This window comes from Mastigoproctus giganteus, chromosome 7 (genome assembly GCF_048544385.1).
Source record: "Mastigoproctus giganteus isolate SK-2022 chromosome 7, ASM4854438v1, whole genome shotgun sequence".
Lineage (NCBI taxonomy): Eukaryota > Metazoa > Arthropoda > Arachnida > Uropygi > Thelyphonidae > Mastigoproctus > Mastigoproctus giganteus.
The window spans coordinates 22011492-22219247 of NC_143581.1; the positions used below are offsets into that span (position 1 = coordinate 22011492).

The 207756-nt window shown below is 37.2% G+C and overlaps 1 protein-coding gene across 1 annotated transcript; it reads left to right on the forward strand.

Moving 5' to 3' along the window:
* The first annotated feature begins 457 nt into the window (after window positions 1-457).
* On the forward strand, window positions 458-162854 carry LOC150082636 (L-fucose kinase-like). The gene is made up of 28 exons (XM_090377884.1): window positions 458-571; window positions 6631-6733; window positions 15017-15168; window positions 26857-26907; window positions 39267-39413; window positions 41928-41997; window positions 47377-47480; window positions 47576-47656; window positions 49039-49158; window positions 49801-49984; window positions 51530-51642; window positions 61213-61389; window positions 68743-68859; window positions 73990-74091; window positions 76731-76843; window positions 86559-86636; window positions 104805-104941; window positions 106047-106201; window positions 112609-112755; window positions 113214-113375; window positions 124367-124401; window positions 127282-127382; window positions 138902-139039; window positions 141586-141680; window positions 147860-148078; window positions 154711-154810; window positions 155596-155819; window positions 162753-162854. The coding sequence occupies exons 2-28, from the start codon at window positions 6664-6666 to the stop codon at window positions 162834-162836; spliced, it is 3276 nt and encodes a 1091-aa protein (XP_090234010.1). The 5' UTR covers window positions 458-571; window positions 6631-6663; the 3' UTR covers window positions 162837-162854.
* Window positions 162855-207756: the final 44902 nt, after the last annotated feature.

The following is a 207756-nucleotide window of genomic DNA, read 5'->3' on the forward strand; positions in this document are numbered from 1 at the left end:
TGAATTTGTTCGGCTCTTTCCTCCCTTTCCTTTTCCCCTCTGGCCAGAGGATGCTCACCTACTGCGTCAGGCTAAGTTTGGTCTCTTAGATTTCTTTCATGTATCTTTTATTTTATTTATTTATTTTTGTAGATTATGAGTTTGTCCATATTAATTCGCTTCAGACTCAGACTGAACGGATCGGACTTACACTGAAAAGTACAAATTTCCTGTAAAAAAAAAAATAATAATAATAAAAATAAATAAAATAAAAACAGAGAAAAAGTAAGACCTGAACGATAGTAATTAAAAAATGTTAAAAAAGAGTATATAACATAGTAATGTTATATACTATTTGATTTAGTATTTTGCTACACAGGATCCAAATGCAAAAAATTACTTTATAAAGAAAGAGTAAGCACACCATTTTCACAATGTATTAATTAATTCTCACAATTACAAAACTATTCCTGTTCTACTGTGTTTTCGACCAAAAGATGTTAAAAGTTTATCCCTAATGAAATCTGCTCACTGCGTTGCAAGTACTGTGTGTAGGCAAGAATACAGGCTCCGACTGTTGATTTTCAGTTAGGTACAATTTTCGTGTGCGTTTTTGCACCCTACCCACAGACAAAAAATAAAATTGAATTTAGAAATAGTAACATCTCTCATATGAAAATATAGTTGTTTTTTTGAAAGAATATTTTCAGTTATATTCCTAGGGTTGCCACATGAATTGCGGATTTTGGGATTACAGTATAGCATAACAATTATTAAAAAAACCAACTTTTTTATAAAAAGATATTTTGTAAATATATAATAATTTAAAAAAATTATGTTTTGCGAACTTTATGCATTTCTAATTATCAGTTTGTGTTTTTCAGTTATAAGGTGTTTGATAAAGTTGTCTTTTCCCTTATTTGATACTTCAGTATCGCACCTATTCAGAACACTACACTACACAGAGAAGTAAGATACTACTCTGTGGTACAGCACGCGTAATCCTGACCCTCGTCACTCTTTTAACGCCTGGTTATTCTTTGCCATACGATTCTGTGTTTGCGATGCTGATCGTGTCAGCCTTTTTTTTTTTTTTTTTTTCATTGTATATGAGCATACAATAAATAATAAAACACTAACTATCGAGTACTTCAGGGGGGGTTTCCAAACTGCTATAGCCACAGACACAGAGTATCTGAGTAATGCAACTCTGTGTCCACAGAGTGTAATTACAGGCTAAAATGATAAACGAATTTCTATGGCTCTATAAATAAAACTAATGATTTCATTTGAATTAAAATTTGACAAGAAATGAATGTACCATTTACTTTTAATAATAACAGAGCCTTACAACTTTTTAAAATAAAACTGTTTCATTGGAAATAAAAAAAAAAAAAAATCATTTAAAACCTAAGGCAAAATTTTATAAAATGTGACTACCCCTTTAAGTCTGGTATGCCCCTGGGGAGGATCACAACCAATAACTTGAGAACCCCTGCTACAACACAAACCTTATCATACATTTAACAGTGTGTGCTGTACAGACTGTGGTTTACACAGAAACTTTGAATAAGCCTAACTTAGAGGATTGTGACAAAATTGCCATAAACATTTGTTCACTAGAATTTGTTTATTTTTTTATTTAGAAAGCTAGACGTATGGCAACTCTGTGCCCCCCCCCCCCCAATTCTTGTTATACTACTATTATTAGTGGTGTGAATAATAGTAAAATTTATGTTAAATATTGTTTTCAGTATACAGTAAATTTATAAGAAAATTGAGCTTGTAAAAAAATTTTGCAAATTTTTATCAGTGACCAGCCACCTTGTATTTGGAGGAAGGGACCTCATTTTTTTTATTAGAACCCCCAGTTTTTATACCACTCTTTCTGTGTAATCATCTCTTATTTAATTTACTCTTTATGCCCATATATATATATATATATATATATATATATATATATATATATATATTTAATTTTAAAAATGTTTGGTTCTATAGCTCTTATAATTATAAAAATTATGTACAGGATGTTATATCAACATATATAACATGCAGGCTCATACTTTCAGCATTTAGTCAGGACCAAAAAACAATGAAAAAGTTTATATAAACATGCATCTGATTCTGAACAGTGGTAGAGTTGTGGCATTTAAATAAAAAAAAATGGCTATAGAGTTTTCAATGGTTAAAAAAATTATAAAAATATAAAAAATAAATAAGAATAAGCAAATATACTTAGTATGAATAAACATTTTGCTAGGTATGCGACTGCTTGTTCTTCACGGTAATTATTTAAAATCCAGGTATTATTTTTCATTGTTTTCAGGTCCTGAACCAATCCTGAAAGGATGGTCCAAATGTTTTGAAACATCCTATAACTTTGATAACATAGATATTTATATGCCCCTGGGTAGGATTTTTCTTCTTATAACGCTCTGCATTATAAGAAGAAAAAATTAAATTACAAGGTGTGTCACTTTGGACTCTGGTAAATCTGGAGACCTTCCCATTTTCTTTTACTATTTTTCTCTCCTTCTCCAATGAATCCAGCAGAATTCCAGCATTAAATAAATTTTTTTCTGAAACAATCATGAAAAATTTAATTTAATGATTCCAGTAGTGTATTGCCATGAGATTGCAACAAAGACAGACAGGCACACCTATATTCCAATTTAATTCTGAATTGTCACAAAATACATTTTCATTAGCAGGGTGATTCAAAATTTGCATTGTTCAAAATGGAAGAGCTAATTTATCCGTTTTGGTAATCATATAAATGCTTACAAAAACAGTACTTGTGGTAACACTAACTTTTGTTCAAAATCATATTATTATTATTATTAGCCATATGGTGCAATGAAGCCTGAAGCTTTTGCTGCGCCAGCCAAAAAAAATATATTTGAGTACCCTAAGAGAGAGAGAGAGAAGTAGGAGGGAATCACCAAAAAAGAGAAGAATGATGATATCCAGCTCAAGACCCTGGGTGTATAGTGAACATCAAAGCTGAATTTTGAAAAAAAAATCCTGATTATATTTTTTATAATTACTTATATTATCATTATTATGATTACTTGATTGTGTAATCTTATAGTAAAATAATCAATTTCAATTAATGATGTTTGGGTTGCATGAATTTGGAATTACCCCCATTGTTTTCTTAAACCTAGACCTTCCTCTTCCCAATTTTAAACAGAATTCACAACTGTCATTTAAGCTCCCTGTAGCAAGTCAACTTGGCACACCACCTTTAAATTGGTGGTCCCTGATATAGATCAGCAAGACTGATTATCACTGTAGGAGTTTTCATTCCAAATTTTTTTATGAAGTACCAGTTTCTGTAGGATTAAGGTTGGGGATACAGAGCTCTCTCTCAAATCTTTTCACATATGTATAGAAACGTTCCATTCTTTTGCAGAAAAATCCTTTCCCACTTCCCTTGTTCCTTTTTATTCAGGCTGTTCATGCGGCATTACTAGATTAAGTTACTATATCAGTTACACTGACCTTTCAACAAATTTGAGGTTGTTATTGAATATTAGGCAGTGTTAGGTGGATCAGAAAACTGCTAGATTGGAGGATTCACAGACTAAAAGATTAACGGTAGCTGCAGGCAGAGGCAAAAGTGATTCTTGCTCAGGAAGGATTTTTGTTTTCATAAAGGTGGCTACAGTGGTCTCAGGCAGTTTTTGAATTCTATACAGTGGGATCAACTGATGATGTTACCAATGGTGAATTCTAGATGGGAAGCCTTCAGGGACTTAATCTTGGAGGCTACTAGGCTTTTCTTACCAACTAAGAAATACTGTTCAAGGTTCAGGCCTAAATGGATGTCGGATGAATTAATGAGGCTCGTGGCAAAAAATAAAAATGCATGGGATACATATCAGGTGACACAGAAGCCATGGGGTGCATATCAGGTGACACAGAAGCCATGTGGTGCATATCAGGTGACACAGAAGCCATGGGATGCATATCAGGGACACAGATGCATATCAGGTGACACAGAAGCCTACTGCAGATATAAGCTAGTCTGTAATCAAGTCACAAAGGAGGTTAGGTAGGCGAAGGCAGATTACGAGAAATCTTTGGCAAAGGACACAAAGAAAAACAGCAAAAAGCTCTTTGCTGTTTTTCTTTGTGTGCAAAGAGACATTCAAAAAATTACTTATGTAAACTCTAGAAGGAAGGGGATGAATCAGATTGGCTTTCAGTCTCCTTAAAGGAGATTGAAAGCCAGACCCAGAAGATAGTTTGGAAGTAGATGTCATGGAAAAATAACAAAAAGAAGATTAAGAAACTTGAGGAAGAATTTAAGTTGGTTGTCTCTCTCGTTTTGGTGAGGAAAGACAGTTTGAAGCTTCAGAATATTAAAGAAAGGTGTATATGATCTGAAAGAAAAGATGTATCTCAATCAAAAGAGGAGTGAGAAGAGACATGAGTAGACATTCAATAAATTATCCACAGGACATCATGAGTCCTCCTTGCCACCTTTCTGCACTGCATGAAAATCTTCATGTCTGCTTTTCACAATTCCAAAATTTCGTTCTTCTGGTACTGTTTTTAATTGAACTCCTCTAAGTATGTAAGTTATTTTGGATCCTGCATTTTGCTGCATTAATGCATAGTTGTCATTTGTCTGATCATCCCTGAAGTCTGTCTAAGTCATCTTGAAGGAGAATTACCTGGAAATTATTGTTAACCACCCTCTCAGCCTTCACATCATCTACAAAAGTAACGGCTCTGATTCCTGAGGGACCCTCACCTCAAGTTATAGTATGCTCTGAAGATAATTAATTTACAACCCTTTGCCTCCTCACATTAACATTAGCATTAGTTGAGGCATGCGATGCAAGAAAGCAAGCTTATGCAGCCAAAAAAAAAAAAAAAAAACTTCATTTCACCCATCTATTCACTGCAAATGCCTGTCCAACTCAGTCTTAAATTTATTTAAGTTATCAACTTCCAAACAACAGATGGAAGTCTGTTCCAGCAATCAACTACCCGCTGGCTAAAGGCAAATTTCCACACATCTATTCTACAACTGCCTTTTCTCAATTTGAATCTGTGCCTCCTCATGTTCTTAATCTGAGCAAGAGGAAGAATCCCATTAGCATTGAGTTTGCTCAACCCGTTCAAGGCCTTATACACCTCACATGTGCCTAGCCTCCAGGCACTGCAATTTGCAGAACTTAAGCCTATCTTGGTAAGAGCACTCCTTTGTCCCCCTCACCAATCTTGTTGCCCTTCTTTGTACTCGTTTTATCCACTCTACATCCTTCCTAAAATGGGGCCTCCAGACCTGTACACAGTACTCAAGGTGTGGCCTGACTATTGTCTTGTAAAGTGTTACTGTGACACTCCTCCAATCTAAGGGAATCACCTCTAAGTAATAAGACTGAATCTGTGAAAACCAAAATGTAGTTGTTCATAATCCATCTTAGGATTGTACTTGTGATTCTGATAACTAATATAGCAGTCTCTCATATGGGAGTGAGTCAATTTCTTTGCTAAAGTCCAAATAAACAATGTTAGCATTATTTACTGCACTCAACTCATGCCTGGCACTGCCATAGTAGTTTATCAGTTTAGTTAAACAAGAGATTTTCCTTTTATAAAATCATGCTCTGTTCTCTTCAGAATATTATTTCTACCTAGATAGCCCTATACTATTTGTAATCATCTTCTCTTATGATTTTCCCTGCCACTGAACTCAGACTGACTACTCCATTCTTAGGACACTTCTATGGATTGGTGTTACAGTGGCACTCCTCCAATTTAAGGGAATCACCTCTAAGTAATCTAAGACTGAATCTGTGAAAATCAAAATGTACATATAGAGGTTAATATGCAGGGCTCTTTTATCTGAGTTAGGCATGTTCAGCACATGCACACTTATTCCACTGTTCTTGCCAGTTCTGGAAGAACTTTCTAAAAAATCATGTTTTCGAATTACTAAAAGTCCCATTCATTCATTTTTCTCAATAGAAGAAGCAATTCCATGTATGTTCAGTTTACCAGCTTTTTATAGGAAGTGCATAAAAATGCTACTCTTTATAGAATTCATCATTCTGTGTTAAAGATAAAATTTAGAGTTAAAATTATTATTATTATGTTAATATTATTATTTCTTTCCAAGATAACTTGAATTCCTAATTGATTCCATAGGCTTCTGATATTTTCATATACATCTGGTGAGTATGGGCTTGGCACACCCAGGGTCCTGAGCTGGATATCATCATTCTTCTTTTTCTTGGTGATTCCCTTCTATTTCTCTCTCTCTCTCTCTCTGGGTAATTCAGAAAAAATTTTTTTTTGGCTGGTGCAGCATAAGCCTCAGGCTTCCTTGCACTATATGGCTAATAATAATAATAATAATAATAATAATATACATTACACCACATTTAAGAAACATAATAAATTACTAAGTGAAGAATATACCTGCTGGTGGAGACCAACTCCCCCTCTGTATTCACAGGGAACATGCACAGTCTTTCATCATTATATTATGTTACTGAATTTCTTAAATGAAATTCTTTTATATTTTTGAATGACTATATGCTACTTGAAAGTTTTGTTTTATTTAAAAAATACATTATTTTTACTTTAATTATAATACCAGAATTTAATATGTTGTAGTTTTCTATGCAGGCATTACTGTTAAGTTTTTTGAGCTGATGGAAAATGGGTTATCACTGGACTTGTATAGTAGTGACCTGCCCAACATCATCTTGGGCATCAGCCATTGCAAAAGGTAAAAATGATATTTCTAAAAAAAATTAAAGTTGCTTGTAATTAATCTTATTATATTTTTTACAGATTATTGCTACTTTGGCATTAATTTATGAAATGTACTACATAATATTGTAGTATGAAGTATATATAATACCAGAAATATTTGAACATTCTTCCAAAAGTAGTGAATAATATGAACAAGACATATAAAAAGCAGGAACAGATTTAAAAGTGTACAAGCCACCATAAACAAACAGAATAAGTCATGGCATGGAATATGTAAAGTTTCAGAATTGCTCAATTATTATTTGCTGTATCAGTAATTTGTCATTACATGTAATAGCCACACATTTAAACCTTCCATATAGTCAACTTGAAGCTGGTTTGTAAGATGAATATATGTTGTTTCTCTAGTTATCAATAGGATTTGAACACAGCCCTTTGCATAAGAGAGACAGCAGTGAAGCAAGTAATGTGGCTTCATTGGTTGTGTATTTCACAGGATGAAAAATCAGTTTCAGGGAGAAAAAATTGTACAACCCTTGACCAAGACCAAGTAACTCAGCCATGGTGTGACAACACCTCAAGTTTCTTCCATCTCAGCACACATATTATCTGGGATTGAGTCAATCCTTAAGGGGGAATTCAGATTGTTTCAACACAAGGAAAGACTACTTAGTCTTAACTGTGTCTACAGTATGTCAGGAGTGTTGTCAATAAAATGGCTGAATTTGAAATCTTGGTTCTAATGCTGACATAATAGGGCTAACAGAAATGTGTTGCTGCCCAGAAATCGGGGATGACGAGTTCCACTATGGTATGTATAATGTATTCAAGAAAGACAGGGAAGATAGAAGGGGTGGTGGTGTCATGCTTTTTATCAAAAACAGCCTGAGTGCGAAAAAAGCTTTTGCAGAGGCTGAAGCATAGAATCTGTGTGATGTGAGTTAGTGGAAGCAAAGGCATAATGAGAGAGGGAGTAATCTACAGACCAGAAGATTATGAAGAATATGAAGAGAGTCTTTACCTGCAAATGAATGGGCAAGCAAGTGCAAATGTCTTATTATGGGTGACTTCAATCTGCCCCAGAATGATTGGAATAAGTGGGAGGGTAACTCACCTTGGGAAAAAAAATTTCTAAATAAACTAGATGATTATTATTTGTACCAGCATGCCAGAGATAATGGGGTGAGAATATTGTTGACCTCGTCATTACTCATGAAGTTAAACTGTCAAAGGGGACTTGACAATTTAAGGTGCTATGTGGCATCTATTAATTGGGTGGATTGCAGAGTGAGGGTAAATACTCATGACTCAGACCAGAGCAACAAAGCAAAGGGCTCAAGCTAATGGGAGTGCTGTGGTTCAGGGGAGAACTAAGGAGGGTGGTTGTCCTCTGAATCACAGCCTTTTGAAATGTACTGCTTGTTTGATGTTTGTGGAGTAATCAGGAATGAGACATGATATTGCCAAGGGGAACGCATTTGTGTGTGTACAATGTAAGGAGTGTGAGGAAATCAGGTGCCAACTCAGTGATGTTATTGGCCTTTGAGAGCTTGAAAGACAGGGTAGATGCCCATCAGGCTCTCAGCTGTCCATATCAATGCCCAGAACATCACACAACAGAGGCTGTTGTTGTTATTTGGTTTTTAGGAGCATTATCAACTAAGGCCATATTACTCCGGGGATATGCGGTGGTCATTTCCTGACCTTTCCGCATCCTCTGTATTTGGTGGTCACGGGCTCGAACCCCGCTCTGATCAAGAAGCGTGTGCTATGCACTGCTGCTCCTGCCCACCTGGCTACGGAGGCGCCACAACAGAGGCAACCCCTCTGTTGCACTTGAACATCACACAACAGAGGCAACCCCTCTGTTGCACTTGAACATCACACAACAGAGGCAACCCCCAAGGCAGAATGCGCTGGTCCCACAAGAACTAGTTGTTGTCGGTGACTCTATTTTCAGGGAAATGGGGAATATATTGTGCAAAAAGAATAGGTGGAACAGGACCAGGGGCAAAGGTTGACGAAATTGTGGAACAGATATCTTTTAAGGGTACAAAAGGTGATATTGTTGTACGCATTGGCACTAATGATATTAAGAGTAGGAGATCGGCAGAATTACTTAACAAGTACAGGCCAATGTTGAAAAAGAGCTGAGTTAGGGTTGAATTTGAAAGTGTCTGCAATTCTGCCCAGACACGATAAGAGGGAATATATGATGAGAGCCTTGTCGATCAGTCAGCCCTGGAGAGATTGTGCAAGGCTCAAGGGTAGAATTTTTCTCAGCCTGGTCTGTGCTTGTTAACAGGAGAGACTGCTTATACAGGGATGGGATACGCTTAAATAGAAAGGGTGCAAGAATATTTGCTAATGCTATTGAGGCAGTGTTAGGTGGGTCACAAAACTGCTAGCTTGGGGGGGGGGATACACGGACTAATAGATTAACAGTAGCCGCCGGCAGAGGTGAGAGTGATTCTTGAACTGCTTCTATTGGAATGAGCAGCAGCCTGGAAAACAAGATGTGGGGGATTTCAGAGACTGCTGGGAGTCATTGTGGAACAAGTAAATACATGGGCTGTGCTAAAGTAGCTAAGAACAGGAACAGGTGCATGTATACTTGTGTGTACACCAATGTTAGGAGTTTGGTAAATAAATTTGATGAATTTGAAGTGTTTGTCAAAACATCAAAGGCAGATATTGTTGGGATATCAGAGATGTTGTGTCACACAGATATAAGGAATGCAGAAATGGAATTTGGGGAGTAGAATGTGTACAGGAAGGATAGATAGGAAAGGAAGGGAGGAGGGGTTATGCTTTTAGTTAAGAAACACAAAATCCAAGGAAGTACAGCTAGTCGATATGGGTGGACAGAGCAGTGTTGAGTCAGTTTGGTGTGACAAAATCACTGGGAAAGAAAAATTGAGTGTAGAAGTGTATTATATGCCTAATGACTCTGATGAGTATAATAGAGTAGCTGATGGTGTCTTGTCAGTGATGTATAGGAATTTTGCTAGTCAGGATAAGGAGATGATTATCCTCTTTTATAAGGCAATGGTCAGGCCATACCTTGAGTACTGTATTCAGATCTGGAGGCCTCATTTTAAGAAGGATGTAGAGCTGCTGGAACGAGTACAGAGAAGGGCAACAAGATTAGTGAATGGAACAAAGGGGTGCTCTTATGAAGAAAGGCTTAAGTTTTGGAAATTACAGTGTCTGGAGACTAGGCACCTGTGAGGTGATCTCATTAAGGTAGTTTAAGATCTTGAATGGTTTGTGCATGCTCAATGCTGATGGAATTGTTCCTCTTGCTCAGAATAATCGCCTGAGGGCATAAATTCAAATTGAGGAAAGACAGTTGTAGGATAGATGTGTTGAAGTTTGCCTTTAGCCTGTTGGTGGTTGATTTCTGGAACAAACTTCCATCTGTCAATGTAGAAGTTGATAGCTTAAATAGATTCAAGGGAGAACTAGACAAACATTTGGAACTAGTGAATGGGTGAAATGAGAAGGGCTTTTTTTTTTTTTTTTTTTGGCTGATGCTGTATAAGCTTGCTTTCTTGCATCATATGCATTTACTAATGCTATATAAGGTTGCTTTCTTGCATCATATGCCTTTACTAATGCTGTATAAGCTTGCTTTCTTGCATCATATGCCTTTACTAATGCTGTATAAGCTTGCATCATATGCCTTTACTAATGCTGTATAAGCTTGCATCATATGCCTTTACTAATGCTGTATAAGCTTGCTTTCTTGCATCATATGCCTTTACTAATGCAAATCTTAATGCTAATTTTAAAGCAAACCAAAAATTAGTGAAGCCATGAATGAATGCATATCTTTAAGAAAATATTGCAGGAGGAGGATCTTGAAATGGATAAATTCAGAGCCATCAAGTCAAATAGAACAGAAAAAACTTAACATGGGACAGTTAAAGAGCAATGAATAGTATTGAAGCTTACAACAGCTACAAAAGAAATATTTTTCAAGGTTTAGGCCTAAATGGATGTCAGATGAACTAATGAGACATAGGGCAGAGAAGAAAAATGCATGGGATACATATAAATTAACATGTGACACAGAAGCCTATGATAGATACAAGTTGATCTGTAACCAAGTTACAAAGGAAGTTAGGCAGGCGAAGGCAGATTATGAGAAATCTTTGGCAAGGGATGCAAAGAAAAACAGCAAAGAGTTCTTTACTTATGTAAACTCTAGAAGGAAGGGGATGAATCAGATTGGTCCACTTGATATCGATGGTTCAACTGTTGATGATCCTGCTCAGGTAGCTAACAAACTAAATGAATATTTTGCATCGACATTCACACATGAGGAGTTATTCAGCGAGGGGAATGCCAGAGGTGTATTCAACTCTGGCAGTAAGCTAGATAATCTCGTAATAACTGAGAGTAAAGTGGAGGAGAAATTGTTGAAGATAAACATAAGAAAGGCACCTGGGGTGGATGGGATTTATCCAGTTATATTAAAGGAGGCAGCAAAGGAAGTAAGCAAAACCTTAGCCATAATTATGAGAGCTTCCTTGGACCCAGGGGAGGTACCCATAGACTGGAGATGTGCAAATGTGACCCCCAATTCATAAAGGAGGATCAAAGGCTGACACAAGTAATTATAGACCTGTGAGTTTAACTTCTGTTCTAGGAAAATTAATGGAGGCACTGGTTAAAGAAGCACTGCTGGATGATCTAGACAAGATTTCAGTTATAGCTCGGACACAGCATGGTTTTGTTAAGGGGAAGTCTTGCCTGACCAGTTTGATTGGATACTATGATGCAGTCACAAAAGAACTGGATGCAGGGAATAACTTTGATATTATATACTTGGATCTTAGAAAGGCTTTTGATACTGTTGCACCTGGAAGACTGCTGCACAAATTGGAGCAGTGTGGCATTGGAGGCAAATTGCTGCTATGGATAAAGGGATGGTTGAGGGGGAGAAGACAGAGAGTGGTAATCAATGGACACTGCTCATCGTGGACTAATATTATTAGTGGAGTCCCTCAGGGTTCAGTGTTGGGTCTATTATTGTTTTCTGTATTTATAAATAATATTGATGATGGTATATCAAGCATAATGTCCAAGTTTGCAGACGATACAAAGGTTGGCAGGGTTGTTCAGGACACTACTGATGCTATGCTGCTGCAACAGGATCTGGAAAGGTTGAATAGATGGGCTGAGAGGTGGAAATGAAGTTTAACATTGGCAAATGTAAAGTACTACATATGGGGAAACAGTAGCCCCAGAGCAACGTATGAACTCTGTGGTACTACACTGACAGTGGTAGAGAATGAAAAGGACCTGGGGGTAATTGTGCAGGCAGATGCGAAGTTCTCTGGGCAGTGCAGACGGGCTGCAAGAGTAGCTCATGGTGTCTTATCAATGATATGCAGGAATTTTTCTAGCAGGGATAAGGAGGTGATTATTCCCTTGTATAAGGCAATGGTCAGGACACACCTTGAGTACTGTATACAGGTCTGGAGGCCTCATTTCAAGAAGGATGTAGAGCTGCTGGAACGAGTACAGAGAAGGGCAACAAGATTAGTGAATGGAACAAAGGGTTGCTCTTACGAAGAAAGGCTTAAGTTTTGCAAATTACAGTGTCTGGAGACTAGGCACCGGCGAGGTGATCTGATAGAGGTGGATAAAGCCTTGAATGGTTTGAGCATGCTCAATACTGATGGGATTCTTCCTCTTGCTCAGAATAATGACCTGAGAGGGCATAAATTCAAATTGAGGAAAGACAGATGTAGAATAGATGCGGAAATTTGCCTTTAGCCAGCGGGTAGTTGGTTGGTGGAACAGACTTCCATCCCTTGTTGTGGAAGTTGATAGCCTAAATAAATTTAAGGCTCAGCCGGACAGGTATTTCGAACGAATAGAGGGGCGAAGTGGAAGTTTTTTTTTTTTTTTTTTTTTTTTGCTGATGCTGCATAAGCTTGCTTTCTTGCATCATATGCCTCTACTAATGCTAAAATTGATTTGTAATAGTACCACAGATAAAGTTAGAGATGGCAAGGCTATGTACGAGAAAGCACTGGTCAAGAGAGCAAAGCATGGTGAGAAGGAATTTTTCATGTATGTAAATTTAAGGAAGAAAAAAGTGAATCAGATTGGATTCTGGTGCACTGAGTGTCGGAAAGTCTTAGATAACTCAACTGATGTTGCGGATGAATCGAACAGGTAATTTTCATCTGTCTTTACTGAAGAAAGTAAATTCCCTTCATGCTGAAAAGAAGTTGTACATGTGAAGCTGAGTCATATAAAATTATGGATTTTGAAATTATCTATGACTGTTTATTAGAAAACCTTTCAAGCATAAAGGTAAAAACTATTCTGGCATTTATGGCATATACCCAATCATTTTGAACTTGAATGGTTTAGTACATTCCAGGGAGCGTATTGAACCATTGAAGTTATTGTGGGGCATCTATAGACCAGAAGATTGTGAACTTAGGAGAGATTCCTTTGGACGACTGTTGTTTCTGATTTTCATAAATGACATCAACAATGGAATAGAAGGCTTGATGTCAAAATTTGCAGATGACATAAAGATTGGCAGAGTCGTTAATGATCAGTACCAAGCAGTGCTCCTTCAGGATTGACTTGAACAAGCTGCAAGAATGGTCAGAAAAGTGGCAGCCATGTTTTAATGCAACAGAATGCAAGGTTTTACACTTGGGGAATAGCAACTCTAAAATAAATTATACACTTGATGGAGTTGAATTGAAAACAGTAGAAGAAGAAAGGGATCTGGGAGTTATAATACAGGCAGATACAAAGTGTTCTGAGCAGTGTAAACAAGCAGCCAGGAAAGCCCATGGTGTCCTATCGATGATTTATCGAACATTATCCTGTAGAGCTATGGGGGGTCATAGTCCCACTGTATAAGGAAATCGTAAGAACACCTTTGGAATACTGTGTTCAAGCATGGAGACCTCTGAAAAAAGACATTGTGCTTCTTGAAAGGGTCCAAAGATGGGAAACTCACATGGTGAGATTAGTAAATGGGCAACAATACGAGGAAAGACTGAATATGTGGGTTACAGAGCTTGGCAACCAGGCAATACGAGGAAAGACTGAATATGTGGGTTACAGAGCTTGGCAACCAGGCAATACGAGGAAAGACTGAATATGTGGGTTACAGAGCTTGGCAACCAGGCACCTCAGAGGTGACCTGATTGAGGTTTATAAGTCACTGAGAGGGGTTAGTAAAACGAACAAAGGCAGAATTTTCACTATTATAGAGAATTCCAGAACTTGTGGTTATAAATTTAAATTACAGGGAAGAAGTTTAGATTTGATCATGGGAAGTTTTTTTTAGCCAGCGAGTTGATCATTGGAACAGTTTGCCTTCACTACCTGCATCTGTCTAACGATCAACAATCAGCAGCATCTGGAAACTAGGCACCTGTGTAGTAAATTAAATGCATATAGTGTCCTAACTTTTGCTCAGATAACATACATAGGGGACAAATTTAAATTGAAAATGGATAGTTATAGGATAGATGTGCAAACATTTTTTAAACTTTAAGTCAGAGGTTGAGTGACTGTTGGAACAAACATCCATCTGGTGTTGTGGAGGTGGGTAGTTTGAATAAATTTAAGGAAGAATTATACAAATTATTAGAGGGAATAGATAAATTAAGTGTGTATTGTTTATTTTTCTTTCTTGTTTCTTTTATTTTCTTTTTTTGGCTGATGCCATATAAGTCTGCATCCTTGCATCATTTGCTGCATTTAATACTAACAGCATTCCTTCAGTTGGAAGATATTAATAACACTTTTTGTTGCCAGATATTTTGCAACAAAAATATGATTAAATATATATTTTTTTCATGCATTTATCCAACACAAGCAAACATTATACATCCATTTTTGTTGTTTTTGACATTCAGATGCCACAATTAATTACAAATTTGTCCAAACATATAATTGGCAATGGCCACCTCAATATTTTTAGTAATGTTACAACTTATCTACCAGAATGCCATTCCAGTGCATTATGGCCTATACAAGCATTCAATACAGGAAAATTGTGCTGTGAAGATTATCTGATGGTTTGAATTAAAAAAAAAATGTATAATTTAATTTAATTACACTTATCAATTTTATTCTTTATTTACTTAGCTCATATAGTTCTTGTATTATACATTATCATTATTATTATTATTTTTTAAATTTTAGCATTTTGCTGAAATTCTGAAATTTAAAGAAAAAGTTGTCATTTTTTTCAAGGCTGTTGATATTTGTGTTTCTTTCAACAATTACTTACCTTTTTCTGTAGAACTTGAATATTTACAAAGAAAAGGTGGTATTCAAAAAGAAACAACCGTGCTTACTGTGGAGGATCCTGCTAAAAGAATTGGAAGTGGTGCTGCTACATTAAATGCTCTTCTGGTGGTTACTGAGCACCTTAGTGCAAAGAAAAATTTTACAGTAAACATCGTTATTGAGATAATATGTTCTGTTTGCTTTAATCTTAGAATACAGGCAATCCCCATATAACATGGTACTTCTACAACACAGTTTCGCTCTAACATGATTGATAAATTGTGGCAATTGTCGCACAACATGGTACTTAAATAACATGGTTTTGCTCTAACATGGAATATAGAATTGCTGCAAACCTCACATAACACAGTATTTTTGAGCTTTTGTGCTGGGAAAACCCTACTGTGTTGTAATTTTTCAACATTTCCATTCTTTCTTGTGAATCCCCGCTGTTGACTTGCAAGTGGCTATGCAAAAAAAAAAAAAAATTGAGACATCCCCGTGTTAGGTTCTGTGCTATTGAACTTGTGCTTGTTTGAGCACATAAAAATTGTGACGTCAAAGCATGCAGTTTGTGACCTTTAAGGTTTTCGTAAGGTTATTTTCATTTTTATTTGATATTGTATAAATTTTTTGGGTATGTATTACTAAACTTTGGTCTTAAGAACAGTATCAGAATAATTTCTTTATTGTGAATTAAATCCCCGACCTAAATTATGCCTATAAAAAAAGCACTGCTCAAAAGACATTTTGCAGTTGTGGACTGTATCGGAATCATAGCTTTATCACTCAAAGAAGTAAAACCGTCAACATTAAATGTGTGTTGGAAATATGTATGGCCAGAGTCAGTTCATTCAGGAAATAGGGTCGAACCAGCAGAAAACGGAATCAAATAGAACTTGCTGATATTGATGATATTACTGATGTTTTGATGATATGACTACTGTAGATGTTTAAGAACTGGCTGGGGAAAAAGAGGCTGGTGAAGGGGATTTGGTGGAAATGTCATTGGAGGTAATCCAAATCACAGAGGATAATAGCACAGATGAAAATTCTGAAGTTCCAAATTTTACACTAAAAAGCATATGGGAAGGCATAAATTTAGCCGAGTAATTAGCATCTTATTTTTTGAATGCAGATCCTTTGTCTGAAAGGAGCATAAAGTTCAAAAGAGAGCTTAAAAATCAAAAATGCTTAGCTCCATATCACAAAAAATAATCTATCAAGGAAAAGCAATCAAACCCAGATTACTGATTTTTTAAAGAGAGCAGAAGATACACGAAATCTGGATGCTGAAGAAGAAAGTTCAGACGGTGAAGATATTCTGCAACAGAGAAAACATTTGATTGTGCTTAACAGCTGTGAAGAAGAATAAAAGTAAATGAACATTCATTATCTGACATATATGTATTATAGTTTGTAAGACGTTTGTTCAGTTATTATATTTTTAATAAAAATTAAGTTTACGATAGTCAGTGGACATGTATATATCTATCAGCAGTGCCAGTGGTCCCCCAAAAAACTGCTAAAAAGTGCCACTGTGAAGCAACAAAATCTGCCAAGGTCAGATGAGCATGTGAGTAGTGCATGTACAATGGATATAGTGTTGTTCATGTTGTTCATCTGGCCTCTCAGTTACTAGAAGGCCCTGTCACCAGGAAGAAGCATTCCAGCATCCATCCACGGCACAAGGATCCAACCAGATCAGTATAGGGATGCCTGTGGGAGTCCAGTCCCCTCCAGCAGAGCAAGGAAGGAGAGAACTCAAGAAATGAAATGGGGCAAAGGGAAGAGGAAAAGCTGGGACTCTGAGGGAGGGAGGTCCCAATATAGAAATAAAAAATAATAATAATAAAATAAAAATAATTATAGATAAAAAAATAAAGTAAAATAATTAGAAATAAATAAATAATAAATTTTTTCTCTTCTTCTTTTCTCTCTCTCTCTTTTTTTACTCCTATCCCTAAGGGTTAGCAGACCACTAGAGGAGAACCTCGGTGGAAGAATCTTGCATAGCAGTGTGTGCACCAGCAGGAATGTTAGAAATTCCTATAGTTATAAAAAAATGGTGTACTTTTGTTAGTTTTTGGAATGTAACCCACCACTCCTTTTTGTACTGATTTTTAATCTTGTATAACACAGTTTCGCACTACACGAGATTTTATAGGAACCTAACTACCATGTTATACGAGGGTTACCTGTAATTATTTAATTTTTTTTTTTATTTTGTTTAGGTGCATTTGCAAAGACCTAGAGCAGCTATTATCTTTACCAAATCAGTTATTATCTTTACCACCATATAACAACTCAACTACCAGTGTAGGATTTTAATGAAATTTTATATTTGGTTATTTTATTTAGAAATTTGGAATAGTGTGAAAATATTTCACACTCGGATATGCTCTGAATTTCTTTATAATTAAAATTCTTTATAATTAAAAGAATATTTATAAAAAATTTCTTTTATATAAATATTCTTTCTTTTATAATTAAAAAAATAGAAATTTGGCAGTTTAATATAATCTTGAGTTTTTCTATACAGGGTGTCTCAAAAATATTGGTACAAACGTTTAGGGGAGGTAGGTAACATCTAAAGGAATGTGAATCGCATAGGAACCCATAACCGGAAACGTCACCGTAAGTCGGTACACAGCGCTGTTCATCAGTTTGCAAGAGGGAAAATTCCTGGTTTACTCATTCAAGCAGTAGTCACCACACGAAGAGCATGCAATGTTATATGAACTGTGAGCTGGCAGACATGCACCTAGTATATGGATTAGCAGAGGGCCCACACGGTGTGCACCCCCATGCAGCACAACATCGCTTTGCAATAAATGTGTGGGCAGGTATGGTCGGTGACTGCTTAGTCGGCCCATATCTGTTACCATCCCACATGAACTCCGCTAACTATTGGATCTTTCTTGAACAAATTCTACCAGGGTTACTTGACGATGTTCCAGCAAATGTGAGATGCAACATTTGGTTTCAACGTGAAGGGGCGCCTCCGTAGCCAGGTGGGCAGGAGCAGCAGTGTGTAGCACACGCTTCTTGATTAGACCGGGGTTTGAGCCCGTGAGCCACCAAAATACGGAGGGTGCAGAAAGGTCAGAGAATGACCACCGCATATCCCCGGAGCAATATGGCCTTAGTTGCTAAAAAAAACCCAAAAACCAAGCCCATTATTGAAGGTGTGTTCGTGACCATTTGAACAGGTGTTTTGGGCGTCTATGGATTGGCCATGGTGGGCTCGTTGCCTGGTCCCCACGCTCACCTGATTTATCGAGCCTCGATTTCTTTCTGTGTGGGACCCTCAGTTGTGTATGAATTGCCTGTGGAGACGGAAATGGCTCTCGTGGCAAGACTAGTCTGCGCTGCTGCTACTGTCAAAGAAACTCCAGGTATGTTCAACCGTGTCCACCAATCCATGCTGTGTTGGTGTCACACATGCATCGCATCTCATGGTGGAACCTCCGAGCATCTGTTGTAACATCATGAAATGCATCCATCTCGTACTCCATTGTTAATATTATGTCAAATAAATGTTTGCCACTAATTACTATCTTGTGTCATTTCTGCTTCTTGTGCCTCTGCTACTACTTTCCCGTGATGTTTCCGGTTATGGGTTCCTATACGATTCACATTCCTTTAGATGTTACCTACCTCCCCTAAACATTTGTACCAATATTTTTGAGACACCCTGTATATATAAAAAAAGTGGAAGCATGTTTCAAATATTTGGACATTGCTCAATAAGAAGAGCTGGATTGATACCAAATTCAGCATTTGCTTTGTTCGCTCCAAGTTTCTTGCCCAGAGAAATCTGATTTTTACCAAATTTTATACGATCAGCAGTAAAGGTTTATTGAGCAGTTTTTACTAATTGACTGCATCCGAGTGATGCAAAGTATAACATTAATAACTTGTTTTACACACGCATGCACACGTGCACGAACATGCACGCACGCATGCGCACGCGCACACGCGCGCGCACACACACACACACACACACACACACACACACACACACACACACACACACACACACACACACACACACACACACTATATACACTGATGAGCCAACAAATTATGACCAGCAAGTCGTTATGCAAATCGAAGCAACTGCAGGTGAACTATGGTGCGTGCACAGGTCCGGACGCAGTATAAAATACACTCGATACTGAGCTCCGTTAATCAGTGTTACCCTTGTACTTCAGATGGGAAGGCAGTGGACTTGAGCTAGTTTGATGGCCAGATGACTGGGTCAGAGCATATCTGAAATGGCATGGCTGGTGGGATGCTCACAGTCAGCTGTGGTTAGTACCTACTGAAAGTGGTCCGAGGAGGAAAAACCCACAAACCGGTGGCGAGGTGTTGGATGACCATGGCTCATTGATGCTCGAGGTGAGCTAAGGCTCTCCCAGATGGTATATGGCAACAGTCCTTGAGGTTGTCACAGACATTCTCTCAGATATGCCAGACAAGCTGTTCTTACTACCTGGGAGTCTAAAACGCTGATGGAACTGATATTCGGGTGACACTCTAGTCAAAGTGGACCCAATTTCGGCGAAGTCCGGACGGTCTATGACAGCCAAATCCTCTGCTTGCACCTTCACGATGGTGGGACTGTTAGTAATCCTGGGTATAACCTTCATGCACAAGTACATGGTGGGTGACAACCCAGGTGTGAACCAACGTAAGCAGGGGTCGAGGTGTGGCGCCCACACCACATAGAGGAATGCCGCCCCTCTATGTTACCAGGCAGTACTAGGTGGTAGATGACTCTCATCAACCGGTGAAATACCACCACTTTGCTTATTGGAGGCTTGAAGTGGTGGAACCCATGTTTAGTCTCTAGAGCTAAGTTCCGGCCAACCCTTCCCTATCTCTTCCATCATGCAGTATGATTGATGATTTTTGAGGTTATGATGAATGTCGTGGCGAGATCCAATATTCCTTACATTTCGAGGGTACAGCTCTAAAACGGTGTTCGCAGGCCGGCCGCTAGTTAGTACACCGGACTGAACCTATTGGTAACTCTCTAGGAAGCTTCCGGATCAGCTAGTGTATAATCTTGCTACCTCTACTCTGCCAGATAGTGACTGGAGGGAGTCCGAGTAGTGTGTATGCGGGGAGCATTGTCGAGGCCACGTTATGTCAAGGATCTGGGTATATTCTTACCACATGTACGCCATATCCAAAAATTTCATTACTTCATACAGCATTTCCCACCCACTTTTTCTTACTATTGAATACACCATGAATTGTCAAAATAATAGAGCAAGCTTATCTGCGAAAAGATCTAAACCTCCCAAGGACTTCCTAATTCATTTCACAAATATACGTGGTCTCAATTCTAATCTCAACGATGTCCATTTCCACTTGCAGTCTTCCAAACCCCATGTACTTTTTCTGACTGAATCTCAGTTATCAGTTGATTCAACTACTGCTCATCTCAGATGTCCAAATTATTTGCTGTATGATTCCTTTCGCCTCAAAGGAGGTACTTGTGCATATGTCCGTTCTGATATTCCCTGTCAGAGACTTGGCAATTTGGAATCTCCTCTCTTTGATCTTCTCTGGCTTAAAATCTCTCTACCTCATTGTGTAAAATTCATCTGTTGTCTCTACCGTTCTCCAAACTCCACTAATCACTTGGAGCTCTTTGACTTCCTCTCTTTGCAACTTGACTTTCTCCAGTCCAACTTTCCTAACAGTGAGGTAATTTTCCTTGGTGATTTTAACGTTCACAACTCCAGCTGGCTTCAGTTTTCTAGTCACACCGACCCAGCAGGTCGAGATGCTGAGGCTTTTGCAATTACTAATGACCTAGCACAGATTGTTCATTTACCTACAAGAATACCAGACAATCCTAATCATACAGCCAATACGCTTGATCTTTTTCTCACAAACAACCCTTCTAAGTACAAGGTTGAAGTGAGAGGTCCTTTAGGCACTTCAGATCACAACTTGGTGATTGCCTCTTCTCCAATGGAACCTTTATCTCATGGCTATTCCCAACCTCGTATTGTTTGGCATTACAAGAATGCAAAATGGGATGACCTGCGAGACTTCTTTTCTTCTTTTCCTTGGTCTGATTACTGTTTCAAAACTTCTGATGTCAACGTTTGCTCAGATCGTGTCAGTGAAATTATTCTTGCAGGAATGGAATCCTTTATCCCACACTCCACTTTAAAATCTCGTCCTTTATCTAAACCTTGGTTTTCCAATAAATGTGCTAAGGCTGTCCAAGAGAAGAACGTTGCATATCGTAATTGGCTTGTTTCTAATTCTTCAGTTTCATTTTCTGCCTACACCAAAGCTCGTAACAATTGTAAAGCAGTTATTAATCAGTCCAAACTAGAGTTTGAACAGGCTAAGAGTAGAAAACTTGCTTCTTGCCCTAATGGTAGCCGAGCATTCTGGTCTCTTGCCAAAGCTATTTGCCGCAACTTTTGCCCATCTCTGCTCCCACCTCTGTCCAAACCAGATGGTTCTGTTGTCACTTCAGCCAAGGATAAAGCTGACCTGCTAGCATCCCATTTTTCTTTGAGCTCATGTATTAATGATCTTGGTAAAACACCTCCCACCATTCCTAACACGCTCCATTCAATGCCTCCTGTGGTCTTCCGTCAGAAGGATTTTGACGAATCTTGATGCTAAGAAAGCTCCAGGTTCCGATGGTATTTCTCCACTTGTTCTCAAAACCTGTGCTCCTGAACTTACTCCTATTCCTTGCCGCCTTTTTTCACTTTCTTATTCCAAAGGTGTTTATCCTTCTGCTTGGAAATTTGCTCATATCCAGCCAGTTCCTAAAAAGGGTGACAAATCCCTCCCATCCAATTATCGTCCCATTGCAATTACTTCTACTCTTTCTAAAGTAATAGAGAAATCAATTAACCGCCAACTCTTAAACTACCTAGAAACCTTCCGTTTGATCAACGATCGCCAGTATGGATTCCGTCAGTGTCGATCCACTGGTGATATTCTGGCTTATGTTACCCATTTATGGACTAATTCAATGGAAAGGTTCGGTGAAACACAAGTAGTTGCTCTTGACATCTCAAAGGCTTTTGATCGTGTTTGGCATAAAGGTCTTCTAAACAAGCTTCCATCTTATGGTTTGCCAACTGTTTTTAGTAATTGGTTATCCAGTTTTCTCTCTGATCGCTCACTGAGGGTGATGGTAGATGGCTCTCTTTCTTCTAACTTCTCCACTAATGCCGGTGTCCCCCAAGGTTCAGTTCTTTCCCCCACTCTTTTCCTCTTGTATATCAATGACCTTCTTCCATTGACTGGAAATCCTATCCATAGTTTTGCCGATGATAGCACATTGCATTCAACTTTCCATTTTGAGAAACCTTGTCCAGTTCAATCAGCTTCAAGTTCTCGAAAATCTGCTGCCAATTCCTTAAATGCCTATCTTCAGGTAATTCTCCAGTGGGGCAAAGACAACTTAGTTGATTTCAACCCTTCTAAAACTCAATCTTGTCTTATATCTCACAAAAAGGATTCTTCTGCTCCTATGCTTATGTTTAGTGACATTGCGATTTCTAGGCAAAATGATATATCTCTTTTGGGGATTACCCTGACTTCTAATCTCTCTTGGCACAAGCACATTACAAATATTGCTTCCTCTGCATCTAAAAAACTTGGTTTTCTCTTTCGCTCTCGGCGTTACTTTTCTCCCAAACAGCTGCTCACTCTGTATAAATCGCAAATCCGCCCTGCCATGGAATATTGTTCCCACATCTGGGGTGGTGCCCCCAAAACCTCTCTCAGGCTTCTTGATTCCATTCAGAAGAGGGCAGTTAGGTTAATTAATGATTCATCTCTAACAGAGTCTCTCCACTCGCTGTCTCATAGACGCACTGTTTCTGCTGCATGCTCTTCTACAGATACTTCCATGGGCACTGTTCTTCTGAATTGGCTTCTATAATTCCCGCTCTCTCTTTCAAAACAGTCCGAACACGTGCCGCCACCAGCCAACATCCATTTACTGTCCAACTTCAAACCCACAGAACCAACTTTTCATCTTCCTCATTTATTCATTCAACTGCCGTTTTCTGGAACAACCTTCCTTCATACATATTTCCTGAAAATTACAATCTACAGAAGTTCAAGTCCAATATCAACAAATATCTTCTTTCGTCTTCTCAACCTCCAACCCAAGCACGGTACTAAGTACTATAGGTTATAATACCTCTCGTGTTTGGGGTTCTCATAAAAAAAAAAAAACAGAAGGGCCACTGTGGCTCAAGGCGCTGGTAATTGGAATGCTGGTGATGAAAGTAATGTGTCACAACACACAGTACATCTAGCCCTGCTGAAAATGGGGCTGCATAGCTGCAGGCTACTCCGAGTGCCCATGCTAACCATGGTTCACTAGTGACAGCGCCTATAATGGGCATGCGAGCATCGAAACTGAACCTTGAGTGATTGGAAGAAGGTCGTCTGGTCTGATGAATCACATTTCCTGTTTCACCATGTGGATGGCTGGGTATGTGTGTGTGTGTCGTTTACCTGGGGAATTAATGGTGCCTGGATGCACCGTGGGACAAAAATCAGCCGGTGGCGGCAGTGTCATGCTTTGAGAAATGTTCTGCTGGGATACCCTGGGTCCAGTCATCCATGTGCCGGGCACTCTGATGTCTACCACCTACCTAAACATCATTGCTGACCAGGTTCACCCTTTCATGGCAACGGTCTTCCCCTCTGGTGGTGCTGTCTTTCAGCATAATAATGCGCCGACCACACCACCTGGATTGTTCGATACTGGTTCGCGGAACATGAGGAAGACCTCCAGGTATTGCTCTGGCCTCCAAATTCTCTAGACATCAATCCCATCGAACATCTGTGGTTTGTGTTGGAACAGCAACTCCGATCTGCAGCATCTCAACCACGGATCTTACCGGAGTTAAAGGATCTGCTGGTTACATGTTGGTACCAGATACCACAAGACACATTTAGAAATCTTGTAGCATCCATTCCTCATCGGGTACGAGCTGTTTTGGCTGCACGTGGAGGACCGACATCATATTAGGTAGGTAGCCATAATGTTTTGACTCATCGGTGTACAGTATATAAGTGCCTCCGTAGCCAGGTGGGAAGGAGCAGCAGTACATAGCATACGCTTCTTGATTAGACCAGGGTTCGAGCCCGTCACCACCAAATATGGTGGATGTGGAAAGGTCAGGGAATGACCACCGCATATCCTGGAGCAATATGGCCTTAGTTGCTAATGCTCCTAAAAACCAAATAACAAACAAACAAACAAACAAACAGTATATAAATTTTTCACCATGATTTTCTGATTAGTTATTAATAATTAATAAAATAAAATTAATAAATAATAAGGTAATTAATAATTAATTGTAATTTCAAAGCTTAAGATTTATCCCATTCACTCTAAGAATTAAGAGAGGTTATAGCGGTCAAGGGTGAGAGTGCAGTAGCACACGCTCTTTGAGCAGACCGGGGTTCAAGCCCCTGACTGCTAAATATGGTCGATTTGCCAACCCCCACTGGACCAGCGTGGCAGATTATGATTCATTTCCCTCAACATGAATTGTTGAGGAAGCTTCCATCGTGCAGTGGGTTGATAATGGCTGCAGTTTACTTTTACTTTTTTTTTACTATATAATTAATATTACTGAATGATTATTTTCCATTTTTAATATTAAAATTTTTATTTTTTTTTTCATCAATCAAGTACAGTCAGTCCTCGTATAACACGTGTTTACACTACACGAATTCAATCAGACACAATTTATAAATAGTGGAACGATATCTTATATAACACAATTAGCCTTTGTGTTTACAAGAAATGACAGTCGAACGCGGAATCACCCCAATTGAACGCAACACGATAGGAATGAAGAGAAGATTCTGAATGTATTTATGTGTTTTATATCAGTGAAGGGGAAACACATTTCACCATAATAACATAAAAACCAACACAACACAAAGAAACGCAACTGTAAATTGTTTTTATTGTTTTATGGTAGTAACCCCTAGAAATGTGCTTTAGTAAAATGTGAAGTGTTAATAGTGTATCTCTGCCTTTACGGTGTTGTTTATTCAGTTGCTACACGTGCGCAGCTTTGTTTATGTGTATCAAACGTGCCTCCTCGTTTTGTAGCCGACCGGGCTAGCCGAGTGGGTAAAGTACCTGCCCGGCAACCCAAAGGTCGCGGGTTCGATTCCCGCCTCGGGCTTGGATCAAAGTACTGCAAAAACCTTGGGAGGTGCAATATGGCCACAGAAGCCGATGCGCCAACAACTACCATATCAAAAAAAACCTCGTTTTGTAATTGTGCTTTATTCCTGGTGAAGACACTGCAGATTCAGAGAGAAAAATAAAAGCAATATCGATAAACAGAGGCGGACTGGGTCAAAAATTCTTACCCGGGAAAATTTGTAGTGGCCTCATACTAGTGTTTATGGCCAAAATCACACCGGCCTCCGGCCCACCGGGGTTTCCCCGGTAAGGCTTATGGCCAGTCCGCCTCTGTCGATAGAGAAAAAATATGAAATTGTGAAACGCTTTGAGCGAAATGAAAGACCATGTGATATTGCACGTGCTACAGACCTAAATGAGGCAACGCCGAGAATTACAAAGAATGCAGAGAAAATAAAAACAACTTTCATAGAAGGAAAAACTCAAATTGTAATTAAAATCCATTAGATTAAGACACAAAGAATTGGAAGAGATGGAACGGCTGTCATCTGTTTGGATAGAAAATCAAACAAAGTACAAGTTTGCTTACGATAGAAGCAAAAGCATTAGCAATATTTTATTACGTAATAGTCGTAATAAAATACATAAGTATTTTATTACGATTATTTATTGTGTTTGGTAATGTTTTGGTTACAAATGTGTGTTCAATCTTGAGTGGTTGGCACCTAACCCTATTTTTCCCATAGGGCTTGTTGTTTATATTGCATGATTTTGCATTGCATGAGGGTTTCTAGGAACACAACTATTGTACTATACGAGGACTGACTGTATAATGAGTTTCCCATTTGGTGAATCCATCCAACTGAGAAACCTATTTTACTTGATTAATGTCAGAAAAGTTGTTTTCTTTGTATTTTCAATAGATTGATGGAATGGATGAGCCCATTCTACCATTACCCAGTATTTTGAGAGTCACATCATCAAATCTCTCCCTTATTGTAGGATGTGACAGTGCTGTCATTTTATCTAGTTATCATTTTAGGATAGATAAATCAAATATATGTGAGTATATGACACAGTCAATGAATATTGCTGAAGCTATATCCATTGCCAGTTTTGGCAGATTAGTTATTACCCAACATGTCTGGAATCACATCATTAAAATCCTTCATTTGATGAAGTTCAACTATATTCCTTACAGGTGAGATTGTATATGGTTTCGAGGCCTCATACATAATTCATACAATGGCGAGAAATGTGGTGAAGGTGTTTATGTACATCTCATACTTGAAGCTGTTATGTTGTGAGTAGCACAATATTGACTTAATGTCATGCTGGGCTATTTTTCTATCCCATGGTGGGGGAAGCTGAGGGTATCATTGCTTGATCCCATTGGTATTTGTATTATTATTAATAGTAGTATTAGTGGCAAAATAATTCAAGGAAGTAAGTTTATACAGCATCAGACAAAAAAAAAAATCAGTCACAAATTAAGTATAATTTTTATAAGTATTAAGTATAAATATTTTTATATTTTGATTGAATTGAATTGATTAGCTGATAACTGAAGGTGTTTGATTTTATTACTTTTTTGCTGATATATATATATATATATATATATTTTTTGTACCAGTATTTATTGATTTTAATGGTTTGAGTAATGTTTTTTTCAGGTTGTAACAGCAGATGTTTTATCCGATGCCCATATTCTTATATTGCATCAGGTAAGTTGTTTTTTCATAATTTTTTTTTGTTTTCAAGTTAGTATTAGTGATGCAAGGAAGTATGCTTAAAGCAAGTCACTTATACATAAGTGATGCTGAAATTGAATATGGGGAATACAGTGTATACAGGAAGGAAAGGCAGAACAGGAGGAGTAGAGGGGTTAGGCTCTTAGTTAAGAAGCATATTAAATCTAAGGTAGTGCATCCAGTCAACACGGGTGACCAGTGCAATGTTGAGTCAGTCTGGTGTGTATAAGCACTTAGAAAACAAAATTTAGAGTAGGAGTGTGTTGTAAGCCTAATGACTGTGATGAGTATACCAAACAGCTATACAGTGAAATAGAGTGGACCAGTAAATCAGAATGTCTTATAATGGGGGATTTTAACTTTCCAGATGTTGACTGGAATTTGTGGCTTGGTCACTCACACACTAGCAAGATGTTTGTAGATTTCTTTGATGACTGTTTTCTACAGTAGCATGTTAGAGAGACAACAAGAGGGAGCAGTACTCTTGATCTGGTTATCAGCAGTGATTCTACATACATTAAGAATCTGCAGGTAAAAGACCCACTGGGTGGCAGCAATCATAGTGTAGTATTGTGGAATTTAATTAAAGACATAACTACTGTCAAAGGTAAAGAGAAAGGCTTTTGCTTTCATAAGGCTGACTACAGTGGTCTCAGACAGTTTTTAATTTCTAATGAGTGGGACAAAATGATGGTGTTAATAACAGCAAATTCTAAATGGTAAGCATTCAGGGAAGTAATCAAAGAAGCTAATAGGTTTTAAGTACTAGCAAAAAAATATTGTTCAAGGTCTAAATGGATATCAGATAAACTATTGAGATGTCTGGGTAGAGAATAAAAGTGCATGAGATGCGTATAAATTATCAGGTGATACAGAAGCCTATGGTAGATATAAATTAGTCTGTAATCAAGTCACAAAGGAGGTTAGACAAGCTGAGGTAGATTATGAGAAGTCTCTGATGAAGAATGTCAAGAAAAGCAGCAAAGACTTCAATGCTTATACAATATTAACAGTAGAAGGAAGAGGTTGAATCACATTGGGCCACTTGATGTCATTCAGACATGAGGAATTCTTTATGGGAAGGGATGTCAGAAGTTTATTAAACTCCAATGGGGAACTAAATGGCTTCGTAATAACTGAAAGGAAAGTGGAGGAGAGATTGTTGAGGATAGACATAAAAAAGAACCTGGGGCAGATGGAAGCTGTCCAGTTATATTAAGCAAGGCAGCACAGGAGGTAAGCAGATTCTGAGACATAATTATGAGAGCATCCTTGGATTAAGGAGAGGTCCCTATGAACTGGAGAAGTGCAAATATATTCTCAATTCATAAAGGAGGATCAAAAGGAGACATGAGTAATTACAGATCTGCTTAATATCTGTTCCAGTCAAAATAATGGAATCATTGGTTAAATAAAGCAAGACCATTTGGGCTGGCATGCAGTTATTCTGCAATGATGGCATGGATTTGTCAAGGGGTGGCATGGATTTGTCAAGAGTGTCTAACCAATCTGATAGGTTGCAATGATGCAGTGACCAAGAAACTGGATGCAAAAAATAGTTTTGACATCATATACTTGGATTTCAGGAGAGCTTTTGATACTGTTGCACATAAAAGACTGTTGTACAAACTGGAGCAATGTGGCATTAAGGGAAGTTACTGCTATGGATAAAGGGATGGTTAAGTGGAAGAAGACAGAGAGTGGTTCTCAATAGGTACTGTTCTTCATGGACTAATATTATTAGTGTGGTTCCTCAGGGTTCACTGCTGGGTCCATTGTTGTGTAATTTTGAATGTAAATATTGAATAATATTTATCAATGGTACTGACGAAGGTATATCAGGCAATACGAAATTTTTAGAAATCTTCAAGTACCGTGTTAATAGACTAGAAAAGAATAGCGAAAGCTTAAAAAGCGGTACTCACCTTGAAATTAATCTGCGATGGTTTACTTAGGTAGCGTCGTTAATGTTTAAGTTGAATTGAAAAATTAAAAGGGAGGGAAGTAGGTAAAAGTTGACTGAGTTAAATGGGCGCAAGGAAACAGAAGTGTACACATCCAATCCTTGGTTGTCATCGAAATAAAAGAAAGAAGAATAATTAAAGACTATGTAAGTGAATCCGGTGAAGCCATTGGCTTCACCGGATTCACTTACATAGTTTTTACATGATACAGATGCATCACTACCAAAGATGGAACAAAGGAAAGAGGTGGTCCTCAGTAGGAGATATGGCCACCCCTAATGTCAATGCAGGCTTTGCACTGCCTGTCCATACTTAGAACAATGTTGTTGATAAGTTCTTGTGGTAACATCGTCCATTCCTGTCAGTGCCATCTTCAGCTGGTGAACATTTTCTGGTGGGTGTGGACGTGCCACTAGGTGTCTCCCCAGAGCATTCCATATGTGTTCGATGGGATTTAGATCGGTGGAACAGGCAGGCAAATCCATACGAACAATGTCCTCACTTTCCAAAAGCATATCAACAGGTGCAGTGCGGTGGGGTGTGGCATTATCATCCATAAATACTAACTCGGAGGCAATAGCACCTCGGAGCAGATGCATGTGGGGAAGGATTACCTCAGTACAGTAGTGTGCACCGGTTACAGTACCGCCTTCCAGTATCTGGAGTTGTGTGCATCGAATCCATCCAAGATAACGCCTCACCAGGCAAGAACACCTCAACTGCCATATCGATCCCTTTCAGTGATGTTTGTGGGGTGATACCGCGTGTCAACCTCTCGTCAGATTAGCTGATGTCCAGAAACGCTGCTGAGACTGAATCTGCTCTCATCAGTAAAGAGTACCTTAAGTAAAGATTTTTTGGTTGTAACCTTTAGAAATAGTGTTGTCCCTTAAGTTTTGCACACCAGTTTAGTAGTAATCTCAGAGTAACATCAACTGTGGAACTACACTCAGTTTAGTAAAAAATGAAAAAGATAAGAGGGCACTCTTCTCTGAGCACTGCAGACATGCTTCCAGGACAGCTTATGGGGACAGCTTATATATTGTCAGTGATATGCAGAAACTTTGCTAGTAGGGTTAAAGAGGTAGTAGAGGTTTGTGATGCAAGAAAGCAAGCCTATGTAACATCATCCAAAAAAAAAAAAAAAAAAAAATTCACACATCCATTCTCTCTAAACGTTTGTACAGTTCCTCCCTGAATTTCTTTAAGTTATCAACTTCCACAACAACAGATGGAAATTTGTTCCAGCAATAAATTACCTGCTGGGTAAAGGCAAATTTTCGCACATCTGTTCTATAACTGTCTTTCCTCAATTTGAATTTATACCCCCTCAGGTTCGTAATCTGAGGAAGAGGAAGGATACCATCAGATTTGAGCCTGCTCAACCCATTGAAGACCTTATACACCTAAATCAGATCACCTCACAGATGTCTACTCTCCAGACACTGCAGTTTGCAGAACTTAAGCCTTTCTTGGTAAGACCACCTTTTCATTGCCCTCACCAATCTTATTGCCTTTCTCTGTACTCACTCAAGCATCCCAACTAAAACGAGGCCTCCAAACCTGTGCACAGTACTCAAGGTGTGGCCTGACCATTGCCTTATACAAAGGGATAATCACCTCCATTTCCCTACTAGCAAAATTCCTGTATATCATTGACAATACTCCCTGACCTGCTCTGGCAGCCTGTCTGCACTGATCAGAAAATTTCATATCTGACTGCACATTTACTCCCAGGTCTTTTTCATTTTCTACCACCCTAAGTGTAGTACCACACAGTTGGTATGTTTTTCAGAGGTTACTTCTACTGATATGCAGTACTTTGCATTTGCCACTTCTCAGCCTATCTGCCCAAATTTTCTAGATCCTGTTGCAGTAGCATACTGCCATTACTGTCATTAACAACCCTGCCAACCTTTATATCATCTGCAAACTTCGATGCTAAGCCTGATATACCTTCATCAATATCAGTGAAAAATATACAAAACGACAGTAGACCCAACACCAAACTTCCACTTAACAAATCAATGCTGTATCTAAACTATAACTGCAGTCTTGTCTAGATAATCCTGCAATGCTTCTTTAACCTGTGAATCTATTATTTTCCCCAGAGCAGAATTTAAATCAACTAGTCTGTAATTACTCATGTCACCCTTAGATCCCCCTTTGTGAATTGGGGATACATTTGCACAGCTCTAGTCCATGGGGACTTCCACCGAGTCCAAGGATGCTCTCATAATTATGACTAAGGGTTTGGTTACTTCCTTTGCCATCTCTAATATAACTGGATAGATCCCATCCACCCCAGGTGCCCTTCTTATGTTTAAAAGGAAGGGGATGAATCTGATTGGTCCACTTGACATCAGTGGTTTGACTGTTGATGATCCTGCTCAGATAGCAAACAAACTGAATGAGTATTTTGCATCTACATTCACACATGAGGAATTATTAAGGTTTGAAAATGGCAGAAGGTTATAAAATTGTAGCAGGATACTTAATGATTTTGTAATAACTGAGAGCAAAGTGGAGGAGAAATTGTTGAAGTTAAACATAAGAAAAGCACCTGGGGTGAATGGGATCTATCCAGTTATATTAAAGGAGGCGGCAAAGCAACTAAGCAAACCCTTAGCCATAATTATGAGAGCATCCTTGGACTCAGAGGAGGTTCCCACAGACTGGAGATGTGCAAATTTATCCCCCAATTCACAAAGGGGGGATCGAAGGGTGACACGAGTAATTACAGACCAGTTAGTTTAACTTCTGTTCCAGGTAAAATAATGGAGTCACTGGTTAAAGATGCATTGCAGGATCATCTAGACAAGACTGTAGCAATAATTCAAACACAGCATGGGTTTGTTAAGGGAAAGTCTTTTCTGACAAATTTGATAGGATATTATAATGTGGTTACAAAGGAACTGGATGCAAAAAATAATTTTGATATCATATATTTGGATTTCAGGAAAGCTTTTGACACTGTTGCACATGGAAGACTATTGTACAATTTGGAGCAGAATGGTATTAAGGGTAAGTTGCTACAATGGATAAAAGGATGGTTAAGTGGGAGAAGACAGAGGGAGGTAATCAATGGGTGCTGCTCTTCGTGGACTAATGTTATTAGTGGAGTCCCACAGGATTCAGTGTTGGGTCCACTGTTGTTTGTATATTTATCAATGATATTGATGAAGGTATATCAGGCTTAGTGTCGAAGTTTGCAGATGATACAAAGGTTGGCAGGGTTGTTAATGACAGTAATGGCAGTGTGCTACTGCAACAGGATCTAGATAATTTGGGCAGATGGGCTAAGAAGTGGCAACTGAAGTTTAACCTTGACAAATGCAAAGTACTGCATATGGGTAGAAGTAACCCCAGAGAAACATACCAACTGTGTGGTACTACACTTAAGGTGGTAGAAAATGAAAAAGACCTGGGAGTAATTGTGCAGGCAGATATGAAGTTTTCTGAGCAATGCAGGCAGGCTGCCAGGGCAGGTGATGGGGTTTTGTCAATGATATATAGGAATTTTGCTAGCAGGGAAAAGGAGGTGATTATCCCTCTGTATAAGGCAATGGTCAGGCCACGCCTTGAGTACTGCGTACAGGTCTGGAGGCCTCATTTTAGGAAGGATGTAGATTTACTTGAGCGTGTACAGAGAAGGGCAACAAGACTGGTGAGGGGAATGAAGGGATCCTCTTATCAAGAGAGGCTTAAGTTCTGCAAATTGCAGTGGCTGGAGACTAGGCACCTGCGTGGTGATCTGATTGAGGTGTATAAGGCCTTGAATGGGTTCAGCACGCTGAATTCTGATGGGATCCTTCCACTTGTTCAGATTACGAACCTAAGGGGGCATAAATTCAAATTAAGAAAGGACAGATGTAGAATAGATGTGCGGAAATTTGCCTTTAGCCAGCAGGTGGTTAATTGCTGGAACAAACTTCCATCTGTCATTGTGGAAGTTGATAGGTTGAATAAATTTAAGGAGGAACTGGACAGGCATTTGGAGGGAATGGTGTGATTTTTTTTTTTTTTTTGGCTGATGCTGCATAAGCTCATACATTTGCTTTCTTGCATCACATGCCACACTACTGCTGCTACTACTACTACTACTACTATTTGCCACCTCTCAGCCCATCTGCTCAACTTTTCTAGATCCTGTTTTAGCAGTGTACTGTCATTAACACCCCTGCCAACCTTCGTATCGTCTGAAAACTTGGACATTAAGCTTGATATACCATCATCAATATCATTTATAAATACAGAAAAACATTGATACAATGGATAGAAACAATGGATACAGAACCATTGATATCAAGTCGACCAATCTGATTCATCTCCTTCCTTATAGAGTTTATATAACTAAAGATATCTTTTCTGTTTTCCTTAGCATCCTTTGCCAAAGATTTCTCGTAAACTGCCTATCTGTCATAGGGTTCTGTGTTGCCTGATATTTTATATGCATCCGATGCATTTTCTTGTCTGCCTTGAGTCTCATTAGTTCATCTGACATAATTTAGGCGTAAAATTTGAACAGTATTTCTTAATTGGTATGAAAAGTCTTGTAGCTTTCACGATTACTTCCTTGAATGCTTCCCCTGTAGAATTTGCTACTGGTAACATCATCTGTTGGTCCCACTGTAGTCACCTTTTACAGAAGTAAAAACCCTTCCCTTTACTCCTAATGGTAGTAATATCTTTAAGTAAATCCCACATGAGTACACTATGATCACTGCCACCACTGTGGTTCCTTTATCTGTAAATTCTTAATGCACAAATAATCACTGCTGATATCCAGATCAAGAGTATTACTCTCTCTGGTTGCCCCTCTAACCTGTTGCTGTAAAAAATAATCATCCAATAAATAACAAAAGTCTTGCTAGTGTGCGAGTGACCAACCCACTGGTTCCAGTCAATATCTGGGAATTTAAAATTCCCCATAATTAGACAATCTGATTTTCTGGTCCACTCTGTTTCTCTGTACAGTTGTTTGTTGTACTCATCAAAGTCATTAGGCCTATAACACACTCCTACTCTCATTTTTGCTTTATCAGTGCTTACATCACACTAAATTAACTCATCATTGCACTGACCATCTATGTAAACTGAATGCACTTCCTTAGATTTTGTTTCTTAACTAACAGCATAACCCCCTCCTCCCTTCCTATTCTGTCTATTCTTTCTGTACACATTGTGTTCCTGAAATTTCAATTCTGCACTGCTTATATCAGTGTGACACCATATCTCTGATATCCCAACAGTATCCACCTTTGATGTCTTGACCAGCACTTCAAATTCATCAAATTTATTTACTATACTCCTAGCATTGGTGTACATCCAATATGCATGCACCTATTCTTATTCTTAGTTACCCTAACATAGCCCATGTATTTATTTGTTCCATGATGACTCCCACCTGTCCCTGAAAACCCCAGCACCCCACCCTCCAATCTAATAGAGGCAGTGCAAGAATAATCACTTGCACCACTGCCTGTGGCGAATGTTAATCTTTTAGCCTGTTAATCTCCTTTAGCATTAGCATTAGCATTAGTAGAGGCATTTGATGCAAGAAAGCAAGCTTATGCAGCATCAGCCAAAAAAAAAAAAAAAAACCCCACTTCCACTTCACCCCTCTGTTCGTTCAAAATACCTGTTCAGCTGAGCCTTAAACTTATTTAGGCTATCAACTTCCACTACGAGGGATGGAAGTCTGTTCTACCAACCAACCACCCGCTGGCTAAAGGCAAATTTCCGCACGTCTATCCTACATCTGTCTTTCCTCAATTTGAATTTATGCCCTCTCAGGTGATTATTCTGAGCTAGAGGAAGAATCCCATCAGCATTGAGCATGCTCAAACCATTCAAGGCTTTATACACCTCTATCAGATCACCTCGCTGGTGCCTAGTCTCCAGACACTGTAATTTGCAAAACTTAAGCCTTTCTTCCATTCACTAATCTTGTTGCCCTTCTCTGTACTCGTTCCAGCAGCTCTACATCCTTCTTGAAATGAGGCCTCCAGACCTGTATACAGTACTCTAGGTGTGGCCTGACCATTGCCTTATACAAGGGAATAATCACTTCCTTATCCCTGCTGGAAAAATTCCTGTATATCATTGACAATACTCCATGAGCTACTCTTGCAGCCGTCTGCACTGCTCAGAGAACTTCATATCTGCCTGCACAACCACCCCCAAGACCCTTTCATTCTCTACCACTGTCAGTGTAGTACCACAGAGTTGATACGTTGCTCTGGGGTTGCTGTTTCCCATGTGTAGTACTTTACATTTGTCAATGTTAAACTTCATTTGCCACCTCTCAGCCCATCTGCTCAACCTTTCCAGATCCTGTTGCAGTAGCATAGTGTCAGTAGTGTCCTTGACAACCCTGCCAACCTTTGTATCATCTGCAAACTTGGGCATTAAGCTTGATATACCATCATCAATATCATTTATAAATACAGAAAACAATAATGGACCCAACACTGAGCCCTGAGGGACTCCACTAATAACATTAGTCTACGATGAGCAGTGTCCATTGATTACCACTCTCTGTCTTCTCCCCCCCAACCACCCCTTTATCCATAGCAGCAATTTGCCTCCAATGTCACACTGCTCCAATTTGTGTAGCAGTCTTCCATGTGCAACAGTATCAAAAGCCTTTCTAAGATCCAAGTATATAATATCAAAGCTATTCCCTGCATCCAGTTCTTTTGTGACTGCATCATAGTATCCAATGAAATTGGTCAGGCAAGACTTCCCCTTAACAAAACCATGCTGTGTCCGAGCTATAACTGAAGTCTTGTCTAAATGATCCTGCAGTGCTTCTTTAACCAGTGCCTCCATTAATTTTCCTGGAACAGAAGTTAAGCTCACAGGTCTATAATTACTTGTGTCAGCTTTTGATCCTCCTTTGTGAATTGGGGTCACATTTGCACATTTTCAGTCTATGGGTACCTCCCCTGAGTCCAAGGAAGCTCTCATAATTATGGCTAACAGTTTGCTTACTTCCTTTGCTGCCTCCTTTAATATAACTGGATAGATCCCATCCACCCCGGGTGCCTTTCTTGTGTTTATCTTCAACAGTTTCTCCTCCACTTTACTCCCAGTTATTTCAAGATTCTGTAGCTTACTGCTAGAGTTGAATACACCTCTGGCATTCCCCTCGCTGAATAACTCCTCATGTGTGAATGCTAGCAGTTTTCCGACCCACCTAACACTGCCTTGATAGCACCAGCAAATATTCTTGCACTCCTTGTAGAAGCAGTCTCTCCTGTTAACGACCACAGACCATGCTGAGAAAAATTCTACCCCATGAGCCTTGCACAGTCTCTCCAGGGCCGAATTGATTGACAAGGCTCTCATCATGTACTCCTTCCTATAGTGTCTTTGTAGAATTGCAGACACTTTCAAATTTAACCCTAACTGATGACTGTTTTCAACATTGACCTATACTTGTTAAGTAAGTCTGCAGATCTCCTACTCTTAATGTCATTAGTGCCAACGTGTACAACAGTATCACCCTTTGTGCCCTTAAAAGATGATATCTGCTCTACAGCATTATCAGCTTTTGCCCCCGGCAGACATATCCTAGTCCTATTCCATCTATCCTTTTTACACAATATATTATCCATCTCCCTGACAATTGAGTCATCGACAATAACTATCTCCTGAGGGACTAGTGCATTCTGCCTTGGAGATTGCCACTGTGTAACCTGATGCACAAGAGGGAGCTCTGGTATTGAGTTGGGCAGCTGAGAGCTTGATGGGTCCCCCACTTTAAAACGTTCGAGGGCATCTACCTAACTCTTCAAACTCACATAATATGACAATCAAGTAAATAAAATGGCAAAACATATTTCTCGGAGCTTGAATTTTACTGCCTCCACTTTCAATTACACTATTCCCTCTCTCTCAAGGTGATTATCCCTTTGTACAAGGCCATGATTAGGCTGTATCTTGAGTATTTTATACAGGTCTGTATAAAGGCATCACTTTAACAAGTATGTAGATCTGCTAGAATGGGTGCATAGAAGGCAACTAATTTGGTTAATGTAATAAAAGAATGCTGAGTTGGCACCATCAGAATGCTGAGTTGGCACCTAATTTCTTGACACTCTGTGCACCTAGCACACACACACACACACACAAAGACATCCTCCTTGGCTAGATTATGTCCTGTTCCATAATGATCCATAAACATTTCACAAGCCACACATTTTTTGGGGCTGTGATGCATTGGAGAACTACCCCCCTCAGTTCTCCCCTAAGCCACAGCATTCCTGCTACTTTGTGCTCATTGCTTTGCTGCTGTAGTCTGGGGCATGATATCTAATTGAATTCAATGAAAATTAATAAGATTAATCAATTTAATTAATTAATTATCAATACTACACTATCTAATAGATTTCTAAATGCAGTGATACATACTATGCTATCTAGTTTTATGTTAGCTACCTATTTACCACAATTAAAATTTTGAATTCCCTACCACTCACTCTATACTATAACAATTTCAGCAAGGTTCGAACAAAACAAGGCTTTACATATATTAAGTAGTAACCTACAAAATCTCTATCTAAATTTAAAATAAAAATAATTAGCATAACTAGGTCTATAAAGCTACTTATAAAGTATGTATAATATGACAATCAAGTAAATAAAATGGCAAAACATATTTCTTGGAGCTCGAATTTTACTGCCTCCACTTTCAATTACACTATTCACTCTCTCTCAAGGTGATTATCCCTTTGTACAAGGCCATGATTAGGCCATATCTTGAGTATTTTATACAGGTCTGTATAAAGGCATCACTTTAACAAATATGTAGATCTGCTAGAATGGGTGCATAGAAGGCAACTAATTTGGTTAATGTAATAAAAGCATGCTCTTACCTAGAAAGGCTTTATTTCTGTAAATTACATCTGGAGACTAGGCACCTGCAGGGAAACTAATTGAGGTGTTTAAGGCCTCGAATGGATTGAGTAAGCTGAATTTGAATGGCATTCTTCTTCTTCATGCTGAGTCTATACATATGAGGGGGCATAAATTCAAGTGGTTGATTGTTGGAATAGGCTTCAATCTGTTGTGGAAGTGAGTGATTTTAAAAGATTCAAGGAAGAACTAGACAAATTCTTGGAGGGGTGTGCGTGTGTGCGTGCGTGTGCGTGTGTGTGTGTGTGCGTGCTTGCTTTCTTTTTGGCTGATACTATATAAGCTTGCTTTCTTACATCTACCAATACTACTACAACTGAAATTTTATTTCATTTTTGCAACCCTAACAAACATGCAACTGGGGCAAGTTCCTGTTTGCCCATGTCTAGCCGTAGCACAGTGAGTTTTCCATTGAAGCTGACTGTGGAGTGAGTTTCTTCATTTAAAAATTTTTTTAATTGTAAAAATTAAAACTATCTACACTTTATACATCAGGATTTTTAAAAAAATCTATACAAGTTGTGGGAAAAAAATCATAAAATATTTGCTGGATCTGAATTCCAGAGAATCTGATTTTTTGCAAACTCAAATGAGACAAAAAAATGGCCAATAGGTGTGATTTCCTCCACCTCTTCCAATTTTCAAAGGTACTGCTGCCATATACTATAATCTTTGTCTACAGATACTTGGAAACACAAATAAAAGATAATACATTTACTGGAAGATTTCAAGATTGTTTGTACATAAATGGACCCATTATTTTAAACGACTTTGAAAAACCCATATACTGTATATATTACAGAGAACCCACACGTGAAAATCGTATATATACATAGTCATGAAAAGGTCAATCACACTTTCTTTGAAATACTTACTGTTAGTTATTACAGCTAAGCACATAACATAACTGGAATGTAGAAAGACTAATTGGTTTTGTTAAGAAAATCATAGTGTTTAAAGTCACAGTAATTTAGTATGTAAAGTTATTACTGTACAGCTAATTTAAAGTGCTATAGGATCCCAGGAGTATTTCAATACAGTAGTTGAAATCAAATCAAAATCTGCATGCTTTATCTGTGTTTGATTTTGATGGGAGACTTTCTTTTCCCACTTCGACTAAATCTCTCCATGAGTGAAATCAAATGCTGGTAAAGCATACAAATTTTGATTTTAAGTGTATAGATATTAGAGTGGAGAGCTAATTTATAATATGACCTCAGAAAAAAATGCTCTTGTATTGTATCACCAAAAATAATGGAAGTTATTATTTTTGATTGTAATGGATTGATAAGATTTACATTGAAGTGAGTAAAGACTTTTAGTTGCCTTAATTTTTTATTCAATCAAATAATAATTTTAAAAGTTCACTAAAATCCACTGATTGTTGAATGCTAATAAAACTGTTGATTAGGATTCATAAATGAATAAGGTATTCTTTCTCTTTAGGGATGGAACTATTTGTATGATTCCTGTGGCAAAACATTTATTAGCTTACCAATTGAGCAGTTTGGAAAGACAGAAGATGATACAGCAATTTTAAAAGCTAGTGGAATTATGAATAATATCGAATCCCTCTTACAAATTATGGGACCGGTAAGAATTTTAAATAATATGAAATTTGTGAAAATCTTTTATTAATTAATTATTTTCAATTCCTTGTACTGTCTGTGCTTTTATCACCAATTTTTCCATTTCTTTTCATTAGTTGAACTCATTTTAAAGAATATAAAACCATGAGTAATTTTATAAACTTTACAAAAATACTACTTGGTAATATCATGTAGTACAAAGCAAAGTGAAGACTAACTTTATTATTATTATTTTTTTCAATTAATGATTTGCAAAGAGTTAGTAACTCTTATCAAATTTTTTTTTTTTTTTAACCTAAGAATCAGCAGATACAGTGAAAATGATTGGGAAATTTGCAAAGAGTTAGTAATGATGAATTAGAGTGATGAGTCACGGTACATGGGTTATGAATCTGACAGTTGTGCCTGGGTGTGGTAGATGCCTGGAAAAAGCTGCCTGTGGACTATTATCACAGGAACTGTGGTGAAGGCAGTGTAATGGTCTTGGCCTGTTTTTAATGATTTGGCCTAGCCAATTGGTTATTTTTGACAAAACTACAAATGCTGAGGTCTGTTTAGATGTCCTGGACAGTAATACATTATGTGCATTGTGGCAGCACATCGGAGAAGGCCATTACTTATATTAGCAAGACAATGCTCCTGTCATACTGCCTGACTGGTGACAGATTGGTTTGTGGAAATGAGCATTGTAAAGTTGGACTGGCCAGCCCAGAACTCTGACTTCAATTCTATAGAGTTTCTCTGAAATGAATCGGATTGTTGTGTTCATATGAGGAGAGACTTCCCAAAAAACAGAACTGAACTGGTCACTATTTTGAAGGCTGAATTGTGGAAAATGTTGGAGAACATTTACAGTGAACTGGTGGAGAGTATTCCACAGGGACTAAACTCTCATAAAGGCTTAAATTTTGGCACTTTATTATTTCTCCTCTAAATAAAGGTTATTTTTAGATATGCAGGTGTCTGGATATTAAAGTTAGGGTGGTGTATATGTAGGGTTGAGAAACTTGTAACGAGACTGTTTTCCATTTGTTTTTTTATAAAATGTCTTATATTTTTATCTTATATAAAATGCTTGACTTTTGATTTAAATCACAGAAGTTTTATTATAAGTTTTATCACTTAATATGCTTAACCAATGTGAATAGCTGTTGTGTACATATATGTGTTTTTAGTCCCTTATATTAATTTTAATTTTTTTAAGACCAGTTGTATTACATATGCTGCATATGTGGATAAAGATTATATGTTGTAATGTATTATAACAAATGTTCTTGATGGCAGTCAGCATGATGCATTGCCACCTGCTTCCTGTTTGGAAAAGTCTGTTCTACAACTGAAAAATTTCTTGAACCTCTTCAATCAGAGCTGTAGTTAGCCAATCTCAGGTGTGGAGGAGCAAGGTTTTTCCACCTGTGTGTTATTGTGGATTTTTCTATCCACACAACATGCAAATAATCCTGTGAACACACACATTGTACAGTTAAAATTAGGATTAGTCACCAAATGTGAAATGAGAAACGACTACAAAAGGAAGTGAAATTGCTTCTTGCAGCTGTAGTTGTGCGATTGTCATGTTGTGTCAGGTCATTGTAATAAAAACAGTAAAAGTTGTGATAACTGGCACCTACAGGACCGAAAGGTTATCAGATATCATAATTCTTGAGATATTAGAACATTATACCTAATGTATATCTTGGTGTACCTAGAACCTCATAGACAGACCTGAGCATTTAATTTGTCACTTAATTTCAAATCAATTATTTCCTGTTCTGTTTTTCTTCCTACCACACTTCCTATTTTTACTACTACTTACGTAGTAATAAAAAGGAATAAGAAATATATATAATCTAAAAAAAGCCACCAAGATAACAATATTTCACTCTTTTAATCACCATATTCACGTCATACTCATTCTGACATTATCATCTTAACTGTTCACTTACTTAAATTTACCTTATAAATACTGTAGGTGTTCTTGATCAATTTAAACCATACAATGCAAACTTTACTGGTTTCCAGAAAAAAGAAGCTTTAGTTCTTTATTTCTCTTCTACACTTCACAACACCATCTGATACTGCCACACTCCCACCACAGATGCTATCAGGTCGTCCCCCCCACTTTCTCACTTCTGCGCCTTACAAGCTGTCTCAAACATCTGGTGAATATCTGCTTAATTGGTACATTCTTTTCATTTCTGCAGAAAAGTGGAGCACAATATATGTGACTGAATTACTTCCTGAGCATGACATAGCTGGCTTTAGAAATCTTCAGAAATATATGCATCGACATAGCTAGCTTTGGCAATCTTCAGAAACATATGTTGGCAGCCCTTTAGCCCAATAAAATTCCTTGTTAATAGAGGGTTCTGAATCATCTAGTGCTGGATACCTTTAGTTGAATGATGTTAATAAGAATTTCCAGGATGTAATGTGGTATGTTGTAAATATTCTTAGTGTAAGTAATTTTTATTAATTTATTTTACTATGCCAATTAATTATTTTTTTAATGTTTAAGGTATGGATGAACTCTCCACCAGGTGTTTGGGTATGTAGTACTGATATGCTTATATTATCAGAATCAAAAGGTGAGTTCTAGTTTGAAAATCTCAGTATTTTTTTATATATACTTATTTTCCTTAATAACTAGATGATTATTATTCATACCAGCATGTTAGAGAAAATAATAGGATAACAATATTCTAGACCTCATCATTAGCATCAGATTGGTAAAGGTAGTTAATGATCACTGCTAAGCAGAGCTTTTCAGCGTGACCTAGATAGACTTCAGGGATGGTCAGAAAAGTGGCAGCTTTGCTTTAATCCAGCAAAGTGATGTCTTACACCTGGGGAACAGTAACTCCAAAATAACTTATACACTTGGTAGAGTTGAACTAAAGTCAGTAGTGGAAGAAAGGGACTTGGGAGTCATGATACAGTCAGACATGAAGTTCTCTGAGCATTGTAGACAGGTTGCAAGGAAGGCCCATGGTGTCCTGTCAATGATTTATTGAACAATTGCTAGTAGAGATAAGGACGTAATAATCCCATTATACAAGGCTATTGTTAGACCACACTTGGAATACTGTGTTCGTGTATGGAGACTGCACCTAAAGAAAGACATTGTGCTTCTTGAAAGGGTCCAAAGACGGGTAACTCGCCTGGTGAGATCGCAGATGGATGTCCATATGAAGAAAGACTTTGAATATGTGGGTTGCAGAGTTTGGAAACTAGGCACTTTAGAGGAGACTTGACTGAGGTGTTTAAGGCTCTGAGAGGCAAAAGTAAAATGAATGAGGATGAAATTTTCATGGTTACAAATGATTCTAGAACTAGGGCTGTAAATTCAAGAACTAGGGCTGTAAATGGGGGGGGGAGAATTTTAGACTGGATTGCAGGAAGTTTTATTTTAGTCAGCGAGTTATAAATTACTGGAATAAGTTACTTACATGGGTGGTAGAAGCTGACAGTCTGGGGAAATTCAAAGGTCAGCTGGATAGTTTCCTATGGGAGAAGGGAAATGCATAGGTTGTCTATTTCCTTTTCTTTTATTATTTATTAATTATTTATTTTATTTAATTTTTTATTATTTTACTCATTCTTTCTTTCTTTTTTTTTTTTTTTTTTTTTGGGTGGTGCAGCATAAGCCTTAGACTTCCTTGCACCATATGGCCATTACTAATACTAATAACTCATGAATCGATGTCATCATAGGGTTTAGAGTACAGGAACCATAGGAAGGCAGTAGTCATGCAGTCGTTAGTTTGAAGAATGAAGAAAGATGTTGCAGTAGTTAAAGGTGAAGGCATGGGTCTTAATTTCAGAAAAGGGGACTATGACAGTTTAAGGCACTATGTGGCATCTATTAATTGGGCAGATTGCAGAGGGAAGAAGAATACAGTGGAATTATGTAATACCTTTAAAGCAATAACCATAGAAGCCATGAATGCATATATACCATTAAGAAAATATAGCTTGAGAAAGATGCCGAGATGGATGAATACAGAGCTGGTCACTCTAATAGAGCAGAAAAAGATAGCATAGGAAAGTTCAGAGTGATGAAAAGTACTGAAGCCTACAACAGCTACAAATTGACTTTTAATAGTACCACAGCTAAGGTTAGGGAGGTCAAGGCTGAGTATAAGAAAGCACTGGCTAATAGAGCAAAGAATCAAGACAAGTTTTTCATGTATATGAATACAAAGAAGAAGAAAATGAATCAGTCAGACCCTTGTGTACTGGGTGAGGAAATGTCACAGATAATGCTGCTGATGTTACTGTAGAATTGAATAGGTACTTTGCATCGGTCTTTACCGATGAAAGACCCTTTGTGCCGAGGAGAAGCTATGCAAGTGAGGCTACAACATAAAAAATTAGTGACTTAGAAATTATGGATGACTATTTATTTAAAAAAATTTCAAACCTAAAGGCAAGTAAGGCTCCTGGAGTTGATCACATATACCCAGTAATTTTGAGGGAGGTGGTCAGAGAGTGTATTGAACCATTGAGGGCATCATTACTTGAAAGAGAGAAAGATTCCTTTGCATTGGAAAAGTGCCAACATGTCATCAATACATAAAGGCAGTTCTAAGAGTGAAGTTGGTGACTGCAGACTGGTTGGTCTGACTTCAATGGTAGAGAAAATATTGAAGGCAATGATTAAGAGTTCAATCCAGGGACATTTAGATAGAAATGCATTCTGAAGGACACAAATTTTGACATGGTTTTGTTAAGGAGAAATCATGTTTAACTAACCTGGTAAACTATTTTGACCCATGAGCTAGATGTAGGGAACAATTTTGACATAGTTTATTTGGATTTTAGCAAGATTTTTGACTTACTCCTTTGTAAGAGTTTATATATAAACTAGAATGTGTTGGGATTACTTGAAAGATTCTAAGATGGATTAGAATGATTAGCAATGATTAGAAAAATGATTAGATGAATTAGCAGGGCTGAAGGCAGAGGGTTGTGATTAATGGATATTCTTCAGATTGGCATCTGAAGTTACTTCCCCAAGTATTGGTTTTAGATCACTATTGTTTCTGATTTTTATGAACAACATCAACAAAGGGACAGAGGGCATAATGTCAAAATTTGCAGATGATGTAAATTTTGGAAAATCATTAATTATCAGTCCCAAGCAGTGCCCCTTCAGGATATCTTGAAGAGACTTTAAGAATGGTCAGAAAAGTGGTAGCTGTGTTTTATTGCAGCAAAATGCAAGGTCTTACACTTTGGGAATAGCAATCCAAAATTAACTTATAACTTGATGGGATTGAATTAAAAACAGTAGACAAAGAAAGGAATCTGGGAGTTATGATATGAAATTTTTTGAACAGTGTAAATAGGCAGCCAGGAATCCCATAGCATCCTGTCAATGAGTTATCAAACAATATCCTTTAAAGATAGGGAGTTCATAATTACTGTATAAGGCAATTGCAATACCGCACCTCATCTGAAAAATAGAAAATGAATGAATCAGACAAGGGTCTGACTGATTCATTTGCTTCTTCTTTGTATTCGCATACATGAAAAACTCATCTCGATTCTTAGCCAGTGCTTTCTCATACTCAGCCCCGGCCTCCCTATATGTTATTACTTGAAGGGTTCAAAGATGGCTAACTTGCATGGTGAGAATGGCAAAAGGGCAACTATATGAGGAAAGACTTTGATTGATGTTTATTTTAGGTGCAGTCTCCATACCTGGACACAGTATTCTGAGTGCAGTTTTACAGTTGTCTTATATAGTGGGTTTATGACTTCCTATCTTTACAAACAAATGTTCCATAAATCATTGATAAGATGTTGTTCACCTTTGCCCCCTGTCTGCATTGTTTGGAGAAATTCATGTCTGACCATATTATTATAACTCTCAAATCTCTTTCTTCCTTTAATATTTTAATTCGTCCCTGCCAAATGTATACATTGTTTTGGGATTGTTCTGACTATACTTGAAGTCTATCCAAGTCATCCTGAAGAAGTGCTGCTTTGCACTGACTCATTAACTACTCACCAGATCTTCACATTATCTGCAAATTTTGATATTATGCCCTCTATCCCTTTGCTGATGTCATTTAAGAAACAACAGTGGGCCCAGAACCAGTTTTTAGGAGACCCTACTTCTGATGATGGACCAATCTGATGAGTAGCCATTAATGAAAACTCTCTTACCCCTGATCCGAACATGTTCTAGCTTATACAGCAACCACTCAAGCAGGATTAAGTCAAATGCTTTGCTAAAATCCAAGTAAACAATGTTGAAATTATTTCCTATATCCATCTCTGTGTCTAAATAGCTAACCAGGTTAGTTAAACATGATTTTCCCTTGATAAAACTGTTATCTCTTCTTCAGAATTTTATTTCTGTCTGAATATCTCTGTATTATACTGTTTACCATTGCCTCCATCATTTTCTTTACCACTGAAGTCTGACTGCTCAACCAGTCTGTAGTTACCCACTTCATTCTTAGAATCATATTTATATATTGGTGATACACTTTCACTTCTCCAATCCAGAGGAATCTATCCTGAGTCCCATGATACCCTCACAATTAACCTTAATGGTTTCAGTGCACTTTCTTGCTGCCTTCTTCAAAAGTTGCTGGGTATATGCCAACTCCAGGAATCTTACTTGCCTTTAGACTAAAAATTTTTTTATAATAAACCAGCACATGTAATTTCATTATCACCAGTTTCGTGCTGCTCAGGCCACTCCTCACTATGAAGGATCTCTCTTGTATAAGGTCAATGTGAAATACCTGCAACATCATTTGAAGTATCAAAGACTTTTTCACTTCCATTATGCAACAAGAGTCTGATCTTATTTGTTTTCTTCTTTTGTTTTATTCTTTTTTTGTTTTTTGATTTGTTTTCTGTTTTGTGAAACAAGGAAGAAGAAAAATCAGATTGGACAACGTGCACGAAAAATGTTTTTTGCTCCCTTAGATAGTCATTTCTCATACAGCCTTTGCCAATGTAACGTTTACTGTAGTTATTTTCTGTCAGCTTGTAGTTGTTATAGGCAACAGTACTTTTCATCATTCTGTAACTTTCCCATGCCATATTTTTCTGCTCTAATTGACTGGCCAGATCTGTATTCATCTTCTTGGCATCTTCCTATATAATCTTCCTTGCTATATTTTCTTAATGGTTTACATGAATTCATGGCTTATGTGATTATTGCTTTAAAGGTGTTCCATATTATGTATTCACCCTCCCTCTGCTATCTGCCTAGTTGAGAGAGGCCACGTAGCATCTTAAACTGCCATAGTGCACCTTCCCAAAATTAAACCTCCATTCCTTTACCTTTAACAGCTGTAAGCACTTCATATTCCAAATAAGGAGTGCATGATTACTTCCTGCTAATGGTCCCTGTAATGTGAGCTATAAAATATCATTTGGTTTTTGTGCAATGATCATGTCTAAACTTTTCTTACACCTAGCATTTTCTTTGACATGCTGATGCAAATAATAATAATAATCTAGTTTATTTAAAAATATTTTACTCCATGATGAGTTTACCAAAGGACCAGCCCTGACTATCCCTTAATGATATGTAGCACTTGAAGTTATAGCTAATTTTGTCCTGTGTGCATGCTTTGGCAGATCGTAACCCCAGGGGCTCATATCTGGTGAGTATGGGCTTGGCACACCCAGGGTCCTGAGCTGGATATCATCATTTTTCTCTTTCTTGGTGATTCCCCTTCTACTTCTGACTCTTGTTCTCTCTCTCTCTCAGGGTAATTCAGAAATTTTTTTTTTTGGCTGGTGCAGCATAAGCCTGAGGCTTCCATGCACCATATAGTTAATAATAATAATATAATATATAAATTAACAAAAAAAAATTAGTGCATTGTTTTACATACACATACATACATATATTCTTATTTACACAGCTTATATAACAGAGTTTTAATTTGCATTATTAAAGAAAAAAAAGTAGTACACTGATTTTCTGTTTGCAGAAATACATATTCCATGGGAAAATGCAGGTGATGCTGTTATGGTTTGTATTCCTGCCACTGTGAAGTATGCAACTAGTCATGGTACTGTTCTTATAGACTCAGAGGTATGTATATGTGCTTACACAATCTGTGAGTGTATTAGATTGTTTACTTAAGAAATTTTGAACTGACTTTTTATGTGAAATTTGATCTCTTTAAGGGAAAAGTTCTTGATATTATTTATTGTGGACCTATGAATATAATCAGCCAATATTGTAATGAAGATGGAAAAGTACCTGTAGTAAGTATTGAGATCAAATGTATAATTAAATTTTAAAGAACAGTATTAATAACTCATAGCATATAGTATTGTAGAAGTATAGTTGTTATTTACACCATATGTTTTTTAATATATACAATTATTTTTAATTGTATTTAGAAAAAAAATCTAGATTTTATTTTGTATTTTCTATTTCAGTCTTTCCTAACATTTAAATCAAACCTTTCATGAGTGAGTTTCCCCAAAAAAACTCTCTCCAAAGTGGTGGATACTATGGTGTGAATTTTTTCATGAAATAGTGACATTGTTGTCAAAAATCAAAGAGAATTAAAAAAAAAGATTGAAAAAAACAAATTCATAAAAAATTAAAAAAATCATATTTGCAAAAAATTCATTCTTGTCCTTACATTTTTTGATGTTCAGTTTCATCAAATTTTGGATTTGAAGAATGTTCCAAAGGATTTCTTCAGTAAGTCCAAATCAGACAACTGAGGCTAACATTCAATTATTTCCTTAAATTTAAAAATCTGTTTTTGTGCTTCCATCTATTATCAATGCATGTATATTTAGATATACCATTATTAAAAGTGCCAACATGTCATCAATACATAAAGGCAGTTAGTTCTAAGAGTGAAGTTGGTGACTACAGACTGGGGCGCCTCCGTAGCCAGGTGGGCAAGAGCAGCAGTGCGTAGCACACGCTTCTTGATCAGACCGGGGTTCGAGCCCGTGACCACCAAATACAGAGGATGCAGAACGGTCAGGAAATGACCACCGCATATCCCCTGAGCAATATGGCCTTAGTTGCTAATGCTCCTAAAAAAAACAAAAAAAAAACTACAGACTGGTTGGTCTGACTTCAGTGGTAGAGGAAATATTTTAAGAACATTTGTATGTTAAGAAACACATTATTTGACATGACCTTCAAAATGTAAATCTACATATGTACTCCCCAGAGTATACACATGAAAAATGAAAACATATATCTCCTGAAAGGGTTAATAATAAAACTTCAAAATTTATGGAGGAATGTTATTTACTCTTAATTATTTATAATTATGCTTAATTATAATTGAACATAAATGATCATATAATTCATATGGATTTATTCAGGTGGATAACTGATTTAGCCTCTAAAACTATGAATTAATGTTGCATATTGTATGCAGTACTGTCTTGGGCATTTCTATTGAACTTTTTCAGACCCTATATGAAAAATATGCTCCATAGTTTTTCTGGTTGAACTTTGGTGGTAAAAACCCTATCCTATTATAAGTCTATAATAAATAGAGTGTAAGCTTTCTAAAATATGACTGCCAAAATTAAGAGATAAATCATATTTAATTTTTTTTTCTTTTTTAAATTAGCAACTTAGTAGATATTTATTGTTAATTTTTTTAAAGGTTTCAGGTGTAGTATTTTTATCTGTTCCTGTTACTGAAAGCCTTCTAGCATTAAATGCCACTTCTCCACTGGACAGCTGTACATATATGGGGATGGACAGTGGTGCTGAACCTCTTCAGGTATGGGTTACAATAAATATTTAAATATATATACTTCATAAAATTTTAATTTATTAACCATATTTGTATACTAAATTTTAAGATTGATTAACATCAAAAAGCTGGACACTGATAGAATTATGATGTAATTGAACAGATTAATTTAAAAAATTTAAAACTTAAAAATTAATAGGTAAATTTTAATGTAGTCAGCTATTAAATACATAAGAAATAATGAATAAATGAGTTGCATTCACATGGATCTATTCTATAGGTTAAATATGTCAATTGCTAAAGTCTCTGAAAGCCTACCCTGTGTTTGGGCATATTAAAAATTTTATTAGCATACAGTACACCCACTATGTATGACTGTATGGCTGTCATTTTGAGCTATCACCTTTCCTTAACCTAATTGTTCTGTGTAGTTAGGCTATAAGAATTGACTAAAGTATAAAACAGAGATAACATAAAATATTTATTTCTAATTTGCGGTTAAAAGAAGCACTTGATTATTTTATGCTGCACTCACTTGGCATATTTATTGTTTAGAATAATGTACATAATATGCTACTAGCTGGCATTTGTTTTATCAGAAAGTTTCTCTAAATAAAATTTAATTGTATGAATAATATTGTTGTTCATAACTGGCTATTTTTCTGATAGGTTTCATTGTTTTTTGACATCTTGGTAGCCATGGCCAGTGCAGTATCTAAAGAAACGTTCTTATCTGGAAAATGTGGTAAAACCTACAATATAAAAGCTGGTTTCTCAAAAAACAGAAAGAAAGAAATGCATATAGCTAGAAATATAGTATGGAATGAACTCTCAGGATATTCTTTAACTTCGGGTAATTGTTATTTTATTTATTTTTCTTACATTAAAAAGCATCTGGAGATCTGATTCATCACAGTAAAAATCAAGAGAGAGAGAGAGAGAGAGAGAGAGATGGAGGGAGAGTATTTGTGTAGCATGTTCTATTGATCTACTGTAGAACTTGGGAGGTGATTTGGGGGTAATTCTGGTTTTTTTATTTATTTATATTTTTCCCCTTCAAAGCTTAGTTTTAGAGTTAATAGCACTTAGTTTGCTGGCGCCTCTGTAGCCAGGTGGGAAGGAGCAGCAGTGCGTAGCACACGCTTCTTGATTAGACCGGGGTTCGAGCCCATCACCACCAAAATACAGAGGATGCGGAAAGGTCAGGGAATGACCACCGCATATCCTGGAGCAATATGGCCTTAGTTGCTAATGCTCCTAAAAACTAAACAAACAACAAACAAACAAACTTAGTTTGCTTAAAAAAGTTTTACAAGCTGTGAAACAAATAGGCATGTTTTTTTTCAAATTCTAGCAAAAAATCAAACTTTAAGATGATTATATACATGTAAATAAATAAATAAAGATTTTTTAACACTTAACAAAATTTTTTTACAGAATGTTTTTATACTTTTGAAACATATATAAAAAATATAAGCTTGCTTTCTACTTATAAAAATATAAGTTTGCTTTCTTGCATCATATGCCTCTACTAATGCTAAGAACTATGTTATTCATCATAACTGTATAATGCAACATAACTATATTTTACTGCTGAACTCTCATTTTTTTTTTTTTTTTTTTGTTAGTTGTTGGCGCATCGGCTTCTGTGGCCATAATGCACCTCCCAAAGATTTTGCATTTTACTTTGATCCAAGCCTGAGGTGGGATTCGAACCCACGACCTTTGGGCTGCCAGGGAGGCACTTTGCCCACCTGGCTAGCCCTGTCGGCCTGAACTCTCATGGAGGCAAGTGTTCAGCACTAAGGTGCCTATGATTACTATGAAACCTGAATTTCATTTACATCCCTTTTAATTGTTTAGTGAATTTAGGACTAAACCTTGTGCATTGGAAACCATAATATATAATTGTACAAGGAAAAGCAGTTAAGTAAACTAAATTCACTATTAAATACATTTATCTCATGTTGTGGAGCTACTTCACCATGAATTGTATGGCCTGTGTATGGCTGCGCTACACACTTTAAATAACAAGCACTTCTCCATTGGAGAAGTATATTGCTATTCATTTAAAATGTATGCCATTCTCCATTCTATAATTTCAGCTATTTTCGGCCCTCATTAGTGAGGATATTTCTGTGCATAGTGCAATAGAGCAGCTTGTGGTGAAGAAGTTCCTCCAAAATGTGATACACTAAGTAGCAAACTAAGAGAAGACTAATCTTCCACAACAAGCGTGAGTTAAACTAATTCTCCCACAAAAACATAAAGTGCTGCAATGATAAACGTAAGAAAATTTGAAGACTTACCATATTTGCATGCTTTTGCAAACAATATATTTTTGACACTAGATATAGGAAGTGAGTTTTTTCTTTTTTTTTCCTGTTTTTACTCATAGTGATATTACCAGGATTTCAGCATCTTTATTGGTCTGATCAACTGTCTGCAAGAAATCATATTCAAAACCTACAAGCAGTTATTCCATTTGGAATGGTTCATAGTATCGTTAAGGTATGTCGATGATATTTTGTATTTTTGCTTAAAATATTTTAATTATTGTATTTAGTTTTTTTATATATTACAGAAAAGATTATAAGAGATTATTTTTTCAGCATAATATTTTACTCAGATTACCTTTTCCTTTTTGAACATACAAAACTTAAAAACTAAGACATAAAAATATTATATCTTAAGACTGGTTGATAAGAATGTAAATTTTTTATCATCATAAGAATGAGAGAGAGAGAGAGAGATGCTGTTCATGTGAAACTTTTGCATGCTTCATAAATAATTGTATTTCTGAAATGATTTATTCACAAGGCTGTAATTTTGGATAAAATTATTGCCTGAAAATAAAACTGGGTGATGCAAGGTCAACCACTACATTGGTTGACATTGCACTTATCCGTGTCTTTTGAGTCTCTATCTGTTATACTCTGTGCCCGGTTGGTATTTGATATAGTTCCTACCTGCTCACATTGAACTAGTTCTGATTTAGTACTGCTATTGGCCACATAGTACATTTATTTTATTTTATTTATTTATTGCGTTTAATGACCCTAACCCCAAACTATGGTAACTCTGCAGGCTGTTTGCAGTATAAGAAAAGCAAATGGTTTTGATGCATCAACCACAAAAAAAAAAACAAAAAAAAAAAACATTATTTGTATGTTTTTCTCCCATATATATCAGTATCACAGGCCTTTGAATTTCCCCAAGCCATCAGCCTCAGTTGCCCTTGGAGGCAACTTATTCTAATGATTAACAGCTAAAGAACATTTCTGGCAATCCAGCCTATAACTCTCCCCCCATAGTTTGAATTTACATCCCTAGCTCTAGCATCGCTTAATACCGTGGAAATTTCATTTTCGTTAATTTTACTTATCGCTTCTTAGAGCCTCGTAAACTTCAGTCATATCCCCACTAAGGTAGCTATTCATGAAACTCTATAGCCCACTTATTTGAAGTCTCCCCCCCCCCCCATCATGGAGACACTGGTTTAGTCTCACTATGTATTGCCCATCTTTGGACCTTTTCAAGAAGCTCAGTTATTAGTGTATTTGTATCAAAGTGGTATCAAACCACCTGTAAATGTTTAAGGAAATTTGCAGTTCAGATTTTTTATTCCATTCAGTTTGGTCCAGTTTTTTTTATCTCTTATCTGTTGTTCCAATAGATAGCATAGTTCCAGTAGATACTAAAGTAGATACAAAGAAAATCTAAATTAGATACTCTCACAAAGATCACCAGTAACATGTCTATAGGCTCTAAACTTGAAAACCCTTCAGGCCTGGGAACAAGGCTCTGTTCTTCATGCTATCTTCCTAGACCTGAAAGCTGCCATTGACTCCATACAGATTAATCCTCTCATGTGTTTCCTGGAGAACTACTACAGTTTCACAGGTAATGTCACTAAGCTCCTCAGAAGTTTACTCACCAAGAGATTTCTCACCTTTTGGCAAGGGAATCCCTGCATCACCAAGCAGGTGGAAGTTGGCATACCCCAAGGTGGATGTTTTTCAGCAGTGCTATTTTTGGCGATATTTATTCCGCTAATGATTGCGATACCTGCATTTATGGTCAATGCTGGCAATGTCGTATGCTGCCTATCAAGCTCTGCTAACACCTCACCAAACCCGGCAAAGAATCTATTGAAGTCTGCTACCCTCAACAGATATCTGTCCTGCTGCTGTAAATATGCTGCCTTTTTTGGGTTAAAACTAAACACAGAAAAATCAAAGTATATCATCTTCTCACCAAGAGTACAGGCAGACCTCAATCCAGCAGTCTCTCTGGAGCCCTCAATTGCAGAGCATCTTCTCATCGCCACTCATTCAGTTAAATTCTTAAGGGTGATAATGGACAAAAATCTGACTTATAAGGATCAAATCCAGTAACTGTGCTCGAAAGTGCTATGGGCCTTCTGGGGTATGAAACTCAACTTCTGTAGATTGCATAATAAAAAACAGTCAGGAAATTTCTCTTCTACTATTTCAACTCAATCATTGGTTTCGGTATTGAAGTCTGGTCCTCAGCTCCTTTGTCCAGCCTGAAGACACTTTCAGGTCTAGAATTCTCAGGGTCCTCAAGTGGGCCAAAAATTGGCTCGCCTTCCCTATATGACATTAAGATCACAGCTCTGTGAAAATTTAAGCTACACCCCAGTCCAGCACTCGGCATAGTGTGGAAGCTCACAATGGCACTCAATCATCAGTTCACGACTTCATCAACATTTGGGAATTCATGGTCTGGAAAATCCCAGGTAGAGCTCTCAGAAACCCTCTAGTGCTCTGCTCAAACCTGCAGAAGCTTGACCTTCAAGAGGCAGTTTCCCAACATCATCATCATCGGTGCACTGAACTCCACCGACATTGATTTTGACTGTGGTCCAGGGATTTGGTCTACAGGGCAAAAAAGAGAAAATCCATTTTCACAAACCTTCACCATTGAAAGATCAGTCTGCAGAGGCTGCCCGCAGGGATGTTCTTGTGGAACATTGTTTTTGATGAATTCCTGGCACTCGACTTGGATGATGCCAATGCACAAGCTTTCGCAGATGATCTTGTCCTAATGGTGGCAGCGAGCGCTAGACCAAAATGAACTCAATTCTGCTGAGAGGAGCACTCAACATCAGATGACCGTTCCAGATAAAAGTAAGGGGAAGCTCAATCAAACTAGCAAACTTGCACACTGCAAGTCCTGGCAGGACTTCTCCCTCTGGACCTGGAGGTGGTGAGATGTGGGTTGATGTATTACCTGGCAAAGGGAACACCGACCACGTTTGACACTTTTACGCTGGATCCTACAAACAACCACCGAACGGAAAAACAGAAAATCATGGAAAACCTGAAAGAAACTTGGCAGAGGAGATGGCAAGAGACAACCAAGGGCGAAGTCACACGGAAATTTATACTCTACATAGACAAGGCCTATCCAAATGCCCCCAAATGGTTCTACTCGGGATTGAACACCACCTTCCTCCTGTGGTGCGGCAAGCCCATGCTGCACTGACATCTGGGGTTGTCTTCCTTATTGACACCATACTTCTGTCTTTCCCCCACTCTCTCTCTCTCTCTCTCTCTCTCTCTCTATACATCACAGTGTACGCCCCACATGACAAAACTTAAATAAACTTCCAAATTCTAATAGCCAAATCATGCATCAATTCCGAAATTTAACCTCATTGGCAAACCACCCCTTAAAATCACGTTATTATTATTATTATTATTATTATTATTATTATATATTTTTAAGGCCCTAGCCACTGAAATCTCAGGAAATTAGGTGACAGGGCCTGCCAGAGTAAATAACTATAATACTAGTGTACCTGGTCTGCCTCCACGGGGCTGAGTGTAGCCAACGTTGGGCCCCAGCAGGGGTCTAGCGGCTAAATGACCAGAGGAACAACAATACACAACCAAATATTTCCAAATTCCATACACTTTTAAATCTCTGGCCTTAACAGTGATCTGTTACACCCACAAAGAAAACCATGCAGAGATGGGGGAAATGCCTGGTGCCATTTGACACGAATACACTTTACACTTACCTTCACCATTCCTGTAACTGTCATTAAAACTAAAAGTGACTCTAAGTGAAAGATGTCCATTCTGGCTTAATTGGTCTGACAGGATGCTTTGATATAGGGTACAGCCCTATATTATCAGTATCTCAGAAGATCCAGTTCAAATTCAATTATCGATAACTCAAAGCTATTTAGGTTAATATTATGCTGGAGAAAGTGATATATTCGCTGTGATTTATATATTCGATGGATGTTATATGTATTATATTGTTGTTCTATGTATTATATGGATGTTGTATGTATTCTATGGATATTCTATGCAGTTTTTCTATGTTTTAGCATTTGTATGTAAGTAAATATAATGTGTCAAATTAGACTGTTAGATTCCTCTGAATGCCTGTAACGGGAATCGTATCGTAAAATTTTGTGTATAAAGAATTTTATAATCATCATACACCTGTTTCTTTCATAAATAATTTTGCAGGAAATTAATTTGATTTCCTGTATTTTGTGCCTCTGTAGCTGAAGATTTGAATTTCGTTGAATGATTATTCTGGTAATAGATTATATTTAACTGCCTCAGCACTCATTGTTCTGCCATTTGACTTTTGTGTCTGACTGGATGGTGTTCATGTCCATAAAAAATAAGAAGCACTTTTTAGCATTAGTTGAGACATATGATGCAAGAAAGCAAGCTTATACAGCATCAGACAAAAAAACAAAACAAAAACCCCCTTCCCATTTCACCCATTTGGTCACTCCAAATGTTTGTCTAGTTCAGCCTTAAATTTATTTAGGCTATCCACTTCCACAACAATGGATGGAAGTCTGTTTCAGCAATCAACTACCCGCTAGTTAAAGGCAAACTTCTACAAATCTATTCTACAACTGTCTTTCCTCAATTTGAATCTATGCCCCCTCAGTAGTATCCTATCAGCACTGAGCCTGCTCAAACTATTCAAGGCCTTATACTCCTCGATCAGATCACCTCACAGGGCCTAGTCTCCAGATTTGCAGAACTTAAGCCTTTCTTCATAAGTGAAGGAAAACTTAAGTTCTGCAACTCCTTTTTGTCTTTTAACTGATCTTGTTGCCCTTCTCTGTAATTGTTCTATCAACTCTATGTCCTTCCTAAAATGAAGCCTCCAGACCTTTATACAGTACTCAAGGTGTGGCCTGACCATTGCCTTATACAAAGAGATAATCACCTCCTTGTCTTTGCTAGCAAAATTCCTATATATCATTGACAAAACTCCCTGACCTGCTCTGGAAAGCCCATCTGCACTGCCCAGAGAACTTCATATCTGGCTGCATAATTGCCCCCAGGTCTTTTTCATTCTCCACCTCCCTGGTGTAGTACCACACAGTTGATATGTTTCTCTTGGGTTGCTGCTACCCATATGCATTAATTTGCATTTGTCAATGATAAACTTCAGTTGCCACTTCTCAGCCCATCTGCCCAATTTTTCTAGATCCTGTTGCACTAGTATACTGTTTTTACTGTCATTAACAACCCTGCCAACCTTTGTATCATCTGCAAACTTGAACATTAAGCCTGATATACCTTAATCGATATCATTGATAAATACAAAAAATAACAATGGGTCCTGCACTGAACCCTGAGGGACTCCACTAATAACATTAGTCCATGTAGAGCAGTTCCATTTATTACCAATCTCCGCCATCTTCCACTCAATCATCCATTTATCCCTTGCAGCAACTTGCCCTTAATGTCATAATGCTCCAATTTGTACAGCCGTCTTCCATGTGCAACAGTATCAAAAACTTTCCTGAAATTCAAGTATATGATATCAAAATTATATTTTTTGCATCCAGTTCCTTTGTGACCACATCGTAGTATCCAATCAAATTGGCCAGACAAGACTTCCCCTTAACAAATCCATTCCATGTCTGAACTATTACTGCAGTCTTGTCTAGGTGATCCTGTATCATCTCTTTAACCAGTGACTCCATTATTTTCCCCAGAATAGAAGTTAAACTAACAGGTCTATAATTATTTGTGTCATCCTTTGCACCCCTTTTGTGAACTAGGGATACATTTGCACATCTCCAGTACATGGGGATTCCCCCCCTGACTCTAAGGATGTTCTCATAATTATGGCTAAGAGTTTGCTTACTTCCCTTGCTGCCTCCTTCAATATAACTGGATAGATTCCTTCTACAACAGTTGCCATTTCTCCTCCACTTTGCTCTCAGTTATTGCAAAATCACTTAGTCCCCTGTTAGAGTTTGATAAACGTCTGGCATTCCCCTCCTTGAATAACTCCTTATGTGTGAATGTAGATGCAAAATACTCATTCAGTTTATCAGCTACTTGAGCAGGATCATCAATAGTCGAACCATCTGTGTTAAGTGGACCAATCTGATTCATCCCCTTCCTTCTAGAGTTTGCATAAGTAAAGAACTTTTTCTGTTTTTCTTTGCATCCGTTGCCAAAGATTTCTCGTAATCTGCCTAACCTCCTTTGTGACTTGATTACAGACTAGCTTATATCTGCCATAGGCTTCTGTGTTGCCTGATAATTTATATGCATCCCATGTATTTTTCTTCTCTGCCACGAGCCTCATTAATTTATCTGACATTCATTTAGGCCTGAACCTTGAACAATATTTCTTAGTTGGTACGAAAAGCATAGAAGCCTCCAAGAATGAGTCCTGAAGGCTTCCTATTTAGAATTCACCGTTGGTAACATTATCAGTTGATCCCACTTCTTCAACGTGCTGGCGCCTCCTTAGCCAGGTGGGCTGGAGCAGCAGTGCGTGCACACACTTCTTGATTGGACCGGGGTTTGAGTCCGTAACCACCAAATACGGAGGATGCGTAAAGGTCAGGGAATGACCACCGCATATCCCCGGAGCAATATGGCCTTAGTTGCTAATGCTCCTAAAAACCAAATAACAACAACAACTTCAACATGCTTGTTTTTTTTGTTTTTTTTTTATGAAAACTCCAAACATGAGAGGTAATAGAACATATAGTACTTGGTACCATGCATGGGTTGGGGATTGAGAAGATGAAAGAAGAAATTTGTTGACAATAGACTTGAACTTCTGTAGACTGTACTTTTCAGGAAATATGTATGAAGGAAGGTTGATCCAGAAAACAGCAGTTGAATGAGTAAATGAGGAAGGTGAAAAGTTGGTTCTGTGAGTTTGAAGATGGACAATAAATAGATGTTGACTGGTGGCGCATGTGTTCGGACTGAAAGAGTTCGGACTGCAAGAATTATAGAAGCCAATTCAGAAGAACAGTGCCCATGGAAGTATCTGTAGAAAAAGGCATGCAGCAGAAACAGTACATCTATGAGACAGAGAATGGAGAGACTCAGTTAGAGATGAGTCATTAATTAAACTAACTGTCCTCTTCTGAATGGAATGTAGAAGGCTGAGAGAGGTTTTGGGAGCACTGCAACACACGTGGGAACAATATTCCATGGTAGGGCGGATGTGTGAATTGTACAGAGTGAACAGCTGTTTGGAAGAAAAGTAGCACCGAGACCAAAGAGAAAACCAAGTTTTTCAGATGAAGAGAAAGGAATATTTGTAATGTGCTTGTGCCAAGAGAGATTAGAAGTCAGGGTAATCCCCAAAAGAGATATATTATTTTGCCTAGAAATTGGAGTGTCACCAAAGATAAGCATAGGAGCAGAAGAAGAGTCATATCTTTTGCGAGATATAAGACAAGGCTGAGTTTTAGAAGGATTGAAATCAACTAAGTTGTCTTTGCCCCACTGAAGAATTACTTGGAGATTGGCATTTAAGGAATTGGTAGTGGATTTTCGAGAAGTTTAAGCTGATTGAGCAGGGTCAGGTTTCTCAAAATGGAGAATGGAATGCAATGTGCTAACATCGGCAAACCTATGGATAGGATTTCTAGTCAATGGAAGAAGGTCATTAATATACAAGAGGAAAAGAGTGGGGGAAATAACTGAACCTTGGGGAAAACCAGCATTAGTGGAGAAGTCAGAAGACAGAGCCATCTACCATCACCCTCAGTGAGCGTTCAGAGAGAAAACTGGATAACCAATTACAAAAAACAGTTGACAAACCATAAGATGGAAGAATGTTTAGAAGACCTTTATGCCAAACACAATCAAAAGCCTTTGAGATGTCAAGAGCAACTGCTTGTGTTTCACCGAACTTTTCCATTGAATTTGTCCATAAATGGGTAACATAAGCCAGAATATCACCAGTGGATCAACACTGATGAAATCCATATGGCAATTGTTGATTAGACAGAAGGTTTCTAGATAGTTTAAGATTTGGCAGTTAATTGCTTTTTCCATTAATTTAGGAAGAGTAGAAGTAATTGCAATGGAACGATAATTAGATTGGAGGGATTTGTCACCCTTTTTAGGAACTGGCTGGATATCAGCAAATTTGCAAGAAGAGGGAAAAACACCTTTGGAATAAGAAAGTGAAAAAATATGGCAAAGAACAGGAGTAAATTCAGGAGTGCAGGTTTTGAGAACAAGTGGAGAAATACCATCAGAACCTTGAGCTTTTTTAGCGTCAAGATTCGTCAAAATCCTTCTGATATCCTTTTGACGGAAGACTGCAGAAGGTATTGAATTGGGAGTGCTGGGAATGGTGGGAGGTGTTTTACCGAGGTCATCAATACATGAATTGGAAGAAAAATGGGATGCTGGCAGGTCAGCTTTATCCTTGGCTGAAGTGATAATAGAACCATCTGCTTTTGACAGAGGTGGGCAAAAGTTGCAGCCAATAGCTTTGGCAAGAGACGAGAATGTTCGGCTGCCATTAGGGTAAGAAGAAAATTTTCTACTTTTAGCCTGTTCAAAATCTTGTTTGGACTGATTAATAACTGCTTTACGATTGTTGCGAGCTCTGGTGTAGGCAGAAAATGAAAGTGAAGAATTGGAAACAAGCCAATTAAGATATGCAACGTTTATTGGAAAACCAAGGTTTAGGTAATGGACAAGATTTTAAGGTGGAATGTGGAATAAAAGATTCTATTCCTACAAGAGTAATTACACTGACACGATCTGAGCAAACGTTGACATCAGAAGTTTTGAATCCGACCAAGGAAAAGAAGAAAAGAAATCTGGCAGGTCATCCCATTTTGCATTCTTGTAATGCCAAAAAACACGAGGTTGGGAATAGCTATGAGACAAAGGCTCCATTGGAGAAGAGACAATCACCAAGTTGTGATCTGAAGTCCCTAAAGGACCAATCACTTCGACCGTATATTTAGAATGGTTGTTTGTGAGAAAAAAGACCAAGCGTGTTGGCTGTATGGTTAGGATTGTCCGGTATTCTGGTAGATTGTTGAATTCAAATGTTTAATATCAGGTGCCCAGAAATAAGATACCCAGAGTTAGAATATCATCTGAATGTGTAGTAAGCGATGTGTCTGGGCACACAAGATATAATGAAGAACCCTCTCCCCCATTTGGTGGCCCCTATTTGTCTTTTCCGCTAGAATCCTGAACATGCTTCTGCTTGAAAATCTGTAGCAGACCATTCTAATGTACTTTTAACAGGTAAAAAAGTTAATTTTTAAAAAAAATTTTCACTTCATAATGGTTATGAATTAAAAAAGGTCTTAGACCTGCCTTTTATTATATCAGAAGAGCAGAAATATCAATTCTTAATTTAAAGACAACTTGTATGTACATTTTTTGAAGAATTTTTACACTATACTGCATTAATCAGGATAGAAATTTACTAAAACTAATATTTATACCTCCAAGTGTGTTTAAGTGCTGTTCATCTCTTCTGTAACAAAAGAAAATTATATAAATAAAATAACAAAACTATTTACATATTGACTGGACCACAACTAAAAGGCAAAATCATGCTAATGACATGCAATATCAGTTAGTTTTATTAAATTTCTGAATTCATATCTAATGAAGTGTAGCATAAAAATTCTTCAATTTAGTTTTTATACATTTAAAATAGTCTTTTAATAATATTTTATATAAATTTTTACACTATATTTAATTATCTTATAGCACATAGCCAACTTTGTTGCCTTTGTTAAATTTTATTCTTCTTGATTTCTTTCTCTAGGATAAAAATTTTCCATTTCCTGAAGAGAATTTATTGATTAATTCATTATTGTCCACTACAGAAGACTGTATTATTGGGCAAGGAACAGTAATATGCCATTCTCGGTTAGAAGTTGGGAAATTAGTTATTGGGGCAAACTGCTTTTTATCTGGTGTTCATGCTGCTACCTCATCTAATGTATGTGTCTAAGTTTATATATCGGTATTATTGTTAGTTTATCATCACATGTGGAAACTATAAAACTTATTTACTGCTTTTTGAGATAAATGAGATAATTCATAAGCTGCCAGCTTTAATAGTTTTGCCATTTACTCAGTAAGTGGGAGTATAGGAGGGCATTGATTACCCGTCATTTGAATAACATTGAAATTATGCCCTTGAGCAGTTAACTAAGCCTTTATTAATGATAAAGCCAGGCCCAGTGTTGCTGCATTGCTCTGATACACCAATTAGATCAGTCATATTTTTATGGTTTCAAAAAATGTTGTTTTTTTTTTTTTTATATAGTTTGTCTTAAAACTTCCCTATGCTAAAAAAAGAAAAATCAGCCCTTCTGAAATTTCAAATAAATGTCAAATAACAAGAGTACTTAAACAAGATAATTTTATCTCAAGGACTATTCTGAAGCTTGCCGTTGACTTGAGCCCAAGAAGTTATCTTTGATACCTGCCATGAGATGATAGTTATATTTTTATGGAAGCTGACACTATTAGCTTCACTGTTATATGGGAGCTTGCTGAGAATGGAATATGCTTGGAAAACTGGTCTGTAGGCAGGTTCAAAACATACACATATGTAATTATACACATAATTACATATGTGTATGTTTTGAACTACACATATTTCACAGAAAAACAACAAAAAAAAGATGATCACATTCTTTTATCATCGTGTTACTAACTAACTTGTTAACTAATAACAGTTATAAGTATAAATAATACATCGAGTGGCCACTTTCTTAGGTACACCAGCCTAATGAGTAGGTCCCTCTTTAGCCCTCAGAAAAGCTTGAATTCATTGTGGCATGGACTCAACAAGGCATTAAAAGTGTGCCACAGAGATGCTGGCCCATGTTGACTCAACTATTACCCACAGTTGTTGCAAATCTCTACTCTGAAGAACTTTCATAGGTGGTTAGTTGGACTGAGATCTAGTGACTGGGGAAGCCACTGCAGTAAGCTGAATTCATTCTCATGTTCTGGAATCAGTTCTGTACATTTCCAGCCTTGTGACTCGCCATGTTATCCTGTTGGAAGAACCCATTCAGAGATGGATGCATGCAGCCACGAAGTGCAATGTATCCATTTTCATGTGCCTGGTTGGAAGCAATCTTCAGATAACCTGTAGCATTTAAATGTTGCTCCACTCATACCAAGGGACCCATTATGCACCATGAAAATATTTCCCACACCATTACTCCACCGTTGTTTACCTGGCAACAGTGATAGGTAGCATTGTCTGCCTCATTAACAACTGGCAGGATAGGTTCATGGACTCGTGCTGTTTTCACCATATTCTGGTCCCTCCATCAGCGCAAAACAGCAGGAACTGGGATTTATCAGACCAGGCATCTTCCATTCTTCTGCTATCCAGTGTTAGTGTTCCTGAGTCCACTGTAATTGTGCCTTCTTGTTTTTGCTGACAGAATTTCCAATTTGGTCATTGGCTGTGATACCCCATTCATGTCAAGGTATAATGAGTTATGCATTATGAAATGCCTCTTTGATTATTGCTGTTTTACTGAGTTGATTAGACCGTCTGTAGCCTTTGCCTTGGCTTGCACAAGTCTTGTTACCCCTCCATTGGTCTCTTACATCAATGAACTGTTTCCAGTTACAGGTTCATTGTTGGCTGGATGTTATTTGGTTATTGGGTCAATCTTAATACACTCAAGGTCAGTCCTATGTGAAAACTAGCAGGTTGTAGTTTCTGAGATACTCATACCAGTGTTTCATAATTCACTTTGATCCCACGGAACTGCACACATACAGCATCCTTACCTATCTACCAACCAGCTTTTTATTCCATGGTACAGTATGCCCTCATTATAACATGGTTTGCTTTATGCTTATTCGCTATAACGCTGTTCTTATATTATAACCTGTATCTCACAATAACACTGTCACGACTCACTATAATGCTCTTTTACCAATGTACAGATTGAATTTTTGGCATGTTTAACGAAAACGTTTCATCTGATGTAAATAGTTTGATAATGAATAGCAAAATAGCATTAAAATGTTTCCCACACCTACTTGAGAAATTTTCCCACGCTAATTTAATTGCGCTACAGCAACTTGTTACGTGGTTCTGAGATCAACATTTTAAAAAATGATAAAGTATATTGCTTGTAATATTTGCATTATATGCATTTATCTGGATTCTGGTCATCACTCAGTACATTGTTAGACGTTTTCTGTAATGGACAGTTTACTCGAACATTGTATCATAATTAATGCAATGCAGTTACACTTTCAAAGAGTTAATAATGGCAGATAAGAATGAAAATGCAACAACATCTGGACATGGTATGAAGACCACAAAGGTAAGAAAAAGACTGCATTTGAAAATTATATGTTTTGAAGTGAATTGATTCTGGTCAACGACAAGTGGATGTGTGCAATAATTTAGGCTGGCAGGTTTAACTGTAAGAACAATTATAAAAAATAAAGAATTAATTTTAGCAGCAGGAAAGATAGCTGTTCCACTGCAAGCAACTAAATTGGCTAGGCTGGCTATTATGATTGAAGTGGAGAGACTTCTAAATAATTTTATTGAAGATAATATCGAATGCAGAATTCCATTAAGTTAAATGTTATTAAAGAAAAAGCGATCAGCCTATATGATGATCTGAAGAAAGCTTGCCTCAAAAAAACATGTGGAACCATTTAAAGCTAGTAAGGGTTGGTTCGATAGATTTAAAATCCAGGGAGAAGCCACAAGAGCAGATCAAGAAGGAGCTGAAACTTTCAAAAAAGAGCTTGTTAAAATTATTGAAGAGGAGTGTTACACTTCTCAACAAGTTTTTAACATAGATGAAACAGGACTTTTTTGGAAATGAACGCCTAAAAGAAGTTTCATATTGAAAAAAGAATAAAACATTCCATACTTCAAAGTGGCAAAAGATCGGTTGACTTTATTGTTAGGTGGTAACGCTGTTGGGGATTTTAAATTTAAATCCCCTTTAGTTTACCAGGAAGAGGGCCAAAGTACAACCAAAGATACGAAAACTCGACATCCCAGGACCATCGAATTAATAAATTCATGATTTTAATTGTAATTTTAAGTTTAATTTTGATACATAATGTAATATTTAATTTAATTTTGATACGTAATTTGATACTTACCACATAATTATATATGTATGTAATGCAGAATATTTTATATCTACAAATTTTTGAATGTTAAATATTTTGATCGACATTAGTGCATCTTTTCACTATTGTTTATTATTGATTAGGAAATATCCTATGGCATAGACCACAACTCACAAATACTTATGTTACCTTATGGGAATACGGTGCTCACTTAGCGCTCTGTTTTTCCAGAACGAATTATCAGCATTAAGCGGGAGTCACCAGTACTAACACATGATACTGTTACTAAAGGAGCACTTTTCATCATAAAGTTAGCTGTACCTGATAAAACAGCTACTAAGTGTATATGACTTAATTCCTTTAAGGGAAACATTCTAATACTGAACACCTACAGATGAACTACAACTTGCCATCAATTTCAGCTCTGCTTGCTGACCAGTTTTCTGATGTGTACTCCACTCCCAGTACACATCAGAAAACTGTAAGCAGTGAATCTTATTATATGAAGGTAACACGTTACTAGCCTTCATACAATACAGCCATTATTTCACTGCACCAATGGCAGTCATAAATAATATCTCTCACTCTTCTTTCTATTGCAAATTAGCCATTAGTCACTTGTTGCAACAATAGCTGTCACACATGCCTGTAACCCAACGTGTATGCAATTTTTATAATTTAAATATAAATTTTTTAATGGTTACACTCGTTAGTCTGACAGTTAAACAGTCCCTCTATGTGTGTCTTACTCTGTGTCATTCTTATTCTGATTTCCTTCCTTTTCCCACTTCCACTGAAAAAGATAGATAAAATCCATGATGGATATTGACACTAAAGTCTTCTTGTTTTATTGTGAATAGTTTACATTTCTTCAGGGAGGATTGGATTTCCTGGTGTGTGTGTGTGTGTGTGTGTGTGTGTGTGTGTGTGTGTGTGTGTGTGTGTGTGTGTGTGTGTGTGTGTGTGTGTGTGTGTGTAACAGTTCGTGCCCTTACTCATTTTGTTTCACCTGTGATAGTGAATTATATGCTTGTGTCATATTTCTGTGTTTCATCCCTAGCTTAGGGCTAAATTATACATTCATCAAAATTACAAAGAATACTAAGAATAACATGATATGTTATTATATATTTGTATTGGTAGTCATAACTTCATAAACATCTTGGAGACTGTTGGCTTGCAAATTTCAAAATATAGTATAAGAGAGACTTCATACATTTCCTCAAACTTGATCAGATTAAAATACTTTAACAGGTACCTTCCAGATATTGTGATGAATTTTTTATTAAAGTCATCTAGCTCTTTGGGCCATGGTGAGAAATATTAAGATGTAATTGTGAAGGAGCTGCATCCATGTTCTGACTCCATATATAAATTATGCAACAATCAGTAATCTTTTTTTATAATATAATTGCTGCATATTCATTTTTATGAGAGCAGAGACTGAAAAATACATGAACACACAACACTCTTCTGTTGCTATAATTATGATCAATTTTTAAACTGTGCAGTGTGATAGAGTAATCATTACTCAGTTGATATGCCCACCTGCAATCTTCATCATGTCTGATTTAATTGTTGTGTCATGTATTCTTTTTTGAAGTACTAATTTCTGCGATGGCTGCAGAAGTTTCTGTTATTGTTCAAAAAAGAATTCCAGTAGAGTTTTATGTTAAACTGGGGAAAACTAATCATATGAGATGATTCAAGAAGTCTACAGCACCAATGCTTTTATAAAATTTGCAGCATTTTAAGTAGTGGAAACATTTTAAAAGTGGTAAAGTTACAGTGAAGGCTAGAAAAGAAGCTGATGACTGAGTACTGCTATAACAGGTGTAAACATTGCAAAGGTTGAATACTTGTTAAAGGAAGTCAGAACACTATCATTGTGATTAGTGACAAAATTGAGTACTTCCTTTGAGCAGTATTCCATTGTGTTAATGTGGCATTAAACATGTCCTTTGTTTGTGTCAGATAGACTCTACATGATCATACAGAGCAGCAGAAACAAAAATGAGTGATATTTTCAGTGATTTGTAATGCAGGTGGAACAAACTCACCTAGATTTTTTATTCTTAATTGTCACTTGTGATGAATAATGGATATGACATTATAATCCAGAGATTAAGCAGCAGGCCAGTGTTTGGTAGCATAGATTCCTTGGCACTAAAAAAATTATGTCTGCTCAATCTGCCAAAAAAATTGATGTTGGTTCTATTTTTTTAAAAGAATTCTATTTGCTAAATAGTTCTACAGCATTTTGTTCCAGAAAATCAGACCATAAATAGTTATTATTATGCTAAGTCATTGCTGGTGCATTTAGGTAGGTTTATTCATTAAAAAAATAAATAAATAAGATTGAATCAAAGGAGAAACACTGGCTTCCTTTGCAGGATCATGTAAGACCTCATATTGTCCAAGCAGTATTACACTATTAAGCATTTGCAAACCACCTTTTGAATATCTACTCACCCTATAGTCCATACCTTGATTTCTGTAATTTTTGGGCTTTTATGAGCTTGAAAAATACTTAAGGGAGAAAAAATTTACAAGATGCATGGAAGTAAAAAATACCATAGTTGCTATATTTAAAATTCTGTCAGAAATTGGCCTGCAGTTCATCTTTAAAATGTTATTTAATGACTGGAAACACTGTATCAGACTGTTATGACACTGTTTTGAAAAAGAAATGGATTCCAGCCTTAAGGATACCTCTGACTCTGAATAACAGATATAACCACACATTTTTCAAACTACTCTTGTACTAGACTGTATTAACTTCTGCATTTATGCAAAAGACTATTTTTGAAAATATTTTATGCAAAACTCTACTGTGCACTGTTAATAAGATTATGTATAAAGTTTTGCATTTTGCTTGTTATTAATAAAGAATATTATTATCATATAAAGAAAAACTAAGTGGAAGTGAGCCATTTTTGTTTATTAAGAAACATACATTTATTGAAAAGTAATTTCTATGGGAATTTAGCCATTTTTTTCCATTGAGTCACTAGATCTGTATTGCCTTGTTCACAAAATGATTTTTAAGGAAACTGATTCAAAATAACTATGATGGCTTATATACTCCAAAATCCAATGTTAAGGGACACCCTTTCATGCCCTTTTACCCAGACTGGTGTTGAGGTGTGAAAGTAATAGCAATCCATTTACCAGGAGACATTGGTCTTTTCTTTGTATTTGCAATACTGTTGCATTTTGCAATACTGTTGAGCATCTTGTCATGGTTTACAAATGGATGAGTAGTGGTCCATGATGGTCAAAAAATGAGGTGAGGAGCAACTTGGTAAATGTTCATTTAGATTTGATCTTTTTTTTTTTTTTTTTTCTGGCAGAGCTGACTAAGTCTTCCTGTTGGCAACTTTAATGCTCTCTTTTGGTGTCAGAGTGGTGACATCATGTTTCTTTCCTGTAATGATATGTTACAGGAAACTTTTACCTTCATGGCTGGGACAAAGTAGTTATATCAATGCCACACACTATTGGTTATTTTTTTAATCTCTGTCAGACATTTTGGTATGCAATAAGAACACAGTGATCAGTGCTGCAGATATTTGTACAGGATAGTGTGTATAGATGTAAGGCTTATATCCACAGCTGCAAATAATTAGTCAATGGGTATTCACTGATTTTCTTATACTAACATTTTTACTTTTGCAGTAGTTCAGTTTGCTTGCCAGGACCAAGCATCATCAATTGGGCTTTTGTATCCTGCATGAAAATATGCAATTAGTGTTTACTATTACTGTGTTCTCTGTGAACTCTCTGCATTCTTCAGTATATGCCGTGTTGTTTATACCCTCTACTATAAGGAATCGAACAACTTGTAGCTGCTCTTCATGTTTTCTTGTTTTCACTGTGTCAGAGCTACACATCTATAATATACAATAGCTCTTCATTGACTTTAAAAGGAATGTACTTGGTCTGGTTTTAGGGTCATACCCTTCTGTACATGAACAAAACAAAACCTGGCCATAGGCCAGGTTTTGTTTTGTTCATGTACAGAAGGGTATGACCATTTATGAAGGAGTGCCTCACATTCACGTTTAGATGTGTGTGTGTGTGTGTGTGTGTGTGTGTGTGTGTGTGTGTGTGTGTGTGTGTGTGTGTGTGTGTGTGTGTGTGTGTGTGTGTGTGTGTGTGTTAATTTTGTGATTATATCCAACTAAATATTTGATATTCTTTTCTTTTATAGACCCTTCTCCAGGTACCAGACAAAATAGTTATTTTATGTTTCCAAAATGTTCTTAAAACAGGAAACCAAAAATTAAAGCAAATAGCCATAATATTTGGTGTTGATGACAGCCCTGTGGTTAGTGAATTTCTTTTTCTGTTTTAAATGTTTATGATTGGAATAATAATAATAATATAAAACTTTTAAATTGATGCGTATAATATATGTGATATGTAGAACCAGTGACCAACAATACATGACATTGAGTAGCTGTTTTTTGAAATACACTTCTGACTTGGAAACATTTTTCTCAAAATGGAATCCCCTTTGGAGTTTACTGTCATTTTACATGTAGATTAATAGTCTTACTGCAGAGATCTTTGGATGCCTTCAAGTTTTTTTTTTTTTTTTATTAACAAAACAATCAGCATTTTCCTCCATTTCTAGCACTTCATTTATAGCATTTATTTATAAAAGATGTTGAATTTCTAGCATTTGTGAAAGATGTCATTATTTTAGAACTCTTTCAGTATTCAGAAGTCACTCATACAAGAAACTACCAGAAACCATGCATAGCAGCAAAGTTATTTACTTAGCACCAAACCATTAGAAGTAGTCCTCTGCTGTGTTTATGATACCACCTAACTACTGCATGCAGTGTTTATAGAAACTATCATATTCTACTTTCATGTTCCCTTGAAGAACGATTAGTGTCAAATAAGTAATTAAAAGACTCTTGTTGATAGATTTGTTTATTTAGAGCACAGCCTTTTTGAAAGAGTTTAATTCAGAGGTTGACAGATGATTCAAAAAAAATTGAATGGGATGGTATAAAAATGTTCTCAAAAATAATGGTTACAGATATAAGATTTCACATTTACAGTGCTAACAATACCATTATCATTTCCAAAACAAGTTAATATACATGGTGTGTTACATTTCAGGTTCATCACTAAATAGTAATAATTCATAATTAATAATAAAATAAGTCAACCCATCAACATAAAAATTTGTTACAAAGATTCCTAAAATATTCTAAGTAAGGATTGAATTTTGAAATGGATCAGAGCTGCTGTTCCAAATTTGTAGTAATATTTATGTTTGAGAAACTGGGAAGAGAATGCAGTGAAATTGGAATTGAACTTAGAACCATCCCAGGGGCTGATAGAATATATGTTGAAAATTTGGTAGCAATATGCATTTTTCTTGTCAATTAATGTGAAAAAACTTTCATTTGTGCTGATTTTTGTAGGGGAGGGGAAAGGGAATGAGGGCTGTGAAATCATGACTGAACCTGAAATTTTCCCAAGGACAAATTGAGGTAAAAATTCCAACATAGGTTGAAAATTTGGTCTCATCCAACTTTTTGTACTACTAGAGTAATATGTGGAATACACTTTCATTTATATGAATAGATTTCTGTGGTTGGGGGGCCAGTTGTGACTGATCTTAAAAGCTTTTCAGGGACCACCAAAGCATATGCTGAAAATGTTGAATTGATCAAACTTTTTCTTACTAAGTAACGTCTAAACATCTGATAACATACTTCCATTATAAGTTAGGTAATGTATGCAGTGCATTACATTTCAGCCACATTCTATTTTTTTCTAAAAGTAACTGAGTTTTTTTTTCTCTTTCTGTGATTAATTGAAGTGAAAAGTAAATGTGAGGTGTGGCAATAAAATTTCCAGACTGGTTCTTTTGTGGTCATGTTCAATTAGTTGGAAAATGAACGGAAGTGGTATGTTGTAGTTCAAACTTCCTCCAACAGATCGTGGCAGAGATTGTCAAATAGGCTGACAGGTTGCAAGTAACAACTAGTTTTGTAACAACCAGAAGCTAACATTCCATGTCATGATTTTTCAGTGCAGCAATGAACAAATATCAAATTTTGCTTTAAACTGGGAAAATCTGCAACAGAAATTTATGAAATGTTAAAAACTGTTTATGGTGATGAAATGTTAAATCATAGCAGTGTGTTTTAATGGTATAAGTAGTTCAAAGATGGATGTGAGGATGTTTGCAATGACCCAAGAAGTGGGTGTCTATAAACCTCTTGAAATGAGGACAGAGCTGCAAAAGTTCAGGAAATTGTGAAAACAGATCTTCATTTAATCATCGGAATGATGGCTAATGAGTTGGATATGTATAAGGGGATGATTCATCAAATTTTGCTTGAAGATTTAGGGAAAAGGAAGGTCTGTGCAAAATTTGTGTAGCACAGTCTTACTAATGAGCAGAAGCAATGAAGAGTGTCATCATGCAGACTTCATCCAGACTTGTCAAGATAATCCTAATTTTCTCAATTGTATTTTTACGTGAGATGCGTGTCGAGTGTTTCAGTACAACCCAGAGATGAAGTGTCAAAGAATGCAGTTGACTTCAAAATCATTACCAAGGTTGAGCCGCCTCCGTAGCCAGGTGGGTAGAAGCAGCAGTGCATGGCACATGCTTCTTGATTAGACTGGGGTTCGAGCCCGTGACCACCAAATACGGAGGATGCGAAAAGGTCAGGGAATGACCACCGCATATCCCTGGAGCAATATGGCCTTAGTTGCTAATGCTCCTAAAACCAAATAACAATAACAACAACAATTACCAAGGTTGAAATGGTTTCATTTACAGAAATCCAGGATCAAGAGAATGCTGATCATGTTTTTCGTCAAACAGTGTGTTGAAATTTGTACCTGAAAAGGAGTGAGGCAGTGCTGTGTTCTTTGTACGGGTGCTTCAAAGACTACTGAAGTGCATTTCCTGGGTGAGGCTGCAATTTTGAGAGAAAGGCAGCTTGCTCTTGTTCCACAACAATGCCCCTGCTAATTCTGCACTTGTTGTGAAGACATTTCTAATGAAACATGGCATTGTACAGATCAGCTGCACACCCTACTCTCCTGATCTGGCGCCAGCAGACTTCTTCCTCTTTCCCAAGGTGAAAACTGTCCTTAAAGGAAAGAGATTTCAGCACATTGAGGACATAAAGGAAAATGTAACTGCCAAACTGAACATCATCTCTTTGGATGCCTTTGCTGATTCTTTTCAGAATCTTTTTAGAATTATCTAATATGTGCATTAAATCAGGTAGTCATTACTTTGAATAAAAATAAAACCATTTTTGAGCTCCTTCACTTTGTGTTTTTTATATTGCACTAGTCCGGGAACTTTATTGCCACACCTCGTCTATTTGTTGTGTCATTCAGGTTGTATAATATACACTATCCTTTGTAAAGTATTAACAGAAGATATGAAAAAGTGAACTATTTTGTGAACTATTAAAGAAAAATAGTTCACAAAAATAGTACAATACTTACAGCATTGAGAGAGTTGTTGTTGCACTACTTTTTAAAATATTTAATTGTTTTAAACAAACTAGACACCAAATATTAAATAGAAATACCTAAATTCAAAAGTAATTTCACTTGTATAGTTTCAGCTGTGATATTTCTTTCTTTCAGAATCAGTTCTGAAATACATGATATACATAGTTTTCTATACCACCCAATCTTATAATTTTCCCAATTTTTCAGTTATATGGATTTAAGTTGCTGAATATTGTTTTTAATTACTGATCAGCAACATCTTTATAATTTTTATATCAGCCAGCCCAAAAATTAAAATCCAGTTTTAGAAATAGCTGTAGACAAGTGATTCATAACCCTCTGGTGGGTGTGTTTTTAAAGACAAAGCATTGGTCACATTGGCATGCAGAAGCCACCAATCACATTTTTTGGATAAACAGCAGGAAAAATGCTGAAAATAGAGAACTTTAGGAATTTATTCTTAATTCTGATACTAGTAGTAGTAGTAATGGCAAATGATACAAGAAAGAAGCTTATATAGCATCAGCCAAAAAAAAAAAAAAAAAAAAAAAAAAAAAGCCTAGTTTGCCCATCTTGAATTTATTCAACCCATCCACTTGCACAACAACAGATGAAAGCCTGTTCCAACAATCATCCACCCGCTGGCTGAAGACAAACTTCTGCACGTCAATCCTGCAACCACCCTTCCTCAACTTGAATTTATGCCTCCTTGTGTGTGTCTCCGCAACTGAAAGAATACCATTAACATTCAGCTTACTCAATCCATTCAAGGCTTTAAACGTCTCAGTCAGATCTCGCTGCACGTGCCTGATTTCGAGATGCTGCAATTTACAGAACTGAAGCCTTTCTAGGTAAGAGCACCCTTATGTTCCCTTCACCAATCTGGTTGCCCTTGTCTGCACCCATTCCATCAGATTTATATCCTTCCTAAAGTGAGGCCTCCAGACCTGGGTATAGTACTCGAGATGTGGCCTAACCATGGTTGCAACTTGAGTACTATACAAAGGGATAATCACTTCCTTGTCTCCTGCTAGCTAAGTTTTTGTATATCACTAAAAAAGCACCATGAGCTGTCCTGGAAGCATGTCTGCACTGCTCAGAGAATTTCATGCCTGACTGCACAATTACCCTCTCGTCTTTTACATTCTCCACCACACTAAGTGTAGTACCATATAGTTGATAAGTTACTCTGGTGTTACTGCCACCCATGAGCAGTACCTTGCATTTGTCAATGTTAAACTTCAACTACCATTTCTCAGCTCATCGACTCAATTTTCCTAGATTTTGTTGCAGTAGCTCACCCTGATGACTGTCGTTAACCACCCAGCCAACCTTTGTATCATCTAAAAAACTTAGGCATTAAGCCTGATATGCCTTCATCAAAATCATTGAAAACAACAATGGACCCAGCACTGAACCCTGTGGAACTTCATAATAACATTAGTCCAGGAAGAGCAGTGCCAATTGGCACCTCCGTAGCCAGGTGGGCAGGAGCAGCAGTCTCTTGATCAACAGCCAACAGCTCTGTGGAAAATTTATACTTTTCTCCTGAGCCAAAATATTTACCCCAAAATGGAGCTTCAAAGAATTTATTTTGCGATTACTTCTTAAATGAAAAAATAATTCTCCAATGAAAAAATAATTAATGATGCAATGGATTGCTTTTACCTACTGAGAATACTAAAAGTTTTACATTTTTCAAAAATTCACACAAGTTTTTCAGTGTTGGTTGATGTTGTATATCTTGTTGCCTCCAGGTGAATGTTAAATCAAACAACCTTCATATTAAAAAAATTAAATTTTATTTTGTTGCTATTAATTTTTTATAGTTAAAAAATTCAGACACTAATTAGAAAATCATGTTTGTACTATTCTGAATAATAAAAATATATATGTCTGAAACATGATAAAAATATCAAACATTTTATTTATTTATTTATTTTGGAATTAGCTTCCAGTGACCCACCCAGATGGTACATGCTGCAACATTCCATGGACTAAGTTCTTGATTTTGAAAGGAATATCACCAGATGATTTATGGGACCATACATTGGCAAGAAAAATTTTCTGCTGTATAATAAATAAGCATTGGAATGAGATAATTATGTTTTTTAAAAAAGTTGTTATAACTCTTTTTTAATTTTGTCCATTTTTTTAAATCCACAATGTTATTTTTTCCATTTTTAATTAATAGCAGTTAAAAGGACATATTTTTACATTAAAATTTAATTAGTCATTATTACCGTTTAATAAAAGAATGTTTAACTGGTTCATTTTGCCAAGTCATTAAATAACTGGGATGATCATCCAAACGGTGCCTCCATAGCCAGATGGGCAGGAGCAGCAGTGCGTAGCACACGCTTCTTGATTAGACTGGGGTTTGAGCCCGTGACCACCAAATACGGAGGATGCAGAAAGGTCAGGGAATGACCACTGCATATCCCTGGAGCAATATGGCCTTAGTTGCTAATGCTCCTAAAAACCAAATAACAACGATCATTCAAACCAAATTACTTTTAGCTTGATCACCTTGCCATGTTATTTTCTAATTTAGTTTTACTCTTTAGTTAATAGAATATAGTAAGTACCAAACTATTTACTGCTTTGATCAGTACTTTTACTACAAGCAGCAGCAGCTGAGCTGAACAAATTAACATTACTGTTAAATAGCAAATAACTTATTTATAACTTAAACTTAAAATAGTTTTTCAGTTAGTTGCAAAGTAAACAAAGTCTCTAAAGCAAATGTGCACCTTGCTTTATAGGTTGGATGTGGTGCATGTTTTTAAAGATGAAAGAAATAATAATTTCTTCTTGCCTGCTAAGTCTTGGTGGCTGAAAATGCCCTGACGATAATTTTTTCAATAATTTCAAGTTATTTTCCATATTAGTAAAATATTTATTCAGGTAAGGAAAAGGTTCTCTAAATATTTTACAGATAAGGAAAAACTATTTGTATTTCTGAATTATAAAATATATTGGTTTTCAATGTTAAACAAATATTGGTTTTCAATGTTAAATGGATATCAGAGATGCTTAAACAGATGTTCCTCTGCTAACAACATAGACAGAGCTGTGGATTTATCTGTACATGTTTATTTATCTCATTAATGTACTGAATATAAATATATTGTTAACAAACTTTCCTTCTTGTTGAAGAATATATAACAAATATATTAGTACTTTAATTTTAAGTTTTCAATTTTCAATCCTGTAAGTCCAACTTATGATAATGAAAGGTTTGCCATTATGAATTCAAGCCCAGTTAAATTTTCCTCTCAGTTCTTCCTATTATTAATTATCCTCTCCCCTGCATTGTTCACCTAAAGCTGTTTTCTTTAACAGAAATATTGCATCCACTTCTCACCTTGAATTACTATTCTGCTATTTCAGTTTTCTACAGAAGGTGAATGTTTCATACTTAGTAAGTTAGCAAAAAAGTTATAAAAAGTCCTTTTGATTGCATTAAGTGATCTTTTCTTATATTTATATACAATAAGTATGTAACTGTTTATACACAGGTCTAAAATCATTTTATTTGTTATGTCCAATAAACTCTATCACCAAATTTTGCACACAATGCTAAAAATAACATAATACAAAGAAATATTTATGAATTGTAGTGTTACAAAGAAAAAAAAGTATAAAATTTAAGTGTAATGTTTTGTAGCATGTGATTTGTGGAATTGATTTTTGTTTGAGATTTTTTTCATCAGCCTGGGTTCTAAAGATGTTGGATATGTAAAACACATGTGAAATGACTATCCATTAATTTTTATCTTAATTTCGACTTGTTTATGTTCATACTAGAGAATGTTTTTTTTACAGATATAAGCACTTTCAAATAAGAAAGCCATTCAATATTTTCGCATTTCTGGATATTTTTATGGTGATAGGTCTTTGATAGCAACTGTGATAGTTGGGATTTTTGGTATCGGTAGGTACTGTGAACCAGCCCCAACTTACATGCCCAGTCCCTCCGTTTTTCTCCCTACTTGGAATCAGCCATCAAAAAAATTTTACCACGAAATTCGGTTAACATTGAAATATTTGTGAAAGTCCCACGCATTTCATATTAACTGGCTTCCACTGTAGTTAGTACACAAGTCTTATGATTCTATAAAATTTGAACTAAGATTTTCTTTACATTTATACATAGGATCATAAAACTTTGTATGCAGCCATGGGCCACATACAAAAAGCTCGAAGGCTACACTTTGTGAACTCCTGATTTAGATTAATAGATTAGTTTGGTACTCAATTGTAGAATTTCACCTTGCCAAGTATAACTCCAATTGTAGCATTAATTTTCTGCATTAGTTTCATGATACATTTAGTGTTCCTTTTTCTACAATAATCTTGGAGATATGACTGCTTTTATCTTGGCGCCTCCGTAGCCAGGTGGGAAGGAGCAGCAGCGCATAGCACATGCTTCTTGATTAGACCAGGGTTCTAGCCCGTCACCACCAAATACAGAGGATGTGGAAAGGTCAAGGGAATGACTACCGCATATTCCTGGAGCAATATGGCCTTAGTTGCTAATGCTCCTAAAAACCAAACAACAAAAAACAACATCTTCATAGCAAAACATTCTATAGTTACCAAGAACTGTTTTTCTGTAATTCTTTAAAAAGACATTATTTTCTTAGTGTTTCTTATTCTGCTTGCTTTATTTAAATTTTCTTCTTAAAGGAACCTGAGAAAAGAACTCTACAAAATGCACGTTTTTATTCATTTGATTCCTCACTGAATGATATTCTCTGGATTGCTTCTGACAAAATTGAAGACTCATTTCACCTTGAAAGGTAAATGTCAGATTTTCATTTGTTTATATACAGTGTGAACCAAAAGTCAGGACAAGTTAAACAATGTTTGTCTTGGTTATCTTGAATAGTCTTTTTTTAATTGATCTCCTGTTTCTTTAGTGGTGCATGCAAGACCATATCAACCAGTTTGGTTTACATTCCTTATATGTTTCTGTATCACATAAATATAACAAAATTATCTTTTATAGGTTTTTTAAGTTGTCCTGACGTCTGATTCATGTTGTACTTCTGTATGGCATATTTATATACCAGGTGAGTCAAAAATGGGGCGAATCAAAGATTAGATGACCAATTTGTATTATTATTTTTTTTTCAGATAGGCTGAAACCCATAGAAATAATGGAGAACCAGAGAACATGCAATTAAGTTTTGATGAGAGAAAGGTGATTTTTAAATGGTACTGGAAATTTGAAAATGTCATTGAGGTTCAGCATGCATGCATGGGAAAGACAATATGGAACAAGGGCACCTACTTGTCTGTGTGATAAATTTTAGGAACATGAAACTTTACACAATATTAATAAGACAAGCACTGGAAGAAAAAGGAAATCAAAAAGTATCAAAAACATTGAAGCTATCATGAACAACAACAGTGTTCACAAGAACTGCATTTGAGTCAATTGAGTTTTATAAAAATCTTAAAGGAAATAAATTTGAACCTTTTAGACTACAATTACTGCATGCAGTACAGAAAGATGATCCAGATTGACGAACACAATTTTGTGATTGGTATTGTCATATCAAAAGGATGGAATCAGCCCTTTCGAGGATGCAACTGTCTGGTCATATGAAGCCATATTCAAACTAAATGGACATTTGAATCATCACAACTGTGTTTACTGGGGCAGTGAAAATCTTCACCTTACCTTACAGAAACATGTTAACTTGCCAAGGATAACTGTGTGGATGGGAATCTCCTCTCATGGGATTATTGGATGTCACTATTAATAAATTCAATGTCACTGTTACTGGGGAGAGATCTTGAAATATTAAGGAATTATGCAGTAGTACCCAATAACAGAAGCAAGTTTTCAATACTGTGTTTTTTAACAGGATGGCACACCTCTGCAATTTCATACTGCACTCCTTGACTATTTGGCTAGGGAATTTCATGAACAGTGGATAGATTACTAGGATAGTGCTTTTGAATACCTTCCAAGGTCTCTAGACCTCAGTCCCTTACACTTTTTTTGCAAGAGGATACCTGAAAGACAAAGTGTACAATCAAAAACCAAAAACATCGGAGAATCTGTGGATGGTGGTATAGCAGGAAACATAAAATTTCAACTCATTTGTGCCCTGTTGTATGTGGGAGTGTTGATAAAAGATGTTTATGCATGCATGCTGGAGGAGGACATTTTGAACATCTTAAAAGAATTTAATTTATTAAAAAAATAAAATTATTTTAAATCTTTTAACATGTCCAAACATGTTAAAATTCAGCTGTTAAATTTAAAAAAAAAGTATTTAAATTTATCATCAGATTCACAAATTATGGATTTTTAAAGTGTGTATACAGAATTCTGACTCACCTTGTATATATCAAGATTTATTATCAACCAAACATGGTGGAAAAGTATTATTCTAAAAAAAAGTGTTTCAAAATCAAAATGAGTGAGGTGACTCATTTCTACCTGTATATTTCTCCTGTAACAGTTTCTGGCAAAATTTAAAAAGGACTGATGAAAATTTCATAAAAGATGCTTTACTAAGCAAAATGTTTGATTGGTTTATTGATGTGAAAGGACAGATTCAACAATTAGACCCAAATGGTTCCAGTTATTAAATAAAATTAGCTGCATTTTGGATTTTTTTTTTAAGTCCATCTTCAGACCTGAATTTTGGATTCTATAAAATTATATACAAGAGAAATTAACAGACATTGACACTGCCTCACATGGAATCAGTTTTCTAACTAAGTTAGTGAAAAAAGTGAAATTAAGATAATTGAAAAATTAAAGAATTAGTTTTTAAAATGTCATTTTAAATTAGCCATTGTTTCATTAAAAATATAACTACTCAACAGATAGGATGTACAGATATATATATTAATAGATGTCAGAGCTGCAATGGCTCAATCCATTCTATGTTATATATCAATTAGTTAAGAAAAGGAGGAATTACCTCTATGATGTCCTGTAGAACACTTCTGTGCTAATACTTTCCATTGCTGATTTAACTATGCAAATAATTTACATGGATTCCTCACACTCATAGATAAAATCAATGATCCAGTGCACCATGGAATCGAAGGCCTGTGGACCCCAAACCTGACCCCAAAATACATTGAATCACCAACCCAAATCTTTGAGTGAGAGAAGACAATAAGTCCATTCTTTAAAAACAATTTGAATACTTTGAAACCAATTTAAACAGTAAGTCCATTCTTTAAACACTTTAAAAACAAATGTTAAAAAATTAAAATTAAAAGAATTTTGTAACTTTCCTCTGAAACATTAAGAAATTAAAAGAATTTTGTTATTTCCCTGAAGCAGACAGGGCTTTTCAACTAGAGTCATGATCACAGGAAAGTGTAACCACGAGGTTTGTGACAGAATTTATAGCATGGAGGTTAGTTGCTGTCTTGGCGCATGCGCATGAAGGACTGTGAGTCGAGCGCCTCCATAGCCAGGTGGGAAGGAGCAGCAGTGTGTAGCACACGCTTCTTGATTAGACTGGGGTTCGAGCCCGTCACCACTAAATATGGAGGATGTGGAAAGGTCAGGGAATGACCACCGCATATTCCTGGAGCAATATGGCCTTAGTTGCTAATGCTCCTAAAAACCAAATAACAAACGACAACAACAACAACAACAACGACTGTGAGTCTGAGATGGGGTAGGGGTGATGTACATTGACTGAATTTTGATGTAATTTAATTTCAATTGTCTCAGCAATTAATAATTTGGTGTAATCATGTTGGATGCTAAGTATTTTTGCTTCATTGAATGTGTGGTCCTCACTAATCGCATGGAATGCAAATGTATATATATATATATAATAAGATGTTTATGAAGTAAAAAAGAAGGGAGGCAGGATGGAAAGGCACTGGGAAAAAGCAAAGAAACAAGTAGTAAAACTAAGTCAGTAGTTAAACCAAGATGAAGTTAAAAAAAAAAAAAAAAAAAAAAAAGTAAAGTGGAAGGAATATACAGTATATCTAAAATTTTTTGGAACATATTAAAAAGAGGCAAATAAAGCCAAGATTGTATGCTAATAAATAACAAATCTAGACTGGCATCCTTTAACTAGTGCCAAAGCCAAAAAATAGAAGACATAAGACCATTGAGTTCAGTCTCATCAGAGGGCCATAGGACAACAATAGTCATGGAAAATACTGCATTTTGGATGCAATGCCAATAATTGCAATGGACAGTGACTGACAAAAAATTGTCAGCTCGCCAAAGCAATATATTCACACTGTGGAGGTGCTAATATAGTAAACAAATAAATAAAATGAGGAAAACTTAAGTGCTTACCAGACATGAAGCCAAACTACCAACAGGAGAGTGAAGCTAAATAATTAACTGAAAATAAACAAAATATAGATGACAGCATGAGCATGGCAGTACGTTTGCTGATATTTCTTAATTTCTTCAGCCTTTTTTTTTTTTATTTTTTATTCCTTCATAATACACTAATTTAAAAGTTTATATATAAAATAATACATACATAACACTTGGAAGCCTGTACAATATACAGTGAAACTTCCCTTTAACGGACAGCCATGGGGAACAAAAATGTGTCTGTTAGAGAGAAGTGTCCGCTAACAAGAAGTCTGAATGAGAAAAAAAAAAAAGAAAGAAAGAAAAATCATTAAACGTTTAATGTAAAATTAAATTAAAATATATACAGATTTTGCACAATATTTTTGTAAATAATATACATACAATTGTGCTATGCATATTATGACTTTATCTTAAGAAAAATACATACAGTAATCACTTATTTTCTTCTGCACCTTCTTCCGGCTGATAATTTTGTTTTCAACATTTGTTTGGAGTGAAGAAACCATTGAAAGTCCTTCAGTATCTTCTTCAGCGGCGAAAAACATTTTTACATTTTTAAACGATTGATTTGTATGAGCGCTTCTTTTATTTTCATCGGTGGTTCGTCGTTAATATGTTCTTCGACAGAATGACCTCCTTCCATTTCTTCATCCTCATGAGGAACTTCTTGAAAAATATCGATGATAATGTCGTTGATATCTAGAGCATCATCTTCTGTAGTGAGGGTTGAGTCTATATCTTTGTAGCCAGGGTCGGTCACTTGTAGCGGAAGTATCGTACATTATCAATAGATGTTGAAGTTCTTGTTCTTCTTGGTGCTCCACATTGCTGTTCACAACTTCAATTTTTGCGTTTGAGAAGCCAGACTTTACAAAACAGTTCACAACAGTTTGTTTTCTAATTGCATTTACTGAAGAGGAAATCCATTGAATCGCATCTAGGATGCTGATTTTCTTTGCAAGGTCACTCGCACATGTTACATCGTTCATGTTTGCAATGAGATGTCTTAAAACACGTTTTCTGTAGTGAAGTTTAAAATTTTTTATTATCCCTTGATCCAAGGGCTGACACTCTGCAGGTATGTTTGGTGGCAGAAAAACGATTTGAATGTTGGACAATTCAATGTGCTGGTGAGATGCAGCATTATCCATGAAAAGAATAATTTTTCTGTTTTGACGAATCATGTTTTGGTTAAAGTGACTTATCCATTCGCTCATGATATCTTGTGTCATCCACGCTTTTGTATTAGACTTCCAGTCAACATTCAAAAGATTCAACTTTATGCCCTTGAAACAACAAGGATTTTGTGGTTTTCCTATAACAAGAGGTTCTTCAAAGTCTCCCAGCATATTTGTACACAATAGTACAGTCAAGCGTTCCTTAGAAATTTTTCCGTCCTGGCACTTTTCGTTTTTTAGACTCATTGTTTTTTCAGGAAGAGCTTTAAAAAACAACCCTGTTTCATCACAGTTGTAAATATCCTTAGCTTCAAAATCACGACATAAATCTTCCAATTTGTCTGTGACAAAATTGGAAGATTTATTACAACCGCAGTATCAACAGATCCACCTTCACCACTTACGGTTTTCCAAGAAATTTTATGCCAAGTTTTGAACTTGTCTAGCCATCCCACAGAAGCTTTGAACTCATTTACTCACATAGATTTCGCAACCTCCAAAGCCTTTTCCCAAATAATAGGCCCATTAATGGGAATTTTTTTAGCACATTCGCGACAAAACCACTCATACGTAACATTGTCAATTTGAAGTCCAACAGTTTTCGGGAATGATTTTTGAACCTGATCATTTCCGTGTTGCCAAAATTGTTTGAGCAGTTCATTTTTTTCTTTAGAATGTCGCTTACCTGCGTCTTTCCGATTTTGAATTTTGCAGCGAGATTGCGAACACTATTTTTTTGCCGATCATACGCATTAATGAGTTCGACTTTATCTTTTAAAGTTAAATGTTTACGAGAAGACATTGTGCACTTCACACGACACTGAACAAAACTGAAACTGAAAAGACGAAAGGCCAACCATATTCCCCTGCACACACCGAATTCATCAGAAGTTTTACACGTGCCTTAAAATTCTTGAAAAAGGGTTTAGAACCGCGATGTAAACCTTGATAAAATTCAGAGAATCGGAAATAGAAAATAAACACACGATTGAGGCAATATGTGGAAGAAAAGTTCCTAGAAAAAGGGCCGTAAGCTCGCCCGCTGTCCGTTATGGGGAGATCAAATTAAGTGCTAATCTAAATGAAACAGTGCAGATTGCCTCTCCGCGTCCGTTACAGGGAACGTCCGCTAGACAGAAGCTGCAAACACGTTTAAACCAATAGAGGTAAGTTGGGGAATTTGAAAATGTCCGTTGTAGAGAGATGTCCGTTAACGAGAGGCGTCCATTAGGAGACGTTTCACTGCATAACACTTAATATATTTCCACGTAATGTTCGTCTCAAGGTTAATTTAAAATAACGTTATCTTTTAACTCGTTTGTAAGTTATACTTCTATAAAATAGTCATCAGAAATAGCTCAGCAAATTCAGTCAGTACAAATATTTCAACATCAAAATCACCACTTTCCTTAAGTACTGGATATTCTGTTGAATTAACTGGATAGTTGGGTAGCAGAACCCGATATCAAAAAAGGCAATTCTTTCTTAATATGAATTATGGAAGTCAGAACTTAAACCATTCTTGGTTATCTGTTCATTAAACTTCCTATTTGTCACCTTCCCACTTGCCAAATTTCTGTAGCAAAAAGTCAGTATGCATGCCAGCATTATGCATGCTGCATATTTAAATCCATGTAATACCACAAAATACAGCATTATTTTTGCAATCTCTGTCTTGTTTTGTGATTTCCTTCAAACCCATTTTCCCTTCTTGGAATGTAAACAGAAAAGATATTTACTTATTTATTTTGGAAGGTGGACTGTATTAGCATTTTCTGAGTTTGGCCCATAATATATTCATATTTTATCTGCAATCCTAGGAGATTTTTCAGATAGCACAGTAAAAATAATGAATAACATCATTATTAACCTTCCCAATTTTCTTTATGTAGATAACAGTTTTTTTTTTTTTTTTTTTTTATGAAAACCCCAAACCTCAGAAGTATTAGAACCTATAGTACTTACTACCATGCTTGGGTTGCTAGTTGAGAAGACGAGGGAAGATATTTGTTGACGTTAGATTTGAACTTCTGTAGACTGTAATTTTCAGAAAATACATATGAAGGAAGGTTGTTCCAGAAAACGACAGTTGAATGAATAAACGAGGAAGATGAAAAGTTGGGTCTGGGAGTTTGAAGATGGACAATAAATGGATGCTGGCTGGTGGCGGCATGTGTTCGGACTGAAAGAGAGAGCAGGAATTATAGAAGCCAATTCAGAAGTACAGTGCCCATTGAAGTATCTGTAGAAAAAGACATGCAGCAGAAACAGTACATCTATGAGACAGCGAGTGTACAGACTCAGTTAGAGTAGAGATGAGTAATTTATTAACCTAACTGCCCTCTTCTGAACGGAATGTAGAAGCCTGAGAGAGGTTTTTGGGGCACCGCCCCAGATGTGGGAACAATATTCCATGGTAGAGCAGATTTGCAATTTGTACAGAGTGAACAGCTGTTTGGAAGAAAAGTAACGCTGAGAGCGAAAGAGAAAACCAAGTTTTTCAGATGAAGAGAAAGCAATATTTGTAATGTGCTTGTGCCAAGAGAGATTAGAAGTCAGGGTAATCCCCAAAAGAGATATATCATTTTGCCTAGAAATCGGAGTGTCACAAAAGATAAGCATAGGAGCAGAAGAATCCTTTTGGCGAGATATAAGACAAGGCTGAGTTTTAGAAGGATTGAAATCGACTAAGTTGTCTTTGCCCCACTGGAGAATTACTTGGAAATCGGCATTTGAGGAATTGGTAGCGGATATTCGAGAACTTCAGATATTCGGATATTCAATCAGCTTCAGCTGATTTAGCAGGTAGATTTCTCAAAATGGAAAGTGGAATGCAATGTGCTATCATCGGCTAAACTATGGATAGGATTTCCAGTCAATGGAAGAAGGTCATTAATATATAAGAGGAAAAGAGTGGGGGAAAGAACTGAACCTTGGGGAACACTAGCATTAGTAGAGAAGTTAGAAGACAGAGAGCCATCTAACATCGCCCTCAGCGAGCGATCAGATAGAAAACTGGATAACCAATTATAAAAAAGCAGTTGGCAAACCATAAGATAGAAGCATATTTAGAAGACCTTTATGCCAGACATGATCGTAAGCCTTTGAGATGTCAAGGGCAACTGCCTGTGTTTCATCAAACTTTTCCATTGAATTTAACCATCAAGGAAAATTACTTCACTGTTAGGAAAGTTGGATTGGAGAAAGTCAAATTGCAAAGAGAGGAAGTCAAAGAGCTCCAAGTGATTAGTGGAGTTGGGAGAAAGATAGAGAAAACAGATGAATTTCACAGAATGGGTATAGAGATTTTAAGCCAGAGACAATCGAAAAGAGGAGATTCCAAATTACCAAATCTCTGACAGGGAATATCAGAATGGACATATGCACAAGTACCACCTTTTTAGGCAAAAGGAATCATACAGCGAATAATTTGGGCAACTGAGATGAGCAGTAGTTGAATCAACCGATAACTGAGATTCTGTCAGAAAAAGTACATGGGGGTTTGGCAGACTGCAAGTGGAAATGGACATTGTTGAGATTAGAATTGAGACCACATATATTTGTGAAATGAACTAGGAAGTGTTTAGGAAGTTTAGATCTTTTCGCAGATAAGCTTACTCTATTAGTTTGACAATTCATGGTGTATTCAATAGCAAGAAAAAGTGGTGGGGGGACATGCTATATGAAGTAATGAAATTTTTGGATGTGGTATACACATGGTAAGAATATACCCAGATCCTTGACATAACGTGGCCTCAACAATGCCCCCCGTATACACACTACTCGGATTCCCTCCAGTCACTATCTGGCAGAGTAGAGGTAGCAAGATTATACACTAGCTGATCCGGAAGCCTTCTAAAGAGTTACCAATAGGTTCGGTCCAGCGTACTAACTAGTGGCTGACCAGTGAACACTATTTTAGAGCTGTACCCTCGAAATGTAAGGAAGACTGGATCTCGCCATGATGTCCATCATAACCTCAAAACTCCTGCTTACATTGGTTCACACCTGGGTGGTCGCCCATAGTGTGCTTGGGCGTGGGGGTTATACCCAGGATTACTAACAGTCCCACCATCATGAAGGTGCAAGCAGAGGATTGGCTGTCACAGACCGTTTGGACTTCGCCGAAATTGGGTCCACTTGACTTGGGTGTCACCCGTATATCAGTTCCATCAGTGTTTTAGACTCCCAGGTAGCAAGTACAGCTTGTCTGGCATATCTGAGAGAATGTTTGTGACAACCTCAAGAACCAAGTTGATTGAACTAGAGAAAAAAAAAATTGAAAAAAGCTAGGGCTTCTTCGGTATTCATATTTTTTTCTTATTTTGTGCTGTGTACTCCTTCTTGCTTGGTATCTCATCCATAATTGGCTGTGTGGTAACAGTTCCCAAACTGGGATCCAAGAAACAATGTGTAGTGAGGTCAAATGCAGCTTTATACAGCACAAAAGCAGGTACTCCACCTTGCTTAAAAGATCATATTGCTAAAGTATACAATGGGTATGCATCATTAACTGAAAAAAAAAGCAGAAATAAAAATATATAAGGCATGGGAGGTAAAAAAAATCCCATGTCATGTAATTTAATGACACCGGACCCACCAATGCCAGCCCAGTACATAAAAAAAAAATACATAGACATAACTGTTGCGTTTTTTCTTAATGACTCTGTAGATGCACTGTGCGATTTTATTGCTTCTGTTTTGCACATAGGATGTATGGTGACAGCCACCCATTCAGTTATTTGTCATAGCCCATTTCCAAACTAGAATTTTATTTTAAGTGCCATCGTGCAAAATTCAAAACCAAAATTAAATGTAAAGATAGTATCAATATTTTTATTTTTGTTAAGCAAAGATACAATTTTTTTCTGTTCCGTTTCCATTTTTCTATTTGATATTAGATGAAAATTGCTAATTATTATCATGGGGCTTTTTTTTATTTGTGTTTTTTTACTTATTTTATACACTATTATATTTATAAGAAATTTGACAATTAAAATTTAACAGATGGAGAGCAAAGAAACGCTTGTCTTTTTCTGAAATCCTAGAGGCATATAGCCATGAAGCAGAATTTAAATATCGTAGGTAAGTAGCAATTGTTTTCCATTCATTGATAAATCTGATTATTAGCCAGTTATGTTATTAAAAGAGTTAACATCTGTTTTATATGAAGTGTATTTTCATATGAGTGTGGATATGTAGTTGAACTCCCTTATAATGAGCACCAAAATAAAAAGTTCATGATTTTAATTAGTAATATTATTATTGTAGTTTGGAATAGCATTTCAGACATTAGTAGTAGTAGAGGCATATGATCAAGAAAGCAAGCTTATGCAGCATCAGCCCATTTCATCACTCCATTCGTTCCAAATGCCTGTCCAGCTCAGCCTTAAATTTATTTTGGCTATCAACTCCACAACAAAAGATGGAAGTCTTTTCCACCAATCAACTACCAGCTGGCTAAAGGCAAATTTTTTTCGCACACATCTATTCTACAGCTATCTTCCCTCAATTTGAATCTATGCCCTCTCAGGTTCTTAAGCTGAGCAAAAGGAAGAATCCCATCAGCATTCAGCTTGCTCAACCCATTCAAGGCCTTATACACCTCAATCAGATCACCTCACAGGTGCTTACTCTCCAGGTGCTACAATTTGCAGAACTTAAGCCTTTCTTGGAAAGAGTACCCCCTTTGTTCCCCTCACCAATCTTGTTTCCCTTCTTTGTACTCATTCTAGCTCTGCATCCTTCCTAAAATGAGGCCCACAGACCTATACACAGTACTCTAGGTGTGGCCTGACCATTGCCTTTGTACAACGTGATAATCACGTCCCTGTCCCTGCTAGCAAAATTCCTATATATCATTGACAAGACTCCATGAAATGCCCTAAAAGCCTGTCTGCACCGCTCAGCGAACTTCATATTTAACTGCACAATTTCCCCCAGGTCTTTTTCACTTCCCTAAGTGTAGTACTACACAGTTGGTATGTTTCTCTTGGGTTATTGCTACCCATATGCAGTACTTTGCATTTGTCAATGTTAAATTTCAGTTGCCACTTCTCAGCCCATTTGCCCAACTTATCTAGATCCAGTTGGAGTAGTATACTGTCTTTACTGGCATTGTATTATAGGCCTAATGACTCGAATGAGTACAATGAACAATTGGACAGAGAAATAGAGTGGGCTAGTAAATCAGAATGTCTTATAATGGGGGATTTTAACTTCCCAGATATTGACTGGAACTTGTGGGTTGGTCTCTCACACACTAGTCAGACTTTTGTGGATTTATTGGATGATTGTTTTCTGCAGCAATGTGTTTGAGAGGCAACCAGAGAGATTAATATTCTTGATCTGGTTAACAACAGTGACCATTCGTGTATTAAGAATTTGCAGATAAAGGGAACCACTAGGTGGCAGTGATCACAGTGTACTGATGTGGGATTTACTTAAAGATTTAATTACCATCAGGGATAAAGGAAAGGGTTTTTGCTTCCATAAAGGTGAGTACAGTGGTCTCAGAAAGTTTTTAAATTCTGTACAGTGGGATCAACTGACGATGTTACCAACAGTAAATTCTAAGTAGGAAGCGTTCAAGGAATTAATTGTGGATGCTACTAAAGGTTAGCATTAGCATTTAGCATTAGAATTAGTAGAGGCATTTGATGCAAGAAAGCAAGCTTATGCAGCATCAGACAAAAAAAAAATAAATAAATAAAATAAAATAAAAAATAACCACTTCCACTTCACCCCTCTGTTCGTTCGAAATACCTGTCCAGCTGAGCCTTAAACTTATTTAGGCTATCAACTTCCACAACAAGGGATGGAAGTCTGTTCCACCAACCAACCACCCACTGGCTAAAGGCAAATTTCCTCACGTCTATCCTACATCTGTCTTTCCTCAATTTGAATTTATGCCCTCTCAGGTGATTTTTCTGAGCAAGAGGAAGAATCCCATCAGCATTGAGCATGCTCAAACCATTCAATGCTTTATACACCTCAATCAGATCACCTCGCTGGTGCCTAGTCTCCAGACACTGTAATTTGCAAAACTTAAGCCTTTCTTCGTAAGAGCACCCCTTTGTTCCATTCACCAATCTTATTGCCCTTCTCTGTACTCGTTACAGCATCAATACATCTTTCTTGAAATGAGGCCTCCAAACCTGTATACAGTACTCTAGGTGTGGCCTGACCATTGCTTTATACAAGGGAATAATCACCTCCTTATCCCTGCTAGAAAAATTTCTATATATCATCGACAATACACCATGAGCTACTCTTGCAGCCCGTCTGCACTGCTCAGAAAACTTCATATCTGCCTACACAACCACCCCAGATCCCTTTCATTCTCTACCACTGTCAGTGTAGTACCACAGAGTTGATACGTTGCTCTGGGGTTACTGTTTCCCATATGTAGTACTTTACATTTGTCAATGTTAAACTTCATTTGCCACCTCTCAGCCCATCTGCTCAACCTTTCCAGATCCTGTTGCAGTAGCATAGTGTCAGTAGTGTCCTTGACAACCCTGCTAACCTTCGTATCGTCTACAAACTTGGACATTAAGCTTGATACGCCATCATCAATATCATTTATAAATACAGAAAACAATAATGGACCCAATACTGAACCCTGAGGGACTCCACTAATAACATTAGTCCACGATGAGCAGTGTTCATTGATTACCATTCTCTGTCTTCTCCCACTCAACCACCACTTTATCAATAGCAGCAATTTGCCTCCAATGCCACACTGCTCCAATTTGTGCAGCAGTCTTCCATGTGTCTTCCAGCAGTCTTCCATACAGTCTTCCAGCAGTCTTGCACTGCTTCTATTAGAATGAGCAGAAGCCTGAAAAACAAGATGCATGGTATTTCAGAGACTGCTGGGAGCCATTGCAGTACAAGTAAACACATGGGTTGTGTTAGGGTAGCTAAGAATAGAAACAGGTGCAGGTATACTTCTGTGTACACCAATGCTAGGAGTTCAGTAAATAAATTTGATGAATTTGAGGTATTACTCAAAACATCAAAGGCAGATATTGTTGGGATATCAGAGACGTGGTGTCACACAGAAATAAGGGATGCAGAACTGGAATTTGGGGAGTACAAAGTCTACAGAAAGGATAGACAGGATAGGAAGGGGGGAGGGGTTATGCTATTAGTTAAGAAACACATAAAAACCAAGGAAGTGAAGCCAGTCGACATCGCTGGACAGTGCAGTATAGAGTCAGTTTGGTGTGACATAAGCATTGGGAGATCAAAATTGAGAGTAGGAGTGTGCTATAGGCCTAATGACTCTGATGAGTATAATAAGGAACTGTACAGGGAAATAGAGTGGGCCAGTAAATCAGAGAGTCTTATAATGGGAGATTTTAATTTCCCAGATATTGACTGGAATTTGGGGGCTGGTCACTCACACACTAGCAGGGCTTTTGTGAATTTATTGGATGATTGTTTTCTACATCAGCATGTTCGGGAGGCAACTAGAGGGAGTAATACTCTTGATTTGATTATCAGCAGTGATTCTTCATGCATTAAGAATCTGCAGATAAATGAACCACTAGGTGGCAGTGATCACAGTGTGCTGAAGTGGGATCTACTCAAAGAGGTAACTACCATTAGGAGTAAAGGGAAGGGTTATTGCTTCCGTAAAGGCGACTACGATGGACTGAGACAGTATTTAAATTCTATACAGTGGGACCAACTGATGATGTTACCAACAGCAAATGCAAAATGGTAAGCATTTAAAGAACTTATCTTGGAAGCTACTAGACTTTACATACCAACTAAGAAATATTGTTCAAGGTTTAGGCCTAAATGGATGTCAGATGAACTAATGAGGCATATGGCAGAGAAGAAAAATGCATGGGATACTTACAAATTAACACACGACACAGAAGCCTATGATGATATGCAACCAAGTTACAAAGGAGGTTAGGCAGGCGAAGGCAGATTACGAGAAATCCTTGGCAAGGGATGCAAAGAAAAACAGCAAAGAGTTCTTTACTTATGTAAACTCTAGAAGGAAGGGGATGAATCAGATTGGTCCACTTGATATTGATGGGTCAACTGTTCATGATCCTGCTCAGGTAGCTAACAAACTAAATGAATATTTTGCATCGACATTCACACATGAGGAGTTATTCAGCGAGGGGAATGCCAGAGGTGTATTCAATTCTAGCAGTAAGCTACAGAATCTTGAAATAACTCGGAGTAAAGTGGACGAGAAACTGCTGAAAATAAACACAAGAAAGGCACCCGGGGTGGATGGGATCTATCCAGTTATATTAAAGGAGGCAGCAAAGGAAGTAAGCAAACCATTAGCCATAATTATGAGAGCTTCCTTGGACTCAGGGGAGATACCCATAGACTGGAAAAGTGTAAATGTGACCCCAATTCATAAAGGAGGATCAAAGGCTGACACAAGTAATTATAGACCTGTGAGCTTAACTTCTGTTCCAGGAAAATTAATGGAGGCACTGGTTAAAGAAGCACTGCAGGATCATTTAGAAAAGACTTCAGTTATAGCTCAGACACAGCATGGTTTTGTTAAGGGGAAGTCTTGCCTGACCAATTTGATTGGATACTATGATGCAGTCACAAAAGAACTGGATGCAGGGAATAACTTTGATATTATATACTTGGATCTTAGAAAGGCTTTTGATACTGTTGCACATGGAAGACTGCTACACAAATTGGAGTAGTGTGACATTGGAGGCAAATTGCTGCTATGGATAAAGGGGTGGTTGAGGGGGAGAAGACAGAGAGTGGTAATCAATGGACACTGCTCATCGTGGACTAATGTCATTAGTGGAGTCCCTCAGGGTTCAGTGTTGGGTCCATTATTGTTTTCTGTATTTATAAATGATATTGATGATGGTATGTCAAGCTTAATGTCCAAGATATAAAGGTTGGCAGGGTTGTCAAGGACACTACTGACACTATGCTGCTGCAACAGGATCTGGAAAGGTTGAGCAGATGGGCTGAGAGGTGGCAAATCGAGTTTAACATTGACAAATGTAAAGTACTACACATGGGAAACAGCAACCCCAGAGCAACGTATCAACTCTGTGGTACTACACTGACAGTGGTAGAGAATGAAAGGGACTTGGGGGTGGTTGTGCAGGCAGATATGAAGTTCTCTGAGCAGTGCAGACGGGCTGCAAGAGTAGCTCATGGAGTATTGTCAATGATATACAGGAATTTTTCCAGCAGGGATAAGGAGGTGATTATTCCATTGTATAAGGCAATGGTCAGGCCACACCTAGAGTACTGTATACAGGTCTGGAGGCCTCATTTCAAGAAGGATGTAGAGCTGCTAGAACGAGTACAGAGAAGGGCACAAGATTAGTGAATGGAACAAAGGGGTGCTCTTACGAAGAAAGGCTTAAGTTTTGCAAATTACAGTGTCTGGAGACTAGGCACCAGCGAGGTGATCTGATAGAGGTGTATAAAGCCTTGAATGGTTTAAGCATGCTCTATGCTGATGGGATTCTTCCTCTAGCTCAGAAAAATCACCTGAGAGGGCATAAATTCAAATTGAGGAAAGACAGATGTAGGATAGACGTGCGGAAATTTGCCTTTAGCCAGCGGGTGGTTAGTTGGTGGAACAGACTTCCATCCCGTGTAGTGGAGGTTGATAGCCTAAATAAGTTTAAGGCTCAGCTGGACAGGTATATTGAAAGAACAGAGGGGTGAACAAAAAAAAAAAAAGTGGTTTTTTTTTTTTTGGCTGATGCTGCATAAGCTTGCTTTCTTGCATCAAATGCCTCTACTAATGCTAATGCTAATGTGCAACAGTATCAAAAGCCTTTCTAAGATCCAAGTATATAATATCAAAGTTATTCCCTGCATCCAGTTATTTTGTGACTGCATCATAGTATCCAATCAAATTGGCCAGGCAAGACTTCCCCTTAACAAAACCATGCTGTGTCTGAGCTATAACTGAAGTCTTGTCTAGATGATCCTACAGTGCTTCTTTAACCAGTGCCTCCATTAATTTTCTGGGAACAGAAGTTAAACTAACAGGTCTATAATTACTTGTGTCGCCTTTGATCCTCCTTTGTGAATTGGGGTCACATTTGCACATCTCCAGTCCATGGGTATTTCCCCTGAGTCCAAGGAAGCTCTCATAATTATGGCTAAGGGTTTGTTTACTTCCTTTGCTGCCTCCTTTAATATAACTGGATAGATCCCATCCACCCCAGGTGCCTTTCTTGTATTTATCTTCAACAATTTCTCCTCCACTTTACTCTCAGTTATTACAAGATTCTCTAGCTTACTGCCAGCGTTGAATATACCTCCTGCATTCCCCTCGCTGAATAATTCCTCATGTGTGAATGTCGATGCAAAATATTCTTTAGTTTGTTAGCTACCCAAGCAGGATCATCAACAGTTGACCCATCGATATCAAGTGGACCAATCTGATTCATCCTCTTCCTTCTAGAGTTTACATAAGTAAAGAACTCTTTGCTGTTTTTCTTTGCATCCCTTGCCAAGGATTTCTCGTAATCTGCCTTCGCCTGCCTAACCTCCTTTGTAACTTGGTTATAGATCAACTTGTATCTATCATAGGCTTCTGTGTCACGTGTTAATTTGTATGTATCCCATGCATTTTTCTTCTCTGCCATATGTCTCATTAGTTCATCTGACATCCACTTAGGCCTAAACCTTGAACAATATTTCTTAGTTGGTATGTAAAGCCTAGTAGCTTCCAAGTTAAGTTCTTTGAATGCGTCCCATTTTGAATTTGCTGTTGGTAACATCATCAGTTGGTCCCACTGTATAGAATTTAAATACTGTCTCAGTCCATCGTAGGTGCCTTTACGAAAGCAATAACCTTTCCCTTTACCCCTAATGGTAGTTACCTCTTTGAGTAAATTCCACTTCAGCACACTGTGATCACTGCCACTTAGTGGTTCATTTACCTGCAGATTCTTAATGCATGAAGAATCACTACTGATAATCAAATCAAGAGTATTACTCCCTCTAGTTGCCTCCCGAACATGCTGATGTAGAAAACAATCATCCAATAAATCCACAAAAGCCTTGCTAGTGTGTGAGTGATCAGCCCCAAAATTCCAGTCAATATCTGGGAAATTAAAATCCCCCATTATAAGACTCTCTGATTTACTGGCCCACTCTATTTCCCTGTACAATTTCTTGTTTTCTCATCAGAGTCATTACGCCTATAGCACACTCCTACTCTCATTTCGATCTCCCAATGCTTATGTCACACCAAACTGACTTGACACTGCACTGTCCAGCAATGTCGACTGGCTTCACTTCCTTGGATTTTATGTATTTCTTAACTAATAGCATAACCCCTCCTCCCTTCCTATCCTGTCTATCCCTTCTGTAGACATTGTACTCCCCAAATTCCAGTTCTGCATTCCTTATATCTGTGTGACACCACGTCTCTGAAATCCCCACAATATCTGCCTTTGAAGTTTTGAGCAATACCTCAAATTCATCAAATTTATTTGACACCAGGGTAGTGGTGTAGCTACTATGTAGGCAGGCAATTGCCTCCGGCCCCGGGACCTTTAGGGGCCCGGCGACTTTGGCTGTCTCCTGTTTTTGCGATTTTCATTAATTAAGTAGGGGCCCGAACATGTTCCTTGCCTTCGGGCCCGAAAATGGGTAGCTACGCTACTGCACTAGGGTCTCCTGAATAGGGAAACTTATTTTATAACCACCCGGTATATTGTCTGTAAATTGCTTGTGTTCTGTGGTCACTTTTCTGTTTTGCCTAACGAGAAACTCTAGTTTCTGGAAGTAAAAACCTTGCCGCCCTAGCCCGAGGTCGATTAACTTAGGCACGTTATGAAAAATGCCTGTAAATATTCCTCCTGTCATCGCCGAGACTCGAACTCAGGTCTTTTCCACCTGGTGTGGGGAAGACGGCGATCTAACAACTGTTCTATCCAATTATGCAGAGAAATAGAATAAATGCAAACCAGTGGGCAGAGCTAGGACAGCTCTCCACTCCTTGTCACAAAGAGCCATGAATAAGCTTTGTAAAGTGAATTTCAACGAAAACCACTAAAGCAGACTTTTTTTTTTTTTTTTTTTCATGATTCTATTAGACTACTTGTATCATCAACTCTGAGAAACATTCAAGAAGTGCTGGATTTTTGATAAATTGGGCTTTTGCATGCCGGATTTTTGAAGTTCCACACTGTATAGAGTGTCACCTTCACTACTGGGCTACAAATAGGAGCACCCTCTCGTGTTTTTATGAGAATTTATTTTTATTTACAAACGATAACGTTTATATTTACTTTAAAGTAAATTTAAAGGCTCATGCCATTCAAATTTCTTAACCCTGAGTAGGGTTAAAGAAGCTGAATCTAGAAATTTTCAACAGCACTAACGTTTAAAATCGTATTAATGAGTGAAAAAAGGTTAATACTAAAAACAAAAACTGGCGAATTAATGCATGCTAAGTAACAATCGATTATGTTTTCTATATGGTCTGAAAGCGTAGTTTATTTAATAAAATGTTATGGGATATGATATAGTAATGAGATTTATTACATATAAATATATAATATGATTTCGAAACGATGATCCTACAAATATTTTTTACTTTTGTAATAAATATTTCGTATATTTATTACTGACTTAAAAGTGTTCAATTAAATGAAATAAAGAAGAAAGTGCCACTTCTATAATCAGAAAAAATCAGCGCTTTATTTGAACAAACAATTACTGTATTTTGAAATAATTTTCTGCAACATTCATTACAACGAAATTTCGGTAGTTTCAAATGATTTATCCACCTTCGAGAAGTTCATTGCAACGGGATTTTATGTTATATGCAATACACATATATACAGAGAGAAACAAAATAATGGAAACACCTTATTATGAAATTTGCAGTTTTTGTAATGGCTGTATGGCATATTCATGAGCATTCCCCCCCCCTTCAGATAGTACTGTGAAAGAAACACAAAAATTGATGTCTATTTAGAAGTGATATAAAAAAGTACATGAAGAAAATGATCGAGCTGTCTGAAATCGGCAACTAAAACTGCCGATTTGTTTAATGTAGTCAGAGCCACAGAGTAGCAACATATTTTACCAACCCCAGGGGCTCACATGTGGTGAGTATGGGTTTGGCACACCCAGGGTTCTGAGCTGGATATCATCATTCTTCTCTTTCTTGGTGATTTCCCTTTACTTTTCTCTCTCTCAGGGTAACTGGGGAATTTTTTTTTTTTTTTTTTGGCCGGTGCAGCATAAGCCTCAGGCTTCCTTGCACCATATAGCTTATAATAATAATACCCTGTGGCAAGGGCAATTGTATCAAAAGTGATGTCTGCAATCACGAAATATGGAAAAACTAAATCTGATTGGATGATTTGTGGTCTAAATTTGAAGCTAGCTGAAAGACCCTGATGGACACAGAATGGGTTTCAGCCCGAAAACAAAATTACTGTCTCAAAAATAACTACAGAACTTAAAATTCCGTTTATTAGCTCTTGGTCACAAATCACAAGTTCCTACAATACGGAGAGGCAACACATCCAGAGAGGCCAGTGGTTGTCCAAGAGGCCTTCTGAACAAAGGAAAGATGTAACATTGTGGTTATTTTTAGTTTGGTTGGGATTTCTAAGTATAAGTTTAGTCACTTGTGAGAGGAGAGTTTTGTTTTGGGCTATTGAGATTGGGTCTAGTTAGTTATTTGGTTTTTAGGAGCATTAGCAACTAAGGCCATATTGCTCCGGGGATATGCAGTGGTCACGGGCTCGAACCCCGTTCTAATCAAGAAGCGTGTGCTACGCCGTCTTAACGTGTGCAGCAACCAGTCAACATCCTTTTACTGTCCAACTTCAAACCCCAGAACCACCTTTTCTTCTTCATCATTTATTCATTCACCAACTTCATCAACTTCCGTATTTTGGAACAACCTTCCTTCATATATATATATCTTAAAAATTACAATCTATAGAAGTTGAAGTGTAATGTCAAAAAAAAAAAAATCTTTTATCTTCGGAACCTTCAATCTATGCACGGTACTAAGTACATAGGTTCTAAAACCTCTCGTGTTTTTTTTTTCTTTTTCTTTTCAATACATACGAATAAAAGAAATAAATAAAAATCCTTCATATGAAGAATAGTGTGTCCATATTACGTTAAAAAAAATGGTGCATCAAAACAAAGCCCCTCCCCCACTAAAAAAAAACTCAAAGTGTGCCTCGGGGACGTCCCATACTTTGGAACATGCTGCATTGACCCACTACATATAATTTAAATTGGTGTGTTTAAGGCTTTTAAGCCATTTAAGTCTGACCAAAAATAAATCAACAATAATAAACTAAATAAAATCCCATAAAAAACTAAATAAAAATCAATTTTCTGTTCAATATTTTATGCAGCCTCCTATGTACTCTGTTCATCACCCACATTACTACTTATTAATCGGCAGTTCATTGCAGAGGAAGCAGCGTTCACCAGATATCAGTGCCGTATCCAGGTGTCATCGTAAGGTGGGGGGGGAGATGGCGACCAGACTTTTGAGGTTTTTTTTTTAGAATGCCTCCTGCGTTCATTTTCTTTAATTTCAAATTTTTGGTTAAGCTGGAACATATGCCTCTTCTGCCCACCCCTGAATACGTCCCTGCCAGGCAGTTCAAAATTAAGGCACGGGCCAGCAGGACACTTGCCAGGAGCGCCAAATTTTACAAATCATAAAAATAAAAAATAAATATATATATATATATATATATCGTTAAAAAACGGGCCGCCAAAAAATCGTTCTGCTCGGGGCGCGAAAATAACTTTGTCCAGCACGGCTGCCAGACATCATTTCATGGAAAGGATTGTTAACCACAATAAGTATGATGAGTGGAGTCATCTCTTCATCTTGCTTCTGGCAGCTATGTGAATGGCACATGCCACCATCTGCCTTAAGAGGCACGAAATCTCTGAGGATGATAGCCAACAGATTGAAGAGGGCCGACAGGTTCTTACCACCCAGAGCGCTGCAGTCAATTCACAGCTTATGACAATATGGAAACTGACTTTGGTAAGTTTGTAGAAAATCAGAACTATAGAAGACAAACCGCGGTATGGTTCGCTGAGACTACTGTTGCATAGAAGTTTAGTGTATTTCGTTCAACCACTGTGTATGCATCATCAGCCATTTTCAATCCACTGTAGGATGAAGGCCTCTCCAACAACTTTCCAGTTCCTTCTGTTTTGTGCAATGGCCATCCATTCACTACCCACAAACTCATGAATTTCATCTGTCCATTTCCATCGTTGTCTTCAGGGTTTCCTCTAGCTCCTCTTGGGTACCATTCTTTTATTTCCTTAGTCCATCTGTCATCATGTCTTTGAGCTATGTGTCCTGCCCATTTTAGACTGTGCCATTTTAGAATGTGGACCATTTTAGAATGTGCTTTAAGTTTGCTGCCTAATCCATGTTTCTCTTCTTATCTAACAGTGTGATTCCCAATATAATTCGTTCCATTCGTTGCTGTGTAGTTCTCAGCTTCTCTTCTATTCTTTTGCTGAGTGTCCAAGTTTCACTTCCATAAGTCGTGGTGGAGAGTTTGTTAATTTGGTTTTTAGGAGCATTAACAACTAAGGCCATATTGCTCCGGGGATATGCCGTGGTCATTCCCTGACCTTTCCGCATCCTCCGTATTTGGTGGGCACGGGCTCGAACCTCGGTCTAATCAAGAAGCGTGCGCTACGCACTACTGCTCCTGCCCACCTGGCTACGGAGGCGCCTCGTGGTGGAGAGTATACATTGGTTCATTATTATACGTTTCAGACAAATTGGGATATTGCTCCTGAGTATGTGACTATATTTCCTGAATGCTATCTATCCAAAATTTATTCTTCTCTTGACTTCCAGCCATTTATCATTATTACAGCTAATGACTTGTCCCAGATAAGTACATGAATCCACCATTTCAATTACTGCTCCTTCAATCATTATATCCCTTTCTGTGGCATACTTGTTCATCATTACTTTTGTTTTAGCCATATTCATCTTTAGCCAAAAATCCTTACTAACTCTACATAACTGATTAAGATTTTCCTCTAATTCTTTGGGATCATAGCTTATGACCACAATGTCATCTACAAATTGACAATGGTTTAGGTATTCTCCATTCACATTGACTCCTTTCTGCGACCAGTCTAATCTTCTGAAAGCTTTCTCAAAGTCAGCTGCTGTTGTTATTATTTGGTTTTTAGGAGCATTAGCAACTAAGACCATATTGCTCCGGGGATATGCGGTGGTCAATCGCTGACCTTTCCGCATCCTCCGCATTTGGTGGTTTTCAGGTGGAAACTTTGCTATCATCCACCTTCTTTTTTTCTTAATTTGTTTCTCCCCCTCCTCACCTGTGTCTCCCCCACTCCCTCTTTCATTTACCAGAGTTTTTTTTTCTCTGCTGGGGTCCTCCCTGGCAAGATCAGGCATTGCCTAGGGTTTGCCCCCATCAGAGACCTTTCGATTTCTTACTACACCAAGTCTGTGGCTAGATGGCCAGAGGAACAACAGACCAACACAACCCAACACTACACTATGCATCTTAACTGTGACAATCTGCTGCTTGACAATCAACACTATACACCATGTCTGTTCTGTATATATTGTGTTCCCCATATTCAAATTCTGGATCCCTTATATCTGAGTGGCTCTATTTCTCTAATATCCCTACAATGTCTGCATTTGATTACTTGACCAGCACTTCAAATTCATCACATTTATTTACTATGCTCCTTGCATTAGTGTACATGCAAGTATACCTGAACTTACTCTTAGTTATCCTAATACAGCCCATGTATTTCCTTGTTCAATGATGACTCACAGCAGGCCTTTAAATCCCCAGTACCTTTTTTCCTGGGCTGCTGCATGTTCGAATAGAAGCAGGACAGCATGTTGCAATAGAAGCAGTGCAGCATTGGCCAAAAAAATAATTTTTTTTTTACCCATTTCACCTATCAGTCCCCTTCAATAGTTTTTGTAGTATTTCCTAGAATTTATTCAAACTATCCACTTCTACAGCAATGGATGGAAGCCTGTTCAAACTATCACCACCTATTGGCTGAAGGAAAACTTCTGCCCATATGTTCAGGAACCATCCTTCCTCAATTTGAGCTTGAAGAACAGGGTGGTGGATGCCCTCGAAGGAATAAAATTGGGGCCCATCAAGCTCTCAGCTGCCCACATCAATGCTACAGCCAGCACTTGATCATCATGCAACAAAATGGCAACCCCAAGGCAGAATGTGCTAGTCCCACAGGAGCTAGTTCTCAGTGACTCAATTGTCAGAGAAATGGGAAATATATTGTGCAAAAAGGATAGGTGGAACAGGACCAGGGTATGTCTGCCATGGGCAAAAGTTGATGACATTGTATGACAGATATAATTTTTTAAGCTGGTATTGTTGTACATGTTGGCAATACTGACATTAAGAGCAGGAGATCTGCAGACTGACTTAAGAAGTACAGGACAACGTTGAAAAAAAGTCGAGAGTTAGGGTTAAATTTGAAAGTATCTGCAATAAGAGATTGTGCAAGGCTCAAGGGTATAATTTTTTTCAGCGTGGTCTGGGTTGTTAACAGGAGAGACTGACTGCTTCTTCAGGGATCGATTTGATACTCTTAAATAGAAAGGGTGCAAGAATATTTGCTGATACTAATGAGACAGCATTAGGTGGGTCGGAAAACCACTAGCTTGGGGGGGGGGAATACACAGACTAATAGATTAACAACAGCCACAGTTAGAGGTGAAAGTAATTCTTGCAATTGCTTCTATTGGAATGAACAGCAGTCTTGAAAGCAAGGTGCTAGGGATTTCAAGGACTGCTACAAGACATCATGAAACAAGTAAATACATGGAGACTGTGTTAGGGTAATTAAAAGTAAGAACAGGTGCATGTACACCAATTCTAGGAGCACAGTAAATAAATTTGATAAATTTCAAGTGCTAATGAAGACATCAAAGGCAGATATTATTGGGATATCAGAGACGTGATGTCACACACTTGTAAGGAATGCAGAATGTGAATTTGGGGATTACAATGCATACAGAAAGGACAGACAAGATAGGAAGGGAGGTGGGGTTATGCTGTTAGTTAAGAAACACATAAAATCTAAGGCAGTGAATCCAGTTGACATGGATGGACAGTGCGATGTTGAGTCAGTTTGGTGTGACATAAGCACTGGAAAAGCAAAAATGAGGGTAGGAGTGTGTTATAGGCCTAATGACTCTGACAAGTACAATGAACAACTGTACAGAGAAATAGTGGGCCAGTAAATTAGAATGTCTTATAATGGTGGATTTTAACTTTCCAGATATTGACTGGAACTTGTGGGTTGGTCAGTCACACTCTAGCCAGACTTTTGTGGATTTATTGGATGACTGTTTTTTACAGCAGCATGTTCGAGAGGCAACCAGAGGGAGTAATACTCTTGATCTGATTATCAGCAGTGATTCTTCATGCATTAAGAATCTGCAGATAAAAGAACCACTAGGTGGTAGTGATCTCAGTGTACTGATGTAGGATTTACTTAAAGATGTAACTGTTATCAGGGGTAAAGGAAAGAGTTTTTGCTTTCAGACAGTTTTTAAATTCTATACAGTGGAACCAACTGATGATGTTACCAACAGTAAATTCTAAATGGGAAGTATTCATAGAATTAATTTTGGAAGCTACTAGGCTTTGCATGCCAACTAAGAAATACTGCTCAAAGTTTAGGCCTCAATGGATGTCAGATGAACTAATGAGAGTGGTGTCAGAGAATAAAAATGCATGGGATCTATAGAAATTATTATGCATCACAGAAGCCTATGGTAGATGGTCAGGTGCAAGGAAGGAGACGAATCAAATTGGTCCACTTGATATTGATGGTTCAACTGTTGATGATCCTGCTGACAAACTGGAGGAATATTTTGCATCTACATTCACACATGATGAATACTTTAGGGACGTAGATGCCAGAAGTTTATCAAACTCTAACAGAGAGGAAATTGGAAGAGAAGTTGTTGAAGTTAAACATAAGAAAAGCACCTTGGATGGAGGCGTCTCCGTAGCCAGGTGGGAAGGAGCAGCAGTGCGTAGCATACGCTTCTTGATTAGACCGGGGTTCGAGCCCGTCACCACCAAATACGGAGGATGCGGAAAGGTCAAGGGAATGACCACCGCATATTCCCGGAGCAATATGGCCTTAGTTGCTAATGCTCCTAAAAACCAAATAACAACAACAACCTTGGATGGATGAAATCTATCCAATTATATTAAGGGAGGCAGTGAAGGAAGTAAGTAAAACCCCTAGTCATAATTATGAGAGCATCCTTGGATCATCAGTGGAGGACCCTGCAGACTGGAGATGCGAAATGTATCCCCAATACCCAAAGAGGGTTCAAAGGTGATTAATTGAAGACCTGTTAGTTTAACTTCTGTTCCAGGGAAAATAATGGAATCACTGGTAGAATAAATAATGCAGAATAATCTAGATCAGGTTGTAATTATACTTCAGATATAGAATGGGTTTGGTAAGGGAAAATCTTGTCTGACCAATTTGATTGAATACTGCGATGTGGTTACAAAGGACCTGAATGCAAAAAATAATTTTGATATTTTGATGTCATATACTTTGAATTTTGGAAAGCTCTTGATACTGTTGCACATAAAAGATTGCTGTACAAATTGGAGCAGTGTGGCATTAAGGGCAAGTTGCTACTGTGGGTAAAGCGATGGTTGAGTGGGAGAAGATAAAGACTGGTAATCAATGTACATTGCTGTTCATGGACTAATGTTATTGATGGAGTCCCCCATAGTTCAGTGTTGGGCCATTGTTGTTTTCTATATTTATGAAGATATTGATGAAGGCACATCAGGCTTAATGTCCAAGTTTGCAGATGATACAAAGGTTGACAGGGTTATTAATGACAGTAATGACAGTATGCTGCTGCGACAATATGTAGAAAAGTTGGATAAATGGGCTGAGAAGTGGCAACTGAAGTTTAACCTTGACAAATGCAATGTACTGCATATGGGTAGAAGTAATACCAGAGAAACGTGCCAACTATGTGGTACTCCAATCAGGGTGATACAGAATGAAAAAGACCTGGAGGTAATTGTGCAGTTGGATATGAAGTTCTCTGAGTAGTGCAGACGGGCTACCAGAGCAGGTCATGGAGTTTTGCCAATGATATATAGGAATTTTGCTAGCAGAGATAAGGAGGGGATGATCCCATTGTATAAGGCAATGATTAGGCCACATCTGGAGTACTGCATACAAGTCTGGGGGCCTCATTTTAGGAAGGATGTAGAGCCACTGGATCCAGTACAGAGAAGGGCAATGAGATTGGTGAGGAAAATAAAAGGGTGCTCTTACAAAGAATGGCTTCAGTTCTGCAAATTGCAGTGTTTGGAGACTAGGCAATTACGGAGTGATCTGTTTGAGGTGTTTAAGTTTTTGAATGGATTGAGCAATGCCATAAAGAAAAATTTCTTCTTCATAACTTCACATTTTATCAGTTCTCATCAGTATCTCCAATCGTTATTTCTGCAATTCAACAAAGCTAGACAATTACTTGCAAAAACTGTTATGACTATAAGGGAATTTCCTTACATTTGATCTATAATTATCTTTCCTTCATTTGAATCTGTGTCCTCTCATTTTTGTTATCTTCAAGAACAAAAATATCATCCTAACATTAAAGTTTCCCAACCCTTTGAAGATCTTAAACACCTCATTCAGATATTCATCCTTTAGACTGAAAGAATATCCCTTTATATCCACAACTACTGTTGTTGCTGTCCTGTGTATATAGGTTTGTATGCAAGTTACTATTGTCTGTGAAATGAAGCTTCCAAACCTGAGTACAATCTTCAAAGTATGGTTTTACTGCCAGTTTGCAGAATGGGATAATTATCTTTTATCTGAGATGAAATGTAAACAAGTGGCTAGGAAGACACATGGTGTCCTGTCTGTGATATATAGGTCCTTTGAGGAGAAGCACATCATTATCCCTTTTTATAAGGCAATGGTTAGACCCCATTTGGGATATTGTATTCAGGTCTGCAGACTGCATCTAAAAAAGACATAGGACTTCTGAAGATAGTTCAGAGATAGGCAGAAAGATTGATGATAAATGCAAAGCATTGCATATATGAAGGAAAAAGAAGGTATGGACTGCAAAGTTTCACAACCAGACACCTAAGGGGAGATCTAATTGAGGTATATAAGGCACTGAAGGAATTGAGTAAAATGAATGAGGAAAGTTTGTTTCCTCATTCATTTTGTGGTGGAGACGAACTAAGAGACACAATTATAAAATCTGAGGGAATAACAGAACATTGGATCTAGCTGGTTTTTTTGCTGTTAAAAACTTAATGTCATTGGGAATTTTTGATGTAACAATTGTAGTACATTCATTAATATTATTAATGAAAATTAGATATAAAAAAATTACTGGTACAGAACTGAGGGAACCCACTCAAAATGGCAAGTCTTTGAAGTGAAAGGGCTGTTTTCAAAAGTGAAGTTTGTGATCAAGATGTCTTTTATAGAATGACTGAGGAAGCAACATCCAAACAGTTTTGAGGGGATGTAGTTTTACTAGTAGTGGCATTGATTTTGGTATTAAGGACAGTAACAGCGAACTTGCATCATTGACAACGATTCTTTGAGCTATGTCCATAAAGCAATATGGCTACAGCTTTAAATTTAACTGTTTTATGAATCTGCTTGCGCTGACCGGGCTAGCCGAGTGGGTAAAGTGCCTGCCTGGCAACCCAAAGGTCGTGGGTTCGATTCCCGCCTCGGGCTCGATTCCCGCCTCGGGCTTGGATCAAAGTACTGCAAAAACCTTGGGAGGTGCAATATGGCCACAGAAGCCGATGCGCCAACAACTACCAAATCAAAAAAAAAAAAAAAAAAAAGAATCTGCTTGTGGTTCCAATGATATTTTTATTCCTTTAGGTACTTTTAGGGTATATCTTTTAAGATTTAATTCATGATTAAATACCGAACACTTGACTTTTAAGCCTATGTGAATGGATAATACTGCATGCATTGCAATTTTTGATTTTTTAAAAAGGTACAGTAGTTACAGTATTGTAATTACTGTAGTTTGTAATTATGCTCAGACTATTTTTTCTATTAATGGTTTGCAATATTTTGTTCATTGTATTAATAAAATGTTCTTTAAAACACTTATATTAAAGAAAAAAGGCTTACACTTCAATAATAAGGACTTCATTATTTATTTATTTATTTCAGGGAATTGTACATAAAAATTACTGATGTTAAAGTCCATGAAATACTTCTGAATAACAAAAATATTGCTCTTCTTCCATATATTTATTCTTCATGTGCAGAAGGCTGGCATGATAGCCTTATGAGCACTTTAGATTCAGGTAAGTACAGCTGTCTATTTTTACATGCTTATGAACATCTTTATGTATTCACCAAATAGATTATTAAGCACACCATGCCAGCATTATGTAGAATTTCTAGTAACTTCCAAAACAACAATAGAACTTAGCACCTCTAATTACTCCAGAACTTAGCTTTCACATGCACTACACAAGATGTTCTGATGTATTGAACTAAAAATACATTTTGGATTTTCAGTGGAAAATGAAAAACATCTTAATTTATACAGTCAGTCTAGTTTTGATCACAAGCTGTTAAAATAATTGTTCCTGTATAACATATATAAACTGTTAATTAGAAGTAATTGTATTAATTATGTTGATCTTGTGGTATTATTCTGTCTCATTTTTATTGATGAACAGGAGACATTTCAGAGGTTGTTGACAGATGCAAAACCATTGTCATCATGTTGTTTGTTGAATGTAACATGGATCATCAAATGTGCCCATTAATTTTGCAGAGAATGTGATATGAAAGACTGTTAGCGATTGACTGATGTTAACCGCTGAAGTCAAGATGTATTGTCATTTGTCACTGTTATTAGTATGCTTTTGGCAAGAGGGAAAAAATAAATGTAAAAACAATGATTGTTAATATCTACATTTTGCATATACAGTACATAAATAAATATCTCTACATCATTCACTCTTTAGAATTGACAGTGTTTATCATTAACACTAGTGAGCATTAAATGATATTTTCTTCCTACAGTATTGTTTTAGTTGAGTATACTTTGCAGTTATGAATATGTATTAACTTTGTTTGTTTTTGGGCATGTTAATGACCTTTTAAATACATTAGAATTGTATGCCTCATGCCAACAGCATTAACTTTTGTGAATTCTAGACTGTAATTACTAAAAAAATTAATTTTTTCTTAGTAAATAGATTTACAAGAATTTTGTTGTATTAATTTTGGGATCTATAAATTCCTAAAAATTGCTTTCTCCTGATATGCTTAAATCTGCTAATGGTGTACCATCAAACTTTCCACTTGTGTATTTTTCTCCAAACTGTTATAGAATTCTACAATTTAAATTTCATTTGACAGTAGTAATAAGTAGAAATGTATACATTTATGTTTCAGTGGCAGTATCTTCGGCAGGAAAAAGTCCACCAGTTTTATCCCGAACACTGTCATCTATTGCTGATCTTTTAGGAAGCATAGCTGGAAAAGCTGGTGGACTAAGGAGTGGTCCCGGATCTAATAAAGCATGGGCTTATGCTTTTGATCTCTTGAAGGTAATTAGTTATATTTTAATATATTATTTAAAAAAAATTATAAAGTATGTTTTACAGAAATCTGTTCAGTATGCTAGCACTTCAGAAAAATAGACGATAGTGTGGATTAGTTATGTGATGTTTTGGAGAGTGGGTAATCAGCTATGTGACTTGCAGGGATCATGAATATCAGCATATTAAATTTAGTACTGTCTGGAGCTGGCATAATATGCACAATATTTGGGTGCAGAAGGTTGTCAGCTAGCATAGATGTATTGCAGGGTGTAGGTAATATAAGGCAATTCATGTAGTTCATAAACACCCACTCATTCACATGTATTGAGCCCAGCCATTGAGCCTATTGAGCATTGAAAGAATGCCAATTCCAGTCAGCTGTTGAATTATAGCAAACAACTGTCTACTATTAGTTTCATATCTTTAGTGCTAAGCGTAACTTTATGTGAATTGACTTAATGGATCTCAAGCATGTTTATGTTGAAAATACTTCAATTACTTCATATATATGTTATTTTATATTATATTATATTACATTTTTATATTATATTATATTATATTTTTATTTTATATTTTATTATATTATATTACATTTTTATTTTATATTATATTATATTATATTTTTATTTTATATTATATTATATTTATATTTTAAAAAAATACAGTAATACCCCGAAGTTACGCGATAGGTGGGTCCGACGAAAATCGCGTAAGTCGAATTCGCGTAAGTCGGGGTACAACTTTGCATATAAATACATATAAATTTTGCTTAATTGGGACCAAGGACTAACAAAAACACTAGTTTAGAAGAAAAATATTAATAAAATTGCAGTTCTTTATACATATTAATGCAAAATATGTATTAAAAAAAACAAATGACTTACGTAAAAAAGTTATTTCGATGTCGATGGCTTCATAAAATCTAACAAATTCGTCTGACGACACAGCGCGTTCTTTTTTTCACGCAGAATTTCTTCGTAGCAAGCTAATAATTTTTTTATTCCTTGCTTTGTAGCTATAACGCGTTCTTCGTTGGAGTCTATGTTTTCTAAAATTTTTAAGCCCTTTACAATTGAGCCCTTTTCAATTTTCAACCTGTCAAGTTTGCAATTGTCATGTGCTTTTCGCCGTTGCTTCATTTAGGCCTGTAGCACGTGCAATATCACATGGTCTTTCATTTCGCTCAAAGCGTTTCACAATTTCATATTTTTGCTCTATCGACAGAGGTGGACTGGCCATAAGCCTTACCGGGGAAACCCCGGTGGGCCAGTGTGATTTTGGCCATAAACCATAGTATGAGGCCACTATAAATTTTCCTGGGTAAGAATTTTTGACCCAGTCCGCCTCTGTTTATCGATAATTGCTTTTCTTTTTCTCTCTGAATCTGCAGTGTCTTCACCAGGACGCTTCCTTTTCACACCTTTTAATTAAGTATTTTACTCATTTTTAGGGAATAAAGCACAATTACAAAACGAGGAGGCACGCTTGATACGCATAAACAAAGCTGCGCGCATGTAGCAACTGAATAAACAACACCATAAAGGCAGAGATACACTATTAACACCTCACATTTCTAGGGGTTACTACCATAAAACAATAAAAATCCAGTTGCGTTTCTGCTAGTGAAATCTGTTATAAACTGGTAGTAAACTCGATCTAATTGCATTTGCGATTATACCGATAGCTGGAATTGTGTTGGTTTTTACGTTATTATGGTGAAATGTGTTTCCCCTTCACTGATATAAAAAACATAAAAGCAGCAAAGTTGAATTTTGTTCATCTTTCGCTCTCATTCTCCGCCGTCGCACCGTATATATCGATAACATATGAAAAACGACCTTGAAGATAGTGGGCGGCAGCGTTACCAAACGAAAAAAATCAAGAACCGCGTAACTCCGAGTTCGCGTAAGTCGGGGTAGCATAAGTCGGGGTATTACTGTATATGTTTTTTATGTTTTTTTTATGTTAATCTTAATTTCATTTAATTTCAGATAATCTGCTTTTACCTTTCAGGCATTCTCAACTTATTCCATTGTAATTACACTTAACAGGTCAGCAACCTGTTATGAAAAAAAAAAATATATATATATGAAGATATATATATATATATATTTTTATTTTCTTTCCTTTCTTTTTATTAATTCTAGTTAATTTAGATTTAAGTGTCTAGATTAGTGTATATTTAACATTGAAGAGTGCCTTTTAAATATAGAAATATACTGTACACCGACGAGCCAAAACATTATGACCACCTACCTTATACGACGTTGGTCCTCCATGTGCAGCCAAAACAGGGACAGGGATGTGATTATTCCCTTGTATAAGGCATTGGTCAGGCCACACCTTGAGTACTGTATACAGGTCTGGAGGCCTCATTTCAAGAAGGATGTAGAGCTGCTGGAACGAGTACAGAGAAGGGCAACAAGATTAGTGAATGGAACAAAGGGTTGCTCTTACGAAGAAAGGCTTAAGTTTTGCAAATTACAGAGCCTGGAGACTAGGCATCGGCGAGGTGATCTGATAGAGGTGTATAAGGCTTTGAATGGCTTGAGCATGCTCAATGCCGATGGGATTCTTCCTCTTGCTCAGAATAATCACCTGAGAGGGCATAAATTCAAATTGAGGAAGGACGGATGTCGGATAGATGTGCAGAAATTTGCCTTTAGCCAGCGGGCAGTTGGTTTGTGGAATAGACTCCCATCGCTTGTTGTTGAAGTTGATAGCTTAAACAAATTTAAGGCTCAGCTGGACAGGTATTTCGAACGAACGGAGGGGTGAAATGGGAGTAGTGGTTGTTTTTTTATTTTTTATTTTATTTTTTTTTTTTGGCTGATGCTGAATAAGCTTGCTTTCTTGCATCATATGCCTCTACTAATGCTAATGCTAACAGCTTGTACCTGGTGAGGCACAGACACTACAAGATTTCTAAATGTGTCTTATGGTATCTGGTACCAACACATAACCAGCAGATCCTTTAACTCCTGTAACATCCGTGGTTGAGATGCTGCAGATCGGAGTTGCTGTTCCAACATAAACCAACATACAGCCAACACACTTGATCTTTTTCTCACAAACAACCCTTATAAGTACACAGTTGAAGTGAGTGGTCCTTTAAACACCTCAGATTGTCTCTTCTCCAATGGAGCCTTTATCTCATGGCTATTTCCAACCTCGTGTTGTTTATCATTACAAGAATGCAAAATGGGATGACCTGCGAGATTTCTTTTCTTCTTTTCCTTGGTTGGATTACCGTTTCAACACTTCTGATGTCAATGTTTGCTCAGATGGTGTCAGTAAAATTATTCTTGTAGGGATGGAATCCTTTATTCCACACTCCATTTTAAAATCTTGTCCTTTCTCTAAACCTTGGTTTTCCAATAATTGTGCAAAGGCTGTTCAAGAGAAGAACTTTGCATATGGTAATTGGCTTGTTTCCAATTCTTCAGTTTCATTTTCTGCCTACACAAAAGTGTTATTAATCACTACAGTTATTAATCAGTCCAAACTAGATTTCAAACAGGCTAAGAGTAGAAAACTTGCTTCTTGCCCTAATGGTAGACGAGCATTCTGATCTCTTGCCAAAGCTATTAGCCGCAACTTTTGCCCATCTCTGCTCCCACCTCTGTCAAAACCAGATGATTCTGTTGTCAGAAGGATAAAGCTGACATGCTAGCATCAAACTTTTCTTCCAACTCACGTATTAATGATAATGGTAAAACACCTCCCACCATTTCTAGCATGCTCCATTCAATGCCTCATGTGGTCTTCTGTCAAAAGGATGTCAGAAGGATTTTGATGAATCTTGATACTAAGAAAGCTCCAGGTCCTGATGGTATTTCTTCACTTGTTCTGAAACCTGTGCTCCTGAACTTACTCCTTTTTTTGTTGCCTTTTTTCACTTTCTTATTCCAAAGGTGTTTTTCCTTCTGTTTGTAAATTTGCTCATATCCAGTCAGTTCCTAAAAAGGGTGACAAATCCCTCCCATCCAACTATCTTCCCATTGCAATTACTTCTACTCTTTCTAAAGTAATGGAGAAATCAATTAACCCCCAACTCTTAAACTACATAGAAACCTTTCGTCTGGTCAACAATCGCCAGTATGGATTCTGTCAGTGTTGATCCACTGGTGATATTGTGCCTTATGTTACCCATTCATGGACAAATTCAATGGAAAAGTTCGGTGAAACACAAGCAGTTGCTCTCGACATCTCAAAGGCTTTCGTGTTTGGCATAAAGGTCTTCTAAACAAGCTTCCATCTTATGGTTTTCCAACTGTTTTTTTGTAATTGGTTATTCAGTTTTCTCTCTGATCGATCACTTACTGAGTGTGCTAGTGGATGGCTCTCTGTCTTTTAACTTCCCCACTAATGCTAGTGTCCCCCAAGGTTCAGTTCTTTCCCCCACTCTTTTCCTCTTGTATATTAATGACCTTCTTTCATTGACTGGAAATCCTATCCATAGTTTTGCCAATGATAGCACATTGCATTCCACTTTTCATTTTGAGAAACCTTGCCCTGCTCAATCAGCTTCAACTTCTCAAATATCTGCTACCAATTCCTTAAATGCCCATCTCTTGGTAATTCTCCAGTGGGGCAAAGACAACTTAGTCGATTTCAATCCTTCTAAAACTCAGCCTTGTCTTATATCTCGCCAAAAGGATTCTTCTGCTCCTATGCTTATCTTTTGTGACACTCCGATTTCTAGGCAAAATGATATATCTCTTTTGGGGATTACCCTGACTTCTAATGTCTCTTGGCACAATCACATTACAAATATTGCTTCCTCTACATCTAAAAAACTTGGTTTTCTCTTTTTCTCTTGTCGTTACTTTTCTTCCAAACAGCTGTTCACTCTGTACAAATTGCAAATCTGCCCTATTATGGAATATTGTTCCCACATCTGGGGTGATGGCCCCAAAACCTCTCTCAATCTTCTAGATTCCATTCAGAAGAGGGCAGTTAGGTTAGTTAATGACTCCTCTCTAACAGAGTCTCTCCACTTGCTGTCTCATAGACGTACTGTTTCTGCTGCATGCCTTTTCTACAGATACTTCCACGGGCACTGTTCTTCTGAATTGGATTCTATTATTCCCGCTTTCTCTTCCAAAACAGTCCAAACATGTGCCCCCACCAGACAACATCCATTTACTGTTGAACTTCAAACTCATATAACCAACTTTTCATCTTCCTCGTTTATTCATTTAACTGCTGTTTTCTGGAACAACCTTCCTTCGTATGTATTTCCTTTAAATTACAGTCTACAGAAGTTAAAGTCTAACTTCAACAAATATCTTCTTTCGTCTTCTCAACCTCCAACCCAAGCACGGTACCAAGTACTATAGGCTCTAATACCTCTCGTGTTTGGGATTTTCATAAAAAAAATGTTATTTTTTTTAACCTTAGATCCAGTAATATGTTTTTAAAAGGTCTGTAAATGATAGATACATTAGTGCTGTGGTACAAATTGTGAATAGTCATAGGTGATCACGTTGAAACAAGGTGTAAAACTAAAGGATTGTAACGTGCTTATACCCATTTCAAATAGTTTTTATGTAATATGTGGAAAAGACCAGTAACAGAGAGGCTGCTAGGAAGTTTGGAGTTGACAAATCAAATTCAAATTAATCAAATTCAAATTAATTAAACAAATCAAATTACTGTTGGTTGCTTCTGTTGTAGTAATTTCTGCATATAAGGCTTTCAGAGGGTTTAAACATGGCAGGCATCCAGAAGTTGATGAACAAATGCTTATTTTATGCAAGAAAAAAAATAAATGGTGGTATCCCTCATTTGGTTTGGGAACTTATTTGGTAATGGTATTAAAAATTGCCAACCATATATCTTCTCACCACACCAGATATCAGCTCATCTAAAAGATTTATGTGGTGAACATTAGTACATGATTACCACAACCCAAAGGTTGGTGGTGATTCATAAACACCAGCAACGTTTGGGTGGATAAAGAGTTCTTCAAAAAAAGTTAATTTCTTACTAGTGGCATGTTATCAATGCTACATAAGAAGCATAACTAGGTAAGTGGTTAAAATTTTTTTTTTTTTTTTCATTTTGAGACCGTATAATTTTATATGGTCATATTCAGGGGTGGCTTATATCCAAGAAAATATGTATCTGAAGTGTAATAATTTTTTTTTTTTTTTACTTAAAAATGACTCTTTTTAAATCTTAAATTTTTTTTCTTCTCTGAAATCTTAAAATTATTATTATTGTTATTTTTTTCAAATCTTAAAGGATGTCCGATATGTGGTTTACATTAAATGCAAATACTACAAATGTTATTACAGTATTTTCCCTTAATGTATTAAAAATAATCAGCCATACTTAAAAAACACTGAAAACATCAAAATTTTTAAATGAATAAAAGGCCTAAATATGTTGTTTATATTATTGTATAGTCAGGAAAGATTGCAGATGGCCTAGAAGCATTAAGAAAAGAGCGACAAAAATGGATGGAGCGTCCAGACCATCTTATGAGAGCAGCTCGACATTATGAACGTGCTATTCAAATTCTAATTCAATTAGCAGTGAAAACTGCAAAAGAGGTACTGTAACAGTTATATCTATTCATTTACTAAATATTTTTCTAAAATATTTCAAAAAATATTGACAAAATTAAAGTAATTCTTAACCCATTGGCAGGCATGTTTTGTATTTCATAAGCCACCAGTGGAAAACCCCCTTTTGTTTCTTCAGTCACATTGTTTATTTAATACATGGCTTGATAGACAAAAATTTTGATATATGATTGATAATTATTGAAAAAAAAAAAATTTTTTTTTTTAAAATGAAAGTGATAGATAAAATTATTAGAAAAAGTCAATTTTTTTCCATCTATTTTAATTAATTAATGGTCTGAATCAAAAATTTTTATTTCTTTTAAACTTTAGAAGGATTCGTATCTTTTTTTTAAGTCTGTTCACAATTAGATTTTTTTCTAATTTTGGTGATATTACTTTAACCTTTTGGTAAGTTTGCTGATATGCATATGTTAATTTCACAGCATATCCATCTCAGAAAATCATCCTTACCACCTTTACAGTTATGGGTGACAGCAGAGTGTCCAGCAAGAATAGATTTACAAGGTGGATGGACTGATACTCCACCTATATGTTACGAAATGGGAGGCTCTGTTATCGACGTGACTGTTTTATTAGATGGCAAGGTAAAATTTTTATATAGTGTCTTATGTAAAGGCCGAAAAGTGATTATTTATTATAAGTATACTCATTTTACATTATGTTGTATTACGATTTCATAGAAATTAGCATTAGCAGAGGCATATGATGTAAGAAAGCAAATTTATTATTGCTCTCTTATATTATTTCTCCCTGATTGGGGGTTCCACCTCATGACAGGTATTTCTACCAAGTACACAGGATGGTTGTTGTTATGACTGGTGTTACTGTTGGTCGAGGAACTCTCTGACTATCCTACAGGTGTTCAGGATTGCGACTTTCTGGAGTTCCTTGTAGGTGTTCGCTGGGAGACTTATTGCTGCTAGGCTGTTATGTAGGGTCTTTGGCACCATACCCATACCTGTGGTTATTATTATTATTATTAGCTACTTGGTACAAAGAAGCCTGAAGCTTATGCTACACCAGCCAAAAAAAAAATAAATTCTTGAGCTGCCCTGAGAAAGAGAGAGAGAGAGAGAGAGAGAGAGAGAGAGAGAGAGAGAGAGAGAGAGTATCAAAAGTAGAAGGAAATCACCAAGAAATAGAAGAATGATGATATCCAGCTCTAGACCCTGGGTGTGCCAAGCTCATACTCACCAGATGTGAGTCCCTAGTGATCATTCAGCTAAAAAAAGAATCTTCCCATTTTACCCATCCATTCGCTCCAAACGTTTGTCCACTTCTTGAATTTATTTAAGCTATCAAATTCCACAATGACAGATGGAAGTTTGTTCCAGCAATCAACAACCCGCTGGCTAAAGGAAAATTTCCACACATCTACTCTACATCTGTCTTTCCTCAGTTTGAGTTTATGCAACTTCAGGTTTGTAATCTGAGCAAGAGGAAGTATCCCATCAGCATTGAGCCTGCTAAAATCATTCAAGGCCTTATACACTTCAATCAGATCAACTCACAGGTGCCTAGTTTCCACTTCCTGCAATTTGCAGAACTTAAGCTTTTCTTTGTAAGAGCACCCTTTGTTTCCCTCATCAGTCTTGTTGCCCTTCTCTGTACTTAGTTAGCATTAGCAAAGGCACATGATGCAAGAAAGCTAGCTTATATAGCATCAACCAAAAAAAAAACACCCTTATTTCACCCATCCACTTGCTCCAAATGTTTGTCAAGTTCTGCATTTATGCCCTCTCAGGCGATTATTCTGAGCAAGAGGAAGAATCCCTTCTGCACTGAGCATACTCAAACCATTCAAGGCTTGAGTATGCTCAGGCCTTTATACACCTCAGTCAGATCACCTCGCAGGTGCCTAGTCTCCAGACACTGTAATTTGCAAAACTTAAGCCTTTCTTCATAAGCACAACCCATTGTTCCATTCACTAATCTTGTTGCCCTTCTCTGTACTCATTCCAACAGCTCTACATCCTTCTTAAAATGAAGCCTTCAGACCTGTATACAGTACTCAAGGTGTGGCCTGACCATTGCCTTATACAAGGGGATAATCACCTCCTCATCCCTGCTATAAAAATTCCTGTATATCATTGACAAGACACCATGAGCTAATCTTGCAGACCGTCTGCACTGCTCAGAAAACTTCATATCTGCCTGCACAATTACCCCCAGGTCCTTTTCATTCTCTACCACTGTCAGTGTGGTACCACAGAGTTGATACGTTACTCTGGGATTACTGCTTCCCATATGTAGTACTTTACATTTGTCAATGTTAAACTTCTTTTTCCACCTCTCAGCCCATCTATTCAACTTTTCTAGATCCTGTTGCAGCAGTGTACTGTCATTAGCATCATTAACAACCTTCGTATCGTCTGCAGACTTGGACATTAAGCCTGATATACCATCATCAATATCATTTATAAATACAGAAAACAACAATGGATCGAACACTGAACCCTGAGGGACTCCACTAATAACATTAGTCCACGAAGAGCAGTGTCCATTGATTACCACTCTGTCTTCTCCCACTCAACCATCCCTTTATCCATAGCAATTTGCATCCAATGCCACACTACTCCAATTTGTGCAGCAGTCTTCCACATGCAACAGTATCAAAGGGCCTTTCTAAGATCCAAATATATGATATCAAAGTTATTCTTTGCATCCAGTTCCTTTGTGACTACATCATAGTATCCAATCAAATTTGTCAGACAAGACTTCCCCTTAACAAACCCATACTGTGTCCGAGCTATAACTGAAATCTTGTCAAGATGATCCCGCAGTGCTTCTCTTCTTTAACCAGTGCCTCCATTAATTTCCCTGGAACAGAAGTTAAACTAACAGGTCTGTAATTACCTGTCTCCCTTTGATCCTCCTCCTCCTTTGTGGATTGGGGTCACATTTGCACATTTCCAGTCCACCCTGAGTCCAGGGAAGCTCTCATAATTATGGCTAAGGTTTTGCTTACTTCCTTTGCCGCCTCCTTTAATATTACTGGATAGATCTCATCCACCCCAAGTGCTTTTCTTACGTTTATCTTCAGCAATTTCTCCTTCACTTTACTTTCAGTTATTACAAGATTATCTAGCTTGCTGCCAGAGTTGAATACACCTCTGGCATTCCCCTTGCTGAATAACTCCTCATGTGCGAATGTAGATGCACAATATTCATTTAGTTTGTTAGCTACTTGAGCGGGATCATCAACAGTTGAACCATCAATATCAAGTGGACCAATCTGATTCATCCCCTTCTTTCTAGAGTTTACATAAGTAAAGACTCTTTGCTGTTTTTCTTTGCATCCTTTGCCAAAGATTTTTTGTAAGCTGCTTTTGCCTGCCTAACATCCTTTGTAACTTGGTTACAGACTAGCTTGTATCTGTCATAGGCTTCTGTGTCACATGTTAATTTATATGTATCCCATGCATTTTTCTTCTCTGTCCCATGTCTAATTAGTTCATCTAATATACATTTAGGCCTAAATCTTGAACAGTATTTCTTTGTTGGTATGAAAAGCCTAGTAGCTTCCAAGATTAATTCTTTGAATGCATCCATTTTGAATTTGCTGTTGGTAACATCATTAGTTGGTCCCACCATATAGAATTTAAATAGTGTCTCAGTTCACCGTAGTCACCTTTACGAAAGCAAAAACCCTCCCCTTTACTCCTGATGGTAGTTACATCTTTAAATAAATCCCACATCACTACACTCTGATCACTGCCACCTAGTGGTTACTATATCTTCAAATTCTAAATGCATGAATAATCACTGCAGATAATCAGGTCACGAGTATTACTCCCTCTGGTTGCCTCTTGAACATGCTACTGTAGAAAACAATCATCCAGTAAGTCCACAAAATTCTTGCTAGTATGCGAGTGACCAACCCACAAATTCCAGTCAATATCTGAGAAGTTAAAATCCCTCATTATAAGATGCTCTGATTTACTGGCCCATTCTATTTCTCTGTTTAGTTGTTCATTGTACTCATCAGAGTCATTAGTATATAACACACTCCTATCCTCATTTTTGCTTTCCCAGTGCTTATTTCATGCCAAACTGACTCAACATTGCACTGTCCACCAGTATCAACTGCATGCACTGCCTTAGATTTTGTGTTTCTTAACTAACAGCATAACCCTTCCTCCCTTCCATCATGTCTGTCCTTTCTGTACACATTGTATTCCCCAAATTTCAATTCCGCATTCCTTATATCTGTGTGACACCACGTCTCTGATATCCGAACAATATCTGCCTTTGATGTCTTGACCAGCACTTCAAATTGATCAAATTTATTTCCTGTACTCCTAGCATCGGTATACATGCACCTGTTCTTGCTTGTAATTTCTCTAACACAGCCCATGTATTTACTTGTTTCATGATGACTCTCAGTAGGTTTTGAAATCCCCAGCAACTTGCTTTCCAGGCTGCTGCTCATTCCAATAGAAGCAGTGCAAGAATAATTTTCACCTCTGCCTGTGGCTACTGTTAATCTATTAGTCTGTGAATCCCCGAAAGCTTGCAGCTTTCTGATCTACCTAACATTGCCTTGATAGTATACAGCAAATATTCTTGCAGCCTTTCTATTTAAGTGTATCCCATCATTTTTATTTTATTTCACAATCTGTTACCTTTTGAAAGCACTAGTTTCACAGGAGATAAGACTATCTCTGCCAAGTTTTGTCCTATTTTCACAAGTTTTTGTAAAATTTCTTTCAAATCTCAATTGAGTTGTATTAACAGCCTTTCAATTTTTCAATAATTACAAATTATTTGTAAGTGTGCTAAATATTTAACTATGCAAATTTGTTAGTTCATGTTATTTTTTGTAATGAAAATGAAAATATTTGTTTTTATCAGCACTAGAATTCGGCACTGATATTTGTATTTCTAACATTTTAGTTTTATATGGTAATACAATATCAAACATACAGTGTACAATATACAAACAAAAACAATAGTTGGGATTTAACTAGAATGCCAGACTTTTATATAAAATGAAAGGAAATTGAGAAACATAAGAAAAGATGAGTGAAAGCTTTAGAGTTTCCTGTCTTACTCCATCTAATTTTTACTGTCTCTTAAAATATAATTTTCACAGACTAATATATTTAGTTATTTTATTTCAATTTTTCTGTTTTTTTTATTTTTTTTTTTTTATAGTTGTTGGCGCATCGGCTTTTGTGGCCATTATGGCCATAATGCACCTCCCAAGGTTTTTGCAGTAGTAGTAGTGGCATGTGATGCAAGAAAGCATGTGTATGAGCTTATGCAGCATCAGCCAAAAAAAAAAAAAAAAAAAAAATCACACTATTCCCTCCAAATGCCTGTCCAGTTCCTCCTTAAATTTATTCAACCTATCAACTTCCACAATGACAGATGGAAGTTTGTTCCAGCAATTAACCACCCACTTAACCAGCAATTAACCAGCAATTAACCACCCAAGTGCTTTTCTTACGTTTATCTTCAGCAATTTCTCCTTCACTTTACTTTCAGTTATTACAAGATTATCTAGCTTGCTGCCAGAGTTGAATACACCTCTGGCATTCCCCTTGCTGAATAACTCCTCATGTGCGAATGTAGATGCACAATATTCATTTAGTTTGTTAGCTACTTGAGCGGGATCATCAACAGTTGAACCATCAATATCAAGTGGACCAATCTGATTCATCCCCTTCTTTCTAGAGTTTACATAAGTAAAGACTCTTTGCTGTTTTTCTTTGCATCCTTTGCCAAAGATTTTTTGTAAGCTGCTTTTGCCTGCCTAACATCCTTTGTAACTTGGTTACAGACTAGCTTGTATCTGTCATAGGCTTCTGTGTCACATGTTAATTTATATGTATCCCATGCATTTTTCTTCTCTGTCCCATGTCTAATTAGTTCATCTAATATACATTTAGGCCTAAATCTTGAACAGTATTTCTTTGTTGGTATGAAAAGCCTAGTAGCTTCCAAGATTAATTCTTTGAATGCATCCATTTTGAATTTGCTGTTGGTAACATCATTAGTTGGTCCCACCATATAGAATTTAAATAGTGTCTCAGTTCACCGTAGTCACCTTTACGAAAGCAAAAACCCTCCCCTTTACTCCTGATGGTAGTTACATCTTTAAATAAATCCTTAAATTTATTCAACCTATCAACTTCCACAATGACAGATGGAAGTTTGTTCCAGCAATTAACCACCCACTTAACCAGCAATTAACCAGCAATTAACCACCCAAGTGCTTTTCTTACGTTTATCTTCAGCAATTTCTCCTTCACTTTACTTTCAGTTATTACAATGACAGATTGCCTTGGCTAAAGGCAAATTTCCGCACGTCTATTCTACATCTGTCTTTTCTTAATTTGAATTTATGCCCCCTTAGGTGTCTATTCTACATCTGTCTTTTCTTAATTTGAATTTATGCCCCCTTAGGTTCGTAATCTGAACAAGTGGAAGGATTCCATCAGAATTCAGCATGCTCAACCCATTCAAGGCCTTATATACCTCAATCAGATCACCGCGCAGGTGCCTAGTCTCCAGCCACTGCAATTTGCAGAACTTAAGCCTCTCTCTTGGTAAGAGGATCCCTTCATTCCCCTCACTAATCTTGTTGCCCTTCTCTGTACATGCTCAAGTAAATCTACATATTTCCTAAAATTAGGCCTCCAGACCTGTATGCAGTACTCAAGGCATGGCCTGACCATTGCCTTATACAGAGGGATAATCACCTCCTTTTCCCTGCTAGCAAAATTCCTATATATCACTGACAAAACCCCATGACCTGCCCTGGCAGCCTGTCTGCATTGCTCAGAAAACTTCATATCTGACTGCACAATTACTCCCAGGTCTTTTTCATTTTTTACCACATTAAGTGTAGTACCACACAGTTGGTAAGTTTCTCTGGGGTTACTTCTACCCATATGCAGTACTTTGCATTTGTCAAGGTTAAACTTCAGTTGCCACTTCTTAGTCCATCTGCCCAAATTATCTAGATCCTGTTGCAGTAGCACACTGCCATTACTGTCATTAACAACCCTGCCAACCTTTGTATCATCTGCAAACTTCGACATTAAGCCTGATATACCTTCATCAATATCATTGGCGAAGGTATATCATGCAACTGATATATTTTCATCAATGTAGCAACTATTGTAGCAACTTACCCTTAATACCATTCTGCTCCAATTTGGTATTAATGGTAAGTTGCTACAATGGATCCAAGCCCGAGGCGGGATTCGAGCCCGTGATCTTTGGGTTGCCAGGCAGGTACTTTACCCACCCGCTAGCCCGGTCGGAACTTTTTCTGTGTTTTTATGAATAGCATATACACTACCCTCTAAAAAAGTTATGGACACTCCCGTTTTCTTGTCTGTTGGACTTTCCTGAATAAACAAGCAACTCAGCCTATTATATAAAGCACTGTTTCCCAAAGTTGATACCGCCCCCTAGGGGGCAGGAGAACAATAAAGGGAGCTGATAGTAGCCTTGGGTTCATTTGGGGGGCATTTAATAAAAATAAGGGGGCAGTGAAAGCATAAAGAAGGAAGAGAAGATAAGAAAATTTAGAAAAACTATTTGTACATGTTTCACCTGTTGTGTAACATAGCGTGACATTATTTTCCAGGTAAACACACAAAATGCAAGTTATAACCGATCGGTGGTCAAGTCCGCCGACAGGTCTGAACAAGCAAGTACAGGTAGGCAAGCATGTCGGGCATTGTCGGTGAGTCCAGCTTACATCAGCAAGAATATGTGCATGTAATGACTTGTAGAGAATACGATACTAAAAATAGGCATCATGTATGAAATATAGTTTAGATTGTTTTTGAATTGTGTGACAAGCAGTTAACAATAGTGCAAGTGTAATAGTATTCAATTCAAAAATTTTAATTCATATTCGATAACTTCGATATTTACGGATTATGGATCACATACAAAGCAAATTGTATTATTGTTGTTTCAATAAAACAGCAATTTACATGTGAGTATTTTTATACATTTTCTTACATATCTACTGTATTTTTCTATGGCTTCTAGTGTTTACTAATAATAAAATATTTTTATTGAATTATTAATGAAATCAGAGGAGTGAAATCATAAAAAAAACTGTTAACCATTAATATTTATTTCTATCTATTGAATCATCCGTGTTAATTGGTAAATAAGGCATGTGTTAATAAGGAACAATTATATAAATAATGGAAAATTGAATGAAAACTATTAACCAATTCTTAATTGCATATTAATGTATTTTTTTAATTAATTATTTCTTGATAAATTTAGTTTGATATTTGACAATTTAATATCAAATAAATATATCTAATGCTGAGCAAAGAACAAAACCCTGTTTATTAGTTTCATTAGTATTTTAGTTTGTTTGTCTTTTGCCGTCTTACGCAAAAACCACTGATGTCGTTGACACTATTCTAATACGTATAACACAACTATTGCAAAGAATTTTGATTCCAACTAGAGAAATATTAATTATATAATTTTTTTCTACAGATAATATTATGGCTGAATCTAAGAAAAAATTTAGACAATATAGTATTGAATATTTGAACTATGGCTCTATTCAGTCGCCTACAAACAATATATTACCAATGTGTTTGATTTGCGAAAGAGTTTTATCAAATGAAGCTATGAAACCTTCAAGACTACGAGAACATTTGACAAAAGTTCATGCTGATAAAAAAGATAAGGATTTATTTTATTTTCAAGCACTTAAAGAAAAACGTTTGAAACAACCGACATTGATAAAACTCTTTTCAACAGCATTCAAACAAGATGATGATGGGTTGCGTGCTTCTTATATTTCGTTACTGATTGCTAAAATGGGAAAACCTCATACTATTGGTGAAGAACTAATTGTACCAGCTGTAAGTGAGGTAATACGCACTATGCTGCACATGCCAGCGTCTGATATTATCAATAAAATTTCTTTGAGCAATAATACAGTGCAAAGAAGAATTGATGAAATGGCTCAAGATGTTGAAGACTCATTATGTGAATATTTAAAAACATCCCAATTCTCTGTACAGCTTGGTGAGTCAACTTTGCCAGGAAATGAAGCTTTACTTTTAGCATATGTGTGATTCATAAAAGAAGAACAAATTTGCAAAGAATTATTATTTTCTAAAAATTTGAAAACTGATACTAAAGGAGAATCGATATTTCATGCATTGGAAGAGTTTTTTTAAAGAAAAAGAAATACCCCTGAATATCTTGTCAGTTGCTACTGATTTTTATTTTATTTCGTATGATGTGATCAATACACGAAGGAACCGGTTTTTTCTTGCTTCCTTCGTCTATTGTGGCCGGGATATCCAACCAACCGGTTGGTTCGGCACCATCGTGATATCCAGCCCGAGGCGGGAATCGAACCCGCGACCTTTGGGTTGCCAGGCAGGCACTTTACCTACCCGGCTAGCCCAGTCGGCAGTTGCTACTGATGGTACTCCAGTGATGATAGGGCGCTATAGGGGGGTTTCTTGCATATTTAAAAAAGGCAGTGCCGAATGCATTTGCTGTACACTGTGTCATCCATCATCAACATTTTGTTGCCAAAAATCTGAGTGAACGCCTACATAGGTCATTATATTACGTCGTTAAAGCAATCAACAAAATCAGAATCAATTCATTGAATGACAGATTGTTTAGACAACTTTGTATTGAAAACGATGAAGAATGCAATCGCTTGCTGCTTCATACAGAAGTTCGTTGGCTGTCAAAAGGTACCTGTTTGAATCGGTTTTATAATCTCTTTAACTCCATGCTAGAGTTTCTAGAAAACAAAGTCGATGCTTTATGAGCCAACTTGATTGATTCCAAAAATGACATAGCTTATTTGACAGACTTGTTTAATAAATTTAATGAGCTGAATTTAATAAAAACAAAAGCTGTTATTTCTACGTTTGTGGCAAAACTTCTTCTGTACAAACAAAATTTAGGACGAGGGGAATTCAGCCAGTTTCCAAATTTATCAACAGTAGAAAAATATGATGAAGACTTACTTACTTAGTGTCAGCACTTGGATGCTCTCCATTCTGACTTCAATCAATGATTTGAAGATATTTTAAAAATGAACATACCTGATTGGGTTCTGAATCCTTTTTCAAGTACAAACACAGAAGAATCTCCAAAATTACAAGAAGAACTGATAGATGTAACAACAAATGAAGAATTGAAATTTAAATTCATAGATGGCTACCAACAATTCTGGCTGCAAAAGCAGATACCTACAATTTATCCTGGATTATGGGCTATAATACAAAAGTTTTTAATTGCATTTCCTTCATCATATTTAGTGGAACGTGGGTTTAGTGCGATCACAAATTTGTTAACAAAAAAAAGAAACCAACTGCAAATAGCGAATCGTGGTGATTTAAGAATACTGGTGACAAAAATAGAGCCGAGGATTAATACATTGATAGCAGCGCATCAGGTTCATCCTTCTCATTAGGATCATTTTTAATGTTATTTGTAATTTTTATTTTCATATTATCTTTCGTTATCTTAATTTTCTGTGTGTAATGCGAATGTTACTATGGTTGATTTTAATAAATAATTTTATAATTTCAAGCTTCAAGGTGTCTTATTTACAACATCTTTATTTACTATGTTTTAAGATGTAGGTATTTACTATGTTTTAAGACGTAGGTATATCTTAGATTTCCAGGGGGGGCGCTGAGTAATTTTTTTTCTGAAAAGGGGGTGGTAGGACAAATAAGTTTGGAAACCTATGATATAAAGGATGGCATATGAGCTGCACTATCTGGTTGTTCTTGTCATAGCACACAGAGCCAAGCTGACTGACTGACCGACTAACTTTCTTTCTTTGATATCTACCTTAACATTTTGGACGTTGCTATACTTTATACTCCTTAAAATGTGGTAGCTCTTTGTTACAGACTGATGTTTTTTTCAACAGGATAATGCCCCATGCCATACCACTGGCACTGTTTACAAATGGTTTATGACCATGAATGTACAGTAGTTGGAATAGCTGGGGCAGAGTTCCACTTTGAGCTTTATAGAACACTGGTGGTATGAACTGAAATGTTGGTTGAGGGCCAGATCAGCACATCCCACATTGGTTACTTTAGGATTATGTTGGCTTATATTCACTGCAAAGTATCATTTGTTGGTGGAAAGCCTATCCAGAACAGTGGAGTGTGTTATATCAGCCAAAGGAAAGCCAATACACCACTTGAAGTGAGCAACAATGATGGCTAGTGTGTCCAGATACTTTTTGGAAGGTACTTATTACTATTACACACTCACACTTTCATCTGTTACTTTTACCTATAAATGTTTCTTTTAGAATTTAATAACTCACATGAGTAATTGTTATCCAAAGGAGGAAGCCTTTTTTTTTTAACAAAAAGATATTTGGTTCAAAAAAATTGTCTTCTTCCTAGAGCTGTTTTATTAGCAGTTGGCATTCTTTATTGAATATAGGTTTCTTCCAAAGTGCCATCCTATTGTTTTTAAATTGGTGCAAAACTTCCTTTTCTTGCATTTATCTTTCATAAACATTCCTAACAATAGAAAATTTGTTTTAAATTAACAACAGATTTCAATTTTTATTCTGCAGAAACCAATTGGAGCTCAGGCATGTAGAAAATCAGAGTAAGTTACCATTCTTAACTTACTAGTTAGAGAAAACTTTTGTTTTTTCTTTTAAAATTTGGTTGTTACTTTTAAAAATTTTAATGTCTCTGTAAGTTATTTATTGATTGCTTTGAAGATCATTAAACTCATTGAAATCTTCCATTTTAATACTACTCTACAAGAATAAATACAGTTCTAGAGTTCTTTAGAGCTAAGTTTTATATATGAAGAAATAGCAGACTTAGATAGTAATGAGTTAGAAAGTTAAAAATTAAGCTTAAAATTAAGTTATTATTTTTGATCAGTTTTAATTTTATTTTTCGGTGTTTTAATTGGTATTTTTCAATTTTTTATTAATTAATTTTTAATTTTTAATTTGGTATTTTTTAAAATTTGTTTAGAAATATGACTGCATTTTTGTAAATTTTCATTAAAACAATAAATCTAAATAAAAATTGATGGAAAATATTCATTATTGAAGAATTAGTTAAATTTAATAGAATATGAATATTTTAAGTGGGACATGGCTTATATAATCTGTGCACAAAGATTATTGCGATCCCATAATCCTATAAGTAACTTACATTTCACCATTGGAAAAATTTTTATAACATGGCCTGTAACTTGTACCCAACTGCTGGTTCCTTTTCTAGGAAAAGTCTGATACTCTTTTTAGTATCAGACTGCCTTTTGGGCAGTATGACATAAAATACAAGTTGAGTTATAATTTGGAATAGTGCCCAAAACAATGTCACTTTATATTTAGTGAAATGGCTAATTAATTTGTCTTTTTTATAGATTTTGAGATATGAAATAAAAATAATCCCACACTCTGGAAACTTTAATATGAAAGATATAAATAATTCAATTTTTATAATTCCAAGAAAAAACTTTGGCCAGTGTTATCAGATTTCGCTGCAAGAAACAGTGATACTTTATCATCATTACTCAAAATGCTACACATTTAGAAAATCTTCTATATTCAATTGAAAGTAAATTTATATTTATGATATTGATATGAAATTTTTATGGAAAACATCAGAATTTATTCATTTAGAACTTTAGTTATTGTGCCATATAAATAGTTGGCAAAAATACTATTATCAACTATTACACATTCCACTAGGAGAGAGCATTACATTAAATTAGCATTTTGTTTGTTACCCAACAGAGAGAGAAAAGGAAATTTGTACTTTCTGCATAGAGAGTTTGCTGGAAGTATTTATACAGTGTGGTATGCATCCAAAGAATAAATCTAAAATTAATTATGCCCACAGAAAAATAAATAAAAGTATGTTTAAATTAAGATAAGAATTTTTGATATATAATTAAACTTAGGAAATTTTACCTAACTGTCTAAAGTCCTATCTATATAGCTCTACTGATATGAGATAATTCATTCAGTCAAGAGCCCAGTATTCCAGGGCCTGTGGGTTTACTTAATAAAGATGTTCAGAAAATAAACTAAAACTTCAAAAACAGAAAACTTTGTGATGTCAAAGGAAGGAAAACTTTTAAGGTCTATGGTAATTAACCCATGCACCTGTAATGTGATGTAGGGCAGGACTGGAGGCTAAATAATATTTTAGAATGAACAGAAATTAAAATGGAAAGACAAAATAAAATAAAATTGGAACCATCGCATGCAGCCTGTATAAATTCTAATGTTAAGGACCTGCCTTTTGGGCAGTATGACCAAAAAATAACTATTTTCATGAAATTCCATGAAATGGTAGCTTAGGAAGTATTTTGAATGGAGACACACTCAACCCACATGTTACAAAATTTTAGTTTTATTGAACCATACTAGGAGGTACAAAGCCTCTTTTTGCCTTCTAGTATGTTTCATGACTTTATACTTTCTAGTCTGTTTCAGAGCTTTGACCCTTCTAGTATGTTTTAATAAAACTAAAATTTTGTTATACACTCGGGTTAAGTGTCATCTTGTTAATATTTAAATTATTTAGAATATTTACAATACTTCAGAACCTGTCACATAATGTTCTTTATGTTTTAACCCTTCTATGTTTCAGGGTTTTGACCCTTCTAGTATGTTTTAATAAAACTAAAATTTTGTTATACACTCAGATTAAGCATCACCTTGTTAATATTTAAAATATGTTTACAATACTTCAGAACCTGTCACATAATGATCTTTATTAATTATATTAGCAATGATCGCTAGCATTGTACTTTTTACTGCAGACTCACCTGCAAATATATTTTTGTAATTCATAAAAATATATAAATTTGATGTCAATTTGTAAATCACCTCTCCAGGAATGGTCATAATTTGAATATACCATAGGCTGTTATCATTGTGACACAATATTTTGATCATTGCTTAACTCTTAATAAGCTGTGTCAAATGATAATCACCCCCCTATGCTACATCCGAATTATGATTGAACCTGGAATTACCTCACTGTTGAATGAAATTGAAATGAAAATGAAATTAAGCTGAAATATATATAGGAAAAATAAACATCCAGAAGGAAAATTGCTATTTCGCATCCAACTGAAAAAAAGAGAAGGAATGAAAGAATATAAATCTGGGCTGAAGTAAATAGCAAAGTACCAGCCAAATGAAATTTCAGAACAGCTGTTGATGATGGAACTTTAACAAATGGAAATGAGGGAGAGTAGAGAAATGTAGGATGGGTGCAGTAAAATATGTATAAATAATGAAAAATTTAAACAGTGGTAAGTAAAACCAAGGTCTTTGTATCTAAAACCATTGTCTTCTAAAAACTTTGTCATTCTAAATGCCATAAGAAATTCAGATAATTTATGTTTCAAATATTAACACTTCTTTATGTGCAGAATAGTAGAACAATTGAATTTTTTTCTTTAGAAACAGAACTAAAAAACAAATGAGTTACATTTTTCTTTTCACAGACTTGAATTAGTATTCCTTATAGGAACAGATGAGATGGCTTCAAGAATGGTGATTAGCAACCTCTCTGATTTACTGGATTATAATCAGCCTAATGCTCAAGGTGAACATTACTAATTTATATTTATATAATTGTTTAATAAGGAAGTTTCTAATAATATATGCATTGAATGGCTTGTTAAACATGTAGGCATTGATTGATTGAAAGGAAAAAACACTTCTCTATATAAAAAATAACAAAGAAAAGTTTTAATTAAAAATAAATGTCTACTACATTTAGGATGATTTAAATAATTTAGAAGTTTTAAAGAACTATGGGTTAAACAAGAAATTACTAAAAGATACAGTGGCCATGTCTTATGGTGTGGCTCTTCCAAAGCATACCTTATGGCTAAAGAAAAAAGAAATTAAGAACACAGGCTTAGATATCTTTTTTTTTTTTTAACTTCTGTGTCTTGCTACACTTGCTCCCAGACTCATATCATCGAAAAAAAAGAAAGAGAGTTTAAATTTACTTAAAATATCTTTTGTAAAGTATCCTTTCTGTTCAATTTCCCAAATTCTGCACACTGTTGGCTTAAATCAGCAGCCATGAGCAGTAATACAGAAAGACAAATGATACTGAAACTGAAGAATAGCAATGGTGTACTTATAAATAGCAGAGAAGGCATAATTCAAATTGCAGAAGACTACTATAGAGAATTATACAAGGAGCAAGGGAATGATGCCAGCAGTGGGGAAGATGGATTGCAAATTAGCAATGCATACGACATACCCGATATTCTTCCTGATGAGGTAGAACATGCGTTGAAGAAAATGAAGAATCAGAAAGCCCTGGGGAAGATGAAGTTACTGTAGAGTTGTTAAAATTGGGAGGAAGAGACATAACACAAAAACTGGCAAGGCTCTTCACAAAGTGCATTAGAAAAGGTGTGACGCCTAAGCAGTGGAATAATGCAATCATAGTTTTGCTGCATAAGAAAGGAGATAAATCAGAAATTGAAAATTATAGACCAATTAGCTTGATATCCCACATCTACAAGTTGTTCACAAGGGTCATTACTAACAGATTAGAAAGAATACTTGATGAGAATAAATCGAAAGAGCAAGCTGGCTTTAGGACAGGATTCTCAACTATGGATCACCTTTACGTAATATCACAGCTAATGGAGAAAGCAAATGAATATAAAACACCATTATGCCTGGCATTTGTGGATTATGAAAAGGCATTTGACTCCATACAGCATAAGGCAATGTTTCGGGCACTGGAAAGACAAGGCACAGATACTCCATATATTATGATTTTGGAGAAAATATATGAGAATGCTATCTCTTTTATTAGACTAGACAAAGACAGTAGGAAATTTAAAATGGAGAAAGGAGTTCGACAAGGAGACACAATATCTCCGAAGCTGTTTACTGCTGCCCTTGAGGAAGCTTTCAATGTGAATGGAGAGTACCTAAACCATTTACGATTTGCAGATGACATTGCGATCATAAGCCACAATCCTAAAGAATTAGAGGAAAATCTTAATCAGTTATACTGAGTTAGTAAGGATTTTGGACTAAAGATGAATATGGCTAAAACAAAAGTAATGATGAACAAGTATGCAGCAGAAAGGGACATAATGATTGAAGGAGCAGTAATTGAAAAGGTGGAGTCATACTTATCTGGGACAAGTTATTAGCTGTAATAGTGATAAATAACTGGAAGTCAAGAGAAGAATAAATTTTGGATGGATATCATTCAGGAAATATAGTCACATACTGAAGAGCAATATCCCAGTTTGTCTGAAACGTAAAATAATGAACCAATGTATACTCCCCACCATGACTTATGGAAGTGAAACTTGGGCACTCACCAAAAGAATGGAAGAGAAGCTGAGAACTACACAGCGAAGAATGGAATGGATTATATTGGGAATCAGACTGTTAGATAAGAAGAGAAACACATGGATTAGGCAGCAAACTCAAGTAAAGGACATTTTTATCAAAACTAAAGAACTAAAATGGTCTTAAGCAGGACACATAGCTCTAAGACATGATGACAGATGGACTAAGAAAATAACAGAATGGTACCCAAGAGGAGCTGGAAGACAACGGCGGAGATGGATGGATGAAATTCATGAGTTTGTGGGTAGTAAATGGATGGCCATGGCACAAAACAGAATGAACTGGAAAGTTGCTGGAGAGGCCTTCATCCTGCAGTGGATTGAAAATGGCTGATGATGATGTAGAGGGCTCTGGAGCGAGTTCTAAGGCTCGTACTGAAGAGAAATTTGGACAACAGGTACAATAAAGAATGCACTTGCCATTTATTGGGAGAAAAAAATTAGTTACAAAATTTGTCACTATATTGGTGTTGTGGCAATACAAATCACTTGAACAGTGTGACAATTGTTCAATATATCCTTCATTCGAAGAACAGAATTTTCTACAGAAGAACGTAACATATTAACTGGAATAGCCAGTACACAATGTCTAATGCTGTCCTTCAGATCTGCCAGAGTTTAACATCCTTCCCGATACACCTGGTTCTTCAAAAAACCCTGCAGCCAAATGTCGTATGGGGTGAGGTCCGGTGATCGGGGTGGCCAAGATGTCTGGAAACAACGGCTGATGAGCCGTTTGTCTGTAAGGCGTTGCCTTAGCAATCTTTGTACACAACGGTGGATGTGGGGTGGTGCACCATCCTGTATGAATAAGGTATCCTGAAGGCACCCATGTTGTTGCAGCTCTGGGTATTGCGAAATTTGCCAACATTTCATAATATCACTGTCCAGTGAGGGAACAGGGGTCCAGTCAGTGTTACTTGTTCAAAAAAATGTGGCCCAATCATGAATGTGGCCGTAAATTCACACCACACCTCACTGTCACTTTTGAAGAATGCAACTGGACCTCTTGGATAACTCGAGGATTTTCTGTTGCCCAAATGCGATAGTTGTTCGTATCCACTTGTCCATTTAAGCAGAAGTGGGCTTCATCACTCCAAAGGATGCTCCATGGCCAAGTGATATCCATTGTCGTTCGCACCAGAAACTGAAATGCATATGTGAAATGAATATCTGCATTACCATGCTTTAGCTGCTGTAGCATGTACATCTTGTAAGGATAGTACTACAACACCTGACACATTACTAGCAGGCACCTCTGTAGTCAGGTGAGTAGGAGTAGCAGTGCGTAGCACACGCTTCTTGATTAGATTGGGGTTCAAGCCCGTGACCACCAAATACGGAGGATGCGGAAAGGTCAGGGAATGACCACCGCATATCCCCAGAGCAATGTGGCCTTAGTTGCTAATGCTCCTGAAAACCAAATAACAACAACAACAACATTACTAGCCTTACAGTGGAATACGGCATGTCCACTTCACAAGAAACAGCTGGCACACTTGCACTACCAAATGGAGATTAACTTGATAAATCCACGACAGCCATAGCCACATCTTCAACACGAGAGGAGTCCACTCGTTTTTGACCTCTACCTGGTTGAACACCAAGATGTCCTGTCACTTCAAATTTTGCAATCATTTTGTGGACAACACAACAATGCAGCCACAGCTGCATTGTTGCTGTTCTGATAGTACAGCTTCACTAATAGTGCCTTTTCTTGCAACGTTGTTGGCATTGCTGCTGTAGTGCAGGCAAATGTCTACTGTATGATTTTGAAGAGACTTCTTTGCTTTTCTATAGTACAGTAGAGCTGAGTAGTGGCACTGTGGCAATAACTTATGATTATGCAAATAACGCATGATTATTTGCATAATCATAACTAAGATAGTTATGCGCTGTACAGTGACAAATTTTGTAACTAATTTTTTTTCCAATAAATGGCGAGCTCATTCTTTATTGTACCTGTTCAAATTTCTCTTCAGTACAAGCCTTTAGAACTTTCTCCAGAACCCTCTACATAGGGATACTTTAATTTTAACGACCCTGTATATATAAATATATAAATGCATATTAAATGTAACCTCTTAAAGGAAATGTTGAAGAGGTATTCTGTTGATGAAATGGTTTCAATGAAAAAAAAAGTTAATAAATCAGGTATGACAGATGCACTTAAAATTCAAAGCATCCTTAAAGGATGCAAGAGTATATATAAGTTTGTATTAATATATTGAATAAAGTATGCATAAATGGATGTAAAAGTTACACAAAGTACCAGTAACTAGAAGGGTGTGGAAAGCAGAAAAACAAGTGTAGTAGATTTGTGAAAAGTGAAAGAATGTTAATATCCTAAAGGTTAAGATGAATTAATAGAATTATGAGCTGAATTACCAAGCCAATAGAAAGTGGAAGAACTGTAAAGTAAAATTAGTACATCAAAATACTAATAAAATAAAAATAAAAAATGCAAATAAATTGAAACTTAAGATAAAATGATAATGTTATAGCTGTCATCAGATATGGGGGGGAAACGTATTTAGAAAATGGTCGAATATAGGTAAGGCAAATATGCTTGATCTAATACCTCACCATAATTTAATACTTCACCCTATATCATGTGCTTGTTCCAAATTTAATTAAATCATTTAAATCCTATCTATACATAATTAAATCCTACACTAAATTCTACATTGAAGATTAAATGCACAAGGCATAATATGTTATGGGTAGAAATTAACAATATAATATCGGTGTAAATACACCATAGTTTACCCATAAGTACATACGTAGTGTAATGGCATCATTTGATTTTATCTCATATTGTGACTACCTTCACAACGAGATACCAGGTATTGCACTACTTCAAATAAATAATGCTTCTCTATTAGAGGAGACTACTGTTATTTATTCTCAGTGGGCACCACCACCCAGACACGTTTCGTAGCTTATTGGCTCACTCATCGGTGGGTGGGCAGGTACCCTGATAATAATGCAGACATGCCGTCATAGTTGTGAAGTTAATTCCACAATATGAGAGATGCCAAATGGTGAAGATAATGATAATATGTTGAAGATTAAATGCACAAGGCATAATATGTTATGGGTAGAAATTAACAATATAATATCGGTGTAAATACACCATAGTTTACCCATAAGTACATACGTAGTGTAATGGCATCATTTGATTTTATCTCATATTGTGACTACCTTCACAACGAGATACCAGGTATTGCACTACTTCAAATAAATAATGCTTCTCTATTAGAGGAGACTACTGTTATTTATTCTCAGTGGGTACCACCACCCAGACACGTTTCGTAGCTTATTGGCTCACTCATCGGTGGGTGGGCAGGTACCCTGATAATAATGCAGACATGCCGTCATAGTTGTGAAGTTAATTCCACAATATGAGAGATGCCAAATGGTGAAGATAATGATAATATGTTGAAGATTAAATGCACAAGGCATAATATGTTATGGGTAGAAATTAACTATATAATATCAGTGTAAATAAGTTTACACCCATAAGTTTAACTTATGGGTAAACAATATCATTAATGATATTGATGATGGTATATCAGGCTTAATGTCCAAGTTTGCAGACGATATGAAGATCGGCAAGGTTATTAATGACAGTATGCTGCTGCAACAGGATCTAGAAAAGTTGAGCAGATGGGCTGACAGGTGGCAACTGAAGTTTAACATTGACAAATGTAAAGTACTGCATATGGGAAGCAGTAACCCCAGAGTAAAGTATCAACTGTGTGGTACTACACTGAGAGTGGTAGAGAATGAAAAGGACCTGGGGGTAATTGTGCAGGCAGATATGAAGTTTTCTGAGCAGTGCAGACGGATATGAATTTTTTGAGCAGTGCAGATGGTCTGCAAGAGTAGCTCATGGTGTCTTGTCAATGATATATAGGAAATTTTCTAGCAGGGATAAGGAGGTGATTATGCGCTTGTATAAGGCAATGGTCAGACCACACCTTAAGTACTGTATGCAGGTCTGGAGGCCTCATCTTAAGAAGGATGTAGAGCTGCTAGAACAAGTACAGAGAAGAGCAGCAAGATTAATGAATGGAAAAAAGGGTTGCTCTTATGAAGAAAGACTTATGTTTTGCAAATTACAGTGTCTGGAGACTAGGCACCTGCGAGGTGATCTGATTGAGGTGTATAAAGCCTTGAATGGTTTGAGCATGCTCAGTGCTGATGGGATTCTTCCTGTTGCTCAGAATAATCACCTGAGAGGGCATAAATTCAAATTGAGGAAAGACAGTTGTAGGATAGATGTGTGAAAGTTTGCCTTTGGCCAGCGGGTGGTTGATTGCTGGAACAAACTTCAGTCTGTCGTTGTAGAAGTTGATAGCTTAAATAGATTCAAGACAGAACTAGGCAAACATTTGCATCGAGCGGATAGGTGAAATCAGGTTTTTTTATTTTTATTTTTGGCTGATGCTATATAAGCTTGCTTTCTTGCATCATGTGCCTTTACTAATGCTCAGTCTGTACAAAATTATAATTATTTCCATTTTGGTTCATTGTCTGTTCATTAAACCATTGACTAATTCCCGGTATTATTTTGTTTCCTATTCAGGCATTTAAGTGTCTATTATTATTAATTAATATTATCTATTTTATTAGTTAAATCTTGGAGTTGATTATACAATTTATCAATGTCTTCTTAGGTTTTGCCTCTTCTGGGCCAAATACACTTAATATGTTTAATGTTTTCTTTTGCAGTTTCACTTTTTATGAATAATATTCTTTTCAATTCTAGATTATATTGTTCTATATTTTTTTTTGTTCTACTACCATTGTTCTTTGCCTTATTGTGGCCAGGAAGTTTTGAGTACTCCAATGACCCTGAGAATTATGCTGTAAGGAGCTTAAGCTCCTGGTATGGTGACCCTAACAGGCAGGTTGAAGGATAGGGCTGAGACAGAGTGTGGTCCACCATCAAAGAGAAGGGCTAGCAACCCACCCTTTAGATGTAAAATTAAAATGCTTGAAGAAAATTAAAGGATATAAACAGGAAAAATGTAGAATTTAACATCTCCTTGTGAGATTTTATGATAAAACTTCACAGAACTTTTATTTAGTCATTATATTTTAAAAAAATAAGCAAAGAAAGCAATTACCTGCTGTAGCAATATTTAGAAATCATTTATGTATACATAGAGTTGCTATGAAACACAAAACTGTAACTAGAGCGCTTTCTGTCTCTAGTAAATGTAATAATATTTGGCTCTTTTTTTCAGTTATAACAATGGCAACAATAATAAAAAAGAATTTTTAAGATAACTGAAAAAATTTTGCTCAGAGTTCTGTTATCCTTTAGGAAAGCAGTGCTTTTCTGGATTCATTTTTATTATAAACAGGGTAATAAAGCTGCATTTAATGTAAAGTTATGGATTGTAGGTTACTGAACAAACTGACCTTAAAGTTAGCCATATTATCTCATGACTTTTGATATGGAATAGTTTTTTTTATGTAAACCCCAAACACGAGAGGTATTAGAACCTATAGTACTTAGTACTGTGCTTGGGTTGGAGGTTGAGAAGACGAAAGAAGATATTTATTGACATTGGACTTGAACTTCTGTATACTGTAATTTTCAGGAAATATGTATGAAGGAAGCTTGTTCCAGAAAACGGCACTTGAATGAATAAACAAGGAAGATGAAAAGTTGGTTCTCTGAGTTTGAAGTTGGACAGTAAATGGATGTTGGCTGGTGGCGGAACGTGTTCGAACTGCTTTGAAAGAGAGCGAGCAGGAATTATAGAAGCCAATTCAGAAGAACAGTGCCCATGGAAGTATCTAGAAAAGGCATGCAGAAGAAACAGTACGTCTATGAGACAGTGAGTGGAGAGACTCTGTTAGAGATGATCATTAATTAACCTAACTGCCCTCTTCTGAATGGAATCAAGAAGCCTGAGAGAGGTTTTGGGGCACCACCCCAAATGTGGAAACAATATTCCATGGTAGGGCGGATTTGCGATTTATACAGAGTGAGCAGCTGTTTGGAAAAAAAGTAACGTCGAGAGCGAAAGAGAAAATGAAGTTTTTTAGATGCAGAGAAAGCAATATTTGTAATGTGCTTGTGCCAAGAGAGATTAGAAGTCATGGTAATCCCAAAAGAGGTATATCATTTTGCCTAGAAATCGGAGTGTCACTAAAGATAAGCATAGGAGCAGAAGAATCCTTTTTGCGAGATATAAGACAAGGATGAATATTAGAAAGGTTGAAATCAACTAAGTTGTCTTTGCCCCACTGGAGAATTACCTGAAGATCGACATTTAAGGAATTGGTAGCAGATTTTCGAGAAGTTGAAGCTGATTGAGCAGGGCAAGATTTCTCAAAATGGAAAGTAGAATGCAATGTGCTATCAATGGCAAAAGTATGGATAAGATTTCCAGTCAATGGAAGAAGGTCATTAATATACAAGAGGAAAAGAGTGGGGGAAAGAACTGAACCTTCGGGGACACTGGCATTAATGGAGAAGTTAGAAGACAGAGAGCCACCTACCATCACCCTCAGTGAGCAATCAGAGAAAAAACTGGATAAACAATTACTAAAAACAGTTGGCAAACCATAAGATGGAAGCTTGTTCAGAAGACCTTTGTGCCAAACACTATCAAAAGCCTTTGAGATGTCAAGAGCAACTGCTTGTGTTTCATCGAAACACAAAAAAATTTTCCATTGAATTTGTCCATAAATAGGTAACATAAGCCAGAATGTCATCAGTGGATCGACACTGACGGAATCCATACTGGCGATCATTGATCAGATGGAAGGTTTCTAGGTAATTTAAGAGTTGGCAGTTAATTGATTTCTCCATTACTTTAGAAAGAGTAGAAGTAATTGCAATGGGACGATAATTGGATGGGAGGAATTTGTCACCCCTTTTTAGGAACTGGCTGGAAATGAGCAAATTTCCAAGCAGAAGGAAAAACACCTTTGAGATAAGAAAGTAAAAAAAGCGGCAAAGAATAGGAGTAAGTTCAGGAGCATAGGTTTTGAGAACAAGTGGAGAAATACCATCGGGACCTGGAGCTTTCTTAGCATCAAGATTCGTCAAAATCCTTCTGACATCCTTTTGACTGAAGACCACAGGAGGCATTGAATGGAGCGTGTTGGGAATGGTGGGAGGTGTTTTACCAAGATCATTAATACATGAGTTGGAAGAAAAATGTGATGAAAGCATGTCAGCTTTATCCTTGGCTGAAGTGACAACAGAACCATTTGGTTTTGACAGAGGTGGGAGCAGAGATGGACAAAAGTTGCAGCTAATAGCTTTGGCAAGAGACCAGAATGCTCGGCTACCATTAGGGCAAGAAGCAAGTTTTCTACTCTTAGCCTGTTCAAACTCTAGTTTGGACTGATTAATAATTGCTTTACAATTGTTGCGAGCTTTGGTGTAGGCAGAAAATGAAACTGAAGAATTAGAAACAAGCCAATTACGATATGCAACATTCTTCTCTTGAACAGCCTTAGCACATTTATTGGAAAACAAAGGTTTAGTTAAAGGACGAGATTTTAAAGTGGAGTGTGGAATAAAGGATTCCATTCCTGCAAGAATAATTTCACTGACACAATCTGAGCAAACGTTGACATTAGAAGTTTTGAAACAGTAATCCATCCAAGGAAAAGAAGAAAAGAAATATCGCAGGTTATCCCATTTTGTATTCTTGTAATGCCAAACAACACGAGGTTGGGAATAGCCATGAGATAAAGGCTCCATTGGAGAAGAGACAATCACCAAGTTGTGATCTGAAGTGCCTAAAGGACTTCTCAATTCGACCATGTACTTAGAAGGGTTGTTTGTGAGAAAAAGATCAAGCGTGTTGGCTGTGTGATTAGGATTGTCCAGTATTCTTGTAGGTAAATGAACAATCTGTGGAAGGTCATTAGTAATTGCAAAAGCCTCAGCATCTCAACCAGCTGGGTTGGTGTGACTAGAAAACGGCAGCCAGCTGGAGTTGTGAACATTAAAATCACCAAGGAAAATTACCTCACTGTTAGGAAAGTTGGACTGGAGAAAGTCAAGTTGCAAAGAGAGGAAATCAAAGAGCTCCAAGTGATTAGTGGAGTTGGAATTCTCAACAGATGAATTTGACACAATGAGGTAGAGATTTTTTAAGCCAGCAAAGATCAAAGAGAGGAGATTCCAAATTGGCAAGTCTCTCACAGGGAATATCAGAATGGACGTATGCACAAGTACCACCTTTGAGTCGATAGGAATCATACACCGAATAATTTGGGCATCTGAGATGAGCAGTAGTTGAATCAACCGATAACTGAGATTCTGTCTGAAAAAGTACATGGGGTTTGGCAGACTGCAAATGGAAATGGACATCGTTGAGATCAGATTTGAGACCACATATATTTGTGAAATGAATTAGGAAGTGCTTGGGAGGTTTAGATCTTTTTGAAGATAAGCTTACTCTATTAGTTTGACAATTCATAGTATATTCAATAGTAAGAAAAAGTGAGTGGGACATGCTGTATGAAGTAATGAAATTTTTGGATATGGAGTACACATGGTTAGAATATACCCAGATCCTTGACATAAAGTGTCCTCGACAATGCTCCCCGCATACACACTACTCAGACTCCCTACAGTCACTATCTGGCAGAGTAGAGGTAGCAAGATTATACACTAGCTGATCCGGAAGCCTCCTAGAGAGTTACCAATAGGTTCGGTCCGGTGTACTAACTAGCAGCCGGCCTGTGAACACCGTTTTAGAGCTGTACCCTCGAAATATAAGGAATATTGGATCTCGCCACAATGTTCATCATAACCTCAAAAGTCATCAATCATATGCATGATGGAAGAGATGGGGAAGGGTTGACTGGAACTTAGCTCTAGAGACTAAACATGGGTTCCACCACTTCAAGCCTCCAATAAGCAAAGTGGTGGTATTGCACCGGTTGATGAGAGTCACCTACCACCTAGTACTGCCTGATAACATAGAGGGGGCGGCATTCCTCTATGTGGTGTGGCCGCCACACCTTGACCCCTGTTTACGTTGGTTCACACCTGGGTGGTCACCCACCATGTACTTGTGCATGGAGGTTATACTCAGGATTACTAACAGTCCCACCATTGTGAAGGTGCAAGCAGAGGATTTGGCTGTCACAGACAGTCTGGACTTCACCGAAATTGGGTCCACTTGACTTGAGTGTCACCCGAATATCAGTTCCATCAGCGTTTTAGACTCCCAGGTAGCAAGCACAACTTGTCTGGCATATCTGAGAGAATCTGTGACAACCTCAAGGACCAGTACTGTACTAGTACAGTACAGTACAGTACAGTACAGTGGTACAATACAAATACAACAGATTTTAATTTTTGTTATGCTCATTAGTAGTATAGTATTCTTAATTTGCCTAAGCATATTATCACTCCTCTGCCATTGAAAACTGTTAAACATGTATGTGAACAAAGAAACTTGTTTGTGAACAAAGAAGTTTGTTTGCTATCTGATTCCATTTTGAAAATGGTTTACTCTCAAACTGTCTTTATCAGAATGTTTTTAAATTCTGTGGACTAATGGGAGAAGGAAAGTTGAGTACTGTAAATTTTCAAGTACTACTGTATTTTTTTTTAATAAACTTTTGTTGAAAACAAAATAAATTGTGTTATTACACAGCATTATATAACAAATGGTATGACTAATTTTTATATTGAATTTAAAGTTTTTACTTTTTTCTCCCAATGATTTCTTTTCAGGAGCTTTATTGAAAGCTGCCATTCTGTGCACTGACCTTGTGGATATTAACTCAAATCAAACTCTCCAGGAACAGCTTCATCAAAATTATGGTAGTGGATTTGAGATACATGCATGGTCATTGCTACCTCAAGGATCAGGTAACTGTTATAATTTTTTTTCTCAAAACATTAGCAAGAGTTTTCAAATTATTAAATACCTTATTTAAGATATATTATTTGCTATTACTCTGACACTTCTACAGAATTCAATGTCCCATCACAGGAAAATAAATACAACTCCCAAATACATATAATGCTTAAAGTGTTCAATATTATTGTGCTTCAACAGTTGTCCATGTCATTTCACAGTTATATGACAATAAAGAAGAAGGAGAAAGTACGTAGTGTTTATTCATTGGTTCTTTTTAAATACTTCAAATTGTAATACAGCACAGGGCAACAGAAAACAAAAATTTGTAATCCTTGCATCGATTCCTTTTTCACTCTACTATTTAATATATGTAATTTAATGTAACAGTCAGTCTGTTGCATTAAATTACTCATAGTGTAATTTAATGCAGCAGACTGACTACTATGTGTAATTTAATGCAACAGACTGACTGTTGCATTATGTGTAATTTAATGCAACAGTCAGTCTGTTGCATTAAATTACACATAGTCTAAGCCCGTCAGGAAAATGAAAACAAAAAAGATATGAGGTGTAAAAGCAGTTTTATACAGAAAATTTCTCTGCCTCCACCTGAAACTATCAAACTACAGCCATCCTCCCCAGATAGCCTTCTTATAGTATAACCTGCATTAAGCATCTCCTTGTGGGACTTTAAAAAATGCAATGATGTTTAATAGAGGGTACCTACCAAAATCTGCTGACTTTAACTCAGATATTTTATTAAATTAAAAAACAAACAGAACTCATTTCAAAATAAAATAGCTATTTATAATATTAAATTATTATTAGTGTTAGTATAGCCATATGGTGCAAGGAAGCTACAGGACTTTGTTGCACTGGTCAAAAAAAAGTAGATAAGAAAATACAAATTATGCATTTCCCTCTCATTTAATTCTTATAACTATCTGGTTGACCTCTGAATTTCTTCAAACTGTCAGCTTCAACTACCTGTGGAAGCAAACTTGTTCCAATAGTCAATAACTCGCTGGCTAAAAGAAAGCTTCCTACAAGTCTAAATCTCTTTCCCTTTGGACTCTTTGAATTGATAGCCAATTCTGGAATTCTTAATAACAGTAAAAATTCCACCATCATTCATTTTACTAATCCCTCTCATTGCCTTATAAACCTCAATCAGGTTCTCTAAGGTGCCTGGTTGCCAATCTCTGTAGTCCACACAATCAACGTCTTTTCTCGTGCAGTTGCCCTTATGCTGATCTCACCATGGCAGTTGCCCATCTCTGGACTCTTTCAAGAAGCTCAGATTTTTTTCTTATATAATTTTACAATGATTTTTCAAAGTTTGCCAGTTTAAAACACATCTCACCATAACCTTCTAGGGGATAAATTATTTTAATATTTTGTATACACATTGCAAAGTGTCTTTTTTATTACTCTTGAAGCTGCTCTTCAAGTGGCTGTTCATCTGCATCATAACACTTTAACACATTCTCTGCTTTTCTTTTTTGCACAGGCATTCACATTTCACCACATTTGCTACTCGGATAAAGATGGGAAAGAAACTTTTAAACAATTAAAAAGTTCAAATAAGCATTTTTTTAATGGAAAACTAGGGGGCTTCACCCGTGCTCACTGCACTCGCTTCTTTTGATAAAATAAAATAAAATCAATATGAATAAGTAAGCTATGAATACACAAATACATTATATATGGAAATCAAGAATGGTACTGCATGGTCATCTAGATAAACAAAGCGTGTGCACAAGGTTTATCTAGCATGATCACGCTAAAAAGGAAGCTTGTTTTACCACAGAAAAACAAGCTTTCTGTTACAAAGTTTAGTATTTGTTACATATTACCATGTAACCCTCTTCTCCCATTGGCTGAATAAATGTCACTAGGAGGAAAATTATTTTAATGTATAGAAAGATAAAAAATGTCATATCAAAACAGAATAAGTAAATAGAATAATACGTGCGCTGTGGCACCTCTGTAGCCAGGTGGGAAGAAGCAGCAGTGTGTAGCACACGCTTCTTGATTAGACCCAGGTTCGAGCCTGTCACCACCAAATATGGAGGATGCGGAAAGGTCAGGGAATGACCACCACATATCCCCGGAGCAATATGGCCTTAGTTGCTAATGCTGCTAAAAACAAAAAAAACAAAACATGTACTGTAGAACAGTTATTGCATATGCAGTGAGGATTAATAGTTCTGTTAGCTGATTTAAAAATTTTTTTTTTTGTTATCTTGCCAAATTGCATATAAATAAGTTAGCATGAATCTAGTTACATATATCAAGGACTTTTAATATAAAATGTCAAGGATATAAAAAGATATAAAAATCAAAGATATTTTATATCTTTGATTTTTATTACCAGAATATAAAAAATCAAAGATATTTTATATTCTGGTAATGTGTTCAGAATGAATACATTCCAGGTAATGAATTCATTACTAATATAATATAGTTAAAAATTAGTTTCTGAAATGGCATCCTTATAAGAAATATTGATAAGCTGTCATTAGACTTAACTATTTCAATATAACTGCTTTAGGGCTTGGCACTAGCAGTATATTGGCAGGAACTGTTATAGCTATCTTGTGGACAGTTACAGGAAGGCAGTATGACAAGAAATCTCTTTTGCATGCAGTGAGTATTAGTGAAGCTTTACTTATTCAATGTAATTTTTATCTGTTTTTATTGTTTGATATACTTGTGTTTTTGTGTATACTGTATTTAATACACACACCCGAGGGAAGGTTGAAAAGTTTCTGGCCTTTCATAGAAGAAACATACCGGAAAGTTGTGAAAACCCATTTATTTTTCCAAAAAATCATCCCTTAAGTCAACACACTTTTTGGCACGATCCACTAGCATTCATAACCTGCTCAAATAAAATTCAGAAGAGTTTGACTCAAACCAGTTGCTGACTGTATTTGTCACAGCTTCATCACTGTCAAATTTCTGTCCTTTTTACAATTTGGAAATAGGAAATAGTCCGATGGAGCCAAATCCAGTGAGTAGGGTGGATGTTGTAATAGCCTTGACTTGAATCACAGTCACACAATCTTGCCTGAGTCACAAATGCTGTGTGAACCAGTGCATTGTCTTGATGCAAGATGGCTTGTTTGATCAATTTCTCATGCCTCTTGAGCTTTAATTCCTCAGAGAAACATCTCATTAGGTTAGGATAATACTTGGCATTGGCAGTGGCACCATGTTAGCATTAGCATTAGTAGAGGCATTTGATGCAAGAAAGCAAGCTTATGCAGCATCAGCCAAAAAAAAAACAAAAAAAAACCCACTTCCACTTCACCCCTCTGTTCGTTCCAAATACCTGTCCAGCTGAGCCTTAAACTTATTTAGGCTATCAACCTCCACCACAAGGGATGGAACTCTGTTCCACCAACCAACCACCCGCTGGCTAAAGGCAAATTTCCTCACATCTATCCTACATCTGTCTTTCCTCAATTTGAATTTATGCCCTCTCAGGTGATTTTTCTGAGCTAGAGGAAGAATCCCATCAGCATTGAGCATGCTTAAACCATTCAAGGCTTTATACACCTCTATCAGATCACCTCGCTGGTGCCTAGTCTCCAGACACTGTAATTTGCAAAACTTAAGCCTTTCTTCGTAAGAGCACCCCTTTGTTCCATTCACTAATCTTGTTGCCCTTCTCTGTACTCGTTCCAGCAGCTCTACATCCTTCTTGAAATGAGGCCTCCAGACCTGTATACAGTACTCTAGGTGTGGCCTGACCATTGCCTTATACAATAGAATAATCACCTCCTTATCCCTGCTGGAAAAATTCCTGTATATCATTGACAATACTCCATGAGCTACTCTTGCAGCCCATCTGCACTGCTCAGAGAACTTCATATCTGCCTGCACAACCACCCCCAAGTCCCTTTCATTCTCTGCCACTGTCAGTGTAGTACCACAGAGTTGATACGTTGCTCTGGGGTTGCTGTTTCCCATGTGTAGTACTTTACATTTGTCAATGTTAAACTTCATTTGCCACCTCTCAGCCCATCTGCTCAACCTTTCCAGATCCTGTTGCAGCAGCATAGTGTTTGTAGTGTCCTTGACAACCCTACCAACCTTTGTATCATCTGCAAACTTGGACATTAAGCTTGATATACAATGGACCCAACACTGAGCCCTGAGGGACTCCACTATTAACATTAGTCCACGATGAGCAGTGTCCATTGATTACCACTCTCTGTCTTCTCCCCCTCAACCACCCCTTTATCCATAGCAGCAATTTGCCTCCAATGTCACACTGCTCCAATTTGTGTAGCAGTCTTCCATGTGCAACAGTATCAAAAGCCTTTCTAAGATCCAAGTATATAATATCAAAGTTATTCCCTGCATCCAGTTCTTTTGTGACTGCATCATAATATCCAATCAAGTTGGTCAGGCAAGACTTCCCCTTAACAAAACCATGCTGTGTCTGAGCTATAACTGAAGTCTTGTCTAAATGATCCTGCAGTGCTTCTTTAACCAGTGCCTCCATTAATTTTCCTGGAACAGAAGTTAAGCTCACAGGTCTATAATTACTTGTGTCAGCCTTTGATCCTCCTTTGTGAATTGGGGTCACATTTGCACTTTTCCAGTCTATGGGTACCTCCCCTGAGTCCAAGGAAGCTCTCATAATTATGGCTAAGGGTTTGCTTACTTCCTTTGCTGCCTCCTTTAATATAACTGGATAGATCCCATCCACCCCGGGTGCCTTTCTTGTGTTTATCTTCAACAGTTTCTCCTCCACTTTACTCCCAGTTATTTCAAGATTCTGTAGCTTACTGCTAGAGTTGAATACACCTCTGGCATTCCCCTTGCTGAATAACTCCTCATGTGTGAATGTCGATGCAAAATATTCATTTAGTTTGTTAGCTACCTGAGCAGGATCATCAACAGTTGACCCATCAATATCAAGTGGACCAATCTGATTCATTCCCTTCCTTCTAGAGTTAACATAAGTAAAGAACTCTTTGCTGTTTTTCTTTGCATCCCTTGCCACGGATTTCTCATAATCTGCCTTTGCCTGCCTAACCTCCTTTGTAACTTGGTTGCATATCAACTTGTATCTATCATAGGCTTCTGTGTCATGTGTTAATTTGTAAGTATCCCATGCATTTTTCTTCTTTGCCATATGCCTCATTAGTTCATCTGACATCCATTTTGGCCTAAACCTTGAACAATATTTCTTAGTTGGTATGTAAAGTCTAGTAGCTTCCAAGATAAGTTCTTTGAATGCTTCCCATTTTGAATTTGCTGTTGGTAACATCATCAGTTGGTCCCACTGTATAGATTTTAAATACTGTCTCAGTCTATCGTAGTCGCCTTTACGGAAGCAATAACCCTTCCCTTTACCCCTAATGGTAGTTACCTCTTTGAGTAAATCCCACTTCAGCACACTGTGATCACTGCCACCTAGTGGTTCGTTTATCTGCAGATTCTTAATGCATGAAGAATCACTGCTGATAATCAGATCAAGAGTATTACTCCCTCTAGTTGCCTCCCGAACATGCTGATGTAGAAAACAATCATCCAATAAATCCACAAAAGCCCTGCTAGTGTGTGAGTAACCAGCCCCCAAATTCCAGTCAATATCTGGGAAATTAAAATCTCCCATTATAAGACTCTCTGATTTACTGGCCCACTCTATTTCCCTGTACAGTTCCTTATTATACTCATCAGAGTCATTAGGCCTATAGCACACTCCTACTCTCAATTTTGATCTCCCAATGCTTATGTCACACCAAACTGACTCAACACTGCACTGTCCTGCGATGTCGACTGGCTTCACTTCCTTGGTTTTTATGTGTTTCCTAACTAATAGCATAACCCCTCCCCCCTTCCTATCCTGTCTATCCTTTCTGTAGACGTTGTACTCCCCAAATTGCAGTTCTGCATCCCTTATATCTGTGTGACACCACGTCTCTGATATCCCAACAATATCTGCCTTTGATGTTTTGAGCAATACCTCAAATTCATCAAATTTATTTACTAAACTCCTAGCATTGGTGTACACGCAAGTATACCTGCACCTGTTTCTATTCTTAGCTACCCTAACACAACCCATGTGTTTACTTGTACCGCAATGGCTCCCAGCAGTCTCTGAAATACCATGCATCTTGTTTTCCAGGCTTCTGCTCATTCTAATAGAAGCAGTGCAAGAATCTCTTTCACCTCTGCCAGTGGCTACTGTCAATCTATTGGTCTTTGTCTCCCCCCAAGCTAGCAGTTTTCCGACCCACCTAACACTGCCTCGATAGCATCAGCAAATATTCTTGCACCCTTTCTATTTAAGTGTATCCCATCCCTGTAGAAGCAATCTCTCCTGTTAACAAGTACAGTCCAGGCTGAAAAAAATTCTACCCCTTGAGCCTTGCACAATCTTTCCAGGGCCGAATTGATCGACAAGGCTCTCATCATATACTCCCTCCTATCGTGTCTGGGCAGAATTGCAGACACTTTCAAATTCAACCCTAATTCTCGGCTTTTGTTCAACAGTGACCTGTACTTGTTAAGTAATTCTGCCGGTCTCCTACTCTTAATATTATTAGTGCCAACGTGTACAACTATATCACCTTTTGTGCCCTTAAAAGATGATATTCGCTCTACAACGTCATCAAGGTCATCAATGTCATCATCCTGTTCCAGGATGATCAATCCTTCTGCATCCCAGAAGATCAATGCCATGACTTTTCCAGCTGACTTTGGCACTCAAAACCTTTTAGGAGGGAGAAAAGAGGGATGCTTCCAGTTTCAGTTGTTCATTTGCTTCAGGGTCAAAGTGGTGCACCCATATTTCATCCATAGTGACATACTGCCCAAAATGGAGCTTATTAGCTTCAAAAATGCACACTCTCACATCATCCCATTCTTTCTTGCTTCTGATCAGTTTTCAGTGCTTTAAGGGCCCATCTTGAAGAAACATTAACCACAATATCACGAGCTTACTCATGAGAGATGTTGAATGTTGTCTCAATGTGCTTCAATGTTATTCTGCTGTCTTGCACAATCAGGTCTTGAATAGCATCGACATTTGCACTTATTAACATGGTAACAACCTTCTCACTTAAATACTGTCTCATCCACACTTAAATTCTGCACAATTCTGCACTCGGTTTTTGACTGTGGCATATAAAGGAGAAGATTTTCCTAATGTTAGCTGCATGTCTTCATGAATTTCTTTTGGTGACATTTCCTTTAAATGAAGGTACTTGGAGACTGCATGGTGCTTGATTCTCTCGACAGTTGCTATCTTAATTCACCTTCCACACTTCAATGCCCTCTGTAAAGGAGAAGAATATAGTTACAAATCTGAAATTTTCTGTGAACACACAAGAAGAGTCACAACACAGATTGGCAATATTGTATTTCACAAAACCTTTGCGATCTTAATTAGGCCAAAAACTTTTGAACTCCCATACTTATATCAGTTTATTTAATTATGTGATATTAAATAAAAAGGACTACAAGATCCAGTATACCTAAAAGTAGAAAAATTGGAATATAAGTAGACAGGTTACCTTTATTTTTTTCAAAGTTCTGTTCATGGACAAAACATACACTAAAATTACTTAGAAACATGAATTTTTGAATTTTAGCGCTCAAGAAAAGTTGTAAACCATTCCTAAACCAACAAAAGGGCACCTGTCCATTGTTCATGTGAGAGTGGAGAAATACATAAAACTGATTTCAAATAAACCACCAAAAGAAAAGCCAGATAAAATCATAAAATTGCTTAGCCCTAAGCTGGACAGTGCTTTTTGACAAATAGTCATGTTCTCAGGTAAGCTAAACTTTAAACCTGACCAAACAATTCTTTAAATTCCCTTGTTGGCTTCCTGATGCACCCTAGCTGGGTAGCAAATTAAAGTAGTACATTGTGAAAAGGACCTTATGTTGTATGTGACTTGAAACTGTTTAAAATTTATTTCTTGATTTCTTGAACGCCAAGGTTAAAACTGAAAAAAGCATTTGGCTATTAAAATGGATTTTAGTGCATATGTCTAATAGGGATCTAATTATGAAATATATCAAAACATTTCATAATGATTCCTAATTTCTGAACCAATAAATATGGCTCAGAAATTTGGGTTGTAATAGCCCACTAATCTTAAAATACTTAAATCTGCAGAATATCATGTGCTTTTCCAGATTAATGTAAAAGCCAGGTTCCTTTTTTCCATATCTTGAACTGCCATTTATATGAACCTATGTTATGTTCTAGTTGACACACTGGTTCAGCTGAAGTCATTTAAAGCCATTTTCAGATTGTATGTTGGCTCTTGGCATATGGTATAAAGTTTCCTGGCATGTTCTCTTCCTCAGGAATACCAGAAAGAAGCCACTCTTAGTGCCAATTTGTTGAGCTAATATCTCTTGATTGTGTATATTAAGTAGCTAATTTAGGGTCAGCAATTCTGATTTTATGTTCTATTAAATATGTGAAACTATTTTACACTTGAGTAGTTGAAGTACATATGTATGTATGTATGGGTGCTTATAGTTACATTAAATTATTATAATTTACTGAAAAATATGCTAATTAAAATTTAATGTTTACAGAAAACATTAAAATGTTTTCTGTAAACTGTGCTGCACAGTCAGTCACTGTGTTCGTTTATGTATATATTTACATTCATCATGACATTTATGTAACTATGACCAGTAAAGGATGTTTATTTATATATTTATTATATATTACATTAGTTGACAGTTTTATTATATATTAATGTAACATTTGTAGTTTTTTCTAGGTCTCTTTGAAGCACTTAACAAATGTAAAACTATACCACTGGAATATATCATTTCAGGTTTTATATTTGGAGCAACTGCTGACAACTGGAGGAGGCTGGCAAGACCAAGTGGGTGGAATAATGGGTGGAATTAGCAGAGGATATTCTCTCTCTGGTTTGCCTATACATATAGAAGTAGAGTCTGCTGACATAGATCCCACATTTTTACAGGTCCTAAATAGTCACCTGCTGTTACTTTATACTGGTAAGGTTCGCTTGGCCAAGAATCTATTACAGGTAAGACAAAACATTTGTAAAATGACTTCACTGTACCTGACTGCATTAGATGCAACAAAACTTTTATAGCATAATATAAAAGTTTTGTTTCTTGATATTTTAGTATATTGGTATCAGAACATTCATAATCATGCATATAGCTTATTTTTATTATAGTAATCTAAAGGGTATAATTAAAAAACAAAACAATTATCCAAAGTTTAGTATTTGAGTTAATATATTCTATTAAATGAAATACTAAAAAAAATAGAACTACAATTCCCATGTTGGTTGTTGATTTATGTTACATTAAACATGGACAGTAAACTTAATATTTAAATACATTAGAACCTCATAAATTTGGCATCCTTGGGACTCGGCACATGCAGGATTTTTGAAAATTCCAGATTTTTGAAGGTTATGCATGTATATAGAATAAATATTCAGGAGTTTAATGAATAATTTTTTTTCTACTTGATTCCTATGATCTCAATGTAGTAGTCACCAGCATTAAGTCAAAATGTGCTAACCCATACTGCAGTATTGGTCCAGTTGGCAACATACTTGCTTAAGAAATAAATCTCAGGTGTTTGAATGCTGCCTCCACTATGGGTGTTTGTGATTGTTCAATATTTTTTAATATGAGGTGTAAATAGTGCAATATGATTTCAGCAGTTGAATCACCTTAAACTAAAACTAAATTGAGGAAAGACAGTTGTAGAATAGATGTGCAGAAATTTGCCTTTAGCTAGTGGGTAGTTGATTGCTGGAATAGACTTCCATCTGTTGTTGTGGAAGTTGATAGCTTAAATAAATTTAAGGCTGAACTAGACAAACATTTGGAGTGACTGGATGGGTGAAATGGGAAAGTTTTTTTTTTTTTTTTTTTTGCTATATAAGCTTGCTTTCTTGCATCATATGCCTCAACTAATGCTAATACTAAATACATTGTATGTATTTAGTTTAGTACTATTAAGTATTATGCTGTGAACTAGTATTGAATGTGCCACAAAATGAATGATTTTAAATTCTGCAAATACATGGTAACAGTGGCATTCAGTCTAGAAAATATGTAAAACAGAAAGAAATTGGTATTTGAAAAGTTTTAGTAGAATATAATGCATAAATGCATCATCTGCAATGCTTTTTTTTTTAAAGCCCAGTTAGGCTCCTTCTCTTTTGCCCTTATATGGTCAACGATACATGGAGAAATATTCAAAAAAGTGCCAGATTTTTTGAGATTCTACTGTAGTTCTATGTTTAGTCTTAATTAATATTAAATTTAACCATATTCTCACTGATAAATTAGGATTTTTAGTCTTTAGAATATGATGCACCTTCCATTGGGGGAGTGTGGCATGATGTACATGCTTAGCTCTTCCCACACATTATTTTGATAGGCTGCTAATTACCAAACTTTAGTCCAGTGGCAAAGTGGAATAAACTCCGATTTTAATCTAGTTTTATTTAAAGTACCTGTTCAATTCATCCGCTACATTGGCTGGGTTGTCTAAGACTTTCCCACACCCAGTGTACATGGAATCTGATTCACTTTTTTTCTTCCTTGTATTCACATATGCAAAAAATTCCTTGTCTCCATTCTTTGCTCTCTTAGCCAATGCTTTCTCATACGCAGCCTTGTCCTCAATTGTGGTACTATTACAATCAACTTGTACCTGTTGTAGGCTTCAGTACTTTTCATCACTCTTGAACTGTCCCGTGCTATCTTTTTTTGCTCTATTTGTCCAGCCAGCTGCAGTCATCTATTTCGGCATCCTATTCCTGCAATATTTTCTTGAAGCTATGCGTTCATGGCTTCTGTGAGTTTTGCTTTAAAAGTATTCCACAATTCAAATGTATTCAGCACCTCTTGGTAATCCGCTGAGCTCACAGATGCTATATAGCATCTTAAACTGCCAAAGTCCACTCTTCTGAAATTAAAACCCGTGCCTTTACCTTTAACTACTGCAACATATATCTTAATCTTCCAGCTGATGATTGCATGATCACTTCCTGACAATGGTTCCTGAAATTTAAGCCCTATGATGTCATCTGATTCGTTAGTCTTTGATAAGGTCAAGAATATTCTCACCCTTAGTACTTTCTCCAATGTGCTGGTCCAAATAATAATCGTCTAGTTTATTTAAAAAAGTTTTTCAGAGTTTCCCTTCGACTTATTCCAATCAATCTGGGGCAGATTGATTGGAATAAGTCAAAAGTCACCCTTAATAAGGCATTCACACTTGTTTGCCCACTCCATCTGCATCTAAAGACTCTTGTCATATTCTTCACAATCTTCTGGTCTGTACATTACTCCCACTCTCATTGTTCTGTTGCTTCCGACTAACTCACACCACACAAGTTCTACGCTGGCAGATGTAACTTCAGACTCAGCAAAAGCTCTTTTCATGCTCAGGCTGCTTTTGATAAGCATGACCCCTCCACCCCTTCTGTCTTTCCTAAATACATTATACATACAGTAGTGGAACTCGTCATCACCAATTTCTGGTGGCACCATGTTACTGTTAGGCCTATTATATCAGTTAACCAGGAGTTCAAATTCAGTCATTTTATTGACAACACTCCTGACATTACTGTAGACACAGTTGAGACTAAGTAATCTGTAGTTTACTACCCTGACACACCCCTTGAAGTTATTTAGGTTTCTATTCCAAGCTATATCTTTCCTGTCATTTGAAAAATTGCTACCCTCAAAACATCTTATCAACATTGGCTGTTGTGGCAACAAACAAGAATATTCTGGTCTGTAGATTACTCTCACTCTCATTGTTCCATTGCTTCTGACTAACTCTCACAACAGAGATTCTATGCTGGCAGACAACTTCAGGCTCAGCAAAAGTTCTTTTTGCACTCAGGCTGCTTTTGATAAGAAGCATGACCACTCCACCACTTCTGTCTTTTGAGTGAGGTGAGTGCAAGCATTACTTTGGCCAATATCATCAGATAAACACAGATCTAAATTACCCTTCCCCCCAACTAGCAGTTTTCCTGAACCCTTAAGGTATCCTCAATGATGTTGGCAAAAACCCTAGCACCACCTTTGTTCAAATGAATACCATCTCTACAAAATAGATTTCTACTACCTACAAATGCAGGCCATTCTGATAAAAATTTTCCCTTATAGTCTTGCAGAATCCCTCAAGTCTTGAGTTAATCTACAAGGCTTTCAGCATATAGTCCCTCCTATCGTTTCTGGGCAGAATTGCAGACACATAAACATTCTGATGTAACTCACTGCATTTTTTCAGCATAGTCCTATATTTCTCTAACAAGTGGTCAGGTTGTGTACGTTTAATATCGTTAGTCCCCACATGAATAATAATTCTTTCTTTAACTCCCGTAAAATCTGACAGTCTGTTGGTGACATCATCAATTGTTGCTCCTGGTAAACACACTCTGGTTCTGGACCACCTATCTTTATTACAAAAAATGTTACCCGTTTCCCTGACAATAGAGTCTCTCAATAAAACTATAACTCCTTCGACCAGAGCAGTCAGTGCTTGACTATTCTTTTCTGTGTCCCGAATTGGGGGTGCATCGCTTGGCAGTTCAGGAGATACATGAGTCCTTGACAAGCTCCCAGTTACGTTTGTTTCTAGGGCAAGCACTCGTTTCTTCAGTGACTCAAATTCTCGTAATGCACCAAGTTGTAATTTGAGATCAGTACACTCCTTACATCAGTTTCAAAGAAAAGTATGCCAGATGAGCTAAGTCTATGTACTAGACTGTCCCTAGAATACATGACATGAATATATGTGATAGACAAATGTAAAATTTCTGACCATTTGCAAAATAATAACTCAGCTGTCGTCTATGCAATTTCTACTACTTTCTGTTGTTCTCATTACTGAAAATATACCAAGAATTATATTTACTATGTAATGTTCGCATTTGCTGTGTACGATTGCAATAATTGACATAATATAAAAGATGTATCAATCTAATAATTTTGAATTATGATATTGTAATTCAACTAGTGTGAAAAAACTGGAATGATGCTTTCAAATATAAAAAGACTTCAAAAATGAAAGTATAGTATTTCATATTTCATAAAAAAAAAAAAAAAAAAAAAAACAGTTGATAATAATGGATATCCTTTAGTCTGAAAGTTGCTTGCCTTTTGTAGGGTTTTCTCTGTTTATGAATCAAGATCCAGCAGAAAAACTTATTCTTGACATATCTCTAGAAAGAAGGAAATTAGCTATAACCTATGACATCATAAAAAGGAACTGATGTGAAAGTGGTGGCTTTATCCTCTTATAAAAATCTGTGGTAGATAATAATTAATAGTTTGAAGAGATGATTGAAGAACCCTGTGAGGTCGGGATTTGGATGCATAGTGATTTCTTGTTTGCACTGACCAAGTGAAAGGAATTTAATTAGTAAGTGAGAGAGTAAACACAGTAACACATAAAAAACTGACACAAGGCACAGATATTTTGGAGATAACATATATTAAATTTAGCAAATACAGAACATACATAGAAGCTTTTGGCTACTGTATGTAGCCTTTTTCAACTAATTGAGCACTGGCAAGTGGTTGTTTTTATGTGCTGTAGTTGACTTTTGAGTATGTAAGTACGCAAGGTCACGGAGGAGGGGAGAGTGGTTTACAGGTAGTTGCAAACAGTGACGCGAGCCAGGAAGAGAGAGGTCAGGAATACATTTTACCCTGCTCTAGCACATGGCTTAACCAGAATCCTTCGCAGCTACAGCATCCACACCATTCAAACACTCAGAATGAAACTCCAATCCACATACCCCCCTCCCTCTGAAAACACCAATTCCCCCTCTGAAGTGGAGCGGGATCATTTACCGTATACTGTGCCGGGACTGCAACGCAAGCTTCATTCGGGGAGGCCATCCGTCGTTTGGAAGACTGGCTGAGGGACCACCATACCGTCATCACTAAAGCTGACTCCCATTCAGCCCTAGCTGCTCACTATTGGCAGGAGACCCCAAGGACGCGAAAATCATAGGCTTCTCTCGCAATTTTTGGGATCCGCCATTGGCTAGAATCAGCACACATCAGTGTCACTGCGAATACAATCAACAGGGACTATGGCATCCGCATACATCCAATCTTTGAACCTCTCATAGACCACAAGCTCGGCAGTCACCCATCTCAACTGTCTCCCTTCCTGCTTCTCCCTCTCCACCTCCCTCCCCTCTCCTGACCTCTCTCTTCCTCGCTCCTGTCACCCTTTGCAACTACCCATAAACCACTTTCCCCTCCTCTGTGACCTCACATACTTATATACTCGAAGGTCAGCTACAGCACATAAAAACAACCGCTTGCCAGTGCTCAATTAGTTGAAAAACGCTACATACAGTAGCTAAAAGCTTCTATGTATGTTCTGTATTTGCTAAATTTAATATATGTTATCTCCTAAATATCTGTGCCTTGTTTCAGTTTTTTATGTGTTATTGTGTTTATTCTCTCACTTACTAATTAAGTTCCTTTCACTTGGTTGGTGCAAGCAAGAAATCACTATGCAGTTTGAAGAGATTTATAAGGACTAAGAATTTTTCCTTTTTAAAGAAAAATATATTACGTTTAATTGTTAATTTATTATGTCACTTTTATCTCACTGATAAAAGAAAAAAAGAGAAAATTTAAAATATCACATTTATTTGAAGACCACTCTAAGTTTGTCTTATACTGTATATCACTTTCCTTTAAATTCTCCAGAGGGGAACTTAAAGCAAGAAAGGGACTCATACAGTCAGTACACAGGGTTTTAAAATATTCTGACATGAGGAACTCTTTCAAGATGAATGAATATAATAGCAGCAACATACTGAAAAGTAGCCACTAATATCACTTTGATTTGAAAGATTTGAAGTTGGAAGGTTAGTGAATGCTACATAAAAATGGAGCATTCACTAATCTTCCAACTTCCCTTTATGATATATGGCACATCAGTACTCCATGGTTGACCACTAATGCTAACTAGAATCACATTCTCTAAACATCATTCAGTATATTCGATATAATAGTTAGATACTTAGAAAAACTTAATAACTGATATAAAATTTTTTTTGAAACTCACTCATTTAAGATAAGAAGTGAACAGAACTAATGAGGCCTGCTTTTGTGCCTCCTCTTTCAACATAATGAATAATGGAGCATATTTCAATCTTGTTTGAAGATGGGTTGATTGAAGTAAGATTGTTCATATCATGCTTCTCATCCTAATTTTTGTATTTTAAATTTGATTTATATCAGACTGTAAACATGAGATCTAAAGAATACAAATCTGTAGAACACGAGTACTGCAGATTTGTTTTGGATCTGTGTAACTTTTATGTTTTGGTAAACTCAAAAGTTATATTGACATGGTAATCTTACAAGCTTTCTTTCTTTTCAGAAAGTAGGCTGAAATGCAGGCAAAATACTGTGACATACCCCCTGTTCAACTATATAAAAAGAAATTTGCATTATTATAAGTGTAACATTATTGAAAGCTGCTCTAATATATATATATATTTCAAATAATATATTTGAAATATATTAAAAGAATTTTGCATTATTTTAAGAATAACATTTTGATTTTTGATCTAAACAAATTGGAAAACAAAGTTCAGTTTCCTTTAATGACCAACTGAAATTTTATTTTTAATATTTTAAGAACGTGATACGTAACTGGTATGCCAGAGACGAAACCATAGTTAAATGTTTCAAGGAGCTATATGAGTCATCCCTGGAATCCACAACTGCCTTTAAGAGAGGTTAGGCATAATTTTACTTTACAATGTGTATTGTTGTGCACAATCTGGCTGCATTTTGAATATTTTATGCATAATATGTATTTCTGTTGTGTATCCTAATTTCTAACTATTGTTTTATTTTTTTTTTATCCAGAAAAATTTAATATCTGATCTTCTTTGTATATATGCTCATTAAAGTTTGTTTTCCCTCTGTTTACAATTTATTGGTAAAGTTTCAGATGAATAATGTGCTTTTGTCTGAGTGTAATTAATAAACTTTAAATCAGATTTAAACAAATACCAGTACTAATATAATAAAAAAATTTGGGAATTTTTTTATACTTATAAAGTTTTTTTAGGTATAAAAAATCTTATTATAAATAAACAGTATAATAAGAAGGTAATATTCCAAAACCTAATAGTGTACTGTATGATATACATTTGTTGGCTTCAAACAAGAAAGCGGCACCTATATAGAATATCAGCTTATTGTTCTGTTCTGGGAATTATTTTTATCCTTTTAATCAGAAATATGAATGAGAAAAATTCCTTTTTGTTATGTAAGTTCAAGAATAATGAAATAATGAATTAATATGAAATATGAATAATACTAATTAAACCATTTGAATTGTTTAAACTGAGTTCAACTCCCAAACAATAGAATTGCTTAATAATTGGTAATATTTCTGGATTCCATGTGCTCAATCAGTAAACATTAAAGAATTAAAATATTAAAGAGCAGAAATTTCAATTCTTTTAGTTCTGCTTATGAAACAGTTACAAGAAATGATATGTTTCATGTTCAGGTGATCTGGAAACTATAGGTAAATTGATGACTCGGTACTGGGAACAGAAGAAGATCCTGGCTCCAGGATGTGAACCAATTGCAGTGAAAGAATTAATGGAACTGTTAGCACCTTTCAGTTATGGATGGTTATTGACTGGTGCAGGTGGAGGTGGCTTTATGTGCATTTTGACTAGGCAGCCAAATTCTTTGAAGCTTGTCAAAGATATTGTTAGTCAGACAAAGGTAGGAAATGAAATATCATTTAATATATTTTAAAAAACTTCCTCCAGTATTCATATTTTACTGCTTAATAGTGCAAATAATACCATTTATCCACAAAATAAAATTAATTCATTTTTCTGCCTTCATGTCATGGCCAATTTGTTATTTTCTACTCATTTGGTTTCTGTTACTGATGGTAGAAAGTTTTCTAGATTTTTTTTTTCTTAGAATTTTCTAAACTCAGAAACTAGTTTTTCACTCACAGATGTTAATGGACTGAAACACTATTAACTTAACCCTTGCACTCACTGTTTTAGAGCATAAAGCTTTGGACTTAACTTTTTTTGGACTTTGCTAGCATTACTTTTAAAATTAGCATTAGCATATGATGTAAGAAAGAAAGCTTATGCAGTATCAGCGAAAAAAAACCTCCCATTTCACCCCTCCATTTGTTCCAAATACCTGTTCAGCTCAGCCTTAAATTTATTTAGGCTATCGACTTCCACAACTAAAAAAATGGAAGTCTGTTCCGCCAATCAACTACCCGCTGGCTAAAGGCAAATTTCCGCACATCTATTCTACAACTGTCTTTCCTCAATTTAAAATTGTGCCCCCTCAGGTTCTTAATCTCAGCAAGAGGAAGAATCCCATCAGCATTCAGCTTGCTCAACCCATTCAAGGCCTTATACACCTCAATCAGATCACCTCGCAGGTGCCACAATTTGCAGACCTTAAACCTTTCTTGGTAAAAGCATCCCTTTGTTCCTTCCCCTCACCAATCTTGTTGCCCTTATTTGTACTCTTTCTAGCAACTCTACATCTTTCCTAAAATGAGGCCTCCAGACCTGTACCCAGTACCCTAGGTGTGGCCTGACCATTGTCTTGTATAACGGGATAATCACCTCCCTGTCCCTGCTAGCAAAATTCCTATATATCATTGACAAGACTCCATGACCTGCCCTGGCAGCCTATCTGCACTGCTCAGGGAACTTCATATTTAACTGCACAGTTATCCCCAGGTCTTTTTCACTTTCCACTTCCCTGAGTGTAGTACCACAGTTGATACGTTTCTCTTCGGTTATTGCTACCCATATGCAGTACTTTGCATTTGTCAATGTTAAACTTCAGTTGCCACTTCTCAGCCCATTTTCCCAACTTATCTAGATCCAGTTGGAGTAGCATACTGTCTTTACTGTCATTAACAACCCTGCCAATCTTTGTATCATCTGCAAACTTGGACATTAAACCTGATATACCTTCATCAATATCGTTGATAAATATACAAAACAACAATGGGCTCAACACCGAACCCTGGGGAACGCCACTAAAAACATTTATCCATGAAGAGCAGTGTTCATTGATTACCACTCTCTGTCATCTCCCACTCAACCATCCCTTTATCCGTTGTAGCAACTTACCCTTAATGCCATACCTCTCCAATTTGTACAGCAGTCTTCCATGTGCATCAGTATCAAAAGCTTTTCTGAAATTCAAGTACAGGTAACCCCCGCTTAACGCTGATATTTCGTTCCGGAAAAACAGAGCGCTAAGTGAGCTCCGCATTCCCATAAGGTAACATATGTATTTGTAAGTTGCAGTCGGTGCCATAGGACATTTCCTAATCAATAATAAACGGTAGTGAAAAGATGCACAAATGTCGGTCAAAATATTTAATATTCAAATATTTGTACATATAAAATATTGTGCATTACATACGTATATAATTATGTGGTAACTATTTACGTATCAAAATTAAACTTAAAATTCCAATTAAAATCATGAATTTAATTGATCTAAATTGATTTTAATTGATTTAATTTAATTGATGAATTTAATCTTGAAAAATGTGTCGATTTTGGGTTGAACTTTGGCCCTCTTCTAAATAAACTAAAAGGGGTATTAATTTTAAATCCCCCACAGCCTTACCACCCAACAATAAAGTCACCCAATCCTTCGCTGCTTTGAAACCTGGCATGTGTTTTGCTTCTTTCAATATGAAACTTCTTTTAGGCATTCGTTTCCACAAAAGTCTTGCTTCATCTATGTTATAAACTTGTTGAGAAGTATAACACACAAATACCCCTCTTCAATAATTTGAACAAGTTCTCTTTTGAAAGTTTCGGCTCCTTGATCTGCACTTGCGGCTTCTCCCTAGATTTTAAATCTATTCAACCAGCCCTTACCAGTTTTAAATGGTTCCGCATTTTTTTTTTTTTTTTAGGTGAGTTTTCTTCAGATCATAATATTTAATTTAACTGAATTCTGCATTGGACATTATCTTCAATAAAATTAGTTAAAGTCTTTTCCATTTCAATCCTAATAGCTGGAATAGACCTAGTTGCTTGCAGTGGAACAGCTATCTTTCCCGCTGCTAAAATTAATTCATTATTTTTTTATAATTGTTCTTACAGTTAAACTTGCAAGTCCTAAATTATGGCACACATTGGCTTGTCGTTGACGGGAATCGATTCGCTTCAAAACGTCTAATTTAATTTTCAAATTTAGTCTTTTTCTTACATTTATAGTCTTCGTACTGTGCTCAGACATTGCTTTTTCATTCTTATCGGCCATTATTAACTCTTCTAAAATGTAACTGCGTTGGTTGCATTAATTATGATACAATGTTCAAGTAAACTGTCCGTTACGCACAATGTCTAATACTGTACTGAGTGATGACTAGACTTTGGATAAATGCATATAACGCAAATATTTCAAGCAATATACTTGATCATTTTTTAAAATGTTGATCTCAGAACTACGTAACAAGTGACTGTCTTGCAATTAAATTAGCGTGCGAGAAAATTTTACTGAGCCTGGGAAAATTTCTCAAGTCGGTGTGGGAAACATTTTAATGCTGTTTTGCTATTCATTTTCAAGCTATTGACTCCATCAAATGAAACGATTTCATTAAATATGCCAAAAATGCAATCTGTAAAAGAGCATTATAGTGATCTGCAACAGCGTTATAGTCAGATACGGGTTATAATATAAGAATAGCATTATAGCGAATCAGCGTAAAGCAAACCACGTTATAACGGGGGCCTGCTGTATGTGATATCAAAATTATTTTTGACATTCAGTTCCTTTGTGACCACATTATAGTATCCAATAAAATTGGTCAGACAAGACCTCCCTTTAATAAACCCATGCTGTGTCTTAACTATTACTGCAGTCTTGTCTAGATGATCCTGCAATGCTTCTTTAACCAGTGATTCCATTATTTTCCCCGCAACACAAGTTAAACTAACAGGTCTGTAGTTACCTGTGTCACCTTTTGAACCCCCTTTGTGAATTGGTGATACGTTTGCACACATCCAGTTCATGTGGACCTCCCCTTAGTCCAAGGAAGCTCTCATAATTATGGCTAAGGGTTTGCTTACTTCCTTTGCTGCCTCCTTTAATATAACTGGATAGATCCCATCCACCCCAGGTGCCTTTTTTATGTTTAACTTCAACAATTTCTCCTCCACCTTACTCTCAGTTATTACAAAATCACTTAGCTCCTTGTTAGAGTTTGATAAACTTCTGGCACTCCCCTCATTGAATAACTCCTCATGTGTGAATGTAGATGCAAAATAATCATTCAGTTTATCAGCTACCTGAGCATGATCATCAATAATTAACCCATCTATGTTAAGTGGTCCAATCTGATTCATCCTTTTCCTTCTAGAGTTTACATAAGTAAAGAACTCTTTGGTGTTTTTCTTTGCTTCCTTTGCCAAGGTTTTCTCGTAATCTGCCTATACCTTCCTAACCTCCTTTGTGATTTGATTGAAGACTAGTTTATATCTGCCATAGGCTTCTGTGTCACCTAATACTTTATATGCATCCCATACATTTTTCTTCTCTGCCATGAGCCTCATTACTTCATCTGACATCCATTTAGGCCTAAACCTTGAACAGTATTTCTTAGTTGGAATGAAAAGCCTAGTAGCCTCCAAAATTAAATCCCTGAAGACTTCCCATTTAGAATTCCACATTGGGAACATCATCAGTTGATCCCACTATACAAAAGTTAAAAACTGTCTGAGACTCCTGTAGTCACCTTTACGAATGCAAAAGCCTTTCCCTTTAGCCTTGATGGTAGTTATATCTTTAAGTAATTCCCACATCAGTACATTGTGATCACTGCTGATCAGATCAAGAGTATTACTCCCTCTGGTTGCCTCTCGAACATGTTGCTGTAGAAAACAGTCATCCAATAAATCCACAAAAGTCTTGCTAGCTTGCGAGTGACCAATCCACGAGTTCCAGCCAATATCTGGAAAGTTAAAATCCCTACAAGTTAAAATCATAGCACTCTCGCTAGTCTATGATGTTTGCTTTGCAGCTCTCGTCTGGGTCATGATTTCCATTTAAATACAATTTAATTAACAATGAAATTTAATAAGATTAATAATATTTTTGATTAATTGACAAATTGATAATACTATAATAAGCTAACAGATTCTTAATTGAATGCTTCGTATTACGCTATCTAGTTTTACTTTATACCTTACACTATCAGTTCGAGATATATATACATTACACTATTTCTTATTGGCTACAATATGGTGGCTAGTTCAACAGTATTGGCGCCAACACCGGGAGTCGTAACTTCCAAAAATCGCTAGTTAAAAATGAAAGTGATCTTAGAACAAACAATTAGAAGCATGGTGGTTGAGACAATAATTAACATATTGATGATAACTGAAGATAAACTGATAATAATTCGCCACCTACATATCATTTAGTAGTATTTAAATTTGAGTTAAGTAGTATTTAAGTTTGAGTTCAATTTGAGTGTGCTTTAGTATACCTAGTAAGAGCCTTCCTAATCTGGAATATAATCATTTTGATCTTCTCTGGCTTAAAATCTCTTTGAAGCTTGACTTTCTACACTCTGACTTTCCTAACAGTTTGTTGTCCGCCATGTGAATATAGTAGTTTCAGTCATTTGCAGAGGTCTGAGTTTGAATCCCATCAGAGATTGTAGAAATTTCTAAAGACCAATTCAATGAGTGCTATAGTTAGCTGATCTCAGGTGGAGGAAGTAAGTTTTTCAAACCACATAACATGCAGTTTGGCTGATGAACACACATTTCTACAGACAAACATAGTAGCACAATGTTGTATAATTTGCTGTTGCGCCACAATGAAATAGTCAAGGTAATTTTCCTTGGTGATTCTAATGTTCACAAGCAACCCCAGGGGCTCACATCTGGTGAGTATGGGCTTGGCACACCCAGGGTCCTGAGCTGGATATCATCATTCTTCTCTTTCTTGGTGATTCCCTTCTACTTTTCTCTCTCTCTCTCTCTCTCTCTCTCTCTCTCTCTCTCTCTCTCTCTCTCTCTCGGGGTGGTTCAGAAAATTTTTTTTGGCTGGTGCAGCATAAGCCTCAGGCTTCCTTGCACCACATGGCTAATAATAATAATAATAACTCTAGTTGGGTTTAATTTTCTAGTTACATGGCTTTTGCAATTACCATGCACCTGACAATCTTAATATTTTCCTCACAACCAGTAAGTACACAGTCAGTATTAGTCTTCTAGGTACCTCAGATCAAAACTTAGTGATAGTATCTTTTCCAATGGGGCTTCTCTCTTATGGTCATTCTCAGCCTCATGTCATTTGGCATTACAAAAATGTGAGATGATCTGCATGATTTCCGTTTTTCTTTTACTTGGTTGGATTATTGTTTTAAATCCAAGATTTAAAACAATAATCCAACCAAGTAAAAGAAAAACAGAAATCATGCAGATCATCTCACATTTTTGTAATGCTCTAGTCGGGTTTATTTGCTCAAATCATGTCAGTGAAAATATTCTTTTAGGGATGAAATCCTGTATTCTGTATTCCACCCTAAAATTTCATCCTTTATGTAAATGTTAGTTTTCCAATAAATATGCTGTCTGTTCAAGATAAGAATGTAGAATATTGCAATTGGTTTGTATCCAAATCTCCAGCTTCATTTCCTATACTAAAGCTCACATATATTATAAAAAAATTATTAATAAATCCAAACTCAATTTTGAACAGGCTAAGAATATACAACTTGCTTCTTGTCTGATTGGTAGTCAAGCCTTCTGGCCTCTTTCCAAAGCTGTTGGCCATATATTAGCATCCTACTTTTCCCCTAACTCTTGCATTGATGATCTTAAATCACTTCCTACCATACCAAATACTCTCCACTCAATTTCTTCCATGGTCTTCAGACAGGGGGATGTTAGAAGAATTCCAAACAATCTTGATGCCAAAAAAGATCCAGGTCCTGATTTCATTATCCACTTATTCTCAAAACTTGTGCTTGCTCCCATTTTGTACACGTTCTTATTCTACTGGACTTTTTCCTTTTGCATGGAACTTTGCTCATATTCATTCATTTCCTAAAAAAGGCAACAAATCCCTTTCTTTCAGTTGTCATCCCAATAGAGGTAAATTGCATTTACCTCTACTTTCTACAAAGTAATAGAGAAATCTATCAACTGTCAACACTTAAGCTATCTTGAAATCTTCCATCTGATCAGTGAACACCAATATGGATTCCATCAGTGTCAATACACAAGTGACATATTAGCTTATGTTACTCATCTTTGGGCAAATTTATTGGAAAAGATGAAAACAAGAGCTACTCTTGACATTTTCAAGGCCTTTGGCATTAAAGTCTCCTAAATAAGGTTCCAGCTTATGGATTACTAGCTTTTTTTTTTTTCGAAGTTTTCATGAAAATATCAGTATCATTGATATCAATAATAATTAATTATTTCTTTCCACACAATATAATAGTAGTTATGTAATTTGGAATAGTTATGTCAGGAACCTATATCTTTTCATCTGTGTAATTTTCTAAATAAATTGAGTTTCTTTACAAAATTTGAAAGTATACTTTGCTTTAAAATATGTGGGAAAGTTAGACAGTTTGTTTTCTTGTTTTTTCAACATATTTTTAATATTTACATATTATATTTTCAGGGTATGGAGAGGGTAACAATTCACACAGTTACAGTAGACACTACAGGACTTGTTGTGAAAGTTGGTAACAGTCAAGTAATATAGTAATAGCTGGAATGAATGGTAAGATGATTTTGTTAGTAACATAATAAAAGTGCTTATTTTTAGTTAAAAAATTAAGTAGTAACCTGATAATTTTTCTCCAGAAGGACTTGAAGCCTTTATGGATTAGTAAGTAATAACTAAAGCCTGTTGTTTAACTGTCCACTGAATGTTTGTACATTAAAAAAGACATAAAAAAAGGCAGAATAAGAATTCCAAATAGCCCCTAAAACTCTGAAAAAGGTGTTCATGGTTTTATTTTAAATCAGTCATCAGTACATGAAAATGTCATTATATACATAAAATATTAAAATATCCCAATGCCATTACATCAACTTCCTTGAGCACTTGAAGATGTGAGCTTTTACAAAATCTTACCATTGGGCATAAATAGGTCAATGTCAGAAAATGAAATATGTTAAATTATGTACTTCTCCTGTAGAGTGCATGCACTAAACAAGTTATGTGAAGTAATAGGGAGAAATGAAGGCAAAAGAATTTAAAGAGTCTACGCTGCCTTCTTCATCTAAGGGACTACATCACTTGGATAGAGCAGGGCACTATCATGCTTCATTTTATTTAGACAAAGCATAGAAAGAGTATTCGTAAAATGCTCATTGACAGTTGATTAATGATTACGTTGACAATATATCCTCTCTTTTCTCACAGGTATATCACCTCCCTGGTTGTCTCATCAGTGGTACTCCAAATATTTTTTCTAGCAGTTCATCTCTAGTTATCTTCTAGATACACATAGGTAATGTGTCCAATTGATTTTTTATTAATGTACACTCACTTGAAATGTGATCCTGTGTGTATTTAAAAAAAAAAAAAAAAAAAACGCTGCCTTCAAAGATGTGTGTTGCCCCATTTCCACAGAGGAATGCCAGCATCAATGAAAGCTTGCCATAAATTAAATGAAAACTGAGATTGCTTGCTAGAAGCTATAGAATATGTAGCACCAAGTTGACCTAACTTAGTGTACCTCCAGGTAAGATTAAAAGTACCACCTTGTGATGTTATGGAGTTTTACCCTTTTTATAAAATGAAGCACTCCTTCAGTAACAGCATCATGCAATACATGCAATATTTGTACCCTGCAATACAAAACAGGTGGTTGCTATGTAGGGATGCCATATGTTTGCAATTCAGTATTAGATTGGGCAAAATGAAAGATTTAAGTGACCTTGAATATGGCATGATAGTTGGCACTGGATTTTCTGGTTTGAGTACCTTGGAAACTATAATCCTGCTGGGATTCTCACATGTTACTTTGTCTCAAGTATATCAAGATTGGTCCAATAACCAAATAACATCCAGCCAATGGTAATCTTGCAGTTAGAAACAGCTCATTCATGTAAGAGGCCAATATGACTTGTGCAGGGTAACAGAAAAGTTACAATCAGTCACATGACAACCCACTATAACAGCAGTAACCAAAGAAGCATTTCAGAATGCACAACTTATGCATATCTTTTCACAAATGGACTGTTACAGCCAGTGACCAAACTGGTTCTAATCCTGTAAGCAAAAAAAAAAAAAAAAAAACAATATGGTACAGTTACAGTGGACTCAGCAACACCAACAGGACAGTGGCCATAACATACTTTTGAGTTTATTCATTATTTCTTTTGTGTTCAGGATTGTACAGGGACATCCATTGCTATTTAACTGGATAGTGGCCAACAACTGAAATATGATTCCTTTTGGAGTTCGTAAGCACTGATGTCACTAGCACCACCTTGTTTAGGTGGTGCTTGTGAGTTCCCTATCTTTAGTTTTATTTTCAATTAAGTGGTTCTCATGCTTCAGTGATTGTTGGGATGCATCTTCTTGGGAAGGGAGGCATATGATTGCACTGCTGGGGATAAGTGTTGCTTGGGTTTCTTATATTTTATTTTATGATTTATTTAATGTGAGTATTGGGATCTCTTATTATACAGGTAGTGATATTGCACCTTTATGAGAAGTTACCCTAGCTGTAGCATTCATTTGTTTTGTGATAATAGTATTTTCTTTTTCATAATAGTTTCATAGACATAATCACATTTTCTTAATTATAATAAAGCAATAGTATTATACTTACATAATGATGGAATTAATTATATTGCAAGTTTTCCCAAGTCCTGCGGGTGCCAGCTGGAACTTAACCTCTATTCCTTCTGCAAAGCAGCTGCCATAATTAGTTTGGAAGAAAGCTATTTTGGCCATAGCCTAATCCAGCACTCCAGTTTATTACACAAGTGTTCAATGGAATTGAGGTTTGGGTTCTGAGCTGGCCAGTCCAAAGTTTTCCTTTCATTATTCAAAAACCAATCTTTAGGTGTGGGGATTGCCCAGACATTCTGCTTCCTTGCAGTGAATTGTTGCAATTATGAAGTTTAGTGGAAATGGTGTGATAGTATGATGCTTTCCCATGCTGATTCTGCAGGTTCTATACTACTGCCACAGTATAGGTAGTGTATCATTGTCCACATTATCAAAATGGGTCATAGACTTCACAGTTCCAAGTACTACCACCAACAGACCAAGTCTGAATCAGGCCCATACTATCACACCATCTCCACTAAACTTCATAGTCACAATAACACACTGTAACAGGAAGCAGAAGCTCTGGGCAATCCGTACACCCAAACACATCCACAGGAATGGAACACTGTGTAGAAAGATTTGTCACTCCATACCACCTTCTGCTACTGTTCTAAAGTCTGTGAATGCCAGGAGCAACACCATTCTAGCATTGTTTCACATTAGTGATTGTGATATTTGGCTCGTGTATAGTTGCATCGTACCCGAGGGTAGGCAGTTCCTGTGGATGGTTGACACCTGTCCATATATCTTCGATAGGTGATGTGTAGGAGGCAACACTACCTCTTTATCACCTACTGTTTTCCATCTTTAAAAAACATCCACCACAGTGGATTTTTGGAGGTTCAGGTGAGCATCCTCTATGGCTGTAAAGTGGTTGCATTACTTATCATTCATTTGGAAAGATTTAGGTTCACATCCTGTCAGAGATTGAAGGAATTCTTATATGCCTTCTTCAATCAGGGCTGCAGTCAGCCAATCTCAGGTGGAGGAGTAGTATTTTTACAGGTTTTTCAGTCTACATAACAACATGCAAATTGACCCCTGAGAAAACAGCTCTACAGACATACCAGACTGGATCAATATTCCATAGGATTCACTGTTTCAAAAAAATTCAGCAACAGTAACACAATCAGAACAGTCATAATTGTTCACATGGAGAGTCTGCTGATGTGGCATCTAGTCACTATCCCACAATGAAAGTCTGTAAGTTCTGATTCAGGCTTACACCAGTTTCTGATGTAATGCTGCTGCACAGGAATATTCATGAGGTATGTCTGAGCTAATATTCATGTGCAGAAGACTTCTGGCATAATACTCAATATTTACTGGTGTCCAAATACTTTTGTCATATAGTGCATGTTATAAAGATTTTTCTGTTTTTCAGGGTGAAAAGCTAGAATACCTTGGTGGAAATATCCAGGTCTGTATTATTTATGTAATAAGTAAAAAAAAAAAAAAAAAAAAAAAAATTTCTTCCTTCTTTGAAAGGATTTGGAGCCTAGACTTGTGCACATCAGGCACATTATTTAATCTCAATGCGATCATCTGTGCAATAAAAAATGTTTTTTATATAGAATGATCAAAAAATCATGCACCTTAAGCAAAATTCAATAAAAGTTTAAATTACTGGTCATAAACTTGGAAAAATTTTCATTTCAGTTCATACATGATGTTTGAAAATTTTTGAATGTGCTAATGCCAATCTTCAGTGTATTTTCTTTTTCAGCTCCTCTGTTTTTATGTTTTTTAATATATATGATCACCTTAAGATGTCTTCCACAAGAGAAAGAAGTCAAGTAGCATTGACCCTGGTAGCCATTCAACAGGATCACATTGTCAGAGTCACTTGAATGTCTTGTATAAACATGTGGAACAATAATTGCAAAATATGGATAAAAAGCAGACTTTTTTTTTTGTTTGAACCATTACTTAGTCCATTATGCCAGTGTATAATCTCTAGTATGGTTAAAGGGAATGGTGGTGGCATGGGTGTTTCGCTTGTCAATATCTGGATAAAAATATCAGCCAACTAACACATCATTTATGAGCTAGTTAATGTGCATTATTTCTGTTGACATTACCTCCAAAGTGAAATCTTACCTTCAAAAAGCCATTAGCAGAACTGTAATTAGTTACATCATTACATGTGACTTGGGCATATTCCCATTCAGGTATTTCACTTGATGTTGGGATGGTGGGGGGGGGACAGTGCTGGATTAAGGCAAGAGCTAGCCGGGCCCTTGAAGGCCCTTTCCCGGGGCACCATTCTTTAAGGAGCACCAAATTTTACAAATCATGAAAAAATATATATATATCGTTAGTAAAGGGGAGTGCCAAAAAGTCTTTCTGCCCAGGGTGTAAAAATACCTTGGTCTGACACTTGGGGGGGGTAAACAGTGTAGAGAAATATAAGAAATGCTAATTTTTACATTTAGTATCCTTTCACACATGTGCCATTGTAGTATTGAAAAAGTTAGAATTTATGGGACAAAAAAATAATGTTCTTTTGAGATATATAGGTTGAACATTCTTAAAGCATCCATCTTCTGAAACAACTTTATGCTTACTTTCTTTGTGTTGCATAGGAAGTGACCAATTATCATTGCTGTATCTGTTTGAAGTTTTCAGCTGTCTGTTATGCAGATAACTGTAGATATTTCCAGTGTTCAATTTGAGGCTGGAGCCCTGTTCCAGTTTATGCAATCACTTTATAAATTTAAGCTCAGTGCATTCTGGTTATTAAAATTCCAAGAAAAGTTTTTCACAGCATTAAAATGGACAATGCTAATGTTTAGAGATATCCAGTGCTCATATCAGTAAACATGAAACATGCCAATATTTGGTAAGAAAGACAAGATTAAAAAAATTTTTGTAAAAAATACAAATGTTATACACCAGTGTGACTGTGTGACTTAATTATGACTGTGCTTATAATTAATTATAAGCACAGTCATAATTAATCAGCATTTTAATGCTAAATTCAATGAAAACTGGTGTATAACATTTGTATTTTTTACAAAAATTTTTTTAATCTTATCTTTCTTACCAAATATTGGCATGTTTCATGTTTACTGATATGAGCACTGGATATCTCTCTCTCTGTCACACACACACACACACACACACACACACACACACACACACACACACACACACACACACACACACACACACACACACACACACACACACACACACCTTTTAATTTGATAATGAAGAATAATTTAGTTGTTTTCCTCAGTCTGGTTGAAATTAGAGCTTCAAAATATGATATGTTTTTATATATACTTTTATAAATGTAGCCTAATTTTCAAATGTGAGAAAGTTTATATGATTTTTTGTATTTAACTATTTTCATGGTGATTTGCAAATATTTGGGTCCTAAGATGATAAACTATAAACAGAAATTAAAGTAAGCTGATTTCCATAATTGCAAAAATGGAATCAGATATTGTACAAAGTTTCTGAAATGTTACAGTTTGGTAATTTACAATTTCATTAACAGTGGTTATTATTTTTGGATATAAGGTTTTGTGAACATTGTTTACTGATAAGCATTGTTGTTTATTGTCTTATTGCAAGAGTAAAAGTTATTTTTGAGAGAAAAGTATATTTTATTTATAAAATATTGTAACCTTGTTTGAAAATCTGTACTTTTATTAAACATTTATTCATAACTTTTTTTCCTCTCTGTGTCATGATAATATTTTCCAGAATAAATTACAGCCAGATTAAAATACTTCTTTAAGAATTTCTGCTGTAAACAGGAGACAGCCTGTTCATGATGCCAACTAAGCAGTAGCCTAAGGTGCCAGAAACCTCACCCTGCATCTACCTTTGTGTTTGGGGGGAATCATTTGCATAGTTTTCCTAGGGTACCTGCTATTCGAAGCTAGTCTAGAGCTGCTTCTGAGCAATACTGATTGCATGGTTCACCTAGGGCACTAATTGTTAGTGTAGGACCCCTTCTATCTATAAATGTAATGTTAATCATGTAAAAGCACTATTACAACTTAACCTTTAATCTGATTCCACACAGTAATTATTTATTGTGATGTAACTTGATTCATTGTGATTTATCAAGAGAAGCAGTCCTCTGATGAGAAGGGAGGAAATGTAGGAACAAGTCTGATGGAGTGTGTGGGAGCCCACATGCCAACAGAAATGAGTCAAAATGTGAGCCCTCACCAGAGCTAGATTCTATAATGAAATAGGGTACAGCAAAAGCTGTCCCTGCAACCTAGCCGCAGCAGTGGACGCATGCTGGGCCCATAACCCAGAGGTTTGTGGATCGAAACCACACTCTGCTGAGTTTTTTTTTGGCTGATGCTGTATTACAAGCTTGCTTTCTTGCATCATATGCCTCACTAATGCTATTGCTAATGTAAAGGTATGAACGAGTATATTACACTTCCTTGACTTCATTAATACTGATATGAAGAAAATGATTGCCTGCTGGAAAGGACATCTAGCAGAAAAACAGGCAAGAACTATATGTTTTATAACCCTGTTGTTCTAGGAAGTTTTCCAGTTTTTTGTTGCTCTATGATTTTTTTTTTAATGTGTCAAGTGTCTGATTTTTGGGTATCCTCTTCCCCATATATGGCCACCTTGCTAGCATGAGCTATACAACCATCCTGCATCACCATTTGTCCCCCATGCTGCAGCATTTCAGGCCATCTGGGAAGGGCTCTTCAAGGATGACAATGTTATACCTCACAGTACCTAATTGTCAAACAGTGGTTCAAAGATCACAAAGGCAAAGTTACCCCCAATCACCTGAACAATCCCATAAATATTTGTGGAGTTTCTGGAGTGGTGCTCACTACAGAGGCTTTCACCAACAGCATCCAACCTACATGAACAACAACTTTTCTTATTGACAAATGGGACCAGATTAGCATTAGTAGAGGCATATGATGCAAGAAAGCAAGCTTATTCAGCATCAGCCAAAAAAAAAAAAAAAAAAAAACACACCACCCCCATTTCACCCCTCCGTTCGCTCGAAATACCTGTCCAGTTGAGCCTTAAATTTGTTTAGGCTATCAACTTCAACAACAAGTGATGGAAGTCGGTTCCACCAACCAACCACCCGCTGGCCAAAGGCAAATTTCCGCACATCTATCCGACATCCGTCCTTCCTCAATTTGAATTTATGCCCTCTGAGCTGATTATTCTGAGCAAGATGAAGAATCCCATTGGCATTGAGCATGCTCAAACCATTCAAAGCCTTATACACCTCTATTAGATCACCTCGCTGGTGCCTAGTCTCCAGACTCTGTAATTTGCAAAACTTAAGCCTTTCTTCATAAGAGCAACCCTTTGTTCCATTCACTAATCTTGTTGCCCTTCTCTGTACCCGTTCCAGCAGCTCTACATCCTTCTTGAAATGAGGCCTCCAGACCTGTATACAGTATTCAAGATGTGGCCTAACCATTGCCTTATACAAGGGAATAATCACCTCCTTATCCCTGCTAGAAAAATTCCTGTGTATCATTGACAAGACACCATGAGCTACTCTTGCAGCTCGTCTGCACTGCTCAGAGAACTTCATATCTGCCTGCACAATTACCCCCAAGTCCTTTTCATTCTCCACCACTGTCAGTGTAGTACCGCAGCGTTGATACCTTGCTCTGGGGTTACTGTTTCCCATATGTAGTACTTTACATTTGTCAATGTTAAACTTCATTTGCCACCTCTCAGCCCATCTGTTCAACCTTTCCAGATCCTGTTGCAGCAGCATAGCGTCAGTGGTGTCCTTAACAACCCTGCCAACCTTTGTATCATCTGCAAACTTGGACATTAAACTTGATATCCCATCATCAATATCATTCATAAACACCGAAAACAACAACGGACCCAACACTGAACCCTGAGGAACTCCACTAATAACATTAGTCAACGTTGAGCAGTGTCCATTGATTACCACTCTCTGTCTTCTGCCACTCAACCATCCCCTTATCCATAGCAGCAATTTGCCTCCAATGCCACACTGCTCCAATTTGTGCAGCAGTCTTCCATGTGCAACAGTATCAAAAGCCTTTCTAAGATCCAAATATATAATATCAAAGTTATTCCTTGCATCCAGTTCTTTTGTGACTACATCATAGTATCCAATCAAATTGGTCAGGCAAGACCTGCCCTTAACAAAACCATGCTGCGTCTGAGCTATAACTGAATTCTTGTCTAGATGATCCTGCAGTGCTTCTTTAACCAGTGCCTCCATTAATTTACCTGGAATAGAAGTTAAACTAACAGGTCTATAATTACTTGTGTCACCTGAAAAATCACCTGAGAGGGCATAAATTCAAATTGAGGAAAGACAGATGTAGGATAGACGTGAGGAAATATGCCTTTAGCCAGCGGGTGGTTGGTTGGTGGAACAGACTTCCATCCCTTGTGGTGGAGGTTGATAGCCTAAATAAGTTTAAGGCTCAGCTGGACAGGTATTTGGAACGAACAGAGGGGTGAAGTGGAAGTGGTTTTTTTTTTTTTTTTTTGGCTGATGCTGCATAAGCTTGCTTTCTTGCATCAAATGCCTCTGCTAATGCTAATGCTAATCTCCAGTCTATGGGTACCTCCCCTAAGTCCAAAGAAGCTCTCATAATTATGGCTAGGGGTTTGCTTACTTCCTTTGCTGCCTCCTTTAATATAACTGGATAGATCCCATCCACCCCAGGTGCCTTTTTTATGTTTATCCTCAACAATCTCTCCTCCACTTTCCTCTCAGTTATTACAAAATCATCCAGCTCACTGCCAATGTTTACTTTACCTACATCATTCTCCTTCCTGAATAACTCCTCATGCGTGAATGTAGATGCAAAATACTCGTTTAGATTGTTAGCCACCTGAGCAGGATCCTCAACTGTTGAACCATCAATATCCAGTGGACCAATCTGATTCATCCCTTTCCTTCTTGAGTTTAAATAGGTAAAGAACTCTTTTCTGTTTTTCTTTGCATCCTTTGCCAAGGATTTTTCGTAGTCTGCCTTTGCCTGCCTAATCTCCTTTGTGACTTGGTTACAGACCAACTTATATCTATCATAGGTTTCCATGTCACCCATTAATTTGTATGTATCCCATGCATTTTTCTTCTCTGCCACATGTCTCATTAGTTCATCTGACAACCACTTAGGCCTAAACCTTGAACAATATTTCTTAGTTGGTATGTAAAGCCTGGTAGCCTCCAAGATTAGTTCCTTGAATGCTTCCCATTTTGAGTTTGCTGTTGGTAACATCATCAGTTGGTCCCACTGTATAGAATTTAAATACTGTCTCAGATCATCATAGTTGCCTTTGCAAAAACAAAAACCCTTCCCTTTACCTCTGATGGTAGTTACCTCCTTGAGTAAATCCCACTTCAACACACTGTGATCACTGCCACCTAGTGGTTCATTTATCTGCAGATTCTTCATGCATGAAGAATCACTACTGATAATCAGATCAAGAGTATTGCTCCCTCTTGTTGCCTCACGAACATGCTGATGTAGAAAACAATCATCCAATAAATCCACAAAAGCCTTGCTAGTGTGCGAGTGACCAACCCACAAATTCCAGTCAATATCTGGGAAATTAAAATCCCCCATTATAAGACTCTCTGATTTACTGGCCCACTCTATTTCCCTGTACAATATCTTATTATACTCATCAGAGTCATTAGGCCTATAGCACACTCCTACTCTCAATTTTGATCTCCCAATGCTTATGTCACACCAAACTGACTCGACACTGCCCTGTCCATCGATGTCGACTGGCTTCACTTCCTTGGACTTTATGTGTTTCTTAACTAATAGCTATATAATATCGGTGTAAATACACCATAGTTAACCCATATATTTGAGCTACGATTGTAGCGTAGAAGGCATCGTTTAAATTGTATCTCATAATGTGGTTGCCTTCACAACAAGATAGCTACTATTGAATTACTTCAAATAAATAACGCTTCTCTAGTAGAGAAGACTACTGTTATTTATTTTCAGCGTACCACCACCCAGACGATCGTTTCGAAGCTTTTTGGCTTCGTCATCAGTGGGCGGGTAGGTAATACAATATGCCATCTCAGTTGCGAAGTTATATCCACATTATGAGAGATGCCAGAAGGGTGTGGTGGTAATGTATTTGAAAATTAAATGCACTAGGCATAATCCTTATGGGTTTTGATAATTAACTATATAATATCGGTGTAAATACACCATAGTTAACCCATATATTTGAGCTACGATTATAGCGTAGAAGGCATCGTTTAAATTGTATCTCATAATGTGGTTGCCTTCACAACAAGATAGCTACTATTGAATTACTTCAAATAAATAACGCTTCTCTAGTAGAGAAGACTACTGTTATTTATTTTCAGCGTACCACCACCCAGACGATCGTTTCGATCGTCTGGGTGGTGGTACGCTGAAAATTCTATGGTGTATTTACACCGATATTATATAGTTAATTATCAAAACCCATAAGGATTATGCCTAGTGCATTTAATTTTCAAATACATTACCACCACACCCTTCTGGCATCTCTCATAATGTGGATATAACTTCGCAACTGAGATGGCATATTGTATTACCTACCCGCCCACTGATGACGAAGCCAAAAAGCTTCGAAACGATCGTCTGGGTGGTGGTACGCTGAAAATAAATAACAGTAGTCTTCTCTACTAGAGAAGCGTTATTTATTTGAAGTAATTCAATAGTAGCTATCTTGTTGTGAAGGCAACCACATTATGAGATACAATTTAAACGATGCCTTCTACGCTACAATCGTAGCTCAAATATATGGGTTAACTATGGTGTATTTACACCGATATTATATAGTTAATTATCAAAACCCATAAGGATTATGCCTAGTGCATTTAATTTTCAAATACATTAACTAATAGCATAACCCCTCCTCCTCCTCCCCTCCTGTCCTGTCTATCCTTTCTATACACATTGTATTCCCCAAATTCCAGTTCCGCATTCCTTATATCTGTGTGACACCACGTCTCTGATATCACAACAATATCTGCCTTTGATGTTTTGAGCAATACCTCAAATTCATCAAATTTATTTACCAAACTCCTAGCATTGGTGTACACGCAGGTGTACATGCACCTGTTTCTATTCTTAGCTACCCTAACACAACCCATGTGTTTACTTGTACCGCAATGACTCCCAGCAGTCTCTGAAATATCCTGCATCTTGTTTTTCAGGCTTCTGCTCATTTCAATAGAAGCAGTGCAAGAATCACTTCCACCTCTGCCAGTGGCTACTGTTAATCTGTTAGTCCATTTAAAACTTTGTAACTGAGTTCACTTAAAATTTTATTCTGTTTGACAGATGATAATTAATTCTTGTGTTTTAATTTTTAATGAATTTTAGATTTTCTGATAGAAACACATATTTTGATAATAATTCTGTCAAGCCCAAAAAATTTCCATTTCAACTAAAGTCTTCATTGCACTTTTAGTAGCAAATTTCTACTACATAAAAATAATATTGCTGAAACAATTCTTTCATATATAACATTTTCAGATCCTTTTTTTCCTTATTTAATAATTTTTGTGTTGACTTATCTATTGTTTGACCTGCATTTAGTCTTAAGTATAATTGTTGCCATTGACAAAAACAATTTATGTGTATTTTTCCTACTTCATGTTGTTGTTGATGTTGTTTGGTTTTTAGGAGCATTAGCAACTAAGGCCATATTGCTCTGGGGATATGCGGTGGTCATTCCCTGACCTCTCCGCATCCTCCATATTTGGCGGTCATTTGCTCGAACCCCGGTCTAATCAAGAAGCATGTGCTACACACTGCTACTCCTGCCCACCTGGCTACGGAGGCGCCCCTACTTCATGATCTGTAAGCGAATCGCTGTTTCCTCTAATTATTGTAACCATTTAAAATTTATTTTTTTATTTGATTTGTGAAATAATAAGCAACAAAACTTAATGAATACATTAACCAACTGTGATTAATTTCTTCTCTGTTTTTTAAAGTAACTTTTTAACAACTAGTTAAAAATTTTCCGTTATCAACTGAGTTACATAGAAAAATTACATCAGTTACCTGTTGGGCCTAGATTTACAAACTTAACTCTCAAATCATCATTAATTATTTTTGGCCATGTGACAGATCATCACAATTAATTACATTTTTATCTTCTGAAAGTTTTATCAACTCACTATTACAAAAATTATTTGATACCTGTTGATCTTCAATGACATTTGTTACAGAAGCTGGTGAATCACTCTCTTGTTCTTCATTTTATTTTGTTAATTTTTACACTGTTCTTTATTTTCTTTTGACACGCTTCAAAAACTTCAATCGTTTTCTCTTCATCAATGAGCAGTGATATATGATGTGGATGGTTGTTGCCCTTCATCTTCTGCAGAAAATAACCATGACATACTACCCTGGTATATTCGTTTTTCTTCTTTTACCCTGATATATTCGTTTTTCTTCTTTTAATAGAGATTAATAAGAAAATGTAGACATTTTCTCACTATCCTTTATTAAATAAAACCGAAAAATTTTATTGTATTTTCATGCAGCACTGTAGGGAACTTTGTATCTAATTTTTATTCCTGCCTGTGTTTGTGTAGATCCAGCTGCATTGTTGGTGCACTACACACTGTAGCCATGCTGACCAGGATGGCCAGGTGGGTAAAGTGCATGCCTGCCTGGCAACCCAAAGGTCGTGGGTTCGAATCCTGCCTCAGGCTTGGATCAGAGTAAAATGCAAAAACTTTGGGAGGTGCATTATGGCCACAGAAGCCGATGTGCCAACAACTAACAAAAAAAAAATACTGTAGCGTGCTATCATTAGCACTCCTTTCCATATTTAGTTTGTTATTGTTATTTGGTTTTTAGGAGCATTAGCAACTAAGGCCATATTGCTCCGGGAAATGCGGTGGTCATTCCCTGACCTTTCCTCATCCTCTGTATTTGGTGATGACGGGCTCAAACCCTGGTCTAATCATGAAGCATGTGCTACGCACTGCTGCTCCTTCCCACCTGGCTACAGAGGCACCCCATATTTAGTGATTGAATTTGAACTTATGACATTATTTACATTACAACTTTATTTGAATAAGATATAGTATCTGCAGTGTATTCTTTAGGGTAAACAATAAAATTTTCATTAGACAGTTTTTTTTTGGTTAAATTATAAATATTTGAAACTTAAAATGATTGGGTCCCAAAACACCTAGGTTTGGAGTTCACATTCTTAATGACAGGTCTGCCGTTCAATTGTTAATAAAATAATTAATAACAAAAAAGCAGCATGGAATATTTACGGAATTATTTTATTAATTGACAAAGGTCCGCAAAAGTTTTAAAGAATTAAATTTTTATTAAAAAATAACATTTCAACTATTATTTTAAGGCTCCAAAATACGTATCAGGACTGTATTATTCTATCTACTAAGTTTTTAAAAACATTTAAAATTCAAAGCTCCCTCGATTGGGGGCCCCTAGATCTGGGGCTGGTGCGGCGCATCCAATGCTTCTCCCCATTTGCACAGCCCTGTTATGTTCCTGTCTAATATGTTAGCTTCCCAATATACAAAATCACATTTTTTTCCACTTCTAATTCCTCGAAATTTGGAATTATAAAGAGAGGTGGCGCCACCAGTCTGGAGAATCGGAAAATTCTAATTTTTACTCTCCAAGCCCAGAAACACACTTCAAGGGCCAGCATATTATAATTATACAGCCTAGCACATTGCTACTCAAAGTGTGGTCCTCGGACCGGTGCCGGTTCGCTAACTGTTTGTTACCGGTCCGTGACGAATTGGAAATTCGTTACCAGTCTGCGACGATTTGCATTACAAACGGATTGAAAATAAAAGAAACTGGCCCTTCACTACAGATAGTTTGAGAAGCATTGGTCTAGCATGACCCGCAAAAGTGTCTGAAACTGTCAGGGTCTCCTAACTTGCACACTAGAACTATAAGAAGGGGAAGGTTCCTATAAATGCATAAATTAACGAGATTATCCAGAATATATTGCTCTGCCGCGACAGAGCAATATATTATTATTGCTCTGCTATATTAATACAATAGTAACCTAATATTGATATATTAGGTGGCGCCGCCAGTCCAGAGAGAGAAACAAAATTTGAATTATCGCTCTCCAAGCCTAGAAATACACTTCAAGGGCTGGCATTTTAATTGCAAAGTTTAAACCTCCGAAGAGCTTCCAAACATCAGCAGCGCCTAATTTACACACCAGCACTATCATACCCAGGTATCATCGTAAGGGGAAGGGGCATGACGACCAGGTTTTATGAGTATTTTTTTTTTTTTTTTTTTTTTAGATTGACCTAAAAACACTAGTACGCATGGTAAAGGGGGCATATTCCCCCTCCTGAATACGCCCCTGCACACCAGAACAACAAGAATGAAAAATCCATACAAACGAATATGTTTAATTATAAAAGTAAGGTGACCGCGAACATTAATGGCTGCATAAGCAATATCCAACATGTTGCATAATATATAGAAGCAATATGAAAAAAAAAAACGTAATTTGCATTACTTTCGAAATGTAGTAATGTTCACCGTTGTTGTATCCAAGGGTCCTCTGCTGAGATTGGATGCAACGGTCATCTATTTTTGTTCCTTGCTTTGGTTGTTCTATATCTATTTTTCTTTTGTGGTTGGTTTATTGTATCATCATTTTAGTGATATTTCACACTTTTTTGGCGTCGGCGTGATCAGGTGGTGCAGGTCTAAATTTATTATTTATTGGTTTTTAACTTTGGCTGTACATGTATTTGCCAGTATATACATTAAATATTTTTCAAATTTTTAGATACATATTCCTTCCACTTTCCTTCTATTTCTACAAATTATTATTTACTTATTGCTTCTCGCTGGTGATGGTGATAACGCAACTAATGTTACGAGAATCGGTTGTTCCAGAGATTAATTTTTCCAGAACGAACGATAGTGGCATCTTTAATGAGAAGCTCCAAATATTGCAGTCTAAGGTTACTCTGAATTGTTTTTGAGAGTGAAAAAAAGGGTATCCATGCCTGACACTGACGTTTAACCATCTATATATATAGTACTCCAGTGTTAAAAATTATTATTATTATTATTAGCCATATGGTGCAAGGAAGCCTGAGGCTTATGCTGCACCAGCCAAAAAAAAAAAAAAAAAAAAAATTCCCCAAGTTACCCCGAGAGAGAGAGAGAGAGAGAGAGAGGAATGACCAAGAAGAGAAGAATGGTGATATTCAGCTCAGGACCGATTTCTTGTCTGTTGTTTACGGTACACCAAACAAAATTACAGAACCACAGGGTAGACAAAATACATATATACATATGAAGGCTGTTCAATAAAGAATGATAAATTTTTTTTCACAACATACTTTTATTAATCATTCATATTTTGATGGTCCTTTTCAAAGTGGTCCCCATTTGATGTAATGCACTTACCCCAACATTTCTGCCATTTTTCAAAAACATGGTGGATGCCATTTTTTTAACGTGTTTGAAAATCGAATCCGATGTCTTTACAACTTCTGATGACTGGAAACGTTTTTCTCCTTCTTTAATTTTGGAATTTAAAAAATCGCAGAGTGCAAGTTAGGGTGTAGGGAGGATAGGAACGCATTTTACATTAATGCTCGCTAAGTATTCGATGACAGTATGAACAATGTGAGGTTTCGCATTGTCATGATGCAGCATCCATCCACCCACCTGCATGCAGTTGTGATCGTTTGCGACGAATATGATCCTGCAGAGTGTGTAGCAGTACAGTTCTGTAGTAAGGTCCTGTAACAGTTATATGACGTGGCACAATATGTTGATAAACTATTCCTTGAATGTAAAAAAAAAAAAAAAGAGATGACCATAACTTTTCCTGCAGAAGCCACAACGTTTTTTTTTTTCAGTGTTGGCGATGACATTGACTTCCAAAGCTTTGGTGCTTATTCTCTGGGTCGAAATAATGAAGCATCCGCTTCTCTCCGCCGTTATCACCTTGTGTGGAACTTCACCATCTTCAGTAACCACCCGTGGCAGCTCCTGACAAACCTCCATGCGAACTTGCTGTTGCTCAGGTGTGAGCAGTCTTGGAACCCACTGTACACAAACACATGTCATATGTAAACGGTCATGGAGAATACTATGCATGCTTCCTACTGATATTCTCAATCTATTTGCCAGTTGCCTTACTGCTGGACGGCGATCTTCTCTCACGATTACAGAAGCAGTGTTTATGATTTCTGTGGTGACTGCAGCGATTGGATCCAGTGCCGGATTAAGGCACGAGCTAGCAGGGAGAGCGTCGGGGAGGATTTTACAGGGGCGCGCTGAAGGGCAAGGGCGGGATTTTTTTTTTACAAAACGTTAAGCAGATTTCTAGAATATGCAAAGGGGCGCCAAATTAATCTTTCTGCCTAGGCGCGAGAATACCTTAGTCCGGTCCTGGTTGGATCTACAGGACTGCCGACTTTTGTGATTGAATCCTGAACCACTTGCGAGCTATGCTATATGGAAGCATAGATTCGCCATAAGTCTCTTTTTACATTTCATACACTTCAGCTGATGCTTTCTTGAGACAAACAAAATTTGAGAACAGCATATCGTCTATTGATACTTAGGCGAAACTGAACAGTCATAAACTTGACGACTGCCAACGTCACACCGTGCTTGCAAGTTAACTGCGCAGTTGCCATGTGATGCAGCTTGGTTTGGTCTTAAATTCCATCTGCTAGAAAGAGCAAGCAGTACTGTTCATAAAAATTTATGCCCATACTTTATTGAACAGACCTCGTAGTTTAGGATGATTTTCTTATTATTGACTGAGGTAATTTCCTGCTTAAATCATCTCGTACATTACGCTCTGAATTTTTCTCATATAAGAACAGTGCTGTTGAAAGCATTGTTAAAAACAATGGCCAAGTCCGTGTGTGTGAATGAATGTATTCATTTTCTTGTGCTACTTACTTATATTGAGAGAATATTAGATTAGAGATTTTACATTTATTGATAGAGTTACGTCCTTGAGATATTGATGTTAAAATGTTTTGAATTGCACAGGCATTTAATATTGGCCGATATTTAGTATTTGCTGCTGTTGTGATACTTTTTGATAAGTTTCATTCTGTAGGATCTCCATAAGAAATGGAAGTGTTATACAATTCCTGCACATGTGCACTAGTGCCTTAGTTTTTTGTTTTTTTTTTTCTTTTTTGTTAGTTGGGGCATCGGCTTCTGTGGCCATAAGGCACCTCCCAAAGTTTTTACATTTTACTCTGATCCAAGCCCGAGGCGGGATTCGAATCCGCAACCTTTGGGTTGCCAGGTAGGCACTTTACCCATGTGGCTAGCCCGGTCTTCAGTTTCTGGTTCAGTGCTGCTTCTGACGCCCAAGGTCTTCTTCTTGAGGACTTTATTATAAGTCACAACTTAGCAGTCCATAATCGACCAGGCCAGCTCTCCACCTATTGCAGCTCAACTGGGGAGTCGAACATTGACGTTACACTCACCAGCAGTGACTTAAATTCACGCATCAGTGACTGGGTTACAATTCCAGATTCGACACTCAGTGATCACAGAGCCATTGTGTTCCACATCTCTGTTGATGCGCCTAACAGCCGCAACTCACCTAGAACACCAGACTTCGTCCGATTCTGCACAAAAACTGTTGACTGGGACTCTTTTTGATGCCTCCATCACTAATGACTTTCCATCAAACCCTCCAGACAGCTTCAGCTTAACTTCTGCAGAAAATCTAGCCCAACTTATCCAACAATCTCTTATAAAAGCCTCCTATAAATCAACAAAGAAAAAGACCATCCGCTCTAAAGTCCGCTCCTGGTGGTCCCAGGATCTTACTACTCTTCGCAAATCAGTTCACCGAGCTCGATGGTTATATCAGCGACACCACAACTGGCCTGCTGACGACGTTATGCTATTATATAATGACTACATTGCAAAACAAAATGCCTTCTGTAAAGCAATTGCAACGAGAAAAAGAGAAACCTGGACCATCTTTGTAAAAGAATCCAACAGCAAAAACCCATGGGGCCTCATGTACAAGATAGCTCGGGAGAGAACATTTACCTCTGATGTCCTTGGTACTGTTACCACTAAGACTCATGAAACCTCTGGCTGGACAGACTCTATCAACCAAATTCTTGATAACTTATTCTCTATGGATAATTTTTCTGAAGACTCTCCAGAGCATATGGCAATTCGGGAGGCAAATAACAAATACACCATTGAGGAACGTACCGAGCCATTTACTTTAGAGGAACTTACCTCGGTGGTCAACACGATCAATGTGAAGAAGTGTCCGGGAATGGATATGATTGAATATGTGTTCATTCTCGGGCTGTTAAAATTAAGACCTCTCTACATGCTCTTGCTCTTCAATAAATGCCTCATGGAAGGCATCTTTCCCTCTGTTTGGAAGGTTTCTCTGCTCCGTCTTATCAAAAAGCCAGATAAGCCTGCCTCAAATCCACGTGCCTACAGACCAATTGCGCTGCTTGCTAATCAAGGGAAGATCTTGGAGCGGCTTATGGCTCTTCGACTAACAGCTCTGTTTCAACAAGAAAATCTCTTTTCTCCCTGTCAATATGGCTTCACCCCAGGTCATTCTTGCGAGGAGGCCTTGTCTGACTTTGTCTGGCACATTATAAATTCTAAATCCAAGTTTGAACTAGCTATTATGGTCGACTTCGAGGGCGCCTTTGACACTGTCTGGTGGGACAGAGCCATTGAATGTCTCCGGTCTGCCAGATGCTCCTTTCATATGTACAAATTATTTCAAAACTATTTCTCTGACCGCTCAATAATTGTAAAGTCTAAATTCCTCCAAGTCTCTAGGAAGGTTTTTCGAGGGTGCCCCCAAGGTTCAGTCCTGGGGCCCCTTATCTGGAACATTGTGCTTCAAGACTGGCTGGGCCACTCTCCAGAATTGCAAAATTTTTGCTTTCGCCGATGACCTGACAATTGAGGTCTCGGGCAGTTCTCGTGCAGTGTTGGAGGTGAATGCAAACCAGATTTTAACTGACCTTTCCACCTGGTCATTGGCTAACAAACTTAAAATTAATCCAGCGAAAACAAAAATGATGCTTTTTAAATCCAAATTAGATCTCAGGCGGCCTCCCCAAGTCAAAATTTTTGGCAAGCGGCTTCCTATAGTCACTGAGGCAAAACTCTTTTTGGGGTCATTATTGACCATAAGCTTCATTCTATCCTCATCTGATTCACATAAGTACCAAAATCAAAAAGTTCACAGGGTCAATTATTCGAATTTCCAGAGGGGAGTGGAGTCTCTCTAGGAAGTCACTCTTTCTTTACTATAATGCTGTTTTCCTGCCCATAGTCACCTATGCAGCAGGAGCTTGGTTTCATGGGGACACTAATTCCAAAATGAGGTTAAAACTGAATTCTATCCAGCGGAGCATGCTCCTCTCTATTCTCAGAGTCTGTAGAACAGTTTACACCGCTGCAGTGCAAGTCATTGCGGGGTTCCTCCCATTGGATCTATTTGTCATCTATCGTGGCATCTGCTTTCGACACAAAAAACAAATACCTTCAGAATTACTTGTTATCCAGCTAAATTTAAATGAAGATCCTAAAAAAGAGAAATCCAGATAGTTTAACGAGCTAATTAGCATCTGGCAGACCAGATGGGACACCACCGCACTTGGAGCGATGACAAGAAAATTCCTGCCTGATGTGACCTTCCTACTCTCTAAATCGGTTAAAACCTGGTGCTCTTTAACTATGCAAACTTCCTTTCTGATAACAGGACATGGCTCTCTCAATCAAAAACTCCTTCAGTTTCGCTTGCATCACACCGATCTCTGCAGCTGCGGGTATACAGAAGATTGGAGTCACCTGCTCTTTAACTGTGCGATCTTAGGGTGAAGCTCCGAACTGACGTTCCAGATCTCTCTCCGGGGAAAGGGGAAATGTTTTTGCATTATTATTATTATTATTATTATTATTTGCCACATGGTGCAAGGAAGCCTGAGGCTTATGCTGCACCAGCCAAAAAAAATTCCCGAGTTACCCTGTGTGTGAGAGAGAGAGAGAGAGAGAGAGAGAGAGAGAGAGAGAGAGAGGAATCACCAAGAAAGAGAAGAATGTTAATATCCAGCTCAAGACCCTGGATGTGCCAAGCCCATACTCACCAGATATGAGCACCTGGGGCCAATTTTATTTGGTTTCCTTTAACAATTTGTTTGCTATATTTACAACCTGGGATCAACATCTTCCAGACAGACCTTTGATGATCTTGTTGTTATTAGGAGATCTCAGTAGACCTAGTACCCTGTGGGACAGTGCAGACACAAGCTCAATAGTAGTCAGGGATCAGATTCCTAAATTAAGGGAAATTATCCACCATGGCTTACAGTGAGCCTAAAAAGCAATGGATGTCAAATTGCAGATCCAACTGCAGTTGTTAATACTCTAGGAGAAACATTTGCAAAAATCTCTGCAATAATATCATTCCCCCAGAGTTCATGGCCCTAAAACAGAAGAGCAAGAAACATTTATTGAACTTCTCATCAAAAGGGTTTGAACCATTTAACAAACTCTTTACACAGGAAGAGTTAAGCATAGCACTTGTTCTCTCACAAGCAAGCTTGTGACTAAATGCCATCTGAGTGAAATGATAAACCACTTTTCAACAAACTATGGATCATCTAGATTTAATTAATAGAATCCTTCTTGGCAAAGAATATCCAGATTCCAGGAGAACAGTAATCGTTCTTGCCTTCCCAAAACCAGGGAAAGATCTTAGAAATCCAAGTAACTATTATCCCATCGTTTTTTTTTTTTCTGACAAGCTGTTTGTGCAAAGTCCTATAAAGAATGGTTAATGCTTCCCTTATATGGTATTTGCTCAGACTCAGAATGTACATTTGTGATGTTTTATTAAATAAGTAAGTAAGTCCTCAGAAGGAGATCTGTGGACTTACTTAACAAGCACAGATCAATGCTGAAAAACAGTTGTGAGTCAGGGTTAAATCCGAAAGTGTCTGCAACTCTGACCAGACACGACAGGAGGGAGTATATGACAATCTTGTCAATCAATTCGGCCTTGGAGAGACTGCTTCTGCAGGGATGGAACACACTTAAACAGAAAGGGCGCAAGAATATTTGCTGATGCTATCGAGGCAGTGTTAGGTGGGATGAATAGCATTAGCATTAGCATTAGTAGAGGCATTTGATGCAAGAAAGCAAGCTTATGCAGCATCAGCCAAAAAAAAAAAAAAAAAAAACCCACTTCCACTTCACCCCTCTGTTCGTTCAAAATACCTGTCCAGCTGAGCCTTAAACTTATTTAGGCTATCAACTTCCACGACAAGGGATGGAAGTCTGTTCCACCCACCAACCACCCGCTGGCTAAAGGCAAATTTCCGCACATCTATCCTACATCTGTCTTTCCTCAATTTGAATTTATGCCCTCTCAGGTGATTTTTCTGAGCTAGAGGAAGAATCCCATCAGCATTGAGCATGCTCAAACCATTCAAGGCTTTGTACACCTCTATCAGATCACCCCGCTGGTACCTAGTTTCCAGACACTGTAATTTGCAAAACTTAAGCCTTTCTTCGTAAGAGAACCCCTTTGTCCCATTCACCAATCTAGTTGCCCTTCTCTGTACTCGTTCCAGCAGCTCTACATCCTTCCTGAAATGAGGCCTCCAGGCCTGTATACAGTACTCTAGGTGTGGCCTGACCATTGCCTTATACAAGGGAATAATCACCTCCTTATCCCTGCTAGAAAAATTCCTATATATCATTGACAATACACCATGAGCTACTCTTGCAGCTCGTCTGCACTGCTCAGAGAACTTCATATCTGCCTGCACCACCACCCCCAGGTCCCTTTCAGAATAGCATAATAAGAATCATCTCTCAGCTCTTCAGAACTTTGCCTCCGAGGTGTTTGCTCGCAGAAAAAGAAACAACGCCAGATTAGCGCACCAGAACAATCCAACAAATCCAACTGTGTAAGCAGGAAAATAGTTTGCTTCTCTGATTTATTTTCTTCTATGGTTCATGTCTGCATGAATTGTCATTGCACTGATCCTAAAGGTCATCAGTTCCACATCTGAATTATTCTGGATACAAGAGTATTTATTGAAGACTACCCTTTTTTTTTTTCTCACCAGCGCCAGTCTGTGTTTTTTTTTTCTTTTACTATTAGTTTATTATTATTTTATTTATTCTTTTATTTATTTAGTAATTTTTTTTATCGCACGTGTCTTTTTTTTTTTTCTCGCTAATGATTTTTTTTTTTTACCAGCACCACGGGTTGTGTTTACTTTATTATTATTATTTATTTATTTTTATTTATTTATTATTATTATTTTATTTATTTATTATTTTTTATTTTCTCTCTCGCTCCTTCCTTTTTCCTCTGGAATGGGCCCCCGGAGGAATCTGGCCCACCTTTTGGCAACATCAGGTGGGTCAGAGTCTCTTTTGAGGCGTTACGTGCTCTACTGGAACTGGCCCACCTTCCCGTGGTGTGGACGATACCCAGAATCATCTGTCCAGGTGACTGATGCTTCTGGGTAGCCAAGTGGCCAGAACATAACAACAGAACACACACACAATACACACAAACCTATGTCACACACATATCTGGCCCAATTGTAGTGATACTGTTCTTCACAGAGACACGAGGCGGAGTTGAACAGACGTTCTAGGTGCCGCCCATTACATATACACATGTCCACACACATGCTGTTATCATGACGATTGGCATTTCATCAGGAACGGTGGTGTGGTTTAATTTGGAAGTTGATGATCATCAGGACGATGTCTTTGTTTGCTAGTTTCTATTAACTTGTATTCTTCACTTCTGTGATTAGAGGTTTATTGGAGTCAATGGTGTTGGCTTTGTTACTTGAATATTGATTTTTTTCCATTTGAGGACTTATTCATCGTCAAATAGGTTTCTGTTTTTGGGAGAGATAGCACGTTTGTTGCTTCGCAGTCTTGCGGAAATATACGCCCCATTGGCTTTCATTTTTTTTTTTTTTTTTTTAAGTTATAACAGTACTCGGCTTCTTTTATGGTGCGCTCTCATAGGTGCACAGTTGGTAGAATCACCTTCCTTCCCGCACCGGGTGAAAAAGACTTGAGTTTGAATCCCGTCAATGACGCGAGCATTTTTAATGGCCTTTCTCACAACATGGCTGAGTTAGTCTCAGGCGAGGGTAGTATGGTTTTTTTCTCCTGGAAACTCGGATTTTTCTACCAGTAAACAGCAAGTCGACCATAGAACACACGCAATTTACAGACATTATATACCGTGCAATATGGCCTAAGTCGTTGATGCGTCTAAAATCTTTCAACAACTAACCACCATGTTGCGAACATACCTAAAAAACACCAGCCAGCAATTTCTTACTTAATATACAAAAGCGCCCGAAACACAGCAATTTCTACTTAATTAGTAAGAAATTGCTTTGTTTCCGTGTCTTGCTATACCCGGAAGAAGCGTAAGTATCTTACTAATCCCTGAAATTATAGATTACATGAGGAATCTCCTCCCCCTTCCTTCCCTCCTGACACGATTCTCAACGGCAAACCGCAGTCTTTACGGAAGTTTATTATTCAGACTATACCTATAAAAAGTTTCCTGCCTTAAGTTTCACAGAACCGGTTCTTCCAAAACCTCTGGCCACCAATGCACACACAATGAAATTTTGTGTATGTAGTAAGTGGGTCTTGTAAGTATGTAAGAAGAGGGTATATTTTGTATCTGCAGGCCTGAGGAAAGTCCAGTGATAATGTTCACTTTCACCTGCATTTAAAGCTTCACTTTCCTCTTCACTACAAAAGTTATTCAGGACTTTTTTTGAGGCCATTGTGCAATAAACAGGGCTCCTTCAAAGAAAACGTGACATTAGTGTTCCTCCTTTTCCGAAAAGGCAAACTTAAGCTAACACCTCCTATATTTATATACCCAGCTTGAAAATTCACAAGCCAGAGTGACCTTGGCGAGGACACCATGGTCAAAGCGTATCAAAAGACCAAAAAGTTTTATTATATTTTTAAATCACATCTTTGAAAATTTCTTCATGATGCTAACCAACCCCAGGGGCTCACATCTGGTGAGTATGGACTTGGCACACCCAGGGTCCTTAGCTGAATATCATAATTCTTCTCTTTCTTGGTGATTCCGTTCTACTTCTGACTCTTGTTTTCTCTCTCTCAGGGTAACTCAGAATTTTCTTTTTTGGCTGGTGCAGCAAAAGCTTCACGCTTCCTTGCACCACATGGCTAATAATAATAATAAAGCACCACTTGGCGATCTTTTAAAAATCGTACATTTTTAAGAGACGTGAAAAACTGGAACTAATAGCATTAAGTTGTGTGAGGCATTATTTTAGAAATAAACTTACATTAATAATAATAATTAAACAGATATAGGTTGGTCGGTTGGTTTGAGGTGTTCTTTGGTCATATACAGTATTTTGTGCCAATTCATATCATAAGATGGTTCATATCTGTATTATAATAAAATTAATATCCTATGAATCAAACTTACCTATGACAGCCATTATGTTATGACAATATTAGTATTAATACTAATATCAGTATTAGCCATATAGTGCAAGAAAGCCATCGGCTTTTGCTGCACTGGCGAAAAAGGAAGTGAAAAAATATTAAAATAAAATAATATAAAAAGAAAAATGTATAAATAAATTACAAAAATTAATAAAAAAAACAAATCTATTAAAATAAATAGCCTATTTGTTTCCCTCCTGACGTGGATAACTATCCACTTGACTTTTGAATTTCCCCAAGCTGTCAGCCTCAACTACCTCTGGAAGTTACTTATAACAAATGACAGGCTGGCAAAAAAAATTCTTGCAATCTAGTTTAAATCTATTTCTCTGTAATTTAAATTTTTTGATCCAGCTCTGGAATCATTTATAACAGTGCAATTTCGCCTTCATTCATTTCATTATCCCCTGCCAGAGCGTTATAGACTTCAGTGAGGTCCACCTCTAAGTTGAGTGGTTGCCAAGCATTGTAGCCCATATATTTGAAGTATTTCCCTATGCTGGTGGCTTGTAGATCTCACCAAGTGGGTTCCCGTCTTTGGGTTCTTTCATTCTCTGGTCGATGGGTTTTTTTTTTTTTTTAAGTGCCGTCTCGATACCTGGCCACGGTGTTCCAAATGCTGGTTACAATTTCCTTTACACTGGGGGGATAATGGCTTCCTTATCTTTACAGGCAAATGTTCGATAAATCATCGATAGGATCCCATGTTACCTCTATGCACCTCCAAAAACCAAACCAAACTAAACTATTATATTAGAGTCGCCCAATTAGTTATTACATGTGTATTGTGTCTGTAAATTGCATATATTCTCGGGTCGATTTGCCTGTTTTGCTGGACAAAAAACCTTGTTATCTACGCCTGAAACCTTCTAACTCAGCTATGGAATGAAAAAAAGCTCATAAAAGTTCCTCGCGCAATCAATGGGATTCGAACCCAGGCCTTTTTCATCCGATGTGGAGCGTACGGTGACCATACTACTGTGCTACCGTGCAGACTGTCTGCACCTCCATTCATTTATGTGTTGTTGAGGCAGATCCCATGGTTCCCCCCCCATTAGCCTGTCTGCACCTCCATTTTTTTCATTCATTCATTTATTTACCCACACAAAAACTTTATGTACAATCCCAAGATAAATATACAATTAATTTATATACATGTCTGCACCTCCAAGGAAAACTTGAAATCTGCCTATATGGAAACTCCGTAGCCTGGTGGGAAGGAGCAGCAGTGCGTAGCACACGCTTCTTGATTAGACCGGGGTTCGAGCCCGTCACCACCAAATACGGAAGATGCGGAAAGGTCAGGGAATTACAACCGCATATCCCCGGAGCAATATGGCCTTAGTTGCTAATGCTCCTGAAAAAAAAAAAAAAAAAAAATATATATATATATATATATATATATATATATATGGTAACCCCTAAACCTTTACTTCTACCGTTGCTTTCGCGGTTCTACCAATTCTACCACAATTGGCAGAATCGCCGTCCATCCCACACCAGGTGGAAAAGACCTTAGTTCGAGCCCCGTCGATGACGTGAGGAATTTTTATGGGCCTTTTTCACAACGTGACTGAGTTAGTCGGTTTCAGGCGAGGGTAGCATGGTTATTTCTCAAGAAAACTCGGTTTTTTTGTCCAGCAAACAAAATGGACCACAGAATACACGCAATTTACAGACAGCATATATGGAGCAATATGGTCTTAGTCGCTACTGCTCATAAACCCAACAACAACAACAACAATTCAGTCTTCTACCGTTAAAACGAATTTTGCTGAATTAAAACATAGCTGCTACTTTTTTTTTTTTTAACCATCCCTGAAGCCTGTCCAAGTCATCCTGAAAAAGCGCTGCTTGGCGCTAGTCATTAACCGCTCTCCCAATCTATATCATCTGCAAATTTTGAGATCACGCCCTCTATCCCTTCGTCGAAGTTATTTATGAAAGTCAGAAACAACAGTGGTCCTAGAACCTATCCTTGGGGAACCCGCAGAGTTTTAAAGGCAATGTTTATTCGTTTGTAACAGCAGTGGGACTCGTGTCAGGAGTGCATATTTGAGCAACCACCACTTTTTTTTAAAATCAAATGAAGTTGGTATATAGTTACAAATTATTTAAATTGGTAGTCTTTTGTAATCTGCAGCAACGCAATATTATTTATTTCTAAACAACAGATAAAGGTATATCAGGCTTAATATCGAAGTTGGCAGATGATACAAAGGTTGGCATGGTTGTTAATGCCAGTATGCTATTGTAACAGGATCTAGGAAAGTTGGGCAGATGGATTGAGAAGTGGCAACTGAAGTTTAACATTGACAAATGGAAAGTGCTGTATATGGGTAGAAGTAAACCCAGAGAAACGTATGGTGTACTACACTCAGGGTGGTAGAGAATGAAAAAGAGCTGAAGATAATTGTGCAATCAGATATGAAGTTTTCTGAGCAGTGCAGACAGGTGCAAGAGTAGATCATTGGGTTTTGTCAATGATATACAGGCAATTTGCTAGTATGGATTATTCCTTTGTATAAGGCAATGGTTAAGCCACGCCTTAACTACTACGTTCAGGTCTGGAGGCCTCATTTTAGGAAGCATGTAGAGTTCCTAGAACGAGTACAGAGAAGGGCAACAAGATTGGTGAGGGAAACGAAGGGGTCCTCTTACCAAAAAAGAGCTAAGTTCTGCAGATTGCAGCGTCTGGAGACTAGGCACCTGGGAGGTAATCTAATTGAAGTGTATAAGGCCTTGAATGGTTTGAGCAGGCTTAATGCCGATGGGATTCTTCCTCTTGCTCAGATTACGAACCTGAGCGGGCATAAATTCAAATTGAGGAAAGATAGTTGTACGGAAATTTGATTGCTGGAACAAACTCCCGTCTATGGCTGTGGAAGTTGATAGGTTAATTAAATTCAAGGAAGAATTGGAATACTTTTAGAGCGAGTGAATGTGTGCAATAGTTTTTTTTTTATTATATTTTTTACCTGACGCTGTATAAGCGTTGTGTATTAAAAGTGCTTTCTTGCATTATATGCCTCTACTAATGCTTATTAGCATTAGTTGACATGGTGCAACAATGTGTGATTTTGCGATCTAGCACCATGGGTGTTCTGTTGCAGCATTGGCAAGCAACCGAACATGAAGACCTTGTTCAGTTGTATTTCCATCCGCTAGCAGAAATCTGGACATTATGTCATTAGAATTATAGGGCTTGTTTTGGGTGCAGAACGTTTGCAACCCCGTAAATTATTTTTGTTAGGCAATTCGCGTTTTGTTCTGCTTTTGCATGGATGAGAGTGCAGAATTATGTTATTTTAATATTTATTATAATAACACTTATAGCTAATATATTACAAACATTACCTATAGGTATAACAATAATGATAAAAAAAAATCTGTTAGAGCCAGCGAGAATTACCTCATCAACACATTGTGTTCCCTGAAAATTGCGTGCGTTCACTGGTCGGTTTTCTTGTTTTTCTGGACGAAAATTCTAGTTTCCGGGTAAAAAGCCTTGTTTTCTTCGCCTGAGACCAACTAACTCAGCCACAGATTTTTTAAAAAAAAGCCCATAAAAGTTCTTCGTCATTGACGAGATTCCAACTTGGGTATTTTCCACTCGGTGTGCTGAGTACGTTAATTATAACCACATTGCTACTGCGAAGAACAACAGTGATAGGTAAATTTTTGAAAATAGAAAGTTCAAAAATCAAAATGCAAGTTGCATCCGCCACTTTCTTCTACTACGAACTGATTATATCCACCTTCATAACAATATAGCAACTTAAAAGAAACTTTACAAACTGAAACTTGTACTTTCATCCCTTTGTTATGCAGGTAATATTATAAGTATCAAATTCTTTAGCAATTTTATTGATACAAAATGATTAGCTCAATTTATGGATTTTACAAGTGAACTAAAGAACTCCACATATTTAAAAAAAAAAAAAAAAAAAGAAGAAGAAGAAATATTTTCAGGCATACATAATCGAACTATTTCGGACTTGTCTTAATTCCGAAATTAAAATAAATAATCTACAATATTTCATTTTTATATTTTTTAACTGATTAAAAATTATTCCCTCGTGGATAAAAGTTATGACACCGTTTGCTCACTTAACCCTTTTTGTAACACTTTTTTGTTTTTTGTTTTTGGTGCCATATGTACATCACGTTTTATATAAAGTATATGTGAACTCGACCCGAGAAGATACGAGTACAGCTGTATATACAAAAGATGAAATCATATAACTGTTTCATAGATGCACAGTGGCTAACAATAAATAATTTTTCATATGTTTATTATAGAATAGAATTCGAATCATCGTACAAAGAAGGATTTACGTGCTATTGTGATCCTGATGCACGTATATCTGATTTTTGTAAATATGTGGAACAGGAATGTGATGCAAATCTCTTACTGCACAGGTCGCGTGAAGGAATTTATTTTGGCATCCTTATCATTCATTTGGGCATCTTGTCTGAACTTTTGATGAACATTGGACAACCAATTTTCGACCTGACAAACGTTTGGTTTGTGACTTTAGGATTGTGATGCTGACCAAGGCTGATCACTCATTGAACCAACAGAACCCTACACCATATTACCAAACATGTTCACCACTACACTGATCGGCTTTGCTGGGTGGTATCTTCACAAACATACGGTGGGATTGGCATAATCCAGCTCGAGACCGTCCTCACACACAAGGATTAAAAAAAAAACCGTATATGTATGATATTGCTTGCATGTTATTTTACCTCACTTGTCTGCATTTTCTGTATGATATTGTCGAAGGTTAGGTTTTTTTGAGCATTAGCAACTAAGGCCATATTCTGTATGCGGTGGTCATTCCCTGACCTTTCCACATCTGGTGGTGACGGGCTCGAACCCCGGTCTAATCAAGAAGCGTGTGCTACGCACTACTGCACCTTCCCACCTGGCTACGGAGGCGCCTCGAAGGTTAGGAGCCAAAGGTTAGGAAGAACTTAGTACAATAAATAAATAAATAAATAATATACAGTATATGTTCGAATTTTTTTCGAAGCTTTTATTTGTTTCATTAATTTTACTCAAAGAAATTGGTACATTTAATATTTAAATGTAAGAAACAAAAGTATCGCATAAATATAATAAAATTATGACTCCATTTATATAAAACATGAATGAAACCCAGAAGAGCAAATTTTTAACAGAAATAAAGAAAACAACTTCTCTAACCGTGTAGTCGTTCCAGAGTATAAACAGAAAATTTATTTATTTTATTTTTAACAGAAATGAAGGAAACATTCTTAACAGGAATTAAGAAAACATTTCTAACAGGAACGAAGAAAACATTTTTAAAATAAATGTATAAAACTAGAGAAAATGAATGAACTGTGAGTTGTTTTCGTAATGATACGAGTCATTACACTTGAGTCATTACAGATAAGGAAATACAAGATACAGCTAAAGAGAAACGAGAAATATTTATTATTTTAAATGCAACAATTTAAATGTTTATCCTCTTCCAATTACTCTCCAGTCATGCCTATGCAGCGCTCCATTCTCGATTTCCAGGAACTAAAACAACAGCGAAAGTTCTCGGAAGATTCCACCTTTGTGTTCTTCTGAATGTCTGCTAAGTCCTCAAATCGTTTTCCTTTGAGATGAATTTTAATATTCGTGAACAGAAAAAAGTCGATCGGCGCCAGATATGGCGAATAAGGCGAGTGTTCCAGTGTTGTGATCTTGTTTTTCGTATAAAACCTTTCACTGCGACAGAGGAATGACTCGGCGCATTTTCACGATGAAAAAAACCATCTGTAAAAACTGTTCTTATTCTTTCTTTGTCAATGTATACAATAATTGTTCTGCGATTAGTCGAATGCTCATCCAGCGGTCGTGGCGCACAATCTGTCGAATTTTTTAACATTCTCGTCTGTCGTTGAAGTTGCCTGTCTTCTTGTCGTCGTGGGCGTATTCCCGTCCCTCTCTGGACCATTTGTGCCATTCGTACACGCCTAACTGACTAATTTTATCACGTACACTCCGTAACGTCTCCAACGTTTTTGAGGCATTTTTTTCGAGTTTCAATAAAAATGTAATAACAATTTTTTGCTCTAAATTGCGATCACTCATATTTTCGCGAAAGAATTAAAACACTGATTCAGTTCTTTAACTCTTCTTAATCGATTGCAACAAAACAAAAACTGATCTGTACAGGAGAAAACAAACTACAGCATGTTATGAATGCTGTTGATATGCGCAGTAGTAAGGCATTAGTAAGCAACGATTCTCTTTTCATTTTAGCCACACCTTGTAGTTCCACCGATAAATACTAATCTCATTCAGACAGTAATTGAAAAGGAAGAGGGACATTGTGAGGAACACCATGGAACCTACAGCTAGCAATGTGTTCAATGCCTTTCAGATCGCTACTGGATGGGCCGAATCTCAAAAAGAATTGGATGAGGATGAATTTAAAGGTTTGCTGAAAATACAGAATCTTGAAGCGGTAGAAAAGGTGGACTGATATCTTTTAGGCAGTAGAAAGTTGGCGATTTTACTTAACCGTATAAGTATGCATGCAAAGTATATAACGTGTGTCAATAAAAAATACAAATTATGGAAACTTTCTTTTATTAATTTTTTCCTATTTTTCCCTTTTATACAGGGTGATTCACTACCAGTGTGACAAATTTGCAGGAGGTGTAGGGGGCACAGAGACGAATCGGAATCACATAGCATTGCAGGGTCCGAAATGCCTTCGTCATGCGGTAGAGGACGTTGAACGGGAGGTCACGTGAACAGCGATCCCGCTGGAAGTCAGCATTTGCTATCCGGTTCCCGAGGCAGTAGGATGGACGAGTATTCAAACGTTGAACTGGCCGACATGCACCTCGCGTATGGAGCTGCGGACTGTAACGGGCGCCGCTCTGCGCTTGTACCAGGAACGTTTCCCGAACAGGCGTGCTCCTCATCATACGATTTTCGCACGTGTGCACAGAAGGTTACGTGAGACTGGTTGTTTCACGAGAGGTACCATGAATCGAGAGCGAACGACGTGGACGCCAGACAATGAGGAGAATGTCCTACGTCTTGCAGAAGGCAATCCGAGTACGAGTACTCGAGCGATAGGCCAACGATTGGGTATTTCCCAATCCACTGTATGGAGGATTCTGTCAACAAACTAAATGAGTTCATACCATCTGCAACGCGTCCAATCATTGGAGCCTGCGGATTATCCACTCCGGAGGACTTTTGCTACTTGGTTTCTTCAACAGAAACGGTTCGCAAATGCTGACTTCCAGCGGGATCGCTGTTCACGCGACCTCCCGTTCAACGTCCTCTACCGCATGACGAAGGCATTTCGGACCCTGCAATGCTATGTGATTCCGATTCGTCTTTGTGCCCCCTACACCTCCTGCAGGTTTGTCGCACTGGTAGTGAATCACCCTGTATATAATGTAGTGCATTGAGAATTGATTATCTGAAAAAGGCTATTTGAAATACTCAGAGCTTCAATTGTTTCCGATAAGTGGGATTTTTCTGCAGTTTTATTACAGTTAGCTAAAGTTAATTATTAAAACTAGAAATTAATTCGAGTTTATATAGATATATAAAGTAGGATATATCACTTGCTAAACTGTTTCCTTTGGGTTTGGACCGGTGCAGAAAATCGACAATTTGATAGGAGTGTGTTAGGCTCCAAAGAGCTATGATGCATCAGGATATTGTGTCTGCATCTGCGTCTATTCATCGATTACTTTACTAAACAAAACACGCAAATTTCCAAGAAATGAAATTATTCAACCCTGTTCGAGACCGATTAACTTGGACACGTTAAAAAAGCCCATTAAAATTTCTTGTGTCATTGATGGGATTTCACACCTTTCCACTCGGTGTGGAAGAAGGTGGTTGTAACCACTGTGCTAACCACAAAGCTCAACGGTTGTTGTTTCACAGTCAGTAACTTCAAAGCTTCCAGATGAGTCAGTTGTTAAATCGTGATATTGCAGGTGAGCCGAAGCCTGAATAATGATTATTTATACAAAATCCGATTACAACGAATACAGTTTTAACGAAAATTTTTCTGGACCCGACACACTTTCCTGATTATTAGTGTTTTGTCAATGTCGTTTGTACGAAATAGTTTTGGTGGATAATTCAGTACAATAAAATTTCTTCAAAGTCCACTGATCTCTAAAACGCATTGGTTTACAACGAAAGAAAAACTTGAAAGAAAATTTTTGAATGGCATTATGTAATATATTGTAAATACAGTATACAGCAACGGGAGCATTTGTTTGAAGAAAAGAAATGAATGTTTTACGAGATAAGGCATAAGAAGCAGGCCTGACGTAGCCGAGTGGTCAGGAGAACGAGTGCAGTAGCACACGCTCTCTGGGTGGACCTGGTTTCAACCCCGTGACTGCTAAATACGATTAACATTTGTATTGATTGATTCATTGTAAACTCCACTGATCTGGTGGTCGTGCCGGAATATAACCAAGAATTTGATATCACATCTTTTATTGGATTTGGATGATTATGCTTTATCTATGTGTAATTGTGTTGGCATGGTGTACCTCCACATTTTCACACACACATACACTGTGCTGCCACTTTATTAGGTACACCTACCTAGTAGCGTGTTGAGCCTCTTTTAGCCTTCAAAACAGCCTGAATTCGTCTAGTCATGGATTGAACAAGATGCTGAAAACGTTGTGTGCAGGAATGGAGTACCATGCAGACATGAGTGTGTCACGCAGTTCCTTGAGATTCGACGGAGGTGTAGGCCTGCAGCGAACAGCCCTTTCCAGCTCATCCCAAAGATGTTCAATAGGATTGAGATCCGCAGACTGAGCGGGCCACTGCAGCAAAGAAAAGTCATTGTCATGTTCCTTGAACTATTCCATGGTGATTCGGGCTTTGAGCACCGGCGCATTATCCTGCTGGAAGTAACAATCTGACTGAGGATAAACTGTCAACAAGAACGGATGCACTTGGTCAGCAACGATATTTAGGTACGATGAATCTGTGGGTATTAATAGACCCAACGTGTGACAAGAAAACATTCCTCACACCATAACACTGCCTCCACTACCTTGCACAGTAGTCGTCAGACATGATGGGTCCATGGATTCATGTTGTTTTCTCAAAATTCTGAACCTTCCATCAACATGATGCACCAGTAACTTCTACTCGTCAGACCAAGCAACTCTTTTCCAATCCTCGATAGTCCAGTGCTGGTGTTTTATTATTTTTTTAAACCAAATTATGATATTAGGGTCCCCTGTAAATGATTACATCTACCCATATTTATTTTGTCTATAAATTGCATGTGTTCTTTGGTCGATTTGCCTGTTTGCTGGACGAAAAAACCCCAGTTTCTGGGGGAAAAAACCTTGCTATCTACGCCTGAGACTGACTAAATCAGCCATGGAGTGAAAAAAAGCCTACTAAAGTTCGTCGCGTCATCGACGGGATTCGAACCCGGTCCTTTTCCACCCAGTGTGGGGTAGAAAAAGGACCGGGTTCGAAGAAGACGGTGATGATTCTACTGAGCTACCGCGCAGATAGTGTTGGTGTTGGTGTTGCTGTGTCCACAGGAGGTGTGCTCTCTTGTTCTTCACTGATAACAAAGGTATGCGATGTGGCTGTCGGCTGTTGCAGTCCATTCGCTAAAAAGTGCGACTAGTGGTCCGTTGCGATATTTTGTTCTGCGCACCAAGGTTGTATTCTGATGTGATGTGCGACATTGTGGCCCGTCTGTTTGCTTGCACAATTCTAGCCATCCTCCTCTGACCTCTCACCAATCATCGGGCCATTGTATTTTCTGTCAGGGACATAACAAAACTAGCTCCGTCTCAGGAACCGTTACGACGATTTGCTATCGAAAATGCAAAGTGGAATAGGTTTGACGAATATATTCATGTCCGACTTGGGAATCTGGGTATTTGGGCATTCAGTCAGATGTCTAGAGAGAGAGAGAATGCAGTGGAGTTACTTCAGCGCTCTCTCTTTGATTCTTCCAGCACATCTATAAGCAAAAGAACTGTAATAGGATTCCGGTTAAATGGTGGTCTGGTGAGTTATGCCAACTTCGGAAGCAGGTTCATAAAGTGCGGAAAAGGTACCAAAGAAGTAAGCGTAACAATGGGGAGGAGGAGGAGGAGGTTAATGCACTTAAAGTAGAGTATCAGAGGATAAGGAGTGCATATGTGCGTATGATATCTAAATAAAAATTAACTGCCTGGAGAACGTTGGTTAGAACAGTGGGCAATGAGAACCTATGGGGAAGTGTATAAAAGCTATGTACTGGCAAGACTAAAATATATAATGGAGATACAGCATACTCTATTGGAGGTGTTGACCAGGAAAGTACAAGTTGCAGAGAAAGTATGTCTGCGATTTTGGATCATCTGATTGGAGATACTATCTCTGAGCAAGACGATGAGGAACAGATGTTGATGAAAAGACTTAATCATGCTTACTCTGTGGTACATGACGAGGATCCTTTTAGCCTGATTGAATTTTGTGATGCAGTACAACGCATAAGGAATAGTAAATGCTCAGGGATGGACCTCATTGAAGGAGAGGTCATTAAACAGGCCCATCGACTGATACCAGTAATCCTTCTTGCAGCTTTTAATAGCTGCCTGTGTGACGGGGCCTTTCCATCACCATGGAAGGATGCCCTATTAAAGCTGATACTGAAGGGACCATTTAGGCCAAAGAATGATCCACGATCTTATCGACCTATTGCCCTCCTCCCTGGATTAGGAAAGGTGTTTGAAAGGATGCTGGCGAGACGGATTACTGACTATACTGAAAAAAAAAACTTAGGCCGGTCTGGCAGACAATATGGTTTTACTCCAGGTCGTGGAACAGAAGATGGGCTTCGGGCATTGCGAAACTATATATTAGGCTCGAAAGTAAGTACGTCCTTGGAATCTGTACTGACTTTGAGGGAGCTTTTGACTCCATTCAATGGAGCAGTGTTCTTATGATGTTGAGACTTGCAGGCTGTTCAACTAAGATCTTTATGGTGGTAAAGGACTACTTCACGCACCGTACAGTGGCTGTTAAGTCGTCGGTTGATTGTACGAGAGGTGACGAGGGGATGCCCACAAGGATCGGTTTTTGGACCACTAATGTGGAACCTCGTTTTGGAGGACTGGTTGCGTAGGGACTTCGAACATACAGAGATGGTGGCATATGCGGATGATCTTGTGTTGCTTATTGAAGGAAATACACGGATGCAACTAGAAACCAGGTCACAGCAGGTTTTGTTTGAACTTAATAACTGGTGTAGGTTACATAAACTGACTGTATCAGGAACCAAAACAAGGACAATGGTCTTTAAGGATCAATTTTTGAGTAGACCCCCGGTTGTTAGAATGAATGGGTCGAGCCTAAAATCGGCAAGGCAATTAAAATATCTAGGCATTATGTTTGACGGATCTTTAACTTTGAACTCAAATGTTACTTATCTATCAGAAAAGGTGAGGAAATTTATTGGGATGATTACTCGAATCACTAGAGTTGGCTGGGGAATAAAAGGTAAGGCACTGAACTTGCTATATGAATGTGTATTTATCCCAAACCAAATTCAAACCAAATTGGTGCACCAATTTGGTTTGAACGTGTAGTGAAAAGTATTTACTAGAAAGCTCAGTTCCATTCAAAGAGTAACGCTCCTTAGGATGTGCATGGCATGCAGAACTGTTTCGACCCCAGCTTTTCAGATTGGGACTGGAAAATTTCCCATTGATCTGCATTTATTGTATTGTGCATTGGCTTACTTCATCAGCCGTGGCATTCCCTGTTCTTTTCTGAATTTACAGGTGGACATTTTGGCAGATCCCAGGAAAGAAAGGACAAGAATCTGGGATGCTTTGGTAAAAGTCTGGCAAGAGCGTTGGAGTGTTTGTTATTAAGGGCAAATTACACAAAATTTTTTCCCAGATTTAAGAAATGCAGCCTCGATAAAATTCAAATTGTTTGCCCAAAACTTACAAGCTATGTTCTTATTAATTGGTTATGGTTCGATTAATGCAAAGTTGCATGATTTAGGAATTAATGAAAGATCTAGCTGCTATTGTGGCGAAAGAGAATCATGGGAACATATTATGTACAACTGTGAGGAGTACTGCGATCTACGAATTGAATTGGTATCTCGGGTTAGTAATCTCAATCTTATGGCAGAAGGCTGCGAGAGAATTATAGTTGATAAACAGGAGAACTTCTTGGCTTTCCAAACCTTTGCAACTGCAATATTTCTTAGGCGGAAGCCTCTTCTGCATCGGGAAGCCTTGGATTTGTAATGCGGTACGGTGTATGCCGAATTACCTAGAATTCTGTGAAATCGTGGAGGCTTGAGTCTGCTATATCCACTGCGACTCCAGCTCCTTGTGTTGGAATTTCTGCTCTCGGCAGCTCCTGGCGCTGGTATTTCTCTCCTCGGCAGCTCCTAGCGCTGCTGGCTTTCCAACAGACTGTGAACAGATGCAGCTCTTTCCAATGAAGTTTGGACTTTGTCTGAAATTTAATTATATGTATATTTTATTTTTTATGTAATTTGATTATTTTTCAATTTGTTCATATCAATCTTTTTTGGTCATGACAGGTTTTTCTCTCCCTGTACTTAGGCAAACAGGAGAGGGAGTATATAAGAGTACTGCTAAATTATGTGTAACTGACAGCGGGGTTGCCATTGGTTGGTTGGGACCGCTTTAAGTAATAAATATCAATATAAATCTCATCAACAAGTGATTTTCTTCCACAGGAGTGCCGTTGGGAGGATGTTTTCTGTTCGTTGCACCATTCTCGATACACCTCTGAAACTGGTGCGTGAAAAGTTCAGGAGAACTGCCGTTTCAGAGATGCTTTGTCCAGCACATATTGCACCTACTACCATGCGACGTTCGAAGTCCGTTAGATAACTCCTTTTCCCCATTCTTGCTACGGTTTGTACGCTTGACTGATACTAGAAAGGTTGTTCTTCTGCATTTATATCCACAACTGTGGTCATGTGATTTGCAACGTTGTGGGACAAACCATTTGTGTGAACAGCAGGGGTGTACCTAATAAAGTGGTGGTACAGTGCATGTACGAGGAGTGATAATTTAATTTGCGGACTGGTGCAAGGTCTTATCTTAATTGTAATTATCTGAATCTTCTCCATTGTGGCTCTGCGAGCATCGTTGTGTCGGAAGCGAAACTCTTAACTTTCGGAGATTTCTTCAGACGTGGAAACAGGAAGAAATCACAAGGGGCTAAGTCCGGTAATTAAGGGGGATGTGGCAGAACCTCAGCACCTATGGCAGTGATCACTACCTGCACAATATTAGTAGTATGAGGCCTGCATTGTCTTGATGGAGAAACCACTTCTCAGCGGAAAGTTTGGTCACACCGGAAAATGGCCGTTCCACCAAGACACTCATCATCATACGCTTCATTCATCTCTTTGACTGTTTCCGATGCATTTACCACAATAATGAATCACATATCGCTGTTCAATCTGTATTTCCGACATGATACTTGCTTCAAAACGATCGTCAGTGACACGCTGCTAAAAGAAAAACTCTCTTGACGCAATACTAGCTCGACAAGTACTGGCATGTGCACACAGAGTCTGTTCAGTAGCGATCAGAGAGAGCTCCTCTAGCGGCAGGTATCGAAAGTTCGCGCGGTAAACATAAAATCTTGCACCAGTCCGCAAATTTAATAATCACCCCTCGTATATAAACGTATATCAGTTGATGCGGGATGACTAATTTGGGTTGGGCTAGATATTTTTTATTTGCATTTAAAAAAAAAAAAGCCCAAATCGAAGTAAACATACGAGATGCAGATATAGGACCACAACGAAAGAGGCTTCTTGTTCTCATTATTTCTGTCCTCGTATGCAGATATAGTGCTGTAATGAAAGAGGTTCCGAGCTCTCATTATTTCAAACCTTTTTGCTCTAGAAATATTCCCGTTCATTCGATCAGCAGAAAACGTGTTAGTAATGTAATATGTGTGCAGTCTCGACACATATTTTCCATTGCACTAAAGCTGAATTTTCGTATTACTGGGGTTTATGCAAATGACAAATGCAAAGTACTGCATATGGGTAGCAGTAACCCAAGAGAAACGTACTAACTGTGTGGTACTACACCAGGGAGGTAGAGAATGAAAAAGACCTGAGGTTAATTGTGCAGTCAGATATGAAGTTCTCTGAGCAGTGCAGACAGGGGGCCAGAGCAGGTCATGGAGTTTTGTCAATGATATATAGGAATTTTGCTAGCAGAGGCAATGAGGTGATTATACCTTTGTATAAGGCAATGGTCAGGCCATACTTTGAGTACTGCATACAGGTGTAGAGGCCTCATTTTAGGATAGATGTAGAATTGTAGAGATGTAGAGTTGCTACGAGGGGTTTCCGAAAAGTAAGGTAACACATTTTTTCTCTAGATGATATTTAATAATACGAAGTTGAAATTACACACCAAGAAATACTTCTCCACAAAGTCTCTAGTTTATTGATGCACTTGTCCCAACGATGGATCAGTTTATCAATACCAGTACTGAAGAAGTCCGTGCCCACACATAGTAACCAACATCGCACCGCCTGATGAACTTCCTCATCCGTGGTGAAATGCTTTCCTGAAAGGTATTTTTTCAGAGGGCCGAACAAACGGAAGTCTAAAGGCACTGTCTGGGCTGTAGGGGGAGATGTGACAGAGTTTCCCAACGATTACTGCGCAAACACTCACGAGTGGTGTGGGCAGTGTGCGGAGTTGCGTTCTCGTGCAACAAAATCACGCCGCTTGTCATGAATCCTGGTCGTTTGCGTCGAATGTTGGCTTTTAGTTTTTCCAACGTTGCGCAGTAAAGCTGTGCATTGATTGTTCCTCCCTTCGGCAAGAAATCCACGAACAGAACGCCTTGGCGATCCCAAAATACTGTGGCCATGACTTTTCGGACACTGGGAAAAGTTTCGAATTTTTTGCGACTGGAGACTGTGGATTTGTCCAGGTCATGGAATCTTGTTTGCTCTCCGGGGTAAAATGATGAGCCCACGTTTTGTCTGCTGTGACTATGCGAGCGAGAAAATCCTCTCCTTCATCGCTGTATCGCAACAGGTTCTCCTGCACATCCCCATGCGCTTTGCTTTGTCCTCCTTTGATAATTGTCGGGCACCCAGTGGCAGCACACCTTTCGAAAGCCAAGGACATCGTGAACAGTCGACTTACTCACGTTCACTATGTATGCAATTTCATGCAATTTCACGCGCCTGTTTTCAAGAACGATACCCTTAATGCGCGAAATGTTGTCTTCTGTCTTGCTCAATGAAGGCCTGCCCGCCCAATGTCGATCTTCAATGTCAACATGGCGCGCTTTAAATTCATTGCACCAAAACACCCGCTTCTTTGTCATCACCTTTTCGCCATACACAGCAACCAGTTCATGGTGAATGTTACTTGGTGAAGACCCTTTGCTTGCAAAAAAGCAAACACCTGTTTTGAACCACACTCGCACGGTAGCCAGCATTTTACAACTGGAATCTGCTGTGAGGCGACAGTACAGCAACACTGCACTGGAGGTCTTTTTTGAACGTTATTAACGGGTCTATCTGTGCATCGAGTTCATCTCATTCCCTTTCACCATTATTAAGAAAAAAAAAAGTGTTACCTTACTTTTCGGAAACGCCTCGTAGAACGAGTACAGAGAAGGGCAACAAGATTGATGAGAGGAACAAAGGGGTGCTCTTACCAAGAGAGGCTTAAGCTCTGCAAATTTCAGTATCTGGAGACTAGACACCTGCGAGGTGATCTGATTGAGGTGTAAAAGGCTTTGAATGGCTTGAGCAGTCTCAATGCTGATGGGACTCTTCCTGTTGTTCAGGTTAAGAACCTGAGTGGGCGTAGATTCAAATTGAGGAAAGCCAGTTGTAGAATAGATGTGCGGAAGTTTGCCTTTAGCCAGAGGGTGGTTGATAGTTGGAACAAACTTCCATCTGTTGTAGTGAAGGTCAACAAATTAAATAAGTCCAAGGTATAACTAGACAAACATTTGGAGTGAATGGATGGGTGAAATGGGAAGGTGGGTTTTTTTTTTTTTTTTTGGCTGATCTGTATAAGCTTGCTTTCTTGTATCATATGCCTCAATTAATGCTAATATCCTGAATGCAGCGACTACTGAGGTTTATAGAATGAGCACATATGACCACATATGAGCACATATGTGCTCATGTGGAATATCCTGGGAAGACAATTTTTTGTGTTGTCGACCGCAACCTAGAACTTTTTTATTATTATTACTAGCCACATAGTGCAAGGAAGCCTGAGGTTTATGCTGCACCAGCCAAAAAAATATCCGAGTTACCCCGAGAGAGAGAGAGAGAGAGAGAGAGAGAGAGAGAGAGAGAGAGAGAGAGAGAGAGAGAGAATGGAATCACCAAGAAAGAGTAGAATGATGATATCCAGCTCAGGACCCTGGGTGTGCCAAGTCCATACTCACCAGATGTGAGCCACCTTATATGAGTTATCCTAGCAGCTTGTCTATACTGCTCAGAAATGACATGCTTTACCATTAATAACTTAATACTTCCATAACTTGTATCATTTAGTTAGAAAACGATTGCACTTTTATCATTTAAACCTCTTGTCTATTAGGATACATGGATTATGTCTATATTTCAGCCACACCAAAATGAAATCTTGAAAAATTCTTTAGGCATGGTTATTACATTTATCTAAGAGAGTTCACTAATTACTAAATGTGATTTCATTTATTTATTTATTCAGATTTTTGAAAATCCATTTTCACTTGTAGCACTTCTCATTATGCAATGAAATATTCCGATTGAAATCACGTTATTTATTTTTTGATGAAGAAAACTGTTACACAACATTCATTCGGCTAGTTTTTTTTTTTTTTTTCCCTCTCTCTTTTGGCTGATGCTGTACAAGCATGCTTAACAGCTCGCCACTACTAATACTAAATACTTTAGAACCATAAGTATCGTAATATTTAATCGGAATCCGCTTTCCTCCTCGCATTACGTACTTGGCGAGTAGCCCATAAGCTAAGTCTAATAAATATCATTTTGCTCCATTTACGATATTATAGAGGGCGCAGAAGTTTTGCCTGGAGCATATATCGTATATATTGCTCTGTAATCTAAGTTGGACTTTTAACATTCTATTTCTACTTCAAATAATTTAGTAACGATTGATAAAAAAAAAATTCGGCAGCATAGCCTTCGTAATGGTTTAATTTATATCGCCGAATCTATAACACAGTACAAGGATTAACTACGTGAGTGATAAGCTTTACTTGCAGTTGAGTAGGCCAAATACTTTTTTTAAATTTTTATTTTTAGAAAGTTCAATGTAAATAGTTTTGAAAAAAAAAAAAAAAGCTTTGAAAAGATTTCAAATTTGGGAACACTAAGTGAAACGTACACATCCGATTTTAGTTTAACTATACTTATGGAAAAAATTATACTACAGTTTTTAAGTTTTATTTTTAATATTATCGTAAATAAGATACGCTGCCCTACCATTAATATCCGGACACCCCTCTATGGATGGGAAAACAATTCCTATGCATGCAACACGTCACAGAACCTGTTATAAATATGCACACTGGGCTTCGAATAGACAATTGCAAAAGTAGGTATGCAAGATGGCACGTTCAACAGAATTACCTCAACAATTCAACAGAATTGATCACCTCAACAAATGCTAGATGCCGATTAACATGGTGTAAAAAAAAAAAAAAAAAAAAAAAGTAAAGTGCAGCCATTATCAACCCACTGCAGGATGGAAGCCTCCTCAACAATTCATGTTGAAGGAAATGGACCATAATCTGCCACGCTGGTCCAGTGCGGGTTGGCAGATCGACCGTATTCAGTAGTCAGGGGCTTGAACCCCGGTCTACTCAAAGAGCGTGTGCTACTGCACTCCCGCTCCTGCCCACTCGGCTACGGAATGGTGTAAGGTGCGCGAATCCTGGACTGTAGAGCAATGGAAAGCAGTCCTATGGACAGACGAGTCGAGGTTCGTACTCTATCAGTCTGATGACTGTTCCTGAGTGTAGCGAATGCCAGGGGAACAGTTCCTTCCTGATTGTATCCTCCCAACAATGAAGTTTGGTGGATGCAGTGTCATGGTATGGAGCTCCTTTCATGGTTTGGCTTGGGCCCATTAATCGTTATCGACAAAACCATGGATGCTGCGCAATATCAGAACAACCTGGACAATTATGCATTTCCAACATTATGGCAATACTTTGGGGAAGGCCCATACCTCTATCAGCAAGACAATGCACCATGCCATACTGCTCGGGTCGTAACAGAGTGGTTTGAGGACATGAGTGTGGAAAAGTTGGATTGGCCAGCCCAGAGTGCTGATCTTAACCTTATCGAGCATTTTTTTTTATATGTATTGGATGATCGGATACATGCACGTCGAGATCGCCCAAAGAACAAGGCAGAATTGGTGACTGCGTTAAAGGCCGAGTGGAGGAATATATCACTTGACATTTATAAAAAGCTAGTTGAGAGTATGCCGCGAAGATTGAAGGCCGTCATAAAAGCAAAAGGTTTCAGCACAAAATATTAAATGATACAATAAAAGCCCCCCCCCCTTTTTTTTTGTCTAAAGGCAGGTGTCCGTATATTAATGGTAGAAGTGTATGTCGTAATAGGATAATGGTCAAAATCCTTACTAATTCGCTCATTCCCCCAGTAGCAAACATCGAAATTATATCAATGTATTTAAAATTTTAGCCCCATAATAATATTTTTTTCCTGCTAAAATTATTTTATTCCATAGCTAATTAAAGCGTAATGGGCGAAATTTTCCAGAGAGCAAAACATAACTACCCCAATTTATTTTACAACGAAACAAAACCAGAATTTAAACTAAAATTTACAAGCAGTTTACTAGTTGGAAGTTAATTTCATTTAAATTTAAAGCCAGCAAAGGACAAAATAGTTCACTTTGTGCACTATTCTGTCCTTTGCTGGTTTTAAACATCAGTGATTGTTGTGATGTTCTTAGTACTCATACTCACAACAGAGCAACCTCCAGTATACCACGAGTTGCCTAGGTATTCCACTGCTTTAAAACAAATGACATGGCTTTCGCTAATCGACCATCTATTTAGAAGATGAGCCGTAATGATCAGACAAATAAATGATAGATCAGCCAGCTTTTTCGTGAAGACATTTGTTTGAAGCAGTTCAGTACCTAGGGGAGTCGTATAAAAATTTGTCCTGTTATGATTGTTAAGATTATTGCAATATTCAGAGGTTCCATTATACTTCAGCTTTTCATTTCTTATTGGATGCATGTTTTTGTTGGCAGTCCAGTTAGTGCAGCGGTTCCTTCAACTGGTTTGAAAAAGGTCTGAAGATTTTCGTTTCCGGTTGCCTTTTCATAAAATTCCTTTACACGGGAGATAAAATCTTTTTCTTGACTGGTTCACAAACTTTTGTCACTCGAGAATTTTTATTAATCCCTGCACTCTTGAAGAAGGCCGTGGTATACCAAGGTTCCGGTACACACAGCTGGCGAACCACCACCATCTATCCTCTATCTTTCTTCTGCGGGGTGGCGTTAACGTATTATGCATAAAATGCCTATTGCCTTCATGCCCAGCCGTCTATCCGCATGTAATAACTCGACTCCTAATAGAAAGATTTTCATAACATTTTATATTTAGGTCTTTCAGAAAAACTTGTCCAGCCATCCCAAATATATCATCAAAATTGCACCAATAGAAATCTGGCAATTATTATTTATTTGTGCTTCTGACCGCATTTAATAACCAGACTCTCAGTGGATAGAGTCTCTACTTTCATGCTTCTTTTCTTTTTTTTTTTTTTTAATATAAATCATGTATTAATTATATTTGGCAGGGCGCCTGAGATACATGCATTGCACACATTAACTAACTTTTTTTTTTATTTATTGTAATAGTTTGCAAATAAATGCTCTGAATTTAAACGATTTATAAATAGAAGATAGTGAAATGGCATGTGATTTGTAAGCCATCAAAAATGTGTAAGATATTAATTTCTTCTCATTTCACCAAAATTGCATACATTTTGAAATTGTAGTTGGTTGAGTCAATGACCTAGTATTCATATATATCGGGGTTCGTTTAAATTACCAGTTCAAAACTACCATCTGGTAAGCGATTTGTTTCCTGTTGGATCCGTTATGACCACCAATGTCGCTTTAGAACAATAGAATAACATCTAAATGAATAGATGTTATTCATTTCAGTACAATAAAATTGACTCTTA

Coding starts and splice junctions, on each gene's coding strand:
- LOC150082636 (XM_090377884.1), top strand. CDS start 6,664: ATGGGTTATCACTGGACTTGTATAGTAGTGACCTGCCCAACATCATCT. Junction 47,481..47,575: donor CTGTTCTTATAGACTCAGAG/GTATGTATATGT, acceptor GATCTCTTTAAG/GGAAAAGTTCTTGATATTAT. Junction 61,390..68,742: donor ATGCTGCTACCTCATCTAAT/GTATGTGTCTAA, acceptor TTTCTTTTATAG/ACCCTTCTCCAGGTACCAGA.